This window comes from Oncorhynchus keta, chromosome 2, assembly GCF_023373465.1.
Source record: "Oncorhynchus keta strain PuntledgeMale-10-30-2019 chromosome 2, Oket_V2, whole genome shotgun sequence".
Classification (NCBI taxonomy): domain Eukaryota; kingdom Metazoa; phylum Chordata; class Actinopteri; order Salmoniformes; family Salmonidae; genus Oncorhynchus; species Oncorhynchus keta.
The window spans coordinates 35,018,014-35,277,820 of record NC_068422.1 but is presented as its reverse complement, the minus strand read 5'-3'; the positions used below and the strand labels follow the sequence as shown (position 1 = coordinate 35,277,820).

The 259,807-nt window shown below is 41.2% G+C and overlaps 1 protein-coding gene across 1 annotated transcript; it reads left to right on the top strand.

Moving 5' to 3' along the window:
• The first annotated feature begins 113,582 nt into the window (after window positions 1-113,582).
• On the top strand, window positions 113,583-259,553 carry LOC118399778 (muscarinic acetylcholine receptor M3-like). The gene is made up of 3 exons (XM_035796024.2): window positions 113,583-113,759; window positions 155,170-155,278; window positions 253,031-259,553. The coding sequence occupies exon 3, from the start codon at window positions 253,050-253,052 to the stop codon at window positions 254,925-254,927; it is 1,878 nt and encodes a 625-aa protein (XP_035651917.1). The 5' UTR covers window positions 113,583-113,759; window positions 155,170-155,278; window positions 253,031-253,049; the 3' UTR covers window positions 254,928-259,553.
• The last annotated feature ends 254 nt before the right edge of the window (window positions 259,554-259,807 follow it).

The window sequence follows — 259,807 nt, the reverse complement described above, 5'->3', positions numbered from 1 at the left end:
TTAATGCCAAAATTAATCAACTTGAAATTTGACATTAGCAACCACTTTGAAATTTAACATTTCAGAAACATGGATGAACTTCTATTCTGGCGTGAGACTGAAAGCTAGTTGAACTTGAAAGCCCTGATCGCTAAGTTCATTTTAAGATGTCAGGCTCACTACCCAAACCAGACACAATTTGTTTCAAGTGCACAAGAGATGTCATGTGATCTCCTACTGCTCTCTAGTGGATGAACTAGGAATCAGACAGAGGATATACATCAACAGTTGAGTAGAGACTTCAGCTTTCTCCTCATACAGTGAATTCGGAAAATATTCAGACACCTTGACTTTTTCCACATTTTGTTACATATACAGCCTTATTCTAAAGTTGCTTAAAATGTTTATTCCCCTCATCAATATGCAAACAATACCGCACAATGACAAAGCAAAAACAGGGTTTAAGAAATGTTTTCAAATTTATCACAAATAAAAAACTGAAATATCACATTTACACAAGAATTCAAACCCTTTACTCAGAACTTTGTTGAAGCACCTTTAGCAGGGATTACAGTGATTACAGTGATTACAGCATTGAGTCTTGGGTATGATGCTACAAGCTTGGCACACCTGTATTTGGGCAGTTTCTCCCGTTCTTCTCTGCAGACCATCTCAAGCTCTGTCAGGTTGGATGGGGAGCGTATTTTCTGCTCTTTCCAGAGATATTCTATCAGGTTCAAGTCCGGGCTCTGGCTGGGCCACTCAAGGACATTCAGAGACTTGTCTTGAAGCCACTCCTCCATTGTCTTGGCTGGGTGCTTAGGGCCGTTGTACTGTTGGTAGTTGAACCATTGCATCTGTCTGAGGTCTTGAGCGCTCTGGAGCAGGTTTTCATCAAATATATGTCTGTACTTTGCTCTGTTCATCTTTCCCTTGATCCTGACTAGTCTCCCAGTCCCTGCTGCTGAAAAACATCCCCACAGCATGATGCTGCTACCACCATACTTCACCGTAGGAATGGTGCCAGGTTTCCTCCAGACATGATGCTTGGCATTCAGGTCAAAGAGTTCAATCTTGGTTTCATCAGACCAGTTTAATCTTGTTTCTCTTAGAGTCATTTAGGGGCCTTTTGGCAAACTCCAAGTGGTCTGCCATGTACCTTTTACTGAGGAGTGGCTTCCATCTGGCCACTCTACCATAAATGCCTGATTGGTGGAGTGCTGCAGAGATGGTTGTCCTTCTGGAAGGCTCTCCCATCTCCACAGATTAACTCTGGAGCTCTGTCAGAGTGAACATCGGGTTCTTGGTCACCTCCCTGACCAAGGCACTTCTGCCCCGATTGCTCAGTTTGGCTGGGTGGCCAGCTCTAGGAAGAGTCTTGGTGGTTCCAATCTTCTTCCATTTAAGAATGATGGAGGCCACTGTGTTCTTGGAGACCTTCAATGCTGCAGACATTTTTTAGTACCCTTCCCCAGATCTGTGCCTCCACACAATCCTGTCTCTGAGCTCTACGGACAATTCATTCGTCCTCATTTCTTGGTTTTTGCTCTGATATGTACTTTCAATTGTGAGACCTTATGTAGACAGGTTCCTTTCCAAATCATGTCCAATCAATTGAATTTGCCACAAGTGGACTCCAATTAAGTTTAAGAAACATCTCAAGGATGTTCAATAGAAACAGGATGTACCTGAGCTCAATGTCGAGTCTCATAGCAAAGGGTCTGAATTCTTATGTAAGTAAGGTTTTTCTGTTTTTAATATTTTATACATTTCCCCAAAATCCTAAAAACCTATGATCTTTTTGTCATTATGGGGTATTGTGTGTAGATTGATTTTTCAAGGGGTCTGCATACTTTTGAGCTATTTCTCAGGTTGTTTTTTGGGTCATGTAGAGCATATTCTACCAATCAAATTATAGCACTGAAGGAGCACATCCGGCTGATTATGCCACACAGCTTACCCCAACCCCTACATTCACTAACCAAACAACAAAAGCGACCCCATGTACTATAGCTAACCCATGGCCTACCTAACTAAAACATTCACTGTTACTACGGCAATGTACTGCTACTAGTAATTCTGGCCTACTTACTACTACTACTACATTACTACTACTAATAATAATAATACCTAGTCTCCCACTGAAGGCAACTATTAACCTGTTGAACTTTGACCACCTCTGGTGGAATCTTCAAAACAACACATGATATTGTATACTACCCTCCATAAGGAAAATTTTGGTTTCAGAACTACATTACATTACATTTACATTTAAGTCATTTAGCAGACGCTCTTATCCAGAGCGACTTACAAATTGGTGCATTCACCTTATGACATCCAGTGGAACAGCCACTTTACAATAGTGCATCTAAATCTTTTAAGGGGGGTGAGAAGGATTAATTTATCCTATCCTAGGTATTCCTTAAAGAGGTGGGGTTTCAGGTGTCTCCGGAAGGTGGTGATTGACTCCGCTGTCCTGGTGTCGTGGGGGAGTTTGTTCCACAATTGGGGGGCCAGAGCAGCGAACAGTTTTGACTGGGCTGAGCGGGAACTGTACTTCCTCAGTGGTAGGGAGGCGAGCAGGCCAGAGGTGGATGAACGCAGTGCCCTTGTTTGGGTGTAGGGCCTGATCAGAGCCTGGAGGTACTGAGGTGCCGTTCCCCTCACAGCTCCGTAGGCAAGCACCATGGTCTTGTAGCGGATGCGAGCTTCAACTGGAAGCCAGTGGAGAGAGCGGAGGAGCGGGGTGACGTGAGAGAACTTGGGAAGGTTGAACACCAGACGGGCTGCGGCGTTCTGGATGAGTTGTAGGGGTTTAATGGCACAGGCAGGGAGCCCAGCCAACAGCGAGTTGCAGTAATCCAGACGGGAGATGACAAGTGCCTGGATTAGGACCTGCGCCGCTTCCTGTGTGAGGCAGGGTCGTACTCTGCGGATGTTGTAGAGCATGAACCTACAGGAACGGGCCACCGCACAACTACAAGGCTTACAAACACATGCGTAGTATAGGAACAATATACAGTTGAAGTCAGAAGTTTTCATACACCTTATACATTTTAACTTCTAGAGTAGGGGGCAGCATTCGGAATTTTGGATGAAAATTATGCCCAAATTAAACGGCCTGCTCCTCGGGCCCAGAAGATAAGATATGCATATAACTGGTAGATTTGGATAGAAACCACTCTAAAGTTTCCAGAACTGTTCAAATAGTGTCTGTGAGTATAACAGAACTGATATAGCAGGTTAAAACCCGAGAAAAATCCATTCAGGAAGTAGTTTTTTTTGTTGGTTTTGTAGTTTTCTATTCAATGCCATTACAGTATCCATTGACTTAGGACTCCATTTGCAGTTCCTATGCCTTCCACTAGATGTCAACAGTCTTTAGAAAGCATGATTCATCAGTCTTATCTAAAAGCTGTATAAAGTGCACTATTCCAGACCGGTCTGCACATTTCCAAGTTTGAATAGAATTTCTAGCATTAACAGTCTAAGAGTAGCAGAATTGCCTAGGTTGGTCGATTCATGTCCGTGGTTGTGGACAAATGGTGGACTGTAGCCTGCCAAGCGCACGCTGGGTCAGAATGATAAGGAGCCACCCAATGAGAATCAGTCCATCTCACTGATTATTTTTCAACTATGCTTTCTACAGACAGTGAACTGTTTTACATTTTCAGACATGGCTGATTCGGGAGAAAGTGAAGATACAATCAATTTTCTAAGTACAGTAAGTAGGTTAATGCTAATGAGAATTTAACACAGGTGGTGGCATTGGCGGGAGAGTAAGGTTGTGTGCCGCATACACTATGTTGGGTATCGATATGGTAGCCAGAAAAATAAGCATTTACAGTAGGCTACCGTAAAATAATCACTGGTACTTTCGTCCACAATGGTCAGGGGTATGATAATACTTTTACCTCTTCACCTTTTCCCACTGTCACACACTCTTTTGAAAGTTACTTATAAAAAATTGCAAAAGCCAAACCTTTGTTTTCAGGATAGAGAGTTTAGAGTACACTATGAAACTGTTACATTTGTTGTCTATTTGAAAGTTACTAGACTGTGTAGAATGGCTATTACTTGTTTTTAAAGGTCCAATGCAGACCTTTTTTCTCTCAAAATCACAACATTTTTCGGTAACAATTAAGTACACTACTGTGATTGTTTTAAATTAAAATGGTCACAAATCTACTGAAATAGTTTCAGAGCAATTTCCTCAATAAATAATTTTGCTAGGACTGTCTGGGAGTGGTTTGAGTGGGAAGGGGAAAACAAAAAAACTAGCTGTTATTAGCAGAGAGGTTTGAAACTCTATTTGTTATTGTTTTATAAACTAATTTACTGCCTGTTTATGTCATCCCATCAATACATGCTGACATTTTAGGCGGTTTTTCAAACAGCTCTCCCTTCAAACAGTTCTCCTAACCTCCTAGTGTGGAAATATATATTAAACACAGGGAATCATGTTTTTGACTGCACTGAGCCTTTAAAACGTACTATTTTTAGGATACCATGACATGTTTTTATTTTTCTAAGAAAAGACAGTAAATTACAGAATGTCACTCTCTCTATTGCTCTCCTCTCATTTGAGTGAATAACAGCCATTTATCCCTTTTCTTTAGTCACTCTTGCAAATTACTTGCTGACTTTTCTTACAAACTCTAAATAAACATTAGCCTACTTCTGTAGAAATGTTAGTTTATTTAATTTGTTCTGTGTTTAAATATATTATCTCTACTGAGATAACGGAGGCCTATCATTCTCTGTGGTTGTGAGTCCTCCTCTCACTGTAACGGGTGTCGTCGTCGGATGAAGAGGAATCGGACCAAAGCGCAGCGTGGTAAGTGTTCATTACTTTTTATTTAAACTGATCACTAAACAAAAATACAAGTGAATAACCGAAACCGAAACAGTCCTGTCAGGTGCAAAACACTAAACAGAAAACAACTACCCACAAAAACCATGTGGGAAAAGCTACCCAAGTATGGTTCCCAATCAGAGATAACGATAGACAGCTGTCCCTGATTGAGAACCATACCCGGCCAAAACAAAGAAATACAAAACCATAGAAAAAAGAAAATAGAATGCCCACCCAAATCACACCCTGACCAAACCAAAATAGAGACATAAAAAGCTCTAAGTTCAGGGCGTGACACTCACGGCTTGGTATCTCAGCCATTTGATAAAGACATATCACTGGTGGAGTGTTGGCTGATGCTGTGTGAGACAGTCACGTGCTTAGATGGACTATTTAGGGCCGTGGTGACAGGTACTGCTTCAGGCATTTTGGTCTCTCAGCCCACGCCAGAAATCTCTGAAACTAAGGTTGCAGTTAATTTTGCTGTGGCCTTTATCTCTGCTCGCAAAGAACTTGAGATGGGCCAAGTCAATCCCCCTGCCCTGACCTGACTCTACAATGCAAGATTAAGCTCAGTAACAATTTAAAACCTTTCAAATCCCATGGGATATTGACAATTTTAAATGTGTGGCCTGAGTGGAAATGACATTCTTCACCCCAGCCAGCTCTTCACCCCAGCCAGCCCTATTCCTTACTCAGTTAGGTCCCTATGTGGTTCTACTGTGCAGTGTGACTCATAAAGTCCAGAGGCTGCTCATAGTAGGGTGGAATGGAGGTTGAGGCAGGGATCAGACACCACAGTGGCATCATGCCCTGGGCACTGAGAGGTGTTCCAGCCTGGCTGCTTTCCTTATATGGCTGTGACCTGACTCCCTTGGTGTGCACGTTTTAAAGGAATCTTTGCTACAATGTTGATGTAGTATCTAAGCAGTGTTAATTTTGGCACTCTTTTTTAAATTGAGTCTAGACTTAGTCATTTTGATTCAAATGTAATAGAGTCTTAGTCACATTTTTGCCATTTGAATAATGATTTTGTGTAGTTATTGTCGAAATTATGAAAACAGTTGGTCTTTTAGTCAACCAAATGCCCTTTCATTTTAGTCACATCACATTTGTATTGCCTCATTAACTTATACTGAACAAAAATAGAAATGCAACATGTAACAATTTCAAACTTACAGTTCACATAAGGAAATTAGTAAATTGGAAAATAAAAATGTAGGCCCTAATCTATGGATTTCAAATGACTGGGAATACAGATATGCATCTGTTGGTGACAGATATTATACATACATTTTTTGGGGCGTGGATCAGAAAACCAGTCATTATCTGGTGTGACCACCATTTGCCTCATGCAACGTGACAAATCTCCTTCGCATAGTTGATCAGGCTGTTGATTGTGGCTTGTGCAATGTGGACATTTTCAGCTTCCAGGAATTGTGAAACATGAGGTGATAGTGACGGATGAATGGCACAAAAATGGGCCTGTAAGGGTCCTATGTGTAGCTGGTGTAGGGAGTCAGGCGCAGGACAGCAGATATGAGTAATCAAAGTACTTTACTCAAAAAATATAAATATACAAGGCAACAATGATAGCCCACAAACACGGACCGAATTACAAATAAACAATCACTCACGAACACAACATGGGGAACAGAGGGTTAAATAATAAACAAGTAATTGCTTGAGTGAAGCCAGGTGAGAAAAGACAAAGACAGAACAAATGGAAAATGAAAAGTGGATCGGCGGTGGCTAGAAAGCCGGTGACGTCGACCGCCGAACACCGCTCAAACAAGGAGAGGGACCGACTTCAGTGAAGTTGTGACAGGGCCTCAGGATCTCGTCACGATATCTATGTCATGACTGTCCTGTGAGGATCCAAAGATTAGGACAGTAGATCAGGAGAGGAGGGGGACACAAACAATATATTTCAACATCAAAATGTTAGAGTATGGAAAATGTATGTCTATTTTGTGATGTCATTCAAATTAGTATAAAGATATTATAATGAAAATATTGTAACTTGAAGAGCTTTTACACTGGGTATATCAGGTTTACATAATTTATGTTGTGTAGAAATATCAAGGATAAACAATGTTTTTGTGACAATAGGATTGTGATTCTAGTTACTTAACGAGATCATAGTAATTATGATACCTAGCCTCATAACTAGCCACGCCCCATGGAGCCCAGAGAGCCCACAGCATGACATTTATACCAGAGGGTATAAAAGATTGAGTTAAAAATGAACGTATCAGACTAAAAAGGACCACAAGCTGCAGCTAGGTCTATTAGTCACGACCCTGAAACGCCACACGAGGTTGGTGAAGACAAAAGAAACCTCTAACAATCCAATGCTACGGTTGAGTAGCTGTTCTAAGTACGGTATCCAAGAAAGTGAACTTTAGAACGATCCGGTTATTCTCTTCAAATCATTGTCGCCTGCTGTCACGCCCTGACCTTAGAGATCCTTGTTATTCTCTATATTTGGTTAGGTCAGGGTGTGACTCTGTTGGGAAAGTCTATGTTTTCTATTTCTTTGTTTTTGGCCGAGTGTGGTTCCCAATCAGAGGCAGCTGTCTATCGTTGTCTTTGATTTTGGATCATATATAAGTTGTCATTTTCCTTTTGGGTTTTGTTGGATCTTGTTTTCTGTTTAGTTTCTTAGCCTTTCAGAACTGAGTGCTTTCGTTTTTTTTGTTGTTGTTATTTTGGTGTCATCAATAAAAAGACGATGTAGGCCTACCACCCTGCGCCTTGGTCCACTCTTCGTTCTACAAACAAGAGCCGTTACACCTACACTGCTCTCATCACCACTCCGAGGATCATTGCCATGACTGATTAGCCGTCCTCAGAAGACCACTCTTCCAGAACGAGTGCAAGTAAACAGACAACTAAGAATAAGGACATTGTGACCTCTTGTGGACAATCAGAGTCTTACACCTGAGAATGAAGGAGAAGGCCATCCGAAGAAGAAAGCCCAATCAAACCCTTCTCACATAGCAGAACCCATCCCACGAAGGGCTGGGCCCAACAGAGACACTCGATGAAGACTTTCAACACGTACACTACCTTTCAAAAGTTTGGGGTCACTTAGAAATGTCCTTGTTTTTTAAAGAAAAAATAACATCAAATTTATCAGAAATACAGTGTAGACATTGTTAATGTTGTAAATGATTATTGTAGCTGTATACGGTTGATATTTTTAAATGTAATATCTACCATAGGCGTACAGAGGCCCATTATCAGCAGCTATCACTCATGTGTTCCACTGGCACGTTGTGTTAGCTAATACACGTTTATCATTTTAAAAGGCTAATTGATCATTAGAAAACCCTTTTGCAATTATGTTAGCACAGCTGAAAACTGTTGTTCTGATTAAAGAAGCAATACAACTGTCCTTCTTTAGACAGGTGTGTGCCTTTCCAAATCATGCCCCATCAATTGAATTTACCACAGGAGGACTCCAATCAAGGATGATCAATGGAAACCGGATGCACCCGAGTTCAATTTCAAGTCTCATAGCAAAGGGTCTGAATACTTATTTAAAACATTTCCAAAAAACAGTTTTAGCTTTGTCATTATGGGGTATTGTGTGTAGATTGATAAGGAACATGTTTAATTGAATCAGTTTTAGAATAAGGCTGTAACGTAACAAATGTGGAAAAGTCAAGGGGACTGAATACTTTCCAAAAGCATTGTAAGTCTCACCTTCTCCTTTACAGTGAACAGTGTCCAGGTGTCCTGTTATACAATCCTCAACTGGGAAATATGGTATTTCTGTTTTTTTTTAAATGCAAACATTTCTAAAAACCTGTTTTGCTTTGTCATTATGGAGTGTTGTGTGTAGATTGATTCGATTTTTGTTGTTGTTGATTTCATCCATTTTAGAATACGGCTGCAATGTAACAAAATGTGGAAAAGGGGAAGTGTTCTGACTACTTTCTGAATGCACTGTATCTACCTTTATCTGTTGTAAGATTTTAAATGTAAAAAAAAATAAAGCTATATCTACCTCAATTACCTCGTACCCCTGCACATCCACTGGTACTGGTATCCCTTGTATATAGCTATCGTTACTCATTGTGTATGTATTATTACTTCCATTATTATGTCTTTTACCTTTCTATTATTTCTCTATTTTCTTTCTCTCTGTATTGTTGGGGAGGGCCCGTAAGTAATTGATTTGATTTGCTGCTTATATTAACAGCGCTTATCACTGAAAAACTCTCAATCTCTCCAAAAACTCTTGTCCGGTCCACTTCGTAGTCAGATTTTAGTAACAGAGATAATTTAGTGTCATATTGTTTTAGTCAACAGAAATGTAAAATCATTGTAGTTATAGTTTTTTTCTGGGTTCATTTAGTCAGTTAAAGTCTTGTCAATTGCAAGTGAAAAATCGGTGTTTGGCTAATTTTTTAGTTAACATTTTTCTTGATGAAATTACCACGGTGTCTAAGTTAGTTTTACTGTATCAAATACATTCTGATTTCAGGTGAAAACAACTATTTTAGCAATGTGTTCTGTGCCCCTGCCACTGTCAGGATGATGAGGAGGTCTTGCAGTGCATCTTTATGTCCCAGCAGGTACAAGCTGTGTCGGGCTCCTGAGGGCTTTGGTTGCAGACTCTGCTGTCTGGAGTCCACCTCCAGTTGCAAAGTAAAACTTCATCCCACAGCATGATAGTTGGAATCAGAGGATGCCAGATCAGAGGATTGATAAGAGACTGATTCGTCTGAAATGTGTGCACTGTGTTCCCCAGAATGTTCCACCAGACGTGTCGGTGTGTGCCTTTGTGCTGGTCCAGTGTCTGTCTGTCAGAGCTCTGCAGGAGATGTTGGCTAACAGGGAGGACCAACAGCTTGGGTCTCATTCCAATATGATATGCTGCTCTTTCTCATACCCCTAACTATAAGGGACAGATTAAGTTATGGTTTTGTTAGAATAAGAGCCCTAGTAATGTTATGTTGTGCAGGCTGGACAGGGAGTTGGTTATCGTATCGTCCTCTACGATCATGCTGCACTGTTCCTACACTCCTACAGCAGAATGGTGAGTGTTCTCAACCAATCACAGTGTCTCTCTCAATAACTAAGACTTGTCGTTTGGCTGTATCAATCTCATGAGGGCAGTCATGTAATTGATTATACCGTTTATTCGTGTCATAAGGGGATGTTCATTGTTTAAATGGATCTTCCTACGTTTTCTTCTCCTTCAGTATCTTTGTTTGTCCACATCCCAGTCTTTGACAGATAAGCTAGCATTTGATGTTGGCCTGCAGGATGATAAAACAAGTATTTTGCATCATTTTAAAGATGTGTTCAAATGCTCGATGGAACATCAGAAAGTTTTGATGATGTCTAGGTATTAGTTTTGATGATGTTCAGATATCATTTTTCAGTAGGCCTATGAGTAAGTAGTATGTCCTCTATTCTGGCAATCAACCAAATTCAAAACAAATGACCTATGTCCAGGTGGGGCATGTTGGTGGACTATTCACCCTACCTCCAAGAAGAGGTCAAAGGAGGAGAAGGTCTCATACTGGTCAGTGCTCATACTGGCCAGTGTGTCATGAAGAGATACAGTGACATGCCATGCAAGGCAGACAACGCAGGTAACCTTCGAAGAGGAGAGAGGTAGTTAACATGATGATGTTAGAATAGACTTCAATAGTGTCTGATATAGACCCCACAATAATAACAGCCACTTTATGGATGGTTTATTTAGAAACAGTTTCCATTATGTGAAATCCTTTTAAATCCTGATAATCTCTCTCTTCATCCTCTTCCTCCTTGTGGATGCAGCCTTCCAGCAGACCCTCTGGAGTGACACCTCCATCTTCTCCTGGAGAGGAGTTGCTCAAGGCAGGTTGCCTCTTTCAGTCATTACAGAGAACACAACCTATCGCCCTATCTGAAGGGCGGGGACATGTTGAGGCTGCTGATCGGACACACAGGGGAGTGTCTGCCTGTCCCGTCTACAGAGCAGGGGAGGAGCAGTCAAACCCATACCATATCATACCCATATCAAACACCAACAAGAATTTGGATGATTTAAATTCTGCCAATCATTCACTCATGTAAGCTTGTGCTCTCTCTCTCGTGTCAACAGGGCAGTGCACTATGAGGGTGGAGCAGTGCCCAGCCATGCCCGCTCTCTCTAGAGGCTGGAGATACTGCGTGTTGCGTAAGTCTGTCACATCTCTTTCTCATACCCCTCATACACACCCCATAAGATGCAGCCATGTGCAGCCATGTGTATCTGTGTTTGTAAAAGATGTGCTCACTTGTATTTGGTCCAGTGGAGTGGTAGCGGTAAGAGGAGAGGTAAAACTGTTTGCAAACTGCAAAAATATTCATAGGATCTAAGTGCAGACAGCATTCCTCCCTCCTCTTACTGCTATTACCATAGCTCCATGCACTTATTGCATGCTGACTGAACTCTAGCTGATTGAGCAGTAGCCATACACGCTGAGGTCAGCCATTCCGGTTCCACCATGTCACCACAGGGAGGTACCTGAGTCTGACCGTGGAGGGAGGCCTTCACCTGATGGACGTCAGGTCCATATCCTGCCGCCGACCCTCCAAGGTCAGAGGTGAAATTACAAATGATCTGTTCTTACAGTGTGATTGCTTTAATAAAGAGTGTATATGATGGAGCCATTGTGTAGTTTGTGAACATTTGGGCTCAAAATTAATACATTTGGAAATGCAGAAATTGTTGATTGAATGTTGTCAATCTTCTCTCAATCTTCTCTCTTGTTTTTAGGAGACTTGACAGTCTTAGTCAGCAGGGGAACGTTCCCTCTTTCAACCTGCCACTAGAGACAGTGGGCCTGAGTCTGCAGGATCTGATTGGCTACTTCCAAACACCTGGGGAGGGGCTAAGACCTGAGGCTTGGCAGAAAAGTGCGCGAGCACTGAAGAACAGTGGAGGTAATGGTGATTTATTTAGCATTGAATCTAATGTCCCTAAAATAGCCACAACAAAATACGTGTTCTGTAGTTGTGTGTTTTTGTTTGAAAATTTGCTATTTTAACACTTTATATTTCTTTCTCTCTCAGGGGGTCATCAGGTTTGGTCCTTGACTGCATTGACCATTTACACCTGTACAGCAACGCAACTCATTTTGCTAAGCTGCTGGGAAAAGGCAGCAGATGAGTGGGAGAACATCCTCAACTACTTCTATGAGCTACCAGGTGAGAATAACCCACTCAGCATGAAATACATTTACTGTAGAGGACAGTAATATGTGTATATAAACTCAGCTAAAAAAGAAACGTCCCCTCACTGTGAACTGCGCTTATTTTCAAAAATGTGTATGAACATAACAAGATTCAACAACAGAGACATAAACTGAACAAGTTCCACAGACATGTGACTAACAGAAATGGAATAATGTGTCCCTGAACCAAGGGGCAACAACAAATACACCTCTGCTGTCTTCAACCAGGATCTCAGCGATCATTTCAAGGGTAGGATGGTTAGGATGATATCTATGAGGGTGCCTGTGTTTATGGTTTTGGGGTTGTATCTGGTAGGTTCATTGGTCATTTTTGTGAGATTGGGGGCATCTAGCTTAGATTGTATGACGGCCGGGGTGCAAAGCATGTCCCAGTTTAGGTCACCTAACAGTACGAGCTCTAACGATAGATGGGGGGGGGGGCAATCAAGTCACATATGGTGGCCAGGGCACAGCTGTGGGCAGAAGGTGGTCTACAGCTAGCGGCAACGGTGAGAGACTTGTTTCTGGAAAGATGGATTTAAAAAAAATAGAAGCTCAAATTGTTTGGGCACAGACCTGGATAGTAAGACAGAACTCTGCAGGCTATCTGCAGTAGATTGCAACTCTACCCCCTTCGGCAGGTTTATCTTGTCGGAAAATGCTATAGTTAGGGATGGAAATATCAGGGGTTTTGGTGGCCTTCCTAAGACAGGATTCAGACACGGCGAGGACATCTGGGTTGGCAGAGTGTGCTAAAGCAGTGAATAAAACAAACTTAGGGGGAAGGCTTCTAATGTTAATATGCCCGAAACCAAGGCTTTTACGATTACAGAAGTCAACAATAGAGAACGCCTGGGGAATGGGAGTGGAGCTTTGCACTGCAGGGCCTGGATTAACCTCTACATCACCACAGGAACAGACAAGGAGTAGGATAAGGGTACAGATAAAGGCTATAAGAACTGGTCGTCTAGTACGTTCGGAACAGAGAATTAAAAGGAGCAGGTTTTTGGGCGCTGTAGAATAGATTCAAGGCATAATGTATAGATAAAGGTATGGTAGGATGTGAATACAGTGGAGGTAAACCTAGGCATTGAGTGACGATGAGAGAGGTATTGTCTCTAGAGACACCATTTAAACCAGGTGAGGTCACTGCATGTGTGGGAGGTGGAAAAAGTGTTAGCTAAGGGATATTGAGCAGGGCTGGAGGCTCTACAGTGAAATAAGACAATCACTAACCAAAACAGCAATGGACAAGGCATATTGACATTGGGAAGAGGCATGCGTAGTCGAGTCATCATGGGGTCTAGTGAGTAGTGAGGCGGGCTGGAGACACGGCGATTCAGACAGCTAGTGGGCCGGGACTAGCAGGCTGGCAGAAGGGCCTTAGGTGGACGTCGAGACGGAAAAGTCTGTTGTAGCCCCCTCGTGCGGTTACGCCGGCAGACCAGTCGTAATGGATCGGTAGGGCTCCGTGTAGTAAAAGGGTTCCAGGCCAATTTGCAAAATAGGTATTGTAGCCCAAGAAATTGGCTGATGGACCTCTTCAGCTAACAGTCCGATATGCTCTAGACAGCTAGCTCGCCGCGGCTAGCAGGCTAGCAGATGGGCATTCAGGGGACGTCACGACGGAGGAGCCTGTTGAAGACCCCTTCCAGTACTGATGGATCGGCAGGGGATTACGTCCAGTACTGATGGATGAGGCAGGGCTCTGTATTTTGTCCTTCAGGACCCGGTTCCACAAGAACGTAACCTCCAAGGGTAAATCCACAAGGTGGTAGGGCATAAACAGTCACTCAAAAATAAACAAACAAGAACAAAAAAACTGAGCAAGAGTTCACAGAATACTAGCTAACATACAAACACAGAGCAAAGAACTGAGGAAAACTAAGGGAACCCAGAAGATGAGGCAGACACAGCAGTACTTGAGACAGGATGTATTTAATGAATGTGATGCAAATAAATGTATCAAGTCATTTACGGTTTCTATGCATTTAGTTTTCCATGTGTGAAAATTTTACAATGAATTCTGAAAAGCTATTCAAGGATTGCTCCGTTAGGTTGTGTTAGGTTGTGTTTCTAGGGAGTGATATTGTTTCTTGTAAAATAAGCCTTGGGTAGCGAGTTGATACAGTTCCAAGTCTGGAAGGTTAAAACCACCATCAGACTTAGGAAGATGTAAAACTTTCCTATTTATTAGATGAATTGCATTTGCCCATATGATGTCTGTTATGGCCAATTATATATTTTTTTAAAGAATGTCTTCGCTGGGGTAATTGTTATTACCGGAAATAATTACAAAAACGTTGGGAGCCATCAAATCAAACTTTATTTGTCACATGCGCCGAATACAACAAGTGTAGACCTTACCGTGAAATGCTTACTTACAAGCCCTTAACCAACAGTGGAGTGCAAGAAGAGTTAAGAACACATTTAAAAAATAATAAAAAGTAACACAATAGCATAACAATAACGAGGCTATAAACAGGGGGTACCGAGGCAGGTGAAGGGACGGGGCTGGATAATAGATAATTAACAGCGAGAAGCAGCAGTGTACATATCATATGGAGGGTTGGGGGGGTTCAATGTAATAGTCCGGTGGCCATTTGATTCATTGTTTAGCAGTCTTATGGCTAGGGGGTAGAACCTGTTAGGAAGCCTTTTGGTTCTAGACTTGGCTCTCCGGTACCGTTTGCTGTGAGTTAGCAAAAAAACAGTCTATGATTTGGGTGACTGGAGTCTCTGACAATTTTATGGGCTTTCCTCTGACACCGCCTATTATATAGGTTCTGTATTGCAGGAAGCTTGGCCCCAGGGATGTACTGGGCTGAATGGACTACCCTCTGTAGCGCCTTACGGTCAGATGCCGAGCAGTTTCCATACCAGGCGGTGATGCAACTGGTCAGGACGCTCTCGATGGTGCAGCTGTAGAGTTTTTTGAGGATCTGGGGACCCATGCCAAATCTTTTCAGTCTCCTGAGGGGGAAAATATTTTGTTGTGCCCTCTTCACGACTGTCTTGGTGTGTTTGGAACATGAAAGATTGTTGGTAGATTGACCTGCTCCAAAACAGCCCCATTGATGTTAATAGGGGCCTGTTCGGCCCGGCTTTTCCTGTAGTCCACAATCAGTTCCTTTGTCTTGTCACATTGAGAGAGGAGAGGTTGTTGTCCTGGCACCACACTGCCAGTCCTCTGACCTCCTCCCTATAGGCTGTCTCGTCATTGTCGGTGATCAGGCCTAACACTGTTGTGTTGTCAGCAAACGTAATGATAGTGTTGGAGTCGTTTTTGGCCACGCAGTTGCGGGTGATCAGAGAGTACAGGAGGTGACTAAGTACACACCCCTGTAGATGTGTTGTTGCCTACCCTTACTACCTGGGGGTGGCCCGTCAGGAAGTCCGGGATTCAGTTGCAGATGGATGTGTTTAGTCCCAGGGTCCTTAGCTTAGTGATGAGCTTCATCGGCACTATGGTGTTGAACGCTGAGCTGTAGTCAATGAACAGCATTCTCACATACCTGTTCCTTTTATCCAGGTGGGAATGGGCAGTGTAGTGTGCGATTGAGATTACGTCATCTGTGGATCTGTTGGGACGGTATGGGAATTGGAGTGGGTCTTGGGTGTCCGGGAGGATGTTGTTGATGTGAGCCATGACCAGCCTTTCAAAGCACTTCAAGGCTACCGATGTGAGTGCTACGGAGCGGTAATCATTTAGGCAGGTTACCTTCGCTCCCTTGTGCACAGGGACTATGATGGTCTGCTTGAAACATGTAGATATTACAGACTCAGTCAGGGAGATGTTGAACATTTCAGTGAAGACACTTGCAAGTTGGTCCGAGCATGCTTTGAGTACACTTCCTGGCAATCCATCTGGCCCTGTGGTTTTATGACTGTTGACCTGTTTAACTTCTTGGATATAGGGGGCGCTCTTTTAATTTATGGATGATTAAAACGTTCCCATTTTAAAGTTGATAGTTTGTCACGAAAAGATGCTCGACTATGCATGTAATTGACAGCTTTGGAAAGAAAAAACTCTGACGTTTCCAAAACTGCAAAGATATTGTCTGTGAGTGCCACAGAACTAATGCTACAGGCGAAACCATGATGAAACTTTGAACAGGAAGTGAGCCAGATTTTTGAGGCGCTGTGTTCCAATGTCTCCTTATATGGCTGTGAATGAGCCAGGAACGAGCCTACACTTTCTGTCGTTTCCCCAAGGTGTCTGCAGCATTGTGACGTATTTGTAGGCATATCATTGGAAGATTGACCATAAGAGACTACATTTACCAGGTGTCCGCCTGGTGTCCTCCGTCGAAATTGGTGTGTAATCTCCAGCTGCATGTATTTTCTCATGTGATTCAGAGGAGAAACAAAACTGCCACGAATGACTTATCATCGAATAGATATGTGAAAAACACCTTGACGATTGATTCTAAACAACGTTTGCCATGTTTCTGTCGATATTATGGAGTTAATTTGGAAAAGAGTTTGGTGTTTTGATGACTGAATTTTCAGGGTTTTTTCTCAGCCAAACGTGATGAACAAAACGGAGCGATTTCTCCTACACAAATAATCTTTTTGGAAAAACTGAACATTTGCTATCTAACTGAGAGTCTCCTCATTGAAATAATCCAAAGTTCTTCAAAAGTAAATTATTTTATTTGAATGCTTTTCTTGTTGTTGTGAAAATGTTGCCTGCTGAATGCTAGGCTTAATGCTATGCTAGCTATCAATACTCTTAACAAATGCTTGTTTTGCTATGGTTGAAAAGCATATTTTGAAAATCTGAGATGACAGTGTTGTTTACAAAAGAGGCAATATATTTCTTTCATTTCATTTGCGATTTTCATGAATAGTTAACGTTGCGTTATGGTAATGAGCTTGAGGCTATAATTACGATCCCAGATACGGGATTGCTCGTCGCAACAGTTTAACCTGTTAAGTCGACCCTCTACTTTTTCGAACCTTCTGTTAAAAATCGCGTAACATTTCAGCGCCCTGCTACTCAGGCCAGGAATATAGTATATGCATATGATTAGTATGTGTGGATAGAAAACACTCAGACGTTTATAAAACTGGTTAAATCACGGCTGTGACTATAATAGAACGTGCGTTTCATCGAAAAGTGCAGGAATATCTGATCACTGAAAATGGAAATAAATATCCATCCGCGACTTCAAGGAATTGTTCAAAGTGAATCGAATTAAATGAGGCCGAGGTTGCAGTGCCTACAGCTTCCACACGTTGTCTAGAGTCTTGTCATTTGATTCGCAATTGATTCTTGATCTAACCGAATCAAGGGAATCAATTCCCTCCGGTCTCCGACCGGATGTTTTGGTCGAGCTCTCTCCAAGACATTTTTTCGAAACAGACACCTATAGAATCGCCTCCTGATGAATTTTATCGCTTATTGACGTGTACTAATACCTAAAGTTACATTACAAAAGTATTTCGAAGTGTTTTGTGAAAGTTTATCGTCGACTTTTTGAATTTTAAAAAATGACGTTACGTTATGAAACGCTATTTTTTTCTGTTTATCACACAGTCTTCATAGATCGATATCTAGGCTATATATGGACCGATTTAATCGAAAAAAGACCCAATAGTGATTATGGGACATCTAGGAGTGCCAACAAAGAAGATGGTCAAAGGTAATGAATGTTTTATATTTTATTTGTGCGGTTTGTGTAGCGACGACTATGCTAATTATTTTGTTTACGTCCCCTGCGGGTCTTTTGGGGTGTTACATGCTATCAGATAATAGCTTCTCATGCTTTCGCCGAAAAGCATTTTAAAAATCTGACTTGTTGCCTGGATTCAAACGAGTGTAGCTTTAATTCAATACCCTGCATGTGTATTTTAATGAACGTTTGAGTTTTAACTATTACTATTAGCATTTAGCGTAGCGCATTTGCATTTCCAGAGCTCTAGATGGGACGCCTGCGTGCCAGGTAGGACCAAGAGGTTAAAGATCTTGCTCACATCGGCACCCGAGAGCGTTATCACACAGTCATCCAGAACAGCTGGTGCTCTCGTTCATGCTTCAGTGTTGCTTCCCTTGAAGCGAGCATAAAAGGCATTTATCTCATCTGGTGGCTCGGTTACTTGTGTCTGGGTTTCCCTTTGTAGTCCGTAATAGTTTTCAAGCCCAGCCACATCCGACGAGCCGGTGTAGTAGGATTCAAACTTAATCCTGTACTGACACTTTGCTTGTTTGATGGATCATTCTAAGAGGTTTGTTCTACCTGTAAGATTTTTATGGGAAGATTATTCCATTTAAAGGTATCTTTATACACTACCGGTCAAAGGTTTTAGAACACCTACTCATTCAAGGGTTTTCTTTCCTCTTACTGTTCTGCATTGTAGAATAATAGTGATGTCATCAAAGCTATTAAATAACTCATATTGAATCATGTAGTAACCAAAATGTTTAAACGAATCAAAATATATTTTATATTTGAGATTCTTCAAATAGCCACCCTTTTCCTTGATGACAGCTTTGCACACTTGGCATTCTCTCAACCAGTTTCATGAGGCAGTTACCTGGAATTCATTTCAATTTACAGGTGTGTTTTGTTAAACCTACATTTGTGGAATTTCTCTTTGCTTAATTCCCTCCTGTACTCCCTTGTTCACCCACGACTGTGTGGCCACGCATGACTCCAACAACATCATTAAGTTTGCCGACGACACAACGGTGGTAGGCATGATCACTGATGATGATGAGACAGCGTACAAGGAGGTCAGAGACCTGGCAGTGTTGTGTTGTGCATTGTCTGGAAAATGCTCATAAGCAAGCAATTTACTATAAACATAGACTACACCTGTTGTATTCAGCGAATGTGACACTTTTTTCAATTTTATTTATAGTATACTGTTTGCACTGTAAATCTGACTGTCCCCTCTTCAGCATGTTTCAATTAGGCATCCAGTAATGTCAACTGACCTTTAAACATGAGTCAAATCTGTCACGCCCTGATCTGTTTCACCTGTTCCTATGATTATCTCCACCCCCTCCAGGTGTCTCATATTTTCCCCAGTGTATTTATCCCTGTGTTTCCTGTCTCTCTGTGCCAGTTCGTCTTGTATGTTTAGTCTTGTAAGTCAACCAGCGTGGTTTTCCCCGTACTCCTTTTTGCTATTCTCCTTTTTCTAGTCCTCCCGGTTTTGTCTCTTGGGATATGAGAACCATTCTGCTGGTGTTTTGACACTTCTCCACAAGTTTAAAGGTGACATTCTTAAATCCACATCTTCACAGGATGGGAGATGAGTCATAGCATTGTCAAGTTTAACAGTTACCATTTTCATCATCTGTAATATGTATGGCCATAACTCACATGCTCCAATATGACCCCCTTTTCTCCAATTTACCAGAAAAATTACAGGATTTACACAAATACTCAGAGGCTTTTCTAATTATTTCAGGGAATTTTAATGAAACGCATGACTGTTGATCGTTTTCGTCCTAGAATGAGTCAACGCTCTCAAAATAGCAATATCAGCATTATGCAAGGATCTCTGATGCCTGGTGTTATTTCAATCCGGATGCAAAGTGTTATACCTGGACCAACACAACTATGTCACGTAAATCTAGAATAGATTTATTCCTAATTTCCCCCATTTTGTTAGATGTCGCTCATCAGTTGGCTCCCTTTTCTGATCATTTTATTTCCCTGAATTTACAAGCTACTAAAAAATCAAAGGTGCATTGGAAATGTAGACACTTCTTAAAGATCCTTTTCTCATTGGAAACATAAACATTAGCTAAATATTAATTTGCAAGAAAGGACTTGGGTCATGGAAGTAGATGGGAATTTTTCAAATATAAAGTCAGAGTTGTAGCCATTAAATGTGCCAAAGAGTGTATGCACCTAAAGAACCTTAGAGAAAAAGAGTTGATGAGCAAGCTTGGCAGTTTTCTAAAGAAAAATACTCTATCTCAAAAATAGTTTGTATTTAAATCTTTACAACTAGAGTTAGAACAGCTTTACACGGATCTGGAAAAGGGTGCCTTGATTGTGTTAGCTGAGTTGTTGGCTAGCTACAAAAACAAAACAGCCAGGATGTCTTGCTCCCAGACAGACTAAAAAACTTCTTTGCTCGCTTTGAGGACAATACGATGCCACTGACACGGCCCGATACCAAAACCTGCGGACTCTCCTTCACTGCAGCCGATGTGAGTAAAACATTTAAACGTGTTAACCCTCGCAAGGCTGCAGGCCCAGACAGCATCCCCAGCCGCGTCCTCAGGCATTGCGCAGACCAGCTGGCTGGTGTGTTTACGGACATATTCAATCAATCCTTATCCCAGTCTGCTGTTCCCACATGCTCCAAAAGGGCCACCATTGTTCCTGTTCCCAAGAAAGCTAAGGTAACTGAGCTCAACGACTACCGCACCGTAGCACTCACTTCCGTCATCATGAAGTGCTTTGAGAGACGAGTCATGGACCATATCACCTCCACCCTACATGACACCCTCGACCCACTCCAATTTGCTTACCGCCCAAATAGGTCCACAGACGACGCAATCACATTGCACACTGCCCTAACCCATCTGGACAAGAGGAATACCTATGTGAGAATCCTGTTCATCGTACCCTCAACTTGTCATCAAGCTCGAGACCCTGGGTCTTGACCCCGCCCTGTGCAACTGGGTACTGGACTTCCTGACGGGCTGACCCCAGGTGGTGAGGGTAGGTAACATCCTCAACACTGGGGCCCCACAAGGGTGCGTTCTGAGCCCTCCCCTGTACTCTGTGTTCACCCACGACTGCGTGGCCATGCAAGCCTCTAACTCAATCATCAAGATTGCAGACGACACTACAGCGGTAGGCTTGATTACCAACAATGATGAGATGGCCTACAGGGAGGAGGTGAGGGCCCATGGAGTGTGTTGTCAGGAGAATATCCTCACACTCAACGTCACCAAAACAAAGAAAGTGATTGTGGACTTCAGGAAACAGCAGAGGGAGCACCTCCCTATCCACATCAACGGGACAGTAGTGGAGAGGGTATTAAGTTTTAAGTTCCTCGGCATATACGTCACGGACCAACTGAATTGGTCCACCCACACAGACAGCGTGGTGAAGAAGACGCAGCAGCGCCTCTTCAACCTCAGGAGGCTGAAGAAATTTGGCTTGTCACCAAAAACACTCTCAAACTTTTATAGATGCACAATCGAGAGCATCCTGTCGGGCTGTATCACCGCCTGGTACGGCAACTGCTCTGCCCTCAACCACAAGGCTCTCCAGAGGGTGTTGCGGTCTGCACAACACATCACCGGGGGCAAACTACCGCCCTCCAGGACATCTACACCACCCGATGTCATAGGAAGGCCATAAAGATCATCAAGGACAACAACCAGCCACTGCCTGTTCACCCTGCTATCATCCAGAAGTCGAGGTCAGTACAGGTGCATCAAAGCTGGGACCGAGAGACTGAAAAACAGCTTCTATCTCAAGGCCATCAGACTGTTAAACAGCCACCACTAACATTGAGTGGCTGCTGCCAACATACTGACTCAACTCCAGCCACTAATAATAATGGAAACCATTTTTTACATCAATTTATCACTAGCCACTTTAAACAATGCCACTTACCCTACTGTTGTGTCTTTCGCTGTGCCGGATTAAGTGATATGCTATTCTATAAAATCCTTTCTCCGTCATGAATAGCGGATTGAGCTAATCATGTAAATGTAATCAACTAGAGAGTCGGGGCACCATGAAATAATATTTTTAGAGCTGTTATCTTCTGAATAAACTCTTGACGCTACCCATCCCTTAAGCGGGATAATTGTCATCAGCAACCGCTGAATAGCATACCGCCTCAGTCAAATAATATTACAAAAAATATTCATATTCATGAAATCACAAGTGCAATATTGCAAAACACAGCTTAGCCTTTTGTTAATCCTCCTGTCGTCTCAGATTTCGAAATGATGCTTTACAGCGAAAGCAATCCAAGCGTTTAAGTTTATCGATCGCTTGACAAACATTAAGTACACTTAGCATCAGGTAGCTTGGTCACAAATCAGAAGAGCAATCAAATTAATCGTTTACCTTTGATCTTCGGATGTTTTCACTCACGAGACTCTGTCACGCCTTGGTCATGGTATTTTGTGTTTTCGTTATATACTTGGTTTGGCCAGGGTGTGACATGTGTTTATGTTATTGTATTTTCGTATTGGGGTTTGTAGTATTTGGGATCGCGGCTGATTAGGGGTGTTGTATGGGCTTGGCTGCCTGAGGCGGTTCTCAATCAGAGTCAGGTGATTCTCGTTGTCTCTGATTGGGAACCATATGTCCTTCTGTGGCTCAGTTGGTAGAGCATGGCGCTTGTAACGCCAGGGTAGTGGGTTCGATTCCCGGGACCACCCATACGTAAAATGTATGCACACATGACTGTAAGTCGCTTTGGATAAAAGCGTCAGCTAAATGGCATATATTATTATTATTATTATTATATTTAATTAGCCTGGTTTCGCATTGTATTTCGTGGGTGATCGTTCCTGTCTCTGTGTAGTTTCACCAGATAGGCTGTAATTAGGTTTCACGTTCCGTTTGTTGTTTTGTATTTTGTATAGTTATTTCATGCGTCACTTTTTTCTATTAAAGTCATGAGTAACCACTACGCTGCATTTCGGTCCGACTCTCTTTTGACAAACGAAGAATGACGTTACACTCTGTTACACAACAAATGTTCCTTTTGTTTCATAAAGATTATTTTTTACATCCAAAATACCTCTGTTTGTTTGGGCATTATGTTCAGAAATCCATAGGAAAGAGTGGTCACGACAACGCAGACAAATTCCAAATAATATCCGTAATGTCCACAGAAACATGTCAAACATTTCATATAATCAATAATCAGGTTGTTTTTAAAATATATAATCAATAATATATCAACCGTAAATGTCTTTCACAGTAGGAGAGGGAAAAGCAATACCTATCCCAACTCTTGCGTGAGCAAAACTCATGTGACCACTTGACGGGATGTTATCGTTCTGGTAGCTTGGTCACAAATCAATGTCTAATGACATCTAGTGGGAGCCATAGTAACTGCAATCTGGATCCTAACCCATTAGATACTTTATAGGCATTCAATTGAAAACTACCCACATCAAAAAAAATCCCACAGATATTGCTACGCTTTATCTTGGCCAGGTCGCAGTTGCAAATGAGAACTTGTTCTCAACTAGCCTACCTGGTTAACCTCTTAAGACTAGGCCTCAATACTGCCCCCTTTGGAGGAAGTGCGTGCCCATAGTAAACTGAAAATATTTTTTCCCAAAATTGCTAATATATGCATATAATAATTATTATTGAATAGAAAACACTCTAAAGTTTCTAAAACCGTTTAAATTATGTCTGTATGTAAAGCAGAACTCTCAGGGCAGCCTTTCTCCCAAACTCTCTTGTCAAGAGAAAAGTTGGGTCAACTTTGACGTCATCGCCCCCACCCTTCCCAGGCAGCTACCGATCTGGGAACAGTATGTACGTGTTCAGCGCGATGCCTGCTTTCAAATGTCGCGTTCATTGTGAGAATCCCGCGAGCCCTCGTCGTTTGGCGAGCGAAAATGTTCGTGTCACTCTCAAATACATGCACTCTATTGCGCGCGGCCGATTATGGGCACGTTCTTTTCCAAGGAACAGCAATTGAAGGCGGTTTGTCTGTTCGCGCTGATCATTGTTTTACATGCTAAAAACATCATAAAGCTCGATTCTGCACATAGTTTGACCAGTTTAGTCGACATATAATATGTAAATTTGAAGTTTTGATGCGCAAGAGTGCGGGATCAGAAGTCATTTTGGGTGCATTTCAGCTGAAGCTGTTAGCATATGCTAATACAGAGACACACAACGTGAAACCAAACTATGTATTGGGTAAGTATGACTCCTTCTACGTCTTCTGATCGAAGAACATCAAAGGTAAGGGAATATTTATGTGGTTATTTTGGGTTTCTGACTCCAAACGTAGAGGAGACATACTGCTAATATCTGAGCGCCGTCTCATTGTATAGCCAGTGTACGAATTCTGTAACGTTAAAAATAAATGTAATACAGCGGTTGCATTAAGAAGAAGTTTATCTTTGTAACTATATATAGAACATGTATATTTAGTCATGTTTATTGCTTGTTATCTGACGTTATCTGTCGGAGCTATCATCATTTCTCCGGACATTTGAGTAGCATTTTTTGAAATGTCGTCATTGTAAACAGAGATTTAGGGATATAAATGGAATATTATTGAAAAAAAAAATGTATTGTGTAACATGTACTATTACTGTCATCTGATGAAGATTTTAAAAAGGTTAGTGAATGATTTATTTTTTAATCCTGCTTTTATAATTTTATATTTTCTGGGACAAAATGGCTGCCTCGTCTTTTGTTTCGGTGGTGGTCTAATATAAATATGTGCTATGTTTTCGACGTAAAACATTTTAGAAATCTGACTTGCTGGGTAGATGAACAAGGTGTTTATCTTTCATTTGAGCTATTGGACCTGTTAATGTGTGGAGGTTAAATATTTCTAAGAATATTTTTTTGCGTTATGGTAATGAGCTTGAGCCGTAGTCACGATACCGGATCCGGGATGGGTCGCCACAAGAAGTTAAATAAAGGTGAAAAAAAACATTTCCATACTGACTAATAACACTCCTATTATCCTAAAAAAAACATAAGAATATCAATAATAATAATCGTTTGGTCGATGGTTTCATTGTTTGACTCTAATGTGATTGAGTCAAAATGAATAGCTGATGTTAGCCAAGTTTTGGCCATCTCTCTAATGATACATCAACTGGCGAAGGCTAGCCAAGCTAATTTACATCTGAAACGGGACAAAACAAAGGCTACAAAACATCTCCATACAAACAGCAGCTGTTAGATAGTAGTAGTAGTAATAGCTACCTCGTATCACTATCTCACAGATAACTAGATGTAATCGCTGACTCGGATATGGTAGTTACTAGTTAGTGTAGCTTATTCATTCACCTCAGTTACAGTACTAGCTCAGCACTGCAAATAAATATTAGTTTCATTTTTTTTCTGTTAAACAGCAGTTACGTTGCCAGCTACATCAGTCAACTAAATAGTAGACCGTTTCTGCTCTGCTTGCTTTTACATCTCAGTGAAAGAGCGCCACACACACAAACACACACACACACACACACTGAACTATTCTCAACTCTTCTGTGCTGGTCCAAAAATGCAACTTCATGCAACTAAATCCTTATTTAACTTGTCTCCTCCCCTTCATCTTTACTGATTGAAGTGGATTAAACAAGTGGCATCAGTAAGGGATCATTGCTTTCACCTGGTCAGTCTATGTAATGGGAAGAGGTGTTCATAATGTTTTATACACTTAATGTATAACAGCAGTAATACACACAGCCCATGTAATATGTGTGTATTTCAACCTGTACAACTTTTCTGAAGACATTGACTTTGGGTAACTCCCTATTTTTCAGCTGTTTCCTCAATCACTATGAGCAGAACTGGAGGTTTGGGACACGTGGACTCTGCCTCGGATGAGCTTCTTTTCTCCAGGAAGCTGTTCCGGGGGTTGTTCAAAGCTCTGTGCAGGAAGGTACAGTTAGGCCAACTCTTAACCCAGCCCTGTCCCAAAAACAACCCTTTGATGTTAACAGACTTGAAGGGTGTAATATCATATCATAATCGCGCCCATTCATATGTAATCATGACCATTTCACATGCATAGACGGGGCTTGCAGTGGACAGAAAGACACATATTTAAATGAATGGATCTCTCTGTCTGTGGTTTAGCTGTCATTTGAAGGAGGCTCAACCTTCACCTCCAATCCAATGGACATGAGCAGTGTGACAATCATTGGATCAGTTTGTAAGACAGGCTTGCAAAACTCTAGGAATTTTCTATTAACTTCCTGGTTTTCCAGAACCTGGTTGGAAGATTCTGGAGTTCCTGCTTATGTTCTCCTGATTCCTGAGAATCCTCCAACCGAGATTTCATATCTAGAATTATGATTATTGTGATTGACCGTATAATTGATTGTTTTATACTTCAGTCTATGGCTGAAATGCTGACTGAGAACTACCATAACACCTGGTCAAAAAGGGAGCAAGAAGTGGATAATAAAAGCACCATTACATCAGAAACAATTATAAATTAAATGCCGTTATGTACCTTTGGCAACTTGAAGCCAATCAAAAAGGTTACTTGTGGTTTTGAAGCAAAGCACTGTGCAGAATGATTCATATACATATTGCATCCCAAATAAATGATCATGATTGAACTTCAAATGTGCCTACTATCCTTTCTGAATTTCATACATTTTAATGTATTAAACTGATAATTAGTTCATCTCTGATCTAATTTGTTACTCTAAGGATAGGGGGTCATTCTACAGTAGTTCCCTATGATACCCTCCCTGCCAAGGAGACAGCCAAACAGAGATCCCAAGATGTTCTCAAAGTTCCTTCAGCTCAATGGCTACACTGTGTAAAGGACAGGACTACTAACAACTGATGGATGCTAAGTAATCCATTGGTTATTAGCATCAGTTGCTATAGTCCTGTCCTTTACAGTCAGTTCCTCATCTTCACAAAGTGTAGCTGTTGAGCTGAATGAACTTGAGGACATCTTCGGATTGCTCTCTGTTTGGCTTTTACAGTGACTGTATTACTGCCACACCAGCGGTCATGAGTCATGATGGCAGTCAAATTCCATGTTTTGTCATGGTAATTAGGCTTCTCCAAGCTCTGATGGTGATTAGTAGCCTACCAAACTTGCTAACAGCCTGGGACTCAGCACTCTATTGTCCCTCTAATCACTCTAACATCAATGCAAATGTTTTCAAAAATCGACTCAAATGCTATAGGCAATGCTATGATAAAACAGTGGTGGCCTCTGTTAAAAAGAGGAGGAACCCATCAGCTTTCTATAAAGGTAGGCCTAGTATATGTATTTCTCAACTTTTCTAATGTTAAGCACATTGCTTCTCTTTAAAGCAGGACTTTAGCCTACCTGGCTGGCATGAAAATGAACCAAGGGATAAGCGTCCTCCATTTGCTATTTAAGTGCAGAGATGACATGTATTTTTTCTGCTGCCCATGTTTTGAGATTGGACCAATATCATGCACCTTTCTAAATCAAAACAAATTTCACACATTATTTAGTATATGTACAGACTAGATTAAATCAAGAATAGTGTGATGGGTGACAGTATTAGCCTATCACCTGTCCAGCCTAAGGCAAACAGTGCATGCTTTTTGTTTTTGCAGCTTTACCAAATCATAGTCGCACACCTCATGTAGCCTAGCCCATAGGCCTATATGTTTTGATAAGGTTTGTATCACAACTAAAGGGGCGAAATAACTTTTAATATGAAGCAAGTTAATCTGCTTTGAAATGGGTGTAAAGTCTAACTGTCATACATACGTAGCACGTGAGTTTCAAGTTTGGGGAAGATAAATGCACCTTTATTATTTTCTTATGGCTGGGGGGCAGTATTGAGTAGCTTGGATTAATAAATTGCCCAAACTAAACGGCCTGCTCCTCAGTCTCAGTTGCTAATGTGTGCATATTAGTCCCAAAGTAAACGGCCTATTTCTCAGGACCAGATGCTAGAATATGCATATAATTGACAGATTAGGATAGAAAACACTCAAGTTTCCAAAACTGTCTAAATTATGTCTGTGAGTATAACAGAACTGATATTTCAGGCGAAACGCTGAGGAAAATCAAACCAGGAAGTGGCTTCTATTTTGAAAACTCTGTGTTCCATAGCCTGCCTTTGCTCCATTTAAAGGGATATCAACCAGATTCCTTTTCCTATCACTTCCTCAAGGTGTCAACAGTCTTTAGACATAGTTTCAGGCTTTTATTTTGAAAAATGAGCGAGAACGATAACATTACGTCATTGTATGGCCGGGTGCCACCAGCTTTTTTTATGCGTAACAGAGTTTGGGCTGCCATTGCCTTTCCCTCTCCTACTGATAAAGACAGGGGCAGTTAATTTATATTATCGATTATATATTTTAGAAACAACCTGAGGATTGATTATAAAAAATGTTTGACATGTTTCTGTGGACATTACGAAAACTATTTGGAATTTGTCTGCGTTGTCGTGACCGCTCTTTCCTGTGGATTTCTGAACATAACGCGCCAAACAAACAGAGGTATTTTGGATATAAAATAATCTTTATGGAACAAAAGGAACATTTATTGTGTAACTGGGAGTCTCGAGTGAAAACAACTGAAGATCATCAAAGGTAAACGATTAATTTGATTGCTTTTCTGATTTTTGTGATCAAGCTACTTGATGCTAAGTGTACATAATGTTTTGTCGAGCGATAGATAAACTTACACAAACGCTTGGATTGCTTTCACTGTAAAGAATATTTTCAAAATCATACACGACAGGTGGATTAACAAAAGACTAAGCTGTGTTTGCCTATATTGCACTTGTGATTTCATGAATATAAATATTTTTAGCAATATTGTTTGAATGTGGCGCTATGCAATTTCAGCGATTGTTGATGACAATTATCCCGTTAATGGGATTGCAGCCCTAACAAGTTATAAAAAAAATTACATGCATAATCACATTTGTGGTCCCCTTTGAGAATGGTGTTTTCCTGCTAATGGAACATTCAAATCAAATGACATTTTATTTGTCACATACACATGGTTAGCAGATGTTAATGCGAGTGTAGCGAAATGCGTGTGCTTCTAGTTCCGACAATGCAGTAATAACCAACGAGTAATCTAACCTAACAATTCCACAACTACTACCTTAGTTGTAAAGGGATAAAGAATATGTACATACAGATATATGAATGAGTGATGGTACAGAACTGCATAGGCAAGATGCAGTAGATGGTATCGAGTACAGTATATACATATGAGATGAGTAATGTAGGGTATGTAAACATAAAAGTGGCAAAATTTAAAGTGGTTTGTGATACATGTATTACATGAAGATGGCAAGATGCAGTAGCTGATATAGAGTACAGTATATACATATACATATGAGATGAGTAATGTAGGATATGTAAACATTATATAGCCTACTACTATGTGCATAGCTGCGCTTATGTGAAGAAATAGCCGAATAGTTTATTAACATTTTAAGCTAAACATTCTCATCATGCTCATTGCTTAAATCATGTTTTTTGATACTAGTGGTTGTATTAATTTGGGATCTATCGCATTCCACAACTGTCCCTGACTATGTTTGGAATATTTATTTCTCACACAGAATAGATCAACTTTTGTACTATGGGGTATAGTAGATTGACGTAGGATCGTGCTTTTGCTGTTCATTAGGCCTACTCATCTTGTTGGCTGACAAAAAGTACATGTGGACAGTTCTTCCAATATCTTCAATATATGCCTCGAAATTGTATAAGGAAGCACACATTTGGTTCCCCAATGTGTTTGTCTTCACTTGTAGCCTGTGATTAAGACCCGATCATGTGATGGAGAGCCATGTGAGCTAGAAGTGCTTCGGTACTCAGAGGGGAGAAGGGAATTATAATTATTATATTCAGCCCAACGGCATAACAGCCACTGGCACAAAAGGCATGGTTTTTTTTATGGGGGGGATTACGGCCACACGAAGGGGATGCAGCCGGGAAATTCGAGGCATTATCAAGTGCTTGTCAAATTGTGAATGAGACTGATGAAGTGTGTTTAACCTGTGCAAAAAAAACTAAGCAGAGCTCATGCCGTTTCCATTTTCTTTATATTATGTTTCTTTAGACATGTCTCCAATAAATAATGCATTTTTTGTGATGATGTAGGCTATATTACATGGATTTATTAGACTTTTAAAATGTAGATGTTCCAAAGGTCTGCATCAGAGACTTGTTGGCTATGCGTGGAAGCCAGGAGATACTAAATGTGTTTATGTTAATTAATGGCCGATTATAGTGGGACCGGCAATTACTTACTTGACAATCACAAGCTGACAACATTTCATGACCACCACAGCCCTGTCAATGATCATTGTTCTTTATCATACACAATTGTTGTACATCCTTAACAGTTTCAGGTTTAGTGCCTTGTTTAAGGGTATACAGTAAACCTGTGAAATGTCAACAGCGCCCTGTTCTTATATCAAGCCTTTTACATTGAATTCAGCTCGTGTCATGCTAATTTAGCTTTTTGTGACCTGCGGAAACAAATTTGAAGACGATGACCACAAAGTGTAAAATCCTCAAATGCTGTTCAGAGAAACCTGCACCGCTCTGTCAAAAAGTATTGTGCTTATTATCAGATATATTAGGTTACGAAATCCAACTTTTTGCATATAATGTTAATGTGTTAGAGAAAAACCCCACTGAATGATTCAGAACGTGAATAACCATATTTGTCTTTGTAAATGGTATTTTATAACATAAGGAAGTGAAATGTCTTCACCTAAGCACGTTTCACACACTCTGGGCAGAGTGGGTGGACATCCTAGAATGTGTTGTGTTTTTCCTCAGAGGTCATTCAGGCAAAAGGTCAGATGACAAAAGTAAAGGCTGATTCACTTTTTCAGCAAGGTTTGTAAATGTAAAACCCTTTTGTATTCTCCAGTCCAACAACTGAGATGGGCATGTACTGTAGGAGGATATGAATGAACAGTTTGCAATCTATTGTCCTGCTTGATTTTGCCCTGGCTATTATTAATTTCTTTACGACCACACACTGATGTAGGCTAATTGTTTTGTTGGGAGGTTGCCATGGGCAACCCCAGTAAGTGAAAGCTACTGTGGCACCGGAATTGATTTAGCCATTTTGGAAATCCATGTGGGTGTGTCGATTTCCATCAGACCATTGATTAAGCCTCCCACGCTCCCTCTATGTAGACGGAGAATAAAAGAGCATAAGGCACTCTGACGGGACCACTAATTCAGACTGCAGCCAGTCTCTCTGCACTCTCTACGCACAAAGATATACACTGAGACATGGCAACAAATACAGCACAACTATCACTGTTCCTTTGGAAATGACTCAAAACAGACAACGAGGAAAAACAGGATACATTTACCAAAACACAGTGATAAGGTGATATGAATAGCCCATATTTGTGTGCTGACAAAAATAAATAGTGTGTTAGGTCTATTGGGTTAGATTTGCCTAAAAGCATTGTGATTCAGTCATTTCTATCATACCCTCTGGTGGAACAGTACCTACAGTAAAGAACCATCGCCTCTACTTTCTGTCCACCGCAGCCAGCTCCCACGGCAATGGGTGTCATGGCTCCAATAAGGAGAAGGAGATGGGGACCAGGTGTTGGTTATTAACATATTACAATAATATGTTAGCAGATTTTTTTGTCTTAACTGTCTATGCATCCCTGTGCCTTGAAACTTTACAGTCTCATCATATTTCATTTTATATTCCTCTTTTTCCCTCTATCCCTATCTCATCCTCCTTCCATTTTCAGCCTGTTCTGCATACTGGGAACTCTTGTCAGACAGGATATCTCTGTTTGGTAAGGATGGTGTTAAGTTAACATAGAGCTTATTGACTCAAGATTTGTTTAAATCTTATTACTCTGCTTATATTTTCATTGCTACTGTTTATGTTTATCTGTCTGCATACATAGATACATAGCATATGTGTCTCCACATGCCTAAGCCACAGATCCTATCAGCTGTCTGTGAGATTATGATTATGAACCTTATGATTGTGATTTTCCCCTGTGTTTCCCCAGCGGTGTTCTCATACTAGTCCAGTCTCTGGATGCCAGGTAGATAACACGGTCTCACCGTTACCCAGATTGGCAGAGCTGTTGTAACTCAGGAACTGATACCTTAATGTTCTAATTTCTTTTGGTATCACTTTTGTTCCCAGGGCTCACAAGATTGCCATCTTTGAGATGGAAATAAATTAACGGATTTGCCTTAACACGCCTCAACTGGATCTGTAACTTAAAAAAAATATTTGTTTTAGCATCATAAAATGGACATTGTATATCGACAGGACATTAAATGGCTGGTTCTATTTTTCCTTACACCGTAGGTAGATGTACTTTGACGTGAAGCAGGCAAATTAGCTCTGTATTACCATTTTCAACCTTGAATCCCACAGAATGTGCATTAACTCAAAGAGCGTTGAGGCCTTGACACCATCTTGTTTCTGGGCTAAAAGTACATTTTTGTTGTCACGCCCTAACCTGTGTATTCTTTGTTTTTTATATATATTTTGGTTAGGTCAGGGTGTGACGAGGGCGGTATGTGTGTTTGTCTCATCTAGGGTTTTTGTACTGTCTAGGGGTTTTGTAGAATTATTGGGTTGTTTCCATCTAGGTGTTTATGTAGGTTTATGGTTGCCTAGATTGGTTCTCAATTAGAGGCAGGTGTTGTCTCTGATTGGGAACCATATTTAGGCAGCCATCTTCTTTGTGTATTTCGTGGGTTATTGTCTATGTTATGTTGCATGTTAGCACAGTGTTTATATAGCGGTCACATAGCGGTCACATTCGTCTTAATCGTTTTGTTTAAGTGTTCTTCGTGTTCTTTATTTAATAAAGAAGAATGTATTCACACCACTTTGGTCCCCTCCATACAGCAGAAAAAAGCCCCCTTCCCAAAATAAAATGATATCGCGGAAGCCATATTTTATTTGTTTACTTCCCTGAAGACCAGGCCTGGGGGGGGCAACCTGAGGCCGTCGGCCTATTTTAATAGCACCCACGGACATAAGTAAGGGACCGTCCATTTTCCCTATGGAATCCTCATCAATCATACTTGAGCTGCCAAATGTGTCCCTTTGTGTGTGGAATGCAATGGGAATTTTAATGTTTTTGTTTTTTGTAATTCATTTCTGTGTTCATGTGCTGTTCTATAAAATCAATTTCTGTGTTCATGCAAGTGGTTGACTGAACAAATCCTTCTCTTATCAGTAGCTGCAGTTTGGCAGTACATCCAGATATCTCAGATATCTCAGTTTCAAGGTTTCAGCTTAGAGAGAAGCCTCGTGAGGTGTTTGTCTGTCACATGTTATGAAATAGTATTGGTCGGTCACATGAATGAAACAAAATGGTAATGATTAATGAATTATGCAAAATCTTGCAAATATAACTTGTCTGTGTTTATTTATTTATTTTATTTTTATTTCACCTTTATTTAATCAAGGTAAGCTAGTTGAGAACAAGTTCTCATTTGCAACTGCGACCTGGCCATGATAAAGTATAGCAGTTCGACACACAACAACACAGAGTTACACATGGAATGAACAGAACATACAGTCAATAATACAGTAGAAAAAAAAGAAAAAAGGCCAAATATAGTGAGTGCAAATTAGGTCAAATTAGGCAATAAATAGACCATGGTGGCGAAGTAATTACAATAGGGCAATTAAACACTGGAATGGTAGATGTGCAAAAGATGGATGTGCAAGTAGAGATACTGTGGTGCAAAAGGAGCAAAATAAATAAATACAGTATGGGGATGAGGTAGATAGATGGGCTGTATAAAGACAGGCTATGAACAGGTGCAGTGATCTGTGAGATGCTCTGACAGCTGGTTCTTAAAGCTAGTGCGGGAGATGGGAATCTCCAGCTTCAGTGATTTTTGCAGTTTGTTGGCTTTGGGGGTGACCAGTGAGATCAAATCAAATCTAATTTTATTTGTCACATACACATGGTTAGCAGATGTTAATGCGAGTGTAGCGAAATGCTTGTGCTTCTAGTTCTGACAATGCAGTGATAACCAACAAGTAATCTAACTAACAATTCCAAAACTACTGTCTTATACACAGTGTAAGGGGATAAAGAATATGTACATAAGGATATATGAATGAGTGATGGTACAGGGCAGCATACAGTAGATGGTATCGAGTACAGTATATACATATGAGATGAGTATGTAGACAAAGTAAACAAAGTGGCATAGTTAAAGTGGCTAGTGATACATGTATTACATAAGGATGCAGTCGATGATATAGAGTACAGTATATACGTATGCATATGAGATGAATAATGTAGGGTAAGTAACATTATATAAGGTAGCATTGTTTAAAGTGGCTAGTGATATATTTACATAATTTCCCATCAATTCCCATTATTAAAGTGGCTGGAGTTGGGTCAGTGTCAATGACAGTGTGTTGGCAGCAGCCACTCAATGTTAGTGGTGACTGTTTAACAGTCTGATGGCCTTGAGATAGAAGCTGTTTTTCAGTCTCTCGGTCCCAGCTTTGATGCACCTGTACTGACCTCGCCTTCTGGATGATAGCGGGGTGAACAGGCAGTGGCTCGGGTGGTTGATGTCCTTAATGATCTTTATGGCCTTCCTGTAACATCGGGTGGTGTAGGTGTCCTGAAGGGCAGGTAGTTTGCCCCCGGTGATGCGTGATGCGTGAGATATACCTGCTGGAGCGTGTGCTACGAGTGGGTGCTTCTAAGCTGACCAGCGAGCTGAGATAAGGCAGGGCTTTACCTAGCAGAGACTTGTAGATAACCTGTAGCCAGCGGGTTTGGCAATGAGTATGAAGCGAGGGCCAGCCAACGAGAGTGTACAGGTCGCAGTGGTGGGTAGTATATGGTGCTTCGGTGACAAAACGGATGGCACTGTGATAGAATACATCCAGTTTGCTGAGTAGAGTGTTGGAGGCTATTTTATAGCAATCCCGGATCCGGGAGCGTAATCATAGCCTCAACGAATTAGCATAACGCAGCGGACATAAATACCCCGAGAAAATGTTTCTATTCATGAAAATCACAAATGAAATATATTGAGATACAGCTTAGCCTTTTGTTAATCACACTGTCATCTCAGATTTTCAAAATATGCGTTACAGCCAACGCTAGACAAGCATTTGTGTAAGTTTATGATGGCATAATGCTATGCTAGGCTCTGCTGGCAGTAGGCAACATTTTCATGAAAATAAGAAAAGCAATCAAATTAAATCATTTACCTTTGAAGAAATTCAGATGTTTTCACTCAGGAGACTCCCAGTTAGATAGAAAATGTTCAGTTTTTCCAAAAATATTATTTTTGTAGGTCAAAATAGCTCCCATTTGTTCATCATGCTTGGCTGAGAAATCGACCGGAAAATGCTATCACTACAACGGCAAACTCTTCCAAATTAGCTCCATAATATCGACAGAAACATGGCAAACGTTGTTTAGAATCAATCCTCAAGGTGTTTTTAACATATATATTTGATAATATATCCGTCGAGGCAATTGGTTTCTCATAAGAAGCGATTGGAAAAATGGCTACCTCAGTATTTTACGCAAGATTTTCTGCGGGAGACATCAGGTGACAACTTGGTAAATGTGGTCCCTTACGGGTATTCTTCAACAGAAATGCGTAAAAAGACGTCACAATGCTGTAGACAGCTTGGGGAATACGTAGAAAACGTAAGCTCATTCATAGCTCATTCACAGCCATATAAGGAGTCATTGGCATGAGGTGGTTTTAAAAAATGCGGCACTTCCTGATTGGATTTTTATCTGGGTTTCGCCTGTAGCATCAGTTCTGTTGCACTCACAGACAATATCTTTGCAGTTTTGGAAACGTCAGAGTGTTTTCTTTCCAAAGCTGTCATTTATGCATAGTCAAGCATCTTTTCGTGACAAAATATCTTGTTTAAACCAGGTGATGTCACTGCGTGTGTGGGAGGTGGAACTAAATTGTTAGCCGAGGCGTGTTGAGAAGTGCTAAAGGTTCTACAGAGAAATAAAACAATAGTTACAAACCAGAACAGCAATCGACACGACATGGTGACCTTAGGGAAAGGCATGCGTAGCCGGGTGATCATACATGTCCAGTGCGTGGCTTCAGGCAGCTAGCGGCACGGGGCTAGCAGGCTATCAGAAAGGCCTTAGAGCAGTGGTCCTTAACCTTGTTGGAGGTACTGAACCCCACCAGTTTCATATGCGCATTCACCAAACCCTTCTTAATTGAAAAAATATATATCTAATTCAAAGCATAGGTATATATTTGACTGGTGCACAAAATGAACCGTGCATCAACATCACTGTGTTCAAAGAACAAAATCATCAAAACATTTTCGCACAGATGATCATTTTCACACAAAAACAAAAACATAATAATGAATATTTATTGCAAATCAGTGTGACTTCTGCTGTTGCCTTTCAGAGACCAGTTCAGAAATGCGCGGCTTCACCTTGGCAAGTGCCACTCTCATGTCATTTTCGCAACAAAGTCTGTACCTTTTCTTCGTTTTTATGTCCAGCATTCTCGAAAAGGATTGCTCGCAAAGATATGTTGTAACAAACGGTATGAAAATCTCCAGAGCTTTCTTAGCAATAACAGTGTACGTTACCATTTGTTGACACCAAAACGTTGAAAGCGTTGTTGTTCTGAAGAGTTGGTGTTGAACCTGGCTCTGCTGAATTTCAATGATTTCATCGAGGTATTCATCATTGACATCTGTTGTCTCAACACTAAACGTGAACGGCTGTGCTTTAACAAAGTACTAATTAAAGGGTCTGAATACTTATGTAAACGTTATGTAAACGTTATATTTCAGTTTATTTTTAATACATTTGCAAAAATGTCTGCTTGGTCATTATGGGGTATTGTGTGTAGATTCATGGGGGGGGAAATGATTTAATACATCTTAGAATAAGGCTGTAACGTATCAAAATGTGGAACAAATCAAGGGGGCTGAATACTTTCCGAAGGCACTGTAGGCCTATATATTTTCTTGCATTTTCTTCCTCCAGTAAAACTATGAAGGAGTGTATGATCAAGTAGTATGTTGCTAACATACAAAAGCGGGCCTCAATATTCAGAATATTCAGTACAGAATAAAGAGGAATTATTTGTCATTAGAATTCAAAATCAGGTTAGAAATAAAATAATTCATGGAGTAACAATAACACTGCTATAAAATAATTGGTTTCATTGACAAAATCACAATTATGAATGATATAAGAAAAATTAAGAAACAGTAACTGAAGAGTGCCACAAGGGCTCTACAAGGGGGTAGGGCAGGGCAGGGCAGAGTTTTGCCTAACAGGCCAAATGAATACACAGGCCATGGTCATGATAAGGCTGGGGCAGCCTCAAATGATACAACACAAGCTAATACATCTGTGAAGCCATTGACATTGTTTTACAGAGCAAATAGAAGAATGGGGGAGTGCTTGGGCTCGCAACAAAGAGAAAAGTTTGTCTGGCTCATCTTGCTAATTCTTGCCTTAAATTTGTATAGCATGCCTCAAACATAAATTGTCCGCTAGAGTGAAATTGGCTACTCTATGTGTAGGAGACAGAGCACACCCAGTTTCAGACTGTTTTTCTTTATAAACTATTGAAACAAATTTTACACACATACTAATAGATGTAAAGACAAGATTACACTCACAACATTATATTCTTACTGTAAAATATGTGTGTTGATTGTATTTAGGACACTGGAATATAAGTTTATTTTGTTTGCTAAATGAATAAATAGAATAGCCAATGCCATTTGTATGGCATTGAGTAAACTCTATATATGCTATTATGATCTTTTGAAATATATACCCTGCTCAAAAAAATAAATGGAAAACTAAAATAACACATCCTAGATCTGAACGAATGAAATATTCTTATGAAATACTTTTTTCTTGGAATAGTTGAATGTGCTGACAACAAAATCACACAAAAATGATCAATGGAAATCAAATTTATCAACCCATGGAGGTTTGGATGTGGAGTCACACTCAAAAATAAAGTGGAAAACCACACTACATGCTGTTCCAACTTTGATGTAATGTCCTTAAAACAAGTCAAAATGAGGCTCAGTAGTGTGTGTGGCCTCCACGTTCCTGTATGATCTCCCTACAATAACTGGGCATGCTCCTGATGAGGCGGATGGTCTCCTGAGGGATCTCCTCCCAGACCTGGACTAAAGCATCCGCCAACTCCTGGACAGTCTGTGGTGCAACGTGGCGTTGGTGGATGGAGCGAGACATGTCCCAGATGTGCTCAATTGGATTCAGGTCTGGGGAACGGGCAGGCCAGTCCATAGCATCAATGCCTTCCTCTTGCAGGAACTGCTGACACACTCCAGCCACATGAGGTCTAGCATTGTATTACATTAGGAGGAACCCAGGGTGACCCGCACCAGCATATGGTCTCACAAGGAGTCTGAGGATCTCATCTCGGTACCTAATGGCAGCCAGGCTACCTCTGGCGAGCACATGGAGGACTGTGCGGCCCCCCAAAGAAATGCCACCCCACACCATGACTGACCCACTGCCAAACCGGTCATGCTGGAGGATGTTGCAGGCAGCAGAACGTTCTCCACGGCATCTCCAGACTGTCACGTCTGTCACGTGTTCAGTGTGAACCTGCTTTCATCTGTGAAGAGCACAGGGCGCCAGTGGCGAATTTGCCAATCTTGGTGTTCTCTGGCAAATGCCAAACGTCCTGCACGGTGTTGGGCTGTAAGTACAACCCCCACCTTTGGACGTCGGCCCCTCATACCACCCTCATGGAGTCTGTTTCTGACTGTTTGAGCAGACACATGCACATTTGTGGCCTGCTCGAGGTCATTTTGCAGGGCTCTGGCAGTGCTCCTCCTGCTCCTCCTTGCACAAAGGCGGAGGTAGCGGTCCTGCTTCTGGGTTGTTGCCCTCCTACGACCTCCTCCACGTTTCCTGATGTACTGGCCTGTCTCCTGGTAGCGCCTCCTTGATCTGGACACTACGCTGACAGACACAGCAAACCTTCTTGCCACAGCTCGAATTGATGTGCCATCCTGGATGAGCTGCACTACCTGAGCCACTTGTGTGGGTTGTAGACTCCGTCTCATGCTACCACTAGAGTGAAAGCACCGCCAGCATTCAAAAGTGACCAAAACATCAGCCAGGAAGCATAGGAACTGAGAAGTGGTCTGTGATTATCGCCTGCAGAACCACTCCTTTATTGGGGGTGTCTTGCTAATTGCCTATAATTTCCACCTGTTGTCTATTCCATTTGCACAACAGCATGTGAAATGTATTGTCAATCAGTGTTGCTTCCTAAGTGGATAGTTTCATTTCACAGAAGTGTGATTGACTTGGAGTTACATTGTGTTGTTTAAGTGTTCCCTTTATTTTTTTGAGCAGTGTATTTTATCCTATTATTTCTGATTTATTAGACTGTTTAAAATGTAGACATTCCAAAGGCGCGCATTGGCATATAATATAAATGCGCTAAGTCTCTGTGAAGCTTATGCTAACAGCCAGTTCTCTGTGTTGTACCAGCAAGAGGCCCCAGGGGCCCTGGTAGGATGTCTGACCCCATGAGGACAGTAGACAGGGTGGACTTGCCTCGTGTGCTCTACCACCTGGACAAGGTGGGCTTAGTGAAGGCTGCTCTCTCACCCAAGTATTTGCTATTAGAAAAACTTTTAGTAGAGCATAGAATTAAGATATTACCTGGCTCCCAAAGCTAAACTCAACAAAAAAAGAAACGTCCCTTTTTCAGGACCCTGTCTTTCAAAGATAATTAGAAAAAATCCAAATAACTTCACAGACCTGAATTGTAAATGGTTTAAACACCTTTTCCCATGCTTGTTCAATGAACCATAAACAATTAATGAACATGCACCTGTGGAACAGTCGTTAAGACACTAACAGCTTACAGACGGAAGGCAATTAAGGTCACAGTTATGAAAACAGAAGACACTAAAGAGGCCTTTCTACTGACTCTGAAAAACACCAAAAGAAAGATGCCCAGGGTCCCTGCTCATCTGCGTGAACGTGCCTTAGGCATGCTGCAATGAGGACTGCAGATGTGGCCAGTGCAATAAATTGCAATGTTCGTACTGTGAGACACCTAGGACAACGCTACAGGGAGACTGGACAGACAGCTGATCATCCTTGCAGTGGCAGACCATGTAACACCTGCACAGGATCGGTACAGCCGAATATCACACCTGCGGAACAGGTACAGGATGGCAACAACAATTGCCCGAGTTACACCAGGAACTTACAATCCCTCCATCAGTGCTCAGACTGCCCGCAATAGGCTGAGAGAGGCTGGACTGAGGGCTTGTAGGACTATTGTAAGGCAGGTGCTCACCATACATCATCGGCAACAACGTCGCCTACGGGCACAAACCCACCGTCACTGGACTAGACTGGACAGGCAAAAAGTGCTCTTCACTGACGAGTTTCGGTCTTGTCTCACCTGGGGTGATGGTCTGATATGCGTTTATCGTCGAAGGAATGAGCGTTACACCGAGGCCTGTACTCTGGAGCGGGATTGATTTGGAGGTGGAGGGGCCGTCATGATCTGGGGCGGTGTGTCACAGCATCATCAGACTGAGCTTGTTGTCATTGCAGGCAATCTCAACGCTGTGTGTTAGAGGGAAGACATCCCCCTCCCTCATGTGGTACACTTCCTGCAGGCTCATCCTGACATGACCCTCCAGCATGACAATGCCACCAGCAATACTGCTCATTCCGTGCATGATTTCCTGCAAGACAGGAATGTCCGTGTTCCACAATAGCCAGCGAAGTGGCTGGATCTCAATCCCATTGAGCACGTCTGGGACCTGTTGGATCTGATGGTGAGAGCTTGGGCCTTTCCCCCCAGAAATGTCCAGGAACTTGCAGATGTCTTGGTGGAAGAGTGGGGTAACATCTCACAAGAACTGGCAAATCTGGTGCAGTCCATGAGGAGATGCACTGCAGTACTTAATGCAGGTGGTGGCCACAACATATACTGACTGTTACTTTAGGTTTTAACCCCCCCTTTGTTCAGGGACACATTATTCCATTTCTGTTAGTCACATGTCTGTTGAACTTGTTCAGTTTATGTCTCAGTTGTTGAATTTTGTTATGTTCATAAAAACATTTACCCATGTTAAGTTTGCTGAAAATAAACTCAGTTAAAAGTGAGAGGACGTTTCTTTTTATGCTGAATTTATTTAGCTTTGGGGTATTGTTGTGCAAAGAAATATCTGTTAAAAAGTAGCTAAAACACATTTTGATTGTCATCTGAACATTTGCCTTTGCCCATAAGTAGAGTATCCCAAGTGGAAGGCAGTGTGGCGCAAGGAGTTATCCAAACAGAGGAAGAGAGCTGTTGTGGCCTGCGTTAGAATGGCTCCTCCCTACCCAGGTATCCCAGAAACCTCAACTAGTGGATGATTGGTGTAAGGTTTAATAGAAAACATATGGCTGTTGATCCCATGTTGCGATGCGTACAAGAAGTGAACACAGCTTCATTTACTACTTGGTAAGTACAGAGAGAATATGAAACGGCAGAGCAGTGTTACATGGTGATTTGGATGCACCTTAAAACCCCGAGATGATTCCATTTATCATAGCCCTGTCAGGCAGGTTATACAGTATGAACATAGCAACATTAGCATAGGAAAGGCTCATGGGTCTGTACAGTGATATGACTTCTAGGTTTACATACAGCTAGTTGTATAAGCTAGCAGCCCCAAGGCAATTCTCCACTATCTGGCCAATATAAAGGGTGCCTGAGTTAAATGAAATAAGAAGCCTGGAGTCTTATGAGCCTAATCACAACTCATTCCTTCCCTCTATCCTTCTCTGTCTCTCTCTCTCTGGTATGCTTCCCTTACCTCCTCTGTACCTCTTCTATAGGCACTGGGCCGTCAACCTCTTTCTACAGGGCTATGCCAAGACTTGGATCTCTGCAGATGGTCACTCCTTTGAGGAAAAGTTAGTTGAAGATTTGTCTGTGTGAGCATTCAACAGGCAACAGAGTGAAAGTTCAATTTAACTCATTACTTCGCCTTTGTATGACTCTTTCACAGTAGTCAAATTATAGCTTTACATTCATGTTATCCGTTCTGTGGTGAATCATTAGTCTTTTTATTCATTGTTTGATTGGACACATTTCTGATTGAGTTTTACCCAGTGATTATTTTTGAGGGCCCTGTTATTTGGGTTGTCATTATCACTTTGGGTTCAATTATACCTTTCTTACTCTCCATGGAGGTATGATTGGGGCGAAATAACATGACAAAGAATAAATCCCAGACACTTCCGGCACCTATTGTAACAACTAGTCAGTGTCTTTTAAGGGATGGTTGGCTGAATTGACAAGTAGGGTATGGTATCTTAAATAAACCTCCCCCTAACGCACTTGTCTTTTCCTACTAGCACTGACTTTGCTGAAAGAAAATGTACTTGCTACGATTGTGATACGTTGTTGTCTCACCTAGCTATCTTAAGATGAACGCACTAACGTACAGAATATATACTGTACAAAAGTGTGTGGACACCCCTTCAAATTTGTGGATTTGGCTATTTCAGCAACACCAGGTGTATAAAATCAAGCACATAGCCATGCAATCTCCATAGACAAACACTGGCAGTAAAATGGCCGTACTGAAGAGCTCAGTGACTTTCAACGGGGCACTGTCATAGGATGCCACCGTTCCAACAAGTCAGTTGGTCTTATCACCCAACATCCGTGCCCGACCTCACTAATGCTCTTGTGGCGGAATGGAAGCAAGTCCCCGCAGCAATGTTCCAGCATCTAGTGGAAAGCCTTCCCAGAAGAGTGGAGGCTGTTATAGCAAAGGGGGAACCAACTCCATGTTAATGCCCATGATTTTGGAATGAGATGTTCAACAAGCAGGTGTCCACATACTTTTTGTCATGTAGTGAGAGTCACTCTGGATAACAGCGTCTGCTAGATGACTAGAATATAAATATAAAATGTCTTTAAAAATGTCTATGGATAGTCAGTGTGACGCACATGTACAGAGTGAGTGTTGGGATGAGTGGTGTGTTTACATTGCAGACTGCTTGAGCATTCTGAGAGAGAAGAGAAAGGAGAGGACGAGGACGGTGACAAGCAGATTGACCCGCTCCTGCCACTCATCACACTGTTCAGAAATGCTTTCTTATTGGTCATTTTCCAACAATGAGGTAAAGATGAATAATATATAAAATAGAAATAGTGTCATGAGGAATAAATACACAGTGAATAACGAATAACAATAACGAGTAGAAATAATAGTTCCGAGTTGATGTGCAGGAACATGAGGTAATTTGCAGTAGCTATGTACGTATAACTAGCGGTAAAGTGACAAGGCAACAAGATAATAGACAGTAGCAACAGTGTATGTGGTGAGTGTGAAACTGTGTATGTGTGAGTATGTGTGTGGCGCCCGTATGCATGTGTGTGTGGGCGTATGTACAGTGGCTGGCAAAAGTATTCACCCCCCTTGGCATTTTTCCTCTTTTGTTGCTTTACAACCTGGAATTAAAATATTTGGGGGGGGCTTTGTATCATTTGATTTACACAACATGCCTACCACTTTGAAGATACAAAATATGTTTTATTGTGAAACAAACAAGAAGTAAGACAAAAAAAACAGAACTTCAGCATGCATAATTATTCACCCCAAAAGTCAATACTTTGTAGAGCCACCTTTTGCAGCAATTACAGCTGCAAGTCCCTTGGGGTATGTCTCGCCACTGTGATTTTTGACTATTCTTCAAGGCAAACCTGCTCAAGCTCCTTCAAGTTGGATGGGTTCCGCTGGTGTACAGCAGAGTCTCAATTGGATTGAGGTCTGGCCTTTACAAGGCCATTCCAAGACCTTTAAATCTTTCCCCTTAAAGCACTCGAATGATGCTTTAGCAGTATGCTTAGGGTCATTGTGGTGGTGGAAGGTGAACCTCCATCCCAGTCTCAAATCCCTGGAAGACTGAAACAGATTTCCCTCAAGAATTACCCTGTAGTTAGCACCATCCATCATTCATTCGTTCTGACCAGTTTCCCAGTCCGTGGCAATGAAAAACATACCACAGCATGATGCTGCCACCATCATGCTTCACTGTGGGGATAGTGTTCATCTGACCAGAATACCTTCTTCAATATGTTTGGGGAGTCTCCCACATGCCTTTTTGCAAAAACAAAAGCCCAGCTCTGTGGAGTGTACAGCTTATTAAAGTGGTCCTATGGACAGATACTCCAATCTCCACTGTGGAACTTTGCAGCTCTTTCAGGGTTATCTTTGGTGTCTTTGTTTCCACTCTGATTAATGCCCTCCTTTCCTGGTCTGTGAGTTTTGAGTTTAATGGCTGTGCCAGGAGAAAACTGAGGGCGGATCAACAACAATGGATTTAATGGTGCTCCGTGGGATGTTCAAAGTTGGATATTATTTTTATAACCCAACCCTGATCTGTACTTCTCCACAACTTTCAGAACAGTTGTATATATACTGAGATCATATGACAGTTCATGTGACACACATAATGCACACAGGTGGACTTTATTTAACTAATTATGTGACTTCTGACGATAATTTGTTGCACCAGATCTTTAGGAACTTCATAGCAAAGGGGATGAATACAAACGCACACACCACTTTTCCTGTTTTTTTTTGTTGCTGAATTTTTTTGTAACAAGTTATTTTTAATAATCCATTTAAATTACAGGTTGTAATGCAACAAAATAGGATAAACGCCAAGGGGTATGACAACTTTTGCAAGGCACTATAGTTTTTGTGTGTGTGTTGGTGGTGCTCTAAATAGTGCAGCTGTATAACTTTGAGGTTCTACGGGGCCCATGTCAAATATTTTCAGCCTCCTGAGGGGGAAGAGGCACTGTTGTGCTTTGTTCACAACTGTGTGGGTGTGTGTAGATCATGTTAAACCCCTAAGGTCAATCTCCGTGCCCCCTCGGAAATCTAGCGTTTTTATTTTAACCCCATTTAAAAACCTGTCAGTTTAAGCCAGAGATATCGACCTCATCCGCCTATGTTGCACTTCTGCATCTCAAATCAAATTGTATTTGTCACATGCGCCAAATACAACCTTAACATGAAATGCTAACTTACAAGCCCTTAAACCAACATTGCAGTTCAATAAATAGAGTTAATACAATATTTACTAAATAAACTAAAGTTTAACAAAATCTAATCAATCATAAAGTAAAATAAATATTTAGATAACAATAACAAGGCTATATAAAGGGGATATCGTAACGAGTCAATGTGCAGGGGTACAGGTTAGTCAAGGTCATTTGTAAAGTTATTATACATAAACTCTGCAAAAAAAGAAATGTCCTCTCACTGTAAACTGCATTTATTTTCAGCAAACTTAACCTCTTCAGTCTACCATCTACTTTTTCGAACATTCTGTTGCCACTCATGCCAGGAATATAGTATATGCATATGATTAGTATGTGTGGATAGAAAACACTCACACGTTTCTAAAACTGGTTAAATCACGGCTGTGGCTTTAACAGAACGTGCGTTTCATTGAAAAGTGCAGGAAAATCTGATCACTGAAAGTGGAAAAATATATCCATCCGCCGCTTCAACCCATTGTTATGGGCGAAAGACATTAAATATGGCTGAGGTTGCAGTACCTACAGCTTCCACACGATGTCAACAGTCTTGTCATTTGCCTAGGATTTGTTTCTTGGTCAAACGAACAAGAGACAGCCCATTTCTTCCGGTCTCTGACCGGATATTTTGGTTGAGAAATACACGGACAGTATTTCAAGATGGACCCCTATAGAAAACATTTAGTCTCGTGATTAATTTGAACGCTTATTAACGTTTACTAATACCTAAAGTTGCATTACAAAAGTATTTCGAAGTGTTTTGTGAAAGTTTATCGTCGACTTTTTGAATTTTAAAAAATGACGTTACGTTATGAAACGCTATTTTTTTTCGTTTATCACACAGTCTACATAGAACGATATCTAGGCTATATATGGACCGATTTAATCGGAAAAAAAGACCCAATAGTGATTATGGGACATCTAGGAGTGCCAACAAAGAAGATGGTCAAAGGTAATGAATGTTTTATATTTTATTGTGCGGTTTGTGTAGCGCCGAATATGCAAATTATTTTGTTTACGTCCCCTGCGGGTCTTTTGTGGTGTTACATGCTATCAGATAATAGCTTCTCATGCTTTCGCCGAAAAGCATTTTAAAAATCTGACTTGTTGCCTGGATTCACAACGAGTGTAGCTTTAATTCAATACCCTGCATGTGTATTTTAATGAACGTTTGAGTTTTAACTAATACTATTAGCATTTAGCGTAGCGCATTTGCATTTCCAGAGCTCTAGATGGGATGCCTGCGTGCCAGGTAGGAGCAAGAGGTTAACAAATTATTCATGTAACGCTGGGAGAGTGATTGGTGTGGAGTCAGACGCAGAGAGCAGAAGGCAAACGGGAAAAACACTTTAATTAACCAGTTAGAGCTAGGCAGAATTACTGCCCCCTTTGGAGGAATTGCGTGCCCATAGTAAACAGAAAAAAAATCTGTCAAATTGCTAATATATGCATATACTAATTATTATTGAATAGAAAACACTCTAAAGCTTCTAAAACCGTTCAAATTATGTCTGTATGTAAAGCAGAACTCTCAGGGCAGCCATTCTCCCAAACTCTCTCTTGTCATCAGGAAAGTTGGGCCAACTTTGACGTCATCGCCCCCACCCTTCCCAACCAGCTACGGATCTGGGAACAGTTTCTATCTCTTCTGCGCGATGTCTCCTTTCAATGGGGCATATCATTGTGAGAATCGCTCGCTCCCGCGCCCTTTGGCGGGCTAAAACCTTCGGGTCACGCGAAAATACATGTACTCTCATGCGAGCGTCGGGTCTGGAACTCTCTTTGTTCCAGGATTCACCAAACGATGTCAGTTTGTCTGTTCGAGCTGAGAATTGTTTTGCACGTTTAGAACATCCTAAAGCTTAATTCTGCACTTAGTTTGACCAGTTTAGTCGACATATAATATGTAATTTTGATGTTTTGATGCGCTTCCCCTAGAATTTTGGCAGCATTTCAGCCGGAATTTGTCGCGTTTGATAACCCAAAGACACAGACTTGAAAACCAAACGCAGTTTTTGGTTAGTATGACTCCTTCCACGACTTCTGATCGAAGAACATCAAAGGTAAGGGAATATTTATGTGGTAATTTTGTGTTTCTGTGGACTCCAACATAGAGGAGACATTACTAATGTCTGAGCGCCGTCTCATATTATTGCCTAGTGAACGAATTCTGTAACGTTAAAAATAAATCTAACATAGCGGTTGCATTAAGAAGAAGTGTATCTTTCTAACAATATGTAGAACATGTATATTTAGTCAAAGTTTATGATGTGTATTGCTTGTTATCTGACGTTATCTGTCGGAGCTATCATAATTTCTCCGGACATTTGAGTAGCATTTTTTGAACATGGCGTCATTGTAAACAGAGATTTATGGATATAAATTGCATATTATTGAAAAAAACATAAATGTACTGTGTAACATGTCCTATTACTGTCATCTGATGAAGATTTTCAAAAGGTTAGTGAATTATCTTTTAATCCTCGTTTGTTGATTGCATCTTTTGTTCAACATGGCTATTCAAATTAGCTGTGTCTTTGGTGGTGGTTTGACATAAATATGTGCTATGTTTTCACCGTAAAACATTTTAGAAATCTGACTTGCTGGCTAGATGAACAAGGTGTTTATCTTTCATTTGAGCTATTGGACTTGTTAATGTGTAGAGGTTAAATATTTCTAAGAATATTTTTGCATTCCATGTGCCACCGTTCCAGCTGATGGGGGAGGTGGCGTTCCCCTAGGAACACCTCGCAACAGGAACAGGTACAAAATAGGGTGAAGCCCAAAACACAGGCGCAAACAGCAACCCAATACCACTGTTACAAACACCGGACAGCGAAAACCCAAAATCAACAATACACCACTAACGTACAATAACAACAAGCACGCACAAACACCAGTGGGCTAAACAAACTTGAATAACACCCATTCCAAAACCCCAACAAGGAACAGGTGAAAACAATTAGACCAAAACAAACGAAAAGGAAAAAGGGATCGATGGCAGCTAGTAGACCGGCGACGACGACCGCCGAACGCTGCCTGAACAAGGAGAGGCAGCAACTTCGGCGGAAGTCGTGACAGTACCCCCCCCTTGACGCGCGGCTCCAGCAGCACGCCAACACCGGCCTCGGGGTCGACCCGGAGGACGAGGCACAGGATGATCCAAATGGAGACAGTGAAAATCCTGCAGTAAGGAAGGGTCCAGGATGTCCTCCACCGGCACCCAGCCGACACCCAGCAACTCTCCTCCAGACCGTACCCCTCCCACTCCACGAGGTACTGAAGGCCCGACGCCTTGAGTCAATGGCGGCTCGCACAGTATACGCCGGGGCACCCCCGATTTCCAGACGGGATGAAGGAACCTCCCGCACCTCAGACTGCTGGAGCGGACCAGCCACCACCGGCCTGAGGAGAGACACATGGAACGAGGGGTTAGTACGGTAATCAGGGGGAGCTGTAACCGATAACAAACCTCGTTCAGTCTCCTGAGGACTTTAAATGACCCCACAAACCGCGGACCCATCTTCGGGCAGGGCAGGAAAAGGGATAGGTTTTGGGTCGAGAGCCAGATGGTGCATACACCGGGGCCTCACTGCGGTGGCGGTTGGCGCTCGCCTTCTGCCGCCTGATGGCCCATTGCAGGCGCACATGGGCAGTGTCCCATGTCTCCTCCAAGTGCGGAAATCATTCGTCCATTGCAGGTGCCTCGATCTGGCTCTGAAGCCACGGTGCCAGGACCGGCTGATAACCTAGTACATACTGAGATAGGTTAGGTTAGTGGAGTAGTGGAGGATAGATAGGTTAGTGGAGGAGTGGCGGAGGGAGTTTTGGGCCATCAATGCCCAGGGGATGAAAGCTGCCCACTCCCCCGGCCGGTCCTGGCAATAGGACCGCAGACACCTACCCACATCCTGGTTAACTCTCTCCACCTGCCCATTTCTCTCTGGGTGAAAACCTGAGATGAGGCTTACCGAGACCGCCAGGCGTTCCATAAACGCCCTCCAGACCCTAGACGTGAACTAGCGTAGGGAGACCGGGCAAAGGAAGGAGACGGTACTAAACAATATAATAACTGCCATAGATAAAAGACAGTACTGTGCAGCCGTCTTCATCGACCTGGCCAAGGGTTTTGACTCTGTCAATCACCATATTCTTATCGGCAGACTCAGTAGCCTCTGTTTTTCTAATGACTGCCTTGCCTGGTTCACCAACTACTTTGCAGACAGAGTTCAGTGTGTCAAATCGGAGGGCATGTTGTCCGATCCTCTGGCAGTCTCTATGGAGGTGCCACAGGGTTCAATTCTTGGGCCGACTCTTTTCTCTGTATATATCAATGATGTTGCTCTTGCTGCGGGCGATTCCCTGATCCACCTCTACGCAGACGACACCATTCTGTATACTTCTGGTCCTTCCTTGGACACTGTGCTATCTAACCTCCAAACGAGCTTCAATGCCACACAACACTCCTTCCGTGGCCTCCAACTGCTGTTAAATGCTAGTAAAACCAAATGCATGCTTTTCAACCGTTCGCTGTCTGCACCCACACGCCCGACTAGCATCAGCACCCTGGATGGTTCCGACCTAGAATATGTGGGCAACTATAAATACCTAGGTGTCTGGCTAGACTGTAAACTCTCCTTCCAGACTCATATCAAACATCTCCAATCCAAAATCAAATGAAGAATCAGCTTTCTTTTTCGCAACAAAGCCTCCTTCACTCACGCCACCAAACTTAGCCTAGTAAAACTGACTATCCTACCGATCCTCAACTTCGGTGACGTCATCTACAAAATAGCTTCCAATACTCTACTCATAAAACTAGATGCAGTTTATCACAGTGCCATCCATTTTGTTACTAAAGCACCTTATACCACCCAACACTGCGACCTGTATGCTCTAGTCGGCTGGCATTCGCTACATATTCGTCGCCAGACCCACTAGCTCCAGGTCATCTACAAGTCCATGCTAGGTAAAGCTCCGCCTTATCTCAGTTCACTGGTCACGATGGCAACACCCACCCGTAGCACGCGCTCCAGCAGGTGTATCTCACTGATCATCCCTAAAGCCAATACCTCATTTGGCCGTCGTTCCTTCCAGTTCTCTGCTGCCTGTGACTGGAACGAATTGCAAACATCGTTGAAGTTGGAAACTTTTATCTCCCTCACCAACTTTAAACATCTGCTTTCTGAGCAGCTAACCGATCGCTGCAGCTGTACATAGTCCATCGGTAAATAGCCCACCCAATTTATCTACCTCATCCCCATACTGTTTTTATTTATTGACTTTTCTGCTCTTTTGCACACCAGTATCTCTACCTGCACATGACCATCTGATAATTTATCACTCCAGTGTTAATCTGCTAAATTATAATTATTTGCCTACCTCCTCATGCCTTTTGCACACAATGTATAGAGACTCTATTTTTTCTACTGTGTTGACTTTTTTATTGTTTACTCCATGTGTAACTCTGTGTTGTCTGTTCACACTGCTATGCTTTATCTTGGCCAGGTCGCAGTTGCAAATGAGAACTTGTTCTCAACTAGCCTACCTGGTTAAATAAAGGTGAAATAAAATAAAAAAATAAAAGTGCAGACAACACACAGTCACTCAGTCATTCACCCTGACCCACAAACCTCAGTAGCTCCAATCTGTAAACTGTATGGGAGTGGGATCCGTGAACCGCTCCTCCGTGTTCAACATCCAGGACAGTGCGTCCGCCTTAGCGTTCTGGGAACCTGGTCTGTAGTATAGGGTGAAAACAAAACGGGTGAAAAATATGACCCACCTTGCCTGGCGAGGGTTCAGTCTCCTCGCTGCCCGGATGTACTCCAGATTGCGGTGGTCAGTCCAAATGAGGAACGGGTGTTTAGCCCCCTCAAGCCAATGCCTCCACGCCTTCAGAGCCTAGACAACAGCAAACAACTCCCGGTCCCCCACATCATAGTCTCGCTCCGCCGGGCTGAGCTTCTTCGAGAAGAAAGCACAGGGGCGGAGCTTTGGTGGCGTACCCAAGCGTTGAGACAGCACAGCTCCTATCCCACCTCTACTATAAATGCCAAGGAGGCATCAGGATGAGCCAGCACGGGAGCAGAGGTAAGCAGAGCCTTTGGTTGACCAAAAGCCCTGTCCGCCCCAGCTGACCACCGCAGTCGCACCGGTCCCCCCTTCAGCAAGGAGGTAATGGGAGCCGCTACCTGACCAAAGCCCTGGATAAACCTCTGGTAGTAGTTGGCAAACCCTAAGAACCTCCGCACCTCCTTTACTGTGGTTGGAGTCGGCCAATTACGCACAACTGAAATGCGGTCATTTTCCAACTCCATCCCTGACGCAGACAGGTGGTACCCTAGGAAGGAGATGGACTGTTGGAAGAACAGACATTTCTCAGCCTTGACATACAGGTTATGCTCCAACAGTCGACCAAGTACCTTACGCACCAGGGACACATGCTCGGCGCATGTAGTGGAGTATATTAGAATGTCATCTATATGCACCACTACATCCTGACTGTGCAGGTTCCTTAAAATCTCATCTACAAAGGATTGCAAGACTGATGGAGCATTCATCAACCCGTACGGCATGACGAGGTACTCATAGTGCCCAGAGGTGGTACTAAATGCTGTCTTCCACTCATCCCCCCTCCCGAATACTCACCAGGTTGTAAGCCCTTCTGAGATCCAATTTTGTGAAGAAGCGCCCCGTGCAATGACTCCGTCACACTGGCTATGAGAGGCAGCGGGTAACTGTACTTCACTGTGATCTGATTAATACCGCGATAGTCAATACAGGGGCGTAAACCTCCCTTCTTCTTCACAAAAAAAGAATCTCGAGGAGGCAGATGAAGTGGAAGGCCGAATGTATCCCTGTCCCAGAGATTCAGAGACATATGTTTCCATAGCCACTGTCTCATCCTGTGACAGAGGATACACGTGACTCCTGGGAAGTGCTGCGTCTACCAGGAGATTTATAGCACAATCCCCCCCCATCGATGGGGTGGTAGTTGAGTTGCCGCGAGAGACAAATTGGCATATTCAGGGGGGGATGTGCATAGTGGAGACCTGGTTTGGACTCTCCACCGTAGTTGCACCTATGGAAACAAATACACACCTCCCTGAGCACTGACGTGACCATCCCTTGAGAGCCCTCTGTTGCCACAAAATAGTGGGGTCATGATAGGCCAACCAGGGAAGACCAAAAACCACAGGAAATGCAGGAGAATCGATCAGAAAGAGACTAATTCTCTCCTCATGACCCTCCTGCGTTACCATACATATTGGAGCTGTGACCTCCCTAATCAGCCCTGACCCTAAAGGACGACTATCTAAGGCATGTACAGGGAAGGACATGAACCTTAGGGATCCCTAATCTAATTGCGAATGAACGGTCAATAAAGTTCCCAGCTGTGCCTAAATCCACTAGCGCCTTATGCTGGGAATGCAGGGAAAACCCAGGAAATTCTATACATACACACATGTGCTCAACAGGAAGCTCTGGGTGAGTCGGATGCCTACTCACCTGGGATGATCCACCAGTGTCCTGCCTGCTGCCTCGACTCCCTGGGGAACCTCCCCAGCACCGACTAGCAGTGTGCCCTCTGCGGCCACATGTGGTGCTGGAAACGGCTCCCCCCCCTCTGGTCACCCTCAGAGCAGCACCTCCGAGCTCCATAGTTGTAGAGTCGGAGGTGCTGTGGGATGGAATTGACGGGCCCCGATCTGGACGTCCGCGGGTGGCCAACAGGTTATCCAGATGGATGGATAAATCCACCAGCTGATCGAGGCTATGGGTGGTGTCCCTGTATGCCAGCTCCTGATGAACATCCTCACGTAGACTGCACAGGTAATGGTCGATCAGGGTCCTTTCATTCCTTCCCACGCTGGCTGCCAGGGTCCTGAAGTCCAGTGCAATGTCCTGTGCGCTCCTCATCCCCTGTCGAAGATGGAACAACCGTTTCCCCGCCACTCTCCCCTCAGGTGGATGATCGAATACCGCCCGGAAACGTCGGGTGAAATTATCATAGTGGACCAATTCTGCGCCTTCTCTCCCCCATACGGCTTTGGCCCACTCAAGTGCTCTCCCCGACAAACAGGACATGAGGGTGGACACACTCTCGTGTCCCGAGGGAGCCAGGTGGACGGTCGCCAGGTAGAGCTCCAACTGGAGCAGGAACCCCTGGCACCCGGCAGTCATCCCATCATATGCCCTAGGGAGCGAGAGCCGATCTCCACTGCGTTCTGGTGACGGAGGAGTGGACAGCGGCGTGGGTTGTGGTGAAGTGGATGGGGTTGTGGGAAAACCCCCTCTCTCCCATCACTCCATGGTGTGCAGCACACGATCCATGGCTGTGCCAAGATTTTGTAGCATGGTCGCGTGCTGCTGGACGTGCTCCTCCACTGGTAACGGAGGACTGGGTGTACCAGCTGACTTCATATCGAGGTGCGTGTTTCTGTCAAGTGTCAGTGTGCAGCATGTAGGACGGAGTCAGGCGCAGGACTCAGAACTGAGTAAAAATGTACTTTACTCGAATAAATCACAAACTAATTCCATACAGGGAAAAATATTCCAGCTCGACACAAAAGATCGACCACTTAAGAAAGAACAAACACGCAGAAAACCACGTGGGAACCAGGTGTGTACAATCAAGACAAAACAAATGGAAAAAGAAACATAGATCGGTGGCGGATAGAAAGCCGTTGACGTCGACCGATGAACGCCGCCCGAACAAGGAGAGGCACCAACTTCGGCGGAAGTCGTGACAGTCATCATATAGGATGATATATAGCCTTTGGAATGATTCACAAACTCAACTTACTGTTTATATGGTATGCACTGTAGTCAACTACTGAATATTATATACATTTTATGGCGCACTCAATTTCTATTTTAATTTTTTTCCTGTATAATCCGGAGTGATGAATGTGGACTGTCGAATGGAGAAGGATGATATGCACTTTTATCAATGGTCTGGAGAAGTACTGTGTGTGCTTTATGTGGAGAGAATTAGTCACTTGAATACACCAGCTTTCACTCTAGTGGTTCTGATATGATGTATGTGTTAAATTGTGGCAATATGATATAATTTGTCATTCATTTTAAATAAAGAATTTGAAATGAAAACCCAATGGGATTCAAGTGCGTTACTGTTCAGTAGTTTTGCTTCCATTCAAATAAGTATGTGGATGGTACTATTTGCGTATTACCAAGAAGTAGCACACAACATGTGTGTGAATATCAGTGTTGAGGCCTGTTTTCACAGTCCAGTTTTCAGTCAGTCTCCGATCTGTCTGTTCAGAGCCATGTCCTCTTTTGTGTGCCTTTCTTACACAGACAAACACTCTGACATCTGTTCCTCTGATCCTTCTAGTTTCAGGCTGATTCACCAGTCTGAACCATGTTCAGAGCACTGAGGGGCCAAACCGTGAAATGCTTAACAGTGTGATGGACCTTTACTTCAGACAGCCCTAAACCGTTCTTTGAGGCTCTGAGCGCAACACATTGATTACATGGCCGCGGCGAGGATCATTAAACCATTTAATGTTGTGTGTAGGAGATTGGCGGGAGGGAGACTGGGCCCTGCATGCCACCTGCAGATATTGTCCTTATTATGCTGAGATCGAGGTGCAGGCAAGGTATTACTATGGCTTTGTTATGATACGCAGTGTGGATTTGATTTGTTTTCCCAGTAGCTGGGAATTAGAGCAAATACATTTTTATTTGTCACATGGTCTGATACCAACGGGTGTAGATTTTACCATGAAATACTTACTTACAAGCCCTTTCCCAACAATGCACAGTTAAAGAAACATTTGCTAATAAAAATAGAAAATTGTAACACAATAGACAACAATAACAAGGCCATATACAAAGAGTATCGGTAGGAGTCAATGTGCAGGGCTACAAGGTAGCTGAGGTAATATGTACTGTACATATACATCAAAGTAACTAAACAATCAGGGTGTTTGTGGGTGGGTGCATGCATGCATGCATGCATTGGAGTGTCAGTATAAGTCCTGTATGTGTGAGTGTGTGGGTAGTTTCAGTGAGTCTGCATAGAGTCAGTGCAATAACATGGGTCAATGCAAATAGTCCAGGTAGCCATTTGATTACCTGTTCAGCAATCTTATGACTGGGGGGACCACTCCGGCTTGCGATACTTCTTTTATTAAAAGCCTATGGATTTCACAAAGTTCTTGATTGCGTCATATTTGAACCGATTTTCCACTACAACACCGATGAACTTGACACTCGGACCCGCTCCACTACAGCCCCGTGGATGGGGACTTGCTCTGCCCTCCATTTGTCTTCTTCACATTGAGGGAGAGGTTGTTGTCCTGGTACCACACTGACAGATCACTTATCTCCTCCCTATAGGCTTTCACATCGTTGTCGGTGATCAGGCCTACCACCATCGTGTCATCAGCAAACTTAATGATGGTGTTAGCATCCTACAGTTTGTCAGCCTGAAAAAGAGTCTGGTTTTCATCCTATACAGCAAGTCAAATTTCTAATATTTAGGTGTAGCCTCGGCAGCTGTTTATGTCATACATTTTTTGCTTGTGTCTATCCGGAGTGATGTGTTCTTTGCTAAATAAATACCGGAGGAAAGTGGTAAGCTAACATGAGCACAGGCAAAAAATGTGCTTCGTCAACCTCTAATATTTTAATGGATGATGCGATGGGAAGCTATCAAATCATTCGGAGTCGTTCCAGAAAAGACAGTCGAAAGTTTGATGTGTTCAGCAAGTAAACCATTGTATTGTGCAATTGCCTCTGCAAGCTCCTTGTAGTTGTGCTTGTTGGAACTTTCCCTCTCATCGTGTCCTCTAAAAGCAAATTCTTGCATGTCCAAAAATGCAGTGTTGATAAGCCACTTGAGAACATCCCTGTTTTTTCTTACTTTCTCTTCGTGATGCGCAGTTTGAATATGCAGACCTTCGTCATAATAGATGCAGCATTTTCCCAGAAGCTTGAATCTGATGTGGGCATTTATATGCTCCCGGCTTTTGTTTTGCCATTTAGCTGAAAGATCAATGTTCTTCGGGTCACTGTACCCACCTTTCGACCAAGGCTCAGGCTTTCCAAAAAGCAGGCAAGGCCAGCAATACAAGCGGCTTGATGAAAGGCTCCCTGTTATTAACCAGCTATACTTTGATACCAGTTGGTATTGAACACACTCACCTTTCATTCGTCTTCTTGAAAATGACCTCGGGCAGAGGTCGACCCTCACTTTTAATTTGCATCTTTTCCATGTACACCAGAGAAGGAAAGAGGTTCTTCAACAAAAAGTCCAACATTTCCAGCAGCATTGGCCATTCTACCATTCTGGACACTGGTAGCTAGATAACTTCAGTAGCTAACAAGGCAAATTTAAATAAATTACACTAACTGAACACAAAAATGGAGTTCTAAAACAAAGAAAACAATTCATAATAAACCTCCTTAGTCTCCTGTAATTTGAAAAAACTCATTTGAATTGAATAACATCACAAAAATGTTTCTCAACACATAGAACCCCCATATTGCTCAGTGGCACAATCCCAATACAAGTCACTAGGTTAATTCTCTGATTGGATGGGCAACATGTCAGTTCAAACTGCAAAAGCTTTGATTGGTTGGAGGACATCCTCCAGAAGTGGTCATAGTTACCATGTTTGTCCATGGATGGGGGTGAGGCCTACAAGCCTCCTAGGTTCTGTATTGAAGTCAATGTAGCCAGAGGAGGACGGTAGCTAGATGTCCTCCGGCTACACCATGGTGCTACCTCAGACAGGGCTGTTGAGGTTTCTGTATACCTTCACTGCACAAGTGTATTTTCATCAATTAATTGGTGACATTAATATATTTAATATAGTTTTACTAAAAATGACTAAATAAATGTTATGTTCCACTATTTTATTTTTATGAAATTTCACTGACGATGGTCCTCCCCTTCCTCCTCTGAGGAGCCACCACTGCAACAGATGTAAATGCTATGGGGCAATAGTCATTAGGTTACCTTGGCATTCTTGGGCACAGGGACTATGGTGGTATGCTTGAAACATGTAGGTATTGCAGACTGGGTCAGGGAGAGGTTGAAAATGTCAGTGAAGACACTTGCCAGCTGGTCAGCGCATGCTCCAAGTACGTGTCCTGGTAATCCATCTGTCCCTGCGGCCTTGTGAATGTTAACCTGTTTAAAGGTCGTACTCACGTCGGCTATGGAGAGCGAGATCACACAGTCGTCCGGAACAGCTGGTGCTGTGGTTCATGCATTGTTTAGTGTTACTTGCCTCGAAGCGAGCACAGAAGGCATTTACCGTAGGTCATCTGGTAGGCTCAAGTTCCTGGACAGTTTGTGGCTTGGCTTCCCTTAGAAATCTGTGATAGTCTGCAAGCTCTTCCACATCGGACGGGCATCAGCGTCGGCGTAGCAGGATTTGATCTTAATCCTGTATTGAAGCTTTGCCTGTCGGTTGTAGCAGGAATTTCTCAAAAGCATCCAGATCGGTATTGCTTTGTTTTTTTCTACTGCAGTTAATCGAATAAACACAGATTGAATACATTCCCTGTTCCTCATTGTGATCGCAGTTAACCCATTCCAGGGTATTTTCATACGATCATGAATGAGCCTGGATTATGTTCATTGAAACAAAAACTCCACTGCTGGCTCCATTGCACATAATGAGGCAATTTTTTTTTTTTTAAATGTGATATACTTGAATATGAATATGTCCCTACCATACTGAACATGGAGGCCATCCAGATTTACCTACAGTCACACAGACTATCCCAGGTTGAGATTTCCAGATGTCCATATATCAGTGCTATATCTATGGTTGTAACATCCGTCCTCGTCCAGAGCAAAGATATGAAACCCCTCTCTCATCAAAACGCTGTCCCCCTTGGAAATGAACCCCATTCCAATGTGAATGAAAATCCATCATACCAACATAGAACAGATACCCAAATCGCCTTGTGGTTTCCTCAACGAACAGAAGCGAGCTGTTGAACAACCTGAGAAGCTCTCAACACTATCGTGTTACAGGAACATGGTGTACTGGACCTTAGACACTTGAACATGTTGTATTTAGTGGCTACCGGCCTACTAGCCTTGATCAAAGGCACCCAGGGCAAGATGGATGACAGGACAGCAGACAGCAATGCTATTTCCCGGTAGCAGAGCAGGCGGCGCCATTTCCCAAAGTCCTAAAACAACAGTTGAGTAATGTCGAGGACAGCTGGCCTTGGTTATGCAGTCTGCAGCATGTCTGTGTCTGGCTGCTGCGGTGGAGTCTGGACAAGAGGGCCACGTGATCAGTCTCGTTACTGGGGCTAATGAAGAAGTGTGGACAGCCATACAGCAAGGGCTATCTGATAGCACAGTCCGACAAGGCTCAGTTAGTAGAGAGCAGCAGCTACAGGTGTGGGATCTCAAATTTGATCACTATTGTTGCTGAACATTTTCCTTCACCGCAGGAAATACCGATGAACTTAGTGATTTAAACAATTTAACTGAAAACCTGCACTAACAGAGTTATATGAACACTTCTACTTTTCATGTACCCTCATTTTGAGTACCGATCAAGCAACATTATAGACTAAACATTCAAATCCTGTTGCTGCAGGATCATTTAGCTGTGACAATACAGGTCAAATTAATTAAGATGTAGCAGCTTCGATGATCAGACCACACAGAGTGACATATGCAGACATGTACCGTTTGCAAGCCATATGAAATATTGTGTTAGGCAGGCACATTGTGCTCCAGACAAAGATGATCACAAGTGAATACTGGAGAAAATAAATAGAGCTTAGAAAATATCTCATGTCCTGGGATGAAATCCCCACTGGGTTTCTGTCAATGATGGAAACCAATAATTTAGACTGTGATAACGGAAAGTGTAATTAATAGAACCAGTCATCAGAATCTTCAATTTCAATGGCAAATCAATTAAGTAATGGATCCATCAACTCTACCCAGAGGACCAATTTCCCCCTATGAACATACAAAAGCATTCATATGGACAGATGGCTGTAGAACATCTGCATATGCATTGAGGGCAAGGTGGATCCTGTTGGATCACCCACAAAAGCATCCTAATATTTCTTTCTTCCTTCTGAAGACACATCAGCAGAATATATGAAAATATAATATCAGCCATGAATCAATTAAATATGACAAAAGGAAATAATTGTGTGTAAACAGCTCTGAGTTTGCTCATAGCTCAGGCAGAAATGTGTTCTGTATGAACATGGAGAGGGATGCCAATGCCACATCTAACATTTCTATTATAGTTCAGTTGACTATTTGACTATTTACCATAGTCTATGCCTGTCTTTCAGTCTTCATGACTCATGACTTCATGACAAAAATATGTATGACAGACTCCTTTCCCTTCAGACAAACTTGGGAACAAATACCCTGTCGTATTTCGATGTTTGGCAGTTGTTGATGGACGTGTCATTTTAAAAGCCCATTTATGTCAAAAAGTTTTAGTCAAAGTATTATATATATTTGGGCTTGAAGTGGAAAAAGTCTTCTATATTTGGGCTTGAAGTGGGAAAAAGTCTTCTATATTTAGGCTTGAAGTGGGAAAAAGTCTTCTATATTTAGGCTTGAAGTGGGAAAAAGTCTTCTATATTTAGGCTTGAAGTGGGAAAAAGTCTTCTATATTTGGGCTTGAAGTGGGAAAAAGTATTCTATTTTTGGGCTTGAAGTGGGAAAAAGTCTTCTATATTTAGGCTTGAAGTGGGAAAAAGTATTCTATATTTGGGCTTGAAGTGGGAAATCCGAAGTGGTATATTCATCAATGCCATGTCTTTCCCCTATAAGATGTGCTAATACTTTAAGTTTCCGTTTATTTTCAGGGCTGGGTTTTATTTAAATGTTACCACCCACCAGCATGACATTGTTAATTAATCAGAAAAACCTGCAAAGCTCTTCTTCTTCCCGAGTCGCAACTGAGCTGAGCCAAACAGATTTTCGCAGTAGCCTCCACTTGGTCGCCTGAGCCATGGATAAAATTTAAGTAGGGGGTGTAAACTTATTATTTTTGCTTTTTCAAGCAAAGCTAGTCCGCATTAAAACTTATATGACCATTTTATAAATGGTCAAATTGAATGTGATATAATTGCATATTAGATCCCTGCTCCCCGTCGCCCCAAGATTTTGTTATTTGTTTCTTGCCATTTTTAGCCAATAATTGAACCCACAAATGTTGATGCTCCAGATGGTCAGTTTTATTGCTTCTTTATTCAGGACAACAGTTTTCAGCTGTGCTAACATAATTGCAAAAGGGTTTTCTAATGATCATTTAGCCTTTTAAATTGATGAACTTGGAAAGCTATGAAGATCTTCCATAAAAAAACAGCTGTTTCCAATTACAATAGTCATTTACAACATTAACAATGTCTACACTGTATTTCTGATCAATTTGATGTTATTTTAATGGACAAAAGATGCGGTTTTCTTTCAAAAACAAGGATGTTTTTAAGAGACCCCAAACTTTTGAACGGTAGTGTACATTGCCTATAACAGATTCATATTAGCAGAAAATATGTGAATAAATGAGGTGAGGTTTTTGCCCTCTCCCCTTTTTCACATTTGCTAGTTGAATCCTCTTTGGAGTAGCACAGGGCGGCAGAGGTTCTGAGAACTGATGGAGCCTGATCTGGACTATGTTGTTTCACCAGGCCTGTGTGCATGTGATAAGACTACATCGAACCATGTCACTACTCATCCTAGCCTCACTCTGCTTGGATCTCCTTGGCGGCCAGTAGTGAGAATGCTTGGTTGAGGATGGAGGTGGGATTTGGCTTGGATGAATGGTGACAGCTGGCATGCTGCATGCCTGAAACTGGCTGTTAGAGTTATTACTGGTGACCGGATTCAACCGTTTATCACCTTATCTTGCCCCTTCAGGTAAGCCACCGAGGCAGTGCAGGCTCTTCTTTTTGGTGCATTTGATTTCATGTTGCAAAGCCCAGTCAAACCGAGTAGAACAAACTTCACTGCTTTATTCTGAACAGTTGTACAAAGAGCTCCAGACTCAAACCAAAATACCTAAATCCAGCAGGAGACTATACTTCAGTATCAAGAATTTATCAGAAATGACTGTTGCTGAAATATGAAATGCCAAGCTGTATTGCCATAAAAAAACAGTACATTTTTAATTTCTGCTTGCTTTTATTCTCTAGCCATTGGCTTTAAAAACCTGACATGCTTGATTACAGCAAATCAAAGGGTAAACAAGCTTCAATATGTTCCCTTACAAAGGCAGAAATGTTGACTGATATTTGTTTCGCCACTGTCAAGGCCACGACTGCCTCTCAGACCCAAGGAAAGTTCATGCTGGAGGTTATCCTGAATAATCTTAAAATCGGCCATACACCGGGAAGCCGCCAGACACGGATACTAATCCCCTACATTTTCCTCAGGGGTCAGAGTTCAACCAATCTGACAGGTCAGCCAAAAGGACATTGTAACATTTGGGATTACACATTGTCACTCAAAGGATTTAATCTATGACATTGACATCCACAGCATGGCCCTCTAGTCATTCTCTCCCTATCTGCCCCTCCCTCATATCCACCACATAGTTCTTGAATAAATTAAATTATATTAATCCCACATCTGTTGTAACTACCCTCTGTCAGCTACTTACTGTCAGAACAAAAACTCTAGTTCCTCTAGACTTTGAGCACAAAGTCACTGGCAAACTTGACTTTCATGTTTGTCACAGAGCAGCAACTCTTTGCAGATTACATTGACTGCGTCTGGGTCTCGATTCTGAGAGCTGCCCTCATTTCTTTTTTGATTATGTTCAGTTCATTATTCTACCTGCCATCTAGCAGACAAATTATTCCTCCATGGTTATTAGAAGATGATTGTGGACTACAGGAAAAAGAGGACCGAGCACGCCCCCATTCTCATCAACGGGGCTGTAGTGGAGCAGGTTGAGAGCTTCAAGTTACTTGGTGTACACATTGCCAACAAACTAACATGGTCCCTCGGGAGAGTGAAAAGATTTGGCATGGGTCCTCAGATCCTCAAAGGTTCTACAGCTGCACCATTGAGAGCATCCTGACTGGTATGGCAACTGCTCGGCCTCCGACCGCAAGGCATTACAAAGGCGTACGGCCCAGTACATCACTGGGGCTAGGCTTCCTGCCATCCAGGACCTCTATACCAGGTGGTGTCAGAGGAAGGCCCTAAAAATTGTCAACTACTCCAGCCACCCTAGTCAGACTGTTCTCTGCTACCGCACGGCAAGCAATACCGGAGCGCCAAGTCTAGGTCCAAGAGGCTTCTAAACAGCTTCTACCCCCAAGCCATAAGACTCCAGAACATCTATTTGCATTTCCCACCCCCCCACCCCTCTTTTACACTGCTGCTATTCTGTTTATCATCTATGCATAGTCACTTTAATAACTCTACCTACATATACATTGACTCTGTACCTGTTCCCCTCTGTATATAGTCACGCTATTGTTATGTTACTGCTGGTCTTTAATTACTTGTTAGATTTCATTTCTTATTCATATTTTTTTAACTGTATTGTTAGTTAGGGGCTCGTAAGTAAGCATTTCACTGTAAGGTCTACTACACCTGTTGTATTCAGCGCATGTGACTAATAAAATGTGACTTATTTTCATGGCGTGCAGTCAGTGCTTACCCTGTGATAATCTGTTTTTGTTTTGTGTATGAAAAAGAATTATGCCAAAAAATACATTTTTTCTAATCTAATATTTTTTCAGAATTATTGTGGTGGTTTTAAAATAGCTTAAACTGCATCAAAACCTCAGGAAAGGAGCCAGGGTATTCATAGCTTCTTTTCTTTCTAGCCAAATTGTTGACGCATGCGGCCATTCCTGACTCAAGGCACTATTAATAGACAGGGTCAGCATAGGCATTGTTGCTTTGCGTAGCTTCATTCATTGAATTGAGACGCTTTTATATTTTGTGAATGCGTATTGCCTAAACATGTTGTGTGGGTAATGTCTGCGGTGAGCTTTGCTAATTTGGCCATGTCTACATAATTTGAAAATTATTAAAGCTAGCAAAAACCTAACAAATGGACACTATACACTGCACCTCAAACAATTTTCCAAGTTGGAATAATATAATGCATCCTTTTGAAGGTTCGAAGAGCGAAAAGGTAAACTATAATGAACGTTAAGACCAGACAGAGGCCGCATACAGGACCTCTACAAGATGTGACATAACAGGCAACCACCATCTCCCTCACTGCTAGCTGTCAGGCAGGCAAACAGTGAGTACTTATTTCTTATTGTTGTTGCATTGTTAAGAAATTTGCAAGTAGGCTAAGCATTTTGTTGGATGGTGTACAGATGTAGGGTCTTAATTTGAGTCAGTTTGCTACAGCAGAAAAATTGTCCTGCAGCAATAGGAAATGTGAATGATCATGTGGATTATAATTAACTGACATTTTTTGTAAGGGTTTAAACATTTTTCGTTAGGGCAAATCAAGTGGCATTTTAATTAAAGTGGAAATGACACACTTGAAGTCTCTTTAAACCTTGAAAATACTACAAGATTGCATTTCCTGCTGTGCAGGAACATTTTCAGCAACAAAAGTGTGATCAACATAAGGTACTACATCTGTAAAGCATGTGTATCCTGTATGTGACTAACACACTTGAAAATTGAACTTGAAACTACTGGACTGGTCACTTGTCCGAAACATCATTACCAATAAATCATTTTTACCCAGCATTTTATACTACTTGGACATTTACTTTTGCTTTGTGGATGTAATAGGAGTGGGGAAAAAAGGAGGCCTTGGAAATTAGTTCCCACGTGAGCGTGGGCCTGCTATGCACATGCAGAATGAAATAAATGACATGGGGTTCTGCTGACTTCTACAACACTGTCACCAAGAGGTTCACCCTAAAGGACAGACGAATGGACTTACAAATTTACAAATAGTCTTAACTGAATTTTCCTTTGCAATTTAGGCTACTGTTGAGTCATGAGAATAGACAAAATTCCTTGGAAAACGTTTGATTTATCAACTTTGAATTTCGTTCTGATGACAATGATTGTTGATATGGAAATATCATATACAGTGCACTCTGAAAGTACTGGGACAGTGAAACATTTTTAGTTATCATACATTAACTTCCTCACTCAGCGTTATTCATGATTCATTCACGACTATCTGTAATCATGGTAGCATCCACATTAGGGTTGACTGGCAGGAACCCGCTTACCAAGAGTTTCTGGGATTTACCACGCAAAACCACTCCGTTCTCCTGGGATAAAGAAGGATGAAGATGAGGACAATGAAATGCATTTCATTTAACTGTTGAGAGGGCTAGTAACAATAGGGGAAATATTATGAAAAGTAGCCTATATATGCGTCAGTCTACTAATTATACAAATTAGCCTCAATATATTTCAAAATTAAAACCAATCTTTAGCCTATACTGACCAGAAGGAGATTAGGGTTCCAATTTGGGAACACCCCCCCCACGTTCAGCTGGAAGGTGGCGCATGGAACGCAAAAATATTCCTAAAAATATTTAACCTCCACACATTAACAAGTCCCATGGCTCAAATGAAAGATAAACACATTGTTTATCTATCCAGCAAGTCAGATTTCTAAAATGTTTTACGGCGAAAACATAGCACATATTTATGTCAAACCACCACCGAAGACACAGCTAATTTGCATAGCCAAGTTGAAAAAAATATGCGATCAACAAACGCAGGATTAAAAGAAAAATAATTTCACTAACCTTTTGAAATCTTCATCAGATGACAGTAATATAACATGTTACACAGTACATTTATGTTTTTTTCAATAATATGCTATATATATCCATAAATCTCTGTTTACAATGATGCATCGTTCAAAAATGCTACTCAAATGTCCTGAGAAATGACGATAGCTCCGGCAGATAACGTCAGCTAACAAGGAATATACATCATAAACTTTGACTAAATATGCATGTTCTACATATATATAGGAAGATATACTTCTTCTGAATGCAATCGCTGTGTTACATTTATTTTTAACGTTACAGGTTTCGTTCACTAGGCTATACTATGAGTCGGCGCTCAAAAAGTAGCATTATGGCTCCTCTATCTTGGAGTCCACAGAAACCCAAATTTACCACATAAATATTCCCTTACCTTTGCTGTTCTTCCATCAGAAGACCTGGAAGGAATTATACTTACCAAAAACAGAGTTTAGTTTTGCAGTCTGTGTCTTTCGGTTCTCAAACACGACACATTTCGGTTGAAATGCAGCCAAAAGTCAAGTGGATGCGCACCAAAACGTTGAAATTACATATTATATGTCGACTACACTTGTCAAACTAAGTTCATAATCAAGCTTTAACATGTTATAAAGGTGTACAGCAATTGTGAGGACGAACAGAAACACAGGCACCGTTTAATCGATCTTGGAAAAAAGACAGGACCGGAGCAGAGCACGCATGAGAGTAACCTGTTTTTTCGCGTGACCGAAAGGTTTCGGCCTGCCAAAATTCTCGTGAGCGCGCGATTCTCACAATGAGAAGCCCCATTGGAAGCAGACATCACGCTGAAGACAAAAGAGACTGTTCCCAGACCTGTAGGTGCTTGGGAAGGGGGGGCCGATGACGTCAAAGTTGGGCCAACTTTTCTGATGACAAGAGAGAGTTTGGGAGAATGACTGCCCTGAGAGTTCTGCTTTACATACAGACATAATTTAAACGGTTTTAGAAGCTTTAGAGTGTTTTCTATTCAATAATATTTTTTACTTGCATATATTAGCAACTTTTGACAAAAAAATTCTGTTTACTATGGGCACGCAATTACTCCAGAGGGGGCAGTAAACAGCCCTATCCCCAATCCCTAACTTTGTAGGCTCCATGTGTTACATCAGAATCGCATATTCTCTTCTGCATTATCATGGTTTGAACGAGGTGCGTAATTCCAGTCCATATAATACAATACAGTACAGTAATACATTTCACACTCAAAAAGATTAGCCTACTGGAGCTAGTTTAATTTATTATCCAAAAGAGCATATAAAGTAGCTAGCTACATCTATGGGCTTTTATGTTACGGTTGTGCGTAATGTGCAGTAGCTTATATCATATACAGTTATTTCGGAAAGTATTCAGACCCCTTGACTTTTTCCACATTTTGTTACATTATAGCTTCATTAAATAGTTATATGTAGCCTTCCAGCAGATTTGGGTAATTTCTCCCATTCTTCTCTGAATGATGGATGCCACTGTTCTTGGGGACATTCACTGCTTATGTAAATAAAATACGTTTATTGAATATACTTGCAAAAAAATGTAAATAATATTTTTTTTTGCTTTGTTATTGTGTGACGATTGCTGAGGGAAATGATTTAATCCATTTTAGAATAAGGCTGTAACATAACCAAATGTGGAAAAAGTCAATGTGTCTGAAAACCTTCTGGGGGCACTGTATGTGTTGGATAATGGCAAAGTATTTTGGGCTTGGGCTCATTAAATGTCGTTAATTACTAGGGGAAAAAAGAGCTCTACAAAAAAAGTTATGCGAATAATAATCCGGGGCAAGATTTAGATGTAGTGTTTTGTAAATTATTTTGTAAACAATAGGCATACAATTGGCAAGTGGGTTTTATTAATTACTACTTTAATACACATACAGTTGAAGTTGGAAGTTTACATACACCTTAGCCAAATACATTTAAACTCGGTTTCACATTTCCTGACACTTAATCCTAGGAAAAATGGCCTGTCTTAGGTCAGTTAGGATCACCACTTAAATTTAAAAAATGTGAAATGTCAGAATAATAGTAGAGAGAATTATTTTTTTCATCACATTCCCAGTGGGACAGAAGTTTACATACACTCAATTAGTATTTGGTAGCATTGCCTTTAAATTGTTAAACTTGGGTCAAACGTTTCAGGTAGCCTTCCACAAGCTTCCCACAATAAGTTGGGTGAATTTTTGTCCATTCTTCCTGACAGATCTGATGTAACTGAGTCAGGTTTGTAGGCCACCTTGCTCGCACACGCCTTTTCAGTTCTGCCCAAAAATGTTCTATAGGATTGAGGTCAGGGCTTTGTGATGGCCATTCCAATACCTTGACTTTGTTGTCCTTAAGCCATTTTGCCACAACTTTTGGAAGTATGCTTGGGGTCATTGTCCATTTGAAAGACCCATTTGTGACCAAGCTTTAACTTCCTGACTGATGTCTTGAGATGTTGCTGTGTCAATATATCCACATAATTTTCCTACCTCATGATGCCATCAATTTTGTGAAGTGCACCAGTCCTTCCTGCAGTAAAGCACCTCCAGAACATGATGCTGCCACCCCCGTGCTGTGCGGTTGGGGTGGTGTTCTTCGGCTTGCAAGCCTACCCCTTTTTCCTCCAAACATAACGATGGTGATGAGGCCAAACAGTTCTATTTTTGTTTCATAGACCGTTGGACATTTCTCCAAAAAGTGCGATCTTTGTCCCCATGTGCAGTTGCAAACAGTAGTCTGGCCTTTTTTTATGGCGGTGTTGGAGCAGTGGCTTCTTCCTTGCTGAGCGGCCTTTCAGGTTATGTCGATATAGGACTCGTTTTACTGTGGATAAAGATAATTTTGTACCTGTTTCCTACAGCATCTTCACAATTCCCTTTGCTGATGTTCTGGGAATGATTCACACTTTTCGCACCAAAGTAACTTCATCTTTCCTGAGCGGTATGATGGCTGCGTGGTCCCATGGTGTTTCTACTTGCGTACTATTGTTTGTACAGGTGAATATGGTACCTTCAGGCATTTTGAAATTGCTTCCAATGATGAACCAGACTTGTGGAGGTCTACAATTTTTTTTCTGAGGCCTTGGCTGATTTCTTTTGATTTTCCATGATGTCAAGCAAAGAGGCACTAAGTTTGAAGGTAGACTTTGAAATGCATCCACAGGTACACCTCTAATTTACTCAAATGGTGTCAATTAGCGTATCAGAAGCTTCTAAAGCCATGACATCATTTTCTGGAATTTTCCAAGCTGTTTAAAGGCACAGTCAACTTAGTGTATGTACACTTCTGACCCAATGGAGTTGTGATACAGTGAATGAAGTGAAATAATCTGTCTGTAAACAATTGTTGGTAATATTTCTTGTCATGCACAAAGTAGATGTCCTAACCCGACTTGCAAACTATAGTTGGTTAGCAAGAAATTTGTTGAGTGGTTGAAAAATGAGTTTTAATGATGTCAATTAGCCTATCAGAAGCTTCTAAAGCCATGACATAATTTTCTGGAATTCTCCAAGCACAGTCAACTTAGTGTATGTAAACATCTGACCCACTGGAGTTGTGATACTGTGACTCATAAGTGAAATAATCTGTCTGTAAACAATTGTTGGAAGAATTACTTGTGTCATGCACAAAGTAACCCACTTGCCAAATCGATAGTTTGTTCATTAAAACCTCTTAAGGATCTCTCCTAAAACGACATAACCAAATCGATCTCCCTTTAGCTCTGGTTTGAAGCAAGGATATGCATATTCTTGGTGCCATTTGAAAGGAAACGTGAAAGGAATGTAGGAGAATATAACACAATAGATCTGGTAAAAGGTAATACAAAGAAGAAAAAAAATGTTATTTTGCATGTTTCTTTTTTGGCACCATCTTTGAAATGCAAGAGAAAGGCCGTATTGTATTATTCAAGCCCAGGTGCAATTTGGATGTTGGCCACCAGATGGCAGCAGTTTACATGCAAAGTTTTATACTGATCCAATAATCCATTGCAGTTCTGTTCATCTAGTTTGCCAAAATGTGCATAATCTGTTTAATAATAACTTTTCATGTTTAAAATTTTACACTCTCCTCAAACAATAGAATGGTATTATTTTACTGTAATAGCTACTATAAATTGGACAGTGCATTTAGATTAACAACATTTTTGTTTTCTGACTATGTCAGATATGTCTATGTCCTGGGAAATTCTATTGATACTTACAACCTCATGCTAATCGTATTTGCCTACGTTAGCCTCACCATCTTGTGGAAGGGACACCGATCCCAAAGAAGTGAACAAGAAATTTGTGGAGTGGTTGAAAAACGAGTTTCAATGACTCCAACCTAGGTGTATGTAAACTTCCGACTTCAACTATAAGTGAATATGCTTCCTGTTTGGCCCTGTCCGGGGATGTCATCGGATGGGCCACAGTGTCTCCTGACCCCTCCTGTCTCAGCCTCCAGTATTTATGCTGCAGTAGTTTATGTGTCGGGGGCCTAGGGTCAGTTTGTTATATCTGGAGTATTTCTCCTGTCCTATCCGGTGTCCTGTGTGAATTTAAGTATGCTCTCTCTAATTCTCTCTTTCTCTCTTTCTTTCTTTCTCTCTCTCGGAGGACCTGAGCCCTAGGACCATGCCTCAGGACTACCTGACATGATGACTCCTTGCTGTCCCCAGTCCATCTGGCCGTGCTGCTGCTCCAGTTTCAACTGTTCTGCCTGTGATTATTAGTATTTGACCATGCTGGTCATTTATGAACATTTGAACATCTTGGCCATGTTCTGTTATAATCTCCACCCGGCACAGCCAGAAGAGGACTGGCCACCCCACATAGCTTGGTTCCTCTCTAGGTTTCTTCCTAGGTTTTGGCCTTTCTAGGGAGTTTTTCCTAGCCACCGTGCTTCTACACCTGCATTGCTTGCTGTTTGGGGTTTTAGGCTGGGTTTCTGTACAGCTCTTTGAGATATCAGCTGATGTACGAAGGGCTACATAAATACATTTGATTTGATTTTGAATTTGGTCCTGTAATATATTGGGACAAATTGCATGAAAATAACCTCAAATTAAAGCAGAGAGTCTGCACTATAACCTCATAGTCAAACCTCACAGTCGAATCCAAAGAGCTGGAGTACAGAGCTCGCCCCCCAGCAGAATGCTGCAGCAGCATTCCATGGCACGTCATTTAATTGTCAGCCATTTCTTCTGTTACTGCAAGTTAGTGCTAGGTTGACCACTGGAGGGTATATTTGAGAAGCATTTGATAGTCTTCCATATTGGCATTGGCATTACCCAACGGGGAGGAATGAGTAGGCTGTCCTTGTAAATAAGAATGAGTTTTGTTCTTAACTGATTCCATATGTGTTATTTCATAGTGGATGTCTTCACTATTATTCTACAATATAGAAAAATCCTGGAATGAGAAGGTGTCCAAACTTTTGAATTGGTACTTGCTAAATTAATTTGACTAATATTATGTGGTCCTTCTGTAGCTCAGTTGGTAGAGCATGGCGCTTGTAACGCCAGGGTAGTGGGTTCGATCCCCGGGACCACCCATACGTAGAATGTATGCACACATGACTGTAAGTTGCTTTGGATAAAAGCGTCTGCTAAATGGCATATATTATTATATTATGGTGTTTTGATTCCATGAAAAACCCTCTGGGTTTCTGTTAGGATGGAACATAAATATGGCGCTGTAAAACATGACACTCATGAATTCAGAGCATTTTCAGATTGTCAGTTTATAAATTCAGACCGTTTTGCTCTCACATTGTATGGTTGCGCTCGTAAATTCATTATTCTATGTTATGGTACTCAGGCGAGAGTGCTCTGAAATCGGTGTAGATAGCCAGAGCGAATTTACATGTTTTTTTTTTTTTTTTTTTTTTTTTTACAAATGTCCATTAAGCTAAGAATGATGGGAATAATCAAGTCAATAAATGTTGGGTAGTTAGATAGCCTATAGTTAATATACTGACAAGTTTGATGTATAACTACTAACATCAGCTATCTACCTAACATGTCGGTACATTCTGCTGTAATGATATGCTATGTGGTTTGTAAGGGCAGTGTAGATAACAAATTGTCAGCCAGCATAACGTATAAGGTAAATTATTTGAAAAGTCATTACTTTATAACATTGAGTAGCAAGCTACTGTGAGGATGCACTCTATCAACTCTGCAGCTTTGAGCATGCTTTTGGTGCACAGTCGATGGCGAGCTGGACTTCGGGCAAGAATGTTGAGGGTTCGAAACCTGCTCCCTGCTCATTTCATTTGAAGCCGTGACGCTGGGTACCTCTATGTCCCGTGGTGTAAACTCGCAACTTTTAAAGGAGGAACCACTGTATGCGTGTAATAATATTTATATTATTATTATTGTGTGCGCATGCCACGCATTGGAAGAATTGTAAATACATTGTGAAAGTCTATGGAGTTTGCGAAGCAAATTACTCTGATTGAATGTATCCATATGCCAATATTTAGAGCCACCTATCAGTTGTAACTACATTGGTCTATGGTTGACCTGAGTTGAGCAGTGTGTGAGCAGTGTGTAATTTTTACAGATATATGACGGGTGTATCAAATGCTTGTTTGCAGAGATTGACTACATTGTAGAAATTGCTGCCAATTATGTAGTGTTCAACAGTCATAATGCAGTGTTTACCAAATGTTATTCATCAATTAGAGCAGAAACAATCTAGCAAGCAGTTCTAATCACTTGAGTATGAGAAGCAAGTGTTTAGTCATATTCCCCAAAAAGTTAGGCTGCTAAGCATTACTGTTCCTTTCCCAACAGGTGAGGAGTCAGAAGTCCTCTTGTCACAGCTGGCTCTAGGCAGGGCCAGACAAGGGGAGAAATTGTGAATGTCTGAGGGTAGGGTGCTTTGACACTGCTCCTGCTTAATCCCCTTGGCTCTAGAGATTAGGGGGTGTTTGGCGGAGCCCATACTTGGTATTCTGGCCACATCTCTGCCTGCCAGCTAGGAGTCTTACCCGCTGATGCTCAAGGGCCAGTGTCTCATGTCACCCCCCTGCAAGTCTATGAGATATTAGTCAAAGGACAAAAAAAAATGTATCTGCCTGGAAAATATCCACTTCCTTTTAGTAATGCAGCTGCAGGACTATTCTAGTACTGTATACTAGGTTGAATAGATAGATAAACATTTGGATAGATTGATAGTGTTATTGGTTGTGACTGAAGTAGACGTGACTACAGTAGACTGTGCAATATGACAGATACAGAAAGTAGATAGCATACAACTAAGATCAAAGATAAATGAGGCTCAACATCTCAGAGGTTTTGTTGCCCTGGCTACCATGCTGTGAACAGTGTGAAGCTAACCAGTGCACATGAGCAAATACTGTGTGTGACTGAGCTCATCTCAATATCTGCAGTGTGGCTTGTGGCAACGTCATTTCGCTGAGTCTACCTTAAATAGTGATATCTCTGGATTATCTGTGGAAGAAGTAAACCAGCCACAGGTCCATCATCATTCATAATCTGTCATTTGGTTTCACTAGTTGTCATCTTTCCAGAGGCAGGTGCTCTTGTCCAGCACACCTCTTTTCTGTACCTTAAAGTTTAGGTCTGCCGGTAAAATAACCACTTCCTTTTAGTAATGCAGCTGCCGGAGTATTCTAAAACTATACTATGTTGATGAATGTATAGACGGATGCACGGATGAAGGTATTAAAGCATAAAAGGAATACGTTATGAAGGAATCAAATATTTTAATGGTTTTACACACAAAACGTGAGGATTGTCTTTCTCGTGTGGTTTCATCATTCTGGAGCCAGGTGCCCTCGTCACGTCCGTGCTCTCCAGTAATTTTGCCTTGGTCCCCTCTGTCCCGAGGTCCCACACCTCCAAAAACATTGTCTCCTCGACCCCTCAATAAACTCCATAAAGTCAGAGGTAAGGCCCAGTCTATGGAAGTCAGTGAGGGTTGAGTATTTTTTTTTTTTAACATTTAAACATTTATTGGTCTCCAATCTGGGGACCGATCCTGCTTAGCATCAGAGGCAAACCAGGATTGGGATGCAGGGTGCTATTTTGATGGAATTAATGTGCCAAAACTATAGAGTGATATACCTGCCAAAAGATTGAAGGTGTGTATTGTAAGAAAAGCCATGCGTGAAATATGAAACCAAACATTTCACCTGTGAACATTCAAACACCATGTTACGATTACGGAATTACTTTTTTTTTTAAATCTATTTAAATTTTACTTAACAAAATAGTTGAAGCACGTGCGGTGGCTGATATGGAAAACAGATCTGACAATAAGAATAGGCTATAGATAGCCAAGGGGTCCCAAATGGTCAAGACTATTCAGCTCAGGACAGGTTATAGCCTAGACTTTATCAATGTTTTGTCTCATTTATTGATATGGATATAGCTTCTGCGTGATGGGTTGTGCAACGCAAATATCTTTAACAAGCTTACACAGTGTGGAATTCACAAATATAATATTCAAAATGCCTTATCAAAGGCCTACAGTCAATGCTACCAAATAGTGGAAAAAGTGTGATTCATTAGGTTACATGATCACCACAGTAGCCCCACCTGGCTATAAAAATAAATTATGCAATGATATGGCCATCAACACAACAGCATGGCATATTTAGATAGTGGAATAGGCCTAGCCTAAATCTTATTTACGTTCTATTTTGCAGCCCAGGCGGTTATTCTAGACAAGGCTCTTCCTTGTCCATCATTGTCACACAAGTCATTTGCTGAAGGTCCAAGCCTATACTTCGTCATCTACTGGTATAACATCATTATTGACTTCAGTTCTAAAACAAGGTCAACTTATTTTGAAAATGAAATCGGAAGCTGGAAAGCAACTAATGTCTGGGCTGTCATGGCAGTCCCCCACCTCTCTGATTTAGAGGGGTAGGGTTAAATGCGGAACACATATTTCAGTTGTACAACTGACTAGGTATCCCCCTTTCCAATACTAAGAATGTTGTTCTTGACTTCAGACGTTTTGCTTGATATTAATGGCACAAAAGTAACTCTACGCAGACAACATTCTGCATACCTCTGGCCCTTCTTTGGACCTGTTAACAAACCTCCAAACGATCTTCAATGCCATACAACACTCCTTCCATGGCCTCCTACTACTCTTAAACGCTAGTAAAACTTAATGCATGCTTTTCAACCGATTTCTTCCCGCATCCGCTCACCCGACTAGCATCACTACTCTGGACGGATCTGACTTAGAATATGTTGACAACTACAAATACCTAGGTGTCTGGCTAGACTGTATACTCTCCTTTCAGACTCATATTAAACATCTTCAATCTGAAATTAAATCTAGAATCGATTGCAACAAAGCCTCCTTCAGTCTCGCTGCCAAACATTCCCTCGTAAAACTGACTATTCTACCGACCCTCGACTTTGGCGATGTCATTTACAAAATAGCCTCCTTCACTCTCGCCGCCAAACATACAGTACCTTTGTAAAACTGACTATCCTACCGATCCTCGACTTCGGCGATGTCATTTACAAAATAGCCTCACCAAAGCCCCATATACCACCCACCACTGTGACCTGTATGCTTTCGTCGGCTGGCCCTCGCTTCATACTCGCCGCCAAACCCACTGGCTCCAGGTCACCTATAAGCCTTTGCTCGGTAAAGCTCCGCCTTATCTCAGCTCACATGTCACGATAACAACACCCACCCTTAGCACGCGCTCCAGCAGGTATATCTCACTTGTCATTCCCAAAGCCAACACCTCCATTGGCAGCCTTTCCTTTCAGTTCTCTGCTGCCAATGACTGGAACAAATTGCAACAATCGCTGAAGTTGGAGACTTATCTCCCTCCTAACTTTAAACATAATCTATCTGAGCAGCTAACTGATCGCTGCAGCTATACACAGCCCCTCTGTAAATAGCCCATCGAATCTACCTACCTGATCCCCATATTGTTTTTATTTCCTTTTTTTTCACACTAGTATTTCTACTTGAACATCATCATCTGCACATCTATCACTCCAGTGTTCATTTGCAAAATTGTAACTACTTGCTACTATGGCCTATTTATTGCCTTACCTTTATATTGTGTTATTGACTGCACATTTGTTTATTCCATGTGTAACTCTGTGTTGCTGTTTGTGTTGCAATGCTTTGCTTTTTCTTGGCCAGGTCGCAGTTGTAAATGACAACTTATCAACCGGCTTAATTAAAAAAAGTATAAAAATAAAAATACATTTAAAAAAAAGGCTATACAGTGTATACATGTGGATTTCTTACATGTTGAACTGTAAATTTGGTTTTCATTAAAATGATTAAAATTTGAATTTTCAACGTGAAAATCTCACCTTCACATGTGGAATACAATGCAAACATTTTTCACATATCAAACAGCAGATTTGATTTTTACAAGCAATTGTTTTTCACATGTTTACTTGCAATTCCACATGTGAAAGTGAAATTCACATGTAGAGTTCCTACATTTGAACCTGAAAAATGTTTTTTTTTTAAACTTGATTGATTGTCAGGTGAGATTCACGTGAAAATGCAATTTGACATGTGTAATGGAGATTCACATGCATATCAAATTCTCACATGTTAAACAGCAAATTTTGGTGAACACATCACATTGGGCACAGACATCCATTCAACGTTTATTCCACGTTGGTTCAACGTCATTTCATTGAAATTACTTTGAAACATTGAGTCAACCTGTTTGCACCCAGTGAGGAGAATAACATCCCACATGTGAAATTCTGGTGTTAACATGAACGCAAAATGTAATACATGACAAAAAGGTTTCACGTGAAATGTAAGCTGAACATTGTACGGGTGGTGTCGCACACTGCTGCCCCACAAGCCTGTCAGGTTCTTCACTACCTCTAGACGCCTGGGTTATTTAGCTCTATAGGATGTACACACACATCCTTACATAACACCTTGTTCCTTGCCTGGTTCCATACTGTATGTGCTGTAGCCTCGTTGTACAGTATGGGACAACTACCTTGTTCTTAGTCTTCAAGGGAAATCAGAACTATTAAACCATTGAATTTACATTACATACAAGTACCATAATACAGTATAAGCTGTAAAGATATTTACTACCCGTCTTTGCTGTTCCAGACCTCCCCTGTTCCCAATTTCCTCCTCTGTCATGGTTGTCTTCTGGGAAGTATTGCCAATGGAGGTCTGCAGTGTGGAGAAAAAGAGGAGACTCCTCCTGTGGAGAAGGCATGGTTGGATAGAAAGGCTCAGACTTCCTGTCCCTACAGATTGGTGACCAGGTGAGTCATTTTTCACAGCATATTTTGAGACCTTGCTGCTGGAATGTACAGCGTCTTCCTGTTTCAGTCTCGGACGATACATTTCCTTTCATGACAGATTCTTTATCTTATTGTTTGTCCAAACCATTGTCTTCAAAAATCTTTGAGTAGTTCAGTCTCCGCTTTGTTCCTTCATGTTTTCTTCCATTCCTACAGTAGCCGTACTCTGGGCTTTGGTGGTGTGACGTAATATGGCGGGAGTCAGGAAGCAGCTGCAGAAGGTGAGTTTAATCATAAATCAATGCAGATAAACAGAACATGAGAGAAAACAATACTACCTAGTTACTTCTGTCAACTGAGAGCTAAATAAAGGGGGAGTAAACAAGGAGATAATGATGACCAGGTGTGAGTAATGATTGTTGCCAAGGCCGGTGGTTAGTAGACTGATGACGTTGAGCGCTGGAAAGGGAGTAGGCATGACAGGTAATGTAACAAGCACACAAAGAAAAAAAACAACAAGCCCCATTTTCCCTGCTTTTTCATTGTCAAAAACTATAATGAGAATTACTTCAAGTCAGGTATCCTTTGTGACATTGATATGATGAGAATTACTGGTTGCGTTCTTAGATTCACTCCAGCTATCAACTCCGATTTCAGAGCACTCTTGTCTGAGTGTGCCAGAGTGCAGAATAACTGATGAATTTACAAATGCTCAAAACACTTTGAATATGGCCAGTGTCAGTAAACATAGCAAAAACACGTAATTAAAATGTTGCCAGCAGCAGTTAGTCACCAATGCTCTGGGGAAAATGGTCAAAGTGAGATGTATTCTCATTTGTGTCTGGAAGTAGCTAGCAATCTAGCCAACTTAGCTTGGGTGTTTGACTGCCGTTTTGTGGTCAGAATGACAAATCTGACAACGCTCTGAATTTACGAACAACCAGTGCACACTCTGAGCGCACTCTGGCACTCCAGATTGAATTTACAAACACATCGAAGTTCTAATCAAATATTTATCATTATCGCTGAGTTTTGATTTCATGATATTGTTATTGTAATTGTTATTTCACATGTAGAACTGTTGCGATATTGTGTTTAGAGGTAGGTGAAGGAGTCAAGCGCAGCAGAGCAGAGATGTCCAAGTAGCGTCTTTTAATAGGCAAGTCCACAACAATAAGGTCAGGTACAATACCAAATGAACGCCCACGACAAAAGAGAACACATTTACTCAAGCAAGGAGGAAAAACAATGCTCCTTAAACTTATACACAATCCGTATATACTTGAAAATAACTGAGGCACAACCCCAACGAGCAACATGACACAAATAATCCCGCACAAACCTAAGTAGGCAACAGGGGCAATTATACACACATAAGTTAAAGTCAATGAAACCAGGTGTGAAATAACCAAAGACAAAACAAACTAAATGGATCGGTGATGGCGGTAGGCCGGCGTCGCCGACCGCCGAGCATCGCCCGAACAGGGAGAGGAACCACCTTCGGTGTAAATCGTGGCAAGAACTTTAGACCAGAGAGTACTCTTTACTCTCTCCCCTCCCATCGCTCTCTCTCACACACTATTGTGAATTGTGGGATGAAGATAATCTGGATTTCTACTTATTTTCTATGTGGTGATCAAGGCAACCTCATTACCTCCCTCTCTAAAGCTACTCTGTTTCTAAACTCAGCAAATAAAATAAACGTTCTCTCACTGTCAACTGCAATTATTTTCAGCAAATGTAACGTGTAAATATTTGTATGAACATAAGATTCAACAACTGAGACATAAACTGAACAAGTTCCATAGACATGTGACTAACATAAACGGAATAATGTGTCCCTGAACAAAGGGGGGGGCTCAAAATCAAAAGTAACAGTCAGTATCTGGTGAGACCACCAGCTGCATTAGGTACTGCAGTGCATCTCCTCCTCATGGATTGCACCAGATTTGTCAGTTCTTGCTGTGAGATGTTACCACACTCTTCCACCAAGGCACCTGCAAGTTCCCGGACATTTCTGGGCGGAATGGCCCAAGCCCTGACCCTCCGATCCAACAGGTCCCAGACATGCTCAATGGGATTGAGAGCTGAGCTCTTCACTGGCCATGGCAGAACACTGACATTCCTGCCTTGCAGGAAATCACGCACAGAAGGAGCAGTATGGCTGGTGGCATTTTCATGCTGGAGGGTCATGTCAGGATGAGTCTGCAGGAAGGGTACCACATGAGGGAGGAGGGTGTCTTCCCTGTAACGCACAGTGTTGAGATTGCCTGCAATGACAACAAGCTCAGTCCGATGATGGTGTAACACACTGCCCCAGACCATGACGGACCCTCCACCTCCAAATCGATCCCACTCCAGAGTACAGGCCTCGGTGTAATGCTCATTCCTTTGACAATAAATGCGTATCCGACCATCACCCATGGTGAGACAAAACTGTGACTCGTCAGTAAAGAGCACTTTTGCAAGTCCTGTCTGGTCCAGCGATGGTGAGTTTGTGCCCATAGGTGACGTTGTTGCCGGTGATGTCTGGTGAGGACCTGCCTTACAACAGGCCTACAAGCCCTCAGTCCAGCCTCTCTTAGCCTTTTGTGGACAGTCTGAGCACTGATGGGGGGATTGTGCGTTCCTGGTGTATCTCAGGCAGGTGTTGTTGCCATCTTGTACCTGTCCCGCAGGTGTGATGTTTGAATGTACCGATCCTGTGCAGGTGTTGATACAGATTGTAGAGGTTTGTTTGATGTCTTATTGAACACATCGTATTTACATGCTGTCTGTTACTTTAATGAGGGAAGACCAAAATTAAGGCAGAGATTTCTGGTTTAATTGTCCCAATAAATTTGATCTACTTTGTGAGGCACAATTCAATTTCGTGATTGGCACAGTAGAATATAATAATTTAAATACTGTAAAACCGCCTGAATGTTCAGTCCATGCACGGGGAGATCTATACAGATTCCTTCATCTGAGTCCTCCTATCATGGCTTTCGTGGCTAATTGTGTCCTTGTCCAATCAACAAGCTGACCTGACCTTACATACACTCTCTCTTCCGAGTATGTTGCTAATGAAAAAACAATACATTTGTGTACATATCTGATATATTTGCTGTCTTTCAGCCAGAGGGTGTGTGTGGATCTGTTTGTGTTTGTGTGCACGCCTGCATGCTTCCTGACAACAGTCTCTGTCCCGGATTACATATGCACCCGAGGCCGCTGCCAGCCTTAGCCCTATAGTGTTGGCATCACCTTGGTAGAGCTCTGTGTGTCAGACCTAACACAGATTGGCTGGTTAGCAAATCAGCCCCTGGCACAATGGCACTGCCACACCCATGTACCACCATTCAACAAGACAGCCAAAACTACCCACTATGCTCAGATAGATAGAGTGAAATAGGGTGGTGTTGATGACTCACGACTCTGAAAAGAGATTTTGCCCTACAGCATTTTGTACAAACAGATAGCATATACGTTTTTCTTAAATCCTTTGGTCAGAGTTCTAGTCTGAGGTTTTCCCCAAAACACTGTGGGTTAAAACACAGCATACTAATAATAAACTCATTTTGAAGAAAGCCAGGCTACTCCCAACATGAGGAAGCATGTTTAGCTGCTGTATTTTAAGCTGTCGCACTTGTCACACCCTGATCTGTTTCACCTGTCTTTGTGATTGTCTCCAACACTCCAGGTGTCACCCATCTTCCCCATTATCCCCTGTGTATTTATACCTGTGTTCTCTGTTTGTCTGCTGCCAGTTCGTCTTGTTGGTCAAGTCAACCAGCGGTTCTGTGTCTCAGCGCCTACTTTTCCCAGTCTCTCTTTTTCTCTCCCTCCTGGTTTTGACCCTTGCCTGTCCTGACTCTGAGCACGCCTGCCTGACCACTCTGCCTGACCCTGCCTGCCTACCTGTACCTTTGCCCCACCTCTGGATTATTGACCTCTGCATACCATGAGCCTGCCTGCTGTCCAGTACCATTGCCCCACCTATGATTTACTGACCGATGCCTACTTTGAGCTGTCTATTGCCTGCCCCTGGTGGATTATTAAACCATTTTTAATTCAACGTCTGCATCTGTGGTCCTTCTGTGGCTCAGTTGGTAGAGCATGGCGCTTGTAACGCCAGGGTAGTGGGTTCGATTCCCGGGACCACCCATACGTAGAATGTATGCACACATGACTGTAAGTCGCTTTGGATAAAAGCGTCAGCTAAATGGCATATATTATTATCTGGGTCTTGCCTTTATACCTGATAGCACTGTAACCCATTATCATATTTGGAATTCCATTTACTTTATTTATTAAGATATTAGCAAAAGCTTTTTCATCTTCAAATGAGCTTGCCTTCTTTTACTTTGTGCATCGGTCAGGCTGACAATTCAGTTATTCTTCATTGTGATTTGCAGAGAGCATGACCTCTAAAGGTGTTTTCTGTTCCTAGTTATTCCATACATGCAGGGATTTGCAACACAGAGTATTCCCTCTTAGGAGACCTATATCTGGGAAGTGAATGCTTTATTGAGAGGGTTAAAACAAGTGGGGGAAGCCCCAACATCTATCCACCTCACCTTGGGTAGCTTTCTAATCCAATGCCAAGACAATGGGAACTGTATGACTATACTTGCTTGTTATCCACTTACGAAAAGCTAATATTTCAATGTGGGGAACTTTGTTTCTGCTCTACTGGTTCTGATCCCAAGGAGAATGGTTGTAACCAATTACTGTCACCTGGTTACAACATTTATTCCACTCAAGGCAGATAACTTGCATAAACAACTATAGAGTAGCAATGATACACATTACAGTAATTGTCATGCGATATAAGATATACAGTTCCTTCAGAAAGTATTCACAACTCATTTTGCTGGGTTACAGCCTGAATTTAAAATGTATCATATTGAGATTTTGTGGTACTGGCCTACACATTATACCCCATAATGTCAAAGTCGGATTTTGTATTTAGACATTAACTTTGATAAATGAATTTAAAAAAAGAAAAGGTATAATTCCTTGACTCAAGTATTCAACACCTTTCTTATGACAAGCCTCAATAAGTAATCATTGTTTATCATAAATTGCATGGACTCACACTTTGTGCAATAATTGTGTTTAACATTATTTTTGAATGACTAACTAATCTCTGTACCCCTCACATACAATTATCTGAAAGGTCCCTCAGTTGAGCAGTGAATCTAAACACACATTCAACCGCAAAGACCAGGGAGGTTTTCTAATGCTCCGCAAAGAAGGACACCTATTGGTAGATGGGTAAATAAAAGCAGACATTGAATATCCCTTTGAGCATGGTAAAGTTATTATATGAGCTCCCGAGTAGCGCAGCGTTCTAAGGCACTGCATCTGAGAGCAAGAGGTGTCACTACAGTCCCTGGTTCGATTCCAGGCTGTGTCCCATAGAGCAGCGCGCAATTGGGCCAGCTTTGGACGGGATAGTCTGTCATTGTAAATACATTGTACATTTTTTGGGATCGTGTGTCAACACACCCAGTCACTACAAAGATACCTGCATCCTTCCTAACTACCAGATAGGAAGGAAATTGCTCAGGGATTTCACCATGAGACCAATTTTGACTAAATCAGTTGAGGATGGATCAACAACATTGTAGTTACTCCACAATACTAACTGAAATGACAGAGTGAAAAGAAGGAATCCTGTACAGAATAAAAATATTCCAAAACATGAATCCTGTTTGCAGTAATGCTCTAAAGTAAAACTTTAAAAAATTGGCAAATAAATTAACTTTATGAACTGAATAGAAGGCGTTATGTTTGGAGAAAATCCTTAGCACACATGCCATACTTCAAATCAAATCAAATCAGAGTTTATTTGTCACGTGTGCCGAATACAACAGGTAGACCTTAGAGTGAAATGCTTACAGGCTCTAACCAATGGTGCCAAAAATGTGTTAGGTGTACAATAGGTAAATAAAGAAATAAAACAACAGTAAAAAGACAGGCTATATACAGTAGCGAGTCTATAAAAGTAGTGAGGCTACATACAGACACCGGTTAGTCAGGCTGATTAAGGTAGTATGTACATGTACTGTAGATATAAAGTGACTGTGCATATATAATGAACAGAGAGTAGCAGTAGCGTAAAAGAGGGGTTGGCGGGTGGCGGGACACAATGCAGATAGCCGGTTTGCCAATGTGCGGGAGCACTGGTTGATCGGCCCAATTGAGGTAGTATGTACATGAATGTATAGTTAAAGTGACTATGCATATATGATAAACAGAGAGTAGCAACAGCATAAAAAGAGGGGTTGGGGGGGGGCACACAATGCAAATAGTCTGGGTAGCCATTTGATTACCTGTTCAGGAGTCTTATGGCTTGGGGGTCAAAACTGTTGCGAAGCCTTTTGTCCTAGACTTGGCACTCTGGTACCGCTTGCCATGCGGTTGTAGAGAGAACAGTCTATGACTGGGGTGGCTGGGGTTTTTGACAATTTTTAGGGCCTTCCTCTGACACCGCCTGGTGTAGAGGTCCTAGATGGCAGGCAGCTTAGCCTCAGTGATGTACTAGGCCGTATGCACTACCCTCTGTAGTGCCTTGCGGTCAGAGGCCGAACAATTGCCATATCAGGCAGTGATGCTGTCGATGTTGCAGTTGCAGAACCTTTTGAGGATCTCAGGACCCATGCCAAATATTTTTAGTTTCCTGAGGGGGAATAGGCTTTGTTGTGCCCTCTTCACGACTGTCTTGGTGTGTTTGGATCATTCTAGTTTGTTGTTGATGTGAACACCAAGGAACTTGAAGCTCTCAACCTGCTCCATTACAGCCCCATCGATGAGAATGGGGGCGTGCTCGGTCCTACGTTTCCTGTAGTCCACAATCATCTCCTTAGTCTTGGTTACATTGATGGATAGGTTGTTATTCTGGCACCACCCGGCCAGGTCTCTGACCTCCTCCCTATAGGCTGTCTCGTCGTTGTCGGTGATCAGGCCTACCACTGTTGTATCGTCTGCAAACTTAGGAGTCGTGACTTGCCATGCAGTCGTAGGTGAACAGGGAGTACAGGGGGGACTGAGCATGCACCCCTGTGGAGCTCCAGTGTTGAGGATCAGTCCCAGGATCCTTAGCTTAGTGATGAGCTTTCACTCACACACACACACACACACATACATTCATGCTACACACGCATCACAACACTTGCACACCAATCCCCCCTTCCCAAACACGTATAAATGTTGGACTAAATTGTGCCTTCCTGTATTAAACTTATGTGAAAACTTTTCATTCAATTCTACTGAACCATTTACTTTATGTTCATATTATTATATTTTATTATGTTTGGTATTACAGTTTTTTCCAACTGCTTACACACAAAATCTTTTCATGTCACACAATTTTTTAAACCTCTCACTCAAAGTGCAAAACTACACACCAACTATCCAAAACCATAAGCTATTTCTCAGCCTTTGACTCAGTTGTCAATTGCATACAACACTTTTTTCAAAACACTACACACAATTCTCTACCTAAAACACAAAAATCTAACAGGAAGTGACTTGCTTTCCTTTTCCAAACACAACCAATCAAAATGCTACACTTATTCACCAGGTCACACACACACACTCTTCACATGTGAAAACACTAATAGTTTAACTGATCACTAACCAATCACTGCTTTACTGTAGTATAGGCCTATAAATAGGTCAAAGGTCAGATTACCTGTTTTGAACAATGGATGCCAACAATGGACAGAGAGCAAGAGGAGTGAGAGGAAGAGGAAGAAGAGGACGAGGGCAAAGAAGAGAAGGAAGGAGAGCCATCTCTGATGAGATTAGGGCAACACTTGTTGATCATGTGATCAACCACGGTTTGACCATGAGAGAGGCTGGACTGAGAGTCCAGCCCAACTTGAGTTGATTTACAGTGGCGTCCATAATTCGAAACTTCAGAAATGAGAACAGGTATGCAACTATCTAATGACTATTTTAGCATTATAGTAATGTACTGTAAAATAAGTATGACTTCATAGTATTTCATAAATATTTGTAACTCTAAGCCATCCATTTACTGCACTGCATTGAATGAATGAGGTTGGTTATCATGCTGTACTTTTTATTTTTTTTTGTACATTTGTTTACAGTTCCTATGCTGAACACATACTGTGTTTAAATTCTGTACAGAGTGGAAAGGCAAAGACATCATGGAGGACGAGGACTCTTGTTTACAGATGTACAAGAGACTGCAATTATAAATATGGTTTTGGCCAACAATGCAATTAGGATTCGAGAGATAAGAGAGCATATCTTGAATAATGACACCATATTTAACAACATCAATGCTGTAAGCCTGTCGGCCATACAACGCATCCTCCAACGGCACCGAGTGACGATGAAACAACTTTACAAGGTGCCATTTGAGAGTAACTCTGACAGAGTCAAGAATATGCGACATGACTTTGTAGAGGTATGTATGCAACACTACTTCCAGTACTTCAGACATACCATATTTACTCATCTGTATATCCTTTTGTCTGTTACAGAAAGTATTGGAGCTGGATGCCCATGTAATTCGCCGTGAAATTATTTATGTGGATGAGGTTGGTTTCAACCTCACCAAAACCAGGTGCCGCGGAAGAAATGTCATAGGACAGAGGGCAATTACCAATGTCCCTGGACAGCGTCGGGGTAATATAACTATGTGTGCTGCCATCACCCAAAACGGGGTCCTCCATCACAATGCCACACTGAGTCCGTACAACACTGGCCATATGCTCACTTTTCTCGATGCAATATACACAATGCTTGTCCCTGATCCAGATCAGGAGCCTGCTAGATTTGTGGATTTATGGGACAATGTTAGTTTTCACCGGGCTGTTCTGGTCCAAAACTGGTTTGCCACCCATCCACAATTTGTAGTTTTGTACCTACCCCCATATTCACCTTTTCTAAATCCCATAGAGGAATTCTTCTCAGTCCGGCGCTGGAAAGTGTATGATCACCAACCCTATTCCCACATGCCGCTTCTCCAGCCAATGGAGGACGCATGTGGGGACATAGAGGTTGCCTCTGTCCAAGGTTGGATACGCCATGCTAGGAGATACTTCCCTCGATGTTTGGCAAGAGAAAACATATCTTGTGATGTGGACGAAGTATTGTGGCCAGACCCAGGCAGGAGAAGAGATGAAGCGTAGCTTAGCACTGGTGACAGCCCACCCCCTCCTACCAATTCCTGGACTGCCCCCCCGGGACCCCACACACACAATTGTGTTCTTTACTGTATTCTAAAGAATATACTTTTGGTTTACATATGTTTATGGTTTTGTTGTATGCTACTGTATACAACAGTAATGTTTGGCCTAATAAATATTTTCTGTTTCTACATTGCATTGGTGTTTACAGTGTACTTGTTACCCCGCTCAGCAGATTACTTTCATAAGCCTATGAAAGACCAAAGAGCTTTAGATTTAGAACAACAGTGTTTACATGGTATATCCAAAAATGTACTATTATGAAAGCAGTGTTTGCCATTTGATGCAAATGCTTCTTTCTGACATGTGTTTATGGCATTTTGAATGCAGTGTTACATTTTGAAGGAGATGTGAGGCATTTTGCATTTTGTGTGTGCAGTTTTGGGAATTATGTGTAGAGTTTTGAAAAAAGGAGAACGCGTGTCAGCAGTTGCAAAAAACTGTAAATAGAACGCCGTGGCCCCTCTCACCTGTGGGGAAAACAACCTGTGGTTACTTAGGTTACCTAACCCATTGGCTCACAGCAAAAGCTTGACCTTTTTCAAACAACATTTTCTTGTCTGCTTGTTTTAGTCAAGTATAACATGTCTAAGGATGACTTTCAACATTGCCTGCTCCAAACCATTCTCACTACTTAGAAAAACATAATATTGTAGTGCTTCCCTCCTCATGCCACGTGAGTGAGGGCTAGCTAGCTACCAACCAGAACATTAAGCTAGCCAACACAAACAAACTGACTATTCAGCTACAAGTAGTGAGTGAAGTTACAAATGGACTATACTGCACAAGTTAAATTTCTTTCTTGTGATGAAATCTTTTCCACACACACAATTAGCTACGTGTAGCCTACATGGACACCGGATCTCTACATTTCCCACCCCGAATAGCCTAAAGCCACAGGGCTCTTCTTGCAGGCTCTATTTCCCTACGTGGGAGCATTGCGAATTGTAGGTCAGGATTTTTGACCTGGTTACATGTACATTGAGCAAAACAGCAGATATTTGGCATGTTTTGTTATTTCTATTTAACAAAAAATTGACAACGAATTTGTTCATCCACAATGGGGTCAATGGGAAAGAATGTTTGTTTTCCCCCATTTGTGGACGAGGTCCAGGGGGATTCCTAATTATTATGTGAATATCGACTTGGAGTATTTCTGACTTATAGTTACTATTATTCTTTACAACGCTAGTCCTCTTACACTGTTGAAGCTAGAAACACCATACACACTTTAAAACATTCAGATTGATCTGGAATAGTGAGTGTCCTTGTGTACAACCTTTTGATAATATTTATACTTTTAAACGATTAAACTGCTATTCAACTTTTGACACAAATCAGCTACTTTAACCACTTTCCCAACAAGTTAGACAAAAATGTAGTGTATGAAATCCTCCTCTACGTCCATGCTATTCAAATATGAAATCAGTTCACAAAGTTTGGATTGAAGAAAAGTATCTAGCTAACATCAGGTCACAGTTCTTACGTCTCCTCATTGAACAGCCCAAACAGAGCCTTTGCTATGGACACCAATGAATTTCAATGGCAAAAAAGGGCCATAGACTAGAATCTCCTCTTCCACTGTTAAACATTGAGATGTTCAGAAGACCCTAGTTCGATTGCTTGTCAAAATATTTTGTATACTATATACTTTTAATAAAACTATAACCATTTAATGTTTGGGTTTGACTGAGAACCATAGGAATACCGAGATAGCTATTCAAAATGATCCTGCTCCTTGGCCAATTAAGCTACAAGACCAAATGTAAAATATTCAGGCTATCCTAAATTCAAATTCTTTAGAATCTTTTATCAACTATATACATTTGCATAAATTAGCATCAAATAACAAACAATAACTCTTGCACCATTCAAGCTAGAAACACCAAACTAACTTTCACATGTTCAGGCTATCAAACAGCTGAAGCAATTCACACAATTTTTCTTCATGGAAAATTACCATAGTTTATTTTTGTTGTTAAATTGTCAAGAAGGAATCTCCAATGAAGCATTGCATTGGAGATGTCTACCATGTGTATCCTTTACATATGACTAATAAAACTAGAAACTTGTCATATACTGCAATCACACCATAATCAAGGACATATGTCATGATGCTGTTAAGTACATTACTTTTATCTCACAAATTGACGTCCTTGGACATATGATTTGGACTCAACCATGTGATATGAAAGTAGGCCTGCTAATAAACATTCATGCAATGGTGTCATGTATACATGGATATCAACCTTACCGTGAACTGTATAGAGTTCAATTAGATTTTTTTTAAAGATTATTTTTCATTCACTCCCACTTAACATTGAAGATCAAAGCCTAGCACAGTAGAAGTTATTGTACTCCTTTACTCCTTTAGGACTATACTTCCATGTTTATTGACTGCACACTATCTGTGTACTTTATCTGTTTGATTTATTTGTAATGATCTTCTTGTTCATAATATCAGGTTTGGGTTTGTATTTTTTTTACAAATCTTTCATCAGAAATGGCAAACAAACAGATCACTATTTAGAGGTATCTGATGTGTTGTAGACAGAGGCCTTCCCTGTGTCCATCAAATACGTTTCATCCACCATTAAGCTCTGTGCTCGGCTCAAATTATTGCGTGATTATACCTGCATGGACTACTAATATGAATTTAACAACCAGCTCCAGATGTGAATCCCCCAGGAGTACAACGGAGGGCTAGACTAGCTACTGGCAGTGAGCTACAGTGTTTCCCCTTCCTCTCTAACATTTCTCTCCCTACAACACATACACACATGCATGATTGCATCCATTCATGTACGTTCACACACACTCATGCACATGGACACACATGCACACACACTTACAATACACCCCCTTACTTTTGCTAACCTCTTCAATACCTCAGATCTCTCTGGAATTCACAACATCTGCCCAGTACTCATCCCCCTGTCTGGATGTCCAATTCTGGAATTAATGAAGAAGCCAAGAATCTCTTCTGGAGACCGAAAAGGATCAGAATCCATTTCTTTGGCCTTTGAAGGTAACCATCTATATCATACAGCAAAGAGAAATAAATAAGAAATGATCCTGATTTGGCCTACACTTCTATCTAATCTCTCTATCTCTCTCACACAGACACACACAACACTTCTGAACACTTGTCTTTTGAAGTGTGCCCAATGAAGAACCTTGAAGTTTCTAAGTTGTTTAGTAGGTAATCAGTGAGGGATTCTGGGGTTGGGGAAGGTAGGAGGGAGTCAATGAACATCTGGTGAACAGATGTTACAGTAAGACACACTTAGTTACATAAGGCAGAGGATGTAGTGTACTTTACAGTGGATTCACATAGGGAACTTGTCTTAGTCTTCAGAACAATGATACCAAGAGGATCTGTTCAGGCGCTCCACCAGATGGTTGTGAGAACATGGTTATTGTTTTCTAAATTCGATTTCATCGCAATCTTCTTCAGCACCAGCGCAATAATATTGTTATTGTGCATCTTCAGAAAGTGCACAAACTCGAAATCCAGTTGAGGTCAGTTAAGTGATAAGAATTTTCTTCTTATCATACATTTTCCCAATTTTCTTTAAATCAGTCCATTATTGTCTAGGGCAGATGCTTGGATGTTTACCTCTTAGGATAAAAGCTTAGTGTTTGACCCATGTTTCAGGTTTCAGTACATGTCATTTTTATTTATTAAAAAAAAAAATTCACCTTTATTTAAACTGGTAGGCTAGTTGAGAACAAGTTCTCATTTACAACTGCGACCTGGCCAAGATAAAGCAAAGCAGTGTGACACAAACGACAACACAGAGTTACACATGGAATAAACAAACATACAGTCAGTCAACACAATAGAAAAAGTCCATATACAGTGTGTGCAAATGAAGTAAGACAAGGGTGGTAAGGCAATAGGTGAACTAATTACAATTTAGCAATTAAACACTGGAGTGACAAGTAGAGATACTCGGGTGCAAAAGAGCACTACACTGCACTACACTGGGCTCCATGTAGTAAAAGGGTCCAGGCATATTGGCAAAATATATATTTTTGCTAACTAATTAATTGCTAACTAATTAATATATATTGTTGCTAACTAATTACAATTTAGCAATTAAACACTGGAGTGACAAGTAGAGATACTCGGGTGCAAAAGAGCACTACACTGCACTACACTGGGCTCCATGTAGTAAAAGGGTCCAGGCATATTGGCAAAATATATATTGTTGCCCAAGGAGTGGCTGATGGACATCTTCAGCTAGCCGGGAGATGGGCCTAGCATAGGCTAGCTCCAGGCTAATTGGTGCTTGCTTCGGGACAGAGGCGTTAGCCAGGAGTAGCCACTCAAATAGCAGCTAGCTAGCTGCGATGATCCAGGTGAAAATGTTTGGAGCTTGCGGTAGGAATCCGGAGATATGGAGAAAAAGAGAAGTTTGATATGCTCTGGGTTGAATTGCACTGAGCAGACTGGCAAAAGTTGTCCGATCCAAAGGTTAGCTGATTACCGCCAGCAGTGGCGAGCTGACTACTAACTAGTAGCTAGTTAGCTGGCTAGTTTCTGTTGGGGGTACCGGTTCTAAAGTAAAGAAAATAGAAGATCCATACAACATTGGGTTAGGCGGGTTTCAGGAGAGTATGTTGAAGTTGAGGCTAAGAAAAATAGAAAAATATATAAAACATATATATATACACGGGACAAAGACAAAGACGCCTGACTGCTACGCCATCTTGGATCAACAGCATGCAATTACAATTTTGTAAATATAATTTTGATTAATGTGTTATTCAAACTTGATTCAACTGACAAATGTGAATTGAATTTCTCTCTGCATATTAATGGATGTCCAAATGGAAGAGGGGTTAATTAACTCAATAGCTGTTACAGGTGGAATTAATCTACAGTACTAAACCTGGCAAGCTTAGTAAAAAAAACACACATTTGCTAGTGGCTGTGCTATAGTGTAACTTCTGGCGCAGACAGAGATGGCCGCCTTGCTTCGCGTTCCTAGGAAACTATGCAGTTTTTTGTATTTTTACGTGTTATTTCTTACTTTGGTACCCCAGGTCATCTTAGGTTAGCGTCAACTCACCATCAGTACGACCAAGAATATGACTTTCACGATGCGGATCCTGCGTTCTGCCTTTCACCCAGGACAACGGAATGGATCCCAGCCGGCGACCCCAAAAAAACGTCTTCGAAAAAGGGGAAAACGAAGCGGCCTTCTGGTCAGACTCCGGAGACGGGCACATCGTGCACCACTCCCTAGCATTCTCCTCGCCAATGTCCAGTCTCTTGACAACAAGGTTGATGAAATCCGAGCAAGGGTAGCATTCCAGAGGGACATCAGAGACTGTAACGTTCTTTGCTTCACGGAAACATGGCTCACTGGAGAGACGCTATCGGAGACGGTGCAGCCAGCTGGTTTCTCCACGCATCGCGCCGACAGAAACAAACATCTTTCTGGTAAGAAGAGGGGTTCTTATGGCTAACGAGACATGGTGTGATCAAAGAAACATACAGGAACTCAAATCCTTCTGTTCACCCGATTTAGAATTCCTCACAATCAAATGTCGACCACATTATCTACCAAGAGAATTCTCTTATTATAATCACAGCCGTATATATTCCCCCCCAAGCAGACACATCGATGGCTCTGAACGAACTTTATTTGACTCTTTGCAAACTAGAATCCATATATCCGGAGGCTGCATTCATTGTAGCTGGGGATTTTAACAAGGCTAATCTGAAAACAAGACTCCCTAAATTTTATCAGCATATCGATTGCGCAACCAGGGCTGGAAAGACCTTGGATCATTGCTATTCCAACTTCCCCGCCGTCCTTTCGGAAAAGCTGACCACGACTCCATTTTGTTGATCCCTGCCTACAGACAGAAACTAAAACAAGAAGCTCCCGCGCTGAGGTCTGTTCAACGCTGGTCCGACCAATCTGATTCCACACTCCAAGACTGCTTCCATCACGTGGACTGGGATATGTTCCGTATTGCGTCAGACGACAACATTGACGAATACGCTGATTCGGTGTGCGAGTTCATTAGAACGTGCGTTGAAGATGTCGTTCCCATAGCAACGATTAAAACATTCCCAAACCAGAAATCGTGGATTGATGGCAGCATTTGCGTGAAACTGAAAGCGCGAACCACTGCTTTTATTCAGGGCAAGGTGACTGGAAACATGACCGAATACAAACAGTGTAACTATTCCCTTCGCAAGGCAATCAAACAAGCTTAGCGTCAGTATAGAGACAAAGTAGAATCTCAATTCAACGGCTCAGACACAAGAGGTATGTGGCAGGGTCTACAGTCAATCACAGATTACAAAAAGAAAACCAGCACCGTCACGGACCAGGATGTCTTGCTCCCAGGCAGACTAAATAACTTTTTTTGCCCGCTTTGAGGACAATACAGTGCCACTGACACTGCCCGCAACTAAAACATGCGGACTCTCCTTCACTGCAGCCGACGTGAGGAAAACATTTAAACGTGTCAACCCTCGCAAGGCTGCAGGCCCAGACGGCATCCCCAGCCGCGCCCTCAGAGCATGCGCAGACCAGCTGCTTACCGCCCAAATAGGTCCACAGACGATGCAATCTCAACCACACTGCACACTGCCCTAACCCATCTGGACAAGAGGAATACCTATGTGAGAATGCTGTTCATCGACTACAGCTCGGCATTTAACACCATAGTGCCCTCCAAGCACGTCATCAAGCTCGAGACCCTGGGTCTCGACCCCGCCCTGTGCAACTGGGTACTGGACTTCCTGAAGGGCCGCCCCCAGGTGGTGAGTGTAGGCAACAACATCTCCACCCCGCTGATCCTCAACACTGGGGCCCCACAAGGGTGCGTTCTGAGCCCTCTCCTGTACTCCCTGTTCACCCACGACTGTGTGGCCACGCACGCCTCCAACTCAATCATCAAGTTTGCGGACGACACAACAGTGGTAGGCAGCAGTGCCTCTTCAACCTCAGGAGGCTGAAGAAATTTGGCTTGTCACCAAAATCACTCACAAACTTCTACAGATGCACAATCGAGAGCATCCTGGCGGGCTGTATCACCGCCTGGTATGGCAACTGCTCCGCCCACAACCGTAAGGCTCTCCAGAGGATAGTGAGGTCTGCACAACGCATCACCGGGGGCAAACTACCTGCCCTCCAGGACACTTACACCACCCGATGTCACAGGAAGGCCATAAAGATCATCAAGGACAACAACCACCTGAGCCACTGCCTGTTCACCCCGCTATCATCCAGAAGGCGAGGTCAGTACAGGTGCATCAAAGCTGGGACCGAGAGACTGAAAAACAGCTTCTATCTCAAGGCCATCAGACTGTTAAACAGCCACCACTAACATTGAGTGGTTGCTGCCAACACACTGACTCAACTCTAGCCACTAAAATAATGGGAATTGATGGGAAATGATGTAAAATATATCACTAGCCACTTTAAACAATCCTACCTAATATAATGTTTACATACCCTACATTATTCATCTCATATGTATACGTATATACTGTACTCTATGTCATCTACTGCATCCTTATGTAATACATGTATCACTAGCCACTTTAACTATGCCACTTTGTTAACATACTCATCTCATATGTATATACTGCACTCAATACCATCTACTGTATCTTGCCTATGCCGCTCTGTACCATCACTCATTCATATATCTTATGTACATATTCTTTATCCCCTTACACTTGTGTCTATAAGGTAGTAGTTTTGGAATTGTTAGCTAGATTACTTGTTGGTTATTACTGCATTGTCGGAACTAGAAGCACAAGCATTTCGCTACACTCGCACTAAAATCTGCTAACCATGTGTATGTGACAAATACAATTTTATTTGATTTTATTTGAAAGCACCCCCACAACATGATGCTGCCACCCCTGTGCTTCACGGTTGGGATAATGTTCTTCATATGTTTGCAGGAATAAGGGGGATTCTTGCAAGCCGAAGAACACCAACCCAACCGTGAAGCACGGGGGTGGCAGCATCATGTTGTGGGGGTGCTTTGCTGCAGGAGGGACTGGTGCACTTCACAAAATAGATGGCATCATGACGGAGGAAAATTATGTGGATATGTAGAAGCAACATCTCAAGACATCAGCCAGGAAGTTAAAGCTTGGTCACAAATGGGTCTTCCAAATGGACAATGACCCCAAGCATACTTCAAAAGTTGTGGCAAAATGGCATCATAAGGACAACAAAGTCAAGGTATTGGAGTGACCATCACAAAGCCCTTACCTCAATCCCATAGAAAAGTTGTGGGCCGAACTGAAAAAGGGTGTGCGAGCAAGGAGGCCTACAAACCTGACAGTTACTTACACCATTCCTCTGTGAGGAGGAATGGGCCAAAATTCACCCAACTTATTGTGGGAAGCTTGTGGAAGGCTACCCAAAACGTTTGACCCAAGGTAAACAATTTAAAGGCAATGCTACCAAATACTAATTCAGTGCCTGTAAAATTATGTCCCACTGGGAATGTGATGAAAAAAAAATAATCTGAATAAATCATTATCTCTACTATTCTGAAATGTCACATTCTTAAAATTAAGTGGTGATCCTAACTGACCTAAGACATTGAATTTTTTTACAAGGATTGTAAACAGGAATTGTGAAAAACTGAGTTTAAATGTATTTGGCTAAGGTGTATGTAAACTTCCAACTTCAACTGTATATATTGCATCACTGCCATTACTGATGTATAACCTACACTAATATATGTATATCCCCTGTTCTTTCTGTGCTACAGAAAACCACTATCACTATTCACTACCATCAGTCCTCTTCCTGTGTGTGTGTGTGTGTGTGTGTGTGTGTGTGTGTGTGTGTGTGTGTGTGTGTGTGTGTGTGTGTGTGTGTGTGTGTGTGTGTGTGTGTGTGTGTGTGTGTCTTACCGGCACCTCTTTAGGAGTCCACCACCAGTAGGTGGCGTTCTTTCTCAGTACTACTGTAAAGTTAACCTATAATCAGATATCAGACCTACAGGATGTTATCATAGCAGAACCTCTGCTTCTCAGAGTTGTGACTATCATGCTTTAGGGAGGATCCAGATGCAGACAGTTTCGAAGAAATACAAGTTTATTACTAGAACAGGGTCAGGCAAAACGACAGGTCAGGGGCAGGCAGAGGTCAGAAATCCAGTGTGGTGTGACAAGGTACAGAATGGCAGGCAGGCTTAGGGTAGGCTTGACGAACAAAACGAACTGGCAACTGGCAACTGGCAAACAGAGGACACAGGTATAAATACACTGGGGATAATGGGCAAGATGGGCGACACCTGGAGGGGGGTGGAGACAAGCACAAAGACATGTGAAACAGATCAGGGTGTGAAAGTGAATGTTGAATTCCTAAGACAACACAGAGGAAATTCATGCATACAGATGATGTCACTATGGGGGCTGGGCCGCACAACATCTGCGTCTGAAGTTTCTCATCGGGGACAAACATCATTAACCAGAATCGGTCAGGAAACACACCTCTAAGACGGAAATCTCGGTATTCTAATGAGCAACCGAAAAACACGTGTCAAACGACATGTTTAGTGGCACCCTAACCATGAGGAGCCATGAGGAAACCTGTAGGAAACATTATGGTGAAGTCCTGAAATTCCCACAGAAGTGTGTCTTGTTTCTTAATGTTTTCTGAACTATTTGAGAACATACCCAATGTCAAACCAGTTGGAAAATATTCCAAGAATATTACCAAAATGTAAATGAAATGTAACCATGTTTGAACTTTTAGGAAATGTCTATTAATGTAATGAAATGCCAAGAAAATAATGTAAATGTGCTGAGAATGTTCCTTTGCCAAGCAACTTTGCTGCATTCCCAGAATGTTGTGGGAAGGTTGAATGCAAAATAACACTAGGACAACCACGCTTTCACCAAGCTCGATGTAATATATGGTTCTCAGAACGTTATGTGCTAGTTGACTAATTTTGATTTTCACAGTGAAAATATCCTTTGAAACCATCCACAAATGTTTTGCGACAGCCATTTGCGAGAAGGTAAAACAATCCACTTAGTATTATTAGCTACCCAAACTGCACTTTCTAAGATAAAAGGAATGACAGAAACTCACAAAAATCAGCATGATGATTCAGGTGAACCCATTCACTATATATAGGAATTGAGAGATTCGGAATGCTGATTTGCCATAGGTTTTATCAGGGGTGCAACTTTCGCTGGGGACGGGGGGACATGTCCCCCCCCACATTCTGAAATTGCATTTTTGTCCCAGTTTTCACATTGGAAGGTGATATAAAACAAGGCAACGGTGTGCTTTAGGACCATGCGGATGCCTACGAGCAGTCAGGTATGCTGTTTGGAGTGTTTATCCAACTGGATACTAAAAATAAAAGATAATAAAAGTGGCACCCCTGGGTTTTGTGGACTTTCTTGTCTCTTGACCCTGTGAGTGATTGTGATTTTAACCTTTATTTAACTAGGCAATTCAGTTAAGAAAAATTCTTATTTTACAATGACTGCCTACCTCGGCCAAACCCTCCCCTAACCCGGATGACACTGGGCCAATTGTGCTCCGCACTATGGGATTGCATCCAAGCAGATTAGGTGAGCGGAGTGGAGCTGGAGCAGAGCAAGGAGCAGAGCATCCCAATTTGACTGGAGCCCGGAGCCATCGGCTTTCTTGCCTGCTCCAAATTCGCTCCCGTAGCGCTCACTTCACAAGCTCAGGGCATGCCTGGCCCAACATGTATTTGTAGTCTACTTGTGTGCAGCTATAGCTCGTTGCTTTAGCTACTGTCATGGAGTTCGCTAAATATTTTCATAAAGAAACTGAGAAAACATATAGGTGCAAAATCAAGGTGACTTACAAAGATGAGGACCAAGAGCAAGAGAGGGAGTGTGGTGATGTAGTGTCTACAACTAAAGAATCCTTGTCTGATCTGAAAAGACATGTATCCCGAATGCATGATGGTGTACTTACTACATGCACATGCTAAAAGATAGGAACAAGGTGGGTAGATAACTAAGTGTGTCATTGTTGAAAAGTATTTATAAACAAAAAATCAGATCTCTTAAATGTTTTGTTCATTTTTGTTCGATTATCTATGCAACAGGCCATAATTGATTTTGTCCCAACTGACCCAGCATATTCCCACGTTCAAGAAGCTTTCCATTTTGATTGGGTAATGTTGTCTAAAAACCTTTAGGCCTACCTATAGAAAAGAATGAAGAAGAAAAAACTCTCTCTGCCCAGTCTGCCAAGAATGGCCAAAAGAATGTGTATCATCTCCAGCTCTGCATGTGTGGAGAGGAAATGCTCTGCTGTTGGCTTGCTCTCCAGGCACCATCACATGATCATCAAAATGTATTTTAAAACTAAATTGAACAGGTACTAATAACTAATTTTTCGCTCAATTTGTATTTATTTCTAAGACAGCCAATATGCGAAATATATAGACTATAGTGATTTAATACAACAACATGTTGTTTAAATGCTGAGAGCTTTATGACTCTACCAGCCTATTGTGTCGGACTCGCAAATGCTTCACAATGTAGTTCTTTGTAGGTTATGGCCTTGAAATAATTGAAATAATATAGCCTAAATACTTAATTTCCGTTCCTTTTTAGGCTCCCTGTCTGGCTCCTGACCTATTTAGATTGTTGTCATTCTGTTTATTATGACATGTAGCTTATTTGAAGCAATGTGCACTTCTTACATTCACATTTTCATGTTAATTCAAATACTTTTCATTCAAATCATATGATTTGGTTTCAATACTTCAAAAACAAATGGTAGGTCCAGGTAATCACAAAAATAGATGGGTGTTGGTTAAATTGTGATTTTAATGAATGGAGCAAATTTGGAGCAGCAGTTTTGTTTCCTGTGAGCCGTTGGAAAGGACATGGAGTGCCTGAGCACACCATGGGGCAATGAGCAGGATTTCCAACCGCTCAACTCCACTCACATACTCTTGTCACTCCCTGATCTGTTTCGCCTGTCCTTGTGCTGGTCTCCACCCCCTCTGGGTGTCACTTATTTTCCCCAGTGTATTTATCCTTGTGTTCACTGTCTCTCTGTGACAGTTTGTCTTGTGTGTTTCCAAGTCAACCAGTGGTTTTCCTGTTCTCCTGATTTTTGCTTTCTCCTTTTTCTAGTCCTCCAGGTTTTGACCCTTGCCTGTTTCTGGACTCTGTACTCGCCTGCCTGACCATTCTGCCTGCCTTGACCACGAGCCTGTCTGGCTCTCTGTACCTCCTGGACTCTGATCTGGTTTTGACGTTTTTGCCTGTCCACAACCATTCTCTTGCCTACCCTTTTGGATTAATAAACATTGTAGGACTCCAAGCATCTGCCTCCTGTGTCTGCATTTGTGTCTCGCCTTGTGCTTTGATACTGTATTGTAATTATCCCAACACCTTTCCATAAAATCGTTGAGTCAATTCCTAATGATTTTTCAGTTTGGCGTCTTGTTGATTCCATTATGTTATATTTTGAGATTTTTCTCATTTCACTTTTCAAATCAGTGCATGGTTTACAACTTGCTAAGTAAAAATGTAGGAAGTTGATTAGTTGTATACAGATCAATAAGATGTAAATTGTGAATAAAACATTTGTTGAATACAATGTATGAGGGATGGAGCCCTTAAAAGGGGAACAATACTCTGTGATTGGGCACACGCAGACTAAAATGCCTGCTAGTATGTGACTAGCAGAATGAGTGGACTGAAAATTCAGTCAATTCACAAGATTAATTCATCAAGCACTGAACAAAGACTGGCAGAACCATCAGTCCCAGATACAGTTTGATTGAACAGGGAATAAGAGTCATACATTATGTTCTTAAATTAGCTTAAAGACTTTGAGCAAGAGTGCCTGAGAGTCAGTCAGTATTCAGACATAAATCATACCGACTCATGTGAACGGGACACCCATCCCATCGTAGTCCAGGTGTGTCCCCAGCTATGTTTCGTGTCACACATTATTACTAAGGACCTTACAATTAGAGCCCCTAAAGAGAACATAAAGGTCCAGAAGAGAGGGAACTCTCTAAAGCTGAAGAAAGCTGCTTGTATGATAACGGGATGACATGGAAAAGGACAAGAGAGTGGAGAGAGAGACGAGAGGTAAAGGGGAGAGACTAAGGGAGTAAAAGAGTGAGTAAAACAGAGAGTATGGCACGCAATGATGGAGAAGTCTCGCAGAGTGAGTAGGGAGGGCACTGTTGCTATGATCAAATCAAATCAAATTGTATTTGTCACATGCGTCGAATACAACAATACCATGAAATGCTTAATTACAAGCCCTTAATAACCAACAATGCAGTTTTAAGAAAATAGAGATAAGAAAATATTGACAAAATAAAGTAAAAAAATACAAATACAAAGTTACACAAAATAATAACAGTAATAAGGCTATATACGGGGGGTACCGGTACCGAGTCAATGTGCGGGGGCATAGGTTAGTCAAGGTAATTTGAACATATTCAGTAGGTAGGGATAAAGTGACTATGCATAGATAATAAACAGTTAGTAGCCTCAGTGTAAAAACAAAGGAAGGGGGTGTCAATGCAAATATTCCGTGTGGTCATTTGATTAATTGTTCAGCAGTCTTATGGCTTGAGGGTAGAAGCTGCTAAGGAGCTATTTGGACGAAGACTTGGTGCTCCGGTACTGCTTGCCATGTGGTAGCAGATAGAACAGTCTATGACTTGGGTGACTGGAGTCTTTGACAATTTTTTGGGCCTTCTTCTGACACCTCCTAGTATATAGGTCCTGGATGTCAGAAAGCTTGGCACCAGTGATGTGCTGGGCTGTACGCACTACCCTCTACAGTGTCTTGTGGTTGGATGCCGAGCAGGTTGCCATGCCAGGCGGTGATGCATTGTTGTCAATGGTGCAGCTGTAGAACGTTTTAAGGATCTGGAGACCCATGCCAAAACCTTTCAGTCTCCTGCAGGGGAAAAGGTGTTGTCGTGCTTTCTTCACAACTTTCTAGCTGTGTTTGGACCATGATAGTTTGTTGGTGATGTGGACACCAAGGAACTTGAAACTCGCTCCACTACAGCCCCGTCGATGTGTATGGGTGCGTGTGGGTGCGTGTTCGGCCCTCCTTTTCCTGTAGTCCACAATCATCTCCTTTGTCTTGATCACATTGAGAGAGAGGTTGTTGTCCTAGCATCACACTGTCAGGTCTTCCCAATAGGTTGTCTCGTCGTTGTCGGTGATCGGGCCTACCACTGTTTAAAATGTATCGACATAGGACAAATGCCTCAATAGGATAGGACAACCTGCTGTGTTGACTATTGGTTGTCCAGCCCAACAATGTATTTAATCATTATATGACACTAAATTATTATATGACACACATTAATTAAACAAACAAAAACTGAAGTGTCCTGATGGTATAGTCCAGTCCTCGAGTACCCCCAACAGTACAGTTTATTGTGTCCCTGGACAAACACACCTGATTCAACTTCAACTAATCCTCAGGCCCTCTGAGTTGAATCAGGTATGTTTGTCTGGGGCTACAACATAAATGTGTGCTGTTGGGGGTACTCAAGGACTGGAGTTGGGAACCACTGCTCTAGGCCTATGGCTGTATTGGCGTTGAATGACATTATCAGCTGCAAAATGGGTTTACATGGCTGATATCCTGAAAAAATATGGGCACTCAAATAAAACTAATTGGAAGGCTTGTAACTGAACAAAATGGTCATGTTCATTTGAGAATAGAACCCTAGAAACTGACAAATTAGAAACAGATTCCCTTCCCCTCTTTGTTGCAGGATTGTGATCTGTGATTAATCAACATCGACTCAAGTTCATCTTGAATAATAGTTAAGTTAACCATTAAAACAAGTTGAAACACTTAACTTCAAAGATTCAACCCAATGTCATATCATTTCAGTGACATCTAACAGAACACTCACACTACTTACTACCTTCAGCTACCTTATTACCAAAACCTACCCTCAGAGGTGTATCTTTTGAACAGCATGTAAAACAAACTGTTGGTTATTAGCCTATCCAGCAGTATCAACTCTCCAGTGACCAACTGTTGAATGTCTCCTTTTTAGAATGACAGATTTCTGGTAGCTTGGTTGCTGAAAGTAGTGAGCAGTGTGAGCGCCCCATATAAGGAAGTCATCTCTTCCTCAGAGACCTCCTGATACAGGGCCATTTGTCATGCCCTGACCATAGAGAGCCATTGTTTCTCTATGGTGAAGTAGGCCAGGGCGTGACTGGGGGGTATTCTAGTTTATTATTTCTATGTGGGGTTCTAGGTTATTATTTCAATGCTGGTATCGTTGTCTCTAATTGGGGATCATATTTAAGTAGCTGTTTTTCCCACCTGTGTTGGTGGGATATTGTTTATCTGTAGTTGCATGTTAGCACTCCATTGTTGTCACGTTTAGTTTATTCTTTATCGTTTTGTTGTGTGGTTCACTGACTAAATAAAAAAAAGATTTGGAATCCAGATCACGCTGCACGTTGGTCTGAGTACGCTTCCAACGATTGTGACACAGTTTCCCAGCACTGTGGAGGTAGAGTAGGGGCTGTACAAACCCACAGGTCACACTGATGTGGAAACAAATGGATAGTGACAAAAAGAACACAACCCGATTGAGGACATTGTACAAACACATCATTAAAATCACAGTGAGGTAGTTCACCATCATAGACACCAGGACGATCAAAATGATCTTAAACGCTCTCATCTTCATGTTATTGTCCCCCTCTCTCTCTCTCCCCGTCCCCCGGCCCGGGAAGTCTCAGAGCCCTGAGAACTGAGAGGCAGCTGAATGACATCACAAAGGTCCTGAACTAAGAAAGTATATATTGATTTAGGAATCAGAAGCATACAGAACAAACCGGACCCAAGCACCATCAACATCACAACACTCCACCCTGTATCTCAGGGGTTTGAACTTCAGATAGACCACAGGATGGACCACTGCCAGGTAGCGCTCCACACAAACAAAGGTTTGAAACGGGCCGGCCTGTGTTCAAGATACCAATAATACATTTAGGGATGTGTATGTAGACAATAATAAGACAGGGGACAAGGAAAAGAGGATCTCAGACATGGTCAGGTTGAGAGCGAAGAACTCTGAGGTCATAGTCCCTCCCGCTCCGTTCACTATCAGCCAGAGGATGTAGACATTGGTGTGGAGATCAAGGATGAGGTTGATTGTATAGGAAGCAGTGGAGAAGGACTTGATGTGTGCATGGAGGACAGCTACTGAAGTTATGTTTGTCTCTGTGATGTTCATGTCTTCCCCTTCTGGACTGATGCGTGAACTTCAATATTCTACTACAATAAATATTTTTTCCTGTTGTAATGGCACAGTACAACATCAATCAATCATGAATCAGTCAAATGAAGCACGGTTGGGTTCAATTCCATTTCAACTCAGTCAATTCAGGAAAATATTGAATATCAGCACAAAAGGACATACTGTCACGAACCTCGCTGAAGAGGGTGCCTCTTCCTGTTCGGGCGGGGCTCGGCGGTCGTCGTCACCGGCCTATTAGCTGCCATCGATTCTTTTTCCGTTTGTGTTGGTTAGTGGTTAATTGGGTACACCTGTTTTGTATTAAGGTTTGTTTGTAGGGTATTTAAGGGCCCCAGGCCCGCTGGGTATTTTGTGCGGGCTTGTTTTTTGTTACTCTATGTTTGATGGTGTGATTTGTTTTCTTATCTTTATTCTCTGGTCTTTTTTGTCCTGTTGTTTTGGACTGGCAACCTATATACGCCCTGTGTGTTGGCGTGATCATTTTCGGTTGCACCGGTGTAATAAATTTGATAAACGACAGAACCCTGCTCTCTGCGCCTGATTCCATCCACCACTCATAGTTATTCGTAACACATACCTACTCAACATATTTTTCAACACATTTAATGAAATTATCTAATTGAATACATCTTTAAACAATATCTAATTGTTAACCACATATTTTTTGTTGTTGAAAATGGACAAACCTGAACAGACTGAGTTCTCCTCTCATCTGGAAGGTGTAGAGGTGACATGCCTTGCCTGGTTCACCAACTACTTTGCAGACAGAGTTCAGTGTGTCAAATCGGAGGGCATGTTGTCCGGTCTTCTGGCAGTCTCTATGGGGGTGCCACAGGGTTCAATTCTCGGGCCGACTCTTTTCTCTGTATATATCAATGATGTTGCTCTTGCTGCGGGCGATTCCCTGATCCACCTCTACGCAGACGACACCATTCTGTATACTTCTGGCCCTTCCTTGGACACTGTGCTATCTAACCTCCAAACGAGCTTCAATGCCATACAACACTCCTTCCGTGGCCTCCAACTGCTGTTAAACGCTAGTAAAACCAAATGCATGCTTTTCAACCGTTCGCTGCCTGCACCCGCACGCCCGACTAGCATCACCACCCTGGATGGTTCCGACCTAGAATATGTGGACATCTATAAGTACCTAGGTGTCTGGCTAGACTGTAAACTCTCCTTCCAGACTCATATCAAACATCTCCAATCTAAAATCAAATCTTGAGTCGGCTTTCTATTCCGCAACAAAGCCTCCTTCACTCACGCCGCCAAACTTACCCTAGTAAAACTGACTATCCTACCGATCCTTTTACTTCGGCGATGTCATCTACAAAATAGCTTCCAACACTCTACTCAGCAAACTGGATGCAGTTTATCACAGTGCCATCCGTTTTGTTACTAAAGCACCTTATACCACCCACCACTGCGACCTGTATGCTCTAGTCGGCTGGCCCTCGCTACATATTCATCGCCAGTCCCCCTGGCTCCAGGTCATCTACAAGTCCATGCTAGGTAAAGCTCCGCCTTATCTCAGTTCACTGGTCACGATGGCAACACCCACCCGTAGCATGCGCTCCAGCAGGTGTATCTCACTGATCATCCCTAAAGCCAACACCTCATTTGGCCACCTTTCATTCCAGTTCTCTGCTGCCTGTGACTGGAACGAATTGCAAAAATCGCTGAAGTTGGAGACTTTTATCTCCCTCACCAACTTCAAACATCTGCTATCTGAGCAGCTAACCGATCGCTGCAGCTGTACATAGTCTATCGGTAAATAGCCCACCCAATTTTACCTACCTCATCCCCATACTGTTTTTCTTTATTTACTTTTCTGCTCTTTTGCACAGCAATATCTCTACCTGTACATGACCATCTGATCATTTATCACTCCAGTGTTAATCTGTAAAATTGTAATTATTCGCCTACCTCCTCATGCCTTTTGCACACAATGTATATAGACTCTCTTTATTTTCTACTGTGTTATTGACTTGTTGATTGTTTACTCCATGTGTAACTCTGTGTTGTCGGTTCACACTGCTATGCTTTATCTTGGCCAGGTCGCAGTTGCAAATGAGAACTTGTTCTCAACTAGCCTACCTGGTTAAATAAAGGTGAAATAACATGTAAAAAATAAAAGTGCAGACAACACACAGTCACTCAGTCATTCACCCTGACCCACAAACCTCAGTAGCTCCAATCTGTAAACTGATGCTTCCCATCACTTGATGGATGACACCAGACATGCAAATATAATTCACTGATGATGACAACACTAACTGACTTTAAGTGTGCTTGAAGAGAATATGCCATGCTATGTGGAATGTTTAATGGATGGATAAGGGCCCAGAGTTTTTCCTAACTAGGTCAGATCCTATCTCGGGAACTCAGAACTAAAATCTTAGGTAATTGCATCTGAAAGTTAAGTTCTGTAGGGAGATGAGAAAATATATGATAAATAGGAGCGGAAGCAGGGTCAAGACTTTAAAAGTTTCAGTCAAGTGTATGGCCCAAACTAACCCTCCACTTACGAATTTCGAAAGACGTGCACACCCACTTAATCATTATTTGTTCAAATAACCAGTAACTAAAACATAGCTTACAAAAAAACCATTTATAAGACGTGGTTTACGGACAAAATGTGTGAAGTTTCAAGTATAAATTTTGCACTTGTTTCCTCATGTAAAAAGAAAAATCAAGTGACATTTTTTCCCCACGCTAATCAATAACAATGTAATACTAAAAATAACAAGGTAGAACACAAACACACAAAATATGAAATAAGAAATAAGAAGAACACAATAAGCAAACATACCATATATACAGGGTCAGTTCAAATCAAATGAAATGTATTAGTCACATGCAACGAATACAGTGAAATCTGTCGTTCTGCCCCTGAACAGGCAGTTAACCCACTGTTCCTAGGCCGTCATTGAAAATAAGAATTTGTTCTTAACTGACTTGCCTAGTAAAATACAGGTAAAATTAAAATAAAATAAAAATAAAAATCCTTACTCACAAACCCCTAACCAATAATGCAGTTTAAAAATATGAATAAGATTAATAAATTAAAGGAACAAGTAATTAAAGAGCAGCAATAAAATAACAATAGCGAGACTATATACAGGGGGTACTGGTACAGAGTCAATGTGCGGGGGTATCGGTTAGTCGAGGTAATTGAGGTAATATGTACATGTAGGTAGAGTTATTAAAGTGACTATGCATAGATAATAACAGAGAGCGGCAGTGGCGTAAAAAAGGGGGTGGGTAATGCAAATAGTCTGGGTAGCCACTTGATAAGATGTTCAGGAGTCTTATGGCTTGGGATAGAAGCTTTTTAGAAGCTTCTTGGACCTAGACTTGACGCTCCGGTACCGCTTGCCGTGCGGTAGCAGAGAGAACAGTCTATGACTAGGGTGGCTGGAGTCTTTGACAATTTTAGGGCCTTCCTCTGACACAGCCTGGTTTAGAGGTCCTGGATGGTATGCAGTTGCCATAACAGGCAGTGATGCAACCAGTCAGGATGCACTCAAAGGTGCAGCTGTGGAACCTTTTGAGAATCTGAGGACCCATGCCAAATCTTTTCAGTCTCCTGAGGGGGAATAGGTTTTGTATTGCCCTCTTCACAACTGTCTTGGTGTGTTTAGACCATGATAGATCATTGGTAGATCGACCCGCTCCACTACAGCCCCATTGACGCAAATGGTGTGTTCATGTTCAGCCCGCCTTTTCCTGTTGTCCATGATCAGTTCCTTTGTCTTACTCACAATGAGGGAAATTGTTGTCCTGGCACTACAAGGCCAGGTCTCTGACCTACTCCCAGTAGGCTCTCGTCGTAGTCAGTGATTAGGCCCACCACTGTTGTGTCATCGGCAAACTTAATGATGGTGTTGGAGTCGTGCCTGGCCATGTAATCATGAGTGAACAGGGAGTACAGGAGGGGACTGAGCACGCACCACTGATGGGCCCCTGTGTTGATGATCAGCGTGGCGGATGTATGGTTACATACCCTTACCGCCTGGGGGTTGCCCGTCAGGAAGTCTAGGATCCAGTTGCAGAGGGAGGTGTTTAGTCCCAGGGTCCTTAGCCTATTGATGAGCTTTGAGGGCACTATGGTGATGAACGCTGAGCTGTAGTCAATGAATAGCATTCTCGCATAGGTGTTCCTTTTGTCCAGGTGGGAAAGGGCAGTGTGGAGTGCAATAGAGATTACATCATCTGTGGATCTGTTATGAAAATTGGAGTGGGTCTAGGGTTCCTGGGATAATGGTGTTGATGTGAGCTATGACCCGCCTTTCAAAGCGCTTCATGGCTACAGACATGAGTGCTACCGGTCGGTAGTCATTTAGGCAGGTTACCTTTGTGTTTTTGGGCACAGGGACTATGGTTGTCTGCTTAAAACATGGTGGTATTACAGACTCGGACAGGGAGAGGTTGAAAATGTCAGTGAAGATACTTGCAAGTTGGTCAGCGCATGCTCGCAGTACATGTCCTGGTAATGATTGTGGCCCTGCGGCCTTGTGAATGTTGACCTGTTGAAAAGTCTTACTCACATCGGCTGCGGAGACCGTGATCACACATTCATCCGGAACAGCTGGTGCTGTCATGCATGTTTCAGTGTTACTTGCCTCGAAGCGAGCATAGAGCATCTCTGGGCAGCTCTCGGTTGTGCTCCCTTTGTAGTCTGTAATGGTTTGCAAGCCCTGCCACATCCGACGAGCATCGGAGCCGGTATAGTACAATTCGATCTTAGTCCTTTACTGACGCTTTGCCTGTTTGATGTTTGGTCGGAGGGCATAGCGGGATTTCTTATAAGCTTCCAGGTTAGAGTACCGCTCCTTGAAAGCGGCAGCTCTAGCCTTTAGCTCAGTGAGGATGTTGCCTTCCATCCATGGATTCTGGTTTGGGTGTGTGCGTACGGTCACTGTGGGGACGATGCCATCAATGCACTTATTGATGAACCCGATGACTGATGTGGTGTATTTTCAATGACATCGGAAGAATCCCAGAACATTTTCCAGTCTGTGCTAGAAAAAACGTCATGTATCTTGGCATCTACTTCATCTGAACACTTTTTTTTTGACTGAGTCACTGGTGCTTCCTGCTTAAATTTTGTAAGCAGAAATCAGAAGGATAAAATTAGATTTAGATTTGCCAAATGGAGGGCGAGGGAGAGCTTTGTACTTGTCTCTTTATATGGAGTAAATGTGGTCTCAAGTTTTTTTCCCTCTGGTTGCACATTTAACATGCTGATTGAAATTTGGTAAAACAGATTTAAGTTTCCCTGCATTAAAGTTCCCGGCCACTAGGAGCGCCTCCTCTGGATGAGCATTTTCCTGTTTGGTTATGGCGGAATAAGCTCACTGAGTTGCCAGGCAGTCGTGGGTGAATCAACTGTAGACATACACAAGCATGCAACTGGCATACATATTCTCTCTCAACCATAGACAGAAATATTTTGTGACAGTCCACTTTTCTGATTGTATACCATGGTCAAATGTGATGATATATTATAGTGATTTTACCTCACTGAATTTACTGTATGCTAATGCAGTGATCGTATGCACTCACTGACAATTAACATCTACTGCTTTGCTTCACTGCTATGATGTGATGATCCTCTATGAAGAGTGAATACTCGCACCAAGATTTGAGTAACCTTACAAAAAAAAATCTAATTTGCAGTTTCACATGTGAAATAGTTGTTGATATCAAATTTCACACGTCAACCCATATTTTCACATGTTAACACCACCTTTTCACATGTGAGGAAAATAACATATTTCATTCTCACATGTGAAATTTACAGTTTCACGTGAAAAACAATTACGTGAAAATATAATTTGTAGGTTCACATGTAAGACATGTGAAAATCTCACTTTCACATGTGGAATTGCATTTTCACCTGAAAAACATTCACATGTGAAAATCACATTCGCAGTTTTTATGTGAAAAACTCCAACGTGATTGTTTTTCATATGTGAACGTGCAATTTATCATGTAAAAGTTAAAATCGAATCTGCAGTTTCACATGTAAGAAAACTCCAGTTCACTTTCACATGTAAAATTGCAGATTCACATGTGGGGTTGAAATAGTGTTATTCTCCTCAAATCTGAAAAGATGGTTATAACATGTCGCAGTAGTAATGTTTTCACCAGTGAAATTAGGGTGCCACTATCTAAAAAGCCCAAATGCATAACAAGGGAATGATTTTGCGGGACATGCACGGACGAGTGGACAGACATGTTTTAATGGGGGTGGGGGTTCATGGATCATTTCAAATGGTGCAAGCCGATCACTGCCTGTTAAAGTGGTAATCCTTAGTTGCTCTATCAATTTACCGACTTATAAATGAATGATATGTAGTGTACCCATTGATTCTTGAAGAATATAACACATAAATGACTCATGAGCTTAGTTTAACAGTCGTACCCCATCAGAACCCAACATATAAGCTTGTTTTACTCCCAAGTCTGTAAACAAAGCAAATGTAAACAACCACTGCACAGCCTAAAAACATGGTTAAAACTATAGTTTTGACATCACGGGTGGTCAGTCCTTCATCCGTAGCATAGTCAGTCTATGGATTTGAGAATGGTTGCATTTCTCCAGCCCCATCCTTCAGCGTTTTACTAAATGTGGCAGGGAGAACATTTTGTTGATGTTTCAACCGCTTTAAAAACTTTTAACAGAGTAATACGGTTATAATTATATGGTGCAATCCTCTAGTGATTGAGTTATTTTGTGCCGTTAATATCAAGCAAAACTTCTGAAGTTGAGAACCAAATGTTTAGTATTGCAAACTTAAAGTATTGATAGCAAAAAAATATTACACGGAAATCATTTCAAAAATGCGAGGATTGTAATTGTAAATGGATACAAAAAAATATTTTTTTTTTATTTTATTTTTTATGATAACGCGATTCAATAAAACGACTCCCTCTTTCCTGCAATTTTCCTCATCTTTGGTTATGTTACCCTAGCCTTTTCTTTCATTAACAGCTGCAAGTGTTATCACATTCATTCAGCTACACATCACCCTGCATACCTCTGCTGGTGTGCCTCTGAAGCTAAGCAGAGTTGGTCCTGGATGGGAGAACAGATGTAGCTGGAAGTGGTAAAAATAAACATGGGAAAGAAAGTGACGTGAGGATTTGAAAAAGTAACCATGGGTCTAACTTGTGAAAATTGCAACAACAAAAAATAACATTTTTTTTTCCCCCACATAATTTTTTCCCACATTTGTTTTTGAGCATATCCTCATCACAACCAAAGTTAAAATAAGATTCAGAGGAAATTATGTTTACCATTATGGTGGCGGGGCAGTTTTACCCAGATTTTTGTCAACCTGAGTATCATTGCAACCCCGTGAGTGGAGGTGGGAACCAATCCCCTCCATCTGTGTCTCTGTGTATGTGTGTGTGTGTGTGCGTGTGCGCACGTGAATATTATTTTACAGATGAATGAGTATTCTATGCAATGAAAGCCACCCCAGAGGACACTGTAACATAGTCTTGAAGGAGGGTAAGCTCCTGACTGTTGTTCTGAGGTTTTGTGTCCATACAAAACACAATACGCTACAACACCGCAAGGAAGCCTGCACTCTGCTGCCAATTGCAAGAGTGTGGATTGATGGGATGACGGCTACTGGTCCAAAACATTTGCCTCTAACCAAATGACCTGCCATAGCAAAAATGCCGAGCATGAAAGTGCCTCTGAAATTGGAAAGTGTGAAATTGAAGAATGTTGGGTGCTCAACATCATCTTCAGCTCAAAAGTGGGAAGGGTGGATGATAAATTATCTTTCTCAAGGCAAGGGGGACCTCAATTTAAAGACTAATTACTTTCCACCATGGAATCTGAAAGATAGTAATGATTATTATGATAAATCTAATATTTCTTTAAAATTCAGTTGCAGCAGTCAATAACAGTATTTGCTTGGTTTTCTTGGTTGTAGTCAGACTTTAAAAATTAATATGTTTAAGGTCAATATTTATCCTTGTTCTATTGTTCTATCTTTCTAGTACCGCTTAAAACCCACAGGATTTAGCTAAAGTCTAATGATTTATGGTGTACAGCTCTCACCCCTAAGAAATACATTGCTCAATGACCTGAAGAGTCATCCCCAGGACCTTAGCTACATAGGATACCGAGGTCCAGAACTCTGTAATAACAACAACAAAAAAGTGTAATATTTTTGAGGAACTTAGTCAGGTTCTCAATTTACTGTTAGAATAGTAGAATACATAAGGTGAAGTTTTGAAATGTTCCTCTTGTTACACTGTATGTCACTCAATTATCCAGTGTCAGTTAACATTTTTTTAATTGGTCAAAATCAGTCTAGTTAGTCTAGGCAGCTATCTAAATTTGGCTGAATTTCCGACCTGGCACACAGGGAACGTGCCCAGGGGCCCTGACCTCCAGGGGCCACCATTGATTTTGCTAGTCACTCTCACTCAGATATCATATTAGCATGGCATACGTCATGACAAAATGTGTAGAATTGCAAATACTTTTCTGCTAACAGATCCCTCTGTTTGTATTAAATTATCATTTTGAATCCCATTGCTGAGTTCATGTGAGTTCATGTGTAGCAGCTAATTGTATAGCTAATAGGATATATGTTTGTAGAACGACTGAGCTGAATAGTATTTTAGAGCTTTATAATTGAATAGAAATGCAGCTTGAACTTTCTTAAAATGTATGAGTCATATATTCAGATTATATAATTTCACCAGGGCCATTCATTATTTTTGTCTGATTGTCAAATGAATAGAAGTTTGGGAAAGAAAATGTGACTGGAGGGCTGTGTCAAGCCCTGATCTGTTTCACCTGTCCTTGTGCTTGTCTCCACCCCCTCCAGGTGTCACCCATCTTCCACACGTATCCTTTGGGGATTTATACCTGTGTTTTCTGTCTATGCCAGTTCATCTTGTTTGTCAAGCTTATCAGCATTTGTCTTGTCAGCTCCTGTCTTTTCACAGCCTCTCTTTTTCTCATTCTCCTGGTTTTTGACCCTTGTCTGTCCTGACCCTGTACCCGCATGCCTGATCACTACCTGTTCCTGAGCCTGCCTGCCGTCCTGTACCTTTGCTCCACCTCTGGATTATCGACCCCTGTCTGCCTTGACATGTCATTTGCCTGTTGTTACAATAAACATGGTTACTTCACACAGTCTGCACTTGGGTCTTACCTTGATACCTGATAGTACGAACTAGCCATGACTGACCCAGTAGACTTGGACCACCTCCACAACGCCATCTCCTCCCAAGGAGCCACTATTGGTAGGCACGAGGAGTTGCTTCTTGGTCTGATGGAAGGGTTCGAGGCCGTGGCTGACCTAGCTTTGGACGCATTGCGGGAGCAATTCCAGGGGTTGCCTACTAGGCAGCCTACCACAACGGTAACCTCCCAGCCCCTCTGTAACCTGGCTGGTAGCAGCGCCATCACCTCGGTTTCCCGGGAACCCCGCTTCCCTCCCCCAGCGCGCTACGATGGAGATTCCAGAACCTGCCTGGCCTTTCTCTCCCAGTGCTCCCTCGTTTTCGAGCTGCAGCCTTCTTCGTATCCCTCGGACTACTCAAAAATAGGGTACATTATTATGCTTATGTCCGAGCTTACCCGAGTCCCTCCAATAGCCTCTGGAGAATACTGATTAACTGATTCCCAAATCCAATACAGCTCAGCATAGCTAGGCTGTCTCCAGCCGAACGCGTACGCAGACTTGAGAGCAGATACAGTTATCTGTATCTGGTACTGCCGGTCATTTTGTGTCTACCTGTCCCTTCAAAAGACCTTGCTCATTCGACTCAGGGGCCGATGTGAGTCTCATGGACGTTACCCTGGCGTGCGAGCTGGGGATCCCCATTCAACCCCTCTCCATTCCCATGGGGGTTAGAGCGCTGGACGGATGTTCTATACGCCGGGCCACCCACCAAACCACCCCCATCAACCTATGAGTGTCAGGGAACCACAGCAAGAAGATCCAATTCCTGCTGGTTGAGTCTCCACAGGTTCCTGTGGTATTGGGATTCTCTTGGCTCCTGCGACACAATCATTCTATTGACTGCGCAACTGGTGCCATCGTGGGCTGGAGCCTGTCCTGCCACACTCATGACCGAAAATCCCTGGTCATCCCTACTGCCTCTGATCTGGCGGACTCACTAAACACACATGCTTGTTTGTAAATTATGTCTTAGAGTTGGAGTGTGCCCCTGGCTTCCCGTAAACAAAAACAACAGGAATATGGTGCCACCTGGTTTGCTAAATTTAAGGAATATGCATTTCACCTTTATTTAACCAGGTAGGCCAGTTGAGAACAAGTTCTCATTTACAACTGCAACCTGGCCAGGATAAAGCAAAGCAGTGTGACAAAAACAACAGAGTTACACATAAACAAACGTACAGTCAATAACACAATAGAAAAATATATGTACAGCGTGTGCAAATGTAAACGATTTAGGGAGGTAAGGCAATAAATAGGCCATAGAGGTGAAATAATGACAATTTAGCATTAACACTGGAGTGATAGATGTGCAAGTAGAGATACTGGGGTACATATGGGGATGAGGTAGTTGGGTGTGCTATTTACAGATTGGCTGTGTACAGGTACATTGATTGGTAAGCTGCTCTAACAGCTGATGCTTAAAGTTGGACGGGGAGATATAAGTCTCTAGCTTCAGTGATTTTTGCAATTCGTTCGTCATTGGCAGCCGAGAACATGAAGGAAAGGCGGCCAAAGGAAGTGTTGGCTTTGGGAATGACCAGTGAAATATACCTGCTGGTGATTTATACTTTTACTTTTGATACTTACGTACATTTGAAACCAAATACTTTTAGACTTTTCCTCAAGTAGAATTTTACTGGGTGACTTTCACTTTTACTTGAGTCATTTTCTATTTACTTGAGTCATTTTCTATTAAGGTATCTTTACGTTTACTCAAGTATGACAGTTGGGTACTTTTTTCCACCACTGCTCACTGGTCCTGATGTCGCAGTGTTCTGTCCCCAGCACTCTGTATTCATATCACTCTTCTGCTAGTGATGTGGATTCATGTAACAGTAAATTATTGGAAACAAGGATGTTTTTTTCACATGTTGAGTGCCTCAGACACTGTAGCTTTGTTATTATGTTCAGCAATGCAAATTACATGGTCACTCCTCCCTTAATTGTCATTCCTCCCTTCACTTAATCTCTAACTAGGTTTCCATACAACCATTTTATGCAAGTAAAGTAAGTACATGTCTGATAAAAAAAAATGTCAAGACAGTCCTGATGGAAACAGCAACATTTTCGGTAACCTTTCCAAATGTTGACTAAACAAAATACTCTAGACAAGGTGGAGTTTTTGTGTGTAGTGAAAATGAATAATGTGAGGAATGGCAGCAGAAACGCCTTTATGCGCAAATATTGACAACAATTAGGCCTTTATGAAATACATTTGGAGTCACGCAATGATATGTTGTGCTCGCACTACGACTAGGTAACGTATGCCGTATAGTAAGGTACAGATGAAATAAATTATGATGAACTTCACAGGGTGGTGAAAGTGCACTGTGGTGAAGTATTTTTCACAGTTACAAGTTTTGGGACATTCATTCGAGCAACATAGGCCATCATTGTCATTGTAAAATAAGAATTTGTTCTTAAGCTGACTTTCCTAGTTAAATAAAGGTTAAATAAAAATTATGACCAAAGCTTTGCTGCCGTTTGACAAATATTGTAGGTAGACTACCTGCACTGTATATGCAAGATGTTGGCTCGAGTGCACATGTCAAATCCAGATTGGACACATTCACTATACAACACAACATCTTTTCAGACAAAACCATATCTACAGTTGAAAATGCGATGGAAACCCATTTCATTTAAAACATTTATTTAGTATGGAATTTAACCATACAAGTTATTTTTATGTGCACTATGTCTTCACGCACATTGTGTTTTATCCGTAACAAGTAGCAAACTGCCATTTAAATTATCAACATTTTATCAGCAACAAGTCCGTTTGATGGAAACGGATTTCATGCGGATTTTAGAATATTCGCATGAAAATCTGTCACCAATTGGATGGAAACCTATCCAATGTATCAAATGTTTTATCCACTAGAAAGCCTTGCATACCTCACAGCGCTCGCGGAATTATCAATGAATCCTGCATAAAACGACGGCTGTGGCTGCTGGTGCGTCATTATCCTCATGGCCAATCACACGTTATGTACCCGGAGAGACACTTCCCGTGCGCTCCTGGAGATTCCCCATCCCTCCTTAATTATTGTCTGGTACTTAGCAGGGGACTGACCAGCTAACAGACGACATTAGAGCAACGCGGGAGCTGCAGTGCTGCCACTGTCAGAGGGCTTCAGCCGCGACGTTGTTTGGACTGACCTATAAAACTGTGGCAAATTTAAGTGGACTGCTTCGTAGCGCCAAATGTATCCTCCTTCTTGGCTTTATCCGTAAATGAATATCGTAGTTTGGAAGAGGTAGGTGCAAGTATGTGAACAATATTACTCTGTGTGGTTTTTAAGTTTTAAAAATAGAGTTTTATTTATTAGGGTCTGTTTTTTTCTTCATGGTCGAAGTGGCTTGAATTTATAGTAGGCTAACGTTACTCATTTATATGGGTCTTGTTGTAAGCATTTTCACCATGTCGTTGATTAATGTTGCAGTGCACCTTTGTCATATTCTCCGAAATTACAGAAACTGTGATAATTATAACATTCGGAACATGTTTCGTTTAGTCAGTTATTGTTACACACCTTTTTATATTGTCTACATTATAATTCCACATTCGCCATTTTCTAAGTTCGAGGAAGAAATTGCGAGGGCATTAGCTGTTGTTTTATTTGCTAAACCTCGTCAGCATCCTCTGCTGCAAACTGGTCCCTGAAAATAACTGAACTAACTTTGCTGCCTCACTTCATATTTCATTTAATTGTATTTGTGCATGATACATGCTAGTTTTCAGCAATATAATGTCAGTCCTTGTATTATTGGAGAAAGGGAATTTAATTGTGTCCTTAAAGGACATGTGGGAGCTTACATGTATAGGGGTAACTGTTTCTTTACCATGTTCAAAAATCGAAAGACATATGAATGTTCTTTTCTTTTTTTTATTTTAGAGCATTTTGACAGTGTCACAACTGTCTTAAACCTTAATACAAGTTGGTTTAAATATATGTTCATATAATTCCAAGCAAGATGTTTCACTTAAATATGTTTAGAGGCTTAAATCATACCTGCTTGCCATTATTTGGGAATTGTTGCATGTTATACAAGCTCTGTCAGTTATATCTGGAATGTGTTTGGGAAATACACTGAGTATACAAAACATTAACATGCTGACTACACAGGGCAAGCTCACGCATCCTTGTGCGCCATCGTGGCATGTTGATTTTGTCCATCCACACCAGATGCAATCAGGAGACTCAGGTTGAAATATCAAAATGAACTATGAACCAACTATATTGATTTTTTTGGACAGGTCGGAACATATGAAACATTCATGGACATCTACTGTTGCTAGCTAATTTCTCCTGGGATACAGACATTGAGTTGTTATTTTACCTGAAATTCACAAGGTCCTTTTTTTCTTTCTTGGATCCTTGTCGAATTTTGAGTCACACATAATGGTATGTTCTTTCCTCTTACAATTAATCCACAGATAAAAGGGGAAACTTAGTTTCTAGTAATCTCTCCTCATTTAGTCTTCTTCGTCTGTGCACTTTGTATGGCAGTTGGCAACCAACTATCACACACCGACTGGGGTGTGGACCTCAGTTCAGCTTTCAATCGCCCACATGGGTACAGTATATGCCCACATGGGTACAGTATATGCTCTTTAAAACCAATGAGTAGATTGGAGTTGCAGGACTTGCAGTGCCTCTGAAGTCAAAAGTAAAACCAAGCAGTTTGGATGCAATTATTGAATAACATGAATATGTAAATGTATTTCGTAACGTGAACGGTGTGGTTAGCATGTAAGAACACCTGCTCTTTCCATGACATGGACTGACCAGGTGAAAGCTATGATTCCTTATTGATGTCACTTGTTAAATCAGTGTAGATGAAGGGAAGGAGACAGGTTAAAGATTGATTTATATGACTTGAGACAATTGTGACATGGATTGTGTATATGTGCCATTCAGAGGGTGAATGGGCAAGACAAAACATTGTAAGTGCCTTTGAATGGGATATGGTAGTAGGAGCCAGGCGCACCGGTTTGTGTCAAGAACTGCAATGCAGCTGGGTTTTTCATACTCAACAGTTTCCTGTGTGTATCAAGTATGGGACACCACCCATAGGACATTCAGCCAACTTGACACAACTGTGGGAAGCATTCAAGTCAACATTGACCAGCATCCTGATGAATTGAGGCTGTTCTGAGGGCAAAAGGGGGGTCAACACAATATTAGGAAGGGGTTCTTAATGTTTGGTATACTCGGTGTATGTCTTCCCATGCAGAGACTGAGCAGCTAGACTAAAAATAAGGGATACAGTATGTCATTTCCATGTAAAACGACATGCGGCAGGGTCGCCTAGTGGTTAGAGCGTTGGGCTAGTACCCGAAAGGTTGCAAGTTCAAATCCCCTAGCTGACAAGGTACAAATCTGGCGTTCTGCCCCTGAACAAGGCAGTTAACCCACTGTTCCTAGGCCGATATTGAAAATAAGAATTTGTTCTTAACTGACTTGCCTAGTAAAATAAATAACAACATGTGAAATGAGAGGTAAATCTAATTCATATATACATTTTTCAAAGGCTTTGATTTAATGGAAAACTGATGGAAAACGGTTCTTAAACATCTTCCAGAAAGTCTTAAAATATATAGAAAATGCATAAAAACAACAAATCATATTGAAGTTAAGACCCCTGCCAACTAATATGAATGCTTTTTTTCTGCCTTCTTTAAGTTTAAGAAACATTGCTTTGTGCCTTGAAATTCTACTACCAAAAACCCCCGTCTTTAAGATACAGTATTTTCACATTTCCCTCTCTCCTCTGAGTTCACAGAAGTAAGAAGTAAAAGTAGACCGATCAATTAGTTAGTGTTTTTACTGTTATCAATTTTGTGTATGAATTAAATATCAAAATTCTGTTACCAAATCGGTAACAGAATTAGTGAATAATCGTTAACAGAATTTCTACAATTTAATTGGCTACAATGGGAAATCAGTCACAAACCACAGTTGGGTCACCTGAACTGTCCTCCCTTCCACTGGAGTACTGTTATGTTCAGCTGATAACTGTTTACTTTCTCCTTCTGTCCACTGGTGGTCAAAGCTAGAATGTGAAAAGTCTGGACCCCTCTCTCTTTTCTCCTCTCCCCTCTCTCTCTCATTAATGTCACCTCTCCTGGCTTGTACCAGAGAGGAAGAGGCGAAGCAAGAGGGCTCGCTCTAGCCAAAATCTGCCAGAATAAGCACAATGTGTTTCTATGGGCTTAATATGCAGACTTAAGCTTGACGCCTGCCTTTTGGACAGCTACTCCCATTGTTAGGGCAGAGACATGAGCATCTCGTCATTATATACAGATCTCTGCTCTTACTGACACCTACCCATGAGCCCCCTCTTTCCATTTACTATTACCAGCATCTCACCACTGAGCATGACCAACAACGGAAGTTGAAAAGTAGTTGAAATTTGGTCAGTCCGCCATGGCTTGATTCCAACGTCCACAGACGTCTGGACCGTGATTTGTTCAGATGTATGTTTTACAAGTTTGGACCGCACTGTGGAGTTCAGTAATGAAAAGTAGAGTATAGTACTGTACAGTAGAGTTCACTACAGTACACAGTAGAGCACAATTGTGTTGAGTATACTGTACTGAACTCTACACTACTGTGTTGTACTGTACTCTACTTGACTAAACTATACTCTGCTGTATTTTGATGTCCAAACTTGTGAAACATAGACCTCACTGATTTGTTCAGATTTGGTACGGACCAACCAAATTTGGTCTTGTTTGGTGGTGGAGCTCAGTAAAATAAATACCCAGTGTGTGTATAATAATACCCAATATGCAAAGGAGGATTTAGCATATTTGTACCTTTGTGTACATAATTAGGATACATCACCATGAAGAGAATGACATTCACATACCTAATTATGCATTTCTGTGTAGTACAGATCAGGTGTATAACCGCAATTCTCTTACTTGGTGTAAATCCACTTCATTTACTGTATGTAGTTCAATAACCAAAATATATTTTTTCAAACTCAATGTGTCAAGTCCATAGCTGACACCCCTTTCTTTCTATAGAAACATTGACATTTAATTTTGACCAGATATTTAAGAGATTTTGGAAAACGTGGTCACTAAAACTAAGGGAAATTTTACCAAAAGTCTGTTTCCAAACATTGCATCTTGACAGTTCTTCCAGTGTTTTTGTAAAAAAAAAAAAATTGTATAAACTGTTCGGCACATGGGTAAAGCCATTTGAATTCAATCACTTTTTGACAGCATCTCTTTCGATTAAAAAAAACAACCTTTACATACCTGTTTCCACATGGAGGAAGTGGTCAAAGTGACATTTTGGACCTGTATGCCAAAACATTCAGGAGATGAAGGTGCTTAAAGTTGAACCATTTAGCATACCCCACCATACCATGAGACATCCATGTCTTCATCACTGGAAAAGATAAACGTTTGAATTTGATATCATTTAAAAGCTTACAACAGTGTTGTCAAACAGTTTTTTTCTTGCGGAAATAGGCTACTGTCATATAGCCTCACTCTGTGTGTGGCAAAAGTTAGGAGATATCTAATCAATGGAAGATGGAATTTAAATTACAGAATTAAAAGTTAAAGGAGAAGGATAGGCTACAACGACCAAGAGCCAACATGTAGGCAGCTACTTAATATACTGAATGGAGTTGTTGTTATGTGTAACTGTAGGATGAGAAGGTGCATGCACTGCAGGCTCATTTAGCCTAGCTATCTAACGTTATTTAGCTTAATTAGCTTCTCCCAGTTTGATGCAGTTAGGACAGGTACTACGTAATCATATTTTATGATAAATAACCTAGCTATGGCAGCTATTAGTCTACTATAGCGCAAGTCGGCTTGGTTGGTTGCTGTCTCTCGTCTTTCCCTCCTCCCTGCTCACCTTGTCACTTTCTTACAGTATGGCCAATCCCCCGCCTGCTAGAGCGGCACCTCTCCCTCCTCTCACACTTTATAAGCTCCGGTTAATAAAGTAGCTTAAATTACTTTTCTGCTACTTCCCGCACTCGGATCGGTCCGGTCTGGATTCCGACAAGGTCTATACAGAATGGGTCTAGTTCTCTTCAGGTCCATTCGGAACGGGTCTCTTTATTTAAAAATGTGATTTATGCAAACTGGGAAATCCCCAGGTCCATTTCGGAAAGGACCCGTGAAGACCTCTACTATGGACTCACCAACTCCTGCTTTCTCCTGTTGTGCTATTTACAAACAAACACGTGACTGGCTCAACTGTTCTGGGGAACTACGGTAAGCTTCTTCATTTCACTGGTCAAATTATGAAAGCAATCTGCTTTATCTCCTAACGTATTGCACAAGTTGACTTCAGGTATTATCTTAAAAAGTAGCTAGAAATATTATCATGAATTGAAAAAGAGTGTGCAAAGCTGTCATCAAGGCAAGGAGTGGCTACTTTGAAGAATCTCAAATATAAAATATTTTGATTTGTTTAACACTTTTTTTGGTTACTACATGATTCCAAATTTGGTATTTCATAGCTTTGATGTCTTCACTACGATTTAGACAATGTAGAAAATAGTTTAAATAAAGGAAAACCCTTGAATGAGTAGTGTCCAAACTTTTGACTGGTACTGTATATAAATATATATGTAACTTTTTTCCAGAAATTATAAAATAGTTTGACAACCAAGTTTTTAAGCCCATCAGTCCCGAGACCGCAGTAAAAATCATCTTTACATTTATCTGCATGCCTAGCATTTATATTTTGTCTCACAATGAAGTGTTTTTTTCTATTCAGGACATCCAGGGCTACAAGTAGAACACAAAAATGTGATATAAATAGTTGCATTCATGAGTTTTATTGACAAATGTCAATAAATAAATAAATAAGATCTGCCAAAGCAAAAAACCCGATAAAAATGTATTTTAGATTATTTCTGTAAGTACAGAAATTGCTCACCGGGAAATTAATATTCAAAATAGTCGGTGACAGCAACTATGCAAGCTTATTACAGTATTATAGACACTGTCCTGGGATTTCCTGGGATATTCTATGAAGAAGAAACCCTTACTTTCTAACGGCTCTTATATAGCTTGTGAGTCTCCAAGCAAAACATGTTTGTAACTCAATGCATTCGGACTTTACAGACATTTTTGTAAAAAGACAGGCCCCTTCGGGATCCACCCTTGTCTCACAAACACCGCTCTAGCTCAGCCCCCGTTAATCACACAGACTAATGATATTTTCGGATGTAAAGAAAACAAAAAAACAAGACAAATGTTTAAAAGGTGTTAGAAGTCCAAAACCCACCGGCGTTATGGTGGGACTCATTAGGTTAAGTGATGAAGAAATGAATGTCTCATGGTATGGTGGGGTGGGTCAACTTTGAGCACCTTTATCTCTTAAATGTTTTGGCATTCAGGTCAAAAAAGTCACTTTCATTTAAATTCTACAATGGGCAAATATGTATGGAAGGTTTAGTTAAAATAGAAGGGGTCCATTAATGTGGAATTGGCCAGTACAGGATTTGTGGTTGGTATGTGTTGCAGTCAATATACTGTAAGTAAAATCTATTTTGGCTTTGTTCTGTTGATGGATGGTTCCATGGGAAGGTTGCAACAGCCTGATATGATCATTGATTTTTATTTAACTAGGCAAGTCAGTTAAGACACCAAACCCTCCCCTAACCTGGACTACACTGGGCCAATTGTGCGCCGCCCTATGGGACTCCCGGTCACGGCCGGTTGTGATACAGCCCAGGATCAAACCAGGGTCTGTAGTGACGCCTCTAGCACTGCGATGCTTTGCGTTAGACCACTGTGCCACTCAGGAGTGTTTTATATTGTGTGGTACTGAGTAATAATACACCCTTGTCTGGCTTAAGTGGGGCAGGTTGGCCCATTGTTGCTCAGACAAAGCTGGTTTGCTGTTCTTGCTATAAAGGTGAGGTATTCCATGTGTCATTTATGTGAGAATATTTCCGTCCTTCACCTATTTCATTGAAGCTGTAAAGGTCCATTGTACTGTACATTGGCACAATTGTTGCATTTATTTGTTTTCCTGAGGAAAAATTATGGAGTGAGGGTCTCAAACTCATATTTAACTCTAAACCTCCTACACAACAAAGGCCTCTCTTGAGGAAAGGTATCATTCTTGTTCCAATTATTTTCCAATGCATTTCTGTAGGTAGCTCTGTTTACTGCAGTCAGATGGCCAAACACATTATCATTAGTCTTCATCTTTATGTTTAATTCACAGAGCAGACCATGAGATTGGCTATCTTGCACTATTATTCTCAATGCAGTCAAATTAAAAAGTCCATGCCACTGGTTTTGGACTTGACATCTCTTTTCAGATAGGCTTTCTATCTAAGGGGGTGTTTGGAAATCTCCTCACCTATTGGGGAATATTATTTTTAAGCACATTTTTGTTTTCCTTTCCATGCAGGGGTAGAAGCACTGTTGGAATATAGATGGAATGGCCCAATGGCAAGAGAACTCACTGAAGAGGGGGTTCGTTTGAAATACCTGTGAAGTCTGCAGATCATTCCTTTATTGTAAACACATGGTTGGTTGTTCATCAACATAGTAGCATAATGCTCAAGGATCGACCTATGCAATCCATATGAAAGTCGATGAAAGAATCCCTGTTGGCATATGGGATGAAATCAGTATCAACTAACCTGAAGGTGACTGGCGAGCAAATATCATTCAGATTCGCTGGTTCATGTACTGCAGGTTTTAGAAACACTTGTGTAAGGTATATTGCCTGTATAGCCTTCTCTTTATAGCTCTGTTTCTCCTAGAAAGGGTCAGAGTAGTGTACTTGTAGCCTGACGGCCTGATTATAGTGAGGCCTTTTGAGGTGACTGGCTGCTGTCTCTACTGTCTACTGCTGCTCTGCACTCACAAGGCCCACTTAGCTTCACAGAAATGGCCCGGGGGAAAATAAACATTGCATCAAGTAGCTTGGCGTGCCCCTCCCTCATTCCAAACAAATTGCAAAAAACACGTTTTATTCCCAATGTTTGGGCTGCTATTTAAAGGAACAATAATTACAATGGAGCTAAATACACAGTTTAGCTGGATCATTGAAAAATGACCCCCCCCCCCAACAGTGACATGCTCGCTCGCATTCCCTGATCTCTGCAAACTGTTTTTACGATTCTTTACAGAAAATATAGAAAAGATTAGATCCCAGGTTGACAGTTGCCAGACCGCATACCAGCCTTTCTGGTCAGGAGGCACTTGAGGAAACAACACCGTCTACTAGTTACTTTTGTTCCTTTGAGCAAATATCCCTCCTTCATACTGTTGCTCTCATGAAGACCACCTCCTGCCCTTTGCATGTGGTCCCTACTAGACCAGGGGTTCTCAAAGTAGGATCCAACATACTTCAGGGGGTCCACGGACAGATCTCAAAATATTTATATAAAAAAAAATACATTTCATTTTTTAAATAATTTATGTTCTTGAAGGCCTAGTGGAGTCAAACTAGATTTTCCTGCGTTTTATATATATTTCCACACTGATGTTGGAATAATACTGTGAATTTATGAACATTATGATAATGCCCTTTTAGTGTGAGAGCTGTTTGAAAAAGCCTGAAATGTCAGCCTGTTTTAGTGGGATTGAGTTTTTGCCTGCCTGACAGTACATTTTGTGAGAAACCAATAAGAAACAGGCTAGTTTTCAGTTTTCCCCTCCCCACTCAGACCATTCGCAGACAGTCCAAACAAAATTATTTGCGAAGAAGCTATTTTTTATTTTTACAATATTAATTGAAAACATTCACAGTCAGGTACTTAATTATTACCCAGAAATGATTTGATATTGAGATAAAAATGGCTGCATTGGACCTTTAACCCCAGGCAACATGGGCCTGGGAGGCTCACAGGTATATTAGTGTCCACAGTACTCCATCAATTCATACATTTTTCAACTCAATACTTCTTGTATTCCCCAATGTTTTTTGGAACATAAATGCATTTAAAATGTTCCTTCCCAGGGCCCGAGATTTGGTTCATCCTGCCATGCTCTACCGAAGTCATAGTAAAACTATGAGGGGGTCACTGATGAATTTGTTATCACAAATGTGGTCCCAGACCCAAAATGTTTGAGAACTTCTGTACTAAACTATAACTAGTATTTTAATTTTTATATCTGTGTCCATATTGTCCTTGAGTTTCTAGTAGACACACCATATGGTTCAAAAGAAAATAGCCTAATTAATGAAAAAAGCATCTAATCTACAATGGCATTATTTTTAATTATGTCTGCAATTAGTCCAAATATTGACTTTTTCAAGTCAATACAGACTGGTGGTGTACTGGTGTGGGGAATGTTTTCCTGGCACACGCTAGGTCCCTTTGATGCCTATTGAGCAAAATGAACGTTTCCGACACTTGTAAAATTCAGGCTGTTCTAGAGGCAAAGGGGGGTCTGACCCAGTACTAGATGGGTGTACCTAATAAACTGTCCTGTGAGTATTTCTAAGCTTCATTTTTTATACAAGATTTTAGAAAAGTTGTTTTCAAGCAAATGGTGGCTCAGGTATGAGTATGAACAATTTATTTTAAACATTCCAGTTGGGCTTCTGCTCACTTCACATCACGGAGACTGCTTTATTGAAAGTCAATAATGACCTTCTGTTGGCTGCCGATGCTGGTAAATGCTCTCTTCTAGTTCTTTTGGATTTCAGTGCCACGTTTGACATTATTGACCAAATCATCTTTATTGACCGGCTGGAGAGGAGGATGGGAATCTTTGGTGTTGTCTTCAACTGGTTCAGGTCATCTTTATGTGGAAGATGTTTCTCAGTGAGCATGTGTAGTGTAGTATTGTACCCAGCACCTATTCATTATATTGTCCCCAGGGATCAATTCTGGGCCCCATCCTTTTATATGCTTCTCCTTGGTGACATCCTCCGCATTAATATATTATTTTTATTTTACTAGGCAAGTCAGTTAAAGATCAATTCTTATTTACAATGAGGGCCTAGTGGGTTAACTGCCTTGTTTTTTGTGTGTGTGTTTTTTTTCACCTTTATTTAACCAGGTAAGCTAGTTGAGAATAAGTTATCATTTGCAACTGCGACCTGGCCAAGATAAAGCATAGCAGTTCGACACACAACAACACAGAGTTACACATGGTATGAACAAAACATACCGTCAATAATACAGTAGAAAAAAAGAAAACAAAGTCTACAGTGGGGCAAAAAAGTATTTAGTCAGCCACCAATTGTGCATGTTCTCCCACTTAAAAATATGAGAGAGGCCTGTAATTTTCATCATAGGTACACTTCAACTATGACAGACAAAATGAGGAAAAGAAATCCAGAAAATCACATTGTAGGATTTTTAATTAATTAATTTGCAAATTATGATGGAAAATAAGTATTTGGTCAATAACAAAAGTTTATCAGATGGGCTATGAACAGGTGCAGTGATCTGTGAGCTGCTCTGACAGCTGGTTCTTAAAGCTAGTGAGGGAGATGGGAATCTCCAGCTTCAGTGATTTTTGCAGTTCGTTCCAGTCAGTGGCAGCAGAGAACTGGAAGGAAAGAAGACCAAAGGAGGAATTGTCTTTGGGGGTGACCAGTGAGATATACCTGCTGGAGTGCGTGCTACGAGTGGGTGCTGCTATGGTGACCAGCGAGCTGAGATAAGGCGTGGCTTCACCTAGCAGAGACTTGTAGAAAACCTGTAGCTAGTGGGATTGGTGACGAGTATGAAGTGAGGGCCAGCCAATGAGAGCGTATAGGTCGCAGTGGTGAGTAGTGTATGGGGCTTTGGTGGCAAAACAAATGGCACTGTGATAGACTACATCCAGTTTGTCGAGTAGAGTGTTGGAGGCTATTTTATAGATGACATCGCCAAAGTCAAGGATCGGTAGGTTGGTCAGTTTTACGAGGGTATGTTTGGCAGCATGAGGGAAGGAAGCTTTGTTGCGAAATAGAAAGTCGATTCTAGATTTAATTTTTGATTGGAGATGCTTAATGTGAGTCTGGAAGGAGCTTTTACAGTCTAACCAGACACCTAGGTATTTGTAGTTATCCACATATTCTAAGTCAGAGCCGTCCAGAGTAGTGATGCTGGATGATCGGGCAGGTGCGGGCAATGATTGGTTGAATAGCATGCATTTAGTTCGTTTTAGAGCAGTTGGAGGCCACGGAAGGAGAGTTATATGGCATTGAAGCTTGTCTGGACGTTAGGGGCCAGAAGGGCCAGAAGTATACAGAATGGTGTCATCTGCGTAGAGGTGGATCAGAGAATCACAAGCAGCAAGAGCAACATCATTGATGTATACAGAGAAGAGAGTCCGCCCGAGAATTGAACCCTGTGGCACCCCCATAGAGACTACCAGAAGTCCGGACAACTTGCCCTCCGATTTGACACACTGAGCTCTATCAGAGAAGTAGTTGGTGAACCAGGCGAGGCAATCATTTGAGAAACCAAGGCTGTTGAGTCTGCCAATATGAATGTGGTGGTTGACAGAGTCTAAAGTTTTGGCCAGGTCGATGAATACAGCTGCACAGTAATGTCTCGTATCGATGGCAGTTATGATATCGTTAAGGACCTTGAGCGTGGCTGAGGTGCACCCATGACCAGCTCAGAAACCAGATTGCATAGCGGAGAAGGTACAATGTGAGTCAAAATGGTCAGTAATCTGTTTGTTAACTTGGCTTTCGAAGACCTTAAAGATGCAGGGTAGAATAGATATTGTTCTGTAGCAGTTTGGATCTAGAGTGTCTCCCCCTTTGAAGAGGGGGATGACCGCGGCAGCTTTCCAATCTTTGGATAATCTCAGACGATACAAAAGAGAGGTTGAACAGGCTAGTAATAGGGGTTGTAACAATTTTCGGCAGATCATTTTAGAAAGAGAGGGTCCAGATTGTCTAGTCCGGCTGATTTGTAGGGGTCCAGATTTGCAGCTCTTTCAGAACATCGGCTATCTGGATATGGGTGAAGGAGAAATGGTGGGGGCTTGGTCGGGTTGCCGTGGAGGGTGCCGGGCAGTTGACCGGGTAGGGTTAGCTAGGTGGAAAGCATGGCCAGCCGTAGAGAAATGCTTATTGAAATTCTCAATTATAGTGGATTTGTTGGTTGTAACAGTGTTTCCTAGCCTCAGAGCAGTGGGTAGCAGGGAGGAGGTGTTCTTATTCTCCATGGACTTTACAGTGTCCCAGAACTTTTTTTAGTTTTTACTACAGGATGCAAATTTCTGTTTAAAAAAGCTAGCCTTAGCTTTCCTAACTGCCTGTGTATATTGGTTCCTAACTTCCATGAAAAGTTGCATATCACGGGGGCTATTCGAGGCTAATGCAGTACGCCACAGGATGTTTTTGTGCAGGTCAAGGGCAGACAGGTCTGGAGTGAACCAAGTGCTATATCTATTCCTGGTTCTGCATTTTTTGAATTGGGCATGCCTATTTAAGATGGTGAGGAAGGCACTTTTATTAAAGAATAACCAGGCATCCTCTACTGTCGGGATTAGTTCAATGTCATTCCAGGATACCCCGGCCAGGTCAATTAGAAAGGTCTGCTCGCAGAAGTGTTTTAAGGAGCGTTTGACAGTGATGAAGGGTGGTCTCGTTTGCTTGCAGACCCATTACGGATGCAGGCAATGAGGCAGTGATCGCTGAGATCTTGGTTGAAAACAGCAGAGGTGTATTTGGAGGGTGAGTTAGTTAGGATGATATCTATGAGGGTGCCCGTGTTTACAGATTTGGGGTTATATCTGGTAGGTTCATTGATAAGTTGTGCGAGATTGAGGGCATCAAGCTTAGATTGTAGGATGGCCGGGGTGTTTTAAACATGTCCCAGTTTAGGCCACCTAATAGCACGAGCTCAGAAGATAGATGGGGGGGCAATCAAATCACATATGGTGTCGAGGGCACAGCTGGGGGCAGAGTCTGGTCTATTACTGGCCCAACACTCTAACCAGTAGGCTACCTGCCGCCCCATTCAGTTTCACTTCCTTGTGGATGACACGCAGCTCGATTTACCAATCCGACCCAGTGACCAAGCTAGCGTAGGTACCTTTCACAAGTCTCTTGCTGACATCAAATGTTGGATATGTGACCATTTACTCCAGCTCAACAATAAAAAAATCTGAGGCTGTTGTATTTGCCCCCCCCATCTTGCTTGAACTCAGATTGCAGGTAACCTGGTCATTTGTCCATGAATGTAAAGCATATGTCCAGAAATCCTTTTGTCTTCTTTGACCCTGACCTAAACCCCAAGCTGCATGTTTTATGTAAGAAATGTGGTTAAGTCAAGTATTTTATCTCAGTCACTGATCTGGAGATACTTCTACCTGCTTTTATTTCCTCACTCCTAGATTACTGTAACTCTTTGTATACATGTCTGTCAGAAATCACTCCATCGTCTACAGTTCAAAACGCTGCAGCTCAGCTTTTAATTTAACAGGCGTCATTCGTCTTAATGTAACCATAGGAAATGTAACCATATCACACATACATTATTTTTTAGCTTCTTTAAATTGGCTACCAGTCACTTTTAGAATACATTTAAAAATGTATTCTATATCTCAGATATTTCTCAGATATTTTATCTGCCTATGAGCCAGGATGCAGCCTGAGATCCTCTGGCAGGAATGTGTTGACCATTCCAAAGTCTTGGTTGAAAAAGGAGACTGGGCATTTGCCATTAGGTCCCCTAGACTTTGGAATGGTCTGCCATTAAAGATATCAGACTTGCAGATTCAGATTATTCTTATATCCCGGCTAAAGACACACTTAATATGCTTTTAATGTATGATTTCGATGTATGATTTTTATCTTATTTTTGTATTAATATTTATCCTTCCTCTTGTTTTTGTTTCTTAGTTAGTACTATTATTTTAAGATGTGAAGGACTTTTACTTGTCTTGATAAGCACTATACAAACAGTTATTATTAATAGCAGATTGATTGGAATATTGATTATTTGATTGGTTTGTAGTTGTCTTCAATTGTTTTAGTAGTTGCAAACTTGACATCCATGCACTCTCCTGTAGATGTGGTAGCTGTACTAACAACATTCACGTTTCTATTCTTCTCTAATGTACGTGAGGGCTGGTCCACTTCAGGCAGCTCTCCTGTGCTGATGCATTTCTCTTTCTCTGACAGTACGAGTCCAGGGAATTTGGATTCATGGTTAATATATGAAGCCCTTTTCTGTGCCTGCTCTCTCTCTGATCTATGCAAATAAATCAATAAGGCCTAGCTGTCCATCATTTTGTGAGGAAGTGAGAGCAAGAACAAGCGAATGGGAGCCAGGGAGGGTGAGTGGGAGAGGGAGAGAAAGAGACCTGTTGTACCCTGCCCTTATATGACAGCTTGTGGATCCAAAGCAGCCTCCACTCCAGCCAAGGGGAATCCAGGGCCAGCCAGCTGTGTGTGGAGTGATAGTATACAGAGAGAGTCTGGAAAGCAGAGGGATAGAGGGAGTGGGAGAGACAGAGAAGGAAAGAGATATTGAGAGTTTCAGCGGGACAGAGCCAAACCACTGCCAAACTCTCAATTACAGTAATTTGCTACTGTGTTCTCATCAAACAAGCAGTTGGCTGTATTGGATGGTTTGTTTATTATTCAGAGCTAATGTACTTGCTCACAATATTGATTTGATACTCCAAATGAAACATTAATAGGTTGTTTATTTTACTTTGTGGCGTACTAATCAGTCAATTTGTTTTGGCATTTTTAACTCAGCAATATTTGGTTACAATACCTTTCTCTGAGTATATTTTGAAATAGAAATATCAAAGTTTATTTTCTGAACTTTTTTCAATATTGTCTTTGTGAGATACCAGTATCGCCATACTCGTTAGTATCGTGGCAAGGAAACAAATCACAAAGGGGATGTAGCTTCTTTAGGAAAACAGACCTAATGTTGGAAACTAACATAATTATGTTGTCATTCAGTCACATTTGATTTATTTTCCAAACTATAGCACAGAATATTTTACATATAGCAGGTTTATAAAGGACCAAAAAGCCTGGTCTGTTCGTGTTTTCATTTTTGTCATGGAAAAAATATTGTGATACTGGTTTTGTCACAGCCCTACTAATTTGGTCCAAATGCGCAGTACCACTGCAGTACCACTGTATAAACCTTGCATATTAATACATCTGTGAATTGGATTTGTTTTCTGCATATCCCACTCTCCCTGAGACACCTCATTATCAACAGTGACCCTGGAGTAATTAGGTGTAAATTCCTTCCTCAAGTGCTCATTGACAGATTTGTCACCTTAGCTCATGGATTCTAACTAGTAACCTTGGTTTTCTGTTTGGGTTGTTTTTTATCCTTTGTAAAATAAACACCCAGTGTTAATCAGGCTGCTCACATACACCCATGTCCCACACAATAGAGCCATCCAGACCAGGGCCGTGCACAGACAGTCCTTTTGGGGGGGAATGTTCTCCAAAAAAAGGGTATCCCTCCAAAGAAATCCTGCAACTAGTCACAGACCCATTGAGCAATTATTACAAGAAGAGGGGAGTAAAGTATTTTGCTAAACTATTTTGAACTGGAATAAATACTGCACTTACAGTATTAACAATAACCACAAAATTCCAGTCAAAACAAAAGATCGTAAGAAATAATGTAGCCTACAATTACTATTACTATATCCAACCCAACTCCATTTGTTGCCACTATCATGTTTTCAAACTTTTTGACCCGCTACCCACAAAAACGAGTGGTACAAAACTTGCGACACGCGAACATGCACACACAATCACTGCGTAAATGTATCTTGTCATTACAGCCATAAACATTGATACATTTTCAAAAGGCAAGATAGACTACACCTGTATTTGGAACAGAAATGTATTAATTTTATCATCCAATATCAACTAGAGGTATATCATGTCACTTTTCTGGAGTTCAGAGTTCAAAGTCATACGGCCTATTTGTAGCAAAGGTTTCAAGATTGGATGGAAAGTATATTCTGTCTGCACTGCGCCATCACTTTGGAGGGTAGCCTGCCTGCAGATTACTCGTTGCCATCCGGGTAGCCTTGTTCTTCCTCAAAAATATTGTTGTAAATTCACCAGAATGTTAAATCTTCATCCCATAATATTGAAGGCACTGCATTATTACAGCTGCTTATCTTTAGACATATAGCCAGTAGGACTGGCGTAATGTAATTTTTTAGATAAATGGCATGAGTCATCCAGACAGCCACTCACAAAGTAGAGACTACCAATCACTGACCATGGTGCTGAAATTGTGACATGTCTGTGAGGCTGCCAATCGAATCCATGGTAGGCAATCTGTGGTGCCAGGGCATATAAAAAATACATCATAATTATGTTTTATTGTCACATACACCGGATAGGTGCAATAAAATGTGTTATTTTACAGGGTCAGCCATAGTAGTACAGTACCCCTGGAGCAAATTAGGGTTAAGTGCTTTGCTCAAGGGCACATCGACTGATTTTTCACCTTGTTGCTTGGGTATTCGAACCAGTGACCTTTATGTTACTGGCTCGACCGCTAGTCTACCAATGCAGCCTATAACTTTGCTTTAACTAATGGATAGATGTATATTGGTAGGCCTATTTGGCCGTCATTTTCTCATGTTAAGTTTAACATTTCACTAAGTTATACACCGTGTAAACTGCTTGGCTGGCGGGAACATTGTATTTACTTGTTCAATAATGGAAGATGGAAATTCTAACATTGCAGATTGTAAAATACATTTTTGTAATCAGCAAACAATAGATTTGTTTCAACTGCCTACCTGAACCTGCATGTTGTGAGCCATCCTCGCGCTCTCTCCCAGCTTGGATAGAATGTTTTTGTGCTTAAAACCCTGGATGTCATGTTTGCAAAATCATTTTCTATACAGGGGTCTATAGTAGCTACAGTATGTGACTGCGTCACCTTGTATTCTTGTGTCAAATGCTTTCACCACGGCCTGTAGGTCCAGATTGCGGGCCTGACTGTTTTCTATACTGAGTATTGACAACCCAGACAGGGTTGTAAACCATTTCAACTTAGTCTTGCATGATGCATGCCAAGATATACCAGACATAAGGGACTGTGGATATTGCAACCACACATCTCAAACGCCGATTCACCAGTATGAACAAAATCGCAAAACCCTCAAATAACTGTTATCCTCTAAAGATGATAATCTGTTGGCTTTCTTTAATGTGTTGAGGCTGCCAATTAAGGAGAATGTGAGTCTCGTTAAAAGATGTTGCAGGACTGCTGTATTTGAAGCACCACTCTCCTTCTGCCCAGTTTCCCTGATGTTGCCACGGCAATCAATCCATTCCAGTACCTATCGCTTCTGTCGGAGAGATCGTTTTCTAAACGAAAACAAATTAAGAACTACCTAAAAAGTATTATGCTCTCGTTCTGATATGTAAAAAATGTATTAAACAATTTTCTTAAAATAAAATAAATTAAACCGTACAAAACATACAGATGCACACAAACATCCACATCACCCCTACCAATACCCACCTGCTCACATTGCCAGCGCCCATATCACTCTCCAACACATGACCTCAAACCACATGACCCATTTTGTTTCTCTCACTTTCAACATTTAGATTATAACCATTTGACCTTACCATTGAGTTAATTGTCTGTTTTTAAGTATATATTTTATCAAGAAGATTGATGAGAAAGGTATCGTCCAACCCTTCGGGTTTCTCACTGCACCCTCATATGCCAAGCACTGTCTGCACTTGAAATATGCAGACAGTAAATTTCCAATGTAATACTTCTGACAGCCAATTTTCTAACTCTGCCCATAACTTTAGGACTTTATATCATTCCCAGAAGGTATGGATTATTGAGTCATTGTTAGTTTTAGATTTAAGACATGACTCTGGCGTTTTGCTGTAGAGTTTGTGAATTGTCTCTTGTATAATACATTCTATACATTAGTTTATACTGGATTAAGCATTTTTGTTAACTGTAATTTCATTAGTTATGTTCCAACTCCCTCCATCTTGTGCCAATATCAGTTATTTTTAAGTCTTGGTTCCATAGTTTATATTTTTCTTCTACAAAATTGTCAGTTGGATAGGCTCTCTGCAAGGTTTTGTATGCGCTTTTGAACCCCCGAGTAAGCTTCACTCATTACACTGGCATTCAATTATTTATTTTTTAAGTCCGGAGGCACTTTTATCAGACAAATTATTGAAGCCCAAGAAACAAGTACTTGGCTTCCTACTACATATGGAAATGAAAAAGGTTTGTGAATTACTTTTTGGAGGGCTACTGTCTAAATCATGTATTCAATTTAAAATATTGACAGCGGTGTCAGACAGGTGCATGGCTCCCCAGATCTCGTGGGCCGCCCCGCCTTTGGGGGGTTTCCGGTACGCCAGTGGTCAGTAGCCACCCAAACTAGGCCCATCTGAAATATGAACATGATCAATCAAATTGACTGGTAGCCTATTATTGTTCTGCCAAAGATGCCTCCGTAGTAGATTTCTCAACTGTATTTTACATGGATATTATAAACGTATGCCTACTCTGTTTTTGTCAGGCAAAACTGGAGGAAATGAAAAGTTATTTCTGGTCACTAATCTGGATATGCGTGCCTGCCTTTGTGCCAATGCAGATGACTGTTCATTGGCCAACATCAACAATCAATAATTATTGGTTTTGAAGCATTGATGAGGATTTAACAACAACTTGCGGGCAGTGGGTTCAGAACAACAACAAAAAAAGCATTTTGGGGGAAATTCTACCACCACCAGAAAGGGCACTTTGGAGATTGGAATGACAAAGGGGGATGTGCTCTGCACAAGTAGAGCCCTATCTGTGCATGTGTCTGATCCAGACCACAAATCTACTGCTTTGTGAGTAATCAGCTGAATATTTATTCTTCATCTTCTCCTTAGAGGGAGTCAAGTTAAAAAGGAACTGTTATTGTTATTTTACTGCTGCTCTTTTATTACCAGTTACTTTTATCTCTAATTCTTATGTATATATTTTTTAACTGCATTGTTGGTAAGGGGCTTGAAAGTAAGCATTTCACTGTAAGGTCTACCTACACCTGTTGTATTCGGCACATGTGACTAATACATTTTGATTTGATTTGAAATCAGTGACAAATGGAATTCTCAGATAATTGTGTTATTTCAAGTAACAAAAACATAGTTTGGAAAATGTACTGTAGTTTATCAAGCTTGCCACATAGGTTAATTTTTTACAGTTAGCTTATAATTTTTACAGTTAGCTTATAATTGAGTTTTAAATGTGTTCATGTCAAATTATTCCACAGCAAGGCTAAATCAAATGTAAAGTGATTAGGTTTTTGTCAAACGAACCCAACAGAATTCATAGCAGAGTTTATTTTGTTAAGTTGGCCGTGAAATGTCTGTCATATTCAATTTGTCTTTTATCCTGCTTGTTTTCTTGTTGCCTACCTTTGTTTGTTTCTCTCCGCCTCGCTAGTTCTTTGACACACCTAATGAACCACATCTTCAGCATGTCAGACATAATATCAGGCACTCTGCTAGAATGCATACGGAAATTACATTTCACGTTCAAACGTTGTCCTAGGGTGGAGCAAGGTGAAGTGTTTTCTTGATAGACACGGATTCATTTATGCACCTTCTGCTACACACATTTCCTCATTTCTGTCTTGTAATGATATTTTTTTGTGGTGGAAGAAAAGAAATGTCCCGTGAAGGAAAGGTGCACATTATTTGATTAGTCCATACAGAGCATTTGATCATTACTATTCCTCTCAACGGCTGCCCAGTTTGTCTTGTCAGACCCTCCATAGTTCATACCATTCAGAGATAAGAGGTATAGAGTCTGTGCTGGTGCCATCCCTCCTTGTGTACCAGGGGGAGAGAGGGAGAGAAAGAGAAGCCCTATCTGTGCATGTGTCTGATCCAGACAGTTGTTCTTCCAACCCCTATCAGATATTACCAATGCAAATTGGTAGTCTGTCTTGTGCACAATTAAGTTTCTGTTTCATTCTCCTCTCACCTCTTGATTGCCAGATCATAATATGACATTAAAGTGCTCTGATGGAATTGTGAAGACACTGATTTTGACATAAGCTTTCTGTACAGCTCATCTGTTTCAGTTAAATCACAGTATTATCTCTGTTTTAGAAAATATGGCAAAAATCGTAACATCATAAGCCGTCTGTAATTTAGTGAAACAAATTGTTATTTTGCAATTTAGAATAATTATATCAAATTGTGAAATATTGAGGTCCTAAGATGCTAGGGGAAATTGAGATGAAGGGATTCTGAGCAATAATTAAAGATCTGAAATGGCTAGTTGAATATTTGGATTGGATACAATCACTGAGCAAGAGAGGAATGAAATGGTTTGGCAAGATTCCAACCGATGTATTGTATTTCTCAGTGGTGGACAAAGTACCCAATTGTCATACTTGAGTAAAAGTAAAGATACCTTAATATAAAATGACAAAAGTAAGTCACCCAGTAAAATACTACTTGAGTAAAAGTCTGAAAGTATTTGCTTTTAAAAGTAAATGCAATTGCAAAAACATACTTACGTTTTAAGAGTAAAACTATAAATTATTACAAATTGCTTATATTAACCACACTGCACATTTTTTATATTTTTTAAATTAATTTACACATAGCCAGGGAAACACTCCAAAACTTAGACATAATTTGCAAACAAAGCATTTGTGTTTAGTGAGTTCGCCAGATCAGAGGCAGTAGGGATGACAAGGGATGTTCTCTTGATAAGTGTGTGAATTGGACCATTTTCCTGTTCTGTTAAGCTTTCAAAATGTAATGAGTACTTTTGGGTGTCAGGAAACATGTATGGAGTAAAAACTACATTAATTTATTTCGGAATGTAGTGAGGTAAAAGTAAAAAGTTTTCAAAAATATAAATAGTAAAGTACAGAAACCCCAAGAAAATACTTAAGTAGTACATTCATGTATTTCTACTTAAGTACTTTACACCACTGGTATTTCTGGCAGACAGAAGTAAATAATTTATTGGTTTGGTGCTGTTCTGTTTTTGAAAGGTAATCATAATCCAAGTTTACTGCATATTTTATATAACACTGCCACACACTGAATGGAGTATGCTTAAATTACTTGCATATCATACTCAGCCAAAACATAGAGCATACAAAACAATTACCTAATTTAATTGAAAGCAACTTTCACCAAAGTACATAACGCTATCCAAAGAATGACAACAACTGGCAGTATTAGAATCTACAAAAATAACATTGCTTCATTTCTTATGTCTAATGTTGGTTATAGGATTTGTTTTTCTTCAAGAAAAGATTTAGGCCTAGCGCTCTAAAATTTAGCCCAGATCTGCATAGCCCTATCATCTGAAAACTGCTCCTCACAGGCCCCATTTTTACTGCTTTAATGTCTGCCTTCCTGCCTGCAATCATCTGGCCTATGTAAGTACAGTCAATCCCTTAACTGCTGAAAAGTGTCAGAGGAGTTGGATGACTTTGTGACCATGTTGTTACTCCACTGATGTTTTATTATTTACTTATAAGATATCATTATATTATCATTATATTATGTGATGTAATTAATCAATTATGAAAGCCTATTTCGAGCGTGAGGGAGCAGCCACGAGTGAGTCATTTCCCTCTCTTCTCTGTAAAGACTCCTTCAGCCCAGGCTGTTTCCTAGAAAAGTACTCTGGCCTTACATCATAATCAGGAGATGTCTGGCTTTATTTACATATTTCCCAATCAAATGTTGGGCCCCCCATTTGTGGGTGCATTTCATGGCTTAAGTGTTGTTAATGTGAAACAGAAAAGGCCCAGATTCATGTGGTTAGGGTTCAGTTAGGTGTTTAATTGCCTGCTCGGTGGACGTTTCGGATGGAAAATCCTTGCATATTAGACAGCACACTTAATCACCACACAGTAGTAGTGCCAATAAGACAAGAACTACAGTTGGCTTTTAAGAGTCGCTAACCAAAATCCCTCGATTGACCCTCACCTTCACACATTGTGTTTGGACATGTAGCTGACGAAGACAATCCATTTCCCTCTGTCAAAAAGCGTTAAATGAAAAGAGAAATGAAGAGATCCTTCACAATGCTCAGCACTTGGCATTGTGTTTCTGGTAGCATTCTGAGTGAGGCATTTCCAAAGTACACTGTCACACTGTCACTTCATACTTTTGTTTGTGTCTTGGTACACTGGTCAGGTAGCAGCTATGTACCTTATTATTTTTGTTTCCTTTGATATAGAACAAATATAAGCATGGTTTGTATTAACTTAAATTGTTTTAATAGTGAAATTGTTTGTCCATTATTGGAGCCTGTCATCTTGTTTAAAGGAGGGTATGTTTTTGTGTTCACACTCAATGAGTCAATCAGTCAGTGGATGTGACATACAACACATAAAGATGATACAGGCCTTTGCCTGAATAACGGGGTCGGTTGATTGCTGCACCAAACACATCCATCATGGAGACATATGCAGATGATCCGAGCGTACTGGTTCTGACAACTGGACTCTTCCATTAACCTGCTTATAAGTCTTGCTAAATAAACAAGCTAAATAAAACAAGTATACACTTCTTTAGACAGTTTGTATTCATCAGCGTTAAAGACTGTCAATTATCCCCAAACTCGATCAAATCAAATACATTTTTATTGGTCACATACATACATGGTTAGCAGATGGTATTGTAAGTGTAGCAAAATGCTTGTGCTTCTAGTTCTGACAATTCAGCAATATCTAACAAGTAATCTAACAATTCCACAACAACTACCTAATACACACAAATCTAAGTAGAGGAATGGAATAAGAATATATACATGCAAATATATGGATGAGCAATGACCGATTGGCATAGGCAAGATGCAATACATGGTATAAAATACAGTATATACGGTGGCATGAAAAAGTATGTGAACCCTTTGGAATTACCTGGATTTTTGCATAAATTGGTAATCAAATTTGATCTGATCTTCATATAAGTCACAACAATAGACAAACATAGTGTGCTTAAACTAATAACATACAAATTATTGTATTCAATATAGACAAAAATACATAATTCAAACATTCACAGTGTAGGTTGGAAAAAGTATGTGAACATTGCCTGATGAAGCATTGCCTGATGTGAACCATGCCTCGAACAAAAGATATCTCAGAAGACCTAAGATTAAAAATTGTTGACTTGCATGAAGCTGGAAAGGGTTACAAAAATATCTCTAAAAGCCTTGATGTTCATCAGTCCACGGTAAGACAAATTGTCTATGAATGGAGAAAGTTCAGGCACTGTTGCTATTCTCCCTAGGAGTGGCCATACTGCAAAGATGACTGCAGTGCAGAATGCTCAATGAGGATAAGAAGAATCCTAGAGTGTCAGCTAAAGACTTACAGAAATCTCTGGAACATGCTAACATCTCTGTTGACGAGTCTACGATATGTAAAACACTAAACAAGATGGGAGGACACCACGGACGAAGCTACTGCTGCCCCAAAAAAACATTGTCTGCAGTCTGAAGTTCGCAAAGTGCACCTGGATGTTCCACAGCGCTACTGGCAAAATATTCTGTAGACAGATGAAACTACAGTTGAGTTGTTTGTAAGGAACACAAAAAGGCACAGCACACCAACACCAACATCAAAACCTCATCCCAACTGTAAAGTATGGTGGAGGGAGCTTCATGGTTTGGGACCACTTTGCTGCCTCAGGACCTGGACAGCTTGTTATCATCGACGGAAAAATAAATTCACAACTTTATCAAGACATTTTGCAGAAGAATTTAAGGCTATCTGTCCGCCAATTGAACCTCAACAGAAGTTGAGTGATGCAGTGGGACAACGACCCAAAACACAGAAGTAAATCAACAACAGAATGGCTTCAACAGAAGAAAATACGCCTACTGGAGTGGCCCAGTCAGAGAACTAATTTCAGGTGCTGTGGCATGAGCTCAAAAGAGCAATTAACACCAGACATCCCAACAATATTGCTGAACTGAAACAGTTTTGCAAAGAGGAATGTGTCATGCCCCTACCGTAGAGATCCTTATTATTCTCTATGTTTGGTTAGGTCAGGTTTTGACTCAGGTGGGAAAGTCTATGTTTTCGGCCGTGTATGTTTCCCAGTCAGAGGCAGCTGTTACTCTTTGTCTCTGATTGGGGATCATATATAATTTGTCATTTTCCTTTTGGGTTTTGTGGGGGGGGTGGTATCGTTATTATTCTCTATGCTAGGTCAGGGTGTGACTCGGGTGGGAAAGTCTATGTTTTCTACTTCTTTGTTTTTGGATGTGTATGTTTCCCAATTAGAGGCAGCTGTCTATCGTTGTCTCTGATTGGGGATCATATATAAGTTGTCATTTTCCTTTTGCGTTTTTTGGGATCTTGTTTTCTGTATAGTTTCTTAGCTATTAGCTTAGCGCTTTTGTTTTTTGTCTTTGTTAGTTTGATTTTGTGTCATCAATAAAAAGACGATGTACGCCTACCACACTGCACCTTGGTCCGGTCATTCTACAAGCGAGAGCCATAACAGAATGGTCCAAAATTCCTCCTGACCGTTGTGCAGGTCTGATCCGCAACTACAGAAAATGTTTGGTTGAGGTAATTGCTGCCAAAGAAGGGTCAAGCAGTTATTAATTCCAAGGGTACACATTCTTTTCCCACCCTGCACTGTGAACGTTTACACGTTGTGTTCAATAAAGACATGAAAACGTATAATTGTTTGTGCATTATTAATTTAAACAAACTGTGTTTGTCTATTGTTGTGACCTCGATGAAGATCAGCAAAAATTTTATGACCAATTTAGGCAGAAATCCAGGTATTTCCAAAGGGTTCACATACTTTTTCTTGCCACTGTACATATGCGATGAGTAATGCAAGATATGTTATCATTATTAAAGTAACTCGTAATCCATTTACTGAAGTGGCCAATGATTTCAAGTCTGTATGTAGGCAGCAGCCACTCTGTGTTAGTGATGGCTGTTTAAAAGTCTGTTGGCCTTGAGATAGATAGAAAATGAGCTTAATCATGAATGGGACATTTTCAGTTTACAATAATCGTCATGATCATGGCTCTTAAAAAGCCAGAGAACTGTAGCCTAACCTTTCACAGTCATATCCCCTCTAGGCCATGTGCTAAATAGCTCTGGTATGGGTCAATGCAATTTCAGTGCAACAAAATGAAAAGTTAATTTAGAGTCGGTCCCGTGAGGTCTGAGCAAGCATCATGTTTATGAGCAATAATCAAACTAACAATTTAAGCACTTGGTAAACTTTGTTCCTTTTTTCCTGGAAAGAAAAGTCTGTTCAATATATTTTGTTGGATTCATACAGTCATCACATTCAATATCTTCTAATTTTCAGACTGATGTTATGTCTGGCATGGATGGGACATAATTCATTTTCCTCCATCACTGGCTCTCTGTTTGCTTATATTGAACATAATGAACCATTAATTCACTGCTGTCACCTGCAGACCACAGTCATCTCGAGGAGAATTACGTCTTGGAGAGACAGGGCACAGACAGAGAAAAGAAGATTCAAGGCATATAAGAGTTTCCATAATGTGTGCCACAAGACGCTGGTTATTTTAGTTAAGATGGGAATTGGTCTTAATGAGGCTACCAGATATTCAGTGATGCCTATTTCTCTTCAGTGTTGTATACTTCGATACAATGAGGATGCTGGTGGTTATTTTTGCCAGTGATTTTAAGGGAGGGCATTATTTGCAGACCCTAACCAGTAGACCTAGTCCATACTCCTATAGTCATATTCCTTAGTAGTGATTGCCATATTTGGTGTCTTTCTGACTATGTAATACTATATTGGATAATATAGTGAAAGAGACACCAAATATGGCAATCAACTAGCTTGAAAGAGCATGCCCCTGACCAGTTCAGCACAGTATTAGAGCTGTTCTTAAAGCCGTCTCTCCCTGCAGGGCCCAGTCTGTATATATTCCCTCTGTGGTTTGAGCAGGAGATTTCTCTTATAAGTCCTCATCACTGCTGACTCTGTCATCTCCAGCGGACAGGGCTCAGCTGTTCTCTTCCCCTCAGTCCACCCAGTGAAAACAGTCTGCTTAATTGGTATTAGAAGGGCCTCAACTGTCTGTCACAACTGGGAGTCAATATAGTTGGTTAAGGATCTGTAAGTATCTATTTAATTGCATGTCACTGAATGTGACATTGTGACAAGTCATTGAAATGAATGATTTTACATTTTTTTGTGACCAAATTTGTATTTGTATATGCTCTCTTGTGTTGGGGTGGGTTTCAGGTACATTTATCCATTTGAAATGGAATTTAAAAAAAAAACCTGTATCTGTAGGCTGCCACTGAAAATAAATGGAAACAAACCCCAGTAAGAAATACATTTTTTTTATGTGTTATTTCATAGTTTTGAAATATATATACAGTACCAGTCAACATTTTGGACACAGTTTTCTCTATTTTTACTATTTTCTACATTGTACAATAATAGTGAAGACATCAAAACTATGAAATAACATATATTGAATCATGTAGTAAGCCAAAAAGTGTTAAACAAATCTAAATATATTTTAGATTCTTCAAAGTAGCCACCCTTTACCTTGATTATAGCTTTGCACACTCTTGGCATTCAGAACTGTCCAGAGTAGTGATGCTAGGTGGGCAGGTGCGGGCAGCAATCGGTTGAAGAGCATGCATTTAGTTTTACTAGCATTTAAGAGCCGTTGGAGGCCACGGAAGGAGTCTTGTATGGCATTGAAGCTTGTTTGGAGGTTTGTTAACACAGTGTCAAAAGAAGGGCCAGATGTATACAGAATGGTGTCGTCTGCGTAGAGGTGGATCAAAGAATCACCCACAGCAAGAGCGACATCATTGATATATACAGAGAAAAGAGTCGGCCCGAGAGTTGAACCCTGTGGCACCCCCATAGAGACTGCCTACGGTCCAGACAACAGGCAGGACCTCTCTGATTGATTAAGAGATTCAAGGAGCTATCATCGTTAAATAACATAATAGATGAAAAGCATTGAATATTTATATTCATGCACTTCTAAATTATTTGTTACTTTGTTCCAGATGAATGTGCCTAATGGTACATTTTTTTTTTTTTTAAATTTGAGCTTTCTAAATGTTGTTTATATTGAATAGAATTCAGTCCTTTCAGGAGCCCAGATAATTTATTTAGAAATCCCAAAATTTGATGTCTCCATAGACCAGCATGCATAACTGACCTACATTATAAATATAGGAAAAATGATTTGCCTGCTAATATGTATGTGTCGTTCAAATCTTGGAGTGTTTTCAATTACTGTCCACGATATCGGCAAGGGTACGTAATTCCACATTTGGACCAATGGGGGGGGGGGGATGCAAAGGACCGCCCTCCAGATCACAAGGCATTATAGTGAAATATTGGGAGTATGGGCATGCCAATTTTGTGCCAAATAGAAATTGTGTGACATAAGCGTAGTTTACATTGTTTAAGGGATATATCAGTGAAGGCCAGCTCTTCCAGGGCAGTAGGATACACCATATTTTACACCATAAAATGCTAGTGCCTTGAAAAACAATTTTAAGTTTGGTACTGATAGTCCTCCTACGTCTTTCCCTCTTTGCAAGTTTGTTCATTTGTTCCTGGCTCACTTTGCCATATAAATGTTGAAACCGCACAATGGATTTTATCCTAATAGCCAGAAGGTGGAGATAAGGGTAGCATACAGTAGGCAAAACCTGGTTGAAAATACATGTTTTTATGATGTCTTATTCTGGTCACAAACTGGTTGAAAAGGGTCTGTTTTTTTCATGTATTTTTGTCACATTATGACGAGTGGACAAAACCTGGTTGAAAATATGTAATTTTATGACTTCTTATTCTGGTCCAGGTAGAACGATTTTTGGTTCAAGGTAGAACCCTTTTGGGTTCCCTGTGGGACCGTTTTGGCTTCCATGTAGAACCCATTTCCACAGAGGGTTCTACATGGAAGCCAGAACCATAAAGGGTTCTTCAAAGGGTTATCCTATGGGGACAGCCGATGAAACCTTTTAAGTTGTAGATAACACCTTTTTTTCTAGGAGGGCAAGTGTAAGATCAGACAAGCAATGGGCAGCTGAATATCCAGTCTCAGTGGGATCTGATGCAGAGTAAACATTTTAGTAGTGCGTTTACACCTGCATTGTTTGCTGTTTGGGGTTTTAGGCTGGGTTTCTGTACAGCACTTTGAGATATCAGCTGATGTACGAAGGGCTATATAAATACATTAGATTTGATTTGATTTGAGTAGTACAAACCTAGCTCTTACAAAGTAGGAATCAATACACATTGAAGATCAGAGTATCAAAAATCAACATTTTGCACACAACTTACTGTTAATGAGTATGGATATAAGGAGTGGTGGTACTGCAGTTTTTATAGCATTTTACAGTAGTGAAGTTTTGTAAGGCTATCTTGTATTATTGTGCATGTTTATCTTAGATGCTGGTAGCCAGGAATAAATGTTATGGAAGTGAATGTGCACTTTTCAATCGAGTGTTCTGCAACTACAAAAAACAACGCCGTAGTAAAAGCAAAAGCAGATATAGCATCGGAGATTCTCAAAATTAGGGACCATCTCTGATAGCTATAAGACCGCAGAGACTCACAATGACCTAGCAAATTGACCTAGCAAATTACCTAGAAATGATGACTTGGAGGTGAAATATGTCACCTTTCTTGGTTTTTAAATGTATATTTTATCACCTGCCGAATAGAAAAACATAAATGGCCCTACTCCTGAAAAAATGTATCGGGCTGGATAAGCTGAGGTGGACTCGAACCGAGTACCATTGGCCGGAGCCCAAAATAATATGGTTCTGCACAAAGCAAGTTTCTCAGTCTTTGCCCTATTCTGTAAAAAATACTTTGTAAAGAGCACCAAGAAACACTTTCAATATTTCAGTTGTCTTTTCATCTTATCTCTCAGTTTATCAAATGTGTGTTTGATGTTAAAGGTAGGGGAGCAGAAGAGTGATATTCCACATGGAACATCAACTTTTTATCATCGTCAGTTAATGCCCTATTATTTACCAAACACTACATGGCTAAATTGAACAAACTACTTTAAAAAAAACAAATATACAGCCTAAAAATGCTGTTCTCGTGATATCAGAAGATTGGCTCTGAAACCTACATGATACTGGTGAAAGTCTCATCAGAGATACTCTAAAAAACACTAGTGAGTGTGCCATCTCCACAGAGGAACTCTGTGATTGCTCAATTTAGCCAGGTGGCCAACTGTAGGAAGAGTCTTGGTAGTTCCAATGTTCTTCCATTTAAGAATGATTGAGACCACTGTGTTCTTGGAGACCTTCAATGCTGCAGGCATTTTTTTGGTACCCTTCCCCAGATCTGTGCCTCGACTCAAACCTGTCTCGGAGCTCTACGGATGATTCCTTCAACCTCATGGCTTGGTTTTTGCTCTGACATGCACTGTCATCTGTAGGACCTTATATAGACAGGCGTGTGCCTTCCAAATCATGTCCAATCAATTGAATTTACTGCAGGTGGACTCTAATCAAGTTGTAGAATCATTTCAAGGATGATCAATGGAAACAGAATGCACCTGAGCGACATTTCAAGTCTCATAGCAAAGGGTCTGAATACTTATGTAAATAAGGTATTTGTCTTTTTTTTTTAATTAAGTCTATATAGTAAGCACTACACGATCGAGGGATACTACAGTTTTGAGTATAGGATTCTACAGTACTATAGAATTCTATAGTAAACTGTAATATTTGTTAATGTGGGCAGACCGTCACATATAGAGGAGAGAGCATGGATCTCTGTGCACACACACACACACACACACACACACACACACACACACACACACACACACACACACACACACACACACACACACACACACACACACACACACACACACACACACACACACACGGAGAGAGTGAGTCAACTAGGAGCTCTGTTGGAATGTTGGGTGCTGTGAAGCAGTAATGATGAAAACCATGACGACAGTTGGCACAATGGAGCATGCCGTGGAGACACACAAGGTGTGAAGTCAAGATATCAATTAAGTGTCTATGGCTGCGTTTACACAGTCAGCCCGATTCTGATCTTTTTTCCACTGATCTTACGTCCCCCCCAAGTGAGTATATGTGACAGTCTCACTGTCTCTTTCTTCGTGTTCTGAATTAAAGCAGAGTATTTTGGGACTGCAGAACATGTGCATAGAGATTTATCCGTAGCTTTAATTTCCTGCCAAGGAGATATATTGTAATTTATTGACCTGAGTAAGGCCAGTCAGATAAACTTTAGGAAGTGTGTGTGACTTCAGCATTATGCTTATGAGTTACACTACATGACCAAAAGTATGTGTACACCTACTTGTCAAATATCTCATTCCAAAATCATGGGCATTCATATGGAGTTGGTCCCCCCCTTTGCTGCTATAACAGCCCCCACTCTTCTGGGAAGGCACTAGATGTAAAATTACTGCAGGGGACTTGCTTCCATTCAGCCACAAGAGCGTTAGTGAGGTCGGGCACTGATGTGGCTCGCAGTCGGCGTTCCAATTCATCCCAAATATGATCTACGGGGATGAGGTCTGGGCTCTGTGCAGGCTAGTCAAGTTATTCCACACCGATCTCGACAATCCACTTCTGTATGGACCTCGAGGGCATTGTCATGCTGAAACAGGAAAGGGTCTTCCCCAAACTGTTGCCATAAAGTTGAAATTGCAGAATCGTTTAGAATGTCATTGTGTGCAGTAGCATTAATATTTCTCTTCACTGAAACTAAGGGGCCTTGCCTGAACCATGGAAAAACAGCCCCAGACCATTATTCCTCCTCCACCAAACTATACAGTTGGTACTATGCATTGGGGCAGGTAGCGTTCTCCTAGCATCTGCCAAACCCAGATGTGTCCGTCAGTCTGCCAGATGGTAAAGTGTGATTTATTACTCCAGAGAATACGTTTCCACTGCTCTAGAGTCCAATGGCGGCAAGCTTTATTCCACTTTAGCCGACGCTTGGCATTGCCCATGGTGATCTTATGTGGCTGCTCGGCCATGGAAACCCATTTCATGAAGCTCCTGTCGAACAGTTATTGTGCTGAGGTTGCTTCCAGAGGCAGTTTGGAACTTTGTAGTGAGTGTTGCAACTGAGGACACTTCGCAGCTGAGCCATTGTTGCCCGTAGGCATTTCCACTTCACAATAACAGCACATACAGATGACCGGAGAAGCTCTAGCAGGGAATAAATTTGACAAACTGACTTGTTGGAAAAGTGGCATCCTATGACGATGCCACGTTGACAGTCACTGAGCTCTACAGTAAGGCCATTCTACTACCAATGTTTGTCTATGGAGATTGCATGGCGGTGTGCTCAATTTTATACACCTGTCAGCAATGGGTGTGGCTAAAATAGCAGAATCCACTCATTTGAAGGAGTGTCCACATACTTTTTGTATATAGTGTATTTTCCCCTCAAGTCTGGTGTGAAGGTTGCATTATTATCTCCGTGACTGGTGACTACTGCCGGCTGTCATGTCTACCTCATGGAAGTTTATCCCACTACGACACTTGACTTTTACACACTGTCAATTATTCCATCAGTGTCAGTTTCATACAGGGCAGGGTTAGTGAAACACACCTACAAGCACACATCGCATTAAGCCCACTCCACGGTGACTGCCTTGGCTAGAAGGGAGGATTTCACCTTTGGAACACCCGGTAGTACTCATCTTTAAATAAATCCTCAAAATAAAATTGGAATGCAGTTCAAATTTGGCATATCCATGAAGAACAAGTTGTAAGTGTATGAGCTCTCCCTCGTGCCCTCCCACCAAGCACTTTCCGATCTTCCTACAGTTGATAACCCAAGCAGTGTTCCTTTTGAACATCTACCTGATTGCATTTTGTATTGTAAATGTTTACTTAAAGTGTAAGGCATTGAGAACATACAGTATATTATGACCCTGTCTGTCTGTGGAACCTGCGCTGCCATCATTCTTTCAAAAAGTCTCAGAGTAATCCCTGAGGATAGGTTCATTGTCTTTTAACATTCAACATTAGTCCCTAAATTGGCAGTGACAGTAAAGACAGTTATTTCGTTTGTCTCTCCTCGGGATAAAGAGCTTTAAACAAACATAGATGAAAGAAGTATGCCTCACTTTGGGTAATGCTCAGTCTTTCTCTCCTTTCTCTCCCTGCCTCTTGGAAGGATTATGTGAAGTCACGCAGCACTTCAATATTAGATAATTGAAGGAATTCGCTCAGATATTTGAATGCTCACAAATAAGGGATAAAATAGGATTTTGTTTGTGTTATGATTACTCACGTGTCTATGAAGTTCACCATGAGTATATCAGAGACTAAATTAAGCTTATTAGGACTGACAGACAGCAACATCAATTATTGGATTTTCACTACAGATGATATATTTCAGTAACACCTTTCATTGGTATCATTCATGAATGTGACAGGACTCAGTATGTCTCTGGCTAAGAAAAGTAGGTGCCTATATGCCTTGGAATATTTTCCTGACCTCTTTGACTAACTGGAGAACCATTGCACCTGAATTTGAATTGAAATGAGAAACACACAGATCCCACGGGCCATTACTATTTCAGCAGAGGTGTGACTTGACTGGCACAGGTTCAAATGACCCATCTTTGTATTCCCTTATCGGTCAAAAGCAGTCTATTAGACTGCGTCACAAACAGTGAGGGTGGCCTGGTCAATATCATAGTGCTTATTTTCTGTCACAAATCCATTGATAAAAGATATGTCACTAACAATGCAGAGACAGGCTTATAAGTGGATGGATAGTGTTAAATTCATGTTAGTTATGTTTGTTATAATTACATAACATTATGGCACATGTCTGTGACTTATCTTCAGGACTGCAGGCACCACTTTCTCTGTCATGAAGTTTATAGCTGTTCCTTGAAGTTAACAGCAGAGGAGACACAAGTGGGATGCTATACATGGGGGAGTGTTGTATACTTATTATCCATATGGCTGTTGTATCATTGTGTGCGGAACATTGCTCATGGAATTAACATCTTATTGATGAAAACATCTCATAGGATGTATTGTAGCCTACATTATAGCATGTTCCTTTCAGAGATGTTGTCCACCTAACCTCACAGAGTATAATAGCTTTTGGTCAGTGAGACTGACATGTATGTAATTTTGATTATAAAAAGTGATGAAATTGTCATTATTCAAGACGAGTGATCAAATATTGTATTGTCTTTTTTTCTAAAAGGAAGTGTTGTGCAAATGGTAAGTACTGTAAGTCTTATCTATGTAAACAGATGGGTTTTTGTCAGACTGAGTTCTGAGCTGGTTCCATGCAGTCCAAGGCGTGACTATAGAGATGACCTTGGGTTCCTCTGGAAACAGGGATCTTCATTTCCCACCATCACGTACATTGTCATCCCGACCCGCCCCCTCCCACACATTCCTCTATGAAGTAACAAAGCTGGACAGAATACACATTTCAGTTTGCCATCACTTCATCATACTGAGGTATTTATTAGACACTCACTAAGCAAAATGGATCAAATAGTCATTTTCATCAACGATGTATCTAAAATACTCTGTAATGTGAAAGTGAAAAACATTTTTACCCTAAAAATCATGAAAAATTAAACACTATCTTGACTAGATAAGTATTCAACCCCCTGAGTCAGTACATGTTAGAATCTCCCTTGGCAGGGATTACAGCTGTGAGTCGTTCTGGGTACATCTCTAAGAGCTTTCCACACCTGGATAATGTAACATTTGCCCATATATTCTTTTCAAAATTCTTCAAGCTCTGTCAAATTGGTTGTTGATTATTGTGAGGCAACCATTTTCAGGTATTGACATAGATTTTCAAGCAGATTTAAGTCAAAACTGTAACTCATCCACTCAGCCACATTCACTGTCTTCTTGGTACGCAACAGTGTAGATTTGGCCTTGTGTTTTAGTTTTTTCCCCTGCTGAAAGGTGAATACATCTCCCAGTGTCTGATGGAAAGCAGATGGAACCAGGCTATCCAGATGGAACCAGGCTATTTGCCTGTGCTTACTGTAGCTCCATTCCGTTTATTTTTTATCCTGAAAAACTCCCCAGTCATTAATGATAAAAGATGCAGACACCGCTAGGCTTGGAAATAGGGAGAGTGGTACTCAGTAATTTGTTGTATAACATAACACTTTGTATTCAGAACAAACACATTTTTTGCAGTATTACTTTAGTGCCTTGTTGTAAACAGAATATTGATTATTCTGTAGAGGCTTCCTTTTCACTGTGTCAATTAGGTTAGTATGGCGGAGTAACTACACCGTTGTTGATCCATCCCAGTTTTCTCCTATCACAGACATTCAATTCCTTAACTGTTTTAAAGTAATATTCAATGTCTGCTTTTTAAAATTTTATTTACCCATTTACCAATAGGTGCCCTTGTTTGCGAGGCATCGGTAAACCTCCCTGGTCTTTGTGGTTGAATCTGTGTTTGAAATTCACTGCTGGGACCTTACATATAATTGTATGTGTGGGTTAAAGAGATGAGGTAGACATTCAAAAATCATGTTAAACACTAATTATTGCACACAGAGCGAGTCCATGCAACTTACTCCTGAACTTATTTTGGCTTGCCAAAACAAAGGGGTTGAAAACTTATTGACCCAAGTAATTTCAGCTTTTCAATATCATTAATTTGTAAAAATTCAGAAACATAATTCCGCATTCACATTATTTCTTTAGTTATTTTCCTCATCAATCTACACACAATACCCCATAATGTCAAAGCAAAAACAGGTTATTAGAAATGTTTGCAAGTTTATTAAAAAATTAAAAAAATTACCCCCAGACCTTTACTCAGTAATTTGTTACTGGCAGCGATTAGAACCTTGGGTATGACGCTATTAGCTTGGCACACCAGTGTTTGGGGAGTTTCTCCCATTCTTCTCTGCAGATCAATTGGCCCAGCGTCGTCCGGGTTAGGCCGGGGTAGGCCGTCATTGTGAATAAGAATTTGTTCTTAACTGACTTGCCTAGTTAAATGAAGGTTAAATAAAAAATTAAAATGAATACATATAAATATATACATATGTATGTATGTATATAAATACTTATTCTTTTTTTTTTTTACCTTTATTTAACCAGGCAAGTCAGTTAAGAACAAATTCTTATTTTCAATGACGGCCTGGGTGAACAGTGGGTTAACTGCCTGTTCAGGGGCAGAACTGGGGGGTTTGAACTCACAACCTTGCAGTTACTAGTCCAACGCTCTAACCACTAGGCTACCCTGCCGCCCTCTATATATATATATATATATATATATAGGGCGGCAGGGTAGCCTGCGGCAGGGTAGCCTGCAGAAAGAATGACGTGTCAGCTATGAAATGACACCTTGGGCTCTATTTTAACAAACCTAAAAACACATTGGTAGGCTACCCTGCCGCCCTCTATATATATATATATATATATATACACACACATTTTCTAACATTTAAAAAAAATCAGTGTGTAGAATGATGAGGAAAATAATTATTGTATGCATTTTGGAATAAGGCTGTAACGTAACAAAATGTGGAAAAGGGAAGGGGTTTGAATACTTTCCGAATGCACTGTATATACAGTACCAGTCAAAAGTTTGGACACACCTACTCATTCCAGGGTTTTTCTTTATTTTTAATATTTTCTACATTGTACAATAATAGTGAAGACAGCAAAACTATGAAATAACACATGGAATTATGTACTGTAGTAAAACAAATGTATTTTATGTTTTGTGATTCTTCAAAGTAGCCACCCTTTGTCTTGCTTACAGCTTTGCACACTCTTGGCATTCTCTCAACCAGCTTCATGAGGTAGTCACTTGTAATGCATTTCAATTAACAGGTGTGCCTTGTTAAAAGTTAATTTGTGGAATTTCTTTCAATTTTAATGCATTTGAGCTGACCAGTTGTGTTTTGTCAAGGTAGGGGTGGTATACAGAAGATAGCCCTATTTGGTAAAAAACCAAGTCCATATTATGGCAAGAACAGCTCAAATAAGATAAGAGAAATTATAGTCCATCATTACTTTAAGACATGAAGGTCGGTCAATCCAGAGAATTTCAAGGACTTTGAAAGTTTCTTCAAGTGCAGTCGCAAAATCCAACAAGCGCTATGATGAAACTGGCACTCATGAGGACCACCACAGGAAAGGAAGACTCAGAGTTACCTCTGCTGTAGAGAAGGATCGCATGTGTAATGTAGTTCCCACCATGAAGCATGGAGGAGGAGGTGTGATGGTGTGTGGGTGGTTTCCTGGTGACATTGTCTGTGTTTTATTTAGAATTTGTTCCACACGTAACCAGCATGGCTACCACAGCATCCTGCAGCGATATGCCATCCCATCTGCTTTGCACTTAGTCCCACTATCATATGTTTTTCAACAGGACAATGACCCAAAACACATCTAGGGTGTGTAAGAGCTATTTGACCAAGAAGGAGAGTGATGGTGCTACATCAGATGACCTGGTCTCCACAATCACCCGACCTCAACCCAATTGAGATGGTTTGGGATGAGTTTGACCACAGAGTGAAGGAAAAGCAGCCAACAAGTGCTCAGCATATGTGGGAACTCCTTCAAGACTGTCGGAAAAGCATTCCAGTAGAAGCTGGTAGAGAATGCCAATTGTGTGCAAAGCTATCATCAAGGCAAGGGTGACTAGTTTGAAGAATCTAAAGAATATAAAATGTATTTACACTTATTTAGTTACTACATTATTCCATATGTGTTATTTCATAGTTTTGATGTGTTCACTATTATTCTACAATGTAGAAAATAGTAAAAAGTAAGAAAAACCTTTGAATGAGTAGGTGTGTTCAAACTTTTGTGCAGAGCAAATTTAAGTTATACCCTAGTTGGGCGAGATAAGACTCTTTAAAAAAGGAATGTCTTAGCTTACAAAATATGACCCTGTTGTGGATTCTTCTCCATCATGTGCTTAGAGAGAGAGGAATATTGGTTCGCTGAAACTTCATTAAAACCAAGGTTGTGTCTGGTATAGGGTTGGAAAATTCCAAGAACTTTCAACAACAATAAAAAAATATGAATGAGACATGTCCAATTTGGATATTGTCTCATTTCATGTCACTGACAAATGAGAACCCTTTCATTCTGACCAATTATAAATACTTAAACTTAAATCAGTCCTTCTTATAACCTTATTATAAACTTACGTGAACCCCCTCACCGCCCACACACACACACACACACACATGCGCGCTCGCGCACACACAGATTTAGCCATGGTCTATTGTGTTAACAAGTCCCGTGTCAGATGATTCCCATGTCTTATTATGGAAGAAAAGCCATCCTATCCATGGTTCACACATATTAAAAGCCACATTAGCCTTTCTCTTCAGATTAAGGAAGGAAGTTGGCAACATGTTAAATATAACATTCTCCATATCCATTTTAGGTTATCATATGAATGTCTTTGCCTACTCAGCCAAATGCTGCCAATAATTAGTTAAGTGAAGAGGCGACTCCGGGATGCTGGCCTTCTAGGCAGAGTTGCAAAGAAAATGCCATATCTCAGATCGGCCAATTAAAATAAATTAAAATAAATGATCAAAATAACACACACTGGACAGAGGAATTGCCTAGCCAGGAATTGCCTAGCCAGTTTGCACTGTTCTGTGAAAGGAGTAGTACACTGCGTTGAACGAGATTCTCAGGTTCTTGGCAATTTCTCCAATGGAATAGCCTTCATTTCTCAGAACAAGAATAGACTGACGAGTCCGGGAAGAACCCACAAATGGTGATACTTAACTAGTCTAAAGAAGGCCAGTTTTATTGCTTCTTTAATCAGAACAACAGTTTTCAGCTGTGCTAACATAATTGCAAAAGGGTTTTCTAGGGTTTCCACCCACAATAGTCATTTACAACATGAACATGGTCTACGCTGTATTTCTGATCAATTTGATGTCATTTTATAGAGAAAAAAGTTCGCTTTTCTTTCAAAACAAGGACATTTCTAAGTGACCCCAAACTTTTGAACGGTAGTATATATACCGTATATATATAGTATTAGTGTTGATAATGTTTGTCAATACAGAATGTATTATCACTTATATGCAATGAAAGGACCTTCCAATACAGTCCACACAGGAAAGGAAACAATGCCTTGCTGATACTATAATACTGTAGTCACCTTACCTGCTTAGAATTGTCTCTTTGCCTCTGAGGTCCCATCCAGCTTGTCATTATCTGCCCATTCTTATTGAGTGATTTCGCCCAACAGACTATTTCTTTAGCAAAGGCATTTTAATCTGGGAACCATCCATAACCAGTGATTATTTTCATGGGTTGAAGGAGGGTTACTTTAATGAGCTTTCATAAATGCTCTTTCCCTTGACTGAACATACTAAACCTTGTGGAGCAGGCATCTCACTATGTCTATATAAGCCATGAAGAGATTTAGAGTTGAAATGTCTTCTGTTTGACAGATGCAATCCAGGGGGAATGGAAACTATTTGAAGTGAGCTTGATGGAGGCGATAGCATTAGACACACATGGTTCTAAATAAGAGATGTGAGGCGAATTGATGACTTGATCATTACGAGTCTCCTGAAGCTGTTTGACGGAGTGGTCCAGAGAGGTATTACATCTCCAGCCATTATTGAGCTTGTAGCTCACCTCTAAGGGCAAATCAACTCCAGTATATCTGGAAGGAGTCAAAGATCGATTTTTACTTGTTTGTCTTCAAAAGGTGACAGATACATTTTTCTGTAGGTTCTGTTAAGGGACATTTGTTGTATTCCAACACAGTATTTCAATATTCTTTGTTTATTTAATGTGGTGTATTGGTAGTGGTGGGTGTTATTTTTTGCTCAGTGTGTCATGGTGCATACACAGTGCATTTGGAAAATATTCAGACCCCTTGACTTTTAATATATTTTTGTTACTTTACAGCCTTATTCTAAACTTGATTAATTTGTCTTTTTTCCTCATCAATCTACACACAATGACCCATAACAACAAAGAAAAATCAGGTTTTTAAAAGTGTTTGCAAATGTATTAAAATGAAAAACTGAGATAACACATTTACATAAGTATTCAGACCCTTTACTCAGTACTTTGTTGAATCACTTTTGGCAGTGATTACAGCCTCAAGTCTTCTTGGGTATGGCTCTACAAACTTGGCACACCTGTATATGGGGAGTTTCTTCCATTCCTCTCTGCAAATCCTCTCAAGCTCTGTCAGGTTGGATGGAGACTGTTGCTGCACAGCTATTTTCAGGTCTCTCCAGAGATGTTAGATCGGGTTCAAGTCCGGGCTCTGGCTGGGCAACTCAAGGACTTTCAGAGACGTGTCCCAAAGCCACTCCTGCGTCGTCTTGGCTGTGTGCTTAGGGTTGTTGTCCTGTTGGAATGTGAACATTCTGAGGTCCTGAGAGCTCTGGAGCAGCTTTTCATCAAGGATCTTTCTGTGCTTTGCTCCATTCATTTTTCCCTCAATCCTGACTAGTCTCCCAGTCCCTGACGCAAAAGAAATCGCCACAGCATGATGCTTCCACCACCATGCTTCACCATAAGGATGATGCCAGGTTTCCTCCAAACGTGACACTTGGCATTCAGGCCAAAGAGTTCAATCTTGGTTTCATCAGACCAGAGCATCTTGTTTCTCATGGTCTGAGAGTCCTTTAGGTGCCCTTAGACAAACTGCAAGCAGGCTGTAATGTGCCTTTTACTGAGGAGTGGCTTCCGTCTGGACACTCTATCATAAAGGCCTGATTGGTAGAGTGCTGCAGAGATGGTTGTTCTTCTGGAAGGTTCTCCCATCTCCACAGAAGACCTCTGGAGCTCTGTCAGAGTGAGCATTGAGTTCTTAGTCACCTCCCTGACCGAGGTTCTTCTCCCCCGATTGCTCAGTTTGGCCGGGCGGCCAGCTCTAGGAAGAGTCTTGGTGGTACCAAACTTCTTCCATTTAAGAATGATGGCCACTTTGTTCTTGGGGACCTTCAATGCTGCCAAGTTTTTGTTAGCCTTCCCCAAATCTCTGCCTCAATATAATCCCTTCTCGGAGCTGTACAAACAATTCATTCGACCTCATGGCTTGGTTTTTGCTCTAACATGCACTGTCAACTGTGGGGCCTTATGTAGACAGGTGTTTTCCTTACAAATCATGTCCAATCAATTGGATTTACTACATGTGGAATCTAATCAAATTGTAGAATCATCTCAAGGATGATCAATGGAAACACGATACACCTGAGTTAAATGTTGAGTCTCGTAGCAAAGGGTTTGAATACTTATGTAAATATTTGTCTTTTAAAAAAAATATATATTTTTTTACAAATGTGCAAAAATGTCTAAACCTGTTTTCACTTTGTCATTATTTGAGTATTGTGTGTCGATAATCGAATGATGAGAAAAACCTGTAACGAGTGTGCTGAGATTCAGGAAGCAAGTACAGGGACTGAGTGTTTTAATAAATAAGCAAAACAATAAACACAACACATACACCACACTGTGACATGAAAGAGTCAATAACACATGAGGAAAGAACCAAGGGGAGTGCCAGATTTAGGGAAGATAATTAAGGAGGTGATGGAGTCCAGGTGAGTGTCATGAGGTGCAGGTGCGCAAGACTATGGTGACAGGTGTGCGGGATAATCAGCAGCCTGATGACCTAGAGGCCATAGGGGGAGTATACGTGACAGTACCCCCGCCCCGACACATAACTCCAGCTGCAGGACGCCGTTAAAGGGGACGAACCCAGGGACCAGGAGCGGACCGGTCACCCCTGCTGATGCACAAGTACATGTCACAACAGCTGAGGCACGGGAACCTGACAGATCAGTTGAGACAGGGGAGCCTGGCAATCCGGCTGAGGCATGAAAGCCCGATGATCCGGCGGAGGCAGTGGAGCCTGGCGATCAAATCAAAGTTTATTTGTCATGTGCGCCGAATACAACAGGTGTATGCATACCTTACAGTGAAATTCTTACTTACAGGCTCTAACCAACAGTGCAATTTTTAAGTTTAAAAAAAGGTATTAGGTGAACAATAGCACAATTGTTTGGGTGCCCGTTAAACTACTGCTGCCATTTAAATTTTTTTGGGCTGAGGCATGAGAGCATGATGAGCCGGCTGAGGCAGGGAAGCCTGGCCATCTGGTTGAGGCATGAGAGCCTGTAGCAGTTCCTGCACCCAACATCATTACTCCAAAACAAAACAATCTTATGAAAAAACACTCCCTGATGCTTCTCTTAGGTGAGGTGTTATTCTGTATAGAGTGCGCTGAGAGTCGGGAAGCAAGTACAGGGAGTGAGTGTTTTAATAAATAAACAAAACAATAAACACGAAACACAAACAACGCATCGACATGAAACAGAGTCAATAACACCTAAGGAAAGAACCAAGGGGGGTGACAGATTTAGGGAAGATAATCAATGAGGTGATGGAGTCCAGATGAGTGTCATGAGGCGCAGGTGAGAAAGACGATGGTGACAGGTGTGCGGGATAATCAGCAGCCTGATGACCTAGAGGCCAGAGGGGGAATATACGTGACAAAAACAATTTAATCCAATCTAGAAAAAGGCTGTAACGTAACAAAATGTTGATAAAGTCAAGGGGTCTGAATACTTTCCGAATGCACTAATTGAGCCTGATGCTGAGAATACTGTATCAATAGTTCCAACAGGCTTCAAATCCGTCTCTGTCTCTCTCTTTCTGCTTCCCTCCCCTTCCTCCTGGCCCCCCTCCATCTCCTCCAGACACCATGACCTAGTAGGAGGATAAGCACGCATGAATGGACAGCACAGACACTGAAGTGCACTCCACTGAAAGGTGACTTCCACCATTTTCACCTTCCCAAAACTTTTGGTGAGTAAACTGAATCCTCCCCAGCTCTGTGGACAGATAAGGGACACATGCTCCTCCCCCCTGCCTGTCACTGTCTACTTGCCTGTCTCCAAAATATGTTTTTTAATGGTCATCTTAGAAGCGCTGTCTTCAAGTGAATCAAGAATCGTTTAAATGTTTTTATTTTGCTTCTGTCACCTCCCTCTGAAATGTCAGTCAGTCAACTGGGCCTAAGCTTCTTTTAAATTTAACTTTGCAGTATTGATTTTCTTGCCCCTGTAAAAATTGTGTTTTCATCAGGGTGAGAAACATGCAATCTTTATTTCATAATTAAAAGGCAGGCAGTCTCAATGATGGGGCCCCGTTTCATTCCCTTTCGTACAATGATTAAAAGTACACCTGATCATCGATTTAAGATTGCCTCCATCAGGAGAATTGGCCTTTACTTTGTGTGTGTCAGATGAGGAGGATACGAGGATACACAACCCTACTGTGTGTCAGACAAGGAGCATGTGGGGATGGATATTGATTGGTGAACCGATGCATTAATGAGAACGGTTTATTGTTCCTTACACTGGATTGATGGGGTATTGTGTGTGACTGTGCACATCTGTGCGTGTGTGAGTGATTGTGAGTGTGTGTGTGTTGCTCCACTCAGAAATCAATTAATGGAGTTATTCCAGTCAGAGCTTCAAAGCACAACTGAAGGCAATAAAACAACTTCTCTGATAGAAAACAGCATATGTGGCATCGGTGAGTCAGAAACATTTAGTCTAGTGTCAAAATTGACTACAAAGTGTACAGTAAAGAGGATAAAGACCGAAATCTCATTCTTAATGAGCAACAGAGAAACATGTGTATTCGGGGGGGCTCTTTGTAGATTGCGACCTATGTAGAAAGGTTAGTTACATGACTCGTGTTAAACATTGTTCAATCAACTGGTGTCCATCAAAAAACCCTTTGGCTATAGTGTATTTATAATTCTGCATTGGCTCAGCTATGTGTAGTTAACTACCGACTTCCCTTTTGGGTTTATATAAGCACAATTTACTACCACACAAAATCATTCAGACTTGATTAGCTTTGGCAGTCTACTCCCAATATTCTGTGCTCACCTACAGTGCATTCGAAAAGTTGTCAGACCCCATGACTTTTTCCACATTTCGTTACGTTACATCCTTATTCTTAAATTGATTAGTTTCATCATTAATCTACACACACAATAAGAAAAAAAGTGTTTTGATTTTTTTTGTGCAAATTTATTACAATTAAAAAACAGAAATGCCCTATTTACATAAGTATTCAGACCCTTTGCTATGAGACAAGAAATTGAGCTCTGGTGCATCTTGTTTCTATTGATCATCCTTGCAATGTTTCTACGACTTGATTTGAGTCCACCTGTGGTAAATTCAATTGATTGGACATAATTTGGAAAGGAACAAACCTGTCTATATAAGGTCCCACAGTTGACAGTGCATGTCAGAGAAAAAAACAAGCCATGAGATCAAAGGAACAGCCCGTAGAGCTCCGAGACAGGTTTGAGTCGAGGCACAGATCTGGGGAAGGGTACCAAAAAATAAAAACTTGCAGCATTGAAGGTCCCCAAGAACATCCAACCATCATTCTTAAATGGAAGACATTTGGTACCACCAAGACTCTTCCTAGAGCTGGTAGCCCGGCCAAACTGAGCAATCAGGGGAGAATGGCCTTGGTCAGGGAGGGGATCAAGAACCCAATGCTCACTCTAACAGAGCTCCAGAGTTCCTCTGTGGAGATGGGAGAACCTTCCAGAAGGACAATCATCTCTGCAGCACTCCACCAATCAGGTCTTTATGGTAGAGTGGCCAGACGGAAGCCTCTCCTCAGTAAAAGATACATGACAGCCCACTTGGAGTTTGCCAAAAGGCACCTAAAGGCCTCTCAGATCATGAGAAACAAGATTCTCTGGTCTGATGAAACCAAGATTGAACTCATGACTAGAGGAAACCTGGCACCATCCCTATGGTGAAGTATTGTGGTGGCAGCATCGTGCTGTGGGGATGTTTTCAGAGGCAGGGACTGGGAGACTAGTCAGGATTGAGCGAAAGATAAACGGCCCAGTGTTCAGAGATCCTTGATGAAACCTGCTCCAGAGCATTCAGGACCTCAGACTGGGGCAAAGGTTCACCTTCCAACAGTACAATGACCCTAAGCACACAGCCAAGTCAATGTAGCAGGGGCTTTGGGACAAGTCTCTGAATGTCCTTGAGTGGTCCAGGCAGAGCTGGCACTTTAACCTGATCTAACATCTCTTGAGCGACCTGAAAATAGTTGTGCAGCGATACTACCCATCCAGCCTTACAGAGCTTGAGAGAATCTGCAGAGAGAACAATGGGAGAAATTCCCCAAATACAGGTGTGCCATGCTTGTAGCGTCATACCTAAGAAGAGTCAAGGCTGTAATCGCTGCCAAATGTGCCTCAAAGTACTAAGTAAAGGGTCTGAATACTTATGTAAGTGTTATATTTCAATTTTTTTCTAATAACCTCCTATGGCTGTGTGTAAATTGATGAGGGGGTGGGGGGGATAATTAAATCCATTGTAGAATAAGACTGTATTGTACATTTTGAAAAAGTCAAGGGGAATACTTTCCAATGCACTGTAAATTCTAAAATCCAAATGGTGGCCTAAATGAATGATGGATGTCTGTTAGTTCAATGCAAATAAATAGATAAGGCCATTAAGTTTAATATGAGCACTTTTCCATCCTTGCTTGCAGAGATGAGATAAAATGTTATTTCAACAGTGGCCTGCAGGGCTAGTTTCACTATTCAAGGTAATGTTCTGTATGCTAATCAAGATTGGCTTCATGAGTGATAGTACAGGCATTACGTCATTCCAAAATCATTGCACCACACCAAAGAAAAGCATCTAATTTAAATATCAAACAATGATTTTGTTGATCGGTCAATGACATGTCAATTTATCATAAAATGTTTGATTAATGTTCTCATGGTTATTTGAATGCAAAGTTCATTGGGTTTTGTTTTTCCAATTGTAACTCATTGCCTTTTACTTATGAGACCGGGATGGTGTTTTCTGATTGTCAGCTTTGTTTCAGGCTTTGCTAGGGTATTAATGGGCTCTCCAATCTGCCTGGTTATGCATCGGATATATATTTTAAAAATATTTTGTTAGGATCCCCATTGGCTGATGCAAAAGCAGCAGCTACACTTCCTAGGGTCCACACAAAACATGAAACATGACATAATACAATATATTATTAGACAAGAACAGAACCACATCCTTTTTCTAAGGCACACATAGCCTACCTATCAATACATACACTATCTAGGTCACATAAGGGGGAAGCGTTGCGCCGTTAGGTTTTGCTTTATCTGTTTTTTGAAACCAGCTTTGCTGTTTATTTGAGAAATATGAGATGGAACAAAGTTCCATGCAATAATGGCTCTATATAATACTGTAGGCTATCTTGAATTTGTTCTGGATTTGGGGGCTGTGAAAAGACCCCTGGTGGCATGTCTGGTGGGGTAAGTGTGTGTGTCAGAGCTGTGCATCAGTTGACTATGCAAACAATTTGGGATTTTGAACACATTGTTTCTTATCAAAAGAAGTGATGCAGTCAGTCTTTCCTCAACTCTTAGCCAAGAGAGACTAGTATGCATAGTATTTATGTCAGCGCTCTGATTACAATGAAGAGCAAGATGTGCCGCTCTATTCTGGGCCAGCTGCAGCTTAACTAGGTCTTTCTTTCCTTGCACCACTGGACAACACGACTAGACAATAATCAAGATTAGACAAAACTAGAGCCTGCAGAACTGTGTGGTGTGGTGTCAAAAAAGCAGAGCATCTCTTAATTACGGACTGTCACGAATACCACCGAAGGTGGCTCCCCTTCCTGTTCGGGTGATGCTCGGGTCATCTCCCGATATTACACGGACAGACCTCTCCCCATCGTTGCAACCATTAAATCTATAGTACCAGTCAAAGGTTTGGACCCACCTACTCATTCAAGGATTTTTCTTTATTTGTTCTATTTTCTACATTGTAGAATAATAGGGAAGACATCAAAAGTATAAAATGACACATACAGAATCATGTAGTAACTAGAAAAGTGTTAAGCAAATCAAAATATATTTGAGTTTCTTTAAAGTCGCCACCCCGCTGCCTTGGTGACAGCTTTGCACAATCTTGGCATTCTCTCAACCAGCTGCATGGAATACATTTCAATTAACAGGTGTCTTGTTTAAAGTTAATTTGTGGAATTTCTTTCCTTAATGAGCCCATCAGTTGTGTTGTGACAAGGTAGGGTTGATATACAGAAGACAGACCTATTTGGTAAAAGACCAAGTCCATATTATGGCAAGAACAGCTCAAATAAGCTAAGAGAAATGACAGTCCATAATTTCTTTAAAACATGAAGGTCAGTCAGTCTAGAAAATTTCAAGAACTTTGAAAGTTTCTTCAAGTGCAGTCGCAAAAACCATCAAACGCTATGATGAAACTGGCTCTCATGAGGACCGCCACGGGAAATGAAGACCCAGAGTTACCTCTGCTGCAGGGGATAAGTTCATTAGAGCTACCAGCCTCAGAAATTGCACCCCAAATAAATGCTTTGTGGAATTCAAGTAACAGGCACATCTCAACATCAACTGTTCAGAGGAGACTGTGTTAATCAGGCCTTTGTGGTCGAATTGCTGCAAAGAAACCACTGTTAAAGGACATCAATAAGAGGAAGAGACTTGCTTGGGCCAAGAAACACGAGCAATGAACACTGCACCCTTTGAAATGGATTCCAAATTTGAGAATTTTGGTTCCAACCGCCATGTCTTTGTGAGATGCAGAGTAGGTGAACGGATAATCATTGCGATAATCATGTGTAGTTTGCATCATGAAGCATGGAGGAGGAGGTGTGGGGGTACTTTGCTAGTGACATTGTGGTTTATTTAGAAAATCAAGGCATAACTAAACAGCATGGCTACCACAGAATTCTTCAGCTATACGCCATCCCATCTGGTTTGCTCTTGGTGGGACAATAATATATTCAACAACAGGACAATGATCCAACACACCTCCAGGCTGTGTAAGGGCTATTTGACCAAGAAGGAGAGTGATGGAGTCCTGCATCAGATGAACAGGCCTCCACAATCACCGACCTCAACCCAATTGAGATGGTGTGTGATGAGTTGGACTGCAGAGTGAAGGAAAAGCAGCCAACAAGTTCTCAACATATGTGGGAACTCCTTCAAGACTGTTGAAAAAGCATTGCAGTTGAAGCTGGTTGAGAGAATGCCGAGAGTGTGCAAAGCTGTCATCGAGGCAAAGGGTGGCTACTTTGAAGAATCTAAAATATATATTGATTTGTTTAACTTTTTTTGTTACTACATGATTACATGATGTTAGTTCATATTGTAGTAATGTTCATTATTATTCTACCATGTAGAAAATAGTACAAATAAAGAAAACCCCTTGAATGAGTAGGTGTGTCCAAACTTTTGACTGGTACTGTATATGTTTTGACCATGACAGTTTACAATCTAAGGTAACGCCAAGTCATTTAGTCTCCTCAACTTGTTCATCAGCCACACCATTCATTACCAGATACAGCTGAGGTCTAGAAGTTAGGGAATGATTTGTACCAAATACAATGCGCTTAGGTTTTAGAGATGTTCAGGACCAGTTTATTACTGACCACCCATTCCAAAACAGACTGCAACCCTTTGTTAATGGTTTCGGTGACTTCATTGGCTGTGATTGCTGATGTGTATATGGTTGAGTCATCAGCATACATGGACACACATGCTTTGTTTATTGCCAGTGGCAGGTCATTGGGAACAATAGAAAAGAGTACAGGGCCTAGAGAACTGCCCTGCAGGACACCACACTTTACATGTTTGACATTAGAGAAGCTTCCATTAAAGAAAAACCTTTGAGTTCTATTAGATACATTTCTCTGAATCCACCATATGGCAGAGGTTGAATAGCCATAACTCATATGTTTTTTTCAACAACAGGTTATGGTCAATAATATCAAAGGCTGCACTGAAATCTAACACAATCCCACAATCTTCTTATTATCAATTTCTTTCAACCAATCATCAGTCATTTGTCTCAGTACAGTATATGTTGAGTGCCCTTCTCTATAAGCATGCTGAAAGTCTGTGGTTGATCTCTTTACAGAGAAATAGCATTGTATTTGGTCAATCACCATTTTTTCCAACAGTTTTCAGCAAGCTTATCGGTCTGCTGTTAGAACCAGTAAAGGCCGATTTACCACTCTGGATAATGGAATTACTTTGACTTCCCTCCAGGCCTGAGGACAAAGACTTTCCTCTAGGCTCCGATTAAAGATATGACAGATAGGAGTGGCTGTAGATTTAGCTACCATCCTCAGTAGCTTTTCATCTAAGTTGTTAATGCTTGGAGGTTTGTCATTATCGATAAGAATATTTTTTCCACCTCTCCCACACTAACTTTAAACAATTAAAACTTGCAATGCTTTTCTTTCATTATTTGCTTTTATGTATGAATACGATGGCTCACTGTTCGTTGTTGGCATTTCCTACCTAAGTTTGCCCACTTTGCAAATTAAGTAATCATTAAAATAATTGGCAACATCAAATGGTTTTGTGATGAATAAGCCATCTTATTTCGATGAAAGAGGGAGTTGAATTTGTCTTTCTGCCCATAATTTCATTTAAAGTACGCCAAAGTTTTTCTTTATATCATTGATCTTAACTTCATTTTATAGTTTCCTCTTCTTTTTGTTGAGTTTAGTCACATCTTTCTCAATTACCCAGTCAGATGTGCAGCCAGACTTATTAGCCACTCCTTTTGCCCCATCTCTTTCAACCATACAGTTTTTCAATTCCTCCATTTCTAACAGTCCAATTCTTAACAGGTGCATGTTTATCAATAATTGGAAGAAGCAATTTTGTAAATTCATCAAGTGCAGCATCTGAATGCTCTTTATTAATCACATCAGACCAATAAATATTTTTTTTCATCGTCCCCATACGAGTCACCGAAAAATATTTTGTATGATCTCTTATAAAATATTTTAGGCCCAGCTGTTGAAACTTTGGCTTTCCTGGATATAGCCACTATATTGTGATCATTGCATCCAATGGGTAAGGATACAGCTTTAGAGCAAAGTTCTACAGTACTATTAAAAATGTGATCGATACATGTGGATGATCTTGTTCCCATAGTGTTTGTAAACAGCCTGGTAGGTTGATTAATAACCTGAACCAGATTACAGGCACTGGTTACAGTAAGAAGCTTCCTCTTGAGCAGACATCTTGATGAAAACCAGTCAATATTCAGGTCCCCAAGAAAGTAAACCAATCTGTTTACATCACATACACTATCAAGCATTTCACACATATTATTTAGATAGTGACTGTTCACATTAAGGGGCCTATAGTAACAGCCCAAAAGAAGAGGTTTTAGATGTGCCAAGTGAACCTGCAACCACAACACCTCAATAACACTTGACATAAGATCTTCTCTAAGCATTACAGGGATATATATACAGTATATAGCAACACCTCCACTATTAGCATTTCTGTATTTTCTAGTTATTGATTTCATGAACCTTATTTCAAAGGCTACAAATCAGCTGGGCAATCGGCACCCTCTCTTTCTAAAATGATCTGACGATATTATTTGCCTGTTCGTATCGTCTGAGATTCCCAAAGATTGGTAAGCTGCCACGGTCATCCCCCTCTTCAAAGGGGGAGACACTCTAGACCCAAACTGCTACAGACCAATATCTATTCTACCCTGCCTTTTGCAGGTCACATCTACCATTCCAGTGTTTAATTGCTATATTGTAATTACTTCACCACAATGGCCTATTTATTGCCTTACCTCCCTTATCCTACCTCATTTGTACACACTGTATATAGACTTTTTCTACTGTATTATTGACTGTATGTTTGTTTATTCCATGTGTAACTCTGTGGTGTTGTATGTGTCGATCTGCTTTGCTTTATCTTGGCCAGGTCGCAGTTGTAAATGAGAACTTCTTCTCACCTAGCCTACTTGGTTAAATAAAGGTGAAATAAAAACAAATACAAACATTAATATGGGCTATTTTCAGCCCTTTCCCGGGTAGCTTATCAGAGATGGAAAAGCGCAAACAACGCAAGCCAAAAAAATATATACATTCAGCACTCCATTAATCAGCTGCTGTGTAGCAGCAGATCGTCAACCCAGTTATGAAGCGGGACTAGACCATTTATCCAGTATCGGCTAGGTATTGTATCGAATCTTTTCCATATGTATTACATTCACTAAATCCCGTAACCAAATTTCAAAGATAGGTACAGTCTCCAGTTTCCACCTAATAGGATTTTGTTTTATTTTGTGTATGTGTGAGTTAAGTTTTGTTTTGTCCTCTAAATTGGCCATCCCATTCAACAGTACAATGAATGTCATTGTTAGTATTGCTGTCTTTTTTATTTTATTTTTTATTGTAAAATAATAAACATATTATTAAAAAAATATAAAAAAATAAGCTGCTGTGTGTGTGCTGCGGGGTTAAAGCTACGAACCCATTGGCTTGGCGCTCTCATCCTTTTCAGGTTTCGGGGAGGGAGGGTGGACAATGAGCCTGTCGTAGCGGATGTAAACAATGTCCCCATGCGCTCTGGCACCTTTCATGGCTGGGATAAGTTCTTTCCTCTTCTGTCACACAGCTTCAGGATAGTCCTTGTTGAGGAGAATATACTCTACCCTTCAAAAGTTTGGGGTCACTTAGAAATGTCCCTGTTTTTGAAAGAAAATCACATTTTTTTTGTCCATTAAAATAACATCAAATGAATCAGAAATACAGTGAAGACAGAGTTAATGTTGTAAATGGCTATTGTGGCAGAAAACAGCTGATTGTAATGGAATATCTACATAGGCGTACAGAGACCCATTATCAGCAACCATCACTCCTGTGTTCCAATGGCACTTTGTGTTAGCTAATCCAAGTTGATAATTTTAAAAGGCTAACTGATCATTAGAAAACCCTTTTTCAATTATGTTAGCACAGCTGAAAACTGTTGATTTTAAGCAATACATCTGGCCTTTAGACCAGTTGAGTATCTGAAGCATTTGTGTGTTCGATTACAGGCTCAAAATGACCAGAAACAAAGACCTTTCTTCTGAAACTCGTCAGTCTATTCTTGTTGTGAGAAATGAAGGCTATTCCATGTGAGAAATTGCCAAGAAACTGAAGACCTCGTACAACGCTGGGTACTATTCCCTTCACAGAACAGCGCAAACTGACTCTAACCAGAATATAAAGAGGAGTGGGAGACCCTGGTGCACAACTGAGCTAGAGCACGGGTACTATGTAATTAAGCTGCCAGTTGAGGACTTGTGAGTCATCTGTTCCTGGGTTGTTGGTCACTTTTCTCTAAGTCTGTGCTTTTAGTATTGAGATGCAGTATTCAACAGCATTAATTTGCAACTCTTGAATATTTATTATGCTGCCTAAAGTAGATTTAGTTTGAATTAAGCTTTCCAATTTTTTACACCAATAAGTATGCAATGATGTGTGACAGGGAGCATTATTTCGAAACAACATCACACCCCTGGTGGTGTGGAAAGCCACAAGTCTGTAGAAAGATTTTTTGGAACTTCTTTTGTAATGTTTTATGTACTGCATTATAAGTCACTGTTGATTGTAGGAAATGTCTGTTTATATCTTTAAAAAACATCACCTCCTTTTCAAACGAACACTTAGTCATCCATCCTGCTGTGATAGCTAACACCACCTACAGTACTGTCAGCTGTTTACCATTTACATGTTCTATGCTTAAAAGTATTAGGTCATTAGCTATTTTGATAAATATGTTAATTATGATTTTGTAATTGATATAATATTGACTCTGCATAACATGAAGTTCTGACTTAGTCCCTGGGATCCTACATATCTGAGATCAGTTTGTCTCATGTAAGGAATATTCAGACGGAGCTGTGGGAGAGAGATATTCAGACCAATTTCTACACATTTGGTTATGTTACAGCCGTATTCAATTTTTTTTTTACATAAATATACACACACTTCCCCATAATGACAAAAAAAACAGGTTTTCAGAAATGTTTACAAATTGATTAAAAATACAAAACTAAAATATCACATTGACATACACTACACTAGAACACATACTCATTCAAGGATTTTTCTTTGTTTTTACTATTTTCTTCTTTGTAGAATAATAGTGAAGATATCAAAACTATGAAATAACACATATGGAATCATGTAGTAACGAAAAACGTGTTAAACAAATAAAAATACATTTTATATTTGAGATTCTTCAAATAGCCACCCTTTGCCTTGAAGACAGCTTTGCACACTCTTGGCATTCTCTCAACCTGCTTCATGTAGTCACCTGGAATGCATATCAATTAACAGGTGTGCCTTCTTAACAGTTCATTTGTGGAATGTCTTTCCTTCTTAATACATTTAAGCCAATCAGTTGTGTTGTGACAAGGTGGGGTATACAGAAGATATCCCAATTTGGTAAAAGACCAAGTCCATATTACGGCCAGAACAGATCAAAAAAGCAAAGAGAAACAACAGTCCATTATTACTTTAAGACATGAAGGTCAGTCAATCTGTAACATTTCAAGAATGTTTAAAGTTTCTACAAATACAATCGCAAAAACCATCAAGCGCTATGATGAAACTGGTTCTTATGAGGACCGCCACAGGAAAGGACGACCCAGAGTTACCTCTGCTGCAGAGGATAAGTTCATTAGAGTTAACTGCACCTCAGATTGCACCTCAAATAAATGCTTCACAGAGTTCAAGTAGAGACGCATCTCAGCATCAACTGTTCAGAGGAGCCTGTGTGAATCAGGCCTTCATAGTCAAATTGCTGCAAAGAAACTACTACTATTGGACACCAATAATAAGAAGAGACTTACTTGGGCCAAGAAGCACAAGCAATGGACAGAAGAACAGTGGAAATGTGTCCTTTGGTCTGGAGTCCAGATCTGAGATTTTTGTTCCCAACCACCGTGTCTTTGTGAGACGCAGTGTTGGTGAACGGATGATCTCAGCATTTGTATTTCCGACCATAAACCATGGAGCAGGAGGTGTTATGGTGTGGGTGGTGCTTTGCTGGTTACACTGTCTGTGATTTATTTAGAATTTAAGGCACACTTAACCAGCATGGTTTCCACAGAATTCTGCAGTGATATGCCATCCCATCTGGTTTGGGCTTAGTGGGACTGTCATTTGTTTTCAAGAGGACAATGACCCAACACACCTCCAGGCTGTGTAATGGCTATTTTTCCAAGAAGGAGAGTGATTGAGTGCTGCATCAGATGACCTGGCCCCTACAATCCCCCGACCTCTAAAACTTTTGACTGGTAGGGTAAGTATTCAGACCCTTTACTCAGTACCTTGTTGAAGGACCTTCTCAGCGATTACAGTCTTGAGGCTTCTTGGGTATGACACTTCACCTTTTTGCACACCTGTATTTGGGGAGTTTCTCAAATGCTTCTCTGCATATCCTTTCAAGCTCTCAGTTTGGATGGGGAGTGTCGCTGCACAGGTATTTTCAGGTCTCTCCAGAGGTGTTTGATCGGGTTCAATTCTGGGCTCTGGCCAGAAGAAGAAGAACATTCAGGCGGCCAGCTCTAGGAAGAGTCTTGGTGGTTCCAAACTTTAAGAATGATGGCCACTGTGTTCTTGGGGACCTTCAATGCTGCAGAAATGTTTTGGTACCCTTCTCCAGTTTTGTGCTTCGACACAATCCTGTCTCTGAGCTTTATGGACAATTCCTTCGACCTCATGGCTTGGTTTTTGCTCTGACATGCACATTATATAGACAGTTTTGTGCCTTTCCAAATCGTGTTCAGTCAATTGACTTTACCAGAGGTGGACTCCAATCAAGTTGTAGAAACATCTCAAGGATGGTCAATGGAAACAGGAATCACCTGAGCTGAATTGTGAGTCTCATAACAAAGGGTCTGAATACCTATGTAAATCAGCTTTTCCTGATTTCGTTTTTTTTATACATTTGCAAAATTGTCTAAACTTTTTCTCTTTGTCATTATTTGGTATTGTGTGTAGATTGATGAGAAAATGTAGTTCAAACAATTTAGAAAAAGGATGTAACATAACAAAAATGTGGAACAGGTAAAGGGGTCTGAATACTTTCCTTTATGAAACAGCTTTTATCCTCGCAACCCAGAGGGATTATTATTCCATGGGTATGACAGTACTTCAAAAGTACTCAACTTGAAGACTATTGCCGCTCTCTTGGTAACATCTTAAGGTGGCTATAGTTCTTATTGATGCACCAATGAAAACGTATTCACAATTAAACCATGTTTTCTATTCCAAGCTTCTTGGTCTCTCTTCCCTTCAGGGAATCTATGGACTCCGTGTAATGACTGCTTTTAATAATTAACACCCGTGGGTGGTGGATGTCAGCACATTACTGTACAATGAGAAAAATGGTATAGAGGAGAAAGGTGTCGCAGTAAGGGAGCCAGAAACCAATGGGTGAGACTCTACCTCTGACTTTTTACCTGGCTATTTGTAAAGGCCACATGGCTGCTGTCACCATACAAAGTAACTGGCAATGCAAAGGGATCTGATTTCCATGTCAGTCTTGACGCGTGGATAAGGAAGTTGGCATTTATAGAGACACATTCTGTCAATCCACTAGTCAGTGGAGCTGCTGTGTTCTGAATAACTCAATCTGGGACCTTTTAACAAGTCAGATAGTGGAGCTATAATTTCCTCTCAGCTGTTCAGTGCATCTTCCTAATCAAATGTGGGAGACGAAAATACTATATTAGCCTTACTGCCATGACTTAGTATTATGTTCCTCAGGAATTAAAAGGTATTATTGGACTTGGTTGAACATTTCGATATAGATACTGGATATCGCCCAGCCCAGAGTGAAAGACAATAACATGTAGAGGTATCCTTATTAGGACAGACTTTTGTAACCTAAACATTAACAGCACTAAAGTTTTATTTGCTTGGCTTTGTGCACAGTTTACCAAAACTTCTCCAAAATCAGTGTGATGTATACTCATAGTAATCTTGACTAGTAATGTGTCCGCTAATGGAGCATGCTTTAATTTCTCTGGATTGTCTCTACTTGTTCTACCCAATATTCAGAAATGGTAACATTTGCATACACATCCCAGCCACAACAGTTACGAGATGTAACTTTTTTAATATTCAGGGCAGCCACTTTCTGTTTTCTGTGTTCCATTTCAGTAGTTGCATATCCTTTTTGTCTTATACTGCATCTGCAAGAACGCACACTTCCTTTCCTGCTTGAGACAGTGTCCAAAGTTGTGTCTACTGTAATGTTTCTCTATAAATGGATTTTTTTTTAGGTTCTTTTAAATTCACAAACCACATCCAGCAAAAGTAGCACCAAGGAATGCCTCACTGGATATTGCATCATAGTGAAACCACTTCATGCCTGAAAAATGAACTTTTCTAGCACATCTTTCAGGACTACTCCTAGTATTTTAATGGGAGCCCACATTAACCTTTTCTGGCATTATGCATTTACTGACCAGAACTTTGAAATATGTTATCTTGTTTTCCCAATTCACATGAAGGAGTTTTGAATATATTGCTTATCTTTATTTACCTGTTCTAAATCCGTGAGTAAAGCCTACTAGAGCTTGGTCCACCAGTCCTACCTGCTCGATGTCTTACTTTGAAGAACATGATATTGCAACAATTGAGAGAAAGCAGCATTCTCTGTGACAGGTCATCAATTTACGGTCTCATGCGTTTCAAAGGAAAACACAATGAGTTGACGTGTCACACATAATGGAAATCTTGATTGGCCCTCAAACATAAATAATCCCCCAGTGTTCTTTGAAGAAATACTTGAAAGGACTGAATCTATTTCAGAAGATCGGCTTCCTATACTATCTTCTCTGTGTCGTCTCTTGAGTGAGTCCTTTTAGGGCAGTCATTTTCTTCTTAAGTGATAATGACCAAGAAGCTGATGTTTGAAGCATATATTGGCATGGGTGTTGTTAGGTCCGAGATGAACTCAAATGCCTGCAAATCACGCAGGCGTTATTATTTTAATACAACGGGTTACCAACATAATCAAATAATTACATATTTTTATTCACATAATTTTTAGGAATTTATTATTGACTCGTTTTTCTGTTTACATTTCTATATCCATAAAAATAATGCTGAATCATGATTTCAACTGGCTGATATGATATGTCTGTCTAATCCTGACACGTTAATCCTCAATGGGTCAGTGGATATTGAATTGTAATATTGAAACAATGTTGCAAAGGTCAGAGAGACACACAGCAAAGTTTATACAAATCTCCACTGTTAGCTGTTGAAAACCAAATGCTAGTCTAAAAAAATGGGAGATAATGTCTAAATGCTTTTTTACAGTGGAGATCAAGTTTAATATATTGCCTGGTTGGGCTGGTGAGATGGAACAGTAAATAGGCATGTCGACGTCATAGCCTTAGCCAGTGGTAATTTGTGGAATAGACACAGTCTGGAACGCGGCTTTAACCAATCAGCATGCAGGATTAGACCCACCCGTTGTATAAAGCCCAAATGAGTATCCATAGGAAAACCTTCCAATAGATTGATCTTGATGTATGATTAAAGTGATGAATGATGAAAGATTCCATTTATAAGCCCATAGACTGTAAATGGATTTATGATAAAATCAAAAGGGTTTTCTCGAGTGCCATAAAACTATTTAGGCTTGATTCTTTTAAAGCATGTTTTATTCTAAAAGCTACACGTTCAGACATGCCGAACAATTTTGAAGCACAATGAAAATGTTGAGTCATATCCCTTTGGTAGTTAATACTGTAAACCTTGTGGTTTCATATCAGAGCTGTATGATTTCTTCTGGTTCATTTGTCTGGTTCTGTTGCGTGTTTGGCAGTGTGAATAATATAGGGAACTTATATGTTTCTGATTTTGGCTTCACGTAAATTGTACCACTCCTCTCCTGAGGCCGTTCTTAATTCCATCTCTTTGGTCATATCTTTCACTCACTCTCTCTCTCTCTCTCTCTCTCTCTCTCTCTCTCTCTCTCTCTCTCTCTCTCTCTCTCTCTCTCTCTCTCTCTCTCTCTCTCTCTCTCTCTCTCTCTCTCTCTCTCTCTCTCTCTCTCTCTCTCTCTCTCTCTCTCTCTCCCCCCCCGTGTAGTATGTCATTGAGGAGACAAAGGCTGCAGCTGGTATGTGATACATTCTGTGTGGTATAATTCACTTATGCGTCAGTGAGATGAAGACTGTTTAAGGAGCGGACAGAAACAGAACAGGACATTTTCTCCTCCTGACTACTGAGTCTGTACTGTACTCAGCTGAACGCCATGTCTCAGTCATTTGCTACGGAGAAAATGATGATTAAGATACAAAAGCAAGATACAAGAAGTTACACGTTCCGTGGTGAATATGAACATTATTTTATATGAATATGAACATTATTTTATCCAACTGTATCATTCTCTAGATAGGTGTGTGGACTTACTATAGTATCAGCAGATACTGTCCTCTGCACAACCTGTCCTCTGATCTTGTAATTTAACATCTGTCATCTATTAACATCCAACCATCCTATGATAACTGATGCCACATTTTTAATTTTGCAGTCTGTCCAAGTGGATGTTCTTCCATTTGGGGCTGAAATCTGAAGATCTGAATTGATGATTCTGGCTTTAATTAGTATAGCCTGTTTAAGTGATCTCAATAATTCTTTACAGGCTATGCTAATCTGGGCCAGAATCAGCAATGCTTTGGGATGGACAAATTCACCTGACTCTTTACAATGTAACTGCAATGTGTTAATTTCATAAATGACGTTTTATTTTTATGACTGAATGCTCAATTATGAATGACAGTATAGATAAAGGCCACCTTCATACCTTTCACTATTGGTTTTGTACGGTAAAGGTATCACCTAGACATCCATTGTACCCAGTGATGTAGTGGTAAAAAAATGGGTTCAAATTCTATTATGTGTATGTATGTATGTATGTATGTATGTATGTATGTATGTATGTATGTATGTATGTATGTATGTATGTATGTATGTATGTATGTATGTATGTATGTATGTATGTAGGTATGCAAGTTCTCCCTCTTAAAAAGATGAGAGGGGCCTGTAATTTTCATCATAGGTACACGTCAACTATGACAGACAAAATTAGAAAAGAAAATCCAGAAAACCTCATTGTAGGATTTTTAATGAATTTATTTGCAAATTATGGTGGAAAATAAGTATTTGGTCACCTACAAACAAGCAAGATTTCTGGCTCTCACAGACCTGTAACTTCTTCTTTAAGAGGCTCCTCTGTCCTCCACTCGTTACCTGTATTAATGGCACCTGTTTGAACTTGTTATCAGTATAAAAGACACCTGTCCACAACCTCAAACAGTCACACTCCAAACTCCAATATGGCCAAGACCAAAGAGCTGTCAAAGGACACCAGAAACAAAATTATAGACCTGCACCAGGCTGGGAAAACTGAATCTGCAATAGGTAAGCAGCTTGGTTTGAAGAAATCAACTGTGGGAGCAATTATTAGGAAATGGAAGACTTACAAGACCACTGACCACAAGACCACTGATCTCCCCCGATCTGGGGCTCCACGCAAGTTCTCATCCCGTGGGGTCAAAAGGATCACAAGAACGGTGAGCAAAAATCCCAGAACCACACGGGGGGACCTAGTGAATGACCTGCAGAGAGCTGGGACCAAAGTAACAAAGCCTACCATCAGTAACACACTACGCCGCCAGGGACTCAAATCCTGCAGTGCCAGACGTGTCCCCCTGCTTAAGCCAGTACATGTCCAGGCCCATCTGAAGTTTGCTAGAGAGCATTTGGATGATCCAGAAGAAGATTGGGAGAATGTCATATGGTCAGATGAAACCAAAATGTAACTTTTTGGTAAAAACTCAACTCGTCGTGTTTGGAGGACAAAGAATGCTGAGTTGCATCCAAAGAACACCATACCTACTGTGAAGCATGGGGGTGGAAACATCATGCTTTGGGGCTGTTTTTCTGCAAATGGACCAGGACGACAGATCCGTGTAAAGGAACGAATGAATGGGGCCATGTATTGTGAGATTTTGAGTGAAAAACCTCCTTCCATCAGCAAGGGCATTGAAGATGAAACGTGGCTGGGTCTTTCAGCATGACAATGATCCCAAACACACCGCCCGGGCAACGAAGGAGTGGCTTCGTAAGAAGCATTTCAAGGTCCTGGAGTGGCCTAGCCAGTCACCAGATCTCAACCCCATAGAAAATATTTTGAGGGAGTTGAAAGTCCGTGTTGTCCAGCAACAGCCCCAAAACATCACTGCTCTAGAGGAGATCTGCATGGAGGAATGGGCCAAAATACCAGCAACAGTGTGTGAAAACCTTGTGAAGACTTACAGAAAATGTTTGACCTCTGTCATTGCCAACAAATGGTATATAACAAAGTATTGAGATAAACTTTTGTTATTGACCAAATACTTATTTTCCACCGTAATTTGCAAATTCATTAATTAAAAATTCCTCAATGTGATTTTCTGGATTTTTTTTTCTCATTTTGTCTGTCATAGTTGAAGTGTACCTATGATGAAAATTACAGGCCTCTCTCATCTTTTTAAGTGGGAGGGTGGCAGGGACAAATGGGCATTTCCTGATATCAAGGAATGACCACATGGAGAAACTCAATAACACTGTATTGAAAAAATGAGGCCAAATCAGCAGGTGCCGTTCCCCTTTAAATAGCCTAAAACCAGAGTGGAAGAGGCAAATTAAATAGTTAAGTTAAAAAAATATATATATAACTAACATTGTACATTTTTCACAAAACAAAAATCTGAATAAAGAATAAATACATTTGCCCAATTCAATCCCTGCGACAAGCCTATGACAAAATTAACGGTAGACAGAAACCAATTACACATTTACAACAATTGCAGGGTTAACTCATGTCTGTTCATAGGCACGGCGGAACAGTGTTTTCATTGGTGTGTGGAATAAAGTAAAGCCCAATTGAGATGAATGGTTATAGGCACATTTCCGAATTTGGTAGGATGTTTGTTTGTCAACTTGTCTAATAAAATAAAAAACCTTTCAAAAGGCACTGAATTGGTGGAACGACCCACATACTGTTTGTTGCATCTTTAACAGTATCCTTTATTGTGTGAACTTTAGCTAAATTGTGTTTGTCAGTGTCAATCCATGATCCTATTACTATATCCATGCACGCTACTATCCATGCAGTGCAGGTCCTCTGATAATCCTGAACTTCAAACTTTAAAGTTAACTGATAATGAGTAAATGTAGCAGTGAAGCTCCTGTGGTGTTGCAGCTGTATCACCTCATCTGTATTCATGAGGCACAGTGTATTCAGTCACCTGGGGACCAGCATTCTGGCATGGCCCTTGAGTGGCAGGGGAGTAAATGGCAGGGGTGTCTGCAGGCATTTTGCCCCCCGCTGCGGGGTTCCTTCGGCTGTATATTTAACCGATGAAGAAATGAAGGGGGATATTTACATAATCGCTACTGCCGGTCAAATACTGTAATGATAGTGCACATTATAGTGCTATTATAAAACGTGTTGTTTGGATCCCGGATGCTGATTGGTGGGACAAAAACACATGCAAAAATACAATTACCTGTTAATGTCATATTTCCACTGTCCTTCAGCCCAGACAGGTAATTCATAAACTTTATCTCCCTTGGGGGGGAAAAAGCGTCTACACATTATTTTACTATGTTACTCTATGGTTTGCAACAGTTGGGGATTGTATAAACCTACCTGTCTGCTTCTATGACCTGTCCCATGTAGCACAAACATCTGGTACACATCTGGTCTAATTCCGGCAAGCCAGATCTAAAACTGTTGGCCCGTGTCAAGCAGCCAGATCCGGCCCGAGTGAATGACGGTACAGACTAGGCCCGAGTCATTCGGCCCAGATTTGGCAGCCTGAACTGAGCCAAAGTTGCCATTTTAGGGCCAAAATCAGCCCAATAATGGTCCAAATCCACTCGATTCTACTCCCCCGCCCACCCAATAAATAATATTTATATTAAATGTAGGTAGTAATGTTATATTGCAGCTATCAACAACATGAACATAAAAAAAGTTGTGATATTTTATCATTTTAAAACTTTTATTTAAATAGATGAAATGTACTTTGTGTGGGTGTCATTTATGCATAGTCGCATGGATTCATCCAAATTAATGTCACTAGAAAACAGCTTAAACAAACACAAATTCATCTGTAATGTTATTCTATCTGCAGAGTTGGCGTGACTGTGTTAGTCATAGTTGGCTAGCTAGCAAGCAAGGAATAAGAACATTGCCAGTATGCATAGCAATCAAACAAATAGAATGAACAACAAGTCCTCTTCTCTAGCATCCTAACTGATAGAACTAACAACCAGGTTTAGTGGAAGGATGAAATGGTATAAATGTACTTATCAACATTTTTATCTCAATGAAAACATATCATTTTTACTAGTAAATGTTCGTTTTTTTTGGCAACCATGGTAAAAGCGTGATAAATGCCTGCTCTGTACATTATCTGGAACTAATAAACTTGGGCAGACCAAGTCATCCATTATTTCCAGATAATTTGCACAGCGTCAGTGTTTATACCTTACGGTGGTTCTTCCTTTAAAAGTTGTGTCGTACTGCAGCACAGCTTGTGGGCTGCCGCAGAATTCTATGGCACGTTAGTGCTAGTTTGACCACAAGAGGGCATCTTTGAGAAGCATTTCACTGTTCTTAACATATTGGCTGTACTAGAGAATTTAAAATGTTTTTTTTTGTAAGAACATAGTATATGGGATTAATTTGGACCCACTGGGTAGCACAGAGCAACACTTTAAGGGGCATTGCACTAACAATGGCGCTGACTAGGGAAACGTTCCCCTCTGTTCTTTGTGCCAGTCTGCATGTTCAAACTAAAACAATGTAACTAATAATGGTGGGAAAAATGCGCCACTCTAAAAACAATTGGAAAGGTAGATACAAATTATTTGTGACATTATGGTTACAATAAAGGATGTAAACAAGATACTGTGTTTTTATTGACAGTAGTGATGGATAGCTTGTGACATTTTGAAAACAGGTTTATAGCCCGATTAGAAGCATAATCAAAGTGAGGACAATCGGCGATCTGCTGTATACTTATGGTCGATTGTAATCTGAAAGTCACACCTTTCCAGTACTCCTCACCCCACCCCAAACTCCAACCTTAACACAGTTACCATTCAAAAACTAGCTGTTTATCTAAAGAAAATGGAATTGCGACCAAAGAGAACAGACCAAATGGACATTGTTTTCATCAAGCCAGCTTCTTTCAATGGTGCTTCCCTTTCCAGGGTTAACCACAAGAGGACTTGAAAATGAGCCGGAGGTGAGAGGACCACCAATACTAAAGGTATTTTGGTTTCAGTGCATTTAAAAAAAAAAAAAAAAGTATAATGCCTATCAATGTGTAGGCATACTCTGTAATAAAAATCGATAATTAAATGAAGGTTAAATAAAAATAAGATGTAAAAAAATGATTGTGTACTAAAAACGTGAATGTGTTTTTGCGGACCATACAACCATGCCGACAACCATCAGTGGTGTAACGGTTTTCCTGTGGTGAAGTAGAGGCGGACCAAAATGCAGCATGGTGGTTATTCATGTTTAATTTATAAAGACACTATACATGAAATAACTAACAAAACAATAAATGTGCGAAAACCAAAAACAGTCCTATCTGGTGCAAACACAGAGACAGGAACAATCACCCACAAAACCCAACACAAAACAGGCTACCTAAATATGGTTCCCAATCAGAGACAACGACTAACACCTGCCTCTGATGGAGAACCATATCAGGCCAAACATAGAAATAGACAAACCAGACACACAACATAGAATGTCCACCCAGCTCACGTCCTGACCAACACTAAAACAAGGAAAACACACACGAACGTGACAAGTGGACAAATTGCTGGACAACGGGGCCATACCGAGGAAAAAAACACATGGTTGCCAAGAAAGCTGTTCATTTTGCTAGATTCTTAATAATAATAATATAATAATATAATAATAATAATAATATATAATATAATATATGCCATTTAGCAGACGCTTGTATCCAAAGCGACTTACAGTCATGTGTGCATACATTCTACATATGGGTGGTCCCGGGGATCGAACCCACTACCCTGGCGTTACAAGTGCCATGCTCTACCAACTGAGCTACAGAAGGACCTGTGTACTCAGCATTTGTGTGTTGGAGTCACTTTTAATTCTTAATTGATCTACCATTTCTATCATAGGCCACTGTAATTGATGGGGGCTCAGGGCGGTACCATTCTGCTCATCTGATGAAGGTGCACATGGATCAGATTCAAACTTTGAAGACCGAGATCGCGTCATTGAAGGCAGACCAGCAGAAAGAGAAACATTTATCTGAGGGCAGAGATACGGAAAACATTGGTCCAGAACCAGGCACCATTGGCAGAGTCAGGTGAAGAATGATGCGTTGAAGAGGGCAAGGAACAAAATGGAGTCACAATCCCTGCCAGGCACACCTGTGAGCTCTGGAACTCCACCTCGCACAGACAGAGTCAACATACCTGGCGGGTTCGTCAGGTTGTCGGGGTCACCCTGACATTTCCATTCCTCTTCTGACAACCTGACCAAGGCAAATGTGGCTTCCCTGTGAACCTCTGGGTGTTCACCATTAATACTGTGTCTCAGAAGTTTCTGTCTATGACTGATGCATCCCAAAAAAAGCATTAAAGATGGATTTAATGAGTACTTGCGGTCACTGAGAATGTCTGGACATGGCTTGCTCTCCCTTATGTTAGGATTTAGTGAACTTTCCCATGTTTACTACAGTATGTACTGTAGGCTATGTTTACTTGTCAGACTACACAGTAGCCTAATATACAAATGCAGGTGTCTTTTATCTTCAAAATGCTTTATTATCCAAATGTAAAGACATACTGTACAGTACTGTATTTCTTCATCGGCATCTTTATGCTTTTGTTAATAAAATATTTACAAAAATACTCTTTCAAAATGCAGATGTTTATTTAGTTATGGATCCATAATTACTATGGAATAAATATCACTGAATTTCAGAAATATTGTAACAAGGTTGTCTAATGAAAGTAAACAAATTGTTGCTTACTGGAAAATACTTTCAAACACACAGGCACGTTGTACGTTGTATTTTGGCCTTTTATAAATATTATTTAGGCTTTTATTCAGATTACAATCACTCACTGTCATTTAAAAAAAATATATATATACAAAATATTGTTTTTTTATATATGTATATATGCTGTGGATGACAATTTCAGCACCGTTTCGCGCTGCTCTGAGACAAGCATGGAGAAACAAATGTTCAATTATATTAATATCAATTATATTCCATGATATATGTGTTGACTGAAAATAAGAAATGATGTCTGCTAAATAATCAAGTTGATGGCACAGTTATGTAGTCGCGGCGGCCTACATAAAGCTGCATGTGAGCGACCTCATGCAACCGCAAAATGTCGGATAAAGCATGTACTGTACACTACTGTATTTCTTCATCAGCATCTTTATGCTTTCGTTAATAAAATAATTCTTGTAAATACTATTTCAAAATGCAGATGTTTACTTAGTTATGGATCCATAACGATGTATTATGGGAATAAATATTACAGAAATATTGGAACAAAGTTGTCTAATGAAGGTAAAAAAAAACCTTGCTTTCTGGAAAATACTCTTTCAAACACACAGTCACATTGTACACAGCCATTATGGCTATTAGCAGGTACCTGGACAATATACTTGCCTAGAAGAAGGGTAGGGGAGAATTATATCGTCAAATGTTTTCTTAGTTCGGTTGGCTGTATCACAACCGGCCATGATTGGTTGAAATTTCTGTTTAATCCACCAGAAAAGACACAACAAATAATTCAACAAAAACTATTATTATTATTACGTATCACATCCGACCGTGTGTCACGCCCTGGCCTTAGTTATCTTTGTTTTCTTTATTATTTTGGTTAGGGTGTGACATGGGGGTTTTATGTGTTTTGTCTCGTCTATGGGTTTGTACGTTTATGGGGCGGTTTCCTGTCTAGATAAATTGTATGTCAATGGTTGCCTAGATTGGTTCTTAATTAGAGCCAGCTGTCTATCGTTGTCTTGAGAACCATATTTAGGCAGCCATATTCTTTGGGTATTTTGTGGGTGATTGTTTCCTGTGTCTGTGCCCCACGGGACTGTTTCGTTGCTAGTTCACGTTGTTATTTTGTATATGTGTTCATGTTCAGTTTTTCACATTAAAAACCATGGACACTTACCACACGCATTTTTGGTCCGATCCTTGTTTCACCTCTTCAGAGGAAGAGGAGGAAATCTGCCGTGACACCGTGATTGGGAGTCCCATAGGTCTGTGCACAATTGACCCACCGTTTCTCTCCCTCTAAAAACAGTAATAAAAGTTTTAGCCTTTACAAATACTATTTTGGCCTTTATTCAGATTACAATTGCTCACTTAAAAAATAAAATAATAATATTGTTATATATTATCAAGTTGATTGCACAGTCATATAGCCCGGCACCAACATATAGCTGAGTGTCTCACTCATTCATGGCTTTGGATCAAAATTTAAAATTAAAAAATACCAACATTCTTTCTAATAGTCTTTAATAAAGAAATGTTTTGGTTATCCTGACCTGGACACCATGTACAGTTTTATAATAGCCCATTATGGGCTGTTAGCAGGACAATATACCTTTACCAACACCTCTGTTTTTTGATACTTTGTGGATGGGGCCTCCCGATTGGCACTGCAGTCTAAGACATTGCATCACAGTGCAAAATGTGTTGCTACAGATTCGATACCCGTGCCGGCTGCCAACGGGAGACCCATATGTAATTATTGTTTTCAATATACTATAGGCCCACTGTAGTTGACATGAGTCTCATTAGTGTTAAGTAATGTGCTGTTAAAAGAGGTGTAGGTCTTATTTATTTAACGAGCATATTGAAATTTGAAGCAATAGCCTACCCGCTGTGGTCAACAATTTTAGCACCATTTCACACTACTCTGAGACAAGCATGGGGACTGGTCTTGATAAATAAATCAATGAGATTTTTATTTCCACTGAATCTCCATTTGGGTATTGTTTAGACTACAGTTACACAGAACCCAAATCGGCTGGGCACATGCGCCATTGTGCGCCATCGTGCATAAATGCATTTTGTACCCCCACACCAAACGTGATCATGACACGCAGGTTAAAATATCAAAACGAACTCTGAACCAATTATATTAATTTGGGGACAGGTCAAAAAGCATTAAACATGTATGGCAATTTAGCTAGATAGCTTGCAATTGCTAGCTAATTTGTCCTATTTAGCCAACTGGCTGTTGCTAGCTAATTTGTCCTGGGATATAAACATTGAGTTGTTATTTTACCTGAAATGCACAAGGTCCTCTACTCCGCCAATTAATGCACACAACGGTCGTTTCTAATCATCTCTCCTCCTTCCAGGCCTTTTCTTCTCTTGACTTTATATTGCGATTGGCAACTTGGGTTGAAATTAGGTGCATTACCGACACTGACCTTGTTCGTCTTTCAGTCACCCACGTGGGTATAACCAATGAGGAGATGGCACGTGGGTACCTGCTTCTCTAAAACAGTGAGGAGATGGGAGAGGAAGGACTTGCAGCGTGATCTGCGTCAGAAGTAGAACTGACATATACAGTGCCTTGCGAAAGTATTCGGCCCCCTTGAACTTTGTGACCACATTTCAGGCTTCAAACATAAAGATATAAAACTGTATTATTTTGTGAAGAATCAACAACAAGTGGGACACAATCATGAAGGGGAACATTTATTGGATATTTCAAAAAATTTTAACAAATCAAAAACTGAAAAATTGGGCGTGCAAAATTATTCAGCCCCCTTAAGTTAATACTTTGTTGCGCCACCTTTTGCTGCGATTACAGCTGTAAGTCGCTTGGGGTATGTCTCTATCAGTTTTGCACATGGAGAGACTGAAATTTGTTCCCATTCCTCCTTGCAAAACAGCTCGAGCTGTAAAATACAGTTTTATATCTTTATGTTTGAAGCCTGAAATGTGGCAAAAGGTTGCAAAGTTCAAGGGGGCTGAATACTTTCGCAAGGCACTGTATTTTAGCCCTTGGCAACGCAGATGCTCATTGGCACACACGAGCAGTGTGGGTGCATAATTGAATAATATGCATGTCTAAATTTATTTTGCAACGCTCGTGCACATGACACAAGCGTTGTAGTCAGCCTGTTAGGGTTTGGAAATGTATGCTCTTGGTACTACCGTAGCCAACTCCCGAATGACATGTACAGTTTTCCGTCCAGTCCTAATGGAAACCCATTAGTTTATTTTATTTATTTTTCTTGGAATAGAAACACCATAATATTAATCAAATTAATTAATCAAAATTACTTAAAATCAGTCCCATATAACTTACAAAAAAAGGTTTAAATTCTCTAGCACAGTTACTATTGAAGGCTATCCAATTCTTCTCAAAGATGCCCTCTGGTGGTCAAACTAGCACTAACGAACTTTAATGGTTACAATGACTGACACTTAAATAACATGTCATAGAATTCTGTGGCGCCATGCAAGCTGTGCTGTAGTACGCTGCAACTTTTAAAGGACAAACCACTGTAGGCCTAATAATTTGTAAATAAATCGACTGTTGGTCTTTACTGAATGCTGCACGTTGTATTCCATTTCCAGCAAGACTATTCAAGCCATCGACTCAGTGATGGTTGAAGATGATGAGCGATCGGGAAAGGCAATCTGGAATTTGCTGGCATCATGGCACAACATAGACATCGCTTCAATCATAGTCAGAAAACTGTTGAAGAAACTTCAGTGGACTCATGGAAAGGTTCTTTAAGACATTTTATTTATGTATATATACACTACCGTTCGAAGGTTTGGGGTCACTTAGCAATGTCCTTGTTTTTGAAAAAAAAAGCACATTTTTTGTCCTGTAAAATAACATCAAATTGACCAGAAATACAGTGAAGACATTATATATGACTATTGTAGCTGGAAACGGCAGATGTTTTATGGAATATCTACGTAGGCGTACAGAGGCCCATTATCAGCAACCATCACTCCTGTATTCCAATGGCACATTGTGTTTGCCAATCCAAGTTGATCCTTTTGAATGGCTAAATGATCATTACAAACCCCTTTTTCAATTATGTTAGCACGTCTGAAAACTGTTGTTCTGATTAAAGAAGAAATAAAACTAGCCTTCTTTAGACTAGTTCAGTATCTGGAGCATCAGCATTTGTGGGTGCGATTACAGCCTCAACATCGAGAAACAAAGGACTTTCTTCTGAAACTTGTCAGTCTATTCTTGTTCTGAGAAAAGAAGACTAGTCCATGTGAGAAATTGCCAAGAAACTGAAGATCTCGTACAATGCTGTGTACTACTCCCTTCACAGAACAACGCAAACTGGCCCTAACCAGAATAGAAAGAGGAGTGGGTGGCCCCGGTGCACAACTAAGCAAAGGGACAAGTACATTAGTGTCTAGTTTGAGAAACAGACGCCTCAAGTCCACAACTGGCAGCTTCAATAAATAGTACCCACAAAACACCAGCCATGGCTTTTTCTTTGAAACTCTGCCTGGAAGGCCAGCATCCTGGAGTTGCCTCTTCACTGTTGATGTTGAAACTGGTGTTATGAAGGTACTATTTAATGATGCCATTTTTTTATTTTTTTATTCTCCTGAATATTAACCATGTGTGGTCTCTTGTTTTGTACTGTTCTGTCATTTTGACCCAATGATTAGTCTGACAAACAAAGAACAGGCCCAGGCATGAATCTGGTGAGACATTCAATTACGTCATCAAGAGAGATGCTGTTTTTGGGACCACATCGTGTCTATTGTCCTGCTAATTGCCCTTGTGATAAACAAGTGTTTGAAAACATGTTATCTAATATCTAATGGGCTTCTATATAATTACAATGCAGGGTTAATAATAATAATCTTTGGATAACAGATCGGCTTTCTGAACTCATTAAAACCTGTTATGGATCATGCGCATTTTCGCAGCTTTTTGTTAAAAATCGCGCAACATTTCAGTGTCCTGCTACTCATGCCAGGAATATAGTATATGCATATGATTAGTATTTGTGGATAGAAAACACTCTGACGTTTCTAAAACTGGTTAAATCATGGCTGTGACTATAACAGAACGTGTGTTTCATCGAAAAGCGCAGGAAAATCTGATCACTGAAAACTGGAAAATATATCCATGCGCCATTGAATGTGTTGTTGAAAAGAAACCACATTAAATGGGGCCGAGGTTGCAAAACCTACAGCTTCCACACGATGTCAACAGTCTTGTCATTTGCCTACGATTTGTTTCTTGGTCAAACGGACACAAGGCAGCGCATATCTTCCGGTCTCCGACCGGATATTTTGGTTGAGATTTACCCGGACATTATTTCCAGACGTACAGCTATAGAATATACATCGCCTCGTGATCAATTTGATCGATTATTAACGTTTACTAATACCTAAAGTTGCATTACAAAAGTATTTCGAAGTGTTTTGTGAAAGTTTATCGTCGACTTTTTTAATTTTAAAAAATGACGTTGCGTTATCAAACTCAGTTTTTTCCTTAATTACACAGTCTTCATAGATCGATATCTAGGCTATATATGGACCGATTTAATCGAAAAAAAGACCCAATAGTGATGTTTATGGGACATCTAGGAGTGCCAAGAAAGAAGCTCGTCAAAGGTAATGAATGTTTTATATTTTATTTCTGCGTTTTGAGTAGCGCCGGCTACCGCAAAGTCGTGTTAGGTGACGTTGCAGTATTTTGGGGGTGCATGCTATCAGATTATAGCTTCTCATGCTTTCGCCGAAAAGCATTTTACAAATCTGACTTGGTGGATAGATTCACAACGAGTGTAGCTTTAATTCACTACCTTGAATGTGTGTTTTAATGAAAGTTTGAGTTTTATCAAAAACTATAGGTGGCGCTCTGAATTTCCGCTGATTGATGTTCCTGCATGGGAACTATATTCTGCGTCATCCTTAAGAAGTTTTAAGAGGCGTCTTCTATCTACAATATTATCATTAATTCAGGTTAAACCCATAGGTTTAAGGCCTGCAGTAGGTTATAATAAACAGAAAATGTTGCGTCAATTCATAAACTATGTGCCATGGAATCGGTGCATCGAAAATCTCTTCCCAACTATTTTGCAATCTATATGGCTCAGCTGTCAATTTAAATTGTCCTTAAATGAAACTGGTATATATTTTTTTTCAATCACAATTTATCACAAGTTCCTTACTTTTTCCCCCTTCCACTTGATAAAAGTACCAATTGTTAACGTTTTTTAATCAATTAGTATATTTGGGTTTTACCAAATATTTGTTGTATTATTTGTTTTGTCTTTTCTGGTGGATTAAACTGAAATTCCAACAAACTTTCTGTGGATTGTTAAAAAAAGAATGATATTTTGGAGATTATTTCATTTTCAAATAACCAAAAGTGAGCGGTTGTAATCTGAATAAAGGGGAAAAGGCCATTCTTGAACATAGGGTGAGACATTCTTACTAATTTGTAAGTAAAGTCAGTTTGTTATTTATAATTATTTATTTATGTTTTTCTAAAATCGTCAGTCCACATCTCAAGTGTAATTCCCCCATTCTATTTACCCAAGTTCTCTCTTAACTCCAGGACCACCGATAGTTTTTTGTTGTTGTTGCCTGATGCAGGACTCTAGTGCCAGAGAAGAGAGACTCTCAGACTGAAAACGCCTCCAGTCAATTTGTGCCACAATTTAGACAAACATTTTAACTCCCCCATGTGAAAGTGTGGTGCAATGAGAGAATGCCACCATCTACCACTAACGGTCGTGGCATAAGCTCGTAACTTTTAAAGGAAGAACCACTGTACGTGTGTGTATGTAATTGTATCTACTGTATGTCTCTCTGAGTCTATCCTCCCTTTCCTTGCTGTGTTCTGAAATTCAACATATTCCAGTCTGTGCTAGCAAAACAGTCCTGTAGCATAGCATCCGCATCATCTGACCACTTCCTTATTGAGCGAGTCACTCGTACGTCCTGCTTTCGGTTTTACTTGTAAGCAGTAATCAGGATGATTGAATTATGATCAGGTTTGCCAAATGGAGGGCAAGTGAGAGCTTTGTATGTGGAGTAAAGGTGGTCTAGAGTTTTTTTTGCCTCTGGTTGCACATGCTCGTAGAAAGGAGGTATAACGGATTTAAGTTTCCCTGCATTAAAGTCCCACTAGGAGCGCCACTTCTGGATGAGCATTTTCTTGTTTGCTTATGGCCTTATACAGCTCGTTGAGTGCGATCTTAAGTCCAACATCGGTTTGTGGTGGTAAATAGATGGCAACGAAAAATATAGATAAACTCTCTTGGTAGATAGTGTGGTCTCCAGCTTTACATGAGGTACTCTACCTCAGGTGAGCAATACCTTGAGACTTCCTTAATATTAGACCACCAGCTGTTATAGACAAATAGACACACACCACCACCCCTCATCCTACCGGAAGTAGCTGTTGTGTCCTGCCGATACACGGAAAACCTAGCCAACTGTATATTATCGGTAAAACATAATATGATAGTTTTTAATGTCTAGTTAGTAGGATAGTCTCGAACTGCACTCATCAAGTTTATTCTCCAGTGATCGCATGTTGGCCAATAGAACGGATGGTAGAGGTGGGTTCCTTGTAAAACATTTCCTGTCTTAAGTCAGTTAGGATCACCACTTCATTTTAAGAATGTGAAATGTCAGAATAATAGTAGAGAGAATTATTTCATTCAGCTTTTATTTCTTTCATCACATTCCCAGTGGATCAGAAGTTTACATACAATCAATTAGTATTTGGTAGGATTGCCTTTAAATTGTTTATCTTCAAACATTTTGGGTAGCCTTACACAAGCTTCCCACAATAAGTTGGGTGAATTGTGGCCCATTCCTCCTGACAGAGCTGGTGGAACTGAGTCAGGTTTGTATGCCTCCTTGCTCGCACAGGCTTTTTCAGTTCTGCCCACAAATGTTCTATAGGATTGAGGTCACGGCTTTGGGATTGACATTCCAATACCTTGACTTTGTTGTCCTTAAGCCATTTTGCCACAACTTTGGAAGTATGCTTGGGGTCATTGTTCATGTTATGTTCTGTTATTTACTGAAGTCCCCTTTAAGGATGAAGCGCCCTTGGTCATGCACAGTATTGTTCTATGTTATTCTGGTACTAACTAGTTTGAGTAAATGTGAAGCTCCAGTTCAATTGCTTGTATTCAGAGTCTTTCTTATTACATAAATAAGTACTAAGTGTTAAGACACTACAATGGCGACGAGGATGATTACCTGCAGTGTGCATCACAAATACAGATGGAGTTCGTAGGAAGAGAGGAAGATTTTGACCCTGTAGCACAACAGCTAACAAGCAGTGAAGACGAGGGGCAAGCTGACGAGAACGAGGCGGCAGATCAAAGACCCGTGGAGCCGGAGGTAAAGAGAATGGCTAGCATCGGGAAAATAGATGTGTTTGATGACACGCAAGAAAACTGGGCAACTTACATTGAACGACTGGAACAGTACTTCATTGCAAACGACATTGCTGATAACAAGAGAGTGCCAGCGTTGTTGAGTTTAATTGGCCCAAAAACATACAGTTTGCTAAGAGATCTGACTGCCCCTCTGAAGCCCTCAAATAAAACATTCACAGAGATTGTGGAGATATTGCAAAATCACCTATCACCTAAACCACTCCTCATCGCGGAACGTTTTCGTTTCCACAAGAGAGATCAGAATGAGGGGGAGGGTGTTAGTACATATGTAGCAGTGTTGAAGAAACTGTCTGAACATTGCCAGTTGGGAGAGAACCTAAATGACACATTAAGGGATAGATTTGTTTGTGGACTGAAACATGAAAACATTCAAAAACGTTTGCTCACAGAATCAGAGCACACGTTTGCAAAGGCTGTTGAAATTGCTGTTGCTATGGAAATCGCGACTAAAGATACTTTTGAGTTGCAAAGTAAAAGAAGTAATGACCTGTCACAAATTTCCCTGCACAAGTTTTCACGCAGTCGACAGCGCCCCCGTGTGGCCGAAAAATGCAACAGGTGTGACAGAGATGGTCACAGAGCAGAGGACTGCCGTTTCAAAGACGAAATTTGTCACAAATGCAGTAGAAGGGGGCACATTCAAAGAGCATGCAAAGCAAAATTCAGTCAAAACAGGAAAACTGTGAAAATTAAAGGGTCTGTGAATGCACTAGCAGAGAAAAGTGGCAGTGATTCAGATGAACGATTAATTGGTACAATGGAGTTAAACACAGTGACTTCTCCCAGCAGTAGCATAATATGGGTGACACCAGATATCGAAGGCAAACCCCTCAAAATGGAGCTGGACACAGGATCTGCAGTGTCTATAATTTCCACTACTGTCTACAATGAGCACTTTAAGGCTATCAAGCTGAAGAACACAAATGTGTTGCTGAAGACATACTCAGGAGAGAGATTGAGCCCAATGGGGGTGTTGCAGGTCAGAGTGCATTATGGGGGGCAAACACAGCAGTTACAGCTGTATGTGGTGCCTGGAACTGGCCCCCCATTATTTGGCAGGGAATGGCTTTCAAAAATAAAGCTGAATTGGTGTGACTTGAAAATGCTCCACACGTTCCAGTCCAAAGAGAATGGTACAGACCAAACACTGGAACACTTGCGGAAGAAATACAACACAGTTTTCAGTGATCAGATGGGAACAGTAAAAGGCTTCACAGCAAAACTTGTACTAAGAGATGACGCAACCCCCAAATTCTGCAAAGCCAGATCTGTTCCATACTCCCTGAGACCAAAGGTGGAAGCGGAAATCGATCGCTTGCAGGATACAGGGATCCTGACGAAAGTGGACAGAAGCGAATGGGCCACACCCATAGTTCCTATTATGAAGAAAGACGGGTCTGTTAGAATGTGTGGGGACTTCAAGGTAACTGTGAATCCAGTGTTGCATGTGGACCAATACCCCCTACCACGCCTGGATAACATCTTTGCTGCACTAGCTGGTGGGAAACACTTCAGTAAAATCGATCTGAAACAGGCTTACCTGCAGCTACCGGCTGAAGAGAGTTCCAAACAGTACCTGACAATAAACACACACAAAGGTCTATACAGGTATAACCGCCTGGTGTTTGGCATTGCATCAGCCCCAGCCATTTGGCAACTAACTATTGACCAGATTTTGCAAGGAATCCCAGGAACCCAGTGTATCCTGGATGACATGATCATAACAGGACGCACCAACAAACAGCACCTGGCTAACCTGGAAGAGGTCCTGAAAAGACTGAAAGAGTATGGTCTACAGGCAAACTTAAAGAAGTGTGAGTTCTTCAAAGACAAGATTGTCTTCTGTGGACATGACATTGACTGCAATGGATTGCACAAAACACAGGACAAAATCGAGGCAGTGGTACAGGCACCACGACCACAAAATATCACAGAAGTGAGATCTTTCACGGGACTGATCAATTACTACAGAAGATTCCTCCCAAACCTTTCAGCAGTACTCCAGCCTCTAAATCAGCTCCTGGAAAAGAATAGGACATGGCGGTGGACAGAGCAGTGTGAAAATGCATTTCTGGAGGCAAAACGGCTCATAACATCTGAACAGGTCCTGATGCATTACGACCCTGAAATGCCAGTGAAGTTGGCTTGTGATGCATCCCCTTGTGGATTAGGGGCAGTCCTTTCACACACACTGAAAGATGGGTCAGAGAGGCCAGTTGCATTTGCGGCACGAACATTGAATGATGCAGAGAAAAACTACTCACAAATCGACAAAGAAGCACTGGCACTAGTGTGGGGCGTCAAGAAATTCCACGCATACCTATATGGCAAGCGTTTCACACTGGTTACAGATCACCAGCCGTTGCTTTCCATTTTCAGTCCAAAGAAAGGCATTCCGGCAATGACAGCAGCCAGGTTACAGCGATATGCCCTGTTCCTTGCCAGTCATATATATGACATTGAGTTTAAGCCGTCATCCCTCCACACAAATGCAGATGGATTATCCAGACTGCGGTGTACAAGAGAAAGACAAAGGAGGGTGGATGCAGTGGACATGTTCCATACCGCTCAGCTCGAGGCCCTACCAGTCACAAGCACAGTTATCAAACATGAGACAAGGAAAGATGTGACCTTGTCCAAAGTGTACACCTACACCATGTCAGGATGGCCAGCTACTGGCAGAAAGGAGCTGACTCCGTATTTCCAGCGGAGAAACGAAATTACAACGTACCAAGGATGTTTGATGTGGGGAATGAGAGTCATGATACCCCAGAAATGCCAACATCTAGTCTTGCAGCAACTACATGAAGGTCATGTTGGAATTGTCAAAATGAAGCTGCTCGCAAGGAGCCACTTCTGGTGGCCAGGTCTGGACCAACAGATAGAAAATATGGCAAAGAACTGTGGTGGATGTTTGGAAACCCTTCACATGCCTGCTCCTGTCCCAGTCCACCCATGGGAATGGCCCGCAGAGCCATGGCAGAGAATTCATGTGGACTATGCTGGTCCCTTTGAAAAGCACATGTTTCTGGTTATAGTTGATGCCCATTCCAAATGGCCAGAGGTTTTGCACTGACTCCTCTACCTCAGCTCAGACGATAGAGTGTCTCAGAACAACGTTTGCACGCTTCGGTTTGCCACTGCAGCTGGTAAGTGACAACGCGCAAGCTTTTGTAAGTGACGAGTTTACAAGATTCATGTCAGTAAATGGAATCAAACACTCAACCTCAGCTCCGTACCACTCTGCCACCAATGGGCTGGCAGAACGCTTTGTGCAAACCCTAAAGCAAGGACTCCGTGCAGCAAAACGAGACAAAGGGACTTTGTAAACAAAACTGGCCAAGTTCCTGGCCTCCTACCGAAACACCCCACATGCCACAACAAATGAAAGCCCAGCCGCACTGATGTTCGGGAGGCCTCTCCGCACACAGCTGGACATCATGAAGCCAAACAGGCGTAATGAAGTGCTGAACAAACAAGCCAAGATGCTCTCCGGTGGCCGGGAGCGCCATCTCCAAACAGGACAGGAAGTGATGGTGCGAGACTACAGAAGAGGAGGGAAATGGACAAGAGGGACCGTACACACACAAACGGACCCACAACTTACCTGGTTCAAGTGAGCCCAGACATAATGTGGCGGCGTCACATTAACCAAATGCATTCCACAGCACAACAATCGAGAGAGAACAGGCACAGAGAGCTCCTGAGAGTGACACACAGGGAATTGTAGAGGACGGTGGCGCAGTAAAGAGACCCCAGGCTGAAAGAAGGGAACGTGTTGATGAAGGTGCTGCTATAGCAGACGCTATAATGGAACAAGCACACACTGAGGATGTTCAGGAGCCTCCAGACAATCCGAGGCGCTACCCAGAACGAAGGCACCGTCCACCAGACAGACTAGACTTATAAACAAACAAACAAACAAAAAATAACTGTTCAAGTTCAAATTAAAAGATGCAAAATAACTACAACAAGTTCTGGGAAATGTTTCAGTTGTGGTTTGGTAAAAGTAACTCTGATTGTATAAGAGAAGGAATGTTATGTTCTGTTAATTACTGATGTCCCCTTTAAGGATGGAGCACCCTTGGTCATGCGCAGTGTTGTTCTATGTTATTCTGGTACTAACTCGTTTGAGTAAATGTGAAGCTCCAGTTCAATTGCTTGTATATGCTTGTAATGAGAGTCTTTCTCATTACATAAATAAGTACTAAGTGTTAAGACACTACAGTTCATTTGGAAGAAGGTATCACATTTGCTACCAAGCTTTAACTTCCTTACTTACTTCCTTACTGATGTCTTGAGATTATATCCACATACTTTTCCTACCTCATGAAGCCATCTATTTTGTGAAGTGCACCAGTCCCTCCTGCAGCAAAGCTCCCCACAACATTATGCTGCCACTCCCGTGCTTCACGGTTGGGGTGGGGTTCTTCGGCTTGCAATCCTCCCCCCTTTTCCTCCAAACATAATGATGGTCATTATGTCCAAAGAGTTCTATTTTTGTTTCATCAGACCAGAGGACATTTCTCCATGTGCAGTTGCAAACAGTAGTCTAGCTTTTTTATGGCGTATTTGGAGCAGTGGCTTGTTCCTTGCAGAGCGGCATTTCAGGTTATGTCGATATAGGGCTCGTTTTACTGTGGATATAGATACCTTTGTACCTATTTCCTCCAGCATCTTCACAAGTTCCTTTGCTGTTGTTCTGGGATTGATTTACACTTTTCGCACCAAAGTGTGTTCATCTCTAGGAGACAGAAAACATCTCCTTCCTTTATGATGGCTGCTCCCATGGTGTTTATACATGCATACTATTTTTTGTACATATGAATGTGGTACCTTCAAGCATTTGTAAATTGCTCCCAAGGATGAACCAGACTTGTGGAGGGCTACTATTTAATTTCTGAGGTCTTGTCTGATGTCTTTTGATTTTCCCATGATGTCAAGCAAAGAGGCACTGAGTTTGAACGTAGGCCTTGAAGTACGTCCACAGGTACACCTCCAATTGACTCATACTATGTCAATTAGCCACTCAGAAGCTTCTAAAGCCATGACATCATTTTCTGGAATTTTCCAAGCTGTTGAAAGGCACAGGCAATTTAGTAATTGTAAACTTCTGACCCACTGGAATTGTGATACAGTGAAATATAAGTGAAAGAATCTGTCTGTAAACAATTTTTGGTCGAATTATTTGTGTCATGCACAAAGTCCTAACCGACTTGCCAAAACTATAGTTTGTTAACTTGAAATGTGTGGAGTAACCTAAGTGTTTGTAAACTTCTGTCTTCAACTGTATAACTTATTTTATTCAATAATCAATGTGTACCTAGTGAAAGTCTACACACCCTTGAACAGTTAAAACATTGACTTCTTTGCTGTCCATCCACACCAGCTCGGGCTCAGGGTGCCAGCCTTCAGATTCACATTTTGAGTATTTGGCGCACGGTGGTGGAAGGTTGAGACAGTCCATCAGAGAGGCTAAGGTTGGAGACAAACAAGAATACATGTATTGTAGATCACTTTACATGGGGTTCAAGTGAGGAATGGGGTCAGCTAAAAACATTAATCATTCAACCTATACAATGTTGTTTTACGTTAAACTTGTAGTTTTTGTTGTAGCTTGCTTTTCAATTAATGAAGACACCAGCTGATCGACCCATTGACTGTATAGGGTCAACCATTAATAGTTTCTTAAAACTATTTGTTTTGTGGTGGAGTACTAACTAGATCCAAGTAAATCAGGTAGCTAACGTTACACAGAACCACCGGGACCATATATAAAAAAAATATATATCGTATGTGTCACTGTAATTCAGCGTTAACTTCCATGGTACACATGAAACAAAATAAACCATTATCATCATAGAATTTTGGAGTGCTTTTTGCCATCTCCGCTCGAGACCAGTTGGGGTCACGCGAGTCCTTTCTGACTCACTGGACATAGCGAACTAGCTAAAAATAACAAACTGAAATATCACAATTACATAAGTATTCAGAACCTTTGCAATGAGACTATAAATTTGGCACAAGTGCATTCTGTTTCCATTGATCATCCTTGAGATGGTTCTTCATTTATTCCTACTGATCTGTCGATAGCGTCTGCTATTTCAGGGCATCAATCTGGTTGAGAAAAGTAGGAAAACCTTTGTAGTTCTCGATGGCTAATGTTATATCTTTCAAAAACAGCATGGTAAAAAGGACTGTCAACAAATACTGAATAGCTCACGTTAAATACAGATGTGTGCTACATGGTAGACCAATCCAAACTCATCTCCCGGCATGTCCAGCACATACATTATCTCAACCAATCATGGCTAGTGGGTAGGGTCCTGTCCTTTTCCCTGGCTTAACCAACTAGGCTCATAATTTAACAATTTAATTTGTATATATGGATGGAATACAACTTTGTTATTAAGGCACATGAAAGTTCACATGTTCCAGAAGACATTCCTGCCCAAAAACCCCCACATTATGATAAAAAATAAATGTGTACATTCAAATGCTGCTCCTGTGAAGTAGTGACGTGCAACATACGCCTAGTTTCCTGAAACAAGTCTCATATACACTGCTCAAAAAATAAAGGGAACACTAAAATAACACATCCTAGATCTGAATGAATGAAATATTCTTATAAAATACTTTTTTCTTTACATACTTGAATGTGCAGACAACAAAACCACACCGCCAAACCGGTCATGCTGGAGGATGTTGCAGGCATCAGAACGTTCTCCACGGTGTCTCCAGACTCTGTCACGTCTGTCACGTGCTCAGTGTGAACCTGCTTTCATCTGTGAAGAGCACAGGGTGCCAGTGGCAAATTTGCCAATCTTGGTGTTCTCTGGCAAATGCCAAACGTCCTGCACGGTGTTGGGCTGTAAGCACAACCCCCACCTGTGGACGTCAGGCCCTCATACCACCCTCATGGAGTCTGTTTCTGACCGTTTGAGCAGACACATGCACATTTGTGGCCTGCTGGTGGTCATTTTGCATGGCTCCGGCAGTGCTCCTCCTGCTCCTCCTTGCACAAAGTCAGAGGTAACGGTCCTGCTGCTGAGTTGTTGCTCTCCTACGGCCTCCTCCACGTCTCCTGATGTACTGGCCTGTCTCCTGGTAGCGCCTCCATGCTCTGGACACTACGCTGACAGACACAGCAAACCTACTTGTCACAGCTCGCATTGATGTGCCATCCTGGATGAGCTGCACTACCTGAGCCACTTGTGTGGGTTGTAGACTCCGTCTCATGCTACCACTAGAGTGAAAGCACCGCCAGCATTCAAAAGTGACCAAAACATCAGCCAGGAAGCATAGGAACTGAGAAGTGGTCTGTGGTTACCACCTGCAGAACCACTCCTTTATTGGGGGTGTCTTGCTAATTGCCTATAATTTCCACCTGTTGTCTATTCCATTTGCACAACAGCATGTGAAATTTATTGTTAATCAGTGTTGCTTTCTAAGTGGACAGTTTGATTTCACAGAAGTGTGATTGACTTGGAGTTACATTGTGTTGTTTAAGTGTTCCCTTAATTTTTTTGAGCAGTGTATATTTTATTTTTTATTTAACTAGGCAAGTAAGTTAAGAACAAATTCTTATTTACAATGATAGGCTAGGAACAGTGGCTTAACTGCCTTGTTCCTGGGCAGAATGACAGATTTTTACCATGTCAGCTCGGGTATTCGATCTAGCAACCTTTCAGTTACTGGCCCAACTCTCTAACCACTAAGTTACCTGCCGCCGCAAGGTCCCACAATTTCATCAACAGCAATCACTTTTCCATGTGAAAATACAGAATCCTACTTATTACTCCATATGCTTAATAATTACGTCACTTTTGTTTTGAGCCGACTTCGCCATTGGCCAGGGCAGGGTATCTGGCTCACCCCCGGGGGGCAGCCGGTTCCGAAAAGAATGCAATCACTTTTCACCATTGGGCTAACCCAGGTCAGATAAACGAACCCCCTCAGTGTCTCAATGAAGAGTTTGGCATTCAACTTGCCATGAGTGACATGCACGCAGAGTTACAAGCCTGCTAGAGTTAGCAGCAGGTGGACGAGCAATATCCACTGTTATAGTATAGATGAAGCCGGAGATGGATTGTGAAGCTAGCTGATGCTGTAAACCCTGAGTAAATTTAGTTTGCTTCGTAGGATACCGCTCTGCTAAACTAACCGTTGGCGTGATTTGTGAGCTGCAATAACACTTAAAGCCATTTCCTCTGTGAATTATTGAAGGCATGAATACTACTCTGTGCTGTAATTAATGACGGTACATTGATTTGGCTCTTTTTTTTGTTTGGAGAAATAAATTATTCTGAGTGTTTTTTCCCCCTATGGGATCTTTGTTTCAATTGAATGCCATTTTTTGCTGCTCACCTTTAAAAATGTGTGTCTCTGAGGCTTAGACCTTAACCTCCCAGACACTAGTCAAGACCAGCTCCCCAGTGACAATACCATTCCTTTAGATATGTACATATTGCACCCTGATGCCCTTCCTTGCTGCAGTCAATGATGTGCTAAACAGTGATTATGTGCATCGTCAAACATGTCTCCTATTTAACATAGAAGAGATATTTATCAATTCTAAGCAATGTCATTGGGACTTTTACCCTTGAATTTCAGCTCACACATTGTCAATGAATGCACAGATTTAGAAAATGCTATTTACATAGTTGGATTATTTCTTATCACATTGGATTTCATGAGGGTGACTGAAAACTGTCTTTCAGACATCTTTAATGGAGCGTCTTTCGTGAGCTGTTTTTTCTCTTTCCATTTCCTTGAGGGAGTTAAGAAAAGGAAGGATCATTATCACACACATCTCTCCCCCTCCTTCCCCCTCTCTCTCTCTCCCTCTCCCCCTCGCTCTCTCCTATCATGGTATGTTTTATAGGGGGAAAATAACCCCTCCACACAGTTGGCAGACGGCATAGAAACCCTACCCAGCATTATGGTGGAGGTGTTTTGCTATTGGTCAGCATATAATCCTGTGGAGTCCAGTGTCCTACTGTATGTAATTGGTCTTTTGAGAGTAACAGCTAACTTTTATAGATTTCCACTTTAATAAAATGGCTTTCAAGGCAAAGGGAGTTTTGCATTAGATCCTAGACAACATTAATCTAATTATTTAAGTCCGGTGCCCAGAAATGGTGTGTCGTCTAGAATTTAAACGAGACTATTGAGTTGTATCTACATTTTTTTAATGGTCTCGCATTTCTAGAATAATGTGTGTTGAAGGTGTCATATTGTAGCATCGCAAAGACAGCCACTGAACTTGGAATCTTTTCACATTAGTTGTCGACATTGTGAAACTCCCTTCGATACATTCATAGTTTCATAGTTTCTCGGAATACCTAGTTGTTACTTTGATCTGATTACAACACTGCATGTTGAAAGGCATGAACACTGGGGTGTTAATGAGTTCAACATTGCACCCAAGTTGATCTACAAAACATGGTGGTGTGCTTGTCCTTGTGAAGATAAACTATGTGATATGCATGACAAACAGATTTGCATTAATTTGATTGAAATCTCCAATATTTACAGTTGGTACTCATTCTAATTCTAAATTTCTGAAATGCTTTTCCTCGAACCAGCTTCAGGTTACCCATGCAGTAAATTATTACTATAGTACATGCAAAATTATGTTGATGTAAGTGTGAAATGAACAGGCCAGAACCTATTCCTTTGTTCCATAGACTACCAAAACGATGCAGGCGTGAAATTGAGGCAAAGAGAAAACTGAACGGTGCTCCCCTCCGTTTTATTGCCAAATGTCCAATCCAAAGATGGATGCGTTTTGTTCGAGAGTCTCCTATCAGAGAGACTTGAAAAGTTGCATTATTATATGTCTTACTGAAACTTGGCTGGATGCGGGGGCGTATGCCTTATGGCTAACGAGACATGGTGTGATCAAAGAAACATACAGGAACTCAAATCCTTCTGTTCACCTGATTTAGAATTCCTCACAATCAAATGTCGACCGCATTATCTACCAAGAGAATTCTCTTCGATTATAATCACAGCCGTATATATTCCCCCCCAAGCAGACACATCGATGGCTCTGAACTAACTTTATTTGACTCTTTGCAAACTGGAATCAATTTATCCGGAGGCTGCATTCATTGTAGCTGGGGATTTTAACAAGGCTAATCTGAAAACAAGACTCCCTAAATTTTATCAGCATATCGATTGCGCAACCAGGGGTGGAAAAACCTTGGATCATTGTTACTCTAACTTCCGCGACGCATATAAGGCCCTGCCCCGCCCTCCTTTCGGTAAAGCTGACCACGACTTTGTTGATTCCTGCCTACAGACAGAAACTAAAACAAGAAGCTCCCACGCTGAGGTCTGTCCAACGCTGGTCCGACCAAGCTGATTCCACACTCCAAGACTGCTTCCATCACGTGGACTGGGATATGTTTCGTATTGCGTCAGATAACAACATTGACGAATACGCTGATTCGGTGTGCGAGTTCATTAGAACGTGCGTTGAAGATGTCGTTCCCATAGCAACGATTAAAACATTCCCTAATCAGAAACCGTGGATTGATGGCAGCATTCGCGTGAAACTGAAAGCGCGAACCACTGCTTTTAATCAGGGCAAGGTGACTGGTAACATTACCGAATACAAACAGTGCAGCTATTCCCTCCGCAAGGCTATCAAACAAGCTAAGCGTCAGTACAGAGACAAAGTAGAATCTCAATTCAACGGTTCAGACACAAGAGGTATGTGGCAGGGTCTACAGTCAATCACGGACTACAAGAAGAAAACCAGCCCAGTCACGGACCAGGATGGCTTGATCCCAGGCAGACTAAATAACTTTTTTGCCCGCTTTGAGGACAATACAGTGCCACTGACACGGCCTGCAATGAAAACATGCGGACTCTCCTTCACTGCAGCCGAGGTGAGTAAGACATTTAAACGTGTTAACCCTCGCAAGGCTGCAGGCCCAGACGGCATCCCCAGCCGCGCCCTCAGAGCATGCGCAGACCAGCTGGCCGGTGTGTTTACGGACATATTCAATCAATCCCTATACCAGTCTGCTGTTCCCACATGCTTCAAGAGGGCCACCATTGTTCCTGTTCCCAAGAAAGCTAAGGTAACTGAGCAAAACGACTACCGCCCCGTAGCACTCACTTCCGTCATCATGAAGTGCTTTGAGAGACTAGTCAAGGACCATATCACCTCCACCCTACCTAACACACTAGACCCACTCCAATTTGTTTACCGCCCAAATAGGTCCACAGACGATGCAATCTCAACCACACAGCACACTGCCCTAACCCATCTGGACAAGAGGAATACCTATGTGAGAATGCTGTTCATCGACTACAGCTCGGCATTCAACACCATAGTACCCTCCAAGCTCGTCATCAAGCTCGAGACCCTGGGTCTTGACCCCGCGCTGTGCAACTGGGTACTGGACTTCCTGGCGGGCCGCCCCCAGGTGGTGAGGGTAGGCAACAACATCTCCACCCCGCTGATCCTCAACACTGGGGCCCCACAAGGGTGCGTTCTGAGCCCTCTCCTGTACTCCCTGTTCACCCACGACTGCGTGGCCACGCACGCATCCAACTCAATCATCAAGTTTGCGGACGACACAACAGTGGTAGGCTTGATTACCAACAACGACGAGACGGCCTACAGGGAGGAGGTGAGGGCCCTCGGAGTGTGGTGTCAGGAAAATAACCTCACACTCAACGTCAACAAAACTAAGGAGATGATTGTGGACTTCAGGAAACAGCAGAGGGAACACCCCCCTATCCACATCGATGGAACAGTAGTGGAGAGGGTAGTAAGTTTTAAGTTCCTCGGCATACACATCACAGACAAACTGAATTGGTCCACTCACACAGACAGCATCGTGAAGAAGGCGCAGCAGCGCCTCTTCAACCTCAGGAGGCTGAAGAAATTCGGCTTGTCACCAAAAGCACTCACAAACTTGGAGCAGTTGCACTCGGCAACTGCTCCGCCCACAACCGCAAGGCTCTCCAGAGGGTAGTGAGGTCTGCACAACACATCACCGGAGGCAAACTACCTGCCCTCCAGGACACCTACACCACCCAATGTTACAGGAAGGCCATAAAGATCATCAAGGACAACAACCACTCGAGCCACTGCCTGTTTACCCCGCTATCATCCAGAAGGCGAGGTCAGTACAGGTGCATCAAAGCTGGGACCGAGAGACTGAAAAACAGCTTCTATCTCAAGGCCATCAGACTGTTAAACAGCCACCACTAACATTGAGTGGCTGCTGCCAACACACTGACACTGACTCAACTCCAGCCACTTTAATAATGGGAATTGATGGGAAATGATGTAAAATATATCACTAGCCACTTTAAACAATGCTACCTAATATAATGTTACATACCCTACATTATTCATCTCATATGCATACGTATATACTGTACTCTATATCATCTACTGCATCCTTATGTAATACATGTATCACTAGCCACTTTAACTATGCCACTTTGTTTACATACTCATCTCATATGTATATACTGTACTCGATACCATCTACTGTATCTTGCCTATGCTGCTCTGTACCATCACTCATTCATATATCTTTATGTACATATTCTTTATCCCCTTACACTGTGTATAAGACAATAGTTTTGGAATTGTTAGTTAGATTACTTGTTGGTTATTACTGCATTGTCGGAACTAGAAGCACAAGCATTTCGCTACACTCACATTAACTACTGTCTTATACACAGTGTAAGGGGATAAGGAACATGTACATAAGGATATATGAATGAGTGATGGTACAGAGCAGCATACAGTAGATGGTATCGAGTACAGTATATACATATGAGATGAGTGTGTAGACAAAGTAAACAAAGTGGCATAGTTAAAGTGGCTAGTGATACATGTGTTACATAAGGATGCAGTCGATGATGTAGAGTACAGTATATACATATGCATATGAGATTAATAATGTAGGGTAAGTAACATTATATAAGGTAGCATTGTTTAAAGTGGCTAGTGATATATTTACATAATTCCCATCAATTCCCATTATTAAAATGGCTGGAGTTGGGTCAGTGTCAATGACAGTGTGTTGGCAGCAGCCACTCAATGTTAGTGGTGGCTGTTTAACAGTCTGATGGCCTTGAGATAGAAGCTGTTTTTCAGTCTCTCGGTCCCAGCTTTGATGCACCTGTACTGACCTCGCCTTCTGGATGATAGCGGGGTGAACAGGCAGTGGTTCGGGTGGTTGATGTCCTTGATGATCTTTATGGCCTTCCTGTAACAACGGGTGGTGTAGGTGTCCTGGAGGGCAGGTAGTTTGCCCCCGGTGATGCGTTGTGCAGACACCCTAGACCCAGTCCAATTTGCATACCACCCCAATAGATCCACAGAGGAGGCAATCTCAATTGCACTTCACACTGCCCTCTCCCACCTGGACAAGAGGGGAAATAACTATGTGAGAATGCTGTTCATTATAGCTCAGCATTCAACACTATATTCCCCTCCAAGCTCATCACCAAACTAGGCACCCTGGGACTGAACCCCTCCCTCTGCAACTGGATCCTGGAGTTCCTGGCGGGCCAGCCACATGTGGTAAGGGTAGGCAACAACACCTCTGCCGTGCTGATCCTCAACACTGGGGCTCCTCGGCGGTGGTAGGCTGACAGCGAAAATGATCACTGACAGTGAAAATATAGCCTATAGGGAGGAGGTCAGAGATTTAGCAGTGTGGTGCCAGGACAACAACCTCTCCCTCAACATCAGTAAGACCAAGAAGCTGATTGTGGACTATAGGAGTTAGAGGGGAGAGCACACCCCCATCAACATCGACAGGGTTGCTGTGGAGCGGGTCAAGAACTTAAGGTTCCTTGGCGTCCACATCACTAAGGACTTAATATGGTCCACACATCACACACCCGTTCAGACATGAAGAGGGCACGGCAGCACCTCTTGCCCCACAGGGGGCTCGATAGATGTTGCATGGGCCCTCGGATCCTCAAATAAATTATACAGCTGCACCATTAAGAGCATCTTGACTGGCTGCATCACCTCTTGGTATGGAAAATGCACTGCCCTTTACCGCAAAACACTACAGGGGGTGGTGCCGACAGCCCAGTACATCACTGGGGCCGAGATCCCTGCCATCCAGGACCTTTATATTAGGTTGTCAGAGGAAGGCCCGGAAAAATTCCAGCCCAAAACTCCAGCCACCCAAGCCAAATACTATTCACTCTGCTACCGTCTGGCAAATGGTACTGGAGCATCAGCTCTCGGACCAACAGACTCAGAGACAGCTTCTAACCCCAAGCCATAAGACTACTAAATAGCCAGGCTGCTACAGTGCCTTCAGAAAGTATTCACACCCCTTGACTTTTTCCTCATTTTAATTAATGGAAAATAAAACACTAATATACCTTGATTAGATAATTATTCAACCCTTTGAATCAATACATATTAGAATCACCTTTTGGCAGCGATTACAGCTGTGAGTCTTTCGGGGTCTCTAAGTCTCTAAGAGCTTTGCATACCTGTATTGTACAATATTGCCTATTATTCTTAAATACATTTTTCAAACTCTGTTAAGTTGGTTGTTGATCACTGCTAGACAGCCATTTTCAAGTCTTGCCATAGATTTTCAAGCCGATTTAAGTCAACTGTAACTAGGCCACTCAGTCACATTACATTTTGTCTTGGTAAAGCAACTCCAGTGTATATTTTGGCTTGTGTTTTAGGTAATTGTCCTGCTGCATTTGTCTCCCAGTGTCTGTTGGAAAGAAGAATGAACCAAGTTTTCCTCTAAGATTTTGCCTGTGGTTTGCTCTATTCTGTTTATTTTTATCCTAAAAAACTCACTAGTCCTTGCCGGCTGACATGCATACCCATAACATGATCCAGTCACCACCATGCTTGAAAATATGAAGAGTGGTACTCAGTGATGTGTTGTGTTGGATTAATACTTTGTAGTCAGGACGAGTTCATTTCTTTGCCACATATTTTGCAGTATTACTTTTGTTCCTTATTGCAAACAGGAGGCATGTTTTGGAATATTTTATTCTGTGCAGGCTTCCTTCTCATCACTCTGTCATTTATGTTTGCATTGTGAAGTATCTACAATGCTGTTTTCTCCTATCACAGCCAACCATTTTAAAATCACCATTGGCATCATTGTGAAATCCCTGAGCGGTTCCTTTCCTCTCCGACAACTGAGTTAGAAAGGACACCTGTATCTTTGTAGTGACTGGGTGTATTGATACACAATCCAAATGGGAACTAATAACCCCATGTATAAAGAGATGTTCAACGTCTGCTTTTTTTAACCTATCTACCAATAGGTGCCCCTCTTTGTGAGGCATTGAAAAATCTCCCTGGTCTTTGTGCTTGAAGCTGTGAAGATAATTGTATGTGTGGGGTAGAGAGATGGGTTAGTCATTTTAAAACTCATCTATTATTGCATTCAGAGTGAGTGCAATGTGACTTGTCATAAGACTTGTCATAACAAAAGCTTTTCATTTTTTATTAATTTGTAAACGTTTCTAAAAACATAATTCCACTTTAACATTATGATGTATAGTGTGTAGATGGGTGACACCAAACTTCAATGTAATCCATTTAAAATCCAGGTGGTAGCACAACAAAATGTGGAAGAAGTCGTAGGGTGTGAATACTTTCTGAAGGCACAGTATTTATTTGTACTTGTATTTATTAGGGATCCCCATTGGCAGCAGCTACCCTTCCTGGGGTCCAAACATATTAAAACACTTACATTACATAAAAAACAAAAGATAAAACAGTACATCATATAACAGTATTACACCACCACATATCTACGATACAAAATATTTGATACCACCACACAACAATATCACAATGCATGCGTATGCATGTGTCTATACCTTCACTGTCCCCGTTGTTCCATAAGGTGTATTTTTTACCAGTTTTTTAAACCTAATTATACTGCTTGCGTCAGTTACCTGATGTGGAATAAAGTTCCATGTAGTCATGGCTCTATGTAGTATTGTGCGCCTCCCATAGTCTGTTCTGGACTTGGGCTGTGAAGAGACCTCTGGTGGCATGTCTTATGGGGTATGCATGGGTGTCTGAGCTGTGTGCAAGTATTTTAAACAGACAGTTCGGTACATTCATCTTGTCAACACCTCTCACAAAAACAAGTAGTGATGAAGTCAATTTCTATTCCACTTGGAGCCATAAGAGACTGACATGCATGTAATTAATGTTAGCCCTCCGTGTACTTTTAAGGGCCAGCCATGCTGCCCTGTTCTGGGACAACTGTCCGTCTTTGTGGCACCTGGCCACACTACTGAACAGTAGTCTAGGTGCGACAAAACTAGGGCTTGTAGAACATGCTTTGTTCATAGTGTTGTTAAGAAGGCAGAGCAACACTTTATTATGGACAGACTTCTCCCCAGAGCAACACTTTATTATGTTGTATCAATATGTTTTGACCATGACAGTTTACAATCCAGGGTTCCTCCAAGCAGTTTTGTCACCTCAACTTGCTCAATTTCCACATTATTCATTACTACGTATATTTAGTTGAAGTTTAGGGTTTAGTGTATGATTTGTCCTGAAGGCTAGCTGTGAGATGGGGGGCTGGCCACAGCTCTTAGCCATTTCCTTCTGGAGGATGAAGGCATTCACCACAGCAATGTCGATGACATTATAGAAAAATGTCTTGTACCTTTTCATGGTCTTGTGGAGAACATTGAAGTAGCCTATCAGTGTGTTTGACAGGCCCACTCCTCCCATGCCCTTCTTGTAGTCCTTTACAGCAGCTGGAATGGGGACATTTTTGTGGTCCATGCCCCGGTACCGTCCTTCACACGCCTGATGACGTGATCGCCACTGAAGGACTTGTGGGTAGTTGTGCACATGACCACATCTCTGGTATTCATCCACTTTACAAAGAGCAGGCCATCTTCACGAATCCATCGTATGGTATCCCGCTCAGCACGCTTAGGCATGTCGTTCACCTTTGCTTTTGGAAAGCCCACTCTGTTGGTCCGAATGGTGCCACAAGCCCACACATCCCGCTTCTTCAGGTCTGTTAACAGTAGCAAAACTGTAGCAAAACTGTTTTCCCCTCATAAACAAAAAGAATGCAAGTGTAGGCACACACAGAATCAGCCAAAACAAACAGTTTGTAAACCCATTTTGTTGGTTTGGCATGTATTGGTTGAGGCCAATTCTGGCCTTTGAGGCTACCATCCTCTCATCTTGGACAGGTTCTGGGCGGGCAGAAAATAGGTCTTGCAGGCCTCAACGATGTTGGGGTAGAGAGGTTTGATTTTGCAGAGCCTATCAAACCTTGCTGTGCCTTGGGTCACTGAAGTGAAGCGCCCGTGAGATAGTCAGAAACCTTTTACAAGAAATGACAGTGATAGGGAAAGGCAGTTGATAGAGAGCTGACGTTTTCCAGTAGACCCTTAGAGTTTTCAACTCCACCAGTCCCATGTAAATGACCATTGAAAAGTAGCAGAAAAGGTCTGACATGGAAATGGTCTTCCATGCCTCTTTCTTTCCTGCCTGCTTCTTAGCCCCGTACTTATTGGTGTTCGACACCAGGGAATCAACAACTGACGAGGTGAAAAACAGTTGAAAAAATTGAACACCAATACTTTGCAGTCATGTCTAGTTGAGGACCTGGCTGCCTTTTGGGTCTAAAAACTGGTGGAATTGGTTCCACATCATCTTCTAACACAGAGTGCCAACGACCCTCTGGCCCTCTGTCTGCAGGTTTCTCTCTTCCCCACCTCCGCTTCTTTGTCACTGACTTCACATCTCCAGGTAGGTGTGGAGCCGGAGACAGCGGGGGTCCGGCTGGATGAACCAGCTTCAGAGGGAGATGGACACTTAGACATTGGCGGCTCATAATCAGAATCACTGCCACTGTGAAAGATTAAAACACATCTGTAACAATACTTTCACGTATGAGCCCTGTATCAACACATACAATAAACAGATATGTATTATATAGAGTACAGGGAACATAATCACTATGGTGAAGTGCTGTTCCATTCCATGTTTATGTCAAATAAAGGTAAAAATATATATAACACACACACAACACACACACACACACACACACACACACACACACACACACACACACACACACACACACACACACACACACTGTATGGTCAATGTATACTTTACACATTTCATTACTGATGATATTTTTACATATTCCAAATAAAATAAGAAATTCAATTAAATTAATAATATTTGATATTATTAATTTCAAACAACGACATTAGCATTAGAACTTACCAGTCCAGCATGGCATTTATTATTATTATTATTTTTTTACCTTTATTTTACTAGGCAAGTCAGTTAAGAACAAATTCTTATTTTCAATGACAGCCTAGGAACAGTGGGTTAACTGCCTGTTCAGGGGCAGAACGACAGATTTGTACCTTGTCAGCTCGGGGATTCGAACTTGCAATCTTTTGGTTACTAGTCCAACGATCTAACCACTAGGCCACCCTGCCGCGGCATCCTCTCTGTGCAGAAACATGTCTTCCGGCTGGGAGTCAAAACTAGCTTCGCTGAAAGATTAATCTTCCTGAAGCAACTTGGTCTCGCTTTCTCTATCAATTTCCTCTATAATTTGGGTTAAATCTGTATACCTAGACTTTGTTTTAGCTTTTCCTGATTTATTCGCCATAATTTAAAAATATATACTTGCTCAAAATGCTATTGACGAATGAACCTCTTTTACGCCAGAGTTTACGACAAAGGCTGGTCTTCGAACGTATAACCATTACATATTGCCGTTTACCTAAGCTCATTGGCTATCTTCCAAGCTAGATTTCAAGATGATCAGTGGTCATTGGGCAAAAATACAGGCAATCAACAATAGACCGGTCCTACCATTGGTACGCAATGAGGTCATTGATTGGTGTCTTCAAATTGTTTTGTTTCTGTCAATATCTCCCGGGAAAAGAACCATCAAGTATGGTTGTGTTAGTAACAACCATATAATTGCAATGAAACCAACCATGACTGAATAAACATTTGTTTTATGTGTATAATTACCACAAATGTTTCATCCAAAGTTGAATGAGACGGAAATCACGACGCAAGTGGTTTACAAATGTTTTGTGTTAGGCTATAAAAATGGATTTTATCAAACAAAATTAACATTCACTGTGTAGTTAGGACACTTGGCATTACCACCAGAGGAAGATCTTCAGAGGTAAGTGATTTATTTTCATGTTATTTCTGACTTTCGTGACGCTAATTCTTGGTTGGATAATGCTATTAATACTTGGGTGTGCGGGGCGCTGTCCTCAGCTGATTGCATGGTGTGCTTTCGCCGTAAAGCATTTTTGAAATTTGGATTAACAGAAGTGAATCTTTTAAATGATGTAAGATACATGTATTCACATAAATATTTAATATTACGAATGGTTTATTTAGAATTTTAGAGCTCTGCAATTTCACCGGATGTTGGCCTGGTGGGACGGTAGCGTCCCACCTACCCCAGAGAGGTTAAATAACACCCTTTGTGTTCTGTTTGACAATTAACTATTTATCCACATACCAGCAGGGGGTGTAAAGTCATAACACATGTTTTTCCAGCAGCAGACTATGATCGATAAGGTCAAAAGCTGCACTGATGTCTAACAAGACAGGCCCCACAATAATTGTATCATCAATATCTCTTAGCCAATCATCAGTCATTTGTGGAAGTGCTGTGCTTGTTGAGTATCCTTCCCTATAAATGTGTTGAAAGTCTTTTGTCAATTTGTTGACTGTAAAATATCATTGTATGTGGTCAAACACAATTTTTTCCAGAAGTTTACTAAAGGTTGGTAACAGGCTGGTTTGTTGGATATTTGAGCTAGTAAATCAGTTTTTACTATTCTTGGGTAGTGGAATGACTTTAGCTTCCCTCCAGGCCTGAGGCCACACATTTTATAGTAGGCTTAAATTGAAGATGTGGCAATATCATTCCTGTGCTGTTTGTAAATAACCTGGTAGGTTGACTGACAACCTGAATCAGGTTGCAGGCACTAGTTACAGTTTGAACTTATTTTTTGAGTGGGCAGCTTGATTAGAGACAGTCAATATTTAAATCACCCAGAAAATATCTCTGTTTATTCACATATATTATCAAGCATTGCAGACACATTATCCAGATAATGACTGTTAGCAGCTTCCCACAATAATGGGATTAAGGTGAGGCAGATGAACCTGTATCCCTATGACTTCAACAGTATTTATTAACATGAGATCGTCTCTAAGCTTTACAGGAACGTGTTTCTTAATATAGACCACAACACCGACCCTGTTGGCATTTCAGTCTTTCGGTAGATGTTATAACCATGTATTGCTACAACTGTATCATCAAAAGTATTATCTAAGTGAGTTTCAGTGATAGTCAGAATATGAATGTCAGCTGTTACAAGCAAGTTATTGACTTCATGGACCTTGTTTCTCATGTTAATATGGGCTATTTTTTGCACTTTTCTGGGTTTTTCAATGTATTATTTTTAATGCTTATCAGAAGTAGACTTACTCATGTTCTTTATATTGGAGCTGATCGTGCATGGTCAGCTGCACACAGTGGTCTTCCTACTCGGGCTTCCTCCTCAGTGCTAACAGTATAACTCTGGTTCATAGGCTCATGATTACTGCATAAAATAGCTGTAGGATCAACAGAGTTCCTTACAATGTGTCTCCCAACGCCCCTAGGATAATGTACATTTGATGCAGCATTATGACGGCTCATTGTCACAATGGTAAGGATTAACTGAGCTGGTCTTGGATCATTGATGGGTCATTGATACAGTTGAAGTCGGAAGTTTACATACACTTAGGTTGGAGTAATTAAAACTAGTTTTTTCACCACTCCACAAATTCCTTGTTAACAAACTATAGTTTTGGCAAGTCGGTTAGGACATTTACTTTGTGTATGACAAGTAATTTTTCCAACAATTGTTTACAGACAGATTATTTTACTTATAATTGACTGTATCACAATTCCAGTAGGTCAGAAGTTTACATACGCTAAGTTGACTGTGCCTTTTAAACAGCTTGGACATTTTCAGAAAATTATGTCATGGCTTTAGAGGATTCTGATAGGCTAATTGACATCATTTGAGGTGTACCTGTGGATGAAATTCAAGGCCTACCTTCAAACTCGGTGCCTCTTTGCTTGACATCATGGGAAAATCAAAAGAAATCAGCCAAGACCTCACAAACAAAATTGTAGACCTCCACAAATGTGGTTCATCCTTGGGAGAAATTTACAAATGCTTGAAGGTACCACGTTCATCTGTACAAACAACAGTACGCAAGTGCAAGCACCATGGGACCATGCAGCCGTCATACCTCTCAGGGAGAAGACGCGTTCTGTCTCCTAGAGATGAACGTAGTTTTGGTGTGAAAAGTGCAAATCAATCCCAGAACAACAGCAAAGGACCCTGTGAAGATGCTGGAGGAAACAGGTACAAACGTATTTATATCCATAGTAAAATGAGTCCTATATCGACATAACCTGAAAGGTCACTCAGCAGGAAGAAGCCACTGCTCCAAAACCACAATAAAAAAAGGCAGACTACGGTTTGGGACTAAGATCATACTTTTTGGAGAAACGTCCCCTGGTCTGATGAAACAAGAAATAGAACTGTTTGGCCATAATGACCATCGTTATTTTTGGAGGAAAAGGGGTGGGATTGCAAGCCGAAGAACACCATCCCAACCGTGAAACACGGGGTGGCAGCATCATGTTGTGGGGGTGCTTTGCTGCAGGAGGGACTGGTGCACGTCACAGAATAGATGGCATCATGAGGTAGGAAAATGATGTGGATATATTGTAGCAACATCTCAAGACATCAGTCAGGAAGTTAAAGCTTGGTCGCAAATGGGTCTTCCCATTTGGACAATGACCCCAAACATACTTACAAAGTTGTGGCAAAATGGCTTTAAGGACAACAAAGTCGAGGTATTGGAGTGGCCATCACAAAGCCCTGATCTCAGACCTACATTTTTGTGCAGAACTGAAAAGGCGTGTGCGAGCAAGGAGGCCTACAAACCTGACTCAGTTACACCAGCTCTGTCAGGAGGAATGGGCTAAAATTCACCCAATTTATTGTGGGAAGCGCGTGGAAGGCTACCCAAAATGTTTGATCCAAGTTAAACAATTTAAAGGCAATGCTACCAAATACTAATTGAGTGTATGTAAACTTCTGATCCACTGGGAATGTGATGAAGGAAATAAAACAAAGAGTTAACTGGCTTGTTCAGGGGCAGAACGACAGATTTTTACCTTGTCAGCTCATGGATTCGATCTAGCAACCTTTCGGTTACTAGCCCAACGCTCTAACCACTCTCTTGGACTGACCCTACACACATTCACTAGACTATATACACACACCCATTCACATACACATTCACATACACTACATTCACACACACACACATAATGCACACACACAAACATACACACTCCCGCACTTTTTACATTCATCATTTGCTGATGCTTCTCTGTTCTCTCATTATTATTATCTACCCTGATGCCTAGTCACTTTACCCTGCCTTCATGTACATTTCTACCTCAAATATCTCGTACCTCTGCACATTGATACTGGTACCTGTATATAGCTCCATTCTTGTGTATTTTATTTTATTCCTCGTCTTACTATTGTTGTACTGTGCATCGTTGGAAAGGGCTCCTAAGGAAGTATTTCACGGTAAAGTCTATGCCGGTTGTATTCGGCGCATCTGACAAATACAATTTGATTATCGTTCATATTTATCTGGTTGAATGAGGAGACAGAAAAACTCCTGTCTCAGCGTATGTGAAGAAGAAACAACAATAGTTGTGCTGCAATAGTAAGTTTTTAACACCAACAAGTGAAGGTTCAGGCATAGGCAAATGAAATGCAGCTGCTGTTTCTCAGAATTCCTGGTTTTAAAGCAGACTGATGAAAATACATATTTCCTTGTAGGGTTCTGTAGCACAGCGGGTAGCCAGGCCGACACTCCATCACAGGGTTATGGCAGCTCCTCACTTCACAGACAGCAGGGAGAACACTTAACACTTGAACCCAGTGGAGCGAAAATGTAAATCAGACAGATTCAGACAATGCAAACATACTATAATGTATAGCTTTGAGAGATGAAAGTTTACCATGATCTATGTTAGAAAGTAATGAAGCATCATACCTAGAGTTAGGGTTTTTTCCTGACCAGGAAAACAATCTGGGAAAATCTCAATTGCATACTCCTCGCATCCTCTCTCCTCGCCACCTTCTCAAAGCCCATTGGATGAAAAAGCCAGAGGTCCCTCTGTGTAAAAAGTCAAGGGGTGTGAGTACTTTCCAAAGGCACTGTATGTGTAATAGGTGTGTGTGAAACATTTTCAGGATGGCTAATGACAAAATCTTTAGTATATTTTGTAAAACCAAGTTATGGGTTGCTGCCTGTACATAATTGTATCATGTTATGCATTGCATACTAACAAAGCTATAATACCAGCTGTCACAAATAAAAGTACCAATGTGCAAACAATAACGGTTGCCACAAAACACGGGTGAAAACAGCACCTGAACAAATCCAGCCGGAAACATACCGACATGAACAGTAAACAATCACACACAAAGACATGAGGTAACAAAGGGTTAAATACATGACCAGTAATTGAGAAATGAAAGCCATGTGTGTGGGAAACAAAGACAAAACCAATGGAAAATGAAAAGTGGATAGGCGATGGCTAGAAGACCGGCGACATCGACCGCGGAGCGCCGCCCGAACATGGAGAGGAACCGACTTTGGCGGAAGTCGTGACACCAGCCCTGACACTCAGAAGCTCGGAAGCTCAACTTGCTCCAACAATAACCAATAATTAGTTTGATCCCAAAACACCTTCACGTTTGCCAAATCGCTCAATTCAATGTTGAGGCAGAAAAGTGGAGCAGCCGAACAGCCGTAAATGTGCCTTGTAAAGCATCTCCAGGTCAGTGATAAAACGCTTACTTGATTCTGTTGCCTCAGCTCCCACGTTTGAGCTGTATTTCACCCTGACATGAAACACTATCTGAAGCTCTCATCAACACCCTAAATGCATGTTCAGTTCACCCTGATTCATGAAACACACGGAGAAGAGTCATGCTATACAATAACATACAGTAGTTACTCCATTGTTGTTTAATTTTTTTTTTTTCATGAATTTCTCAGTTGCTTTTTTAGAGATATGGCTGGTCTGTTTTGAGAGTAATAGCTACCTTTTTATAGATTTCCGCTTTAATAAAATGGCTTTCAAAGCTAATGGGAGTTTTGTATTAGAGCTTTTTGTATTAAAGCTGGTGCCCAGAAATGGTGTGTTGTCTAGAATTTAAATGAGACTATTGAGTTTTATGTGTTGAAGGTGTCATAGTGTCACAATGACAGCCGCTGAACAAAGGATCATTCACAATAGTTGTCAACATTGTGAAACTTGCCGTTGACAGATGTATAGTTTCATAGTTTCTCATAAACCCAGAAGTAAAATTGTGCGTAATTGTGTCAGATGCTCAATTAAGTTCTGGGGCGAGATGAAAGCTACTAACACAAATTCTCCACCCACTCTAAAACTGAAACTCTCTGCATGTTTCAGCAAGTCTAAGGGCCAAATGTTCCCTCCCCTTTTGAAATTCTAAAGATTTGAGCATCTGTCAAATCAGTATTTGTCCAGATGATCACTGACAAAAAAATATGTGTACCGGACCCAAGGTTCCACGTTAGTCGTCCCATCCCACAGTCTGCTGACATGCTACTACCATTGACAGTGTATTCGGAAAGTATTCAGGCCAAGTATTAAGTATCAAGTATTAAGTACACACTCTTATCGTGCTGTCAGCTCCCTCATTTAATTGCATCTGTCATGCTTGTCGATGCTCCAAAATAAGTTGATTATAATTTTTAAGGGTAAATGTACAAGGTCTCATATCTTGTCCAACAGCGAACCATCGTATAGCATTTTTATAACCAACTTCAGTCTGTAGCTCCAATGAGATGACCGAGGCTTCAACACCATCATCTAATCAGACCACAGGTCACCACCACGGGTCAACATCACAGACGTTATCAGCCCCTTCAGCCCCATCACAGACGTTATCAGCCCCTTCAGCCCCATCACAGACGTTATCAGCCCCTTCAGCCCCATCACAGACGTTATCAGCCCCTTCAGCCCCATCACAGACGTTATCAGCCCCTTCAGCCCCATCACAGACGTTATCAGCCCCTTCAGCCCCATCACAGACGTTATCAGCCCCTTCAGCCCCATCACAGACGTTATCAGCCCCTTCAGCCCCATCACAGACGTTATCAGCCCCTTCAGCCCCATCACAGACGTTATCAGCCCCATCACAGACGTTATCAGCCCCTTCAGCCCCATCACAGACGTTATCAACAGTTTGGCTGGTTGTTTGGTCATTTGCCTTCTTGCATTATCTGGCTAAATGTCCAAAACAATGATCTAACTGGATCATTTTTAAACAATGTGTTGCACTGTTTGCCTATTATTTACACAAATGAGTCACTGGACTGTGTTCTCTTCTTTTGAGGAAATCAAGTATCAGTGATGGTCTACCTATGTCTACCTATGTCTACCTATGTCTACCTATGTCTACCTATGCATGCTGCTTTATCTACCTCATTACTGATTTAAAAAAGAACACAAAGCCGTCAAACAACAGTTACATTAGAACACATTGTTCATTAGAATGGACTAATGTATTACAATGTTATTGATTAATAGACATGGGGGGGTAGGGGGTTCAATCAATGATATAAAGTAGTTGTATGATGACCAAGTACCACTGTTGTATAATGTTCATTCAATTATATTAGGCCATGTAGAGAAAAGGGTGCCACTGTTTTCATTATGTTGTGAAGGGAAGCTATTTGCATTCGTCTCCAGGGAAGGGCTTTAATTTCTCAAAGTTTTGAAGGGTCCCTGTGGTTGCATAAGGTTATGCATATCCAGCCCACTCCACACAGCTACACCAAAAGCACCAAAAATGCAAACGTATAATAAAAGAGAAGTTCAGAAAAATGATGGAGGAAATTAGAATTTACTTTGATTTTATTCAAGTGATTCACATCACTGACTTTAATCAAAACACTTTTTTTTTACAATAATATGAAATAGGATTGAGGAAGGAAACATACATTGTCTTGTTTATGGTTGAGTGGTTTTCTTAACCCTGACATCCCATACAAAACATTAGGAACACCTTCCTAATATTGAGTTGAACCCCTCCTTTTTCCCTCAGAACAGCCTCAGTTCGTCGGAGCATGGACTCTACAAGGTGTAAAAAGTGTTTCACCGGGATGCTGGCCCATGTTCCCTCCAATGCTTCCCACAGTTGTGTCAAGTTGGCAGGATGTCCTTTGCATGGTGGACCTTTCTTGATACACACAAGAAACTGAGCGTGACAACCCCAGAAGCGTTGCAGTTCTTGACACAAACCGGTGTATCTGGTACCAACAACCAAAACAAATCAAATCAAAGCAAATCAAATGTTATTTGTCACATACACATGGTTAGCAGATGTTAATGTGAGTGTAGCGAAATGTTTGTGCTTCTAGTTCCGATAATGCAGTGATAACCAACAAGTAATCTAACTAACAATTCCAAAACTACTGTCTTATACACAGTGTAAGGGGATAAAGAATATGTACATAAGGATATATGAATGAGTGATGGTACAGAGCAGCATACAGTAGATGGTATCGAGTACAGTATATACATATGAGATGAGTATGTAGACAAAGTAAAAAAAGTGGCATAGTTAAAGTGGCTAGTGATACATGTCGTACATAAGGATGCAGTCGATGATATAGAGTACAGTATATACGTATGCATATGAGATGAATAATGTAGGGTAAGTAACATTATATAAGGTAGCATTGTTTAAAGTGGCTAGTGATATATTTACATCATTTACCATCAATTCCCATTATTAAAGTGGCTGGAGTTGGGTCAGTGTCAATGACAGTGTGTTGGCAGCAGCCACTCAATGTTAGTGGTGGCTGTTTGACAGTCTGATGGCCTTGAGATAGAAGATGTTTTTCAGTCTCTCGGTCCCAGCTTTGATGCACCTGTACTGACCTCGCCTTCTGGATGATAGCGGGGTGAACAGGCAGTGGTTCGGGTGGTTGATGTCCTTGATGATCTTTATGGCCTTCCTGTAACATCGGGTGGTGTAGGTGTCCTGGAGGGCAGGTAGTTTGCCCCCGGTGATGTGTTGTGCAGACCTCACTACCCTCTGGAGAGCCTTACGGTTGAGGGCGGAGCAGTTGCCGTACCAGGCGGTGATACAGCCCGCCAGGATGCTCTCGATTGTGCATCTGTAGAAGTTTGTGAGTGCTTTTGGTGACAAGCCGAATTTCTTCAGCCTCCTGAGGTTGAAGAGGCGCTGCTGCGCCTTCTTCACGACGCTGTCAGTGTGAGTGGACCAATTCAGTTTGTCTGTGATGTGTATGCCGAGGAACTTAAAACTTGCTACCCTTTCCACTACTGTTCCATCGATGTGGATAGGGGGGTGTTCCCTCTGCTGTTTCCTGAAGTCCACAATCATCTCCTTAGTTTTGTTGACGTTGAGTGTGAGGTTATTTTCCTGACACCACACTCCGAGGGCCCTCACCTCCTCCCTGTAGGCCGTCTCGTCGTTGTTAGTAATCAAGCCTACCACTGTTGTGTCGTCCGCAAACTTGATGATTGAGTTGGAGGCGTGCATGGCCACGCAGTCGTGGGTGAACAGGGAGTACAGGAGAGGGCTCAGAACGCACCCTTGTGGGGCCCCTGTGTTGAGGATCAGCGGAGAGGAGATGTTGTTGCCTACCCTCACCACCTGGGGGCGGCCCGTCAGGAAGTCCAGTACCCAGTTGCACAGGGCGGGGTCGAGACCCAGGGTCTCGAGCTTGATGACGAGCTTGGAGGGTACTATGGTGTTGAATGCCGAGCTGTAGTCGATGAACAGCATTCTCACATAGGTATTCCTCTTGTCCAGGTGGGTTAGGGCAGTGTGCAGTGTGGTTGAGATTGCATCGTCTGTGGACCTATTTGGGCGGTAAGCAAATTGGAGTGGGTCTAGGGTGTCAGGTAGGGTGGAGGTGATATGGTCCTTGACTAGTCTCTCAAAGCACTTCATGATGACGGAAGTGAGTGCTACGGGGCGTTAGCTCAGTCGTTTAGCTCAGTTACCTTAGCTTTCTTGGGAACAGGAACAATGGTGGCCCTCTTGAAGCATGTGGGAACAGCAGACTGGTATAGGGATTGATTGAATATGTCCGTAAACACACCGGCCAGCTGGTCTGCGCATGCTCTGAGGGCGCTGCTGGGGGTGCCGTCTGGGCCTGCAGCCTTGCGAGGGTTAACACATTTAAATGTCTTACTCACCTCGGCTGCAGTGAAGGAGAGACCGCATGTTTTCGTTGCAGGCCATGTCAGTGGCACTGTATTGTCCTCAAAGCGGGCAAAAAAAGTTATTTAGTCTGCCTGGGAGCAAGACATCCTGGTCCGTGACTGGGCTGGGTTTCTTCTTGTAGTCCATGATTGACTGTAGACCCTGCCACATGCCTCTTGTGTCTGAGCCGTTGAATTGAGATTCTACTTTGTCTCTGTACTGACGCTTAGCTTGTTTAATAGCCTTGCTGAGGGAATAGCTGCACTGTTTGTATTCGGTCATGTTGCCAGACACCTTGCCCTGATTAAAAGCAGTGGTTCGCGCTTTCAGTTTCACGCGAATGCTGCCATCAATCCACAGTTTCTGGTTAGGGAATGTTTTTATCGTTGCTATGGAAACGACATCTTCGACGCACGTTGTAATGAACTCGCACACCGAATCAGCGTATTCGTCAATATTTTTATCTGACGCAATACGAAACATGTCCCAGTCCACGTGATGGAAGCAGTCTTGGAGTGTGGAGTCAGCTTGGTCTGACCAGCGTTGGACAGACCTCAGCGTGGGAGCCTCTTGTTTAAGTTTCTGCCTGTAGGCAGGGATCAACAAAATGGAGTCGTTGTCAGCTTTTCTGAAAGGGGGCGGGGCAGGGCCTTATATGCGTCGCGGAAGTTAGAGTAACAATGATCCAAGGTTTTACCACCCCTGGTTGCGCAATCGATATGCTGATAAAATTTAGGAGTCTTGTTTTCAGATTAGCTTTGTTAAAATCCCCAGCTACAATGAATGCAGCCTCCGGATAAATGGTTTCCAGTTTGCAAAGAGTTAAATAAAGTTTGTTCAGAGCCATCGATGTGTCTGCTTGGGGGAATATATACGGCTGTGATTATAATCGAAGAGAATTCTCTCGGAAGATAATGCGGTCTACATTTGATTGTGAGGAATTCTAAATCAGGTGAACAGAAGGATTTGAGTTCCTGTATGTTTCCTTCATCACACCATGTCTCGTTAGTCATGAGGCATACGCCCCCGCCACTCTTCTTACCAGAAAGATGTTTGTTTCTGTCAGCGCGATGCGTGGAGAAACCCGTTGGCTGCACCGCATCGGATAGCGTCTTCCCAGTAAGCCATGTTTCCGTGAAGCAGAGAACGTTGCAGTCTCTGATGTCCCTCTGGAATGCTACCCGGATTTCATCAACCTTGTTGTCAAGAGACTGGACATTGGCAAGAAGAATGCTGGGGAGTGGTACGCGATGTGCCCTTGTCCGGAGTCTGACCAGAAGACCGCTACGTTTCCCTCTTTTTCGGAGTCGTTTTCTTGGGTCGCTGCATGCGATCCATTCCGTTGTCCTGTTTGTAAGGCAGAACACAGGATCCGCGTCGCGGAAAACATATTCTTGGTCGTACTGATGGTGAGTTGACGCTGATCTTATATTCAGTAGTTCTTTTCGACTGTATGTAATGAAACCTAAGATGACCTGGGGTACTAATGTAAGAAATAACACGTAAAAAAAACAAAAAACTGCATAGTTTCCTAGGAACGCGAAGCGAGGCGGCCATCTCTGTCGGCGCCGGAAGTACACCATTTAAAGGCACTTAGATATTTGTTATTGCCCATTCATCCACCGAATGGCACACATACATAATCCATGTCTACATTTTCTCACGGTTTAAAAATCCTTCTGTAACCTGTCTCCTCCCCTTCATCTACACTGATTGAAGTGGATTTAACAAGTGACATCAATAAGGGATCATAGCTTTCACCTGGTCAGTCATTTTCATGGAAAGAGCAGGTGTACTTAATGTTTTGTACTGTTGAAGTAGGAAGTTTACATACACCTTAGCCAAATACATTTAAACTCAGTTTTTCACAAATCCTGACATTTAATCTAAGTAAAAGTTCCCTGTCCTGGGTTAGTTACCACTTTATTTTAAGAATGTGAAATAGTAGATAAATAGTAGGAGAGAAAATGATTTATTTCAGCTTTTATTCCTTTCATCACATTCCCAGTGGGTCAGAAGGTTACATGTACTCAATTAGTATTTGGTAGCATTGCCTTTAAATTGTTTAACTTGGGTCAAACATTTCGGGTAGCCTTTCACAAGCTTCCCACAATAAGTTGGGTGAATTTTGGCCCATTCCTCCTGACAGAGCTGGTGTAACTGAGTCAGGTTTGTAGGCCTCTTTGCTCGCACACACTTGTTCAGTTCAGCTCACAAATTGTCAATAAGATTGAGGTCAGGGCTTTGTGATGGTGTCTCCAATCCTTGAATTTCTTGTCCTTAAGCTATTTTGCCACAACTTTGGAAGTATGCTTAGGGTCATGGTCCATTTCGAAGACCCATTTGCGACCAAGCTTTAACTTCCTGACTGATGTCTTGAGATGTTGCATCAATATATCCACATAATTTTCCTACCTCATGATGCCATCTATTTTGTGAAGTGTACCAGTCCCTCCTGCAGCAAAGCACCCCACAACAACATGCTGCCACCCCATGCTTCACGGTTGGGATGGTGTTCTTCGGCTTGCAATCCCACCCCTTTTTCTTCAAACATAACGATGGTCATTATGGCCAAACATTTCTATTTTTCTGTCATCAGATAGAGGACATTTCTCCAAAAAGTACAATATTTTTCCCCATGTACAGTTGCAAACCGTAGTATGACTTTTTTATGGTAGTTTTGGAGCAGTGGCTTCTTCCTTGCTGAGCGGCCTTTCAGGTTATGTTGATATAGGACTTGTTTTACTATGGATATAGATACTTTTGTACCTGTTTCCTCCAGCATCTTCACAAGGTCCTTTGCTGTTGTTCTGGGATTGATTTGCACTTTTTGCACCAAAGTACATTCATCTCTAGGAGACAGAACGCGTCTCCTTCCTGAGAGGTATGACGGCTGCGTGGTCCCATGGTGTTTATACTTGCGTACTACTGTTTGTACAGATGAAGGTGGTACCTTCAGGCGTTTGGAGATTTCTCCCAAGGATGAACCAGGTCTACAATATTGTTTCTGAGGTCTTGGCTGATTTATTTTAATTTTCACTGCACTGCGTTTGAAGGTTGGCCTTGAAATACATCCACAGGTACACCTCCAATTGACTCCAGTGATGTCAATTAGCCTATCAGAAGCTTCTAAAGCCATGACATAATTTTCTGGAATTTCCCAAGCTGTTTGAAGGCATAGTCAACTTAGTTTGGGTCAGCAGGGTAGCCTAGTGGTTAGAGTGTTGGACTAGTAACCAGAAGGTTGCAAGTTCAAACCCCCGAGCTGACAGAACGATCTGTCGTGGTAGAACGATCTGTCGTTCTGCCCCTGAACAGGCAGTTAACCCACTGTTCCTAGGCCATCATTGAAAATAAGAATTTGTTCTTAACTGACTTGCCTGGTAAAATAAAGGTTTAAAAATAGTGTATGTAAACTTGAGTTGTGAATTATTGTCACAATTGTCATAATGAGCGGACCGAGGGGCAGCGTGAGTATAGTTCCACATATTTTTAATCTCTGTGAAACAAACAAAACAATGAAGAAACACCAAAACGTGAAGTCATGACGTGCACACAGGCAACTAAACACAAACAATATCCCACAAAACACAGGTGGGGAAATGGCTACCTAAATATGATCCCCAATCAGAGGCAACGATAAACAGCTGCCTCTAATTGGGAACCATATTAGCACCAACATAGAAATATACATACTAGAACAACCCCTAGTCATGCCCTGACCTACTACACCATAGAGAACCAAGGGCTCGCTATGGTCAGGGCATGACAATTATAAGTGAAATAATCTTTCTGTAAACAATTGTTGGAAAAATTACTTGTGTCATGCACAAACTAGATGCCCTAACCGATTTGCCAAAACTATAGTTTGTTAACAAGACATTTGTTGAGTGGTTGAAAAACAAGTTTTTATGACTCCAACCTATGTGTATGTAAAACTCCGACTTCAACTGTATATACTGTACATAGACCGAGAGAGAGAGTAACAACACCAACTAAAGCCATTATTGAACTTGTTATCGGCATGTACACTTAATTTAGTGTAACAGAGAGATGGATTATGGTAGAAAACACTTCATGGTATGTGTGTTTTTTTAGAGGGAGGTGATATATATCACAACATTACAGACACATGGCACTTCCTTTGGAAACTTCCCATGAAATCTGTAAGTTGCATAGGCAGTAGAGTCCACCTCTTTATACATACCACTTCATACAGTACACTGCTCTTAAAACAAACCAGCCATTCCTTACTTTAAAGTCACTTACAATGGAGAAAGGAAAAATAGACACTGAAAATCCACTGTGGAGAACCGTGGATTCAGTCAGGTGGAACTTCCTGTAATTAGATCATTGAGAGAAATGATAGACAAGCACAGCAGGCGGCCAAGCAGTCCTAGCCAATTAAACCAGGATTTAACCAGCACCCAGGCTGCATTCTCCGGGTTCCTCTTCCTCACTATCCTACACCACTCCCTTACTCTATATTATGTACTTTTAATTTCTGCACTTTGACTGTGACTTCACCCCTTGTCTCTCTCTTTTTCTACGACAACTTGCCTTTAAATACTGACTCTGCTTTCTACTCCTTCCTTCTGCCTCTCTCCCTCTCACATGCCTTACTTGATATGTTTGTACTCATTTCCTTTTTCCCTCTCACCTCACCTTTCCAGCTGTAGAACACAAGGGAAGTCACATTCTTTCTATATGTGTTATATATATATGTCTCTTCCCAACTTAGTATCAGCCTACAGTACAAACATTGTGGCTCAGGGCCTCCAAATTCCTTTTGAAAAGTCTGTTTGGAGAATATGGAACTTTTGTCCTGTGGAAGGTTTAGAGAACACAGGACTGAATGGAAGTGATGATCTGGGCTGTGTAACTGTCATTTGTTATGCCTCCACAGATTGTCAATGACAGATACTTCTGTTTGCCCCTTGAGATTCACAAAACTGACTCAGTTTGGAGTGCCAGGGTGAGACTCATAGTAGAGTTATGTAGGTCGGCTGTGTATAATACCTCTCTAAGTAACAGCACATGGAACAGATGTGCAATGCCAAGCTGTTTAAGATGCTGTAGCAATGGTTTTGTGTCCATGTCATCATTTATGTGATCCATGATGATCAACTTTAGCTCCATAAGTGCAATGAGGTCTTTGGCGTTTAACTGCAGTGCATTATTGCATTTCTCCAAAATATTATTTTTCATATTTAACTAACTGCCTCGCTATCCATCACACATGGCTCCAAGGTAGAAATTATTATCACTCTCTGGAAATTACCTTACTGATTTTGTAGTTGTTTGGATGAGAAATCCTACCCCCAACTCTGAAAATCTATGCACATAAAGGAACAGGAAGCAATCATTTTACACGACAGTCCGAGTTAATTAGTCCTGTGTAATTGAGATCTGCCTCCTCAATGTTAAAAGGAGATACTCTGCCACAGACAATTTTGGTTAATTTAATATCTTTCCCATTTGTTAGTTTTTGTCTACTGTGCACTGTTCAGGATATTGCATCATATTTCATCATTTGAGAGCATAATTTTGCTTCTGATCAATATAGAGAATCTTTTGATCGGTTATCATCATTATAATAAACAAATCTGAAGCACTGACATTTCTGTATGAACTATCTGTGATCCGTCTCTACCCTAAACCCTAACCTTAACCATAACCCTTACCTGGCCCTAACCTTAACCTTAGCACGGACCCATACTGAAATGTCCAGATTTTTTCATAGCCCATGTGAAATCTAATCAAACCGCATGAGCACTCTTTTTCACAGACCTAAAATCGGTCAGAACCTCACAAACGAGAGACATGGGGAGAAAGACTTATTGGATTGCAAAGAGAAGTCAATTTCACAATATACTGGGGTAGCTTTTAATGAGCATTGAGCGGGCAGCTATACAAAAGTTATTAAATTGAGTCCAGAGTTGAGTAGATGAGATCCAACTCCTTAAGGATGCTTATGGTTCAATTTCAGATTGTACTGGAGCTTTAGATATGAAGCGGATATGGATTGTTCTGCTTTAACCAAGTGTTCAGCAACGCTGACTTGATGCTATTGATTGTTTCATAAAAAGTCATTTTAATGGGCCTGATGTTTGAGCTATTCTTTCTCTCTGGATACTTGTGTGATTGAAGCATAAAATGAAAACTTTGTGCCACAATATTGCTTCTCTGGCAGATCATAATTTGAAATTGATTGAAGGGGAACATACACAGACTAATGGGTGTTTTAGAATGTCCACGGCTGTAATAGCACGAGCGACAATTAAGGGGAAAATACAGGAAAAGTCCTAAATTATAAGAAAACGTGTCATCTCAGTAAATTGCTTTTATTGCATGTGAAGGACAGTTCACAGGATGACAGTTATATAAGACCAATGAAAGGGAATCTTTTAACTGGTACTTCCAGCTCTTGCTTTTTTGCACTGATTTTCTGAATGGATGAAAGCACACATTGTATCTATTAGTTCTCATTCATTGTGTAACAAGCTTGGTCAGAGCTAGGATTGCAAAGGCAGGGTATAATATTTTAAACTTTCGAAGTTTACCTGTAAACTACCAGAGTTTTGGAAACTTTCAAGTATTTTATGGAATGTTATCACATGACATCTAGTGGCCTTTTTGGGTACAGATAATCATAGGTGTCTAATTATTTCTGGCACTCTTTGTGAACTTATCACATGCAATGTAGTGTAATATATACAGTACAGTACCAGTCAAATGTTTGGACACACCTACAGGGTTTTCCTTTATTTTTGCTATTTTCTACATTGTAGAATAATAGTGAAGACATTAACAATGTGAAATAACACATATGGAATCATGTAGTAACCAAAAAAGTGTTTTAAAAAAAAACATATTAAATATATTAAATCATACAAAATATATTGTATTTTTAAGATTCTTCAAAGTAGCCACCCTTTGCCTTGATGACAGCTTTGCACACTCTTGGCATTCTCTCAACCAGCTTCATGAGGTAGTCACCTGGAATGCATTTCGATTAACAGGTGTGCCATTCAGAAAGTATTCAGACCCCTTCCCTTTTTCTACATTTTGTTACATTACAGCCTTTTTTCTAAAATTGATTAAATTAATTGTTTTCCTCATCAATCTACACACAATGCCCCATAATGAGGCATAAGGCTGTAACATATCTAAATGTGGAAAAAGTCAAGGTCTCTGAATACTTTATTAATGCGCTGTGTATGTATGTATGTGTATAATAAAATAATATTTAAAAATAAATAGAATGACAGCTGTAAAACATTATCCTAAATATAAACCATCAACTTAGTGAATATCATTGCTGTTTAATATGAGGGCTTCAGGGGCGGCAGTTAGCCGAGGGGTTAAGATCTTTGGGCTTGTAACCAAAAGATTGCTGGTTTGAATCCCTGAGCTAACTTGAGCAAGGCACTTAATCCTAATTGCTCCTGTAAATCACTCTGAATAAGTGTCTGCTAAAAAAAAAGCAATGAATGAAAAATCCTTTACATATATGTTTTATACACTTTTATTTATTTCACTATGTACAATATGTCTTTGTTGTAAATATATTGGCACCAAACTGGTGGTAGTTATGAATAATGTCAATAGTTGGAAGAGTTGCAGAGAAAATAATGCCATTGTTGATTATAGAGACAATATGGATACATATATAAAACAAATTATACTATATTTGAATACATTTTTTAAGTTCAGTAATTTACCAAAAGGTACTATATATTGCCATAGATTACCTGTTTAGTACCAAAATGACTGAACATGACAGTAACTTTGGTAAATGACCAGTAATATTTCAAGGGCACACAATGCCACGCTGGATTGAAGGCCGTTTGGGTCTTTGCGTGTCAAAAAAGATACTTGTTAAATAATACTATTTGAGGTGGTAAATAAACTTGTTGACCAATCAGGACCTGATTCTGACTGCATTTTCATACATTTTTTTAATTTTTTACATAGTGTAATACATATCACTCGTATTTCATGTGTCACAGCGATTCACCGACATCTATGCTATGATGATGGTAAAGTTGTGTCTCGCGCACAAGCCGCACGATGAAGAAACACACTTCCCCAAGCTCTGGGACAGTGCTGGTCAGGAGAAAAGATAACTAGCTGATGGATGCAAATAATATTCTCGATCAATCAATCAAATTTAAGAAGCGAAGTGTCACTTTTCACATCATCATGATGATGCAAAATTAATCATATGATGATGTGGCAAGTGACACTTTGCTTCTTAAATTTGATTGAAGTCTAATATTTTTAAAACTTGACTGCTGACATGTAAAAATGTGGGGGACTGTATCAACAGTGGACTAATGAAATGAAAAAATACCATAAGGTTTTTGAGTGATTTTTTTCCTTTAGGGCATTCACCAGTACACAGCAAAGTTGTGGGAACCTATAAATAGTGCCTGACATTGCATTCTGATTTTCAGGCAGACTGCATATTTACATGTCTACACTGAAAGCCAGGTCCTGCATGAAGAGTTGACTGTGTACATTTTTCATATTGCTTATGCTGTGATTGGCCCAAAATAGTGAGGGGTAGCAAAATGATCCCGAAGTCCCCAAAGCCTGAAAGCTTGTCCATAATAAAGTATCCACTGTAGCCCAATCTTTGTGCGCAGTGCTGTGCCAAGCAGGGGAATTTCACATTACTGTTACCTTGGCCTTAAGATTTAGACAACAGATGACTGTGACCTCACTAGGGGGAAGGACCCACAACACTGCCAGAACTTTTGATAATTACAGTTTATGATGCACAGAGGGCATATAAGTACAGTAACTTATAGTCCATAGGTGAGCCTGACTCATCAATAGGTATTGGAATCAATACAGTAATGGTATAAGAATAAATGAACATCTGATTTATCTGTTGTGCTTTTCTGAGCTGGACAAGCATGATGCCCATTAACTACAAGTAGAATTTATGAAGTGCAGTACTCGTTACATCTATTGCCAAAGAGCATGCAGTTATACCCGCTAGTGGAATTTAATATTTTATGTACTGAGTGGGGGGAGATTTTCTCAGTGAGGTTAATTAAATGCTATCTTTCTGTTTTGGGCTGTTTTCCCATGGTGTATATTTATTTTTTGCAAAACTCAGCTGATCTGTATGTTGTCTGGCACAGTAAGTGTTGCACTGAAGGTTCAGTGAGTTGATGAGCCGAGATGAACGCTTGAAGTGTTTTTGGACCATAGTATTATGAAATATGCTGTATGCAGTTTGCAGTTTTATGTATGCAGTTTTATTTTAGGATGTAATCATCATTTGAAAGGTTTAAGTCCTTTCAGATGACTCGTTGTTAACCCCAATGAATATTGTGTACAGTAGCAGGAAGTCAAATAAAAGGCTTGAGCAACTTTTCTAAAGACGTTTTTGCTCTATTTTTCCTCATGAGATTCTTTCCCATCCTAATCTGGTTATCACTGCTTAGGGTCAATTGATACAGGAAGTTCAGGCTGAACTATACATTTTATGCTATGAATCGACAATAACACTGCCATTGAAAAAAACAGCAGCAAACTATTTTTACTTGCTAAGTATTCTTCTCGCCATCTCTCTCTGTCTCATCATCTCACCCCCTCTCAAGGTCTCACTCTCTACCTCACCCCCTTGGCGTTTCTCTCTGTCTTTCTCTTCATCACTTTCCATTTTCCTTTGATATTACCAAAAAGACTGAATATAGGTTTCAAACCTCTCAGATATTACCGTAGTGCTTCGGACAGCATGCTGTCTGCTGGAGGAAAGAAGAACTGGCTGTGTAAAGTAGCATTGATCAGATGTGACTGACCAGTGATTGCTTTGATCAGGCCTCTGATCCAGCTGTAGGCTATGCCCAGTTCAATCTGTCCCCTCGTTGTACCACATTCTTTATTTGTTTACGATACCGCCTAATCAGTACTCTATTATTATGACTGCCCTCCTTACCCCTCCCTTTAGTCTGTGGGGTAGGTTCCATCTGAGGGATGAGCAATGAGTCTGAATGCTATTGAGTGTAAAGCACAGGGAGGGTAAGGTCACCTTCATTATGCTACCCTCAGCAGACACACACTTTATCTGCCTAGCTAGGTGATAGGAAGATAAAACAAATGGCTTCTTGAGTCAACTCGACCCTATGCTGTTGATATTGTGCAGCTGTAGAGTATAAGAGAAGCTTTTGTAAATGGTGTCGATTGGAGTTGATTGTGGACTTTACATAAACACAATGACTGAGTGCATTCGGAAAGTATTCAGATCCCTTGACTTTTTCCACATTTTGTTACGTTACAGCCTTATTCTAAAATGTATAAAATAGTTTTTTCCCTCATCAATCTACACGCAATACCCCATAATGACAAATCCAAAACAGTTTTTAATTGTATTTTTGCATGTAAAAAAAATGTAATATTACATTTACATAAGTATTCAGGCCCTTTACGCAGTACTTTGTTGAAGCACCATTGGCAGCGATTACAGCCTCAAGTCTTCTTGGGTATGACTCTACAAGCTTGGCACACCTGTGTTTGGGGAGTTTCTCCCATTCTTCTCTGCAGATCTCCTTAAGCTCTGCCAGGTTGGATGGGGAGCATCGCTGCACAGGTATTTTCAGGTCTTAGAGATGTTCAAGTCTGAGCTCTGGCTGGGACACTCAAGTACATTTAGAGACTTTTCCCAAAGCCACTCCTGCATTGTCTTGGCTGTGTGCTTAGGGTCATTGCCCTGTTGGAAGGTGAACCTTCTCCCCAGTCTGAGGTGCTGATCACTCTGGAGCAGGTTTTTATCAAGGCTCTCTGTACTTTGCTCCATTCATCTTTCCCTCGACCCTGGCTAGTCTCCCAGTCCCTGCCGCTGAAAAACATCCACACAGGATGATGCTGCCACCACCATTCTTCACCGTAGAGATGGTGCCATGTTTCCTCCAGACGTGACGCTTGGCATTCAGGCCAAATAGTTCAATCTTGGTTTCTTCAGTCCAGAGAATCTTGTTTCTGTCAACTGTGGAACCTTATATAGACAGGTGTGTGCCTTTCCAAATGATGTCCAATCAATTGAATTTACCACGGGTGAACTCCAAGTTGTGGAAACATCTAAAGGATGATCAATGGAAACAGGAATCACATGAGCTCAGTTTTGAGTCTCATAGCAAAGGGTTTGAATACTCATGTAAATAAGGTATTTCTGTTTTTGATTTGATTTGTTATTATAGAGTATTGTGTGTTGATTGATGAGAAAAAAATATTTAATTGATTTTAGAATAAGGATGTAATGTAACAAAATGTGGAAAAATGGAAGGGGTCTGAATACTTTCCGAATGCACTGAATTTATAGTCTTATTTCTTAACGGATTCATTGGCTATTCCATCTAGACCCTCCCAGGAAATTAAAAGAGACAGTTGGAGAAAATGATTCAGAGAAGCACATGTCCAATGTTTTCACTGTGTTCACTCACTAGTCTTAGCCCTGGCTTGTTTATTTGACAGATCGATACAGACTCCTGGTTTTTATGGAGGACTCTGTCATGGTCGACAGGACCTTTTCAAATGACCTGCCCCTCATCCACTAATAGACTTTAGAGGAGCCACAGGTTCATCGCAATTCATTCAGGGGACGGCTGCAATGGAAGTGTGTCAGATTCTCTCTGAAATGTCAAGGTTTGATTTTGACATAAGGTAAAATAACTTGTGTCAACCCAGACAGCTCTATAAGCGCTTAACTCAGAAAACTCAGACATCTCTTGTCTACTCTCAACTCCAGTGAACAGAGGACAAAAACAAATATCTCACCTGCCTAATGTTTTAATATAGTGTAAAAATGGACAATCTGGTCTTAATGACTTAAAAAACGTCTACACATCAGTGTTATCGGATTCACATGGAATTGTTGTTCAATTTAAATGTTTGAATATGAAATTATTTGTGATGGGATGAAATGTGATTTTAGCTTCTAAAATGTGAGATGTGGGTTTTCATAAGATAGGGCTGCTCAATCAGTGGCCCGCCCTGTGAAGGGACATGGGCTATAAAACTTTTCAAACACGCCATCCTCTCCCTTCCTATATAAGCCCTTGACGACAATAGAACTTCCTGTTCCGGGGATGCAGGATGACGGTCCTATGTCAGAATGATTCAGATAATAACTACAGAATGAAGCCAACATCAGCGTGAGCTTTGGTTGCGAATGGTATGAACTTTGAACTCTTATTCACTACAGAAGTGATACCTCCTAGCCGTTGAGTTAGCAACAGCCACTGCAAACGAGGGTTAGGAAGGAACAGACAGAGTATCCCGTCTATCACCCAACAACGTTACTACAACATAACCAATTGACAACCAGAGACATTCTTCAAAGGACTCGGTTTGGCAACACGGCCTTCCATCTACCACCAACCTACCGAAGTGCAGCTCAGAGTAAATATTTATTGCATTTTCCTTTTCTAAATGGGCGGTAATTTAGACTGCATAAGATACTGTATGTGCGATAGCACAGCTTCTCCCTGTGTCCCTCAGTCTTCCCGCTCTTTCGCTCAAACCCAGCCCTTTTCCTTTGTGTAACAAGCTGTCATATCTGTTCCACCCGCTACGGACGTTTTCCTTTATGAAGCAATTTGTAACCAAGTTATGATTTAATTATGTGTATGTGTAATTCTGTGTGATTAGTTAGGTATTTAGTAAATAAATAATTAAACCCAATTTTGTATTGCTGATTCAACTTGTTAGACAGGGTTCGTGCAGATAAAATAATTTACAACTTTCAGATGAGACTGAATTTAGATGACGATTGATATTGACTGCTATTGATGTAAAATATTACTTATATTATAATATAATATAATTATATAATTATTATATTATATAATAATTATATAATTATTATATTATATATTAAAATATTACTTATATTACTATTATATTACTATTACTTAAGTCTTTAAGAGTTTATTCGGAAGATAACAGCTCTATAAATATTATTTTGTGGTGCACGACTCTCTAGTTAATTACATTTACATGATTAACTCTATCAGGTGATATTAATTATTTTATAGAATAGCATGTCATATCACTTAATCCGGCATAGCCAAAGACAAGACATGGGTTTAAAATAAATCCCAAATACTCAAAACACAGACGGTCTAGTGAATAGCCATGTCTCCTCTTAGATCAGCTAAGTGTTTCAATGTTACTGATCAGTTTGCAAACCACTCGTTTGCAAACCATTAAACCCTGATCTATGTTTAGAATAATGTAACAACACTAGCGTTGTCGCCACCGTGCGCAAATCAAGCTAAACATACGCTGGCTGTTCATTTAGTATATATGTCAGTTCCATGGTAATACTGTGAATGTTATTTGTCAAGTGTGTTTCCCGTACTGACCGTGCTGGATTAAATGTGACTTCTACCTTTGTCTACCCGGATGTTTATTTTCAGCACTTTGATGTCAGTTGTGCAAGAAACAGAAGGTAGTAGACATGACAAATGACATTGGAATAAGAGCAGTATTCATGAAGGTGGGTGGTGACACTATGTGAAAGCACTGATGTCACTTAATTAACCTAGTAATGATAATGTGCTACTTAGAAATGTAAAAATGACTGAAATGTTGAATTATAGAAAATGTAGAACCTAATTACTGAAGCAATCTCAGGAACAAGTTTGCACATAAAAAGACCAAGGATCTTTGAATTGAACTGCCATCTAAGAAAAGGTACTCTGTGTTCGGGAAGAAACTAATTATGTTTTCCCATGTATTCGGTTTCTCTGAAAGACAGCTCATCCTTGATTCGTGCTCCGTGATTCAGATTGGTTACTCGCATGTCTTGGTGGTATTGATCAGATCTCTACAAAAATGGTTTCTCTCCACCCCAGATTTTTGGTCCAAACCAGGGCAAACTAACTAACTTGTTAAGACTCAGATGTTAAATGTTTTTCAACCTGTGCACCCTTAGGATAGACCTCAGGAGAGAAGTAGAACTTTTGATTACATTTTCAGTGACTTTGAAAGCAGGATTTTAAGCAACAGTGTGTGGGTGGTGATGAACATCAAAACACATTAAAGGGTTAGTGCGGTCAAAAATGTGATTTCCACACTATGAGGTCATAATAATACTCTGAAATTGTGAAAATTATATAATGCCCAATTAGTGCAAGAGCTTTTTGAAATAAAACGTCTGGAATTTCAGCGTGTTCAGGTGGGATGGAGTTTTTGGCCCACAGCATTACATCAGAATCTGATTTGATTATTCTGACCGATGACCAATCATCTTTTATTTGCATATGTATCATCCTACTTTGAAGGGGTAAGCAGAGTAGGCTCTAGAGTCTAGATCAGCGGTGGGTAATTCCAGTCCTCGGGGCCTGAATGGTGTCACAGTTGTGCCCCAGCCTCAGCTAACACACCTGACTTCAATAATCACCAAATCATGATCTTCAGTTTAGAATGCAATTTGATTAATCAGCTGTGTTTGCTAGGGATGGAGAAAAAGTGTGACACCAATCAGGCCCCCGAGGACTGGAGTAGATGATCCTATCAGCCAATCAGGGCTGTGTATGTAAATATATTCAATTTTGTATTAACACGCCCACACAATTAGACTGAGCATTTCAAAAGGAGGCTCTGAGTTTTAGTTGATTTTAGTTGCTGTGTTTACACTTCAGCAATTGCGATCTCCACGCAAAACTTGATATGCCCTTATTGTTTCATGTCCTCCTGTTGTGTGAGAAATTGTGATTCACTGAAATCTTGGAGCTTTAGAGACCACTGTTGACATTGGAACTACACTGAACAAAAATGTAAAAGCAATAGGCAACAATTTCAAATATTTTACTGAATCACAGTTCATATAAGGAAATCAGTAAATTGAAATAATTTAATTAGGCCCTAGTCTATGGATTTCACATTACTGGGAATACAGATATGAATCTGTTGGTCAAAGACACCTTAAAAAGGTAGGGGCGTGGATTAGAGAACCAGTCAGTATCTGGTGTCGCCACCATTTGCCTCAAGCCGAGCGACACATCTCCTTCGCATAGAGTTGATCAGTCTATTGATTGTGGCCTGTGAAATGTTGTCCCACTTCTCTTCAATGTCTGTGCGAAGTTGCTGGATATTGGTGAAAACTGGAACACACTGTCGTACACATCGAACCAGAGCATCCCAAATATGTTCAATTGGTGACATGTTTGGTGAGTATGCAGGCCATTGAAGAACTTCCAGGAATTGTGTGAAGATCCTTGCAACATGGGGCTGTGCATTATCAAGCTAAAACATGATGTGATGGCGGCAGATGAATGGCACAACAATTGGACTTATCTCGTCACGGGTATCCCTGTGTATTCAAATTTCCATCGATAAAATGCAATTGTGTTCATTGTCCATAGCTTATGCCTGCCCATACCATAACCCCACCGTCACCATCGGGCACTCTGTTCACAACGTGGACATTATCAAACCACTCGCCCACACGACTCCATACACATGGTCTGTCATCTGCCCGGTGCAGTTGAAACAGGGATTCATACGTAAAGAGCACACTTCTCCAGCATTGCCAGTGGTCATCGAAAGTGACCATTTTCCCACTGAAGTCTGTTAAGACACCGAACTGTAGTCAGGTCAAGACCTGGTGAGGACGATGAGCACGCAGATGGGCTTCCCTGAGACAGTTTCTGACCGTTTGTGCAGAAATATTTTGTTGTGCGAACCCACAGTTTCATCAGCTGTCAAGGTGGCTGGCCTCAAACGAAGCTGGATCCTGAGGTCCTGGGCTGGCGTGGTTACACAGGGTCTGCAGTTGTGAGGCAGGTTGGACATACTGCCAAATAAAAAAAATAAAAAGTTGTGGTCGAGAAATTAACAAGCAATTCTTTGGCAACAGCTCTGGTGAATACTCCTGCAGTCGGCATGCCAATTGTACGCTCCCTCAAAACTTGAGACATCTTTGGCATTGTGTGTGACAAATCTGCATATTTGAGTGGAACGTTATTGTACCAATCACAAGGTGCTTCTGTGTAATGATCATGCTGTTTAATCAGCTTCTTGATATGCCACACGTGTCAAGTAGATGGATTATCTTGGCAAAGGATAAATGTTCACTAACAGGGATGTAAATAATTTTGTGCACGACATTTAAGAGAAATAAACTTTTTGTGTGTATGTAACATTTCTGGCATGTTTTATTTCAGCTCATGAAACATGGGGACAACACATTACATGTTGTGTTTATATTTTTGTTAATTGTCATTGAGAAGATATACAATGAACTGTTGTTGCCCTCAGTACGTCTTAATGTTGGTTCCTTGGCGTGTCTGTCTATACATGTTTAAATTACAAAAGGCTCAGGGAAATAAATTATACAAATATATTAGTTATTTTAATGAAATGAACACAGCCACTGAATTATTAGACATACAAAGAAATACAAAAACAAATACTGCCACACCCTGACCTTAGTTATCTATGTTTTATGTATTATTTTGATCAGGTCAGGGTGTGACGAGGGTGAGTATGTGTGTTTTTGTCCTGGCTAGGGTTTTTGTATATCTATGGGTTTTTTGTATGTCTAGGTAATGTAGGTCTATGGTGGCCTGAATTGGTTCCCAATCAGAGGTAGCTGTTTATCGTTGTCTCTGATTGGGGATCCTATTTAGGTTGCCATTTCTGTTTTGTTTTGTGGGTTATTGTCTATGTGTAGTTGCCTGTGTCTGCACTCGTTCATAGCTTCATGTTCATTTTGGTTAGTTTGTTTCAGTGTTCTTCCTTTATTAAAAAGAAGAATGTATTCTAATCACGCTGCGCTTTCGTCTCTTTACGACGAATGTGACAAATACCTCATGGGGGATTTCATTTTCCACAAAATCATCACAATTAAATTTTAAACAGGGTTATTATTGTTATTTTCCAAGATAAAAAAAAGGTTATCTGAAAATATCCCAAATAACTGGAAGCAATCTGCTGTCTTGATCATCTGATCAAATATCCTGATGGTTGACTCAATTTTGCACCACACCAATTTATTACATTATTTTTGTTTTGATCATTTTCAAAGCTAAATCATAGGGACTTTGAGTAATTGTCGGCGTTATTACCAAACTGCTGTTTGTTGCTGATTTTAGTTGCTGTGTTTATACTTTTACGACCTCCAAGCAAGACATTATGCCCTCATAATGTTTCATGTCCTCCTGTTTGAGTGAGAAATTATTCGTTGCATTTAATTCACTGAAATCTTGGAGATTTAGACACGACTGTTGACATTGGAACTAGATTAGAAAATGTACAATGAACTGTTGTTGCCCTTAGTGCGTCATAGTGCTGGTTCTTGGGCCTGTCCAATATCTGTACAAACACAGCACAAGACAAGCATTTTAGAATAAATGAATCCAATACAAATACTGGAGTAGACCTCATCTTAAACACTCATATTTCAGTCAGCAAATCTACTAGGAGATGATTTACGTGTGGTCATGGATGACAAATTTGTGCTCAGCACTTTCATTCCAGGTAGAAAGCACTCTGGGACATTGGTAAGCAGAGTATAACCGTATAATGGCTTTGGTCTCCCCGCCAGGGGATTTAGCGTTTCTCACATACTCCCGACACTTATCAGTACAAAATGCACGAGATGAAGGCATTTGCCTGTAGCTATAGCTGTGACATAGGCAGAGGGATAGAGATAAAACATAGAGAAGCCATATTCAGACTCAGGCTTATTTTTGTACATTTGAGACTACTCTCATCTCATTGGGACTGCCAAACTGCCTGAGCACATACAGTCTACCATGTGTATCTACTGACCTCGTCAAAATCAAATACAATTTTATTGGTCACATATACATGGCTAGAAGATGTTAATGCGAGTGTAGCAAAATTCTTGTGCTTCTGGTTCCGACAGTACAGTAATATCTAACAAATAATCAAACAATTTCCAAACAACAACCTAATACACACATCTAAAATGATGAATGAGAATATGTACATATAAATATATGGATGAGCTATGGCCGAGCGGCATAGGCAAGGTGCAATAGATGGTATAAAATACAGTATATACATATGATATGAGTAATGTAAGATATGTAAACATTATTAAAGTGGCTTTATTTAAATTGCCATTGCTTTAAGTGACTAGTGATCCATTTATTAAAGTGGCCAGTGATTGGGTCTCAATGTAGGCAGCAGCCTCTCTGAGTTAGTGATAGTTGTTTAGCAGTCTGATGGCCTTGAGATAGAAGCTGTTTTTCAGTCGCTCGGTCCCAGCTTTGATGCAGCTGTACTGACCTCGCCTTCTGGATGGTAGCGGTGTGAACAGGCAGTTGCTCGGGTTGTTGTTGTCCTTGGTGATCTTTTTGAACTTCCTGTGACATCAGGTGCTGTAGGTGTCATGGATGGCAGGTAGTTTGCCCCCAGTGATGCGTTGTGCAGACCGCAACACCCTCTGGAGAGCCTTGCGGTTGAGGACAGTGCAGTTGCCATACCAGGCTGTGATACAGCCCGACAGGATGCTATCAATTGTGCATCTGTAAAAGTCTGTCAGGGTTGTGGGTGACAAATTTCTTCAGCCTCCGGAGGTTGAAGAGGCGCTGTTGCACCTTCTTCACCACACTGTCTGTGTGGGTGGACCATTTCAGTTTTTCTTTGACGTGTACGCAGAGGAACTTAAAACTTTCCACCTTCTCCACCTTCTCTACTGCTGACCCTTCGATGTGGATAGGGGGGGTGCTCCCTTTGATGTTTCCTGAAGTCCAGTATCATCTCCTTTGTTTTGTTGACATTGAGGGAGAGGTTATTTTTCTGACACCACACTCAGAGTGCCCTCCCCTCCTCCCTGTAGACTCTCTTGTCGTTATTGGTAATCAAGCCCACTACTGTTGTGTCGTCTGCAAACATGATGATTGAGTTGAAGGCATGCAAGGCCACGCAGTCGTGGGTGAACAGGGAGTACAGGAGGGGGCTGAGCATGCACCCTTCTGGGGCCCCAGTGTTGAGGGTCAGCGAAGTGGAGATGTTGTTTCATACCTTCACCACCTGGGGCTGCCCGTCAGAAAGTCCAGGACCCAATTGCACAGGGCGGGTTGAAACCCAGGGCCTCCAGCTTGATGATGAGCTTGGAGGGTAATATGGTGTTGAATGCTGAGCTGTAGTCAATGAACAGCATTCTTACATGGGTATTCCTCATGTCCAGATTGGATAGGGCAGTGTGCAGTGTGAATGCTCCTATATTCTCCTGTTGGGGCAGTATGCAAACTGAAGTGGGTCTAGGGTGGCCGGTAAGGTGGAGGTGGTATGATCCTTGGCTAGTCTGTCAAAGCACTTCTTGATGACAGAAGTGAGTTCTACGGGCGGTAGTCATTTAGTTCACTTATCTTTGCCTTCTTGGGAGGATGTATTGGACGGCAAGGGGGACAGCAGACTGGGATAGGGAGTGATTTAGTATGTTGTCTAGGCCAGCAGTATTGCGAGGATTACCACGTTTAAATGTTTTACTCATGTCAGCCACGGAGGGTACAGTCCTTGTTAGCAGGCCGTGATGGTGGCATTGTATTCTCCTCAAAGCGGGCAAAGAAAGTGTTTAGTTTGTCTGGAAAGTATGACGTCGGTGTCCGTTACGTGGCTGCTTTTCTTTTTGTAATCTGTGATTTCCTGTAGACCCTGCCACATACACTTTGTGTCTGAGCTGTTGAATTGCGACTCCACTTTGTCCCTGTACCGGCATTTCACTTGTTTGATTGATTTGCAGAGGGAATAACTACACTATTTAAATTCCCAGACCTCTTTCCATGGTTAAATACAGTGGTTCACACTTTCAGTTTTACACGAATACCTCCATACATCCACGGTTTCTGGTTAGGGTAGGTTTTAATAGTCATAGTGGGTACATCTCCAATGCACTTCTTTATAAACTCACTGACAGAGTCAACGTATAGATCAATGTTATCTGAGGCTGACCGGAACATATCCCAGTCCGCGTGATCAAAACAATCTTGAAGCGTGGATTCCGATGGGTCAGACTAGCGTTGAATGTTTCTAGTCACTGGTACATCCTGCCTATAAGACGGTATGAGCAAGATGGCATTGGCTTTGTATGCATCGCGGAAGTTAGAGTAGCAGTTACACCTGCGCATAGTGCAATCAGTATACTGATAGAATTTAGGTAGCCTTGTTCCCAAATGTGCTTTGTTAAAATCCCCAGCTACAATAAATGCAGCCTCCAGATATGTATATGGTTTCCAGTGAAGTTCCTTGATGGCAGTCTTGGTGTCTGCTTGATGGGGAATGTACACAGCTGTGACGAGAATTCTCTTGGGAGGTAATATGACCGGCATTTAATTCTAAGGAATTCTAGGTCGGGCGAGTTCAAGTATGTTGGACTTGAGTTCCAGTATGTTGTTATGATTACACCATGAGTCGCTAATCATGAAGCATACACCTCTGCCATTCCCAGATAGGAGTTTATCTCTGTTGGCACAATGCATGGAGAAACCCGGTGGCTGATCCGATTCCGGCAACATATCCCAAGAGAGCCATGTTTCCAGGAAACTGTCACGGTTTTCATATGGTGAAGGAGAGTCGGACCAAACTGCAGCGTGTATATTGCGATCCATGTTTAATCACACAACGTAAACACGAATAAAGACAAACACTACAAAACAATAAACAAAACGAAAAACGAAAACAGCCTATACTTGTGTCAAATAACACAGCACAAGGACATCAAGACACTCAGGACAATCAAAGAATATGGCTGCCTAAATATGGTTCCCAATCAGAGACAACGATAAACACCTGCCTCTGATTGAGAACCACTTCAGACAGCCATAGACTCTCCTAGAACACCCCACTAAGCTACAATCCCACTAAGCTACACACCACATACAAAAACCCATGTCACACCCTGGCCTGACCAAATACATGAAGAAAAACACAAAATACTTCGACCAAGGCGTGACAGAAACAGAGAATGTGACAATCTCTGATGTCTCTCTGGAAGGCAACACTTTCTCGAATTTCAGCTACCTTTTTGTCAATAGACTGGACATTGGCGAGTACTATACTCGGGAGCGTTGGGCAATGTGCACATCTACAGAGCCTGACCAGGAGTCTGCTCCATCTGCCCCACTGTTTTGGGTCGGCTTCTGGGAATAGGTCCATTTGTCCTGGGTGGTGGTCCAAACAGAGGATTCGCTTCGGGAAAGTCGTATTCTTGGTCGTAATGTTGGTAAGTTGACGTCGCTCTTATATCCAATAGTTATTTCAGGCTGGATGTAATAAAACTTAAGATTTCCTTGGGTAAACATGTAAGAAATACATTTTAAAAATGTATGTTTCCTCGAAGCAAGGTGGCCATCTCTGTCGGCGCCATCTTGAATTGAGTAAAACATCAAGCCTGAAGGCTGTTTAAATAAGTTAAGGGACACCGAGTCTTCCTTTGATCAGTTTTGACGTCTAAAAAGAGTGACTCAAGAGGTTCTCAAGTAGAAAATGGTGCTGTGATAAAGAGGGAAGCAGTACAGGGCAGACTTCCAGAGAACCATCAACCTGAGTGAGACTGCTGTGGGCATACAAGTCATTTATTTTGCTAGGGTTGGATACTCAAACTTTTACACTTTTAGATCAGCTACCGTGAAGGGAAAAACAGATTGGGTATCATCAGACTGGTGGGTCACTGGCTATGTGGTTGTGGTGTTGTAGCCTACAGCAATTCTGAAATGTGTTTAACCATTATCAAAATTGTCACAGAGATGAGATGAGTGTGACATACCTGACACAGTGTTATATAAATCATGAGTGTTAAAAAGTAGGTATGAATACAAGCTCAACCTGCTGGCTTCCTGGCTATAAGGTATGTTTTACGGATGGTGCGTAGAGCCGCCTCCTTTTACATACTGTACCTCTGACTATATAACACTTACTGTAAGCACTGAGAAGAAATGACATAGATTTTACTCTTTCAATACAGAACATGTTTCTGGAGCCTGGTTTACTTTGTGGTTCTCCTCACAGTATTTGGGTATATATTAGGCTACGGCTCATATATTAGCAGTGCCCCAATGTCCAATGCCAGTAAAGTTGAAGACGTTTTCTCCTTATCATAGCGCCATGCTTTGACAATAGTCAAGAGGAGTCATTACTCTCCTCATAATGTGCTTATAGCTGGACTGTACCTGCTCTATGCCACCACTTATACACCCAGCATGCCAAGGCACCAATCAAACCTGATTGTTCTGTATGTAAGTGATGAGAGTTGCTAAATGGAAAATGAGCTCAGAGCTTGTTTCTGATACTAACTGGTTATTCCCCTATCAATGTTGGGAACAGTGACAGACAGACCAAGCAACACTGGTCCTGGCAGCTCGGGACAGGTAGGAATCGGTAAGCATGTTTAATCTATCACTCGCCTCTGCCATTAGCATTCAAGGCCCATTTGCTTGTGAGCACCCAGTGTAATATACAGTTGTAGGCTATAAAACAACTTGCTGTGCTGCTGGAATGCCAAGCAATTGGACCTGAATCAATATCACCGCTTTTGTTCGGTTTTCAACAACAGGTTTGGAGAAAGGTGTGAAATTGAAACAGGGATTTGGGAATAAGTCTTTACCTGGGTGGTAATCAATCTGAAATGTGCTCTCTCACCCACATACATCTCTCTGGTTTCTTTTGTGCTGTTTCTTTCAAATAGCCTCTTAGCAATCTGGGACCTTGGTGTGAACTCATGGTATCTCTGCATGCATTCATAAATGATTTGTTTTGAACATTAAACAGATACAATGAATAAAATCACACCCGTATCAAAACATCTATGAATGTTGTAAGAGGTAAACAAACAAATAACACTCTTCAAAAGTGCAAGCAGCAGTGTTGACTATGAACATTTAATCAAAGTAAGAGATACAGATATTTCAAGGACACTAAGCCATCTCGCCTGTGATTCACATTACACAGGGATCTTGCAAGCCAAGGCTCTGTCAATACAGAGACGACTTTCTCCTGGGGGGTTGTTCTACTATGAGGCCTTACTGAGTGTCCAATACATAGTATGTGGCCAAAGAGCTCGGCTTTCATGTTATCTGACCACAGCACAGATTCCAATGCTGCATGTGTGCCAATGCTGTTTAGCAAACTCCAGGCGTTTACATTTGTTGGATGACATGAAAATAGAGCTCTTTGGCCACGCACACCAGTGGTGGGTTTGGCATTGAAATAAGGATGTATAAGCAGAAAAGAACCCATACTGTAAAATACGGTGCTGGATCTTTAATGTTATGGGGCTAATTTGCTTCCACTGGTCCTGGGAACCTTGCTAAACAGTAACAGGTTAATCCAATTGTCTTACGTCAGATCATATCACTCCTACACGACACGCTATCTGCCAAAATACAATGGGTTTAACCTGCCCAAAAGCTCCACAGAGCGGTTCAGATGGTTATTTTTACCCACAGCATGATGATTTGTACTAAGTGTAAATGACTCATTTATGATGCCTTATTAATGACTGTTGTTGGAAAATTGTAACAAAATTGCAAAATCTTGTTGGAAAATTGCAAGATGGCGCGACAGAGATGTTCGCCTCGCTTCTAGTCCTTAGGAAACTATGCAGTATTTGTTTTTTTACATTGTTAGCCCAGAAAATCTTAAGTGTTATTACATACAACCGGGAGGAACTATTAGAAATGAGTGACGTCAACTTAATAACAATATTACAACCAGGAATATGACTTTCCTGAAGCGGATCCTTTGTTCGCACCACCACCCAGGACATTGGATCTGGTTCCAGAGGCCGACCCAAAACAACATCGCCGCAGAAGCGGTAGACGGTGCAGCCTCCTGGTCAGACTTCGAAGGTGTGCACACCACCCACCACTTTCGAGTATATTACTCGCCAATGTCCAGTCTCTATATAACAAGGTAGACGAAATTAGGGCAAAGGTTGCATTCCAGAGAGACATCCGGGATTGTAACATTGTCTGTTTCACAATCAAATGCCAATCATATTATCTCCCAAGATAGTTATTATCGCCTGAGTCTGTTATTACACAGTCGTGTATATCCCTCCTCAAGCCGATGCCACAATGCCCCTCAAGGAAATTCACTGGACTATGCAAACTGGAAACTATATATCCTGAGTTTGCATTTATTGTAGCTGGGGGTTTTAACAAAGCAAATTTGAGAACAAATTCTGTCAGCATAGCACACATGCAGTAGCTGTAGCACCCATGGAGGCACTCATGCAGGCAATACACCGTATCACTGCTACTCTAATTTCCATGATGCATACAAGGCCCTCCCCCGCCCTCCCTTTCACAAATCCCAACCATGATTCCATTTTGCTCCTACCGCCCTATAGGCACAAACTCAATCTCGATGTAGCCGTTACTAGAACTATTCAACGCTGGTCTGACCAATCGGAATCCACGCTTCAACATTGTTTTGATCACGCAGACTGGGAAATGTTTCGGGCAGCCTCAGAGAATACCATTGATTTATATGCTGATTCCGTGAGTGAGTTTATAAGGAAGTGCATTGGAGATGTTGTACCCACTGTGTCCATTAAAACCTACCCTAACCAGAAACCGTGGATAGATGGCGGTATTTGCACAATTGTTTATTGTTTATGGTTCATTGAACAAGCATGGGAAACATGATTTTTATTAATTATCTTTGAAAGACCTGAAAAAGGGAGGTTTCTTTTTTTGCAGAGTTTTTTTGACCAGGTCTACAGGCCATTATGGACTACAAAAAGAAAACCAGCCACGTCACAGACACCATCACGGACACTTTACAGAAAAAATAAAAACCTTCTTTGCCCGCTTTGAGGAAAATACAGTGCCACGGACGCGGCCCGCTTCCAAGGACTGCGGGCCCCCCCTCGCCTTCTCCGTGGCCGACTTGTGTAAGACATTTAAATGTTTTAAACCTCGCAAGGCTGCCAGCCCAGCTGGCATCCCTAGCTGCGTCCTCAGATTATGCGCAGGCCAGCTGGCGGATGTGTTTATGGACATATTCAATCTCTCCGTATTCCAGTCTGCTGTCCCCACATGCTTCAAGATGGCCACCTTTGTTCCTGTACCCAGAAGGCAAAGATAACTTAACTAAATGACTATCGGCTGTAGCACTCACTTCTGTCTTCTTGAAGTGCTCTGAGAGACGAGTCAAGGATCATACCACCTCCACCTTACCTGCCACCCTAGACCCACTTCAATTTGCATACCGCCCCAATAGGTCCACAGACGATGCAGTCACCATCACACTGCATGCTGCCCTATCCCATCTGGACATGAGGAATACCTATGTAAGAATGCTGTTCATCGACCACAGCTCAGCAATCAACACCATAGTACCCTCCAGGGTCATCATTAAGCTTGAGGCAATATGTCTCAACCCCCCCCTGTGCAATTGGGTTCCTGGACTTTCTGACGGGCCGCCACCCAGGTGGTGAAGGTATGAAACAACATCTGCACTTCGCTGATCCTCAGCACTGGGGCACACAAGGGTGCTCAGCACCCTCCTGTACTCCCTGTTCACCCATGACTGCGTGGCCTTGCACGCCTCCAACTCAATCATCAAGTTTGCTCTGGAGCAATTTAACCCGATCAAGCATCTCTGGAGAGACCTGAAAATATCTGTGCAGCGACACTCCCATTCCAACCTGACAGAGGTTGAGAGGATCTGCATAGAAAAATGGAAGAAACTCCCCAAATACAGGTGTGTCATACCCAAGAAGACTCGAGGCTGTAATCACTGCCAAAGGTGCTTCAACAAAGTACTGAGTAAAGGGTCTGAATACGATATTTCAGTTAAATGTTTTTTTATACATTTTCACACATTTCTAAAAACATGTTTTTGCTTTGTCATTATGGGGTATGGGTGTAGATTGAGGGGGGTGGGGTACTAATTAATTTTAGAATAAGGCTGTAACGTAACAGAATGCAGAACAAGTCAAGGGTCTGAATAGTTTCCCGAATGCACTGTAACTACAATGTTGTTGATCCATCCTCAGTTTTCTCCAATTTACAGCCATTAAACTCTGTAACTGTTCTAAAGTCAACATTGGCTTCATGATGAAATCCCTTAGCTGGTTACTAATACCTTTTCCATGTTTATATTCAATGTGCCGTTCTCTGTGAGGCATTGGAAAACCTCCCTCGCCTTTGTGGTTGAATCTGTGTTTCAAATACACTGCTCGACTGAGGGACCTTACAGTTAATTGTATGTGTGTGGCACAGAGAAGAGGTAATCATTCAAAAATCATGTTAAATAGTATTATTGCACACAGGGTGAATCCATGCTAAAAATGTCAATGTATTTCCACTTTGGCATGATGGGGTATTGTGTGAAGGACAGTGACACACAATCTCAATGTAATGCATTTTAAATTCAGGCTTTAAGAAAAGTCAAGTGGTGTGTCACGTATATGCCGGGTGTCAGAGAACAGGTGCAGTTGATGAATTTAACAAAGAACCAATACAGATGAACAAACATGAGGAGCATACTGAACATGAGAAATCAATAACGCCAAGTGACTGAAGACAACTGAAGGCTAAATAAAGGGGGAGTAATCAAGGAGGGAATGACGACCAGGTGTGCGTAATGAAGGGTGTTTAGTAAACCGGCGACGTTGAGCACCGGAGGGAGGGAGTAGGAGTAGGCGTGACAGGGTGTGAATACTTTCTGAAGGCACATCCAATGAAAAGAAGAAAAGGGGAATGTCTGTTGATGGTTTTACTGCTCCCAAAAGGTGATATTTTATTAAACATTGGTGATAGGCTACGGAGTGCCTCAGTTGGAAAAATTGATGCCATAACCACCTTCCTTAGGCCTACCACTAACACCAGCTCTTGGTGGGTCTTACATATGTCCAGAAATTGGCACTTTGGCACACATTTTTCAGGACACATCTCAAATATTTCCACCCCTCCCACCTCAGAGCCGTGGTGCAAGTGTTGAATAATAGTAGAGCGCCGGCTTTTACAAGTTGAAATTACCAATGAGAGTGCGTTTGACAATAGCGGTGCCTTAATGCTAGACAGAAATAGAGCCCCATAAGTCCTAAAAACAACAACAACATTGCTATTGTAATCCAATAGCCATCTCTTAACATTGTGTACAAGCCTTACTTAAAACCTTTTAGAAATATTTGTATTCCAGCCAAGTTTCCACGGACAACGCCCTCTGTTCAATGGAGCTTTATATATAGATTATTTTCAACAGGACTTCCTAATATTTGGTCTGTTGACTCTGTATCCTCTGCTGTGTTTGAGCTGGAGAGAGAGAGAGAGAGAGAGAGAGAGAGAGAGAGAGAGAGAGAGAGAGAGAGAGAATATATAGTTATACAGTAAAGCTCTTGTAGTCATGGTCTCCGCCACTTCACAGAGAAATAGGCTGGCTGTCCTAGACCCTGAAGAGGGATCCGTACCTCATTTCTCACATAAACACAATAACGTGTTGTTGAAAAGAGTTACGCTCTCTGTACATGGGGTGTGATCACTCGTAAGTTTCTCGAGCAGATTCCAAGCTCACATTTAAAGAAATCTTTCCTCGTGCTAAGGCGTGTTTACATTTGAGTGTGTGTTTTTTCTCTCCCTTGAGTGTCTGTTCAATAGGCAACTGGCCACACTGCCTTTTAAGGATGGATCGTGATAGTGTATCTTTGAAACGGAAATGTGTAGAGAATCTCACACTTTATTGTGAGAGGGGTTGAATGTACACTTTGAGATAACATCTTAACAAGGGATTATGTAATTTAGAGTGTACTGAGAACGTTTTAGAATGGACAGATACGATACACAGTACAGCTAGAGGTAGGCTATAATCTACAAGATAGATCATATTTTACTCTGTACACTTTACACCCCATATGTGCTGACATTATTGTTCATAATATTGATTGATATCATTTTTTCCTCCCCTTCATAAGTAGATAGCAGGCTTAAGATCTAGGACACTGTGTGCGCTGTACTGTCAGTGAAGTGCCTAGCCTTGAATTTGATAGATCCCTGACTGAGCCTGGCGCGGGAGGCTTTGTGGATTCCACCAGGCTTATTAGAGAGGCTGTCAGAAACTGAGACCCTCCACGGAGGTCAGGATGTGGTAATCACATGTTCCTTTGGCAGCTGTCAAAAACAGAACAACATCCTTTTCACCCTCTGGATTTCCCCCCTTGAAGACTGACTAATAGTATCTGGTTACTGATAAGAGACACCTTTCTTGGTTGTTTAGGGAAAGTCAAAATGTGAAGAAAAAAAGGTTCGCAATATGGTAAAAATACATTTTAAAAAAGAGCAAGGTGCATGAGAGAAACACTTTTGACACAATTGTCCTTGCTCTATGTTTGAGTATTGAAAGTGAACTAACCAATTATTCTCTTAGAAAATTGATACTCTTAACTTGTATGGCCTCCTATCAGAAGCCTCCAGAAGCCTCTTCTCCCCCTCTGATATATAACAGTACCCTGGTTTACAGAATGATCTGGTATACAGCTAATCCCTGGCATAGAGGATAGACAACACATATAAATTCCTTTCCTGGTATCATTATTGTATCTCATTGAGCTCTAGTTGACTTCAATGTTCCTGTTTATAAGTAATGATGCCAATGTAAGCATTCCAGAGAGAGACTTTGTACTTTGACTTGTAGTACTTTGAGTCGCTACTAAAGATGCCTCAATAAAAAGTGCTCTCCTCACTGCCTATCATAATATAAGAGCACAAACAAGGTTAGCCAGATTATAGTGTACTGAAAAATGAAAAAAATACTCAAATACAAACAAAAAAGTATTTTAAATACCGGATACTCAAATACTTACACATGTATTTGAACCCAGGTCTGGTATATGTCAGTCTGGCCATTGGTTATGTATACAGCCACGGATGGGCTAAAAGTACAACATACAATTACAAAATACCATAAAGATCAATGTATCAAAATTAATGACAAAATATTTGTATTTTGAACTGTATTTTATTAAAATAGCTTTATTTTATATTTTGAAATATCATTCGCAAGTAGCCAGCCCGAACAGAAACAACATCATCAGTAACGGTTACTTGCTATGACCGTGATATGTTGTTGTTTATCTAGTTGAATGCACTAGCTGACTGTAAATCACTCTGGATCAAAGTGTCTGCTTAATGACAAATGTATTATTATTGGCCTTGTTTCGGGCACATATCTACAGTAGATGGGATACAGCTTAACCGAATTCTCCTAACCTGCTACGTTAATTCTCCTAACCTGCTGCGTTTAAATAATACGCTGCATGCTTTGCAATTGTCGATTTTTACATACACATTTATATTTAGTTACAGTGCCTTCAATAGATTTGCAAAGATTTGTAAAAACATGTTTTCCCTTTGTCATTATGGGCGTGGAGAAGGATGAGAAAAAAAAATATTTAATTCATTTTGAATTCAGGCTAACACAACAACAAATGTGAAGTAAATCAAGGGTTTGAATACTTTTTGAAGGCACTGTAATTTAGCAGATGCTCTTATCATACCATAGTGCCATCAGACTCCAGATACCAATGCAAGGTGAAAGGGGACCACTAAAATTGTGGACCGCTGTAAAAAATATTATAGAAAATTGTTTTGCATTTCGAAAATACAAATTACAGCTCTCAAAAGTATCTTGTTACAAAATACATTGGAGTGTAGTTCAGCCCTGTGTAATACAAATGACCAAATATTCAAATCTATGTTTCAAATACATGTAACAGAAATACTGCCCATTTCTGTGTACAGCTAAGTGCTCTGATCAATACCATGATTCTACATACACTACTGTTCAAAAGTTTGCCTAGAAGGCCAGCATCCCGGAGTCGCCTCTTCACTGTTGACGTTGAGACTGGTGTTTTGCAGGTACTATTTAATGAAGCTGCCAGTTGAGGACTTATTAGGCTTCTGTTTCTCAAACTAGACACCCTAATGTACTTGTCCTCTTGCTCAGTTGTGCACCGGGTCCTCACACTCTTCTTTCTATTCTGGTTAGAGAGAGTTTGCTCTGTTCTGTGAAGGGAGTAGTACACAGTGTTATACGAGATCTTCAGTTTCTTGGCAATTTCTCACATCTAATAGCCTTCATTTCTCAGAACAAGAATAGACTGACACGTTTCAGAAGAAAAGTATTTGTTTCTGGCCATTTTGAGCCTGTAATCGAACCCACAAATGCTGATGCTCCAGATACACAACTAGTCTAAAGAAGGCCAGTTTTATTTATTTATTGGGTTTTCTAATGATCAATTAGCCTTTTAAAATGATAAACTTGGATTAGCTAACACAATGTGCCATTGGAACACAGGAGTTATGGTTGCTGATAATGGGCCTCTGTACGCCTATGTAGATATCCTTTAGAAATCAACCGTTTCCAGCAACAATAGTCATTCACAACATTAACATTGTCTACACTGTATTTTTTTTAAATCAATTTGATGTTATTTTAATGGACAAAACATGTGCTTTTCTTTAAAAAAACATGGACATTTCTAAGTGTCCCCAAACTTTTGAACGGTAGTATATCTATGACATGCTCCAGAATTCATTAGTAGTATAGGCACTCCCAGTAGGGACTGATTAGTGCTTATTCACACTGGCAGGATTAGTTGTACTGGCCACTCAGCTCATGTCTCACTCTGTCAAGACCAGCTCGTATTTAGTACTGTATGTGCAAACGTGCGCCTTGGGCTGGTATAGTCATAGTTGGAATTCAAGGCACTTTCAATCAAGGTTTATTATTATAAACTGCTATGTAGTTTAGTGCAATTGGATGTCATATCTGGTTCATGGTTTGAAATGGTGCCATCATTTCTCCCTGCAGCATCTGTAACGTTCTACGCTTTGAAGTACAAAACCTGCTGCACATCACCCATGAATGCAGGTGTTATGCTTTGGTGGTGCAAGGTGAATTCCCCCATAAACATTATTTAGTCATTATCATATTTTTATTTTTTTTATTTTTCCAGAGTCTTTTAAAAAAAAACAAGTCAAGTAATGTTTTGTGTCCTGTCTTGTGGTGTTCAATCTTCGGTCTGGATGCTTTTCTGATGATAAAAACAGAAATGGGCCAGATTCATCCATTGGGCAGTAAAAAAAAAAGGTAATTGAATTTTTGACTTAATGGTTCAATATGTCAAATAACAGGTTGTGTAAGGATGTGAAAAAAAATACATTTGTTTGATAAAAACAGTAGGATAAATACACATGTAGGTAGAATCCATTCTCATTTTTCTTTCTCCAAAAATACATGCCTGGAGACGGTTCATAGCCGCAGCTATTTAAAAGAGCATTCTGCGATTGGTACATCCATTTAGGATTGTTTTATGAATATCCATTGATTCTTGAAGAATGTAACTACAAATGCCTCAAGATTAGTTAAACTGTCGTTCTCCATCAGAACCAGTAATATCCAATTTGTAAGTCGCTCTGGATAAGAGCGTCTGCTAAATGACTTAAATGTAATGTAAATGAAATATGAGCTTGTTTTACTTAATTTTTCCTAAACAATGTAACTGTAAACACAGGTACCGTGGGTAAAACTATAAGTTTGATGTCATGGATGGTCAGTCTTTGCATCCATTGCTCTATCTATGGATTCGACAGTGGTTACATTTCTCCAGCCCCATCGCTTAGCTGTTCACCAAACAGGAGGGATGCATTTTGTTGTTATTTCAACTGCAGATTTCCCCTTTAAAAATAGCCATCCCACTTGAGCATTTCACCATACCTTCATTATAGCAGAGTTCTAACTGACCATGACAGAAAAACAAGTTATCGCTTTCCTCCAGTGCTTCTTGTTTACCAAATGCTTGATAGAAGTACATTTCAGTGGAAAATACCGTATTCGCCTCTCCTCAGCTCTTTTGTTGAGTTAAGATTTGTTGTGTGACAAAAAGACAACAGTTTTCTCATCACTGTTATTAAGTGTCCCTGTGTTGTATCACACTTTCAAATTCTGACATTTGAGTGCCTGTATCTCTGACCCCATGGGGTAATTGTTTGGTGTGGTGGTTGTCACGTCTCAGGTTAAAGTCGGAATAATTCCCTTAGATCAACCACATCCTGTGAGCATGGTACAGTAGCCCCAGGGAGTCACAATCCCCAGGGAGATTGTGACTCTGTCTCTCTCTCTCTCTCTCTCTCTCTCTCTCTGTTTCTCTCTCCCTCTCTCTCTCTCTGTTTCTCTCTCCCTCTCTCTCTCTCTGTTTCTCTCTCCCTCTCTCTCTGTTTTTCTCTCTCTCTGTTTATCACTCTCTCTTCCACTTCTGCTCTCTCTCTCTTTGTATCACTCTCTCTTCCACTTCTCTCTCTTCCACTTCTCTCTCTCTCTCTTTGTATCACTCTCTTCCACTTCTCTCTCTTCCACTTCTCTCTCTCTCTGTTTATCACTCTCTCTTCCACTTCTCTCTCTCTCTCTCTGTGTATCACTCTCTATTCCACTTCTCTCTCTCTCTCTCTGTTTATCACTCTCTCTTCCACTTCTCTCTCTCTCTGTGTATCACTCTCTTCCACTTCTCTCTCTCTCTCTCTGTGTATCACTCTCTCTTCCACGTCTCTCTCTCTCTTTGTATCACTCTCTTCCACTTCTCTCTTCTCTTCCACTTCACTCTCTCTGTTTATCACTCTCTCTTCCACTTCTCTCTCTCTCTCTTTGTATCACTCTCTTCCACTTCTGCTCTCTCTCTCTCTTTGTATCTCTCTTCCACTTCTGCTCTCTCTCTCTCTCTCTCTCTCTCTCTCTCTCTCTCTCTCTCTCTCTCTCTCTCTCTCTCTCTCTCTCTCTCTCTCTCTCTCTCTCTCTCTCTCTCTCTCTCTCTCTCTCTCTCTCTGTTTATCACTCTCTTCCAATTCTCTCTCTTCCACTTCTCTCTCTCTGTTTATCACTCTCTTCCACTTCTCTCTCTTCCACTTCTCTCTCTCTGTTTATCACTCTCTCTTCCACTTCTCTCTCTCTCTCTGTGTATCACTCTCTCTTCCACTTCTGCTCTCTCTCTCTCTCTTTGTATCACTCTCTCTTCCACTTTCTCTCTCTCTCTCTCTCTCTCTCTCTCTCTCTCTCTCTCTCTCTTTGTATCACTCTCTTCCACTTCTCTCTCTTCCACTTCTCTCTCTCTCTGTTTATCACTCTCTCTTCCACTTCTCTCTCTCTCTCTCTGTGTATCACTCTCTATTCCACTTCTCTCTCTCTCTCTCTGTTTATCACTCTCTATTCCACTTCTCTCTCTCTCTCTCTGTTTATCACTCTCTCTTCCACTTCTCTCTCTCTCTCTCTGTGTATCACTCTCTCTTCCACTTCTCTCTCTCTCTTTGTATCACTCTCTTCCACTTCTCTCTCTTCCACTTCACTCTCTCTGTTTATCACTCTCTCTTCCACTTCTCTCTCTCTCTCTCTGTGTATCACTCTCTCTTCCACTTCTGCTCTCTCTCTCTCTTTGTATCACTCTCTTCCACTTCTGCTCTCTCTCTCTCTTTGTATCACTCTCTTCCACTTCTGCTCTCTCTCTCTCTCTCTCTGTGTATCACTCTCGCTTCCACTTCTCTCTCTCTTTGTATCACTCTCTTCCACTTCTCTCTCTTCCACTTCACTCTCTCTGTTTATCACTCTCTCTTCCACTCTCTCTCTCTCTCTGTGTATCACTCTCTCTTCCACTTCTGCTCTCTCTCTCTTTGTATCACTCTCTTCCACTTCTGCTCTCTCTCTCTCTCTCTGTATCACTCTCTTCCACTTCTGCTCTCTCTCTCTGTGTGTCACTCTCGCTTCCACTTCTGCTCTCTCTCTCTTTGTATCACTCTCTTCCACTTCTGCTCTCTCTCTCTCTTTGTATCACTCTCTTCCACTTCTTCTCTCTCTCTCTCTCTCTTTGTATCACTCTCTCTTCCACTTCTGCTCTCTCTCTCTCTTTGTATCACTCTCTTCCACTTCTGCTCTCTCTCTCTCTCTTTGTATCACTCTCTCTTCCACTTCTGCTCTTCTCTTTCTCTTTGTTTGTGTTTTTACTTTTTAATGAGAAGTTTAAGATGAAAGCTAATTGCCTAATGTTCAATCTGTAATCTTCACAGAGACACATTTTCTCTCTCAGGACTTTTGCCAATTTAAAGATGTTTAGTCATCATTAGCGACACCTTATCTTTTCACACATTCAGCGGATTCACTTTGTGAACAATTACGTGTGTTGTTTGAGGTAAAGGCTTTCTTCTTTGTTTTTATCTTGATGTGAGTGTTTGAGAGCTAGTGGGGTGTGTGTGTGTTACTCTCCTTTCTCATGTGCAGATCGGGCTGTTGGGGTATAGCAGCAATGCACTGTGGGATGTTTGGCGTTCTGACAAGTGCGAGGCCTGGTATAAAAGGAGGAGCTCCAGGGGGTGCTGCTGAGGGGGACAGGTGTTCCCACTGGTGCCAGGTCACCGCTAGTGCTCCTCACCTAGTCTGGCTCAGGGTAGCAGCTGAGATAACCTGGTCTCAGAGCATTTTGTATTATTCTGTACATAAATCCGAGACTAGTATGATGACCTTATTACCGCCACACCGGCGTTCACGAGTCATTACAGCAGTCAAATTCCATGTGAACTTTTAGTCATGGTAATTAGACTTCTCCAACCTCTGATGCTGCTGATGGACATTAGTAGCCTACCAAACTTGCTAACTGCCTGGTACTCAGGACTCTATTGTCCCTCTAATCACTCTGATATTAATGCAAATGTATTCAGAAATCTAATCAAAATATTTTGTGAGAGCCCATGAATTCATGTTGCGCAACAATTCAATTGGCTTTGCAAATACGTGAAAAACAGAGTGATGGCCTCTATTAAAAAGAGGGGGATCCTATCATCTTTCTGTAGGCTAGGCCTACTATATATATTTCTTAACTTTGCAAATATTGAGCAAATTGCTTAAATTTACAACAGAACTATAGCCTACCTGGCTGGCATGAAAATGAAACATGGGAAAAGCTTCCTGCATTTGCTAATTAAATGCATAGATGACATGTGTTTTTTTAGAGACAGGTGCATGATAATGGTCTGTTCAAAAAAAAGAAATGGCAAACATTTATTTTTTATATCTAAAGAAATGATTAAATCAATAATAGTTTGATGGGTGACAATATTAGCCGATCACTCACTGAAAGATATATTACCATTTGTGAATGATGCCTATCAAGATACAGCATATGCTTTTTTTCTCTCAACTTTTTCAAATCAGTCACACACCTCATGTAGCCTAGCCCATAGGCCTATATGTTTTGATAATGCAATTTCTATTTGACCTTTATTTAACTAGACAAGTCAGTTTGAAACAAATTCTTATTTTCAATGACGGTCTAGGAACAGTGGGTTAACTGCCTTGTTCAGGGCAGAAAGACAGATTTTTACTTTGGGGATTTGATCTTGCAACGTTTCGGTTATTAGTCCAATGCTCTAGCTACTAGGCTACCTGCCGCCCCAAGGTGGTTTGTATCACAACTAAAGTATACAAATAATAAGCCTAGCTGTCATACATCATGTGAGTTTCAAGTTTGGGGAAGATAATTTTCACCATAAAAAAAATGCACCTTTTATAATAAAATCATTCCATGCGTAATCACATTTGTGGTCACCTTTGAGAATGGTGTTTCCCTGCTATAAACATTTTACCATAACATTATCATCTGTTGCGTCAGGATCATTGATCATTTTATGCTAGTGGTTGTATTCATGTGCACAGTTCTTCAAATATCTTCAATATGTGCCTTGGAATTGACACATGCAGTTGCCTCCCCGATGTGTATGTCTTCGCATGTAGCCTGTGAGAAAGATGTGATCACGTGACGGAGAGCCATGTGAGTGAGAGATGCTTCGGCACGCAACTGGGAGAAGGGAATTATAATTATTACATTCAGCCCAACGGCACATTGGCCACTGGCCGCAAAAGACAATATTTTTTTAGGGCTCATTACGGCCACACGAAGGGGATGCAGCCGGGAAATTCGAGGCATTATCAAGTGCTTGTCAAATTGTGAATGAGAGACTAATGAAGTGTGTACAGCCTGCGCAAAAAAAAACAAAGCAGAGCTCATGCCTTTCATGTGACTTTTTTCATATCATCATTAGTCACATCATGCAGCCTTAGAATGTGTTAAAAATCAAAACATATAGCCCAACATTTGTATCACATCTAAAGTTACTTAAATAAATAACTCTAAATGAAGCATATAGGAGTACCTGTTTCTTTGTTAACCACTCAACATAGAATAGCCGCATGCGTGCCCACTCCCTCAAATCGTTTGGAGAAAATATCCGTTCTGTTATTCAGCTATGTTCAATTGTATTCTTCATACTATAAAACAATATAAAATAATGCCATTGAATTCTAAGCAAATATTGTCTGCTAAATGAACTAGTTTAGCACATAGACATTATGGCATAGCCAGATAACTGCCTAACATAAGGAGAACTCAGAGTATGCTATTCTGTTCTTTTAAAATAGACAACATTTTCTTGATTTCATGTTTCTTTAGACCTGTCTAAAATAAATCATGGATTTATTGTGATGGTGTAGGCTATATTCAAAGTATTTATTATACTATTATACTAAAATGTAGATGTTCCAAAGGTCTGCATCAGTGGCCTGTAGGCTATGCTTGGAAGCCAGGAGATACTAAATGTGTTTATGTTAATTAATGGTCAATTACCGTGAGACCGGCAGTTATTTGCTTAACAATTACAGGCTAACAACATTTCATGACCGCCTCAGCCCTATCCAAGACACTCCATTTAGTGATATGTTACATTTTGCATGGTATGCATTAATTTGTGGAAGTCCACCACCCATTTTGTATGATATGTTATGAATTACACTTCCTATTATATGTTACAAATTAGCAAATTTGCTAAATTTATGATAGGTTACAAATTCTGGCTAGGTGGCTAACATTAACTAGCTCGCTAATGTTAGCCAGGCCAGGGGTTAGGGTTAGCTAAGAGGGTTACATTATGTGTAGGTTTAGGGGAAGGATTAGCTAACATGCTAAGTAGATGCAAAGTAGCTAAAAAAGTAGTAAGTAGTTAATTGGCTAAAATGCTAACTCTGTACGTGATGAGATTCAAACTCGCAACCATTGAGTTGGTAGATGTTCTCGTTGCCTTAAGTAACCATCTGTCTTTTGTAACCATACCAAACATAACATACAGTATCATCCTCAATGGAGTGTCTTGGATTTACATCCAGAATCATATGAAATCCTCTGAGACCAGGTTGACTGAAGGGCCAACATACAAAGCCTTGAACAGAGACATCAGAGAAAGTTCTATACAGAGTTAAACAATTCAAAGTGAGATTTTGAATTGTCATGGCTACCATTGTAGTATGGCATGAAAATAGTTCACATTTAAATGTTGAACTATTTCCATCACTCTCCCAGCCAATATAATTTGACAATTTCTTATTGAAATAGTATTTATAGTTCCACCATCAGGTTGTCTGCCTGCCAAAGGAAGAACTTTCCTCAATGGTTTGATATCCAGTGGGCCATCACAGCAGTAGAATCCAATTAGCAAACATCCGTGGGAAAAGAAACAGCTCTCTGTGTTTTCAGACACAGAGACATGGATATTCAGAGGCAGAGCCAAAGAGCTGGGAGTGGGGATGTTCCCTCCATCCGTTTTGCTCTCTTCAAGCCCGTACTTGGTTTGCCCAAGAGACCCAGATGTAGACATTGTTGTGAGAGTGTGAGCACATAATGTGATGGAGTGCAGAGTGCTCTAGCTAGCTAATAACTTCATTCTCACTTAGATTCAGTCCTTGGCATTGTAAGGCAATTTTAGCCTCTCGTCTCCTCCTCTCTCCACTTCAGCCTCCTTGTCTCCGCTCATTTCTTTCCCAAAGTTACATCAATCAGAACGTTTGTTGTAGTAAACTTTAGTTTGGAGGCTGTTTGCTTGCCTCAGTCTGACTATAATTGTACTTTTTTTATTAGGCATGTGAAGGTCAAATTCGCATTATCTTTTAATATCTCTTGAAATAGAATTGAAATGTTTCTCTATATTTCCCTGTATTATGTATGCGTGTATATGTGTGCTTGTATTATTCTGTCTGGGCCGGATAGGTATCTCTTCTAAAACTCGCTGGCCACGAATGTCCTTGGGCAAGAGCCAGTAACATTCTATTCTGTAACCTATCAATGAGATTAACAGACAGGCCATGAATTCAGGTCGGATGGGACTGTGATTTATTTCACTGAGACACAGGAGCTGAATTTACATAATCGCCACCACCTGCATGCTAAGTCACACCAGTAGTCTGACAGGAGACGTTTCCAAGCCTTGGTGTTGTTTACAGCATTAGTGTAATTGTGTTTTTAAATATGCTCCTTACAATCAGATTGAGGCTCCGGATGCATCACAGGATGACATGTTGTGCTGCGATGCTGTCTTGGCAATTTGCAAGATGTCATCACAGGAATATGTTTTTGTAATGGACCCTCCAACAAAAAATTGTCAAGATGAATGTGTCAAAATTGATTATTGCTTGTATAGTCTAACTGGGGAAAAATGTGTGTATAAATGCATTTACCTGCAAAGGTTAAACACAAAACCTATGAATACAAATTGTTTACAAACAAGATAGTTTGACTAGAAAAGTGGGTAAACTGTAAACACCTTAACTGCCAGTCTACTTACAGTAAACGTAAAAAATGTTTAAAAAACTGAGTAAAAATATGCTGTTAGCATCACTTAGTGGAGCGACTCTTCTCAGTACAATACAGTGTAGTAATCTATCTCTATCTGTGTTCTCCTCAGAATATGCCAGGAAGTCATAATGAGCTCCAACAGCACAGACCTTGGCCTGTACCTGACCGTCAGCTCCCCAGGAATGGGCATTGACGACCCAGACACCAACGCTCTCCACAAGGACATCTGGCAAGAGCTAACCAGCCCCGATGGCAATGACTCCATCAGTGGCCTCTTCAATTTTACAGGGTCGCACAATGAGACAGTGACCTCTCTGACCTATGACCCTCTTGGGGGTCACACAGTGTGGCAGGTGGTCCTCATTGTCTTTTTCACCGGCCTCCTGTCCCTGGTCACCATAATCGGCAACATCCTGGTGGTGGTATCCTTCAAGGTAAACCGCCAGCTCAAGACTGTCAACAACTACTTCCTGCTCAGCCTGGCCGTGGCTGACCTCATCATCGGGGTCATCTCCATGAACCTTTACACCACCTACATCATCATGGGCCAATGGGCGCTAGGCAACTGGGCCTGTGATCTGTGGCTGGCTATTGACTATGTGGCCAGTAACGCATCCGTCATGAACCTGCTGGTCATCAGCTTTGACCGCTACTTCTCCATCACCCGGCCACTCACCTACCGGGCCAAGCGGACCACACGGCGGGCTGGCTTGATGATCGGCATGGCCTGGTTCGTGTCCCTGGTCCTGTGGGCCCCAGCCATTCTATTCTGGCAGTACTTTGCGGGGGGGCGCACAGTGCCCCCTGATAAGTGCTACATCCAGTTCCTCTCAGAGCCCATCATTACATTCTGCACGGCTATTGCTGCCTTTTACTTGCCTGTCACTATTATGAGTGTGCTCTACTGGCGTATCTACAGGGAGACGCAGAACCGCGCACGGGAACTGGAGGGCCTGCAGGGCTCAGGGAGCCGAGGGAGGGTTGGAGAAAGGGCTCACTTCGTCCACCACCAGGCTGGGAGTGCCAGGAGCTGCAGCAGCTATGAGCTAAGCCAAGTTTCCCAGAAGAAGACCCCCAGCCAGGCGCTGGCCGCACGCTTCCACTGTTGGCCCATGATGTGCTCCTGGAGGCCTGGCAGCGCCCGGCCCATAGTGGGGGATGCCGACCACAGCAGCAGCGACAGCTGGAACAACAACAACGCCGGGCTGTCAGTGGACCACTCGGGCTCGTCTGAGGATGAGGAGAGAAATGGTAGAAGGATGATGCCCCAGGACCACACCATCTTCTCCATAGTGCTTAACCTGCCAGGGATGAAGGCAGCCGTCAACTCCCACCTCACCTCCTGCGAGGACCTGGACATAGCCTCAGAAGAGGACACCCTGAGAGGGGAGGAGGACAGTCGGGGCAGCCTCTCTACCATCACCACCACCACCACTACTACCACCCCTGATGGGGCCAACACAGACACCAACAGCTACCAACAACGCTTTTCCTCCCGGATCTCCAGAGTCCAGTCCATGCCTGCCATCCAGGCCACCAGAGTGGGGCCACTCTCTGGCTCCCCTGCCACAACCACCAAATCGCCCTCGATGCCGATCTCCTTCAGAGAGGCAGCTCTAGCCAAGAGATTTGCCTCCAGGGCACGGACACAGATCACCAAGCGCAAGCGCATGTCTCTGGTAAAGGAGAAGAAGGCGGCACAGACCCTCAGCGCCATTCTGTTTGCCTTCATCATCACATGGACACCCTACAACATCATGGTGCTAGTCAACACCTTCTGTAATGGCTGCATCCCCGAGGCTCTGTGGGCACTGGGATACTGGCTGTGCTACGTCAACAGTACCGTCAACCCCATGTGCTATGCCCTGTGCAACAAGACCTTCCGTACCACCTTCAAGATGATACTGCTCTGCCACTGGGACCAGCGCAAGCGGCGGCGGAAGCAACAGTTCCAGGCACGGCAGTCCGTAGTGTTCCACAGGAGAATTCCTAAAAACTCAACATAGTGAGATATAGACCCAGTGGGAATCGGGTGATGAAGATGATGAGTCTCGAATCTGACAGCTTTGTGGATAGACGAGGCATCCTAAAGATTCTGTCTGTGGTGTTTAACTGCACAGAGATTCACAAGGAGGCAGCCATGTTGCTGCTGTGATGGCTGATGTTCTCTGTGTAGCCACAACTTCCCAAGTGACATATTCCTATGTTTCTTTAGGAGAGCTCCTGTGGTGAAAGGTTCCTCTAGATTGATCATTGCAGAGAAGTGCAGCTAAAAAGACTGACAGTGAAAACCAATAGAGCAAGGGCTTTAAATGCATAGGCGGACAATTCAAAGTTCAATTGATACCGAGGGAGATTATATGATGTACCATTTCTAATGGATTTGGGGTTTTCCATTTCTTACCATTCATTTTGTGGTAGTCAGATCTGTAACGTACAGAGCAGTTTGGATTGTCAAAGTCAACTGCATCTGTACTGTAATATAGTATATAAAGCAAAGGCCAAAACATTTTGTGTCAATAGACTGCACTGTATTGATTTTGAGCTCCCTTTTGGCTAACTGAATTTGATTTATTTGTTATATATGGGTTTGTTTTTACTCTGATGTCTGTACATTGCCTTCCACTTGGATATTGCTTTCTTGAGTCTTAGACGATGAGATGATTTAAAACAAAAGTGTCCTATTTATGACGACCAGTTTTTCAAAGTTTTTGGTTGTTTTTGTATATACATTGGTCTATAGTTTTTCCTCTATAGATTCTGCGCCAGTCTGAAAAAAAGTTGATTTTGACCATTTTACGGCACTTCAATGAGCTGCTCGTGTTCAATGTGAGTTGTTGTTTACATGGTAGAGACAATAAGTGAAACAACTTATTAAATTGTTGTTTACGTTGAGTAATGGTATATTGCTATTTCTACCTTGATACCTAAAGATTGATTGTACACTAAATAGAGCAGTCACTATGAATTGTAATGTTTTGATTTATTAGATTATATTTGAAAAGGTTTCTCCATTTCTTCTCACTGGCTGTCCGAATGTAATCCCCTCACTAAGATATTGGTCTGTGGTCCCTAGATGAACACTCTCTTTCTCCTAGAGGATTTAGCAGTGCCACAGCAGCATCTGCTGGATGAATAGAATTATACACTAGTAACTTTCAACTTACTTCCATCAGGGAAATGCTGTTGTGGGGCCATAAATGGGAGATTGGGTGGGTCAATGTCTGTACTCTACTTGACTCCTCTGTGCGCCTCTCCTCCGTTACCTGGAAACCGAAAAGTGGTAGCCATACAGTGCATCCGGAAAGTATTGAGACCCCTTCACTTTTTCCACATTTTGTTACATTACATGCTTTTTCTAAATCGGATTGTTTTTTTCCGTCATCAATCTACATGCATCAATCTACTCCCCATAATGACAAAAACAGGTTCAGACATTTTTGCAAATGTATTTAAAAAAAATAAATATAACATTTACATAAGTATTCAGTATCCCTTTACTCAGTACTTTGTTGAAGCACATTTGGTGATTACAGCCTCGAGTCTTCTTGGGTATGACACTACAAGCTTGGCACACCTGTATTTGGGGAGTCTCCCATTCTTCTCTGCAGATCCTCTCAAGCTCTGTTAGGTTGAATGGGGAGCGTCGCTGCACAGTGATTTCCAGGTCTTAGAGATGTTCAAGTCTGAGCTCTGGCTGGGACATTTCAAATACATTCAGAGACTTTTCCCGAAGCCACTCCTGCGTTGTCTTGGCTGTGTGCTTAGGGTAGTTGTCCTGTTGGAAGGTGAACCGTCGCCCCAGTCTGAGGTCCTGAGCACTCTGGAGCAGGTTTTTAATCAAGGATCTCGCTGTACTCTGCTCCGTTCATCTTTCCCTCGATCTTAGCTAGTCTCCCAGTCCCAGCTGCTGAAAAACCTACCCACAGGATGATGCTGCAACCACCATGATTCACCGTAGGGATGTTTTCAGGTTTTCTCCAGTCGTGACACTTGGCAAAGTGTTAAATCCTGGTTTCATCAGACTAGAGAATCTTGTTTCTTTAGGTGCTTTTTGGCTAACTTCAAGTGGACTGTCATGTGCCTTTTACTGAGGAGTGTTTTCCGTCTGACCCCTCTACCATAAATGCCTGATTGGTGGAGTGCTGCAGAGATCGTTGTCCCTCTGGAAGGTTCTGCCATCTCCACAAAGGAGCTCTGGAGCGCTTTCAGAGTGACCACCAGGTTCTTGGTCACCTCCCTGACAATGCCCTTCTCCCTGGATTGCTCAGTTTGGCCGGGCAGCCAAGTCTAGGTGGTTCCAGACTTCTTCCATTTAAGAATTATGTAGGCCACTATGTCCTTGGAGACCTTCAATGACGCAGATTTTTTTTGGGTACCCTTCCCCAGATATGTGCCTCCACATAATCCTGTCTCTGAGCTCTACAGACAAATTCTTCAAGCTCCTTGCTTGGTTTTTGCTCTGACATGCACTGTCAACTGTGGGACCTTACAGGTGTGTGCCTTTCCAAATCATGTCCAATCATTTGAATTTACCTCAGGTGGACTCCAAGTTGTAGAAACATCTAAAGGATGATCAATGGAAACAGGATGCACCTGAGCTCAATTTCGAGTCTCATAGCAAAGGGTCTGAATTCTTTTGTAAATCATTTGTAAATACTTTTGCAAAAATGTCTAAAAACCTGTTTTTGCTTTGTCATTGTGGGTTATTGTGTGTAGATTGATGATTTAAAAAAATAAAAATAGAATAAGGCTGTAACTTAGATCCACCCATCCCGGATCCAGTATATTTGTCATCAGCAGCGCTGAATAGCATAGCGCAACAGTCAAATAATATTACTAGAAAATATTAATATTCATGAAATCACAAGTGAAATATAGCGAAACACAGCTTAGCCTTTTGTTAATCACCTGTCATCTCAAATTTTGAAATTATGCTTTACATCGAAAGCAATACAAGCGTTTGTGTGAGTTTATCGCAAAACAATAAATACACCTAGCATCAGGTAACTTCTTCACAAAAATCAGAAAAGCAATCAAATTAATCATTTACCTTTGATGATCTTCAGATGTTTTCACTCACGAGACTCCCAGTTAGACAGCAAATGTTCCTTTTGTTCCATGAAGATATTTCTTATATCCAAATACCTCCGTTAGTTTGGTGGGTTATGCCCAGGAATCCACCGGAAAGAGCGGTCACGACAACGCAGACAAAAATTCCAAATTATATCCATAATGTACACAGAAACATGTCAAACGTTTTTTATAATCAATCCTGAAGGTGTATTTCAAATATCTATTCGATAATATATCAACCGGGACAGTTGGCTTTTCACTAGGACCGGGAGTAACAATGGCCGCCTCTTTCTTTTGCGCACAAATCACTCTGAGAGCCCCCACCTGTCCACTTACGCAATGTGGTTGTTCACGCTCATTCTTCAAAATAAAAACCTGAAACTATGTCTAAAGGCTGTTGACACCTTAGGGAAGCCATAGAAAAAGGAATCTGGTTGATATCCCTTTAAATGGGCAATAGGGATGCATAGAAAGACAGGGGTTGCAAAATAAGAGTCACTTCCTGATTGGATTTTTCTCAAGCTTTAGCCTGCAATATCAGTTCTGTTATACTCACAGACAATATTTTTACAGTTTTGGAAACTTTAGAGGGTTTTCTATCTCAAGCTGTCAATTATATGCATATTCTAGCATCTGGTCCTGAGAAATAGGCCGTTTACTTTGGGAACGTTATTTTTCCAAACATAAAAATAGTGCCCCCTAGCTTCAAGAAGTTTTAACAAAATGTGGAAAAAGTCAGTGTCTGAACACTTTCCAAATTCCCTGTATGTAGGAGAGTTTCAATTGGTTAAGCAAACGGAGGAGTTTGCTCCTCTCCTCTGGCCAGAAATCCAATTTGAGATTATCCCATAAAATCCCATAGCTGAGAACAGATACAAAACTTAGACCTGCTAGATATGACATATGGAGCTGAGTAGTGGTGCTTTTCATTTCAGTGATTTCCAAAATTGAACATTTCTATCAATTGTACATAAAGTTATTTGGCTGTGCAAACAGTGTGATTTATGGTGATTTCTATACATGTTTTAATATCACGCAGTGCTAAAATAATGTAATAGTTACATTTGAATGTATTGTTATTATGTGATGCACAATGGTTCAGGCCTAAATGTGATGAATACTGTTTGACATTTTTTTGCTGTTTAAGAGTATGTATTACACTTAGGTTTGTAAAGGGATAGTGAAAGCAAATACCATACATGTACCACAGGCATGTTGAGTATGTGATATCGAGTAGAATAACAGAATGCTACCATGTGGGGAAACACTTTCTAATAACGATCAGACAGGAACGTTATTACAAAGTGTCACCCAATAGGGTATGTAAGCCAGATAATGATGAAAGAGAAATTATTCAGTGTCTGAATTGCCAATGGATATTTCAGCTGCTTTCAACACCACGTGCTACGGTGTTATTATACTCCTGATCAAGGGAAGTGTTTATGTTTGAGATGTGAACTACCTGAAGTAAGATAAAATTACTAACAAAATATTACTTTCATAGTTTTTTGTTACATTTCAAGTATGCTAATCGTATCCATGTTATGTCAATAAACACAAATATTTTTATTGACAGAAGATGGTCTGTATCATGTTTACCGGCCAAAAAAACATTTATTTGAATGTTTCTAAAATTGTTTTCCTCCAGTGTCTGAGTGATATTTGAAATCACAGAATATTGAAGAAGATGACAGTGCAGTGCATGATGGTCGAATTGTTTGGGAACAAGAATATCTGTTTTAGCATATTAGAGCATTTCAGTTACCACCCCTTTTCCGTGGGCCTAAAAGCAAAGAAAGTAACAAGTCTA

Coding starts and splice junctions, on each gene's coding strand:
- LOC118399778 (XM_035796024.2), top strand. CDS start 253,050: ATGAGCTCCAACAGCACAGACCTTGGCCTGTACCTGACCGTCAGCTCC.